At 39.2% G+C, this 288,358-nt stretch overlaps 2 protein-coding genes across 6 annotated transcripts in view; one reads left to right on the top strand and one right to left on the bottom strand.

Moving 5' to 3' along the window:
- AMD1 (adenosylmethionine decarboxylase 1) overlaps nt 1–20,525 on the bottom strand; it is a 24,869-nt gene extending 4,344 nt beyond the window's left edge. The window contains exons 1-7 of the mRNA XM_047859707.1: nt 20,087–20,525; nt 3,733–3,819; nt 2,465–2,591; nt 1,793–1,895; nt 666–708; nt 372–516; nt 1–34 (exon numbers count right to left, since the gene is read on the bottom strand). The exon at nt 1–34 is cut by the window's left edge and continues 59 nt beyond it. Coding sequence (XP_047715663.1) covers nt 1–34; nt 372–516; nt 666–708; nt 1,793–1,895; nt 2,465–2,591; nt 3,733–3,819; nt 20,087–20,196 — 649 coding nt within the window. The 5' untranslated portion in view covers nt 20,197–20,525. The remainder of the gene's footprint in view (nt 35–371; nt 517–665; nt 709–1,792; nt 1,896–2,464; nt 2,592–3,732; nt 3,820–20,086) is intronic.
- Nucleotides 20,526–71,373: 50,848 nt separating this feature from the next.
- CDK19 (cyclin dependent kinase 19) lies at nt 71,374–264,156 on the top strand. Of its 5 annotated transcripts, none has more exons than XM_047859495.1 (14): nt 71,374–71,417; nt 120,196–120,257; nt 146,080–146,155; nt 204,587–204,697; nt 207,249–207,389; nt 230,125–230,182; nt 235,186–235,317; nt 239,475–239,618; nt 239,781–239,850; nt 245,233–245,305; nt 246,439–246,536; nt 247,535–247,613; nt 248,542–248,808; nt 259,561–264,156. In XM_047859495.1, the coding sequence occupies exons 3-14, from the start codon at nt 146,132–146,134 to the stop codon at nt 259,690–259,692; spliced, it is 1,329 nt and encodes a 442-aa protein (XP_047715451.1). In that variant the 5' UTR covers nt 71,374–71,417; nt 120,196–120,257; nt 146,080–146,131; the 3' UTR covers nt 259,693–264,156. The 5 variants fall into 5 exon arrangements, with proteins under 5 accessions (XP_047715451.1, XP_047715447.1, XP_047715449.1 ...); XM_047859493.1 differs by lacking the exons at nt 71,374–71,417; nt 120,196–120,257 and adding exons at nt 71,768–71,892; nt 72,822–72,916; XM_047859492.1 differs by lacking the exon at nt 71,374–71,417 and adding an exon at nt 71,769–71,892.
- Nucleotides 264,157–288,358: the final 24,202 nt, after the last annotated feature.

Genomic DNA, 288,358 nt, shown 5'->3' with positions numbered 1-288,358 from the left:
CAGAACCTGGTATCAGGTCACGAATTCCACTCTCCTGGGAAAGGAAAGACTGAATTACATACAAATTCGAAAAATAGACTTATAGGCCTGGGTGGCTCAGTCGGTTAAACATCCGACTCTGGCTCAGGTCATGCTCTCAGTTTGTGAGTTTCAGCTCACACTGGGCTCTGTGCTGACAGGTCAGAGACTGGAGCCTGCTTCAGATTCTGTGTCTCCCTCTCTCTCTGCCCCTCCCCTGCTCATATGCGGTCTCTCTCAAAAATAAAAAATAAACATTAAAAGAAGAAAAAAGAAAAAAGAAAAAAGAAAAAAAGAATACACTTTGAGTTAAAATTATTTAGTCCTAAAGAACAATTCCTGAAAATGCTTACACGAGTGACATCCTTTGCAGTAACACCATCTTTCATGTAGAACTGGTCCATAACTGCTGGGTCAAGCTCACTCATCAGAATTTCCAGGGTTTGATCTGGCTGACTGATTACCCGAGTCTCTGGGAAATCCAAAGTATACAAGTACCTATATAAAAATTAAAAAAAAAAAAAAAAAAAAAAAAAAAAAAAAAAAAAGTTTCTGAAAATGACAAATAGCAATTTAAAATAAATCCTATATAGACAAAAACAAAAAACAACAACAAAAAAAAACCCATAAAACTGTGTCCAACATACCAACAGTCAGAATTCATACGTCCCATACAATATGCTGCTCCATCTGTTAAGGGAGGAGAATAAAATAAATTTAACAGCTCCATTTCATAGGATACTTTTGCCTCCACTCTTCCAATAGCTAGGGTGACAGTGCTTCCCTCCCAAGCAGGCAGGATCTCATCATCCCATTAAAAAAAAAAAAAAAAAAAAATCATTAGAGATATACTTCAGCTAGGGAGTTAGTCTGAGTGCTGAGGAAAGTATGGCTCACCCTCTCCCCCTAAAACTCCATTAAGGAAATGGAATTTGATCACCTGTTTCTCTATACACTCCCAAGTAAATACAAGTCATTTATGTATTATGTTCCTTCCATATTGTTGTTCCAAAGCCTCATTTAACACAGTAAATTAACTGGAAGATATTTACACTAAATTATACTCGGCACTGATACAGCCTTGTATAGTTTCATATTAGATTAAGAACAGGATAGAAATTGGACTTTCTTTTCAAATCATGTCTGTGAGGGAGGAGGGGGGGAATCTTAAATCATGCCTGTGAATGGTTTTGTGCCAAGTTAGTAAAATCATCCCAGGTTTTCAGCCTCTTCTAGGATATAAGTGTATTAAGGGTATTAGATTAGATAACTTTTAGTTCCCTGACCTTGAAGTTCAAAAAGGATGGCCTATAAATAAAAAGTTAGTAAATGGAAGAAAATCTTGCCAATTTGGTTGAAGTGACACTCTGATCTCACTGTTTATCATTTTTAAGCCAGTTCAATTCCTGAATAGAATGCCAAGCCCAAGTTTCTTATATGGAACAGCATCTTAGCATGGGTTTATGAAGTCACTATACCTTTTTCTGAAGGAAGAGAGCACGGCCTTCATAACCATTAAATTCGATATAAATTAGAGCAACTGGCTAGACAAAGATCATGTCTCCTTCTGGCAAGTTATCAATTCATTTTCTTCTTCCATCCTGTCAACACTGACCTTACCGTGCATATATACACTCTAGAATTTGTAATTAACTTTATTGACATATTTATCCTTAATATATATCCTTGCATACATATGCTTTCACAAATATAAAAAGATCTCTGAAAGGATATAACCTCTAAGGAAACAAGTTTCAATTCTATTTAAACTTACTTGGGAAAATTGCATTAAGAAACTCTATTTCTTCCTGGAAATTCCGGTGTGGGTACCCTTGGTGAGAAGGCTTCATGAAATTCTTACGAGAATAAAAGAAGCTCTGAAAAAGACAGATAACTTCATACACAGAATTCTATCACCTTTCCTAGTCAACTATTTTCTGCATATGCATAACAAAATCAAATCTATAAATATTTTCTCCAATGAAATTTAACATGTTTTCCCTTTAATAGGTTTAAAAGATAGGTGATCTGTTGCTGGCCAACAAACAAAAATGAAGGCCCTGGTGTCAGAGCAAGGTTTCAGAGCAATATCCATGAATTACTGTCATACAGACCAACTTTATTTAAGCTGGAGAAGAGTATCAACAATGTATTAAGAATGCAGATCACATCTCTGAGTTTCTAGAAACTAAAAAATACCCAATCTATACATGATGGGTCTTAACAGCGGTAGAAACAAGGTACATTATTTCTAGAGCAGTAATTTTGGATCTGAGGTTTTAAATAGGCATGGAAACAATGATTTTTGAGAACATGTATACATTTAGTTTCAAAAAAATCAGTGACTACCCATCACAACTAAGAAGTATACAAAATTTATTTACTAGGCATATCACAGAACCCTACCATTTGTCTAGAAAAAAGGATTAAATGTTTGATTACTTACTTGAATTGAGTCAAACCCACTGTAATCCCTAGCAAGTTTCAACAGGGGAACCAGTGCTTTCAGCAAGAGGGTGGTACCACATGTCTTCAAAATGAAACGTCTCTTGGAGACAAACATGCTACTCTCACTGCATTTGGAAAAAGTCACAATGTTATAATGACGTTTATGTATTACTGAGATACAATTCATCTACTATTGGATTATCATTTACAATCTAAAATTTGGCTATTAATTTAAAATGTGAGGATCTCAAGGAAGCATAAAATGTACTACAGTATCCCGCCCTTTCTAGTGTACAAAAATGAGTTTAAGGTTCTAGAACCCCACAAACAGGTCTTGAATCAGGTACAAAGCATATTAGCTCATTATACAAATCCCCTTTTACTGTTAAACTTTCCTCCTCACCTCACCTATCTTAGGATATTATTTACTGAATTCATGTCTCACCTTGTACTACCCACTCTCACACATTTTTCTGTAACCATCTCATTATTTCTTTCACTAGATAATAAGCTCCATGAAGAAAATGAATGTTTGTTTTTACTCACCATTATATTCTTAGCACATAATAAGCATGTGATAAAAACAAACCAGACACCTTATGTACTTTGTTAATCCAGTAGCCCCAAGGTCCATTATAACATGTATAAGAAATCAGTATTTTCATTGACTAAATTAGCTTTGTACCTATAAACATGTTGAATGGCTTTCTTCTATTATAGCAATTGTATTTACAGGAAGAAGCTATGCTTTCACTTTGCTCGAAGTTCTGACAGTGAGAGGCATACACTAAACAGGAACGCCTCTCTATCTGGGGCTGAGGGTAAAAGGACAATGCCATTCTACCACCTTTTACAGATACTTTCTGCTAACTACAAGGAGGTAAAGATGGCAACCATCTTGAAGAGCTATTAGGTAAAAATTCAGAACACACTGGGACATCTAAAGCAAACATTTTAGGGGTGCCTATGTGGCTCAGTTTAAGTGTCCAGACTCTTGGTTTCAACTCAGGTCACGATCTCACAGGGTTCATGAGGTCGAGCTCTGTGCTGACGCATGGAGCCTGCTTGGGATTCTCTCTCTCCCTCACAAAATAAGTAAATAAACTTAAACAAACAAACAAACAAAACTTTATTTTATACTATATTTCTCAAAGTAAAAATGATTATAGAACTAAAATCCAGAGGAACAATTTGCGATTCCATGTAATGAATGTATGGTTCAGACTGTTATCAGGTAGCTAAAAAGCTGGTTTTTGCAGGACTTACCTGAGTACATAAGCTTCCTGCTTGTCAGTTTTTGTCACACTTATGATTGAACATTGCACATCCTTCAAAAGTATGTCCCACTCGGATCTATTATTTAACACACAAAAAAATGTGATTAAGTCATAACAGCACTTGACTACTTGAATAAAAATTATAAAACTCTCACACTTGAATGTTCTAACAATTTACACAATGGATTTTTTATGTTGTCACATTCTTGTTCCATCTTCTCTTATGAATAATATTTAGCTTTATTTCTAAAGTCTATCTATAATTGACATATCCACTCAATAACAAAGAGTAAACTGGAAAACTGGAAATTATACACTACTTACAATTTATTAAGAAAAAACAAATGACAAAATGAGTAAGCCATGCACAGAGCAAATTAAAAAGGCCCATAAACCAAGGAAAATCATTACCTTTTCACCAGCAAGCCAGTAAAGAAATTAAGTTAAAATGAGGTGTTTTTTGTCTATCAAATTCTTAGATTTTAAGGTTTTTTTTTTAAAGTTTTTATTTATTTTTGAGACGGAGAAAGACAGAGCATGAGCAGGGAAGGGGCAGAGAGAGAGGGAGACACAGAATCTGAAGCAGGCTCCAGGCTCTGAGCTGTCAGCCCAGAGCCCAACGCGGGACTTGAACTCACAGACTGCGAGATCATGACCTGAGCTGAAGTTGGACGCTCAACTGACTGAGCCACCCAGGCGCCCCTCAAATTCTTAGATTTTTTAAACCTTACTATTGGAATTACAATTTTAAAGAGCACCATTTCTTCACTGATTAGCCTGGTAAAAAGATTTAAAGGCCTGACAGCAAGTAAACTGGTACTCAGTGTATAGATACTATTTTCTATCAATTTGGCAGCTGATGATCATAATACCTAGTGGTGTCTCAAGTCTAAGAGCATAAAAAACTTGAAAAATGGCTTTTGCTGGCAATTTTGGGAACACTACAAGCTCTTTAATAGGATCAGGAAATGTCCATTTCAACAAAGTAGTCTGTTAAGTACAGGTAATAGACAGCAAAATGGAAGTCAAATAGGCATAACTAAATAAAGTAGTTTTAATTTATCTGAGACCTAAGAAGTGATTCCTTTTTGGGGTGCCCGGGTGGCTTGGTTGGTTAGGTGTCCAACTTCAGCTCAGGTCATGATCTCATGGCTTGTGGGTTCAAGCCCCGCATCAGGCTCTGTGCTGATAGCTCAGAGCCTGGAACTTGCTTAGATTCTGTTTTTCCCTCTCTCTCTTCCCCTCCCCCCGCCTAAAAAATAATAAACATTAAAAAAAATGTTTTAAAGTGCTTCCTCTTTAACATGCCCACTATAAACAGAAATACATAAAACAGTTCCACAGGACAAACTTAAAATTACCAGTTAAAAAAACATACTAGGAATGTTTTTTTAGTATTTTTAAATTTATTTTTGAGAGAGAGAGAGAGAGAGCGCGCACACGCATGGATGAGCAGGGGAGAGGCAGAGAGTTGGCGGGGGCGGTGGGTGGGGGTGGGCAGAGGATCTAAAGCAGGCTCTGTGCTGACAGGCTGACAGCAGCTAGCCCATGTGGGGCTTGAACTCACGAACTGTGAGATCATAACCTGAGCCAGAAGACCAAGGATCAATGGACTGACCCACCCAGGCGCCCCAAGGCTAGAAATGTTTTTAAGGCTCTTAATGTTTGGCAGATCATTCTTGAATACCCCCCAAAATAGCATATTATGGTTAGTTTTCTTATCCAGTTAAGAATCTTTAAGAAATTCTCAACAGGGGTGCTGGGTGCCACAGTCGTTAAATGTGGAACTCCTGATCTTGGCTCAGGTCATGATCTCGAGGGCTGCGATGGGGCTCTGCACTAATGATGCGGATTATTAGCCTGCTTGGGATTCTGTCTCTCCTTCTCTCTGTCCCTCCCCCGCTTGTGCTCTCTCTCAAAATAAATAATACAAAAAAAAAAAGATACAAAAAATAAAGAAAGAAATCCTCAACAATACAGCCAGCACAAAAACAGGTGGCACGCCTTGGGTGGCTCAGTTGGTTGAGCATCTGACCTTTGATTTTGCTCAGGTCATGATCTCACGGTTCATGACATAGAGCTCTGCCTCTGAGCTAACAGCAGCCTACTTAGGATTCTCAGTCTCTGCTTCTGTCGCTTGCTCTCTCTCAAAAATAAACATTAAAAAAAAATTAAAAAAAAAATCAAGCACGGTGCCAATCCTACCAGCATTTTGTGCCTGTTTCATCATTTTTAGAAGAGATTATTACTGGCCCAGTGGGCAATTATGTGACCAATAGAGAAGGCAGTAATTACATTAATACGTTGGGTAAATTAGTTAAATTGAACACTACTGACACCTATCTGAAAAAACTTAAATACACATTAGAGTGGGACATATTTTTGCAGTTTGTTTCAAATTTTTAAAATGGTACAATTTTTTATTTAGGAAAGAAAAAAAGTTGCAATTAAGACGCAGTTCTGAACAATACAAACTGATCATCTGAATCCTCTTATTTTAGGAAGCCAAGCAACAGCTTGGGCTTTCCCATTTCTAAGACTCAAAATTCACTAATGTATGCATTTCAGAACCCACTGTATTCTAAAAAAAAATTTTTTTAATGTTTATTTTTGACAGAGAAAGAGGATCAGCAGGAAAGGGGCAGAGAGAGGGATACACAGAATCTAAAGCAGGCTCCACCCTCTGAGCTGCCTGCGCAGAGCCCAATGCAGGGCTCAAACTCACCAACTGATCTGATCATGACCTGAGCTGACCTGAGCTGAAGTCAGTTTAACCAACTGAGCCACCCAGGTGTCTGGAACCCAGTATTCCATAAATAGGCTTTTTTTTTTTTTTTCTCCAGTAGGCCTCATGCCTGGGCTCGAACCTACGACCCTAAAACCCAGAGATCAAGACTAGAGCTGAGATCAAGAGTCAGATGCTCAACTGACTGAGCCACCTAGGTGTCCCAAGGCCTTTTTTTTTTTTTAAATATCTGGTGGGCAATAAGACCTACTTCACATGACTAATAAAGATTAAATTACATAATGCATACAAAATTTACCTATGATAAGAATTCAAATACTGGGGCGCCTGGGTGGCTCAGTCAGTTAAGCATCCGACTTCAGCCCAGGTCATGATCTCAGTTTGTGAGTTCGAGCTCCACGTCGGGCTCTGTGCTGACAGCTCAGAGCCTGGAGCCTGCTTCAGATTCTGTGTCTCCCTCTCTCTCTGGCCCTCCCCAGCTCATGCTAGCACTCTGTCTCTGTCAAAAATAAATAAACTTAAAAAAAAAAAAATACTGTGTTCAAAATACTGAACACAAAGGTAAATAATGTTAATGCAATATTAATATAAATATTAATTATAATTAATACACTATAAATACAAGAAGCTTTAAGTCGAATTTTGAAGCACAGGGGTCTCTCTTTAGAGCTTATCTAATTTAGATCTTACCTAATGACTTCCCATTAGAATTCAGCTCACCCATTAGAATTCTACACTCACTGGCTATGCTACTGAGTCCTATCACCCCTTCTCAGTTTTTATTCACTATCCATGCTGACTCCCTCACCCCGAGTTTTATAAGTGACATACATATCGTTGTATGTAAGTTTATGGCCTACAGCATAATGGCTTGATTTACATATTGTGAAATGATTACTGCAGTAAGTTTAGCATCCATCTCAGATACAATAAAAAGAGAAAGCAAAAGAAGAAAAAAATTTCCACAATGAGAACTCTTAGGATCTATTCTCTTAACTTTCATGAATCATACAGCAGTGTTAACAGTATGTTAAGACTTAATTGTGCTCCATGAACTTTTTCTTTCTTGTATAACTTTGTTTTTCTCTGGATTTAAAAGTTGTCCTGCTTTTTCATTTGGTTTGGTTTTCTATGCATTAATTTATCCTTAGATCTTCCCCCAACTGTTTCCTTTCAACATTTCTTTTGAGTGATTCTTGGCCAAGAATAGGGTACTAAGACTTAGCTAGTCAGAAGGTCTACACACCCGGATGGGGTGTATTTACTGTGGGCCTTTATGCAGGGCACGGTGACTGGGTGGTTTCACTGCGGAACTCCTTCCCTATCACTATTTTTTTTTTAAAGTTCTTTCCTGGGCAAGTCAGATTACCCAAATATTCCATTCTCTTGCCTAAAGAGCATTAAGATTTCTAGAAGGCAAAACAGGGTAAGGGGCTAGGAATCCCAGTCACTATAAGCTTACACTCTTTATTTTCAGTATAGTCAATCTATCCCTCAACAGTTCCAGGTCCCCTCATTACAGAGTGATCCTTTTTTACACCCAGAGAATAAACTATTATCTAATCTTCATATCTCCTGGCATTCCCCTTCTCATTTGACTCAAAATTTGCAATATAAAGACACTGTATCAGAAGAACAGTTGAAATAAATAAAACACACAGACAAAATATACAGGTAACTAGCTCTATCCCCATTCCCAGTATTTCAGTCACACTGGGCTTTTCCACCAACCATTCCTAGGCACCATAAACTCAATTTGCCCATATCATGCCATGTGGGAGTGAGAGTACTGCTGGAATGGATTTCACCCTACCTAGAACTCCTGTCCTCAGCCCCCTTCTTCTAGTTCAAATCACCTCACTATTCCCACCAGACCAAATGTCATTAAAAGGTTTTTTTACTTTACAGAGAAAAAGAGAGCACGTGCACACATAATGGTGGGGGGCAGGGGCAGAGAGAATCCAAGCAGGTCCCACACTCAGCACAGAGCCCGACATGGGGTTCAATCCGACAACCCCACTGGGATCATGACCTTAGTCGGACCCTCAACTGACTAAGCCACCCAGGCACCTCAAAGGGTTTTAAAACTCAGAATGCTGGGGCGCCTAGGGTGGCTCAGTCGGTTAAGTGTTCGACTTTGGCTCAGATCATTATCTCGCGGTTTGTGGGTTCGAGCCCCGCATCGGGCTCTGTGCTGACAGCTCAGAGCCTGGAACCTGCTTCGGATTCTGTGTCTCCTCCTCTCTCTGCCCCTCCCATGCTCATACTCGGTCTCTCAATAATAAATAAACGTTTAAAAAAAAACCTAGTATTTGTGTGGCTATTTTGGTATTCATGCCAATCCCAGTACACTCATTCCGTGTAGTTAGGGACTTTGTGTTGTATTGTGTTTATCTCCAGTGCCTAGTCCAGCTCATAGAAGGTCCTCAAATATTTGTTGACTTTGGCAATAAGTAATTATTCTGATGAGATCTTATGGACATTTGGAGAAATAACAGCCTTGAATTTTCATTTATTTTTAAAAAGTAATCCCTATGCCCAACGTGGCGCTTGAATCCGTGACTGAGATCGAAAGGTCACATGCTTTACCAAATGAGCCAGGTAGGCCCCCCGCTATAGCCCTAAAATTTTTAAATTTAAAATAGTTACATGATCCTTTACTGTTTAAATTTGTCATGCTAATAATTCAGGTATTTAGAGGGCAATTCTTATTAAAAAGGTAAGTTTATCTTGTTAACTAGATCATTCCACTTGAAATGCCATCTTATTTTAATCTACATAAATGAAACTTACTCATTTCACGGCCAAATAATTTAGTTGTAGAATCTACTCATTATAATGAACATAGTTCTGTTTTCAGGTTTTTTCCTGCAACACACCCTTCTCTTTCTGGGTCATCGGCTGATGCAAACATATTAAACTTTTTGGTCTGAACAGAACCTGAGAGACCTTTGGGACATTTCTTCCAATCTTTTCTGTGTTGTTCAACTTGGGTAACTCCTAGTGATCTATCTTCAAGTTCAGTCAATCTTCTGTCATCTCCATTCTACTAAAGCCCACCCAATAAACTTTTTATTCCAGTAGTTATTTTCCTGTTTTGTTTTTTTTTTTTTTTTTGAGAGTACAAACAGGGGAGAGGTGGGGACAGTGGACCCAAAGGAGGTTCTGCACTAACATCAGTGAGCTCAATGTGGGGCCCGAACTCAAACTGCGAGATCATGACCTGAGCTAAAGTCAGATGCTCAACCTACTGTGCCACCAAGGTGCCCCTTTCCTGCTGTATTTTTAAATTTTTTCTTTTATTTCTCTAAGACTTCGTCTTTCCTTTTAAGAGTATTCATTCTTACTTCAAGGGGCACCTGGGTGGTTCAGCTGGTTGAATGGCTGACTTCAGCTAAGGTCATGGTCTCATGGTTCCTGGGCTCAGGCCCCACATCAGGCTCTGTGCTCACAGCACAGAGCCTGGAGCCTGCTTTGGATTCTGTGTCTCCCTCTCTCTCTGCCCCTACCCCCCTCAGATTGTCTCTCTCACATACCAAAAAAAAAAAAAAAAAAAAAAAAAAAAAATCCGCTCTTACTTCTTATGGAATGGTTATGATAGCTGTTTGTAAATCTTGATCTGCATCACCTTGAAGTTGCAGTCTTTTTCCTTTGATGGATGCTGAGAATTTCCTGGTGATTTGTTATTAATTTATGATTGCATCCTTAGCATTTTGATCATGTTATATAATTTTAAATCTTGTTTAAATCCTACGGAGCATGCTGATTTTTAAAAATTGTTTTAGGGGTAACTGAGTGGTTCAGTTAAGCATCTGACTTCAGCTCAGGTCATGATCTCACGGCTTGGGAGTTTGAGCCCCATGTTGGGTTCTGTCTGTGCTGACAGCTTGGAGCCTAAAGCCTGCTTAGGATTGTCTCCCTCTCTTTGCCTCTCCCTTGCTCACACTCTGTGTCTCCCTCTCTTACTCTCAAAAATAAACAAACATTAAAAAAGTAATTTAAAAAAATTCTTTTAGCAGGCAATTGAAATGGTTAAGTTCAGTCTTCAAGTTTTTACCCAACTTCTATGGGTTATATGTTATGATTTCTGTTCAGTTATGAAAGCCCCTGCCATGGTATTCAGATCTGCCCTGCTTGTCACCCAGTGGCCAGACTGGGACTGGGAGGTGACCTATCACTTTTCAAAGCCTTTGATAAATTGTGATCAAATCCATACAGGAGCAGCTCAGTGGTATTCATATAAATCTTTATGGGATCACTTTCTTCACCTTTCTCCTCCCCATAATCTTGCTGACAATTTCTGGTTCAGGGTGAGGGCCCAATTCTTGGTTCTCTCCGCTCTGCCTTGGCTATCTGTCCCTCTCTAGCCAAACAGGGAAATGAAAAGAAAAAATATCAACAGGGATATATCCATGATGCTCTTTACTTTTGGGACCACAGTTCTTCTGGCCAAAACACACACACACAAAGCAAAGCAATACAAAAACAAAAAAGATTTTCCCCCACTCTCTTGGACCAGGTTGGCCCTCTTTCGGAGCTCTTTTTGTCTGCACCTAGTGTGCAGTTACCAGCTTCTGGCAGCTTTTCAGACCACCCCAAGAGATAACCAAAGGAAATAAAAAACAGGAAATCATAGCTGTCTCAGTGCTATTTTGAGTTATGGTTTCCTTCTCCAATTCACCTGCTAACATTTACTTTCCAGAATCCTCAGCTGATCCATGCATTCTGTCCAAAGTTTTTAGTAAACGCTAGACAGTGTGCTTATTCCACCTTGAGGGACACCAGGATGCTCTTGCACTCACTCATTAGTTAATAATTTTTGCAACCAAGCTCTTCCTCATCTAATAGAAACCATCTAGTATTTTTTCAAAGTCACAGTATGAGAGAACACAATTGCTTTAAAAAACTTTAGGGGTGCCTGGGTGGCTCAGTTGGCTGGGCATCTAGACTCTTGGTTTTGGCTCAGGTCATGATCTCCTGGTTCGTGTGTTCGAGCCTATATCAGACTCTGTGCTATCAGGGCAGAGCCTGCTTGGGATTCTCTCTCCTTCTCTCTGTCTGCCCCCTCCCCACTCATGCACAGGTGCTCTCTCAAAATAAATCAACATTACAAAAAAACACTTTGGGGTGCCTGGGTGGTTCAGTTGGTTAAGCGTCCAACTTCAGCTCAGGTCATGATCTCATGGTTTGTGGGTTTGAGCCCCACATCGAGCTCTGTACTGACAACTCAGAGCCTGAAGCCTGCTTCGGATTCTGTGTCTCCTTTTCTCTCTGCCCCTTCCTCGCTCATGCTCTCTCTCAAAAAAAAACATAAAAAAAAAAAACCCACAACACTTGTTAAAACAACTGGATGGGTTATCAACCAAAAAGACAATCTTAGAATAGCCCACAGGCTTTCAAAGAATGAATAAATCAAGGGGCAAGATGTGAGAGAACTAAAACCAAAAATGTCAATACATGTATATGAAAAGAAAGGTGAAAAACCAACACCAACCTAAGGCTCAAACTCAACAACCATGAGACCATGACTTGAGCCAAAGTCGGGCACTCAACCAACTGAGCCACCCAGGCGCCCCAAGCCTCCTTTTGTAAATAAAGCTTTATTGGATCCCAGACAACCAGATCATGTATCACCCCAAAATAGGATACTCTTTACTAATAACAGTACATGGATCGAATAATCTTAGATCACTATGCCAGAAAAGCAAAATTTTATATTTTATATTTAATTTTTTTTTTTTTTTAGGGACGCCAGGGGGGCTCAGTCAGTTAAACATCCAAATTCAGCTCAAGTCATGAGCTCACAGTTCATGAGTTTGAGCCCAGAGTCCAGCTCTGTGCTGACAGCTCGGATTTGAGTCACTTGCTTCGGTTTCTGAGTCACCCTCTCTCTCTGCCTTTCCCCTGCTCGTGCTTGGTCTGTCCCTCAAAAATAAATAAAATGTTAAAAATAAAGTTTTTTTTAAAAAAACCTTATTTATTTTTTAAAAGTTTTTTAAATGTTTATTTATTTTTGAGAGAGACAGAGACAGAACACAAGTAGGTTAGGGGCAGAGAGAGAGGGAGACACAGAATCGGAAGCAGGCTCCAGGCTCTGAGCTGTCAGCACAGAGCCTGATGCGGGGCTTGAACTCACGAGCTGTGAGATCATGACCTGAGCCGAAGTCGGACGCTCAACTGACTGAGCCACCCAGGCACCCCAAAAGTTTATTTATTGAGAGAGAAAGAGAGAGTGCACTTATGTGCAGGGAGGGACAGAGGGACAGGGAGAGAGAGACAGAATCCCAAGCAGGCTCAGTGCTGATAGTGACCATAAGCGGGACTTCATCTCACTAACCGTGATACCATAACCTGAGCCTAAATCAAGAGTCATGCAACCAACGGAGACACCCAGGCACCCCTATATTTAGTTTTCTTAAAGAGTCTGTGATTTAATGAAAACAGAACAAGCTGGAGTGTTTACAAGGGAAAAGAAACAACTAAAACGACTTGTTATCTGATTCAACAAGACCCCAAAAATGGACAACTGACCATACTTTTAAATATAGTAAGTAAATGCCTCAGATGACCTTCAACAAAGGTGCCAAGACTACAAATTGGGGGTTGGGGGGGGGGAGTCATCTGATGGTGCTAGGAAAACTGGGTGTTTACACAAAATAATAAAGTTGGATCCTTCCTAAGACCATCTACAAAAATTAATTTAAGATAGATTAAAGACAAAAATTAAGACCTAAAGCTACAAAAGTCCTAGAAGACATGGGGAAACGCTTCAGTAGACTGGATCTGTCAGTGCTTTCTTAGATATGAACCAAAAAGCACAGACAACAAAGGCAAAAAAAGACAAATGGGACTGTATCAAACTTAACTTTTGCACATCACAGGAAAGCATTCAAAAGAGTGAAAACACAATACAGAATCAGAAAAAATATTTGCAAATCAAATAGGTGATAAAAGGTAAACATTCAGAATATATAAGGAACTTCCACAAGAACAAAAATAAATAACCCAATGCAGCACTTGGCTGGCTCAGTTGGTGGAGTGTGCAACCCTTGAACTCAGGGTGGAGTTCAAGTCCCATGTTGGGTGTACACATCATTTAAAAATATCTTTAAATGTTCCGGACTTCAAGCTGTATTACAAAGCTGTAATCATCAAGACAGTACAGTACTAGCACAAGAACAGACACTCACATCAATGGAACAGAATACAGAACGCAGAAATGGATCCACAAACGTATGACCAACTAATCTTTGACAAAACAGGAAAGAATATCCAACAGACAGTCTCTTCAGCAAGTAGTGCTGGGAAAACTGGACAGTGACATGCAGAAAAATGAACTTGGACCACTTTCTTACACCATACACAAAAATAAACTCAAAATGGATGAAAGACCTAAATGTAAGACAGGAAGCCATCAAAATCCTAGAGGAGAAAGCAGGCAAAAAACTCTTTGATCTTGGCCGCAGCCAACTTCTCACTCAATATGTCTCCAGAAACAAGGGAAACCAAAGCAACTATTGGGACCACATCAAAACAAAAAGCTTCTTCTGCACAGCAAAGGAAACAATCAGCAAAACTAAAAGCAACCGACGGAATGGGAGAAGATATTTACAAACAACATAGACATCAAAGGGTTAGTATCTAAAATCTATAAAAACTTAACACCCAAAAAACATAATCCAGTGAAGAAATGGGTAAAAGACATGAATAGACACTTCTCCAAAGACATCCCGATGGCCAACTGACACATGAAAAAATGCTCAGCATCCTTCATCATCAGGGAAAGACAAATCAAAACCACAATGAGATACCACCTCACACCTGTCAGAATGGCTAACATTAACAACTCAGGCAACAACAGATGTTGGCAAGGATGCAGAGAAAGAGGATCTCTTTTGCATTGCTGGTGGGAATGCAAGCTGGTGCAGTCACTCTGGAAACCAGTATGGAGGTTCCTCAAAAAACTAAAAATGGAACTACCCTACGATCCAGCAATGGCACTACTAGGTATTTATCCAAGGAATACAGGTATGCTGTTTCGAAGGGGCACATGCACCCCAATGTTTACAGCAGCACTATCAGCAATAGCCGAAGTATGGAAGGAGCCCAAAGGTCCACCAAAGGATGGATGAGGATGTGGTATACACACACAAACACACATACACATACAATGGAGTATTACTTGGCAATCAAAAAGAATGAAATCTTGCCATTTGCAACTACGTGGATGGAACTAGAGGGTATCATGCTAAGCGAAATCAGTCGGAGAAAGACCAACATCATATGAGGACTCAAGATACAAAACATATGAACATAAAGGGAAGGGAACAAAAACATGAGACTCTTACATATGGAGAACAAACAGGGTTGCTAATGGGGGTTGTGGAAGGGGGGATGGGATACACGGGTAAGGGGCATTAAAGGATCTACTGAAACCATTGTTGCACCATATGCTAACTTGGATGTAAATTTTAAAAAAATAAGTAAAAATTAAAAAAAATTAAAATTATAAAAGTATTTTTAAATGTTTATTTTTGAGATAGCAGGAGCAGGGAAGGCGCAGGGAGACAGGGAGAGAAGATGTGAAGCAGACTCTGGGCTGAGAGCAGAGCCCACTTGGGATCCTCTATTCCACTCTCTCTGCACCCCCCCTCACTCTCTCTCAAAAAAAGAAAATTACAAAAAAATGGTTAAAATGGTAAATTTAATGTTAGATGCTTAAAAAAATTTTTTTTAATTTATTTACTTTGAGAAAGAGAGCTCAAACGGGAAGAGCAGAGAGAGAGAGAGAGAGAGAGAGAGAGAGAGAGAGAGAGAGAATGAATCCCAAGTAGGCTCCATGCTAGCAGTGCAGCAGAGCCTGACATGGGCTCGATCCCACAAAGCATGAAATCATGACCTGAGTTGAAATCAAGAGTCGGACACTTTAACCGACAGAGCCACCCAAGTGCTCCACGTGTTAGATGTTTCTTAATCTCAATTTTACAAAGTAAATGTCTGAAGGAACAGAATGCTGCTCGCAGGTGGAAGAAACCCTTCAGAGCAGTTTTATCACTCATGTCACCCAGAGTTGGATCCTACTAAGATGCAGATCAGACACTATAAACTACAATTTAATTTTTTGTAAAGGATGAGGGCTGGTTGCAAGGATTCTAAGTCATACCTCAAAATTAACTTTCCTAGAACTCCTGCCTTACTTGACCACATCATTGCACACTATTGCAGAATCAGTAATTTTACATTGAAGGAATTTACAACCCCTACCCAAGAAACCTTTTAGTATAAAAAGGTTTGAAGTAGAAAAGCTTCCTATTGAAGTAAGCTTCTCTTGTTACCTTTCTCAAAGTTTTGAAAAAGTTTAAACTGCTATCTCCAAGCCCCCCTTTTTAAAGTGCACCTGTTGAAAGTAATCAACTGAATGTAGCAGTAATTATACGGATAGTGATTTAAATTGTAGCTTACAAAATTTGAAGGAGAGAAATGGCAGAACATCCCACTTTGTCCTAATGTTGTTTCCAACATGACCACCATAGATTGTAGTTTGTTTTTTTTTTTTAATTTTTTTTTCAACGTTTTTATTTTATTTTTGGGACAGAGAGAGACAGAGCATGAACGGGCGAGGGGCAGAGAGAGAATGCAGAGACACAGAATCAGAAACAGGCTCCAGGCTCTGAGCCATCAGCCCAGAGGCCGACGCGGGGCTCGAACTCACGGATCGCGAGATCGTGACCTGGCTGAAGTCGGACGCTTAACCGACTGCGCCACCCAGGCGCCCCTAGATTGTAGTTTTTATAGTTTCACATTAACTGCAAATAATACACCTCTAACCTTCCCATAATTTTTATTCTCTTCGCCTCCACTACAATTTCCCATCTGAACCCACTTCATTACTAAGAATAATAGCTCAGGGCTATGAATTCAAAAGAAAAAAACCTTTCCTCTCCTCAAAATTTCTAATTTTCCAACAGACTTCCTCCCCATAGCAGCCATTTCCTATAATATAATGTGTGAAATAAGCCAGTTTTAGAACACATCATCTATTCCTTTATTGATATGCAACACTGCTTTTTAAAAAAAATATTTATTTTTGAAAGAGAGAGGCAGAGCATGAGCAGGGGGAGGGACAGAGAGAGAGAGGGGGAGGGACAGAGAGAGAGGGAGACACAATCCGAAGCAGGCTCCAGGCTCTGAGCTGCCAGCACAGAGCCTGATGCAGGCCTCAAACCCACAAACCGCGAGATCATGACCTAAGCTGAAGACGCCCAACTGACTGAGCCAACCAGGTGCCCCAGTGGGTTAAATGTCCAACTTCAGCTCAGGTCATGAACTCGCGGTTTGTCAGCTCGAGCCTCATGTTGGCCTCTGTGCTGACAGCTCAGAGCTTGGAGCCTGCTTCAGATTCTGTGTCTCCCTCTCTCTCTCACCCTCCCCTGCTCATGCTGTCTCTCCCTCGAAAATAAACAATAAACATTAAAAAGAAAATGATCTTCTTAAAAATGTCCATATTGTTAACCAGCATTCTTTAACCCAGTCCAGACAGGATTTTCCTACTTAAAATAACAAAACCATAAACTGTATAGTGTGCTCCATGTCTCCTTTGAGAAGTTAGTAAAAAGATTCTCCATATCACATACTTTGTTCAGATTATACTTAAGGTGAATTCTACTAAATGGCCTACAGGAGAGTAGGAAATGTTTAACAGAACAGTTCTAGATGAACTTGGGAGTTAAAGCTTGGAAAGATGAGCCAATTTTGCTTCAAGTGCATTGTATTCCCTCATACTATATTAAAAATAAAAATCAATTCCAGATGGAAATGCAGATCTAAATACAAAAAGCAAAACAAAGTTTAGGAGGAAAAAAGAACATCTTCATTAACCTTTAGTGAGTAAAGATATCTTAAATAGGATGCAAACCTGCTAAGTTAAGATCATTAACAGAATGAAAAAATTGTGGTATGTTGACACAAAACACTACACAAAATGTCTGTCTGCATTTTAATGGATGACTGACAGTGGAGATAAGGTCTTTCTGCCTTCAACATTTTTATCACTAAATAAAATTTTATCATTAAATAAAAATAAGGCTACAAAGATAAAATACTTCGTAGAATGTATTATAATGGTGCAATCTAAAACTCCCCAATGACACTATCTCCTCTACTGGAGTCAAAATACATCAAATTGCTAGGACACCCTTTAATATGTAGTCTTTTAGACTACCATCTGACATATTTTCTTCTACAACCTTGTTTGCTTGAAAAGAGGGAAAAGGAAAAAAAATGGCCTTTATAAAGCAAAAAAACCCAAAACCCCAACCCCCCCAACAAAAAACCCCCAAAGATAATAACTTAGAGTGGTTACTATGTGTCAGTTTTTAAAGTAGTGTACCTAAAGTAACCCACTTAATCCTCACAACTACTCCATGAAGGTAGGTACCAGTACTGTCTTCATTTTAGAGATGAAGAGACATCAAACAGCTAGTTATTAAATGCTGAATTCAAATTTAGATATTCCAGAGGCAGTTTATTTATGCTTGATTGACAGGTCACAGAGAAAGTTCCTACCAAGGTTGCCAAAAGACCTCTCAGTTAAACAGATTTTCCAGTTCTTACTTGCTCTATCTACAACAGCTTAAGTGTGGTATAATCTCTCAAGATAGTGATTTAACGAATGTTAAAGGTCTATAAAATTACCGCACCAAATCACGAACAAAACAATATTCTGTCCTTGAAGGTTTAACTTTTGCCATCATTTTAAGAGCCACACTGAGGGAGCAAAACAATTTCTGCTGACCAAAGTACAAAGGAACCGTGGTTCTTACAGAAAGCAAACTGCCCTTTTATAACCCTTTCACCCTCCTCCTTGACTCAGGGAACTTAAGCAAAAAAGCCCAAGCTTAAATTCTGGCATTTCTGCCTAAGAACTTGGAAGGAAGAAAAGCCCTCTTCCCTTTATTAAGAATGTGTGCTTACAAATAAAGCTTCAGAACATTTAAAGAGTCAGAGCAAAACCATTTGTTAACCACCTTATGAGAGACTTATTCATTAGTTCTTCAATGACACGATTTTCTAGATTATCTGATCACAATTGTTTCACCAGACGCATATCACCACCAGGGAGTTTCCCCCTTTGTGAAATGGAGGAAATACTAAGCTTCCCAGTATTTGTAAGTAACTGCCTCCTATAATACAGTGATTAAAGCTGAACCTGGCACATAGTGAAGGTCTACGTTAGACATTTTAAGTGTCGAACAAAGCTTGAAAAATGAGACCTGTCACATTCTAGCTAACACGACGCTTTTAGCAAGAGGATCCTTCAAGACAGACCCACTGCCTTAAAAGTCCCGGCAGCACGTGTCCGCCTGGATTCCCTTCTCCAGTTGCTTTTTGTCAGGGACTGCAGCGAGCGCAGCCTACATTCCTGAAACGCCCATTGGCCCACACCCTGGGGCCAGGCTCTCGGTCGGGCCCAGGAGCTCATTGGTCGTCGCCTCAACGAGGCAGCCGCGCCGGTTCCTCCGCCGCACCGTCACACTCGCCGCACTTGTGCGCGGAAAGGCAAGGGGTGCCTAGCGGTGTGAGCGCCACGGGAAAGGCCCAGGCACCTTCGCCGCCGCCTGTACTTCCATTTGCTCTCTGCTTTCCCAAGACCACGAGAAGACCTCTTCTTTTCTGCGCGATCAGCCCAGCGCTCTCGCGTGACTGCCGGGGGTGGGAGGCTGGGGCCCCAGATTCCTTTGCAGGCTTAGGCATTAAAGGTATTATGTCCTGGCTCGGACGGGCCTCTAGCCCGTAAATTTAGACAAACCTTTCTCCACCCCACACCTCGCCCGGAACCCGCCGACGCGGTAACAGGTTACAAAGCCAAGGTCAAGAGTCTCCGGGGCCAGCCTCGGTGGGCTCCGGGGCCGCCCCGAAAAGCATTTTGGTGCAGAGCACGTTAGGGCGGCGGTGGGGCCCAGCCACTGCGACACCACTGCTCCCGCCCAATCCCCGCCGCCCGGGCGCCACATGCTGCCAGCGCCGACCGCGGGCGGGAGGCCTGCGCGCCAGACCCTCAGTCCGAGACCGGGAGAGCCCCCACCTCCCGAAGCACGCTGAGAGAACGAGCCCGGCTTCAAACCCACTCCCTCCCTCCCCGCTCCCCGAGAGGGGAACGCCCGAAGTAGCGCCTGACTAAGCTCTCTGAGCCACACCTGCCGGGAGGCAGCCCGCGCGGCCCCAAGGCGCCCCCACCCGGGGTCCCGACCGCCAACTCCGGAGGGGAAAGTCGGACGGCGCGGGCCCACAAACCACACCGAGTGGCGCCGCCCGCCGCCCCGCACGCTGCGCGGGGGACGTTACCTGAGCACGCGGAGCGCCGGCCTCCTCCCCCTCCCCCCGGGCAGCGCCCGGTCCGGCAGCGGCGGCGGGAGAAGTCGGCTCGGGCCACGCGTGGACGCGGCCGCTCCCCCCAGCACCGAGCCCCCCCCTCCACGGCAGCCGAAACGAGCCCGGCCCGCGGACCCACCCCCACCTGAAGGCTGCGGGAACCCGGGGCCCCCGACCCCAGCCCGTGGCTGGTGCCTTCCAGGCAGCGACAGCCCCCAGCACCCACCTTGGGATGGTGCGAAGATCCCCAGATCCTTGGTTTGCGTCGGGTTGCTGCCTGGAGAACCAAACCTCCAGCAGCTTCTCGGTCCCTTCGAAAAAATGTGCAGCTTCCATCACCGTGAGACTAGCGAACAACCAACAACCACAGAAAATCAACTAAATTAAATCTCTTCTCCCGCCGCTGCCGCCGCCGCTGCGGATTGTTCCAGCTGTGTTACTAAAGTTCAGGTTCCTTTTTTTTTTTTTTTTGCTATAATTTTATATTAACTTTTTTTTAAAAAAGGATTAATAAAATTTTCCCGGCTTTTTTTTTTTTTTGTGAGCGAAAGTTGAACGTGAGTCTGTTGGAAATAGAGGCAGATACAGTTCAGTCTCTTGTAGTCCGCTGTTTCCCCGTTAGAGAGAGTAGAGCGAGCGCTAGCTAATGTCGCCGGCCATACTGTGGAAGCGAGGGCGCTGCGTGAGCTCCGCATTTATATATGCCGTCTCCCCCGAAAGGCTAGGAAGTGACGCAGCGTCCCGCCCCTGAGGCTCATAGGTGTTCCCGCCTGTCAATCAGCAGCCGCCGAGTTGCGGCTGGCTGGCGGCCCGCCTGCCGGGAGCGCGGAGAGCTACCCGCCGCGCTGCGGTTTGGGTTCGCGCTGTCCCTTGGGCGGGAGACGGCGCTGTGTTGTCCGGCTGGCGACTGAGAGCTTGGGGTCGAATGCAGAATGGGTGGGGAGAACGGGAACGGAGTGGGGAAAGGGTGCGCCGCGCTGCGTTAAACTGGTTAGCAGAGAACATGGGTGGATCCTTAGGGTTGGCGGGGTTCGGCGGGGGCGGTGGCCACTGCTGGGATGGCGTGGTGGTTTTGATCCTGTGCAGTTCACCGCGATTGCCGTGGTACTTGGCCATTCTCTAAAGTATGTGTTTCCTCAGGACGAAAGAAGCCACACATTAAAACTCAGTATTTGTCCGTGACGCACATGTTGCCGAGGGTCGGATTAGAAGGCGCTTTAATTCTACCCCTGCCTTAGCTGATGTTCGAGGAAAAGGAGTTCTCGATCCGTTTACACAATAGCCCGAAGCGTTGTCTGCCTATTTAAAAAGGGAAAAGCAACGTGGCGCCCAGCCTCGGAGGGCTCTACCTACCTCCAACCATGTGGTTCGCCCAGCCTTGGAGTTGGCCGAGCTCAGCGGCTGCCGTGAAGCACTGGCAACAACGTGCTCGATTAGGTCAACGGGTGGGAATTTATTTTCTAAAACTATTTCTAGAAACTGGTTTAATAAATATAATCTGAAATTGCCTCATAATATTTTTTTCAATGTTCTCAAACTGATGAGCTAGTTGAAAGGCCCCCCCCTCCAAAATTTACAGTGCTATCATCTCACATGCTTCAAAAGAATTTACATGGAAATTTATATAATAGAGATTTCTGACCTATCATTAGCGGTGATTTAAAGAACCATGAATTTAAAAAATTTTTTAAATAAAGAACCATATATTTAATACTTCAGGAATAATGTAAACTGTAAAATAGTTGTTAAGGTGTAGTCAAACAGTTTAACCTGAGGTTGCAAAATTGTGGTAACAGTTATGACTTTCACTCAAGAATATGGGAGGAAAAAACCCAGCTGGTCATAAAATTACCATTTACAACACAAAAGACTTTTTCCCTATCATCCTTAGAGAAAGACTTCCCTCAACCAAAAGTGAAATGAGATCATGTTGTAAGTGTGGAAAACCTAGTGTAAAAGATGTGGTTTGAATTTGCACTCTAGATTCCCTCCAGGGTAGTACTTGTCTTACAAGAACGTGAATTTGTTCACATTTCTCCATGAAAACTGTTGAAAGAAGCTATGTTGTGCGGTAGGTACATAGAGTACTCTTGCCATGTTTTTAAAAGCATCCAACTCAAACTGGGAATTGGGACAAAAGAGAAATGTTGCTTATTTTATGATAATAACAATTCAAAGTGAATGTGGTGGTTATACTTGGAATAAAGATAAAAGAAGTATTTATGTGTTTTACAAGCTATTCAGTTATTTGATGGTTGCTTATTGAAATGAAGAATGTCTACTAAACCACCTCAAACACTAATTGTGGTGTAAACATAATTTGACTTATAATTGCTTATAATTAGTTGCTTTTCAATTACTGTTATGCTTTTTCCCAATGCAATTTAAGTTAATATAAAAGTGCCAAGAATCTTGGCAAGGTAAGTTCTTGTTAATTTGACATAGGATAATTTAAATAGTGTCTACCAATTGGATTGGTCATTTGTAAAATATATTATTTTTCTTAAGCATCATTACTAGCGTGAGGCTCAAAGTCCTTTGTACTAATAACTAAGTTGGTCAGTTAATCTTATTCAACTATTTTGCTAAACTTTACATGTCCAAAACATATTTTTGGCCCCCTCAGATGATTTACCAGAGAGCAGTCTGAGTGATTTTTTAAATCATAAATCCAGGGGAAAAAAAGAAAAACAAAAAACCCTAAATCCAGTTATGACACTTCTCTTAATATTTAAAAATACTCCAGTGCTCTCCCCTCATACTTAAAATCAAAATTCCTTACGTTAGTTTTCAAACTCCTACATGATCTGTTCCTAATTCTTCTCCAAGTTCATCTCCCTATGCCCTAGCCATACTGACCTTTCTCTTTTTAGGTCTTTTTCATTTGTCTTAAATGCTCTCTCTCCACTTTATATAGCTTTTTCATTCTTTTCACTTAGCTCTTAGCTTAAATGTCATGTCCCCACCTCTGAGAGGTCACCTATAGTAGTAGGGCATAGGCTAAGACTACTATAACAGAGATTCTGAAATACAGTAGCTCGAAAAACGATTCAAGTTTATTTCTCTCTCACATAACATCCAGAGGCAGGGAGGTGGTAAAGGATGAGTGGGCAGCTCTGTTCTGGAGATCGTTCAGGGACCCTGGTTCCTTCTACCCTGTTCTTACCATAGGGTGCAATCTTCACTCACATGATTAAGGCTGGTCCACATATGTCTACATTCTAGCCTGGAAAAAGAAGAAGAAGAGAGAGTGCAGAAAAAAACAATTTCCCTAAGAAAATGAGACCTGGAAATTGCATTATCAGTTCTGCTCACTTAGTCATGTGTTCATACCTAGCTGCAAGAGAGGCTGGGAAGGAAGTATGATTCCTACTTGGGTAGCTAGTTGCCTGGTCACAACTTGGGGGATTCTATGACTTAAGAGGAAGGAGGGAGAGAATGGATGTGAAGGACATTCTACAGGCCTGACATACTTTTCCTTACCTTCTAACCTACAGTAGCCAAGTAGTCACTCCCTAACATACCATTCTGCTTTAATTCTCTGCAAAATTCTTTTTTGTTGTTGTTTATTTATTTTTGAGAGAGAGAGAAGCAGAGGAGGGGCAGAGAGAGAGGGAGAGAGAATCCCAAGCAGGCTCCACACTGTCAGCACAGAGCCTGACATGGGGCTCAAACCCATGAACCATGGGATCACGACCTGAGCCGAAATCAAGAGCCGGACGCTTAATCGACTGAGCCACCTAATTCTCTGCATAATTCTTATTATTCTCTTGTATTTACTTACTTGTTGATTGTCATGTGTCTCTCACCCTCAGATTTTAAGCCATGTAACAGCTTGTTTGTCCTTGCTTAAGGTGGATAGCATTGCCCCCAAAAAGTATTTGGCATAATATATTCAATCAGTATTAGTTGAATACATGAATTTAAAAAATTTTTTTAAATGTTTATTTATTTTTGAGAGAGAGACAGTGAGAGTGGGGGAGGGGAAGAGAGAGAGGGAGACACAGAATCCAAAGCAGGCTCCAGGCTCTGAGTTGTCAGTACAGAGCCCCATGTGGGACTTGAACCCACGAACTGTGAGATTATAACCTGAACCAAAGTTGGACCCTTAACCAACTGAGCCACCCAGGCACCCCAGTTGACTACATGAATTTTTAAGTGCCCTTCTAATAGATCCCGCTCTTTCAAACTAGTCTTATCTCCCAACATTCCCTCAAAGCCCTGCACTCAATTCTTTGCACTCAAAAAATCTTATTCAATTTCTAACACCAGCTATAATTCCACATAACATTCTCTAGGACAGTACTCTGGCACACATTGACTGCATTAGTTATCTCTTGGTGTGTAACAAATTACACAAACTTGGTTGCTTAAAACAGCATAGCTGTTTTTATGTCACTATTTGTGTGGGTCAGGAGTTTGCACATGGCTCAGCTAAGTCCTCTGCGTCAGGGTCTCTCACAAGGCCACAATCAAGCAAGTCTGTGCTGCAGTCTCCTCGAAAGGTTTGACTAGGAAAGGAGCCGTTTCCATGTTCTCATGGTTGTTGGGAGAATTCAGTTCCTTCAAGCTATTGGACTGAGGGCCTCAGTTCCTCGCTATGCGGGCCTCTCCATAGGTCAGCTCAGAACATAGTAGCTTGCTTCATCACATCCAGAAACAGAGTTCTGCTAGTAAGACATAAGTTACAGTGTGATATACCAATTGCAGAATGGCATTCCATCAGCTTTACACCACTGTCATATTCCACTGGTTAAGAAAATCAGAATAAAGTTGCAAGTTCTACCCACACTGTAAAGGAGTGGATGCCATAAGGGTGTGAATGCTGGGAGTCAGGGATCACTGAGTTTAGAACCCACCATCATCACACTCGCTACCCGCTGCAAACGTCAAAAACATTTATCATTAGGACTACATACTTTAACATTTAATAGCTTCATTGTTGGTCTAATGTGCCAACTAAATTGGCACATCCATATCTTTTATTTTGATATCTCAATCTCAAAACAAGGCACATATGTAAGTTTTCATATACTTTGGGAATGAATTGAAAGTGCCTGGGTGGTGTGTTGCAGCTGACTTCTTCCTGTTTGCAAGAGCCATTTGTTAAGTTTTCAGGACTTTTAGGAGCCAGTTGACGTAAGTTGAATGGACCAGAATGGGAGTATTTATTTCAAGGAAATTGGCAGACTCTACAATTGGGGTCCTCCATACCTTCTAAGAGTCCATTGTTTTTTACCAGTTTTTAACCAGTTTTTAACCAGTATACCACTGGTTGTCACAAATTTGTCACTTTCATGGTGTTGAAAACATGGATTTCTCTAATGTAAATGTGAATTCCATGACCCAGGGCTGTTGTGGACTTCCTTTGGGATTATAAGTGATAAATGTGGTTAGGAAACTGTAGAACAGCATATATGGCATTATCACTGCAAAATACAGAAGCAAAGGTACTGAGAAAAAGAACAACCTTGAAATACCTGATGTGTTTTACATTAAATTGTGAAACAAAAGTGCCCAGATATAATCTGGCCTAAAAGCCGTTTGACTTCTTTGGTGTGACTAATGTGAATAAGAGAAGATATGCCAAAAGTGAAAAATGCAGTTTTATTTGGAATGATTCCCCTTAAAGTTCTGTGTTGATTTTCAATTAGTGAGACATGGGGGAAAGACAAGTAACATAAAATAAAACTAATAAGAGAGAACAAGAATCTCAGGATATAACAAATTTAGCGATGGTGTTTCCTACGGTGAATTAAATATTTAACAACAGATATAAAGTTAAAAATAAGAAAAGATAGACAATGACCTTAATGGAATTGGACAGAGCCTTTTATAAACAATGTATTGGCCATCGTGCTGACAAAATATGCTAACATAATTTTCTTATTTATTTTCATTAGTAATTAAATGTTCAGTAAGCAAAGAATTTGTAATGTGTTGTTTGTAAATTTTATGTGGTTCATAAACACCTTATTTCAGTTTTCAAATATGTAGGCAGATAGCCTCTTCAAAGGGTTTTTTTTTTAATTTCATTTTTCTTTTGAGTTTTTTTTTTTTTTTACTGGTTTTGAGCTCCACTTTTGTATTTTCTTTTTCTGTCATGATCTCAACTTGTACTCATTTGTCATCTAAAAGATTAAAAAAGTGTTTTGAACATGTATGAAGTATAAATTAAATGTTAAAAAATCACAAATTAAAATTCTGTTCAGATACTTCAGAAAGCTATTTTTTCCAAAACGTATAGTTATCTGTTAAAATTAAAGACAATAAATACATGAATTATCACAAATATATGAATTATAATAACAATTCCTAACTTTATACAGATACGTTCTTAAAATTAATTTTTACACATTTATGAAACATTCAACATTTTCATGAAAATTAAACTATTTGCAATCTCATATAACATGTCCATTTTGCTACTAATGTAAAGAGTCTGTATCACACTTCATGTATGTTATGTCTATACCTACCTATACATAAATTTTTTTTTTTTTAATTTTTTTTCAACATTTATTTATTTTTGGGACAGAGAGAGACAGCGCATGAACGGGGGAGGGGCAGAGAGAGAGGGAGACACAGAATCGGAAGCAGGCTCCAGGCTCTGAGCCATCAGCCCAGAGCCCGACGCGGGGCTCGAACTCACGGGCCGCGAGATCGTGACCTGGCTGAAGTCGGACGCTTAACCGACTGCGCCACCCAGGCGCCCCTATACATAAATTTAAGAATAATATAAAAGTGTTTGGTTTTGTAAAATGGTCTTCAGCCACCATATTGAACTGTTTGAATTTTCACTCTAATTTGTGAGTATCTCCGGTGTCCTGAGACAAGCAAGAAAATGGGTACTTGGCACCAGGAAAAGATACTTCATGAGGTCCAAAGCTATTGCATTCACAATAAGAGGAAGAATTTGACAATTATTTTGTCTTTTCTCTTATCCATTTCTGCTATTCAAATCTTCCCCACATTCCAAAGCAAAGTCTTTCTTCTATGTCAACAGCACTATGAACCATAAACCTTTATGACATTTGTCTTCAGTTGGCTTTTGCATTGTGAACATAAGGCAAGACATGTGTAAAAGTATTTCCCTGGGGTCTGATTGGTGTTATTTCCAGGAGTGGAGAATACATTTATGAGCCACACTATGCCAACAATGTGCCTTGGATTTCACACGACAGAGGTACCCATATGTTATTTTATTAAATGCTTTTTGGGGTATGTTCGTAACATGTAGGGTCCAAGGCAGGGCCCTTCTTGCTGGGCGTGAGGTACTGGTCCCAGAGTTCACAGAATTATTATTTCTGGACTTTAGCTTCTAACAGCTTTTTATAGGGGCTTAAAGCCCCAACCTTCCAACTCTTCCCTAGTGCTTTTATGCCACTAGACATAAAGTTTTCTTAGAGATTTTTAATGTTTTGGGTCCCACCAGCCACTCTATCTCAAAAAAAACCTGTCACATTGAGATAAAAAAGCCCAGGGACACTGGGGTGGGTCAATCAGTTAAGCTACTGACTCTTGATTTTGGCTCAGGTTATGATCTCACGGTTCATGAGTTCAAGCCCTGCACTGGGCTCTGCACTGTCAGTGCAGAGCCTGCTCAGGAGCCAAGAGCTTACAATCTTTTTGGAGTGCTTAAATACTTACAGCCAAGTATCAGATATTTGATGAGAGCCTTCAACATTTAAAGAGAGATCAAAGTAAATAGGAAAGAAAGGAAACCAGAAGAAACAGAAATAGTGTAGAGAGTAGAAGTAAACTTCCAAGAAAAAAAAGGCCATAATTATACACCATGAAGATAAGAGAAATTGCTCTATCCACAAAAACAAAACAAAACAGACAAAAACAAAATACTAAACAAGAAATGTTTAAAGAACAAAAGAGAGTGCTTGAAAATTAAAAATAAGACAGGTGACATTAAAAAAACAGGTGGGAGATAAATTTGAAGAAATCTCTGAGAAGGTAGGATAAGCTAGAGATGAAAGATAGGAGAGGAAAGACAGGAAAATTAGTTGATCAGTCCAACGTAATAAGAAAGCACGTACCTACCCACGTAATAAGAAAGAAAGAAGAGAGGAAGTAAAAATCAAAGAAACAGTATAATGCAGTATAATTTAAAACATTTCAGAACAGTGAATTTTGTTTTTACTGAAAGTGCTCTCCTGGTGCTCCACACAATGAATGAAAAAAAAAAAAAAAGACCCAAACTAAGGCACATATTTGTGAAATTTCAGGATACTTTGAATAAAGATTTTTAGGGACTTCTGGGTGGGTCAGTCCATTAAACTTCTGACTCTTCATTTCAGCTCAGGTCATGATCCCAGGGTTGTGGGACTGAGCCCCAGAGTCGGGCTCTGCCCGGAGCATAGAGGCTGCTTAGCATTCTCTCTCTCTCCTTCTGCCCCTCTTCCCCCCTTGTGCTCTCCCTCTCTCTCTCAAAAGAAAAAGATAAAAAAAAAAAAGATTTTTAAAGCTCACATAGAGAAACAAGAAAGGTTCGATCAAAGGATAAATAACTGGAAATCATTGGACTTTTCAATAGCAACGTTGGAAACTTAAAGACAATGGAGAAATACCTTCAACATGTTGAGGAAAAAGTATTTTTTTTAAGTATTTGTTTTGAGAGAGAGAAGGAGAGAGAATCCCAAGTAGGCTCCATGTTCAGCATGACACAGGGCTCACTCCACACGGGGCTCAGTCTCAGGATGCTGGGATCATGACTTAGCTGAAATCAAGAGTTGGATGCTTAACTGATTGAGCCACCCAGGCACCCCTGGAAAAAGTATTTTTTTTTAATGTTTATTTATTTTTTGAGACAGAGCATGAGCGGAAAGGGAATGCAAGAGAGGGAGACACAGAACGTAAAGTGGGCTCCAGGCTCCACAGGATCAGCACAGAGCCTGAAGTGTGGCTCGAACTCGTCGACCACGTGACCATGTCCCTGAGACCCTGTCCTGAGCCCAAGTCGGATGCTTAACCGACTGAGCCACCCAGGAGCCCTGGAAAAAGTATTTTTAACTAAGAGCTCTATACTACATGCAGTTTCAGGCAACAGCTAGATTCCTATCTTTAGTTTTTTTGTCAATTAGTTATTTATTTTTATTTTTAAATATAATTTTTTGTCAAATTGGTTTCCATACAACACCCAGTGTTCATCCCAACAAGTGCCCTCCTCAATGCCCATCACCCACTTTCCCCTCTCTCTCACCCCCCAATAACCCCCTATTTATTTTTAAATGGAGGTATAATTGACATATATATTAGCTTCAAGTGTACAACATAATGATTTATAATATTTGTATGCATTGCAAAATGATGACAAGTCTAGTTATAACTTATCACCATACATAGTTACAAAAAATATTTTTTTTAATTTTTCTTATAAGGACTTTTAAGATTTACTCTTTTAGCAACTTCCAAATATATAATATGGTATTGACTATAGCCACTGTGCTGTATATTAGTACCTAGATTACTTGATAGGCATGATGCTAAACTGAATATATCATGCTTTAATGCAAGGCGTTAGTAAAAGCAAATTATAAAAAGCAACTTATTATAACCTATTAACAAGAAAAGCAAGTGATCTCTACAAACTATTAAACATCAGAAGTAAAATGTGATTGTTCTTTTTTATACAAAGAATGGTATCGCAATTAGAGCAATGGCACAAAGTATTAATGAAGTGTTTAAGTTCTTTTCATGGTTTATTGTACTCTCCTTGTTTGAGAAAGATGGTAACTGGAACAATTGGACAATTGGAGCAATAAACTATCACTATAAATGTTATCTCTTTTAGATATGTTTATTTGGAGCTGGAGAACAAAAGCTATTCTGGCACCTGGAAACAGGTTTTAGTGGGTCATTCAAAGCTTCCACTCACTCTGGAAGCTAGAGAGGTGGTTGGGAACCAAGAACTTTTATTATACCATGCCCCCCTTTTAAAAAAGATTTTAGTTTTAAGTAATGTCCATACCCAACATGGGGCTCGAACTCACAACTTGGAGATCAAGAGTTGCATGCTCTACAGACTTAGCCAGCCAGGCGCCCCCCCTTCCCATTTTTATTTATTTATTTTTTTGCTTTTGTTTTATGAGGGTGTGGAGGGGCAGAGAGAGGGAGAGAGAGAATCCTAAGCAGGCTCCATGCTTAGTGCAGAGCCCGACATAGGGCTCAATTCCATGACTCTGAGATCATGACCTGAGCCAAAATCAGGAGTCAGATGCCCAACTCACTGAGCCAACCAGGCAACCCTAATGGACCCAACTATATCTGCCACATACCCAAAGCCTACCTTATTTTGTAATAAGAAGAATATGCTGATACTATTTGACATTTCTGCCATCCATAGCCTGAACTCCCAACTTGAAAGAGACCAAAAAAAAAAAAATAAATAAAAAAAAAAATAACCAACGGACAAAGTCCAATTTCAACCTATCTGGTATCTGGTAACTTGAGGTACTGCTTGTTTCATCCCCACGCACACCCTTTCTCAGAGAATCTGCCATACCCACAGTCCTTGGAAGGGGCAGCTCTACTTCCATAAGACCTTGTCTCCTGAGCTGTGGCTGACTGGACAAGGGGAGAACACCTATCCAATAAGGTTCTTTTGCTTGTTTATGTGAACCCAGAGACCTAGACATTGAGTCAGTATGGAGGATATGGAGGACACTACAGCTATAAGATCAGGTAGGCTCAGGAGTGGCAGCCATTTTTTTTTTTTTTTTTTTTTTTTTTTTTGCTGTATGCATGCAAATAAACTGAGAAATCTGCCTTCAGAGAGATAAGCCATAACCTGGATGTGCCAAAGGAAGCAGAAACCTTACAGCTCTAGAGAAAGATGGAGAAATAATGGTCTGACAACTTGGACCGTTTCTATATTTGCGTTGGGAACAATGAAATTCCCCTCTGGGACTTCTAAACACCCCCTTTTTACTTGAGTTAATTTGGATAGCTTCCTTTTTTGGCTTGTAACCAAAGAATCTCTGACTCAATAGTTTTTAAAAGTTCTTTTTTGGCACCCCACGACTCTACTGTTTCATACCTCTTTGTAACCATCTGGATCCTACAGGTCCTCTGTACTCTGTTTTAAGTTAGTTGGGATCAGGGGAAATATCAGAGAAAAGACATTTCCTTGCAATGTCCTACAGAAGGGATGCCTGGATCTTTCTAGTTACAGGAATTCAGTGGTGCTTAAATGATCAATCTCTTCAAGACTCAGTCTGTTATTCAGCAGACTTTTTTTTTTTTTTTTTTTTTTTTTTAATAAGAGAGATTGAGCGAGCTGGGGAGGGGAAGAGAGAGAGGGAGAGAGAGAAAATCCCAAGCAGGCTCTGTACTGTCAGCTCACAAACCATTAGGATCATATTAGTTGAGTATAAACTCAACTAATGAATTTCATTCCACAAAATATAACTTACAAAAATTTGAAATAAGGGAGATCACATTGTTATGAAGAGTAGATAACTTTTTGTATAGGCAAACATCAGATAATTATGGGTACTCTCATATCTGGTCATATCACAAAGTATGTACTTTTTTTCTTTTTTTTTTTTTTGAGGTAGGCTTCCTGGCCAGTACAGGGCCTGAAATCACAACACTGAGATCAAGACCTGAGCTGAGATGAAGAGTCGGAAGGTTAACAGACCCAGCCACCCAGAAGTCCCTGAAACTATGCAGTTTTAAAGTAGATTCCTCTTTAAATGACTTTCAAATTCTGAGATACTAAAAACCATACATTTATTTATATGCCAGTCACACTGTTTACAATCATTAAATCCTTATGAAAGTATGGTGGACCAAAAATGACAATAGTCATCATCATAGATGAAAGAAATTAAATTGTTTCTGCTTTTAGGTAATTAAAACTTTGAATATTTTATGGGTTTAACTACATATGACAAGCTAATTCTTATCTACTTTGAATAGTTCAGTCACAGTATGGCTTATTTAGTTATATACCTAAATGAAATGTGAAAGTTTTCCATTCATTTTGATATTTCTACAATCTATTTCATATCTAGTATTATGTTCATTTAGCCCTAAAAAGAATATAGGCTTTTTGGGGTGCCTTGGTGGCTCAGTCACTTAAGCATCCAACTTCTGTTCAGGTCATGATCTTGCAGTTCAGGTGTTTGAGCCCCTCGGGTGTTTGAGCCCCTCGTCGGGCTCTGCTCTGACAGCTTAGAGCCTGGAGCCTGCTTCTCCTGATTCTGTGTCTCCCTCTCTCTCCCTACCCCTCCCCCGCTTGTTCTCTCTCTCTCTCTCTCTTTCTCTCTCAAAAATAAATTTAAAAACTTAAAAAAATTTAAAAATGTAAGCTTTTTGATACTTATAAGCTTAGGTTTTCCTAAGAATATGCCTAAGAAAAACAATACTTAAGGAGGTAATTAATCACTTCAATTTATCTAATCATTGTTTTTATTAATTTTCCAATAAGTATTTTAAAGCTTCATTTTTTTAAGGAAGCAATTATGTGAACAAAGTATTACAGTAATTTTAGCTTAGGTTTGTCCAAATAGGCTGGTATTAATGTATGCACTTCAGCCACTCAGAATTATAATTACACTGAAGGCGTATTGCCTTTATCTGCTCACGTTATACTCCCACCCAAGGAATTATATAGAAAAGAGTGATTCCTTTCTCCTGTGTACTCATTTATTTTCCTTTTCATATACCTTGCTGACCTACATAAAAGTTAGTTGTAGGTCATTTAAATTCAGTCTCCAGTGTGAAGCAGTGTATTGCTTAACTGTAACCCAAAGTGTGAGAAGGGGAGTGTCAGTGTTTCTCAACAGCAGTGTCTGTAGCAATTAAGGTGTGGCATCGCCAGTGCTACAGAACCCTATTCCAGTCAAACATGTTTCTGTTCTGAATCTTCCATTTTGAAGTAAACTTTCTAGTATATAGCTTCTAATTATTAAATAAGGTAGAAAAAAGTAGCTAGAAAGAAAAACAAAAATCACCATCCAAACCCAAGAGTCATCCATAGCCTCTGAAAATTCTTGGACACAAAGCATCAGTTACTGGATGTCCCTTCACCCCTGACAAGCTCCTCAGCCTCTGAGCAGATTTCCCAACAGGAGGCGAGAGAGGGCAGCAGGGAAAGGTTGCTAAGTAACACAGTGGGTACAGTTGTGTGGTGGGCCTATGAGATGACACAACCTTGAACCTTATGCTGGTTCACAGTCATTCCATGATATAATAAAAGACTACATATATATATATACACACACACATTACATACTATTATTGTATATTAATACAATATACAGTATAATACAAAATACAGTATAATAATACAATATAATATTATGGAGATACAGAGGCAAAATAGAGAATTACTATCTTCAATTGTTAGCTCAAAAAGTCAGGTAGTTAAAGAATGTCATGGTTACTTATACCTATGAATTTTTCTTGCTAGTTTTATTTTTTTTCCCAGAATACTTTTAGGTTTAGGTATCATTTTTATGTATCCATGAATTAATTAACTAATTAATTCAATCATTCATTCATCCAACAACTATTCACTGCGTACCTACTGTGCCATTTTATTAGGTCGTAACTATTGAGACTCTTACAATGATATTGTGAAGTTTCCATAAGAAGTTTGTTATAAAAACGAACAGGTATAGAGATCAAAATCAGGAATTCCTTGCATCATTTATTATTGCTGCATTTTATTTTTAATATAAGTTAGTATAAAAGACTTTATTTGATATACCTATGGGTTACAAAACAGATATTTCCCAATTATTAAGGGAGGTGGGGAGGAAGTCTAAACATGAATAGCAACATAATACATATTAGAAAATACAGTATGTCACAGAAGAAGTTACCAGAGTTTCCATTTATTTAAAAACAGTTTTTTGGCACAAAACAGACACTCAGATCAATGGAACAGAATAGAGAACCCAGAAATGGACCCACAAACATATGGCCAACTAATCTTTGACAAAGCAAGAAAGAATATCCAATGGAACAAAGACAGTCTCTTCAGCAAATGGTGCTGGGAAAACTGGACAGCGACATGCAGAAGAATGAACCTGGACCACTTCCTTACACCATACACAAAAATAAACTCAAAATGGATGAAAGACCTAAATGTAAGATAGGAAGCCATCAAAATCCTCGCGGAGAAAGCAGGCAAAAACTTCTTCGACCTTGGCCACAGCAACTTCTTACTCAACGCGTCTCTGGAGGCAAGGGAAACAAAAGCAAAAATGAACTATTGGGACCTCATCAAAATAAAAAGCTTCTGCATAGTGAAGGAAACAATCAGCAAAACTAAAAGGCAACCGACAGAATGGGAGAAGATATTTGCAAATGACATATCAGATAAAAAGGTTAGTATCCAAAATCTATAGAGAACTTATCAAACTCAACACCCAAAAAACATAATCCAGTGAAGAAATGGGCAAAAGACATGAATAGACACTTTTCCAAAGAAGACATCCAGATAGCCAACCGACACAGGAGAAAATGCTGAACATCACTCATTATCAGCAAAGTACAAATCAAAACCACAATGAGATACCACCACACACCTGTCAGTATGGCTAACATTAACAACTCAGGCAACAACAGATGTTGGCGAGGATACGGAGAAAGAGGATGTCTTTTGCACTGCTGGTGGGAAGGCAAGCTGGTGTAGCCAGTCTGGAAAACAGGATGGAGGTTCCTCAAAAAATTAAAAATAGAACTACCCTACAACCCAGCAATTGCACTACTAGGTATTTATCCAAGGGACACAGGTGTGCTGTTTCGAAGGGGCACGTGCACCCCAATGTTTATAGCAGCACCATCGACAATAGTCAAAGTATGGAAAGAGCCCAAATGTTCATCAATGGATGAATGGACAAAGAAAATGTGGTATACACAATGGAGTATTACTTGGCAATCAAAAAGAATGAAATCTTGCCATTTGCAACTACGTGGTTGGAACTGGAGGGTATTATGCTAAGCGAGATTAGTCAGAGAAAGACAAATATCATACGACTTCACTCATATGAGGACTTAAAGATACAAAACAGATGAATATAAGGGAAGGGAGGCAAAAATAATATAAAAACAGAGAGGGAGATAAAACTTAAGAGACTTTAAATATAGAGAACAGAGGGTTGCTAGAGGGGTTGTGGGAGGGGGGATGGGCTAAATGAGTAAGGGGCATTAAGGAATCTCCTCCTGAAATCATTGTTGCATCATGTGTTAAATAACTTGGATGTAAATTATAAAAAATAAATAACTTATTAGATTAAAAAAATTTTTAATGTTTACTTATTTTTGAGAGAGAGAGAGAGAGAGAGAGAATGTGGGGGGTGGGCAGAGAGAGAGGGAGACACAGAATCTGAAGCAGGCTCCAGGCTCTGAGCTGTGAATACAGAGCGGGAAGCAGGGCTCAAACCCATGAACCATGAGATCATGACCTGAGCCAAAGTCAGATAGTTAACCTACTGAGCCACCCAGGCATCCCCAGAGTTCCCTTTTAAACAGAATCTCTTGGTTTGACTTTAACCAATTTATACATATTTTAAAAAGCACATTGTGGCATCTGGTTGGCTCTGTTAGTAGAGCACATGATTATTGATCTCGGGGTTGGGAGTTTGAGCCCCTGTTGGGCATAGAGATTATTTTAAAAAGGGAGGGTGCCTTGCTGGCTCAGTCCTTATAGCATGAAACTCTTTATCTCAGGGTCATGAGTTTAAACCCCACACTGGGTGTAGTAGAGCTCACTAAAAAAAAAAAAAAAAAAAAAAAAAAAAAAAAAAAAAAAAAGAAAGAAAGAAAGAAAGAAAGAAAAAAGAAAAAGGAAAAAGAAAAAAGCACATTATTGTTTAAAGTGAGCTATACCTCTTATTTATTTTTGCATACCCATTCCGTATTCTTTATCTAGTATAAGTTTCCTTTTTTTTTCCTGGAAAACTTGATACGCCTAAAATATATGAATAATGCTAATATTTATTGACCACTTAACAACTTGGAGTCGTGTGAAATACTACATGTTTTATCTCCTTTAATTTTTAAGAAGTAGATACTGTCATCATCTCCACGTTACAAATAGTAAAACTAAGGTTATATAAACACCACTATGTTGATTGCAGCATTATTTTCAATAGCTAAGATACGGAAGCAACCTAAGTGTCCATTGATAGATAAATGGATAAAGAAGATGTGGTATATATATACACAACGGAATATTACTCAGCTACAGAAAGAATGAAATCTTGCAATTTGCAACAACATGGATGATCTAAAGGGTACAATGCCAAGTGAAATACATCAGTCAGAGAAAGACAAATACCATACAATATCACTTACAGGTAGAATTTAAGAAACAAAACAAATACATAAGGAAAAAAAAGAGACAGACCCTCCCCCCCCCCCCCCCCCCGCAAATAAAAAAACCAGACTCTTAACTATAGAGAACAAACTGGAGGTTGCCAGAGGGGAGGTGGGTAGGGGAATGGGTGAAATAAGTGAAGAGAATTGAGTACACTTACAGTGATGAGCTCTGAGTAATGTATAGGATTGGTGAATCACTGTACTGTAAACTTGAGCCAAATATAACCCTGTATGTGTATTAATTATGCTGGAGTTAAAATTTTAAAAATTCCTACCACATACAAGAATAAAAATAATGAAATCTTGCCATTTGTGACAGCATGGATGGAAGTAGAGGGTATTATTATGCTAAGTGAAATAAGTCAGGCAGAGAAAGACAAATACCGTATCATTTCACTTATACACAGAATCTAAAAAAACAAAACTAAACAGAAATAGACTCATAGATACAGAGAACAAACTCATGGTTGCCAGAGGGGAGAAGGGTAGGGGAATGGGTGAAATAGGTGAAAGGGATTAAGAAGTACAAACTTCCAGTTATGAAATAAACTTCACAGGGATGTAACATACAGCATAGGGAATATAGTTGATAATATTGTAAGAACTACATACAGTGACAGTAACTAGACTTATTGTGGTGATTATTTTGTAATGTATATACAAGTAGCATACCTGAAACTAATATAATATTGTGTATCAACTACACTTCACTGAAAAAAAATGGGGAGATATGTGGACAGAGACACACAAGAACAACACCATGTTAAGATGAAAGCAGAGATTGGGGTGGTGCTTTTACGAGCCAAGGGATGCAAAAGATTGCCAGCAAATTATCAAAAGTTAGGAAGGAGGCATGGAACAGATTCTTCCTCACAACCCTAAGAAGGAACCAATCCTATTGACATTTTGATTCCAGACTCCAGACTGCAGAACTGAGACAATAAATTCCTGTTGTTTATAAATAAATAAAGTAAGCAAAATAAAATTAAAATTAATTTAAAAAAAGGTTGGCGGGGGGCACCTGGCTGGCTCAGTTGGTGGAGCATGCGACTCTTGATGTTGGGGTTGTGAGTTCAAGTCCTACATTGGGCATAGAGTTAACTTTAAAAAAAAAAAAAAAAGAAAGTTAACTAAGTTGGCCAAAGTTATACAGTTATTGAACTGTTACAGAACCAAAGCCGGACAGTCTGTCTCCAGAACTCTCCCCATTAATCACTCTGCTCTACAATTTCCCATGAACTTCAGGTATATTTATCTGATAAAAATTTTGTATGGTACAGCAAAATGCCTGTAACATTTAAAAATGTTGAACTAAAGAACTACAGCTTACTAAATGTAGTTTGGTTTCTCATTTATTGGGAATAAAATCCACCCATATCCACAATGCATTAATCATAGAAGAGTGCTTAAAAATCTCAAATTCCGGGGCGCCTGGGTGGCTTGGTCGGTTAAGCGTCCAACTTCGGTTCAGGTCATGATCTCACGGTCCGTGAGTTCAAGCCCCGCATCGGGCTCTGTGCTGACAGCTCAGAGCCTGGAGCCTGTTTCGGATTCTGTGTCTCCCTCTCTCTCTGCCCCTCCCCTGCTCATGCTCTGTCTCTCTCTGTCTCAAAAATAAATAAATGTTAAAAAAAAAAAGTAACTGCTTAAAAAAAAATCTCAAATTCAAACCTTTTCTCTTATAGCATTTAGAAACAGAATACCTAAAATTATAAAAATAAACTGCATTACTTTTTAAGGGCAAAATTCATGAATTCATATATCAAGGACATAAAAGCAAGTTTGGTTTTAGCCACTTGTAACATGATAACATGAAGTTTAATTTCAGTCTATATTGTATACATATTTTGTCCTAAATACAAAAACATGTGAAAGATTTTCTTAAATCAAAAAACTATGTTTTTTTTAACATAATGAATTTAAAGTAAATGGAATAGTGTATGTCTCTTGTGAAATGGGAAATGTTTCCTTTTCTGTAAAGACAGTTTCACTAGGCTAACAATCTCTTTGATTCTCCCCTATGTTTCCCAGCAAAGGCAAGTGATTTGACTGATAGATTTGAGGAAAGAAACTGGGTTTGTATATCTCATTCACTACTTCCATTCTCCTGATAACTGGTAGCCTTCAAGAACATCCAAGTATTGTCATATGGGGGAAGGGGCTCGTCTCTTCAAGGGAAGCCTGGAGTTTTTCAGCATTACCTGTTGACAAGATAGGCAAATTTGCCTACTTTTGGAGGTCAGCATTAGGAAGTCCACCTGCCCACAAATATAAGTCATATTCTCTAATATCTGCTTTTAGCATTAATAAAAGATATCCTGGGTTTTCACATTTAGAACTCAGGTGGGGAAGAGGAATAATGTTTGTTTCCCTCAAACATGTACATGTATGTGATTGATATTATTAAATAGTATATTACAATTAACCAAGTTGTTTTTTTTTTTTTTTTTTTTTTAGGTAGGCTTCACACCCCATGTGGAGCCCAGTGTGGGGCTTGACCTTGTAACCTCAAGATTAATACCTGAACTGAGAGATCAAGGGTCAGATGCTCAACTGACTGAGCCACCTAGGCACCCCTGAACCAACATTTTTTTGAATACTATTTTTAAAAAAAAAAAAAAATTTTTTTTCAACGTTTATTTATTTTTGGGACAGAGAGAGACAGAGCATGAACGGGGGAGGGGCAGAGAGAGAGGGAGACACAGAATCGGAAACAGGCTCCAGGCTCTGAGCCATCAGCCCAGAGCCTGACGCAGGGCTCGAACTCACGGACCGCGAGATCGTGACCTGGCTGAAGTCGGACGCTTAACCGACTGCGCCACCCAGGCGCCCCAATACTATTTTTAATAAAAATAGCCAATAATGTTTAAAATATATATGCATATACATATTTAAGTAATCTCTAAACCCAACATGAGACTCGAATTCACAACCCTGAGATCAAGTGTCATGTGCTCTACTGACTGAGCCAGCCAGGCACCTTTAAAAATATTTTATACTTAAAATCAGCTCTTCATCACAGACCATATTATTATTATTATTAATATATTTGTTTATTTAAGTAATCTCTACACCCAATGTGGGGCTTGAATTCACAAAGCCAAGATCAAGAGTTGCAGGCTCCTCCAATGAGCCAGCCAGGAGCCCCCATCACAGACCATATTAAATCATGACATAAACGTTCACATCTCTAAAGAATGCTAAGATTATATAATTGAACATAAATCTTTTTTTTTTAAGTTTTTTGTTTTTTTTTTTTTTTTTTTTTTTTTTTTTTTTGGAGAGAGAGAGCAAGGGAGGGGCAGAAAGAGAGGGAGAGAGAATCCCAAGCAGGCTCCACACTGGCAGCCTATAGTCTGATGTGAGTCTGGATCTCATGAACTGTGAGATCATGACCAGAACTGAAACCAAGAATCTGACACTTAACCGACTGAGCCATCCAGGCACCCCTGAATGCAAATCTTAAGCAAACCTAAGGGTCAGTAGGATCCAGAAGCCCATTTCCTCTATACTAGGGTTTCCCAAACATCCCTAGCACCTGAGCCACTTGTCAAATCTGCAGATTATCAGGTCTCTCTTGTGGACATCTTGATTTGTTAAGACTTGATTGGGGCCCAGGAATCTCTGTTGCTAATTTTCTCCTAGATAAGCTTTCCCATTAGGAAAACTTGGAAAAACATTATCTCTTGCCAGAAATAATGAAGCTAACATATTTTTATTATAGCTATGTACAAAAATGTAGAATGAAATTTAGGTTTGTTTTATGAAATCATCCAACAAATAAATTTGGGCTTCTTTTTCTTTTTTCTTTTTTAAAGCTTATTTATTTTTTAAGTAATTTTTAACCCAACGTGGGGCTTGAATTCATAATCCTGAGATCAAGAGTTGTGTGCTCTTCTGAGCCAGCCAGGTGCTCCTGGGCTTATTTTTCTAATACTTCCAAATAAACTATTTGTTCACAAGAAATATTACAGAAGTAAGCATACTATAAAATATAGAAAAAAAATTTTCAGGATCCCTGGCTCACATAATTTGCACATAAAATAGTAGATACCATAGCAGGTGGATTCAAATCCTAGCTCTGCCACTTCCCAGGTAAGTGATCTTGTACAAGTTATTTGACCTTTCTATTCCTCGGCTTCTTGATCTTCAAGGAGATTTTATTAGTAGCAACTTCCTATAGGGTTGCTTTGAAGATTTACTGAGATAGAGTCTTCACAGTAAGTAACTGTTGAACATTGTATTAGGCCTTGTGCTAATTTCAAGAGTTAATACACATAAAGCCCTTAGAAGGGTGCATAGCACATAGTAAGCACTCAATGTAAGTTATTATTACATAAAGTAATATTGAGATAATAAAGACCTTTATTTCTGTGACTATATTTTAACATCCAACTTTTCAAAAAAATTGAAAAAAGTTTTTCTTTATGTTTATTTATTTTTGTCAGAGAGATAGAGAGACAGAGCATGAGTGGGGGAGAGGCAGAGAGAGAGGGAGACACAAAATCCAAAGCAGGCTGCAGGCTCTGAGCCGTCAGCACAGAGCCTGACGTGGGGCTTGATCTCACAAACCTTGAGATCATGACCTGAGCCGAAGTCAGACACTTAACCGACTGAGCCACCCAGGCGCCCCCAAAATATTTTTTAGAGAGAGAGAGAGCATGAGAAGAGGAGAGGGACCGAGAGAGAGAGAGAGAGAGAGAGAGAGAGAGAATCTCAAGGAGGCTCCACACTCAGCACAGAGCCTGAAACAGGGCTTGATCCCCTGACCCTGGGATCATGACCTGAGCCAAAATCAAGAGTGGGATGCTCAACCAACTGAGCCACCCAAGCGCCCCTGCACATCCATTTTCACATAAATATCCTTTCATTTGTTCTTTCCATTAACACTGTGATGTACGTGTTATTAGACTTTTTTTATTAAGGAGGAAATTGAAACTTAGAGAGATTAAAAATTAACCAAAAGTTCACAGCTTATTATTTGAGCCCCACTTAGAAGGTTCAATGTGCAGGTGTTTGTGAGGTGGGACTGTTTCTTTTGTCATAGTAAGGCTTGGACCCAGGGAATACTTCATAACTATTTGATGAATTTAACTGACCAACATCCTTTCTCAGATCCTTAGTAGTTTCAATGCATCTAATAAATCAAGCACAAACTTCTCTGAGTTTACCATTTCATTGTCTTGCCTTGTTTTACTTAATGTCACTTATCAGATACCACCTTGTTCACTCTCTCTGCTTATGTGAGACAAGTATGTTTCTTGTTTCTGAGGCCTAATTATGGTAACTGTATTCTCCAAATCTAAGCTTGGGACATATGATTTGATTGATAGTCCAACAATGGGGCAGAACATTGAAATCAAGTTGAGCCCAGATTACTTGGGATATACAGTCCCTACAGGGATGACTCTCCTTTTACTCTTGATTTTTCACTCCTGGTGGTATGTTATTAATTCTTAACCTCAGTCCCTACAATTCTGTCTTAGAAAGGTGCTCAAAGAATATGTACTTACATTTGCATATACACTTAAAAATTTTGGGAAAATACACACCAAATGGTTAACAGTAGCTACTTCTGGGGAGTGGCATTGGGAGTATCCAATCCTGACTTTGATTTTTTAAAATACTATATAAGTTTTTATTAGTCGAATGGTATTACAAAGATCATGTTTCTTCTGTATTTTTTTAAGATATTTTATTTTTAAGTAATCTCTATATCCAATGTGGGGCTTGAACTCACAATCCAAGATCAAGAGTTGCATGTTGAGGCACCTGAGTGGCTCAATTGGTTGAACATCAGACTTGAGCTCAGGTCATGATCTTGCAGTTCATGAGTTCAAGCCCCAAATGGGGCTTGCTGTTGAGAGTCTGTCAGCACAGAGCCTACTTCAGGTCCTCTGTTCCCCTCTTTCTGACCCTTCCCCATTTATGCTGTCTCAAAAATAAACACTTGAAAAAAAAAAAAGAGCTGCATGTCTATTGACTGAGCTAGCCAGGTGCCCTGTTACTTCTGTATTTTAAAAACTGCTTAGGAATATTTTTAAAATTAATCACAAATAGAACTAAAATCAGGAAGTCTTCTTTTCAAATAATAACCACTACTCAATCTAGGTTTCAGTCAACTAATAAAGCCAATTGTTAGACTAGCTCAGCCACTCCAGTTTGAACACTAAATTCAGGATATCAAGTCAGTTCTTACATTGATAACTTTTGCCTAATTTTGCTTATATTCTATCTTCCTTGTACTAACACTCTTAGAATCCATTCCCACAAGTTTCCCAGTTTCCTATTAATACAAACTTGCATGGTTTTGCAATTATTGTGGCATGTAAAGTCTTATCTTCTTGGAACACAAATGCAGTTTTCCTCTTAGGGTGCCCTGGAAATTTAACTGATTTCTGGAGGCAGGAAGGGATGGTGCAGATGGGTCTTCAGGAAAATAGGTATCCTCTACCAAGGTCGGTAAGGTTTTACAGAGTCTTTTAACATGGGGAATCATGTAGCACCAACTAATCTTCAATAAAGCAGGAAAGAATATACGATGGAAAAAAGAAAGTCTCTTCAGCAAATGGTGCTGGGAAAACCAGACAGCCACAAGCAGAAGAAAGAAACTGAACCACTTTCTTACACCATACACAAAAATAAATTCAAAATGGATGCAAGACCTAAATGTGAGACACAAAACCATCAAAATCCTACAGGAGAAAACAGGCAGCTTTGACCTCAGTCACAGCAACTTCTTAGTAGTTATGTCTCTGGAGGCAAGAGAAACAAAAGCAAAAATGAACTATTGGGATCTCATCAAGATAAAAATCTTTTGCACAGCAAAGGAGACAATCAACAAAACTAAAAGGCAGCCAATGGAATGGGAGAAGATATCTGCAAATGACATATCAGATAAAGGGTTAGTATCCAAAATCTATAAAGAATTTATAAAATTGAATACCCAAATAATCTAGTGAAGAAATGGGCAAAAGACATGAATAGACACTTTTCAAAGAAGACATCCAGATGGCTAACAGACACATGAAAAGATGTTCAACATCACTCATCATCAGGGAAATACAAATCAAAACCACATTGAGATACCACCTCACACCTGTCAGAATGACTAAAATTAACAACACAGGAAACAACAGATGTTGGTGAGGATGCAGAGAAAAGGGGAACCCTTCTGCCCTGTTGGTGGGAATGCAAAAGGGTGCAGCCACTCTGGGAAACAGTATGGAGGTTCCTCAAAAAATTAAAAATAGAACTTCCCTATTACCCAGCAATTGCACTACTAGGTATTTATCCAAAGTATACAAAAATGCTGATTTGAAGGGGCACATGCACCCCAATATTTACAGCAGTGATGGGGTTTTGGGGTGATGGTGGGGTTTGGAGCTGACAGCCAAGAAAGAATTCTTGAAGACGTCTTTGGTGCAAAAAGGTGATTTTATTAAAGCATGGGGACAGGACCTGTGGGCAGGAAGAACTGCACTGGGGTTGTGAAGAATGATTGGTTATATACTATGGAGTTGGGGGGGGGTTAAGTCAAGAGGAAGTTTCTTTTTTTTTTTTTTTTAATTTTTTTTCAACGTTTATTTATTTTTGGGACAGAGAGAGACAGAGCATGAACGGGGGAGGGGCAGAGAGAGAGGGAGACACAGAATGGGAAGCAGGCTCCAGGCTCCGAGCCATCAGCATGAACGGGGGAGGGGCAGAGAGAGAGGGAGACACAGAATGGGAAGCAGGCTCCAGGCTCCGAGCCATCAGCCCAGAGCCCGACGCGGGGCTCGAACTCACGGACCGTGAGATCGTGACCTGGCTGAAGTCGGACGCTTAACCGACTGCGCCACCCAGGCGCCCCGAGAGGAAGTTTCTTAAAGGCATTTTCATATGCTAAAGACTCACAGATTACTGAAGGCCTAGCTATTGTCAAGCTAAGGTTGTTTTCTCCTCTAGCAAAGCATTAACATTAAGACAGTAGGGAGTTTCTGGAGAAATATCATACTCTGTATTTGCCTCAAGTATTTGTCAGAGGGCTGGCTGCAGGTTATAAGGAAATTTAACCTGCTGTTTCCTTCTTGTCTTTGTTCCTCACATCACTATGGAGGGGTGATGTTGGGGCTCTAGGAAACTGAGTCTACAGGTTCCTGGAGTGTAGGTTATTGATAAGATTGCTTTTTTCTTCTAATTTACTAAGTTATTTGTAAACTGATGGAGACCCAAGTCCTGTGTGACTGTGATCTCTATCATTTAACCATTTGCTTTCTTTCCTTTCCTTTGTTCTTGGGCAGCCAGGAGTGCCTGAGGAATATCACACATATCCCATGTGGGGTGGGGGCGTGTGGTAGTTTATACTTTGCCCTCAGCCTGCCTTATGCTCGCTCCCTCATCAGCAGCGCAATCAAAAAGAATGAAATCTTGGGGCGCCTGGGTGGCTCAGTCCGTTGAGTGTCTGACTTCAGCTCAGGTCATGATCTCACACTTTGTGAGTTCGAGTCCTGCATTGGGCTCTGTGCTGACAGCTCAGAGCCTGGAGCCTGCTTTGGATTCTGTGTCTTCCTCTCTCTGTACCTCCCCTAGCTTATGCTCTGCCTCTCTCTCTCAAAAAAAAAAAAAAAAAAAAAAAGAACGAAATCTTGCCATTTGCAACAATGAGGATGGAACTAGAGTGTATTTTGCTAAGTGAAATAAGTCAGTCAGAGAAAGACAAATATATGTGGAATTTAAGAAACAAAACAGATGAACATAGGGGAAGGGAAGGAAAAATAAAATAAGATAAAAACAGAGGGGGAGGCAAACCATAAGAGACTTAACTATAGAGAACAAACTGAGGGTTGCTGGAGGGGAGTTGGGGGGGGAGGGGCTAAATGGGTGATGGGTATTAAGGAGGGCACTTGGGATGAGAACTGTGTGTTACATGTCAGTGTTACATGCGTGTGTTACATGTCACTAATGAATCACTAAATTCTACTCCTGAAACCAATCCCAGACTATAGGTTAATTAACTTGAATTTAAATAAACAAAACAAAACAAGGGAAATCAGTTCCCTCAGGCAGAGAAGGAAGTTCTGTTTTCATTTGCAAGGAAGGTTGAGGGGAATTTGAGGATACAAGACTCCCAGCTCTGCCTGAGTCCATCTGATGGGGTTTTGGGGTGATGGTGGGAAGTTTGGAGCTGATGGCCAAGAAAGAATTCTTGAAGATGTCTTTGGTACAAAAAGGTGATTTTAATAAAGCACGGGGACAGGACCCGTGGGCAGGAAGAGCTGCACTGGAGTTGTGATAGGTAACTGATTATATATCTGCAGGTTGGCAGGGGGTTAGGGATAGAGTAAGTCTCTAAGGTATTTTGGAAGCAAGGTTTCCAGGACCTCGAGGGGCTGGCTGCTGTTAGGAAAATGCCATTTATTACCATTTAGTAAAACCTCAGTCATGAGACCCTTCATATGTATATCAGGGGGCCATAAGCTTGGAGTATGATTGCTAGCATATATCTTGGGGGAGTTGAGATAAAGGAAGTTTTCAAAGGAATTTTTATATGTTAAAGTAGACTTATAAGATCCTGGGGGGGTCAGGATAATATTAAGCCAAAATTCCCTTTTGCCCTTAGCAAAGTGTCATCACTGAGGCAGCTGAGCTCCTAGAGGGAGATTACTCTGCCTGTTTCAAGGACTTGTCAATGGGCTGTAGGTAGTAAGGGAATTTAATTTTTCATTTGTCTTTATTTCCCACATCACCATGGCAAGCACTTAAACCCCTTTACATCCTGATGAGGATCATATTAGGGCTCAAGGAAACGGAGTCTACAGATTTCTGGAGATTAGGCCATGGATGAGAGCCTTTTTCTTGCCTTTTACTAAGTTATCTGTAAACTGAAGGAGACTCCTGTCCTGGATGACTGTGATCTCTATCAGTGAACCATCTGCTTTCTTTCCTTTTCCCTGTTCTTGGGCAGCCAGGAGTGTTTGAGGAATATCACACATATCTCACCTGGATCGGGACGGGGCGGGGGTGGGTGGGGGCTGTTAGCCTGTACTTTGCCCTCAGCTTGCCCTATGCTCCCTCATCACATCCAAATATCTCCAACTCAAGTCTCAAGAGTTTCCCTCCTTCCCAACTGATATACTAATCTTAACATAAAAGACTTGGTGAGGTTGTATGTGCTGCTATAATGCTGTCATCTGCAAAATTAAATTGGGGCCTTGTCTGCCAGACACTTGCAAGAGGTTAACTCTTTTAAGGTTATCATAGAATTTCTGTGGTTTTCTACCCGTTTCTTGAGCTCAGACCTCAGTGTTCTGACATTTTCTTATTTTTACTTAATATTCTTTTATTGACTAGTGTAACTAGAAGAAATCTCACCTCTCAGTTTTTGTGTCCATCTTTATCATCACACTAGGCTAGTCAGTACTTGAATTCTCAAAGCCTTGCCCTTTTCAGACCCTTCATCCCAAACAGATCACATTTTGAGAAATCATGATGTCATCCCATGTTGTAATGGTTAGTTTCATTCATTAACTTGGCTAGGCAACAGTACCCAGTTATTCAAACACTAATCCACGAATTCTGTAGGTGGGAATGAGATTAAGTTCTATAATTGTTGACTTTAAGTAAAGGAGATTATTCTCTATTATTATTATTTAATTGGATAATTATTCTCATCCAATCAGTGACTGCCTTTGAGAGCAAAGTGCCTGAGGAAGAAATTTCACTGGATGGACTTCAGTTTTAGTTTCTGCCTGAATTTCTACCCTGAGAGCCTGCCTGTCTTATAGAATCAGACTTGCCCAGCCAGCTGCCTAAACTGCTTAAAGTAATAGTTCCTTGAAATATATATATTTATATAAGTACTAGAGAAATAGATATAATAGATTCTGTTTCTTTGGTACCTTAGAACCCTGGTACACATGCTGCTGATTCAAAGCTAGTTATATAATTTGTTTGGCCCGCTACAAAATGAAAATATAGGGACGCTCATTAAAAAAGCAGGAAACAAGTGCCATTAAAGATATTAAAATAGAAAACTTTTTCCTTTAAAAATATTTTATTATTGGGACACCTGGGTGGCTCAATTGGTTAAGCATCCTACTTTGGCTCAGTTCATTATCTCACGGTTCGTGAGTTCTAGCCCCATGTCAGGCTCTGTGCTGACAGCTCGGAGCCTGGATCCTGCTTTGGATTCTATGTCTCCCTCTCTCTCTGCCCCTTCCCTTCTCATGCTCTGTCTCTCTCTCCCTCTCTCAAAAATAAATAAGCAGTAAAAACATTAAAAAATATTTTATTATTTAGGGGTGCCTGGTTGGTTCAGTCAGTTAAGCATCTGACTCTTGATCTCGGCTCAGGTCATAATCTCATGGTTTGTGAGTTTGAGCCCAGCAGCAGGCTCTGCACTGATAGTGTGGAGCTTGCTTGGAATTCTCTCTCCTTCTTTCTCTGCCCCTACTCCACTTGTGCTCTCTCTCTCTCAAAATAAATAAATAAACTTAAAATTTTCTTTATTATTTATAAAACATATGGAGTCAATAGTACATGAGTAAGAACATAAACTTACTAATTATAAAAACATATTTTTGGTGTCATAATTTTAAATAAATAATACTTTATTAATATGATATCTTAATTGATCACAAGATTTTTCTGCAAATTCATTTGCTAGGTCATCAAAATTTATATCTTTAGCAACTTTATTTTTAATCAGTATAATGGAAAGTAACATCAGTTGATCTTGGCAAATGCCAGATTGCAAATAATTTTTTTTTAATTTTTTTTTTTCAACGTTTATTTATTTTTGGGACAGAGAGAGACAGAGCATGAACGGGGAAGGGGCAGAGAGAGAGGGAGACACAGAATCGGAAACAGGCTCCAGGCTCTGAGCCATCAGCCCAGAGCCCGACGCGGGGCTCGAACTCCCGGACCGTGAGATCGTGACCTGGCTGAAGTCGGACGCTTAACCGACTGCGCCACCCAGGCGCCCCAACAAATAATTTTTGATAATTTTCAATTAGGATCCTGGGGCACCTGGGTGCCTCAGTTGGTTGTGTGCCTGACTTCAGCTCAGGTCATGATCTCACCACTCATGAGTTCAAGCCCCCCCATCAGGCTCTGTGCTGACAGCTTAAAGCCTGGAGCCTTCTTCAGATTCTGTGACTCTGTCTCTCTCTGCCCCTCCCCTGCTCATGCTCTGCCTCTCTCTCTCTCTCTCTCTCAAAAATAAACATTAAAAGATTAAAAAAAAAAAAAAGAAGGATCCTGCTGATGCAACTGTTACTGGAGCTATTAGGAGTATTTTATAGACTTTGGCAATCCCTATCAAAATAACACCAGCATTCTTCACAGAGCTAGAACAATCCTAAAATTTCCATGGAAGCAGAAAAGAACCCGAATAGCCAAAGCAATATTGAAAAAGAAAAACAAAGCTGGAGGCATCACAAACCCGGACTTCAAACTGTATTAAAAGTTGTAATCATCAAGACAGTATGGTACTGGCACAAAAAAAAGACACTCAGATCAATGGAATAGAATAGAGAACCAAGAAATGGACCCATAAACGTAGGGCCAACTAATCTTTGACAAAACAGGAAAGAATATCCAATGGAACAAAGACAATCTCTTCAGCAAGTGGTGCTGGGAAAACTGGACAGTGACATGCAGAAGAATGAACCTGGACCACTTTCTTACACCATACACAAAAATAAACTCAAAATGGATGAAAGACCTAAATGTAAGACAGGAAGCCATCAATATCTTCAAAGAGAAAGCAGGCAAAAACTTCTTCGACCTTGGCCACAGCAACTTCTTACTCAACGTGTCTCTGGAGGCAAGGGAAACAAAAGCAAAAATGAACTATTGGGACCTCATCAAAATAAAAAGCTTCTGCATAGTGAAGGAAACAATCAGCAAAACTAAAAGGCAACTGACAGAATGGGAGAAGATATTTGCAAACGACATATCAGATAAAGGGTTAGTATCCAAACTCTATAAAAAACTTATCAAACTCAACACCCAAAAAACATAATCCAGTGAAGAAATGGGCAAAAGACATGAATAGACACTTCTCCAAAGAAAACGTCCAGATGGCCAACCGACACATGAAAAAATGATCAACATCACTCATTATCAGCAAAGTACAAATCAAAACCACAATGAGATACCACCTTATCATACACCTGTCAGAATGGCTAACATTAACAACTCTCAGGCAACAACAGATGTTGGCGAGGATGCAGAGAAAGAGGATCTCTTGCACTGCTGGTGGAAATGCAAATTGGTGCAGCCACTCTGGAAAACAGTGTGGAGGTTCCTCAAAAAATTAAAAATAGAACTACCCTATGACGCAGCAATTGCACTACTAGATATTTATTCAAGGGATACAGGTGTGCTGTTTCAAAGGAGCACATGTACCACAATGTTTATAGCAGCGCTATTGACAATAGCCGAAGTATGGAAAAAGCCCAAATGTCCATCGACGGACGAATGGATAAAGAAGATGTGGTATACACACACACACACACACACACACATTGGAGTATTACTTGGCAATCAAAAAGAATGAAATCTTGCCATTTGCAACTACGTGGATGGAACTAGAGGGTATTACGTTAAGTGAAATTAGTCAGTCAGATAAAGACAAACATCTTAGGACTTCACTCATATGAGGATTTAAGATACAAAACAGATAAACACAAAGGAAGGGAAGTAAAAATAATATAAAATTGGAGGGGGACAAAACATAAGAGACTCTTAAATATAGAGAACAAACAGAGGGTTGCTGGAAGGGTTGTTGGGGGGGGTGGGGGATGGGCTAAATAGGTAAGGGGCCTTAAAGAAACTACTCCTGAAATCATTGTTGCACTATATGCTAACTCCCTTGGGTGTAAATTAAAAAATAAAAAAATAAAAAAAGAGTGTTTTATAGACTTCGACAACACTGGGGTACATTTCTGATAATTTATGTTGAAAATATTTATATGTATTTATTTACATATATAAGTATAAATATAAATAAATGTATATATTTTTAATTTTGTTTTGAATGTTTATTTTTGAGAGAGAGAGACAGAGAACGAGTGGGGAAGGGGCAGAGAGAGAGGGAGACATAGAACTGGAAGCCGGCTTGAGGCCCTGAGCCATCAGCACAGAGCCCGATGCAGGGCTCATACAACCTGTGAGATCATGATCTGAGCCGAAATTGGACACTCAACCGACTGAGCCACCCAGGTGCCCCAAAAGATATATATATATATGTGTGTATGTATATGTGTATATATACATACACACATATATACATATATATGTATATATGTATGTACATATGTATATATGTATATATATATGGGGAAGTATTCCCTCAGAAAGGCTCTTGTCTTATTTACTTAGTTTTAAATGCATTTTTGAATTTTGAAAGGTTACAAAAATATGGTGTTTTTTGCTGCTGTTAACACCCATACATTCCCATTTTCCCTACTATCCCAAAACAGTGGAAACTGAGAAAGAAGTTCTGGAGTTAGAACCTTTTCAGTTAACAGGATGTTTTACTTGGGTGTTAGCATGGTAGCAGTGGAAACACTAACATGATGTCGAAAGATATATATTTTTTAAGTTGATTCTATGCCCAATGAGGGGCTTGAACTCATGACCTGTGAAATGTCTATTTTAATTCACTTAGAGCTAATGATTCACATGAAATAAGTTTTTTTTTTAATTTAAAATTTGTATTTATTTTTGAAAGAGAGAGAGAGAGTGCACACGAGCAGGGGAGGGACAGAGAGAGAGAGGAGGACAGATGATCTGAAGTGCTTTGCCCTGACAGCAGAGAGGCCTATGTGGGGCCCAAATTCAAGAACTGCAAGATCATGACCTGAGCTGAAGTTGGACGCTCAACCAACTGAGCCACCCAGGTACCCCTCGCATGAAATAATTTTCCTAAAAAGACTTATGGGGCACCTGCCTAGCTCAGTCAGAAAAACATGTGATTCTTGATCTTGGGGTTGTAAGTTCGAGCCCCACATTGGGTACAGAGATTACTGGTAAAATAAATAAACTAAAAAAAAAAAAGATGTAATTCTACATATATATCAGTTTCATGTAAGTCTGAATTTAATTGCAAATGTAAATTTATGCAATGGTATTTTAATGTTTCTTCTGACATAACTAGAATTTGTAATGGTCATACAAGAAATTGAAAGTGGCTTTGTGATTTGTATATAACCCAAGATGATGGGTTATATACAAGAATGGGTTATAAACCCAAGAATGTTTATGCATTCTATTATTGTGTATTCAGTGAAAAGGGAAAAATTAACTTTCAATTTTTCTTTCTCCTTAATAATTTGTTCACTTAAAGCTTCATATGAAAGTAGTATTCTTGGGGCACCTGGGTGGCTCAGTCAGTTAAGTGTCCCACTTCAGCTCAGGTAATGATCTCAGGGTTTGTGGGTTTGAGCCCACATCAGGCTCTGTGCTGACAGTTCAGAGCCTAGAGCCTACTGCGGATCCTGTGTCTCTCTCTTTCTCTAACCCTCCCCTGCTCACACTCTTGTCTCTCTCTCGCTCGCTCTCTCTCCAAAATAAATACATATTAAAAAAAAGATAGTAGTGTTATTTTCCATCAAATATGACAATCTTTAAATTTTAAATTAAGTTTTTATTTGTAAACCCATGAATACTTGCTTTGCAATACTGTTGTTTTCAAACCTCTGAAATTTAGACTCTCTTAAAGACTTTAATAAGTCTCTGAAATGTTTTATTACAATATCCACAGGCACACTTTCATTTTGTAGTAATTTGGTGACAACATGTGCTACCTGCCAGAGTGCCGGCAGTTCCTGTCTGGGGACTCAGGTCAGAGAATTCGTATTGGTACTGATGCTGCCACCTCATCTCTCGTGCTGCTGTGGACTATCACCAACACCAGTCTGGGCCCAGACCCTGGCCCAGGCATAGCATGTGCACTGGGCCGCTGGACCAACTGCTCAATACCCCAATGGCCTGCTGTGCCCACGGGTCTGACCCCTTCTCTGCACATGCTGCCTCCTTCCCTCCTAGTGTATTTTGGTTGCTCACAACGATGTTTCATTGCCCTACCGAACTTCACTCACAAAACCCAAGTTCAAATATAAAATTAAGTATGAGGCCTTTCTGAATGTGAGGCCCATCAACCCACGAAGCAGCCCTGCATGGATCGTTAGTATCCCAATTTCACTTCATTTGTGCTGCACTAGGTGAGCAACCCAATCTTCAAATTCCCTTCTTGAGAGTCAGTTTACTATATAAGGAAAATATGGTCAGTGCCTGTGAAGACTGGGTCTTCCAGGAAGTAGCTGTCAAGAAGGAGTTAGGAATGCAACAGATTTATTGAAGGGCAATGTTTGTGAAAGATAAATGGAGGGGGAACAGGGGTAGAGGGAAAACCTTCACATTCAGTGATTCTGTGAGAAATCAGGTAGCTTCAATCTAGGTAATATAAAAATATTAACCTAAAAACTAAATATATAAAAACTAAAAACCCTTGCTTAGAGAAAATCAAAATGAGATTTTCATTATGTTTTTAATTTCAAAAAAGCCTTCAGGCATAAACAGTCATGTTTCAAAGTAAATTTATAAAGTCCAATTTCAGAACTTCCCATAAAACTTTAAAAAAACATCTTAAGTACAAATACAGAAGTAGAGGAGTAACTTAGGAATTAAAAAAATGACTCTTTGTCTTTTGTACAGCTATTTTCAAAAGGCCATAATAACATAAGAAATTATTTTGTTATTCACAGGTTAAATGGATTGAAAGGTTTAATAGCTAAGTATAGATCATCTTAGATATATTCACGTAAAAAAAATTGATCAGGCGCACGGTTCGTGGGTTCAAGTCCTGTGTCGGGCTCTGTGCTGACAGCTCAGAGCCTGGAGCCTGCTTTGGGTTCTGTGTCTTTCTCTCTCTCTGCTCTTTCCCCACTCATGCTCTGTCTCTGTCTCTCTCTCTCTCAAAAATAAAAAAATAAACATAAAAAAATTAAAAAAAAAATTGATCAGGGGCGCTGGGGTGGCTCAGTCAGTTAAGCACCTGACTTCAGCTCACGTCATGATCTCATGGTTTGTGAGTTCGAGCCCCAAGTAGGGCTCTGCGCAGACAACTCAGAGCATGGAGCCTGCTTCAGATTCTGTGTCTTTCTCTCTGTCCCTCCCCTGCTCACGCAGTCTCTCTCTCTCTCTCTCTCTCAAAAATAAACACTAAAAAAAATTTTTTTTAAGAATCAATCAGATTTCAGTGTCTCCCTTTATACACTTTCTTCCCTCCATCCTTCCTTTAATGTGGTTAAAAATATTAAACGTTTACAAAATACCTAATACTTGCTGGGCTCTTTGGCAATTAGGAATGCAATTCATAACTGTAATTCATAATGGCAATTATAGTTGATTTACGAATTTCTTTGGCAAAAACTTCTTGGACTGCCACTTGGTATTAGGTAAAGTACTAGCTACCAGGAATTCAACAATGAATAAAGTATGCTCCTCCCATTTCCCAAAGTACTTATGAACTTGTGGTACACACACACACACACACACACACACACACACACACACACACACACTGGTAAATAATAGTTACTTCTCTGTCAGCTCTGGCTCCCAAAATGAGAGAAGAGCAAATCTGAGCCCAACTTGCAGCCTGAGGCGTGGTGTAGAGCTAAGTCAACCTAGATCAGCTAAACCACAGTGGGCCTGCACACCAGAAAACATTAGAATAAATGCTTATTGTTGGTAAGCCATTGACTTTTTGGTGTAGTTTGTTATGCAGCATATTGTAGTAAAAGTGTGGCTAATGCATATTTTACAGTTCTTTCTTCATCATTCCTTCTTACATTTCAGATTGATGTGTGCTTTCTTTCAGCCTAATATTTGCCCTCTAGAACATCCTGAGAATCTTTGAGTGGAAAATTCTGAGTTTATACCGTAAGTTTCTTTATTTATCACTTATTCTTTTTTTTTTTTTCAACGTTTATTTATTTTTGGGACAGAGAGAGACAGAGCATGAACGGGGAAGGGGCAGAGAGAGAGGGAGACACAGAATCGGAAACAGGCTCCAGGCTCTAAGCCATCAGCCCAGAGCCCGACGCGGGGCTCGAACTCACGGACCGCGAGATCGTGACCTGGCTGAAGTCGGACGCTTAACCGACTGTGCCACCCAGGCGCCCCTATCACTTATTCTTAAAGTATAATTTTTGGGACATTAAGTGTAGGTTGACCAATAGTTTTTCTCAACAGAATGAAGATATTATGCTTCTTTCTTCTGACTTTAGTTGTAGCTATTTGGTCAACTATAGTTATTGTCCATTTGCAGGAAATCTCTCTTCTCTCTGGCTGTTTTCAGAATTTCTCTTTGTTGTTGGCATTCTGAAATTTCATCATGACATAAGTAGGTGGGAATTTTGACTATAATGACTTCTTTTTATTCTCCTTAAAATTGATTGGGATTCTTGGACATGTAGATTCGATGGTATTGGAACAATGGACCCTGAAAGATGTCCATGTTCTAATCCTCAGAACCTGTGAATATGTTAGGCTCAGTTTCCACAGGGCAACACAAAGCAGGCCAGGTGACATCTATATATGCAGTTGGTTGTATGACAGGAAAGGAACACTAAACTTACAGAGCTTGCATATTTTCAAATGGGCCATAAGCATGCCTACCGTCTCCTCCAGAGGAAGACTTTATGGCAATCTTATGAGGCTGTACACAAATCTGCCTTCAGGTCCAGAGGGAGACGCCATCATTATCTTCTAAGACTGTTCACTACATAAACTGTTGAAAAGAGTCTGGAACAAAGGCAGTCAGGACCTCTGCTCATAAGATGTGCAGAAACTTGAGCAACTCATGAAGAATTGTCTTCTAACAATAGATAATTTGAATTGGGCCATGAACCCATGCCTGTGTTTGGCAAATTATTAAGGTAGCTTTATCCTCCCTTCTGTCTTCTATCAAGATCAAGACAGATACATTTTCTTGCTATCCTCTGGTATATGGCAGGTGTTTTTTGTTTGTTTGATGAAAGCGTAGACCTTTGTGTTCCAGTTTGTGCATGTGTCTGTGTTTGTGTAAGCGTCTCCTATTAGACTCCCTACTTTAGTGGGAGTCTTGGGTTTGTCTCTTCATAGCTTTCATAACTATTAGAACTCTAGTCCACGCTCACTAGAGTTTAGAAGACACCTCCCTCAAGTCCCATAAAATCTTCCTTTTGTGCTTGTTTACCTCTCCAGATTTCTGCTTTCACTTGATTTTTGGTCTCTGAGTATTCCTTAACTTTTTGGTATCTCAGAAATGTATTTCAACAGACATTTTTTATGTCCTGTTGAGAATTTTTTTTTTTTTTTGTATGAGAGGGTTATTCTGTGTCTCTAATCTCCTTTACTGCCAGGGTGGCTGAAATGCAGGGAGGTAATCATAATTGGAGCTTAGGTTGCATGAGTCACCTGTATGAATGCTGAATTCATCCAGAAAGCTGGTAGGTTTGAAATAATATACTTAACCAACATGATAGGAAATGAGGTTTTTTAGTTAACTGGACTTTTCTCCCAGTTATTTAAAGAATCACCTGCTTTGGGAGTAATACTCCAAAGGTTAGTAAGTGTGTTCAGTAAGGCTGCTAAACACAGGCCAGTAAGGCCTCAGGATTCTCTAAGTTGTATATAGTCATTGCACAGTTGCATTAGTTGATTATTTTGTTAGCAACTTTAGAAATATTGCACGTATTTGATTTTATAGCTTTGAAATAGTAACTACTAGGAACACTCCAGTGTTAACAGACTCTGAAACTTGCTACTCAAAGTGTGGCCCATGATCAACAGCATCAGCATTAGCACTACCTGGATGCAACTAGAAATGCAGATTCTTAGGCCTCTCTCCAGCCCTACTGAATCAGAATCTGCCTTTTAACAAGATTCCCAGGTGGTTCCTTTGTATATTAATGTTTGAGAAGCACTGCCCTAGAAACATGCTTCGAATAAGGTGCAGTTGTTGCTGATGACTCCAGCAGTCAAAATTTGGAGGCTGTGTAACACAATGTAGAAAGCATGGTTTTAAGAATCAGAATCTGGGGCCCTGGGTGGCTCATGGTTTGTGAATTCAAGCCCTGCATTGGGGTCTGTGCTAACAGTGCAGAGCCTGCTTGGAATTCTCTCTCTCCCTCTCCCTCTGCCCCTTCCCCACTCTCTCTCTCTCTCAAAATAAATAAATAAACTTTATAAAAAATAAAAGAAAATAGGGTCTTTATAGATGTTATTAGTTAAGGTGAGGTTGATAGGGTTTAGGACACATTGCCTCAAAATATGACACCTTGGCATAGTTCATACTTTAAGCTGAAGGAGTCTGAGAAAACAGCAGAAGCAGAAAGGTCATCCCGACCACGCTCTCTCATCCTCTGAAATAGATCATAAAACTCTCATGTGAAAGGAGGCCTCCCTGTACCCAGAGGAAAGGAGTATCCTTATCTTTGAAGGAAAACAAAGGGACCCTGAGAAGAATGTGCACAGACAGGCTTTGCTAAATTTCCCCCAGTTTACTATACTTATACTCTTTAACTTATCATACTCCTCCCCAATTGTCTACTCTTCATCAAATCTAGCATAAAAATCTCAGGTCTGTTTCTATGGGTCCTCATTTTCTTATGAAGTTCTCCTGTGTCACGTGAAAGTTATTTTCAGACCCAGCTAGGGACCCTAAGAGGGTCAAGGAAAACTTTTTCTTCCCCCCAAAATTCATGCTAGATTAGTGTGGGCCTCAAATCCAATGACCAGTGTGCTTATAAGAAGAGGAGAGCACACAGAGATACACACAGAGAAAGCCATGTGCAGGCGGAGGCAGAGATTGGAGGTATGCTGTCCTAAGCCAAGGAATGCTTGGGGCCACCAGAAGGTGGAAGAACCATCTGTGGGAACATGGCCCTACTGCTTTGTTGATTTTAGACCTTTAGCCTCTAGATCTGTGATAGAAGTTTCTGTTGTTTTAAGCCAACCAGTATGTGATATTTTATTATAGCAGCTCTAGGGAACTTATGAAATAGGGCACTCGCTATTGAACAAGAAGATTTTTAAAAATATTTTTTCAATATTTATTTATTTTTGAGAGAGGGAGAGACCGAGCACGAGTCGGGGAGGGGCAGAGAGAGAGGGACATACAGAATCTGAAGCAGGCTCCAGGCTCTGAGCTGTCAGCACAGAGCCTGACATGGGGCTTTAACTTGTGAACTGTGACTTGAACCGAAGTTGGACACTCAAACAACTGAGCCACCCAGGCACCCCAAGCAGTTCTTAAAGTATGGTCCATGGACTTCTGGAAATCCCTAATGCCCTTTCTGGGATTCTATAAGGTTAAAACTATTTTCATAATGGGGGCTCCTCAGTTGATTCAGTGTTCAATTCTTGGTTTTAGCTCAGGTCATGATCTCATGGTTTGTGAGTTCAAGCCCTGATGGGGCTCTACATTGACAGTGTGGAGCCTGCTTGGGATTCTCTCTCTCTCTCTCTCTCTCTCTCTCTCTCTCTCTCTCTCAAAATAAATAAATAAATACAACGTAAAAAAAAAAAAAAAAGCAAACTGGAGGGGGGCACCTAGGTTGCTTGGTTGCTTGAGTGCTGACTTCAGCTTAGGTAATGATCTTGTAGTCCAGGAGTTCGAGCCCTGCCTTGGGCTCTGTGCTGCTGGCTCAGAGCCTGGAACCTGCTTCAGATTCTGTGTCTCTCTGCCCCTCCCCTGCTCATGCTCTGTCTCTCTCTCAAAAATAAAATAAACATAAAAAAAAAAAGTAAACTAGGGGCTCCTGGATGGCTCAGTCAGTTAGGCATTCAATTTCAGCTCAGGTCATGATCTCACGGTTCGTAGGTTCGAGCCCCACATCGGGCTCTGTGCTGACAGCTCAGAGCCTGGAGCCTGCTTCGGATTCTGTGCCTCCCTCTCTCTCTCTGCTCCTCCCCTGCTCATGCTCTGTCTCTCTCTCTCAAAAGTAAAATAAACCTTAAATTCTTTTTTTAAAGCAGCACCCTTTTTATAAAGCAGCAACCTTTTTATAATGATATTCTGACTCTATTTGCTCCCCTCCCCTCTTTTTACTGTGTTGATGTTTCAGGATGGATTCAAAAGCAATCAATGGTGGGTAAAATTGCTGCTGTCTCAGCATGTATGAGACAGTGGCACCAAACTCTACCGGTAGTCATTGAATTCTTTACTGCCACACTCACAATAAAGAAAATGCCAGTCTAAACATATTTTATGTGACTTTCCTTAGTGCAGCACCCAAAAGATAGTAGGAACTTAGCAAATGTTGGTCTCTTTTGCTTTGACAGTATCTTTGAGATGGATTATCCCCTAAATAGGTATGAGATTTACAGGCAGAGATCGGGGCACAGAGACAGGCTCTTTAGGCACAGAAAAGAGCATGAGAGGACACACAGGTGGGGAAAAGAATGTTGTTAAGAAAAGAATGAATGTTCTCAAGTTTTACTCATGGGAAGTAAAGAGATGGAAAGGGAAGTTCGGGCCATACTGAAGGGGCAACGTAAAAATTATTAGCTTTATTAAATCTTGACCTTAGAGTACATATCTTTTTATTTTGTGTGACAAAGTACTTCTGCTGCACATTGAAGTGTAATGGTTGTCTTGAGGAAAACACTTGTGTAATCACTGGAATTGTGAGTTCAAATGACCACTTTTTTCCACAGACTATCATTTTTACTTTAAAGAATGACCTCCTGAAACACTATGATTATTCAGACTTGGGTATTTGGGGGCATTTTCTTAGAAATGAGTGAAATGACACTGTTACTTCAAGGAGAAGAGTTGATGGTGTTTGTTACCAATGAAAGCAGTTGAGCTTTCAAGCACAAATTGGTATTTTGAGGGGTGCCTGGGTAGTTCAGTTGGTTAAATGTCTGCCTGCTGATCTCAGCTCAGGTCTTAAACCTCAGGGTTGTGAGTTCAAGCCCCGTGTTGGGCTCCATGCTGGGTGTGGAGCCTACTTAAAAAAAAATTAGTATTTTGAAAAACTTATCTGATGCTGTGAGCTTGGTATTGTCCCAATGCTTAAAGGGTTTCCTGATGAGAGCCATGGTGATATTAACAAATGTGATTTTTTTAAACAAATATGATTTTTATGATCATGAAATGCATCAACATTTGTTGGATCTACATAACTCCAGGAAACATTTTCCAAATGACTAATGTATGATGCTACAAATTAATGTTTAAGAAAAAGATACATTCAAGTTCAAGATAGACCAACGTTGATTTCTAGATAATAGAGTATGAAAACCTCATTGCTATTGGCTTCAGATTCTACACTGTAATTATCCTTTAATAAACCACCACTTGTTAAGTTCTGATATAGTATCAGAGAATAATATCCACATAATTATCTGAAGAGTCTATTATGATGTCCTTCCTGGGGCACCTGGGTGGCTCAGTTGGTTGAGCATCCAAGGTCAGCTCAGGTCATGATCTCACGGATCGTAGGTTCGAGCCCCACATCGGGCTCTGTGCTGACAGCTCAGAGCCTGGAGTCCTCTACAGATTCCGTGTCTCCCTCTCGCTCTGCCCCTACCCTGCTCACTCTCTATCTCTCTCTCTCTCTCAAAAATAAATAAACATTAAAAAAAAAAAAGAGATGCCCCTCGTTTTAAAAAATTATATGTCTGTGTGATGCTAGATTTTCTTCATTGCAAAACATAATCAACAAAACAAAATATAACCAAACAGAATGAATTAAAAAACAGATATGGAAATTTGCCTGTATTCTGTAATATCTGGATACAGAGATTTACAAACATGTAGAACAATGACATTCTTATATATTTTTTTAATGTTTATTTTTGAGAAGAGAGAGCATGCGTGTAAGCAGGGGAGGGGCAGAAAGGGAGGAGGGACAGAGGATCTGAAGCAGGCTCCACACTGACAGCAGCAAGCCTGATATGGGGCTCAAACCCCAAACCCACAAACCATGAGATCATGATAACCTGAGTGGAAGTTGGATGTTCAACCAACAGAGCCAACCAGGTACACTGACATTCTTTTCACTAATTTTATTTTTGTTTTAGAAAAGTTATTGTATTTTTTTTAAGTTTATTTATTTTGAGAGAGACAAAGAGTGTGAGCAAAGGAGGGGCAGACAGAGAGGGAGGGAGAGAGAATGCCAAGAAGGCTCCACACTATCAGTGCAGAGCCTGATGAGGGGCTTGAACCCATGAACCACAAGACAATGACTTGAGCGAAAATCAAGAGTCGGATGCTCAACTGACTGAGCCACCCAGGCGCCCCCTGGAAAAGTTATTTTTTATATAAATGTGCTAGTACACATATTACTGCTATTTTCGGATAAAAACTATTTAAATATTATTAGTGTCTATTTCCTTTTTTAAAAATTTTTAAATGTTTGTTTATTTTTGATCGAGTGTGAGTGGGGGAGGGGCAGAGAGAGAGAGGGAGACACAGAATCTGAGCAGGCTCCAGGCTCTGAGCTGTCAGCACAGAACCCCACACAGGGTTCGAACTCATGAGCCATGAGATCATGACCTGAGTTGAAATTGGATTAGGGTCTATTTCTAGAGCCTAATATTTATAACTATAACCCCCCCACACACAAATGTTGTCGCGATCCTCAATTTTTAAAAACTTTTTTTTAATGTTTATTTATTTTTGACAGAGAGAGAGAGAGACAGAGCATGAGCGGAGGAGGGGCAGAGAGAGAGGGAGACACAGACTCCAAAGCAGGCTCCAGGCTCTGAGCTGTCAGCACAGAGACCGATGTGGGGTTCGAACTCATAAGCCATGACATCATGACCTGAGTCAAAGTTGGATGCTTAACCAACTGAGCCACGCAGACGCCCTTGTTTATTTATTTTTTTTGAGAAAGAGAAAGAGAGCGAGAGAGTGAAAGGGGGAGGGACAGAGAGGGAGACAGGATCTGAAGCAGGTCCCAGGCTCTGAGCTGTCAGCTCAGAGTTTGATGCAGGGCTTGGAGTCATGAACTGTGAGATCATGACCTGAGCTGAAGTCAGCCGCTTAACTGACTGAGCCCCATGAGTCTTGTTTTAAAAAACAACTTTAGAGGAACCTGGGTGGCTCAGTCGGTTAAGCATCTGACTCTTGATTTGGGCTCAGGTTATGATTTCACGGTGTATGAATTCGAGCCCCATGTCTCACTCTTCTCTGGCAGTGCGGAGCCTGCTTGGGATTCTCTCTCAATTTCAGTTCTTTCTTCAATTTCAGTTTAATTAGTTCTTAAAATTAGGCTACCTGAAGCACTCTTTTTTTTTCTCTAGTAGAATCATATTTGTTTAATTTCTTTTTTTTAATGTTTATTTATTTTTGAGAGAGAGAGAGAGAGTGGTGGAGGAGCAGAGAGAGGGAGACACAGAATCCGAAGCAGGCTCCAGGCTCTCAGCTGTCAGCACACAGCCCGATGTGGGGCTCGAACCCACGAACCATGGGATCATGACCTGAGCTGAAGTCGGACGCTCAACCGACTGAGCCACCAAGGTGCCCCATATTTGTTTAATTTCTCTAGATGTATTTACATTCTTAAAACTAGCTCTTTATCTCTTGATAATGGAGAAGGCTACACATTTGTGGGGATAGAAGATACATGGGAAATCTCTGTTCTTCCTTTCAATTTTGCTGGGAATCTAGAACTGCTCTATAAAATAAAGCCTATCAGGGGTCCTGGGTGGCTCGGTTGGTTAAATGACCAACTACTGATTTTGGCCCAGGTCATGATCTCACAGTTCCTGAATTCAGGCCCTGCATTTACCTCTGCGCTGATAGTGCGGAACCTGCTTGGGATTCTGTCTTTCCCTCTCTTTTTATCCTTTTCCCCTCCTCTTTATCTCTCTCTAAATAAATAAACTTGAACAAATTAAAGTCTACTAAAAGAATAAAGACTGGGGTACCTGGTTGGCTCGGTTGGTAGAGCATTCTGCTCTTGATCTCGGGGTCCTGAGTTCAAGCCCCACGTTGGGCACAAAGATTACCTTAAAAAAAAAAAAAAAAAAGAATAGATCCTAAACAGTGCTGTGGAAAAACTAGGACACCTAAAAAGGGGAAAACAGACTTCTATCACATTTGAAAAACTGTTAAAAAATAGTGGGGGTATGCCCTCTTGGTTCTGAGAAAAATTCATTTTTAACTTGGAATTGTATATTCAGCCAAAAAATAATCAAACACGTAGTTTGGAAAGCAGCCAATCAAATCCTTGCTCACTGAGAAGTTCACAGGCCTATCTGGGAAGAAAGACAGGTAAACATGATATACATAAGGTAAGAAAGTGTAAGGAGGTCTCACAGGTGTTACCAACATGGAAGGGGGGACCCAACCCAGTCTGGAGAGGCCAGAAAAGACTTCTTGAAGATGATCTTGGGTTGAGCCTTCAACCATGAGGAAATAACTTGGTAAATCTCTTCAATAAATTTCACTGACCTAGATTAGACTGTGGAAAGAGAAATTTTATCTCCAAATTCAAATTCGACTTTCACATAGCTTATAAATGGTGATGACTAAGGGTATAAGCATTAAAAAATAGTCAACAATTTTGCTTACTGCTTCCATCACCTATGCACTGAACCTGATTTGCAAGATTTGCAGCTCAGGTATCCTCATGACTAACCCATTGGAAGTGAGGCATACCTACTTTTTCTTCTGACTTGAACAAATGGTTGAAACCATCACTTTTTTCTCTTTTTTTTTTTAAATGTTTTTATTTATTTTTGAAGGAGAGAGAGAGACAGAGCATGAGCGGGGGAGGAGCAGAGAGAGAGGGAGACACAGAATCAGAAGCAGGCTCCAAGCTCTGAGCTGTCAGCACAGAGCCCGGTGCGGGGCTCAAACTCACAAACTGTGAGATCATGACCTGAGCTGAAGTCAGACGCTTAACCGACTGAGCCACCCAGGCGCCCCTCACTTTTTTTCTTTCATTGTGGTTTCCTACCTGTGTCAAATCAACTCAGTTGGTTTACTTATTTATTTATTTAAAATGTTTATTTATTTTTGAGAGAGAATGAGAGAGAGAGAGAGAGGCAGAGGGAGAGGGGGACAGAGGATCTGGAGTGGGTTCTGCACTATCAGCACAGAGCGCGATGCGAGGCTCGAACTCACAAACTTCGAGATCATGACCTGAGCCAAAGTCGGATGCTTAACTGACTGAACCACTCAGGTGCCCCTGAACTCAGTTTTTTAAAATGTTTAGAGCAAACTTTTCAAATCCTTTATTGGCATTTGATTTAGGTCTTATTAATTTCTGTGTGATTATCATTTATATGTTTTTTCTTAGAACCTAGGGCAGGCTACATTCAGATATCAGAGAATAATTCATGCTATATTCGGGTTAAGAAGCTTAAAGAATGAAAGTGTAATTGGCAAAGTCGTACTTGTGGACTTTCTATTTCTTTTTCTGTTTTTCTGAAAACACAGTAAGCCAAAAAGATAAATAGGGTAGTCTTGCTCCTACTTGGAAGGAATTTGATTTTTTCCTTTCCTGAATGAAAAAAAATATGTCCCAGTTCTCTTTGAAATAAGCATCAGCTCAATAGTGGGACTGAATACCTACTTCATTGTTATTTTATAGCATATTGTAGTTACTGTGTATTTGAAGATATATTTTCCCATACGTGATCTACTAAAAAATGACAATAAAAAGAACAAGAAGATCTTGTAATCTGTCTATAAGGCTAATTTTTTTTTTAAAGTAAGCTCCATACCCAACATGTGGCTTGAACTCACAACCCTGAGATCCTGAGAGCAAGAGTTGCATAGTCTACAAACTGAGCCAGCCAGGTGCCCCTACAAGGCTAAGTTTTAAGAATCAGATTTATTTACCATGACATGTTTTTGTCATTAGAGCAGAGAAATATGGCTAAAAGATGGAGAGGGAGTGTTTTAATAACATTCCTATAGTTAGACGCTTCTTTATGAAAAGAAAAATATAAATAAGAAAGCCCAGACTGGGGATCCCAGAAACTCCCTCCCATTTCCACTGAATGTTGTGTGGGATGAGGGAAAAGGTCATTCTCTTCCTTTTTTTCAGGATAGCCCCTCATTCAGTGACAGTCAAAACTGGGCATTGTTCCTGGTTGAATAGTGTTCCCCCCAAATTGATGCCCACCTGGACCCTGACAGTGTGATCTCATTTAGAAATCAGATCTTTGCCAATGTATAAAAGTTACAATGAGGTTGTAACTTGCACAATGAGAATTAGGGTGGGGCCTAAATCCAATATGACTAATGTCTTTTTAAGAAGAGGGGAATTTGGACACAGGCACAGATGGAAGATGGCCATGTGGAAACAGAGGCAAAGATTGGAGTTATGTTGTCACATGCCAAGGAAAGCCAAGGATTACTGGCAAACACCAGAAACTAGGAGGGAGGCATGTATCAGCTTCTCTCAGAAGGAACCAACCTTGCCTACACCTTGATTTCTTGACTCCAGAACTGTGAGGGAATAAATTCCTATTGTTTTATGCTACTCTGTTACAGCAGTCCTAATCTGACAGAGGCATCCAGCTCTTCCCATGCCCTATCAGCAGCAGGTGGGTATCCCTCCCTTAGTTCAGTCTATACCCCGATCTAGCAGGAAGAGGTCTGATTCTTAACCCCATTGCCTCCCATTCCTTTTCTTCAGCTTCCCTGACACCGAGTCTGTACAAAAGAGACTAGAATCTGTTTCTCCACCAGCCTTTTAGCTTAGACCATCCTTATTAAAAAGAGCTTTTGGGGGCACCTGGGTGGCTCAGTCGGTTAAATGTCTGATGTTGGCTCGGGTCATGATCTTGTGGTTTGTGAGTTCGAGCCCCACATCCACATCAGGCTCACTGCTGTCAGTGCAGAGCCTGTCTCAGATCCTCTGTCTCCCTCTCTCTCTGCTCCTCTCTCTCAAACATAAATAAACATAAATTTAAAAAAAACTATTAAAAAAAAAGAGCTTTCAGGGTGTGTGGGTATCTTAGTCGGTTGAGCGTCGACTCTTGAGTTTGGCTCAGGTCATGATCCCACGGTTGTGGGATCCAGCCCCACGTTGGGCTCCGTGCTGAGCATGGAGCTTGCTTAAGATTTTCTCCCTCTCTCTCTCTCTCTCTCCCTTTGCCCCTCTCCCCTGCTTGAGCATGTTCTCTCTCTCTCTTAAAAAAAATCTTAAAAAAAAATATAAAGAGCTTTCTTCTCAGATCTTTAATCAATGTTTAAATAGTCTGAACATGGCTCCCAGAAGAGTAACAGGTATTTAGATGGGAATTCATACTCTGAAATCTGGTAGGCCAGAGATCTGTTGCTGTTTGAGGGGGGAAGAGCAAAAGCAAGAAAGGGCTCTTTAACATACTAAGACAATGAACGTCTCAATGGCTGTGGCAACACTCATTCTCTACATTGCATAAGCCCTATGACTCTTCTGTGCACTGAGAAACAGAAATAGATAAATGACATCAATCAAATATGAAGTAAAGGAAGCAGAGGTAGTAATTGTAACAAATATGAAGTAGAGTTTAAGACAAAGAGGACGGAATGTCTCAGTAGGATCATTTGATCTTGATAAATGGGACAGTTAATACTTGGTAGTGTTGTTCTTCAGTACCATAGAAACCTGGGGTTAAATCCTATCAGTGATAGTAACACTATAAATTATCTTTTTAGAACTTCTGGGGTTTTTTTAATCTGTAAAATGGAGATAATACATATCTTCCTCATAGGCCGGTTGTAAGGATCATATTAGCTAATTTATATAAAATGCCTAGGATTCAATAAATGTTAGCTTTCATTCTCACTCTGCTTACTTGCCAAAAAAATATATCAAGACCACCATTACTTCAAGCCCCATTGCCTTTTTTTTTTTTTTTTTTTAACTTTAAAGTAGGCCTCACACCCAGCACAGAGCCCAAAACAGGGCTTGAACTCACAACTCTGAGATCAAGACCTGGGCTGAGATCAAGAGTCAGATGCTTAACTAACTGAGACCCCATTGCCCCATTGCTTTTCCTTCTCTATATTTGATCATTCTCCTAGGTCATATAGGAAAGTTTTTATTTTTATTATAACGGGGTTATGACTCTCTCAGCTCTTCAATTCCCTCTTCTTCATGTGGGCCCAATCTTACTCTCCCCACTCACCTTCGGAAGATGATTTCTTCCTTTCTGTGTGAAGCCACCTCTGTTTGGATTTTGTTCTCTAGGAGCTCCATATTTTAGCCCCAATGTTTCCCATAGTTTTACCTTTTCTTTCTCTACCGGTTCTTTGCCCCCAGTATATGAAAAGCTTCTTTCTCCTGTTAAAAATGAACTAATAACAAAACCAAACTCTGAACCTCTCCTGAGGTAAAATAGGTAAAATCCTATCCTCCTCCTTTCTCAGCCAAGCTCCTACTTTTTTTTCATTTATAAAGTTTTTTTTTTAATGTTTATTTTTGAGAGAGGGAGAGAGAGAGAAAGAGAGAGAGCACGAGCAGGGGAGGGGCAGACACACACACACACACACACATACACACACACACACAAACACACACACAGAATCTGAATCTGAAGCAGGTTGCAGGCTCTGAGCTGTCAGCACAGAGCTGAAGCGGGGCTCGAACCCACCAACTGTGGGATCATGGCCTGAGCCACCCAGGCACCCCTTTTTTTCATTTAAATTCTATTTATTTACCTTTTGAAAAGGCAACATTTCTTGGATCAAAATTCAAAAAAGCATACATTAGAAATTCTGTCTCCTATCCTTGATTCTCAAACAGTTTCCCTTCCCTGAGCAAAGAGTTTCCTGTGGTCTTTTTAGATATCGGTTTAGGCATATGCAAGCAAGTATGTATTTTTCCTTCTGTATAAAAATTTTAGCATACTATGGACACTCTTCTGATTCTTGCTTTTTTTTTTTTCAGTTAAAAATATGTCTTGGAGGTCTTTTCGTATCAGTGTCTAAACAATTTTCTCATTGTTTCAAGTCTTCTGGAAAGCAGGTGCCAAGATGGGATTAGACATGCAAGAGACTTACTAAAGGAAATGCCTTTGAGAGAGAAAAGGAGGCAGCTGGAGATGAATCAGATAGTGATGCTGATCTGAGCCCTGTGAAGGATGGAAGGAAGGCATGAGGGTTGGGGTAGGCAGGCACTAAGACTTCACCATAGTTCTAAAAAAGTTTCAGATGGGCTTAAACCTGGGGATTCCTTAAGACAAAGTCACACATCAGAGGAATCCTGTATCCTGCAGGAGAGGACCTTTGTGAACTTCCTGCTGTGCTCAGTCATTGGCTGGGAGCAGCCCATGGAGAGTTTGGCCTCATTGCAAATGCAGTGCTAGATTCAGGGCTTAGAAGCTGGACCCTCCCTTCAGGGAAGACATCTGGGAGGAATATTTCATAGCCTTCATATTATTTTTAGGGCTGCATAATAATCCAATGAAGGATGTGCCATACTTTGTCCATTATGAGAGACATATCATAGTATCTACCACAAGGAGTATAATTGTAGGAAACTACTATGTGGTTTTGATAGAGGCTGCCAAGGGGCACCTGGGTGGCTCAGTCGGTTAAGTGTCCGACTTCGGCTCAGGTCATGATCTCGTGGTTCACGAGTTCGAGCCCTGCGTCAGGCTCTGTGCAGACAGCTTGGAGCCTGGAGCCTGCTTCCGATTCTGTGTCTCCCTCTCTCTCTGACCCTCCCCCCATTCATGTTCTGTCTCTCTCTGTCTCAAAAATAAATAAACATTAAAAAAAAATTAAAGAATGATAGAGGCTGCCAAGATCAAAATCTAATGTATACATTGGTATATATTTTATGAACGTGTATTCCACCAGCAAGGCAGGAGACTGTTTCCTCATATCCTTAGTAACACAGCGTGTGGTCAAGCTTTTTTTTTTTTAAGTTTATTTATTTATTTTGAGATAGAGAGAGAGGCAGGGAGAGGGAGAGAGAATCGCAAGCAGGTTCTTTGCTGTCAGCACAGGGCTCAATCCCATCAACTGTGAGATCATGACCCGAACCCAAATCAAAAGTCAGATGCATAACTGACTGAGCCATCTAGGCACCCAAAACTTTTGATTTTTTTTAGTTAACCTTTTCATAACCTACATTTGATTTTTTACTTACACATTTTCCTACCTTCCACTCACTCCCTAGTACATATTCATTAAGCCCTGGCTCTGCAATTTACTAGTTGTCTCAGTTTGTTCATATGTAAAAGAAGAATTCTAAATCAACATACCTAATAGGAATATTTTGAGGATAAAATGAATGCAAAACTCCATGTTTAAAAACAGCAACCAACAGGGGCGCCTTGGTCGCTCAGTTGGTTGGGCCTCCAACTTTGGCTCAGGGCATGATCTCAGGGTTTGTGGGTTCGAACCTCGCGTCTGGCTCTGTATTGACAGCTCAGAGCCTAGAGCCTGCTTCAGAATTTGTGTCTCCCTCTCTCTCTGCCCCTCTCCTGCTTGCATTCTGTATGTCTCTCTCTCAAAAATAAATAAACATTTAAAGAAATTAAAGAAAAAAAAACCCAGCAACCAATGGATAAACACTCTCCACACTCCACCGTCACATACTGATGATTTCCAAATCTATACAGACTTTTTGTTGGCAGGTACAAATATTCATCTGCTTACTTGTTATTTCTTTTTTTAATGTTTATTTATTTATTTTCAGGAGGGGGGAGAGAGAGAGAGAGAGAGAGAGAGAGAGAGAGAGAGAGAGAGAAAGCACACTGTCACAAAACATGAGATCATGACCTGAGCTGGAATCAAGTGTCAGATGCTTAACTGACTGAGCCGTCCAGGCACTCCAATACTTGTTATTTCCATCTTGATGCCCCACAAGCACTTCAATTACAACATGCCCCAATGAAACTCATCATTTTTCTCTTAAAAATTGCTCCTATTCCTTTATTTCCCTTACTGTTGAAGTCAAAACCCTGTAAGTCATTTCAGATTATTTTCTCTCCCTTAAACCCACATTTAATTAATCCTCAGGTTCTGTTGAGTTTGATTCATAAATAATTCTGGTATCTGTCTTTTTCTTATGATCAGCACTGCCACTTGATGGTTTAATCTCTGTATTTTGTAAGTATTAAGGGAATAGCTTCTTTTTCTTCTTCTTTTTGTTTTTAAATAGCTCCATAATGAATGTGGGGCTTGAATTCAAGATCCTGAGATCAAGACTCACATGCTCTCCCGACTGAGCCAGCCAGATGATCCAAGGCAGTAACTTCTTTACTGTTCTCACCTTCTTCCAATCTATCCTGAACACTGTTGTCAGGAGGAGTTTTTGAATCACGACACTGATTATATTACTCTTTAGCTCAAGAGTCTTCAATGGTTTCCTATTGCCTATAGAATGATGAAATCTAAAACTTCCACTAGTCATATATATATATATATATATATATCTTCATAATTTGACCTCTGCTTATCTGTCCAATCTCTTCTTAGATATCCCCTTTCCCTGCTTTAATCTGTAACATTCAAACTAGTTGCATTTCTCAGAATATATCATGTTCTCTCATGATATATGATTCAGCCATCCTGCCTTAAATAATTTCTGCTCCCTACTTGCCTACTTGCCCTTCACATAAAGTACTTTAAATTTTGGCTCAAAATTTCCCTCTGTTGTGAAGCCTAGCTTGACTCCTCTAGAATTCTTCCTATTCTACTATTGTTCTCTGTACCCACATAGTTTATTTTTAATTTGCTTGCATGTTTATTTCTTCAATAGGTTTTAGTTCTCCGATGGAAAGAGACCCATTTTCATCTGGTATCTCCAGCACTTATCATAGTTCCTGGAAATAAGAGACACTCATATACTCAGATATTTTCGATTGACTTCACGATCTGAGTTAGTTTCTCAGGAAATTTACTGTTGTAAATAAATGATCTCCCCAATACTCCAAGTTTTCCAGGTTTCTGCCAAAACCTAGCAGGCAGGTCACTACTAATTCTCCTTACCACTTTATTTTTATTATTATTAACTTTTTAAATGTTTACTTATTTTGAGAGAGAGAGACAGACGAGCAGGGGAGGGGCAAAGGGAGAGGGAGACACAGAATCTGAAGCAGGTTCCAGGCTCTGAGCTGTCAGCACAGAACCAGATGCCAACGGAACTTGAACTCACCAACCATGAGATCATGACCTGAGCTGAAGTGGGAAGCTTAACCTTAACCCACTGAGCCACCCAGGTGCCCCTCCTTATCACTTTAGATAAAAGTGACCATTTCCTCCTTTTTGCTCTCAATAAATGTGGTATATTAGTCTTATCCTAGCATCAATCATGTTTAGGATTGTATCCCAAGCATCTGACACGTTAAGTATGCAACAATTAAATGAATCAATGTTCACCTTGATGAAGGAAACTTTCTTAAACATTCTAGGAGAACGTCATCATTATGCATAGACCGTAAACAATCTTTTACAATCCAACCCTGATGATTGTTTTTAAAACGATGCATCCTGGCACTTTAATTGTCCTTAGACAGATGGCCAAACCTTGGCTATGGGAACCGCACAGTGTAGGAGGAGACCATGACTAGAGCGCGAGGGAAAGGATGATTGGCTGCTAGGGTTCAGAAGTTCTCCTCAGACGGATGCTAGAACTAGGAAACCGCTGATGGTTCAGCTTTTGAAATACCGTTTTTGCATCGTAAAGAAAAAAGATTAACCTATCAGGAACAACGGAGCACATCCAATTACCAATCAAGAACGGGAAAGGAGCCAAAGCCTGGGGATACCCACGCACCAAGGAGGACGTCATTCTCTAAGTCTCAGCCAATGAGAGATTGGGCGAAGGGGGCGGGGCAACGGGCGGACCAATTGCCACAGAAAAACAAACAATCTGCAGCACAACTGTCCTAACCACAGCCCTCGCCTCTCAAACCACTGGAGCAAACTCCTGAGCAAAGCACTTGTTAAATACTTTCCACTTTTCTTCTAGCCCGGGGGCAGTTACACTGGAGTACCTTCCTCATACTAGAACAAGGGCCTTCTTTCCACCAGCTCCCAAAGACTCGCAGAAAGAATACAGTAACTTTGAGCTTTCTACCTTCACAGGAACTGGCAGTCCGGAGCTACCTGAGGGGGAGGGGCAGCCCCAGTGCGCAGGCGTGCATGCCTTGTGGAGGCGGGGCTGTAGCGGCCCAAAGCATCCTGGGTGCTGTATTTCTTTTGCTGGCAAAACTGAACTGCTCCTGTAGCCTCCGGAACTACATTTCCCCGCAGCTCCCACGGCCTCGAGGTGGGCGGGATGGTTGGTTAATGAGCTCGAGGAAGCCGCGGCGCGGCCCACCAGGTTCCAAAACAAGGAAATGAAGGGGGGAGGCGGGACTGGGGCTGCCTGCGGGAGCCGCCGCCGCCGCCGCCGCCGCGGAGGAGGAGGAGGAGGAGGAGGAGGTGGAGTAGGTGGCTGCCGCGGCCGCCGAGGAGTCCCTTGCTGAAGGCGGACCGCGGGGCGGCGGGCGGCGCGCGCGCGCCCGAGAGGCGGCTGTTGGAGAAGTGGAGCGGCGGTCGCGGGGGGAGGAGGAGGAGGAGGGACTGAGCGGCGGCGGCCCCCGCGTCCCGGTGCCTCTATGGGGAAAGCAGACAATGGATTATGATTTCAAGGCGAAGCTGGCGGCGGAGCGGGAGCGGGTGGAGGATTTGTTTGAGTACGAAGGGTGCAAAGTGGGACGCGGCACCTACGGGCACGTCTACAAGGCGAGGCGGAAAGATGGGTAAGAGCAGGGGCGGGGGGAGTAGGCTCGCTCGGGTCCTCGCCCTGCCCGCGACCGCGCGGGATGGGTGGGTTGGAGCCGGGTCGGGCCGTTCCCGAAGGGCGAGGCGGAGGTGGTCGCGGGGCCGCGTCCCAGCGCGGACTGAGGGACGCGGGTTCTGACTGCCCTCCCCGCGCGGCCCCGTCGCGCCCCTCGAACTCCAGCGGCAGCAGCCTAGTCGGGGGGCGTCGGTCCGGTTCCGGAGGGCGCCTTCCGCGTGCATGGAGCTGGCGGCGGGACTCGAGTTGGGACCTCGGCTGGAGGTGGAGTTTGTGGGGTCTGGTCTCTTGGGGAGACGCCGAGGGCTGGGAGAGCTTTGCCGAGTTGCCGCTCCGGCCCTGGGCTGGTGACGGTCGTTGTGGAACTTCCAATCGGCTACGCGCCTCCCGGGGGCGGCGGTTTGAAACCTAGCGGAGGAGCTGGTCGGGCGGCTGGGGTCTTAGCCAGACTCTAGGGTCTGACCCACCGCGCATCTCTGCCCTTGGGGCCAGCCAGCCCATTGGCTTCTCAGCGTAGTCCCGCGTCCCTGTCTATACCCGGCGACTTCTGGATCCCTGCTCATTCGCCCCCGATTTCGCTTTTTCACATTCTGAATTCCGCACTTTTAACTCGAATGTAGGACCTCCTCGGAGACTAACCGCGTTTTGCCCGCAGAACTTCAGAGTTCGCCTAGTTTTTTGGTAACTCGTATCCCCCCCCGCGTTGGATATTCTTATGCTTTCCACTCCATCCCCTGGCTAAATTACTGCGTGCTGGGGTTTATCCAGCACCTAGATTATCCGGAACGGAATGCAGAGTGACAGAGATCTGGGCCTGAATCTTTGTTTACCTGGGATTTGAGGGAGAACCTTAGTAACCTCTTAGGAAGCCTTTATTGATTGTTCTCTTAGGAGATGGCGAGCTGGATTCTGTATTGAGAACGCCTATCCTTCGTCCTGTAGGGCAGACGGGCTCTAGGACAGGTGGAACCAGCTGCCGGCGAAGGGTAGGTTTAAACCAATCACCTGCTCACCGCCCTTCCTGGGAGGAATTCTCCTCCCCCAGAGTAAGGGAGCCCAGGAACATTTATCTACCTGTCCCGCTTAGATTTCAAAGACGGTCAAAAAGTATGAGAAAGAGAGTTTTTAGCATCCTAGCGGAACATTTCTGAATAAAGTGAATATCAGTCACAATGACATTAGTAAGATTTGAAATGCTGCCTAACGTTCTGCGCACTCTGTTGTAATTGATATAGTTGATTCATGAACTCGAGGACGAAAGTTGTTAAGGTGTGTGTGCTAATTTCATAGAGAATGAAAACACAACTTTACAAATTGTTTTATCATAAAGTATGGTGAAAATCACAAGGTACTATACACGTGTAAAGGATTGTTACTGCAAGTAGTTTTGGTCTTATAACTGAAAGGGCTCCATAGTAGTCAGTTGTAAACTTCTCTCATAATTCTTTTAGTTAATTGCCAGGTGTCCTTGAATGAGTATCTTGGAATGTCAGGTACTTAAAATTAACTTGTATTTTGTTTTTGGAATGTTTACTTGTTATACTGGTGTTTCTGTGGGAATATTATCAGATATATTTGAGGAAAGCACATCTAGTTTTCCTATTTGGACATTGGCATTACGAAACAAATTATATGTGGTGTTTTTCATACTCCTCATGCTAACTTTATAATGTACTTGATTTGAAATTTTTTAAATGTATTTTCTTTTTTGTTGTTAAAATAACTTCCTTTTAGTAGGCAACTTTTAAGAAAAATCTGCTTCTGAATTGTATTTTGATAGCATGGGATAAAACAAAAAGCATAATTTAATTCCTGCTTCTAATTGTTCTTTTTGAATATTTTCCCCTCTAATAAAGTTTTTGATTCGACTGCACTTTCTTGAGTGAAATTTGTTTGATTAGAATTAATAAAGTTTCTTTAATAGAGTAAGATCAGTCTGTGTATCTTCAAAATATGCTTTTTAAAGAAATTTTTAGGATCTGAAAGCATTAGTTGATATCACTATATTCTAAGAAAAATCATTATAAAGGTAGGTTTCCTTGCACTAGGGGTCTAGTTGAGATTTGAGGCTTTATGTTAATAGCACATCTCTTGTGGGTTGGTAGCAATGATTTTAAAGAACAAAAAGTTTTTAAAGTTTTTAGTGATTGTTCTAAATTGTGATGCAGATTTGCATAGTAAAGATTTTACACTCTGATCATAGTTAGTTACAGTTTAGCTCTTTCCGGAATTTATTTTGGTTAATTCAGAAAAAAATGTATAATGCTACTTTAGGGAGCAAGAAAGAAATCACGTGCGTACATTTAAGAGAAGTTATTCTGATGTATATAATGTAGTATATAACCAAAATCATTTGGGTCTTTTGAAGAAACACTGGAAGAAGTAATGTAACTTACAAAAGAAAAGCCTCTGTTTATAGTTTAGTACTACCTTTTAAAAAAATCTTAGAGTGATATTTCCATTAAAATAATGACTTTAACTTGGGCTATGTTAATTATACTATGTAAATTTGTGACAGTGGAAATGAAAGATTACATTTGGGTTTTTCACCTTTAATAAAAATGTCATTTGTTCTTTTTGTTTTGAAGGAAGAGAATCTTTTGACCCAACCATCCTTTTTAAATAAATCAGGCTTAAATGTTATTCCTGAGAAACAAGTTCAGAATATTTCTAGACTTTTTAGTATGAACAAGAATTTGTAATAGTTTTCCTTTTAAAATTTGTAAAAAAAGGATATATAACAGTTTATGGTTACAAATCTCAAGACCATATTCCTCAAATTTGAAAAACTTTGCTTTGATTGATAAAGGAATATTTTAAAAGGTTCTTTTGTCAATAAGAGAGTCAAACAAATATGATTCCATAGGATAATATGTCTGAAAACTGTTACACCAAACAATACTACTATTCAGTTTTGCAGACATTCATTTAGTCTTTTGAACCACTCCAATAAAAGATTACTCCTTTTTGAGAGGTCTTTAAAAGATACTTCATAATTGAAAGTGAAATGGCTGACATCTTAACAGTTTCAGTTTTGCCTTAGGGTTTCAGATGAGTAGTTTGTGACTATACATCTTAGTGTATAAAGTTTTAGATGAGTAATTGGTGATTACACATCTTAATATATGTCATAAAATCCTTCACAAATAAGTGTAGGTACATATGGATACATACAGGTAAATAATAGGTATGGACCTATCTGCCTGGCTTTGATGGATTTTTCATATTTGGTTTGTAGTTAGAATAGACGATTGTATTTGCATTTTTGTGTGTGTGGGGGGGAATGTACAAAGATTAAAGATGTAGCACTGTGATCGTAGCATTTTAGAACTTTCAAGAGTTTTAGATCATTTAGTCTCACTTCTTTACAAATGAGAAAACCAGAGCTTTTAGAGGTTATCATGCCCATAGTCTCACAGCAAAGACAAGCCTCACAGAAGTTACAAGATAGTAGGAATCCAGCTCTCCTGACTGAGTTGTTGCATTTTCTAATGTGTCCTACTTCTTAATACCATACGGGGAAAACCCAAAAAGGCCATGTTAAACCTCCAGTTTTGACAAACTTATTGTATAAGCTTTTTCCATGCAAAGGATATATCTATACCAACAAATATGGAAAAGGGAAAATATTGCATGGATATTAAAAAAAGAAAAAAGAAGGAGTGCCAGCCTATAGATTCTACCATGTGTAGTTGCTTTTCTTCATCAGGTTTCTCTTCATCCTCATTATCATTACTTTTGGCCACCATCTTTCAAAAAAAAAACACCCACCATTTTTGCATAGTAGCTGAATTGGTCTCTGCTGTTAGGCTAGTCTTTCCTTGTGATAGTCCAACATCCAAGTTGCTCAGGGTCATTTTTCTGCAAATAAAATCAATCATGAAACATCTTGGAAAACTACATTCTCTAGCTTTCAAACCATCATATCCAATTTTAATTCCTTACTTTGGCATATAAAGCTATTTGCATTAGGATCCTAAAGTTTTCTCGTCTTTATAGCCTTTATACTTGCCACCAACTCCCAGAGTTGGTGCAAGCCATGTTTCTGTAGCATTTTTTAGCACTTACTAAGTCTTTTTCATGTCTTTTTTTTTTTTTTTTTTTTTTTACATTCAAAGTAAAGTGGTATTGCTCTGCCATTCCTCCCTCCCTTTTCTCCTCATTCCCATAAACTTGGCCAACTCCTGCTCATACTTCAATACCCTATTCAGATAGCTTTTCTTCTAGAAGCCTTCCTTTATTCACTTTATTAGTTGTGCTTGTGCCCCTCTTTGTTCTTAGGTGTATAATATCACTATAAGTAATATTAATCTGCCCCATAAACTATTAGCTACAAATGGGTCATCATTTATTTCCAGAGTCTTGTACAGAGTTTGGCATATAATGGACACTCAGAAATTTTATTAAAAAAAAAAAAGGTCCCATATTGGTAATACTGCCCTGATGTTTTCAGTAATTGTTTTGTTTTTTTTTTTTTAAATTTAACATTTATTATTTGACAGAGACAGAGCATGAGTGGGGGAGGGGCAGAGAGAGAGGCAGTCACAGATTCTGAAGCAGGCTGTAGACTCCAAGCTGTCAGCCCAGAGCCTGACACAAGGCTTGAACTCATGAACTGTGAGATCATGACCTGATCCAAAGTCAAATGCTTAACCGACTGAGCCACCCAGGTGCCCCTTCAGTAATTGTTTTGAAAGCCTGCAATGCAGTGATGTTACATAAGTTGGTACCATAAATAATTTTCTAGCACTAATTAGGTCTAGTATAATTTTTTTTCTAAGAAATTATGTGCTGCTTTTTAAGACAGTTGATACATTTCTTTTAGTAGATTGATAAGGAACGTATGTAATTTTTTTGTTTTGAGTTAAGCATTTTTCCCTTTTAGGCCAGCTCTTGTAAAATTATTATAGAAATCTTGTGTTCTTTGCTTTCACTATCTATTTTATAGAGATGCTTAGAAATTGTGGGCATTTGGGGCACCTGTATGGCTCAGTGGGTCAGGCATCCGACTTTGGCTCAGGTTATGATCTCACAGTTTGTGAGTTGGAGCCTCATGTTGGGCTCTGCGCTGGCAGCTCAGAGCTTGCTTGGAATCCTCTCTCTCTCTCTGTGCTTCTCCCTTGCTCTCGCACTGTCTCTCAAAAGTAAATAAACATTAAAAAAAAATGTAGGCATTCGAACATATTTTACGAAATTTATTGATCTTATGGGTTTATGTTAATAAATTTAGTATCTTTAGCACTTAGTAAATCAAATAAACATTGGTTTATGTTTAATTGGTTCTTCATTTATGTATTACAAGAACTTTTTGAAGCCCAGGAAAAGAAATATTTTCAATAAAATTTGATTGTTTAGAGCAGTGGTCGACAAACTTTCTTTACAAAGAGGCAGATACTAAATATTTTAGGCCTTGGGGGCCATACAGTATATGTTATAATTACTTGAATCTGCTGTTGCAGTGTCAAAGTATCCACAGACAAATGTGTAAATGAACACAAATTAAAATGTGTTTCAATAGAATTTTATTTATAAAACCAAGTGGTGAGCTCGCTTTGGCGGGCAGGCTGTAGTTTGCCCTGCTTAGTCTAGAACAGTGACGTCCAATAGATCTTCATGCAATGATGAACGTGCGTCTATGCTGTAAAGTATGGTAGCCACTAGCCATATGTGGCTCAAGAAATGTGATTACTGTGACTGAGACACTGGCTAGTAGCTGTGATGTTGGACTCGGAAGGTTTAGTCTTGGGGACAAGTAGCTTAGCAACAACATTTATAATTTTCAAATCCATGAAGTGACATTTTAATTTTTTTTAAACTTGGTTAATCTCTACACCCAATGTGGGGCTGGAACTCAGCACCCTGAGATCGAGAGTTGCATGCTCCACCGACATAACCAGCTAGGTGCCCCTGAAGAGAACTTCTAATAAAAATGTGTAATTGACGGTGTGGACAAATGAAATAGGAAAGCCCACGTCTTTTCTTTTTTTTTTTCCTCTTTTCTGCCAAAACCTGCACAAAGCTCATGTCTTTTCAGTTACAGGCAGAATTTTGAGGCTGAAACAGTTTGATAATGCAAACCGATACTCGAATCCATAAACTGTCAATTTGTGAATGGAATCAAAGATATTTGATCACTTTTTGAAAAAAGTATTTTTGTTAAAAAAAAAAAAGAATGTTGTTCAGTGAGTAGTACGTGCATGTGCATAAGAAGATATACAATGTGGTAGTAAGCCTTCCCTTTCCCAACCACCCTTTTCCCTTTCTAAAGACGGCCATTCTCGGTTTTCCTTTTTAGACATTTTCTTGGGGTGTGTGTATTTAATGGTAAATAGTTTACATTTCTCTATATTTTTTTCACCTTAAATGTAATTTGAAGATCATTACATAATTGATATGCAGAGATGCCTGGTTCCTCTTAATAATAGTTTCACTTGTATTCCACTGTATTGACTTACATAATTTACTTAACTATCCCTCTTGATGGACATTTAGGCTGTTACTAGTCTTTTGCTAGTACTAACACTGTAGTGAACTGTACCTAGTAGGTACAGTTTTTGTGTGTATTAGTGTAGCTAATTTAAACTCCTGTAAGCTATTTACCTTTGGAAGTACTGGCTTGAAATGATTTGCTAATATGATGATATATGAGATATAAATCACTAAAGATTGAAAACAATGGGGCTGAGAATAAGGAAGTCTTATTCGTTAAAGGCTTTAAAAATAATTATTCATACATAAAAATGAGTTCCAAATCATTAGTTTCCATAGGAAATACAAGTTACCGTTTTAGCAGCACGAGAAAGGCTTGCCTCTGAGTTTTATGCAGGCAAAAAGTAGATCTATGGAAAGGTTTTTTTGATAGGGGTGTCAGTATTGATGAATTAAGGAATTTTACTTTTGTGTACTATATGTTTGGACTGAATATGCTGGGTAAAAAATTAATATGTGATGTTAAACTGTGTGCTTCGTTTGCAAAATGCTTAACTAGTGTAATGAGGTTTAGACATCAGTATAGAAGACTTGAAGGCAATATAGTACAATTCGAAATTTTCTTGGTGGTAAACGATGAGAGTAAGACTGCTTGGTTAATGTGTATATAAAGATCAGCCTGTTCGTTCTCTTGTGACGTTGGGACTGTATGTTAGTGCTGCTTTTGGATTCCAAAACAAAGGAACAAGATATATATATTTTTTAAAGAGAGCATTTTAATATTTTGAATTATTAACATGACTATTTCTTTAAAAAGCAGGTAGTTTTTAAGGGCTAGAACCATGAAGAGGTAGCCGACAAAGCTATTTGAAGATTCTTGTCCATTTATAAATAGCTGATAGTTCAACACTTCCTGTAATAGCCCTTTTGAGCATGCATTGTGCAGGATAAAAGAGAGTCTCAAGAGAGAAGACAGGATGTAATTCAGGATACAAGTGTGCGGCAGTAGTTTTTTTATTGAGGGTGTGAATTCTTATCCAAAAGTGAGTGAATGATCAAAGAGAAGTAAAAACCTGTAAAGTCCTTAAATAAAATTGGTGTCCTTATAAAATATCTTTAATTTCTAATATAATAAGTCTTTCTAAAGGAGAAACACATGCTCCTCATAGAGGCTTTAAACCTGTTGTGTGTTTTCTATCTAAAAATATTTCTGTGACAGTTACCAAGTGGAACGTGATTAAGAAATGGATTTAATTTTGTTTTTATTGTGACCACAGACCAAAACCGTGTCATGGCAAACTATTTTGCAGATATTTGTAGATATATACATTTGGACAGAAAGGTGAGTTCATGGTTGCTGGAAAAGTAAGGTAAAACTTTTGCCTTATAGGTGGGCTAGTTGCATCTTTCTGTGGGAAAGTTATTCTCCTTAGGATTGTGATCTGGGGCACAAAGTGTGTTGCTTTTTACAAAAGTTAGTTTCCTTTTTCTCTTTCCCTTTTGTAATGTAATTATTATACTTGCATTTTAAGAGTGACTTAGACACTGAGTGAATCCAGTTGTTTTGGATTTAGGCACAAATTTAAAAAAAATGTGAGCTTCCTTTTTTTCTGAAGAAATTATATGTAATTTGAACTTATGTTAGTAACTTATAAAACCAGAGTTCTGTTCACTGATTTCTCAGCAATCTTTTGATCTATATATTTGTGTCAAAGTGGAAATATTTTTATTTTTATGCTATTAAAATTTATCAGATAATAGTTGTACATGATTTTAAAAATTCTAACAGTTACTATATATATAAAATGAAAAGTAAAAGTCTTCCTTCTTATTGTCCACTCCCAAGCTTCCCTCATTTTTCAAAGATAGCCAGTGTTGACTGTTTCTGTTTTAAGTTTTGCTGGTGCTTACTAGTATAACTTTGAGTAATATGCATGTAAAAAATAATATGCATATAATTCTATGTTCTGATTTATCAACGTTAGGCATTTTTTGCTGATTTTCCTTTAGAAAAGCTGAGCAATTTCCCATCTCAACATTCAAATTTATTACCTTTGTTATTTTACATTTTTTGTGGCAAATACTTTTATAACTTTAAATCATAAACTTAAATCTTTTTTTTTTTTTTTTTTTTTTAATTTTGATTAGGCTCCTTGCTGAACGTGGGGCTTGATCAGAGGACTGAGATCAAGAGTCACATGCTCCACTGACTGAGCTAGCCAGGCACTCCATTAAATTTCTTTTTCTTTCTTTCTTTTTTTTAAAATTTTTTTTCAACGTTTTTTATTTATTTTTGGGACAGAGAGAGACAGAGCATGAACGGGGGAGGGCCAGAGAGAGAGGGAGACACAGAATCGGAAACAGGCTCCAGGCTCCGAGCCATCAGCCCAGAGCCCGACGCAGGGCTCGATCTCACGGACGGCGAGATCGTGACCTGGCTGAAGTCGGACGCTCAACCGACTGCGCCACCCAGGCGCCCCTTCTTTCTTTCTTTAAAAAATTTTGTATTCTTTTTTTTTTTTTAACATTTTTTTCTTTTTTTAAAGTAATCTCTACACCCAACAACCTGGGGCTTAAACTCATGACCCTGACATGAAGAGTCACATGCTCTACCAGCTGAGCTAGTCAGCTATTCCATTAAATTTCTTTTTCTTTCTTTTTTTCTTTTATTCTTTTTAAAAAAATAATTGGTGTCCTTCTAAAATATCTTTAATTTCTGATATAATAAGTCTTTCTAAAGGAGAAACACACCCTTCTTATAGAGGCTTTAAACCTGTTTTTATTTAAAAAAAAATTTTTTTTAAGTAATCTCTACAGGCAACATGGGGCTTGAACTCATGACCCTAAGATCAAGAGTCTCATGCTCTACAGACTGAGCCAGCCAGGTGCCCAGATTTCTTTTTCTTGATTTATCAGTTTAGATACTATTTGTCTTCCTGATATGGATATTAAGAAAAGTGATATATTTCTCTTACTCTTTTTTCTCTATCTCTAATAAAATTTCTAATTTTTAAAGTAGACATTTATAGCATCCTGCTTTTTGTCGATGAGTTGATTCTAAAAAGCGAACACTGAAAACCATTTAATAGCCTTACAGTATTATGATTGTGAAAGTATTTGTTGCGGGATGAATTAGTATATTGAGACCCGTGGAGAAGGAAATGTAATCTTGTGCATTAAATAACTGCTGCTGGTCTTCCAGGTATTAAGGCCTAATGGGTCTTCTTAAGTTCTTTTGTCCTTCAAGTATCTGGATCATACTTAGCTAAGTGTTTCTTTATATCTCTTAGGTGCTTTTTCTTGGATTTTTTTTTTTTTTTTGGTTCAATTGAGGACATCTTTTTTTTTTTTAATTTCATTTTTTATTTTAAAAAATTTATATCCAAATTGGTTAGCATATAGTGAAACAATGATTTCAGGAGTAGATTCCTTAATGCCCCTTACCCATTTAGCCCATTCCCCCTCCCACAACTCCTCCAGCAACCCTTAGTTTGTTCTCAATATTTATGTGTCTCTTCTGTTTTGTCCCCCTCCCTGTTTTTATATTATCTTTGCTTCCCTTCCCTTATGTTCTTCTGTTTTGCCTCTTAAAGTCCTCATATGAGTGAAGTCATATGATTTTTGTCTTTCTCTGACTGACTGATTTCACTTAGCATAATACCCTCCGGTTCCATCCACGTAGTTGCAAATGGCAAGATTTCATTCTTTTTGATTGCCGAGTAATACTCCATTGTATATATATACCACATCTTCTGTATCCATTCATCCATCGATGGACATTTGGGCTCTTTCCATACTTTGGCTATTGTTGATAGTGCTGCTATAAACATGGGAGTGCATGTGTCCCTTCGAAACAGCACACCTGTATCCTGTGGATAAATGCCTAGTAGTGCAATTGCTGGGTCGTAGGGTAGTTCTATTTTTAGTTTTTTGAGAAACCTCCATCCTATTTTCCAGAGTGGCTGCACCAGCTTGCATTCCCACCAGCAGTGCCAAAGGGATCCTCTTTCTCTGCATCCTTGCCAACATCTGTTGTTGCCTGAGTTGTTAATGTTAGCCATTCTGACAGGTGTGAGTGGTATCTCATTCTGATTTTGATTTGTATTTCCCTGATGATGAGTGATGTGGAGCATTTTTTCATGTGTTGGTTGGCCATCTGGATGTCTTCCCTGGAGAAGTGTCTGTTCATGTCTTTTGCCCATTTCTTCACTGGATTATTTGTTTTTTGGGTGTTGAGTTTGATAAGCTCTTTATAGATTTTGGATACTAACCCTTCATCTGATATGTCATTTGCAAATATCTTCTCCCATTCTGTTGGTTGCCTTTTAGTTTTGCTGATTGTTTCTTCACTGTGCAGAAGGTTTTTATTTTGATGAGGTCCCAGTAGTTCATTTTTGCTTTTGTTTCCCTTGTCTCCGGAGACGTGTTGAGTAAGAAGTTGCTGTGGCCAAGATCAAAGAGGTTTTTGCCTGCTTTCTCCTCGAGGATTTTGATGGCTTCCTGTCTTACATTTAGGTCTTTCATCCACTTTGAGTTTATTTTTGTGTATGGTGTAAGAAAGTGGTCCAGGTTCATTCTTCTGCATGTCACTGTCCAGTTTTCCCAGCACCATTTGCTGAAGAGACTGTCTTCATTCCATTGGGTATTCTTTCCTGCTTTGTCAAAGATTAGCTGGCCATACGTTTGTGGGTCCATTTCTGGGTTCTCTATTCTGTTCCATCGATCTGAGTGTCTGTTCTTGTGTCAGTACCATACTGTCTCGATGATGACAGCTTTGTAGTATAGCTTGAAGTCTGGGATTGTGATACTCCTGCTTTGGTTTTCTTTTTCAATATTGCTTTGGCTATCTGGGGTCTTTTCTGGTTCTGTACAAATTTTAGGATTGTTTGTTCTAGCTCTGTGAAGAATGCTGGTGTTACTTTGATAGCCATTGAATTGAATATGTAGATTGCTTTGGGTAGTATCAACATTTTAACAGTATTTGTTCTTCCTATCCAGGAGCATGGAATCTTTTTCCATTTTTTTGTGTCTTCTTCAATTTCTTTCATAAGCTTTCTATAGTTTTCAATGTATAGATTTTTCACCTCTTTGGTTAGATTTATTCCTAGGTATTTTATGGCTTCTTGTGCAACTGTAAATGGGATCGATTCCTTGATTTCTGTCTCTGTTGCTTCATTGTTGGTGTATAGGAATGCAACTGATTTCTGTGCATTGATTTTATATCCTGCAACTTTGCTGAATTCATGAATCAGCTCTAGCAGTTTTTTGGTGGAATCTTTTGGGTTTTCCATATAGAGTATCATGTCAGCTGCAAAGAGTGAAAGTTTGACCTCCTTCTGACCGGTATGGATGCCTTTTATTTCTTTGTGTTGTCTGATTGCAGAGGCTAAGACTTCCAATACTATGTTGAATAACAGTGGCGAGAGTGGACATCCCTGTCTTGTTCCTGACCTTAGGGGGAAAGCTGTCAGTTTTTCCCCATTGAAGGTGATATTAGCGTTGGGTCGTTCATATATGGTTTTTATGATCTCGAGATATGCTCCTTCTATCCCTACTTTCTTGAGGGTTTTTATCAAGAAAGGATGCTGTATTTTGGCAAATGCTTTCTCTGAATCTATTGAGAGGATCATATGGTTCTTGTCCTTTCTTTTATTGATGTGATGAATGACATTAATTGTTTTGTGGATATTGAACCAGCCCTGCATCCCAGGTATAAATCCCACTTGGCTGTGGTGAATAATTTTTTAATGTATTGTTGGATCTGATTGGCTAATATCTTGTTGAGGATGAGGACATCTTTTTGAGTTGCTTTTTCATTTGGATTTGTGTGCATATTCAGAGTTCTTGTGTGTCTGATAATGTGTTTTGACTTCATACTTGATTAATAGGTTGGCTGAATTTATAGTTTTAAGAATAATTTTTGAGGGGTCCCTGGGTGGCTCAGTTGGTTAATCACATGACTCTTGATTTCAGCTTATGTCATGATCTCATAGTTTATGAGTTTGAACCCCACATCAGGCTCTGTGCTGATGGTGTGGAGCCTGCTTGGGATTCCATGCCTCCCTCTGTCTTTGCCCATCCTCCCCACTTTCTCTCTCTCTCTCTCAAAATAAATAAATAAATGTTTAAAAAATAATAATTTTTGTCTCAGAACCCGAAACTATTGCTTCATTTATTTCTTGTTGCTTATGGGAAGTTTCTTTATTGGAAGCTTGTCTGCAGTCTCAGGATTTTTTACTTTATGCGTTCTAAAATTTCACCAAAGTCTACCTAGAAAATATAGGTTGGGTGCCTGGGTGGCTCAGTTGGGTAAGTGCCCGACTTTAGCTCAGGTCATGATCTCATGGTCAGGGAGTTTGAGTCCCGCTTTGGGCTTTGTGCTGACAGCCTGTTTTGAATTTTGTGTCCCCTTCTCTTTCTGGTCCTCCCCCACTCACGCTCTCTCTCTCTCTCTCTCTCTCTCTCTCAAAAATGAATAAATATTAAAAAAAATAAAAACAAAAATGTAGGTCTTTTTTTTTTCTGATTTATGTGGCTAGGTTTTCTGCATCTTTAACAAAGTATTTATTGTTTGAATAGATAACCCATTCATATAATTTGAACTTCACAGGTAAAAAGTGGTATTTAGTCCGGTTGGACTCTTCCTAACTGATCCCCTACTCTTTCACTCCCCTTTTCCAATCCTGCCGGTTTCTTAGGAATCTTTATTGAGCTTTCTCTTTTGTCTTTGGTTTAGGGCAATTTTTATTACCTGTTATTTATTTATTTTTCCTTCTTCCTCTGTTGCTTCTCTTGTTCTCTTCCTCAAATATACATATTAGGAAATGTTGACCTTTTAGGCTCTGTCTTCCATATCTCTTAAATTCATTTGCAAAAATTGCAACTCTTTTTTCTCTCTACATTCTGGAAGATTTCCTTTATTGAATCTTCTAGATTACCAATTTGGTCTTTATTGAGATTGCTATTCTTTTATTCAGTATAAGCCTAACTGCCTAAGTTCAATAGGGCATTGGTTTAATAAAGTAAATAAGTTCCCTATTAATATTTAGCTTGTTTTTAGTGTTTAAGTTATTTTTTGTGTGTGTACCATGTGCTGTTTTCAGTTTTTCCTTCTTAATATTTTTCTTATAATCTGAGTGCTAGACCAAGATCATGGAAATCTTTTTCTGTTTTCATATATAGAGAAATTATATTGGTTTTACCGTTACTTTAATAGTAAATTCTCAACATTCATCTGTTCACATATTCATCAACCTATCTCTATTCAAATTTTCATCCATCTGTCCATCTGTCTATCTTCTGTCCACCTATTATTTCTTTTCATCTGTCTTCATTTTTCTGGCTATCTTCATTATTCCATTGTTTACTATTTATCATTTGATTCCTTTCCGTGAGCCAAGTATTGTGCCATAGATGCGAGGATACAAGGATAAATGAGATGTCATCTCAGACTGCAAAAACTGAGACTGGAGGTATTCACAACAAATTGCTAATAGTGATTGTCTACAGGAACGAAATTTGGGTTGACAGGAAGACTTTTTGAAAAAAGTATATACTTGTGTATTATTTGAAAAATACCTATACATATTATTTTAATATATTTATATTACTTATTAAAATGGTAAAACATTTAAACTGTAGAGTATATATAACTTATGGGGAAAAGGCAAATACCGTAAAAAATTTTTTTTATTTTTAATTTTTTAAAAATTTATTTATTCTTTTTAAGTAGGCTTCATGCCCAAAGTGGGGTTTGAACTCATGACCCCGAGATCAAGAGTCGCAAGTTCCACTGACCTGAGCCAGCCAGGTGCTCCCTATTTTTTGTTTTTTAATAAATATTTATTTCTTTTTAGAGTAAACTCTATACCCAAAGAGGGTTTGAACTCATGAACCCGAGACGAAGAGTTGCATTCTCTACTGACTGAGCCAGCTAGGCATAAAAAATGGCAAATATCTTAAAAATATATATATATCTTTTATTATCTTATAAAAATCAATGTGTTAACAAAAAATCCAATATGTGTTCGTGCAAGAAAGGCTAGGAATTATAGAAACATAAAGAAGAAAACATAAATCACTCATAATAAGACCACTCAGAGATGAGCATTGATAATATTTTGGAATATTTATCTCCTGCTGTTTTTTTTTTTTTTTTCAGTTCTATTGAGAAATAATTTACACATATTACTGTAGAAGTTTAGGGTGTATAGCATAGGGTGCCTGGCTGGCTCAGTTGGGAAAGCATGTGACTCTTGATCTTGGGGTTGTGAGTTTGAGTCCCACATTGGGTACAGAGATTACTTAAATAAACAAAACTTAAAAAAATAAGGTATGTAGCATAATGGTAAGATGTATAGCATAATGGTTTGATTTATATATATTGTGAAATGATTTACCACAATAGGTGTATTTAACTATATCATCTCATAAAGGTACAATAGAAATTTCTCCTTGTGATGAGAGCTTTTAGGAACTATTCTTTTAACTTTCTTGTATATCATACACAACAGTGTTAGCTATAGTCATGGTGTTGTCCCTGTGCTTATTTATTTTATAACTGGAAGTCTGTACCTCTTGACCACCTTCCTCCAATTCCTTCCACTTCTCTCCTAGTGTTTTCTACCGGTTAAGTATGTGTAATTATTTTTTATTAGAGGTAAAATAGACGAAACATGAAGTTCATACTTTTAAAGTTGTACAATTCAGTGAGTTTTAGTATATTCATAGCATTGTGCAACCACTACCACCACTTAGTTCCTTATTGAGAAACTTTAGTTCCAGAACATTTTCGTTACACCAAAAGGAAACCCGTATCTGTTAAGCAGTCGTTCTCCAATTTCCCCTCCCCTGGATCTTGGCAACCACTGTTTGCTTTTTGCTATGAATTTGCCTGTGGTGGGTAGTTCATGTAAATGGAATCATACAGTCCATGGCTTTTTTGTGGCTGGCTGGCTTTCACTTAGCACAATGTTTTCAAGGTTCATCCATGTTTTGGTGTATATCAGTACTCTATGACTTTTTATGTCTGAATAATGTACCATTGTATGGATATACCACATTTTGTTTATATTCATCCACTCAGAAACTTGGGTTGTTGCCACTTTTTGGCTATTGTGAGTAGTGCTGCTGTGAACATTTGTGGACAAGTTTTTGTTTTAACGTGGTTTCAGTTCTCTTGGAGCGTAACTGCTTGGTCATATGGTAATTCTGTTTTAACATTTTGAGGAGCTGCCAATGTTTTCCACAGTGACTGTCATTTTATATTCCCATCTACAGTATATAAGGGTTCTGTTTTCACCAAAACCTCACCAACACTTGCTATTTTCTGTTTTTTTTTTAATTTATTTTATTTTTTATTATAGCCATTCTAATGAGTGTAAAGTAGTTATCTCACTGTGGGTTTCTCTCCCTCCACTCCCAGTTTTATTGAGATATAACCGACATATAACATTGTATTAATTTAACATATATAGCATAATGCATAATGATTTGATATATGTATATATTGTGAAATGATTATAATAAGTTTAGTTATCATCCATTCATAGTTACACATTTTTTTATCTTGTAATGAGAACTTCTAAGATTTACTCTTAGCAGCTTTCAAATATACAATACAGTATTGTTAAGTATAGTCATCATGATGTACATTACATCCTTAGAACTTATTTATTTAAAATAAGTTTTTAGGGGTGCCTGGGTGGCTCAGTCGGTTAAGCGTCCGACTTCAGCTCAGGTCATGATCTCACAGTCCATGAGTTCGAGCCCCTCATCGGGCTCTGTGCTGACAGCTCGGAGCCTGGTGTCTGTTTCAGATTCTCTGTCTCCCTCTCTCTGACCCTCCTCCGTTCATGTTCTGTCTCTGTCTCAAAAATGAAAAAAATAATAATAATAAAATAAAATAAAATAAAATAAGTTTTTAAAGTTTTACTTATTTAAGTAAACTCTATACCCAATGTGGGGCTTGAACTCACTACCCCAAGATCAAGAGTTGCGTGTTCTTCCGACTGAGCCAGCCAGGCACCCCTAGCTTATTCATCTTATAAATTTGAGTCTTTTGACTACTTTTAACCTTCTTTTCAATGCTCTGCTTCTTCCCCCAATCATCAATTTGTTCTCTTCATTTTAGTTTTTTAAAATTCCACATACAGTATAACCTTGGTTTGTGAGCATAATTCGTTCTGGAAATATGCTTATAATCCAAAGCACTCGTTTATCAAAGTGAATCTCAAGAACCATTGGCTCAGTTGTGATCATGTGACATTTGGCATCACGTACTACTCATATTGCAAGACATTGCTTGTTTATCAAGTTAAAACTAGAAATGTTTGTGCATCTTGCAGGACACTTGCAGAACAAGTTACTCACAACCCAAGGTTTTACAGTACAAGTGTGAGATTCTTTTTCTCTGCCTTATTTCATTTGACATAATACCCTCAAAGTCCAATTTTATTGTCACAAATGGCAGGATTCTTTCTTATTTTTATGGATGAATAATATCCCATTGTACTCATATACCACATTTTCTTTATCCATTTATCTACCAGTGGAACTTAGGTTGTTTCCATGTCTTGGCCATTGTAAATAATGCTACAGTGAAGATGGGGGTGTAGATATCTTTTTGAGATGGCAATTCATTTCCTTTGGCTATATACCAAGAAGTGGAATTGCTAGATTTTATTGTTCTACTTTTACCTTTTTGAGGAACCTCCAAACTGGAATTATTAGGTGTCTCTTTTGACCTAGAGGTGTCATAAACAAATTATTAAGATACTAAGATCACTGGGTATAAGTTTGGGATCCTCTTACTTAAGATATGAAGAATTTTTATCTGTATTAAATTTCTTTCAAAAACTTGATTTAAAAAAAAAATTTTTTTTTTAACGTTTATTTATTTTTGAGACAGAGACAGAGCATGAATGGGGGAGGGTCAGAGAGAGGGAGACACAGAATCTGAAACAGGCTCCGGGCTCTGAGCTGTCAGCACAGAGCCCGACACGGGGCTCGAACTCACGGACCGCAAGATCATGACCTGAGCCGAAGTCGGACGCTTAACCGACTGAGCCACCCAGGTGCCCCAAAAAACTTGATTTTTAATGGATGTCTATATTCTTTTATCATGTGGATATGTAATGCTTTAGTTAACCCTTTCTAATTAGTGAACATTTAAGTTCTTCCCAGTATTTAAAAAAAATTTTTTTTAATGTTTTATTTATTTTTGAGAGAGAGATAGAGATTGGGGGAGGGGCATAGAGAGAGGGAAACACAGAATCCGAAGCAGGCTCCAGGCTCTGAGCTGTCAGAACAGAACCTGACGCGGGACCCATGAACCATGAAATCATGACCTGAGCTGAAGTCAGATGCTTAACCAACTGAGCCACCCAGGTGCCCCTCCAGTATTTTGATAATACAAACAACACTGATAGATGTTTTTGTATGTATATTTTGGTCCATATATCTGATTGTTTCTTACAGTAGTCTTATAAAGAAATTTACTGTGTCAAAATGTATTGTTTTAAGGCTCTTAATATATATTTCCTAATTGCTTTTCACATATAGTTTTATTCACCACCATAGACAGTACATATGTGCCTCTCTCATCTCATCCTTAGTAGTTTTGAATGTTCTTTTTTCTTTTGTTAAATCATTTTTATTTTATTTTATAAATGTTTTATTTTATTTTTTTTCACCGTGATTAGTGTACTCTTTAGTCTCTATCTCCTATTTTCCCTATCCTCCCACCCACCTGCCTTCTGGTAAGTGTCTCTGTAGTTAAGAGCCTGTTTCAGTAGGTGATGGGGATTAGGCAACACACTTGTCCTGTGATGAGCACTGGGTGATATATGGAATTATTGAATCACTATATTGTACGCTTAAAACTAATATAACACTGTATGTTAACTAATCAGAATTAAAATAAGAACTTAAAAAGGTCTGTTTCTTTGTCTCTCTTTTTTGTTTTTCTTTGCTTATTTGGTTTGTTTCTTAAGTTCCAAATATGAGTGAGATCATATGGTATTATGTCTTTCTCTTACTGACTTAGCTTGATCCATGTTTTTGCAAATGGCAAGATTTTATTCTTTTTTATGGCTGAATAATATTCCGTTGTAGCTGTGTACCTCATCTTTTCCATTTATCTATTTATGGACACTTGGGTTGCTTCCATTGTTTGGCTATTGTCAGTAATGCTGCAATAAACAAACCGGTGCATGTTATTTATTTTTTTTTTTTTGGGTAAATACCCAGTAGTGTGATCACTGGATTGTATGGTAGTTCTATTTTTAATTTTTTGAGGAAGCTCATACTGTTTTCCACAGTAGCCCCACTAGTTTATGTTCCCAGCAACACTGCAAGAAGGTTCCTTTTTCTCCTTGTCCTCACCAACACTTGTTACTTATGTTGTTGTTGTTGTTGTTGTTGTTGTTGTTGTTGTTTTAGCCATTCTGACAGGTGTGAGGTGTTACCTCATTGTAGTTTTTAAATTTTATTTATTTAATTTTTTTGAGGAGGGGGAGGGGCAGGGAGAGAGAGGGGCAGAGATGATCTTAAGCAGACTCCATGCCCAGCACAGAGCCTGACTTGGGGCTCAGTCTCACAACTGTGAGGTCATTACCTGAGCTGAAATCAAGAGTCAGATGCTTAACCGACTGAGCCACCCAGGCACCCTTCTCATTGTAGCCTTGATATACATTTCCCTGATGGTAAGTGATGTTGAGCATCTTTTCATGTGTCTATGGGCCATCTGTATGTCTTCTTTGTAGAAATGTCTGTTCATGTTTTGTGTCCATTTTTTAATCGGATTATTTTTTTAGGGGCGGGTATTGAGTTGTATCAGTTCTTTATATATTTTGGATACTAACCTTTTATTGGATACATTTTTTGCAAGTATCTTCTCTCATTCAGTAGGTTGTCTTTTAGTTTTGTTGATTTTTTCCTTCACCATGTAGAACATTTTTATTTTGATATAGTCCCCACAGTTTATTTTTGCTTTTATTTCTCTTGCCTCGGGAGACACAGCTAGAAAAATGTTGCTGTGGCTTATGTCAGAGAGATTACTGTCTGTGCTCTTTTCTAGGATTTTAATGGTTTCAGGTCTTACATTTAGGTTTTTATTAATCCATTTTATTTTTGTGTATGATGAAAGAAAGTGGCTCAGTTTCATTCTTTTCCATGTTGCTGTCAAGTTTCCCCAAAACCATTTGTTGAAGAGACTTTGTCCCATTCTCTATTTGTTTCTCCTTTGTTGAAGATTAATTGACCATATAATTGTGGGTTTATTTCTGGGTTTTCTGTTCTGTTCTACTGATCAGTGTGTCTGATTTTATGCCAATACCCTACTATTTTAATTGCTGCAGCTTTGTAACATAACTTGAATTCTGGAATTGTGACCCTTCTGGTTTCTTTTTTTTTTTCAAGATTGATTGGTCTCTTTGAGGTCTTTTGTCATTCCATACAAATTTTACAATTGTTTGTTCTGTGAAAAATGCTGTTGGTATTTTGATAGGGATTGCATTAAATATGTAGATTACTTTGGGTAGTATAGACCTTTTGAAAATATTTGTTCTTCCAACTCATGAGCATGGAATATCTTTTCATTTCTTTGTGTCTTCTTGAATTTCTTTCTCCAGTATTTTATAGTTTTTAGAGTACAGGTCTTTCACACGTCTTTGGTTAAGTTTATTCCTAGGCATTTTATTGTTTTTCTGCAGTTGTGAATACAATTGTTTTCTTAATTTCGCTTTCTGCTGCTTCATTATTAGTATATAGGAATGCAATAGATTTCTGTACATTGATTTTGTATTCTGTGACTTTATTGAATTCACTTAACAGTTCTAGAAGTTTTTTGATGGAATCTTTAGGGTTTTCTCTATATAGTATCATGTCATCTGCAAATAGAGTTTTATTTCTTCCTTACCAATTTGGATAACTTATTTCTTTTGCTGTATGATAGCTGTGGCTAGGACTTCCAGTAGTATGCTGAATAAAAGCAGTGAAAATGGAATATTTGTCTTGTTCCTGATCTTATGGGAAAAGCTCTTAGTTTTTCACCATTTGAATATGATTTTAGCTGTGGGTTTTTCTTATCTGTTCTTTATTATGTTGAGGTATATTCCCTCTGGACCTCCCTGCAGAAGGTTTTTATCATGAATGGATGTTGTGCTTTGTCAAATACTTTTTTCTGCATCTATTGAAATGATCATATGGTTTTTATCCTTTCTTTTATTAAAAAAAGTTTTTTGAGTTTATTTTGAGAGACAGAGAAAGTGAGTAGAGGAGGGGCAGAGAGAGAAGGAGAGAGAGAATCCCAAGCAGGCTCCAAGATGCCAGTGCAGAACCTGATGTGGGGCTCAATCTCATGAACTGTGAGATCCTGACCTGAGTCGAAATCAAGAGTTGGTCGCTTAACTGACTGAGCCACCCAGGTATCCCTATCCTTTTTTTTTTTTTTTAATTGATGTGATATATCACATTGATTGTTTTGTGACTATTGCACTACCCTTGCATCCTGGGAATAAATCTCACTTGTTTGTGTTGTGTGATATTTAAAAATGTATCGTTGGATTCAGTTTGCCAGTATTTTATTGAGAATTTTTGCATCTATGTTCATGAGAGATATGGACCTTTAGTTCACATTTTTGCGTGGTGTTTTTATCTGGTCTTGGTATCAAGGTGATACTGGAATCAAAGAATAAATTTGGGCATTTTCCTTCCTTTGATATTTTTTGGAATAGTTTGAGAAGAATAGGTATTAACTCCTTTTTCAGTGTTTGGTAGAATTTGTCTTTGAAGCCATCTGATCCTGGACTTTTGTGTTTTGGGAGTTTTTTGATTACTGATTCAATTTCATTGCTAGTACTTGGTCTGTTCAAGTTTTCTATTTCTTCCCTGCTTTAGTTTTGGTAGGTTGTATGTTTTTAGGAACTTTTCCATTTCTTCTGAGTTGTCCAGTTGGTTGGTCTATAGATTTTTATAATACTCTGTTATAATTGTTTGTATTTCTGTGGTATTGATTGTTATTTCTCCCTTTCATTAGTGATTTTATTTATTTGGATCCTCTCTTTTTTGATGAGTCTTACTAGAGGTTTATCAATTTTGTTGATGTTTTCAAAGAACCAGCTCCTGGTTTCTGCTCTACTGTGTTTTTTTAGTTTCTATCTTTTTTTTTTTTTTTTTTTTTTTTAATAGGCTCCACACCCAACATGGAGCTTGAACTCACAACCCTGAGATCAAGTGTTGCATGCTGTGCTGACTAAGCCAGCCAACCACACCTAGTATCTATATCATTAATTTCTGGTTTAATGTTTATTATTTCCTTCCTTTTGCTAGATTTGGGTTTTGTTTTTATTTTTCTAGGTCCTTTACATGAAGATTACCTTGTTTATTTGATTTTTCATGCTTCTTGAAGTAGGTCTGTATTGCTGTGAACTTTCCTGTTAGAACCATTTTTTGCTGTATCGCAAAGATTTTAGGCTGTTGTGTTTTCATTTTTATTTGTTTCCACGTACTTTTTGATTTCTTTGATTTCTTGGTTGACCCACTCATTGCTTAGTACCGTGTTATTTAACCTCCATGTATTTGTAGTCTTTCCAGATTTTTTTTTTTTTTGGTTGATTACTGGTTTCATTGCATTGTGGTCAGGAAAGATGCATGGCATGACTTTGATTTTTTAAAGTTTGTTGAGACTTGTTTTGTGGCCTAATATGTGATCTATTCTGGAGAATGTTCCATGTGCTCTTGGAAAGAATGTGTATTCAGCTGTTTTAGGATGGAATGTTCTGAATATGTCTGTTAAATCCATCTGGTTCAGTATATCATTCAAAGCCACTGTTTTCCTGCTGATTTTCTGTTGGATGATCTGTTCATTGATGTAAGTGAGGTGTTAATGTCCCCTGCTGTTATTATATTACTATGGATTATTTCCTTTATGTTTGTTATTAACTGTTTTATGTATTTGGCTGCTTCCATGTTGGGTGCATAAATATTTATTATTATTAATATCCTCTTGTTGGATTGTCTCTATTATTACAGTGTCCTTTGTCTCCTGTCACAGTCTTTTTAAAAAATTTTTAATTTAAATTAATTTTTTATTTTTAAAATTTTCTTAAATTTTTTAATGTTTTTATTTTGAGAGACAGTGAGAAGAGAGCATGAGTGGGGAAGGGGCAGAGAGAGACAGAGGCACAGAATCCAAAGCAGGTTCCAGGCTCTGAGCTGTCAGCACAGAGCCCGACGTGGGGCTCAAACTCACATACTGCAAGATCATGACCTGAGACAAAATCAGATGCCCAACTGAGCCACCCAGGTGCCCCTATTTTTAAAATACTTTTAATGTTTTATTTTTGAGTGAGCAAGTGCACAAGTGGGGAAGGGCATAGAGAGGGAGGAGACACAGAATCCGAAGCAGGTTCCAGGCTCTGAGTTGTCAGCACAGAGCCCAACGGTGGGCTTGAACCCATGAACTGTGAGATCATGATCTGAGCTAAAGTCGGATACTTAACTGACTGAATTACCCAGACGTCCCGATGTTTGCTTAAATTTAAACCCATTCTTTACTCTTCTCCCCATTCCATTTTAGGTATGTGTTTTGCATCTTTTTTTTTTTTTTAAAGTAAACTGAATACCCACTGTGGGGCTTGAACTGACAATCCCAAGATCAAGAGCCACAAACTCTACTGACTGAACTAGCCAGGTGCCCCTCATGTCCTTTTATTTTATGAATCCCTTCACTGACTTTTACAGAAATATTTATTTTTACTGCTTTTGTTGTTTGTACTTGAATAACTTGTGGTCATTCCTTTCCACTTAAAGAGTCCCCTTTAATGTTTCTTGTAGGGCTGGTTTAGTGGTCATGAACTCCTTTAGTTTTTGTTTGTCTGGGAAACTCTCTCTCTTCTTCTATTCTGAATGATAGCCTTGCTGGATAGAGTATTCTTGGCTGCAGATTTTTCCCTTTCAGCACTTTGAATAGATGATACCATTCCCTTCTGGCCTGCAAAGTTTCTGCTGGAAAATCTGCTGATAGCTTATGGCGTTCCCCTTTTATGTAACTGTCTTCTTTTCTCTTGTTGCTTTTAAATTTTTTTTCTGTTTCTATTTTTTTTGCCATTTTAATTACTATATGTCTTGGTGTGGACTTCCTTGGGTTGAATCTTTGGGTGATCTCTGTGCCTCCTGCATCTGGTTATCTGTTTCCTTCCCCCAGTTAGGGAAGTTTTGAGATATAATTTCTTCAAATAAATTTTCTGCCCCCTTTTCTGTCTTTTCTGAGATTTCAATCATGTGAATGTTATTACACTTGATGGAATCACTGAGTTCCCTAAGACTGGTCTCAATATGCATAGTTTTTTTCTGTCCTTTGCTCACCTTGGTAACTTTCCATTACTCTGTCTTCCAGGTCAATAATTTGTTCCTCTGGTTCATCTAGCCTGCTGATTATTCAAGTGTATTTTTTTTTTTTAAGTTTATTTATTTATTTTGACAGAGAGAGAGAGAGAAAGAGAACCAGTGGGGGAGGGGCCGAGAGAAGGGGACAGAGGATCCAAAGTGGGCTCCATGCTGACAGCAGACAGCCTGATGTGGGGCTTGAACTCATGAACTGTGAGATCATGACCTGAGCTGAGGTCTGACGCTTAAATGACTGAGCCACCCAGGCACTTCTCCATCAAGTGTATTTTTAATTTATTGTCGTCGTTTTTTTTTTTTTTTCTTAAATCTCTGTATAAGGGTCTCATTGATGTCCTCCACTCTTTCTGAAGTCCAGTGAGTATCTTTATGATCATCACTTTATTTATTTATTTATTTATTTATTTATTTATTTATTTATTTTAATTTTATTTTTTAAAATTTACATCCAAATTAGTTAGTATATAGTGCAACAATGGTTTCAGGAGTAGATTCCTTAATGCCCCTTACCCATTTAGCCCATCCCCCCCCCACAACCCCTCCAGCAACCCTCAGTTTGTCCTCCATATTTATGAGTCTCTTCTGTTTTGTCCCCCTCCCTGTTTTTATATTATTTTTGCTTCCCTTCCCTTATGTTCATCCATTTTGTCTCTTAAAGTCCTCATATGAGTGAAGTCATATGATTTTTGTCTTTCTCTGACTGACTGATTTCACTTAGCATAATACCCTCCAGTTCCATCCATGTAGTTGCAAATGGCAAGATTTCATTCTTTTTGATTGCCGAGTAATACTCCATTGTATATATATACCACATCTTCTGTATCCATTCATCCATCGATGGACATTTGGGCTTTTTCCATACTTCGGCTATTGTTGATAGTGCTGCTATAAACATTGGGGTGCATGTGTCCCTTCAAAACAGCACACCTGTATCCTGTGGATAAATGCCTAGTAGTGCAATTGCTGGGTCGTAGGGTAGTTCTATTTTTAGTTTTTGAGGAACCTCCATCCTGTTTTCCAGAGTGGCTACACCAGGTTGCATTGCCACCAACAATGCAAAAGAGATCTCTTTCTCCGCATCCTCGCCAACATCTGTTGTTGCCTGAGTTGTTAATGTTAGCCATTCTGACAGGTGTGAGTGGTATCTCATTGTGATTTTGATTTGAATTTCTCTGATGATGAGTGATATTGAGCATTTTTTCATGTGTTGGTTGGCCATCTGGATGTCTTCCCTGGAGAAGTGTCTGTTCATGTCTTTTGCCCATTTCTTCACTGGATTATTTGTTTTTTGGGTGTTGAGTTTGATAAGCTCTTTATAGATTTTGGATACTAACCCTTCATCTGATATGTCATTTGCAAATATCTTCTCCCATTCTGTTGGTTGCCTTCTAGTTTTGCTGATTGTTTCCTTCACTGTGCAGAAGGTTTTTATTTTGATGAGGTCCCAGTAGTTCATTTTTGCTTTTGTTTCCCTTGCCTCTGGAGACGTGTTGAGTAAGAAGTTGCTGTGGCCAAGATCAAAGAGGTTTTTGCCTGCTTTCTCCTCGAGGATTTTGATGGCTTCCTGTCTTACATTTAGGTTCTTTCATCCACTTTGAGTTTATTTTTGTGTATGGTGTAAGAAAGTGGTCCAGGTTCATTTTTCTGCATGTCACTGTCCAGTTTTCCCAGCACCATTTGCTGAAGAGACTGTCTTCATTCCATTGGATATTCTTTCCTGCTTTGTCAAAGATTAGCTGGCCATACGTTTGTGGGTCCATTTCTGGGTTCTCTATTCTGTTCCATTGATCTGAGTGTCTGTTCTTGTGTCAGTACCATACTCTCTTGATGATTACAGCTTTGTAGTATAGCTTGAAGTCTGGGATTGTGATGCCTCCTGCTTTGGTTTTCTTTTTCAAGATTGCTTTGGCTGTTTGGGGTCTTTTCTGGTTCCGTACAAATTTTAGGATCATTTGTTCTAGCTCTGTGAAGAATGCTGGTGTTATTTTGATAGGTATATGATCATTACTTTATTTCATGGACGCGAGACACACAAAAAGCTTCCATGCTGTTCCACCATCTTGTCTCCTCCCCCCTGATCATTATCTCTATCAGGCATTTTGTATCTGTTTCACTTTGGTCTCTTGTTGTGGTTTGGTCCTGTTTTTTCATTTGGGAGATATTTCTCTGTCTCTTCATTTTGTCTAACCTTCTATTTGTGTGTGTGTGTGTGTGTGTGTGTGTGTGTGTGTGTGTGTGTGTGTTAGGAATGTCAACTACTTCTCTTGCTTTAAGGATAATAGCCTTATGAAGAAGAGGTCCTGTCATGTCCTGCAGTGCAGTGTGCCCTGTTCCCCAGGGCCTGGTGCTTCAGGGAGTGTCTTCTATGTGTGTTGCATGTGCTTTGCTGTTGAGTCTTGGCCTCTTTTTTCCTTCAGTCCAGTTGTCTACACAGGCTCTCTTTACCTATTCTGGGCAGCCTTTGGTACCTAGTATGTGTTGGGGTGCATTTTAACAAGGTGTGTGGTAGTCTGCTTGTGAAAGGACACCTGTGCCACCAGAACTGACGTCTCACAATACGTGGGTATCAGGAGATGTGGCAGAGTGTGTGCTGGTTTCCTGGGGGAGGGGCCTCCAGCACCAGACGTAAGGGGAGCATGGCTGGGAAGGGTGGATCTGCCAAAGTGCAAGGGGGGCAATGTTTGGTGTTAGCAAGTTAGGTAGTGAGTGCACTGCACTGGTTCCTGCAGGTGGCTCTTGTTTATGTTGGGATGTGGGGGAGGGAAATGGCACCTGCCAGTTCCTATGTTTCTGGAGGGGACTCTCTGTGATCCCTGTCTCTCTAGGCCATGTTCCGAGATGAGCAAATCACTGTCCCTCATGTCTGCCCCTGACAGTTTTCAAACTAATGGTTTTATACTGTATCTACATGCGCTGTTTATCTGCTGTCTCTTTATGGGTGGGGATTCTGTTTCCTAACATCCTCCAGGCTCTGCCAGAGCTGAGCCTGCAGATTTAAAAATTCCAGGCTTTGAAGTTCTCCTGGTTGTAAGAACTCACAAATTCGGCCCCTCTCACTTTCAAAGGCAAATATGGGGATTCATTCCCTTCATTTCTGTGAAAGTCTATTTTGCGTCCTTCTCTGTGCCACTGGCTACCTCCCCACGAAGGATGGCCAAGGTCTGTTTCACTCCCAGACCGAGTCTTCACCCTTCCTATGTTTTTCCATGTGGCCTCTTCCCTAGCTTTAGTCGTGGAGTTTGTTCCGCTAGTCTTTCCATTGTTTTCTGGGTTATTTAAGCTGATGTCAGTGTTATCTAGTCATATCTGTGGGATGAGGGTTCTCCTACTCTATCATCTTCCCAGCCAACTCAAATACTTTTCATGTTTTGAATGTTCTTAATCACAGTTTGATAGATGTGATGGTTTCTGTCTTAGCTTGATAGGAATTAGGGATATTTTTTTCTATCCTTTGCCTGAAACTCAGTTAAAGGTCTGGCCAGCTTTACAATTTACATCTCTCTTTAGTTCCTTGGGGATTATGGTTCATGGTTGACATACTTCTTCTTCTACTTGTGTCACCAGTGTTTATCCAGTTTGTAGTTGATAAATATTTCTGGCTATGAAGAAAAAGAATTTTTTTCCCTTGGAAAACGATGTATTTAAGTAATCTTAGCATCCACGTTTTTCCTACTTGCATGTCCAAGAAAATGACATGTGTTTTACATATAGAAATTGTCAAAATGTTAAACTACCTGAAAGAGGAGCAGATCTAGCTGTCCTTTAAATGCTGGAAAGAATGTGTTTACGTGTCTAAGATGTGTTTCTGTGTCAGACTTCATATGACAGAAAAACCAATCAATAATGGCTTAAACAAGTAAAGGGTTTATTTTCCTCTTGTATCAAAAAGTCCAGAGTTGGAGAGTACAGTGCGGGTGCAGCTAGCCAAGAATATTACCAAAGATCCACCTCCTTCCCCCGGTTTTGTGGATTTTGTACACATGGTCAATGATTGTTGTACCTCCAGGTATTGATTCCAAGTTCTAGGTAGGAAGCAGGGGAAGAGGCAAAGGCTGAAAGACGGAAGGGGCTGTGCCAATCAAGCGGAAAGCAAGTGCCTTCTCCGGAATAGAGGAAAGCAAAAGAAAAGCAGATTGTGAATGGCTTCTGGGAGGCTAGTTAATAATAACTTGTAACACAACGTGGGACAGAGTTCACTTTGAGGTGGTGAAGGAGAAAGAAACCTTTGAATTAATTTTAAGCTGTTAAAAACCAAAACTCAACCAAGTAAATTTTAAAGATCTTACTGACTCTAATCAACAACTCATGAATTGGGCAACATGCAATCTAGCAGGTGGAAAGGAGCTCTGAGAAGCTGTACAAAAGGAAAGACTTTTATAGGCAGAATGGAGAGGGAACAAGAAAGTTATAGCAGAAAAAAAAGTGGATTGGTTATGGCAAGGTTACTTTCCTTTAGGGGATGGCAGGGGTTTAACAGGCAGCTTACCTTTAACTAGTGCTGATTAGAAGATTTTTCATTGGTTTAAGATTCCATTTCTGGGAGAACCTAAACTGTAATTAAATAAAACTAGTTGGGTGATATGAGGCATAGCATAAATGATTCTATTTTGGGCCTGTTAAATGGACTCTCAAGTCCATAGAGAGGTTTAAAATTTAGAGAGATAAAGATGGGCTCTTAAGTAAAGCCATATGATATTATGGGAGTCCTTATCTTTGTATATAAATGGTAGGAAAATACAACCGAGAATTTGGTACTTAAAAGAGAACAGGGGCGCCTGGGTGGCGCAGTCGTCGGTTAAGCGTCCGACTTCAGCCAGGTCACGATCTCGCGGTCCGGGAGTTCGAGCCCCGCGTCAGGCTCTGGGCTGATGGCTCAGAGCCTGGAGCCTGTTTCCGATTCTGTGTCTCCCTCTCTCTCTGCCCCTCCCCCGTTCATGCTCTGTCTCTCTCTGTCCCAAAAATAAATAAACGTTGAAAAAAAAAATTAAAAAAAAAAAAAAAGAACAGAATTTAGTTATATTACATTTTACATGTGACCTTTGCTCTAGGCCAGCTAACTAAGCTTCTTTGTTTACTTTATCAAGGTTGCAGATTCAGTACTTTTGTCAGGATGACATTTGAATAAACAAATGATTTTGGGTCCAAATGATTTACATAAACTTATTCCTTCTTAAAGAACTACTTGAATTTCCTTTCTCCATGAGGGTTTTTTACTTCGGATCCTCCACAAATATACATATAAATGACAAGCACAACTGTGGTGTCAGGAAATCTTGGAACTGGAACCCTTCAGATCTGATCTAGTACTCACTAGCTATGAGATTTTTGTAATAGCTCTAAGCCTTAATTTCCCTACCTGTTAAAATTTGTATGATGATAAATTACTGTCTCAGGTGGTTGCTGAGGAGTAATTAAATCATAATGTATAAAAGTCCCCAGCAAAGTACTCGTTTACTTATTCTCCAAATGTATAAGGGATTTCCAGGATAAATTTCCCTGAAGATTAAATCAGCAAATAAAAAGGGGGGGGGGGGTACTGATGAAAATTCACCTTCGTTTTGAGAATGAAGATTAACCTTGTTAGGTTCATTAGGAAGACAGAATTTTTTCCCCGTTTATAATGAATTGTTACAAAAAAACTATCATATTAGGAAAGAAAAGTGGGTTCCGTGATGGGCTATTTTACTTTAAGCCTTCAAAATAAAGAAAACAGATGAAAGAGGAGAACCTTATTTTTTCTTAAATTAAAAACTTTTATGATAAATAGAACATATTTAAGAAAAATTAGAAAGTAGAGATAAGCACACACACATACAAAATGTAACTGTGAGATGACAGATGTAACTAACTTTATTGTGGCAATCATTTCCCAATACATACATAAATCGTCACATTATATACTTTAAACTTAAACAGTGTTATATGTCAATTATGTCTCAAAGCTGGAAAAAAATAAAGATAAGCAAAAAGAAGTAAATTAATTCATAGGTGAACACTATGAATGGTATGGTATACATTTTTCTATATGTTTTTCTGGACAACGTATGCTTTTATTTTCTCAAGAATGTGATTGTATTCTACATGATTTTGGTAACCTTAATTTTCCATTTAAAAATATATAATGGAGGGGCGCCTGGGTGGCTCGGTCAGTTAAGTGTTGGACTTCAGCTCAGGTCATGATCTCATAGTTGATGAGTTCTAGCCCCACGTTGGGCTCTGTGCTGACAGGTGCTTGGGATCCTCTGTCCCCCCTCTCTGCCCCTCTCCTGTTCGCTCTCTCCCTCTCAAAAATAAATAAAACAAAACAAAATTGTACAATTCGCATATACAACTCTTCTACCAATAATATCATTAATGAAATGCAGTTATTCTTGAGGGTATGGGTAAAAAAGTGTGCTTTCTCATCTTCCTTCCTCTGAAAACCCTTGTCTTTATTTTTGGTGATGCTATTCCACTGTATGGATGTACCACTATTTGTTTACTGTGTAACTCTGTTGATCGATGCTTATGTTGTTTGTAACTTTTTATTAGTACAGACAACGCTATGATCAACAGATATTTAGTTAAAACTTTGGTTTTCTGAGAGGGAATTTTCTAAAGTGAAATATATACAGTGGGGCGCCTGAGTGGTTCAGTCAGTTAAGTGTCCGACTTGGGCTCAGGTCACAATCTCATGGTTTGTGGGTTCAAGCCCCGTATTGGGCTGTGTGCTGACAGCTCAGAGCCTGGAGCCTGCTTCAGATTCTGTGTCTCCTCTCTTTCTGCGCCTCTCCTATTTGTTCTCTGTCTCTCTCTCTCTCTCTCTCAAAAATAAATAAACATAAAAAAATAAAAAAAATACATAAAGTGAAAGGAAAGAATACATAAATCAAAATGTGTTTAACTGACTTTAAAATGGAGATCACCATTAGGAAACTTCAAAGTGGACTAGTGTTTCCTAGTATTACTCTGTTGATCTGCATAAAGTAGGGGTTTTAAGAACTTATATGATTAAAAACTTAAAAGATTTCTTCCTGGATGTACTTATGGGTAGCAATAAAAACACAACATAAGCTTTTAGAACTTAATGGCATCTTTCTCTTTTTTTAAAAAATTATTATTTTAATGGATTTTTTTAAAGTTTGTTTTACTTTGAGAGAGCGAGAGCAGAGAGACTGAGTCGGGGAGGGACAGAGGTAGAGGGAGAGAGAGAGTCTTAAGCAGGCTCCATCCCTGGTGGGGAGACTGACAGTGGGGTTTGAGGTCACACCTGTGAGATAGTCACCTGAGCCCAAATCAACAGTCAGAGGCTTAATTAACTGACTGACCCATCCAGGCACCCTGAGTATCCATAATCTTAAAAAAAAATTTTTTTGGGGCGCCTGGGTGGCGCAGTCGGTTAAGCGTCCGACTTCAGCCAGGTCACGATCTCGCGGTCCGTGAGTTCGAGCCCCGCGTCGGGCTCTGGGCTGATGGCTCGGAGCCTGGAGCCTGCTTCCGATTCTGTGTCTCCCTCTCTCTCTGCCCCTCCCCCGTTCATGCTCTGTCTCTCTCTGTCCCAAAAATAAATAAATGTTGAAAAAAAAAAATTAAAAAAAAAAAAAAAAGAAAAAAAAATTAAAAAAAAATTTTTTTTAATGTTTATTTTTGAGAGAGAGACACACACAGAGTGTGAGCAGAGGAGGGGCAGAGAGAGAGGAAGACACAGAATCCAAAGTAGGCTCTAGGCTCTGAGCTGTCAGCACAGAGCCCAACATGGGGCTCAAACTCACCAACTGTGAGATCATGACCGGAGCCGAAGTTGGATGCTTAACCGTCTGAGCCACCAGGCGCCCCGTCCATAATCTTTAATGAAGAGATTGATGACGGCAAATTAATTATCATCATTTGTCAGGGTGCACTTTTCTATAATTTTTCTAAGATATTGATTGATAAGTACTGGATTTTTCATTGATGAAATATTTATTTAGATCCATCTTGGCAGATGCTCCCTTCCCCACAACAGTTCAGTGGTTTTAGTGTATTCACAGTTGTGTAATCATTACCACCAAGTTTAGAACATTTCATGATTCCCCCTTCATGCCCCCTCCCCAAAAAACCTGTACCCATTAGCAGTCACTCCCAGTTTCCCCATTCTCCTAGCTCCTGGAAACACTGTTCTACTTTCTGTCTCTGGATTTGTCTCTTCTAGACATTTCATGTAAGTGAAATCATACTATTTGTGGTTTGTGTCTGGCTTCTTGCACTTAGCATAATATTTTCAGAGTTCATCCATGTTGTAGAATGTATGAGTATTGTTGAACAATGCAGGGGTTAGGTGCACCAACGCTCATGCAGTTGAAAATCCACTTAGAATTTTTACTTCTTTAAAACTTTACTACTCCCCTACTATTGACCAGTAGCTGTACCGATAACATAAACAGTTGATCAGCACATATTTTGTCTGTTCTATGTTTAATATGTAGTATTCTTACAATAAAGTAAACTAGAGAAAAGAAAAAGTTAAGAAAACCATAAAGAGTATACATTTTCAGTACTATTCATATATTTGAAAAAATCTGCGTATAAATGGAGCCACATAGTTCAAACCTTTGTTGAAGGTCAACTGCACATCATTCTTTTAAATGGCTGAAGAGTACTCCATTGTATGCATATATCACATTTTGTTTATGCATTCATCAGTTGATGAACATTTGGGTTGTTTTCATTTTTTTGGCTACTGCGAGTAATTCTCTATGAACATTTGTGTAGAAGTTTTTACTTATTTATATTTTAAATTGTCTTGGGCATAAAAAAGTGGAATTGCTGGGTTATGTTTGCCCTGTATTTAGCATTTTGAAGAACTACCACACTGTTTTCCAAAGCAGCTGCACCATTTTACATTCTCATGCGCAATGTGAGAGTTGCAATTTCTGTACATCCAAACATTTGGTATTGTCTGTCTTTTTGATTTTAACCATCTTAGTGGGCGTAAACTGGAATTCCGTTGTGGTTTTGATTTGTATTTTCCTAATAACTAGTGATATTGAATATCTTCTCCGGTGCTTTTTTGACCATTTGCGTATATTCTTTGGAGAAGTGTTTATTTAAGCCCTTTGCCCATTTTTTCATTGGGTTTTCTTTTTATTCTTGTTGTTGTTGGGTTGTAAGAGTTCTTTATGTATTCTGGATACTAGGCTCTTAACTGATTTATGATTTGCAAATATTTTCTCTCATTTTGTGGATGGCTTTTCCACTTTCTTGATGGTGTCCTTTGAAGCACAAAAGTTTTAAATTTAAAAAAAAATTATTTATTTATTTATTTATTTAAAAAAAAATTTTTTTTTTCAACGTTTTATTTATTTTTGGGACAGAGAGAGACAGAGCATGAACGGGGAAGGGGCAGAGAGAGAGGGAGACACAGAATCGGAAGCAGGCTCCAGGCTCTGAGCCATCAGCCCAGAGCCTGACGTGGGGCTCGAACTCACGGACCGCAAGATCGTGACCTGGCTGAAGTCGGACGCTTAACCGACTGCGCCACCCAGGCGCCCCGATTTATTTATTTATTTTTTAATTGACATCCCAGTTGGTTAGCATATAGTGCAATAATGATTTCAGCAGTAGAATCAAGTGATTCATCCCCTCCATATAACACCCTAACAAGTGTCCTTCTTAATGCCCCTTGCCCATTTAGCACATTGTAAATGTGTATAAAAAGTTTTTTTCTACCTTGGGAGGAACTGGAAGGGATTAGGGTCTGAAAATAGCAATCTGTAAAATGGGGATGGTATCTTTTCCTTATGAGTTGTGAGGAATAAAGGAGATGATACTTTTATATTATAGGTAATACATGTGTTAATCCTGCTACTAATTTTTTAACATGAAATTTTGATGATCATTGATCCTTTAGTGTCTTTTATTTTTAGAGTATCATGAAGTCTTTAAGAACAAATTGTTCTGACTTTCTTTTTATTTTCTTCTGCATTTCTTAATTAAAAGCACACCATATATTATAAAAGGAAATGGTTATGCATGTTATATATATGGAACTGATGATTATTGAGCTGTAAAAGGCAAATATTTTAAATTGAATATGGTTTTTAAAATAATTATAAGGGGTGCCTGGGTGGCTCAATTGGTTAAACATCTGCTTCTTGGTTTTGACTCAGGTCATGATCTCATGGTTGCGAGATCAAGCCTCACATCAGGCTCAGCATGGAGCACTGAGCCAACTTGGGTTTCTCTCTCTCCTTCTCTCTCTGCCCCTCCCCCACTTGTGTGTGCATGCTCTCTCTCTAAATAAACTTAAAAATTGCTTAAAAAATAATTATAGAAGTCATATAATCTGCAAAAGTAATTAGATAGTAAAGAAAGCTATGAGAAAGAAAGTAAGAAACACTCAAAATCCCACCAAGTGATAATTACTTAATATTTTGGTGCATTTCCTTCTTTCTGTCTTTTCATTTGTGGTACGTACACAAACACACATATTCACCTTTACAAAAACAACTTAAAAAAATGATTATCTTACATATGTAATGGTAATCTTTTTTTAATCTTCTTTTTTTTAATGTTTATTTTGAGAGAGAGAGAGTGAGCAGGGGAGGGGCAGAGAGAGACAGAGACACAGAATCCGAAGCAGGCTCTAGGTTCTGTGCTTGTAGCACAGAGCCTGACACAGGGCTCGAACTCATGAGCTGTGAAATCATGACCTGAGCCAAAGTCAGACCCTCAACCTACTGAGCCACCTAGGTGCCCAGTTTCAATCTTTTTTTAAAAAAGAGTTTTTAGGTAATCTCTACACCCAACGTGGGGCTTGAACTCACAACCCCAAGATCAAAAGTCACATGCTCTACTGACTGAGCCAGCCAGGTGCCCCTAATCTTATTTCTTAAAATCTAAACGCTAAATGATGTTATCTTTCTGTGTTAGCAAATATAGATCCATATAATCATTTTGCTTTATGGTATTCCATTGTCTGGCAATATTTTAATATGATTAATCCCCTATTGATGAATATGTTGTTTTCTCGTCATTTTTACTGAATAAATAATGCTTAGTATGTTTGCCCACTTGTGTCTCATTATTCCTTTATAATAAATTCTTAGAAGCAGAATTGTTCGATCACAGGGTTTGCCGTTTAGCAATGTATTGCCAAATACTTTCTCCACATAGGATGAACCAACTTACACTACCAAAAGGGCTCAGTGCTCTCTCTTTCTCTTTGTCCTTGCCCACGTGGCTTTTGCTTGTTTACCTAAATTCATAGGCAGATGATATTTTGCCTTTATCTATATTATTATTGTTTTATTACTAGGGAAGTTAAATGCCTTCATTGTGCATTGGCTGTTTGTATTCATCTTTTGGGTATTTTGCATTCATTTCCTTTGTGCTTTTTTCAATAAGCAGTGTGTATGGCAATTAAGATTGGGCTTTGAAGTTGTATTATCTGGATTCATAATCGCAGCTATACCACTTTTCAGCTGTTTGACTTGGGCAGGTTAACTGTGTCTTAGTTTCCTCATCTGTAAAGTGGGGATAATGGTAGTACTTACCTTGTAGGGTTGTCGCAAGGATCGCATGACGGGCGAAGTGCTGGCAACAGGGTCTGGCAGATAACAAGCACTGCTATTACTATTAGTCTTTTCATGCTCGTGTATTTCTATAGGATAAATTCCTACTAGGATAGCTCTGTGTGAAAATAAATATCACTGAATTGCTGTTTTAAAGAGTTGTTCCTTTTGTACTATAACCTGCATAATAACTCTTTTCAGTGTCATATCAGGATTATGATTGCGTCCAAGCCATCTCAATGATCTGTTTCTGTATTCATCTGTATTTTTTCTTTCTTTATTTTTTAAAAGACTTTTTTTTTTTCAACGTTTATTTATTTTTGGGACAGAGAGAGACAGAGCATGAGCGGGGGAGGGGCAGAGAGAGAGGGAGACACAGAATCGGAAACAGGCTCCAGGCTCTGAGCCATCAGCCCAGAGCCTGACGCGGGGCTCGAACTCACGGACCGCGAGATCGTGACCTGGCTGAAGTCAGACGCTTAACCGACTGCGCCACCCAGGCGCCCCAAGACTTTTTGTTTTATATAGAGAATGCATGCATGCCTGTACACATCCGGGGGGGTGGGGCAAAGGAAGAGAGAGAGAGAAAATCCCAAGCAGGTTCCATGCTCAGTGTGGAGCCTGTCGTGGGGCTTGATCCCATGACCCTGGGATCATGACCTGAGCCAAAGTGTAGAGCGGACACTCAACCAACTGAGCCTCCCAGGTGCCCCTATAATCATCTGTATTCTTGAGAAATCAAAACATTCGTGTATAAAATTGTACATATTTTAAACATACGGGAAAGTTTAAAGACTTAGTCCTATGATCACCTGTATATTCACTGTCTAGATTAGGAGTTTGCAAATTTTTTTTTTCTGTGAAAGGTTAGATATTTTCTGTATTTTTGTAAAGGGACAGTAAATATTTTAGGTTCTAGAGGCCAGTCTCTGTCACAACTACTCAATTCTGTAGTTGTAGTGAGAAAGCAGCCATGTAACAGGTGAATGAATGGACATGGCAGTGTTGAACAGAACTTTATTTACAAAAACAGGCACGGCTGGATTTGGCCTGGCTGTAGTTTGCCTTCCCCGGATCCATATTAAACAGTTAACAGATTGCTATATTTGCTTTCTCTGTAAATGTGTTTATGTATGCATATATATTTTTGTGAACCACTTGAAAGTTAAGTTGCAATCATCATGGTGCTATATACTTTAACATTTTAGTATGCACTCATAAAAATAAACACATTTTTCTGCATAACCATAACATCATCATTAGAGCTAAGAACATTATAATTTTGTAATTTGTAATAGAACCAAGCCTATAATGTAGCACATAAAGTATGAAAATCCTTAGATTTGCTTCTCAACCATTGTAACCCATTGAACTGTCTTTATCCCTGTTCTTTTGCTATCTTTTTCTTTAGGTAGATATTTGTATTGTGTCACACTGTTTGCTGCTTTCATTTGACCCAGTTACACAGTCAAATGAAGGAAATGTTGTGATTTCTTTCATGTGTTTGGTTTGTATTTTTTAAAATCTGGGTTTTGTTTCTATATTTTATATGATTTGAAAGAGACAATTTTGTAATTTATAATCGAAAGAAGAGATCTTACATAGTGTCTAATTTCCATTTGATTGTTGGTACTTGTTATGTAGTGGAAGGAACTGAAGGAAGGTAAAGCCAATCATGTGCGTTTAAAAAGTGGCCGACTTTTGAATTTTCATGCTAAAAGAAGGAGGGCAAGTAACATGGGTATTCGCACTGTTTTCAAGCTTAACTTTAATGTGCTTTTACTTGATAAGAAAATTTATAACACTTCTGGTAAAACCCTCTACTCTGTGAAAAGTTATGCTGCACATTTGTCCAGCGTCCTTGCTTTATTTTTCTCCACTCCACTGGCATCTTCTTCCCAGATTCAGCACTTTGTGTTGCCTTCCTCTTATATTATCTCTTAGGCTACAGATGCTAAGCATCATCTTATTTTATCCTTTTAGAAACGTCAGCTTTCTTGATTACAAGGAAAGAATTTGGTGTGTTGGTATAGCTGTGGGACTGTAGGCTACAGCTAGGAATAGCACGCGCAAAATGAGGTAAAAATGAGAGTATTTTCTTCTAGATTACTGTCTTGATAATAACTACCAGTAGGAGGCAGGTTGATTGTTAGGAACAGACTCAAGATTATTGTTACATCTCTGTATTCTACAGAGATATAAGCAAAAAATGTATAAAGTTCTAAAAAGAGAAACACAACAGCAAGTAATTCAGGATGGCTTGTGTAGGTACTTGGGATGGGGGTTGGAAGTATGTTTGAGAAAGGCAGAACATGATCATTGTGTGCCTGACTTCAGAATTCGGCCATTAGCCTGATGGAGAAGGGGAGCAATGGATTCCAAATGGAAGAGATTCTAATATTTCCCCAAATGGAAATAGTAGATTTTTTTCTGATCGTAAAAGGAACAACATACTGTTGTAAAATGCAGATTAATAGTACAAAAAGTAGGCATTCATTCACGAGAGTGAATTCTCCACTGCCAGCAGTTAGGTGTGTAGCCTCGTGGTGGGGAATTGCATGATGAGTTTTGCAGTGGTGTGGATGGTGGAGAAGACAAGAGGGTGAGAGTAGAAGTAGGAGGCTGTTAGGTCCAAGTGAGAAATGATGAAGACCTGTTTCTTAGTAGCAGCTGTGGGAGTAGGAAATGGGCAAGGCTAGGGTAACAGTTCAAGAGCTGTTTAGGAGATAGATGGGATTCAATGACCAGTTGGATGAATGGGCTGGAGGATCCCCCAGAGAAGTGGCCGGAATGGTGGTTAAGTGGATTTCTCAGAACTTGGGATCAAATTGTGGGGTCACTTGAAGTGGTATAAAAAGGGAAAATAGCAGTTTTGCCAATGGCATAATTCGACTGGGAAGTGTGTCCGGAGTTCTTACTTTCATCCTGTGTTTCCAGGCTTTTTTTTTTTTTTTTTTTTAGAAGGGGAGCTACAAGTGAGAATTCAATTCTGTTTTGACAAGATAAGAGCTATTATATCATACATTTTTCTCTTACTAATTTTTCTCTCTTAAATTAGTTCAGGGTAGCAGTTTCCTTTGAGAAGTTGCTTCTGTTTTGGTGTGTAACTGTAGCATAACTTTTTTCTTTTTTTTTTTTAATGTGTATTTATTTTGAGAGTGGATGGGATATGAGCAGGGAGAGGGAGAGAGAGAATCCCAAGCAGTTTCCGCAGCAGGGCTTGAACTCACAAACCCTGAGATTGTGACCGGAGCTGAAATCAAGAGTCAAATGTTTAACTGACTGAGCCACCCAGGCACCCCACTGTAGCATAACTTTTACATTTTACAAAGTCCTTGTTCGCATCTTTCACTTTTTTTTCTGAGGAACTGAGATTGGAGTGGGGTGAGGGAGGCACTTGGGCAAGTTATTTGCAGACATTTTTTTGACTCTGAATTAAGGGCTGTTTGGGTTTCTGAGCAGGATCTTGCTTTCACCAGATTCTGCTGTGTTTCTCATCATTGGAAAGAAGGCTGTAGAATTCATGGTATGACACTTTGGCTCAGTGTTATTGTCACAGTAATGCAGTGTTAGCATAGACTCTGAGTTCTGGGACACAGTGAAGGATCCGCAGTATCCAGGTAACTAAAAGATGATTGGTTGGTTGATGGCTGGGGCTTTTGGAACCGAGGCATTCATTTCCTGGTGAAAAAGACTTAGGTCACCAATGCCAACTTCTCTTGCTTTTTCAGATAGGATTAACCACGAACTTTCATACAGATAAGAATTTCTGCATTTTAAATGGTCCCATAGAAGGAAATTTCACTCCTTTTTTCTTTTGGTTTTTTATCTGTGCATTGAGCAGTCCTCATTGTTGGGACATTTTTAAACCTAGCTGAAATGCTGCCATTTCAGGACACTTCTTGTTCAGTTTTATGTTACATCCTTTCATGAACCCCTTATGAAATGTTGCCTGGAATATACATGTAGTATCACAGTAATACACTACTTTTGGGGTTTGAGAAGATGTGGATAGAGGTTTGAGAAGACATGGGTGAGGGTTATTGAATTATAACACAGTGTTAAGTTAATCTTTTTCCCTGGAGTTAGTTTCTTGCTTTATCTCTATTATAATTATTACTACCATTTTTAGTAACCTTTTAATGGATGTAGTTACTCACCTGAGGTATTATTCTAAATAGTATGTGTGAGAATAGGCAGGCTTTCCTTAGGGTCACGGGTTGAAATTGTATAACAGATACCTAGGATTTAGGAGAGACCTTGCCCCCTGCAATGTTTTCTTGTATTTATACTGGAAGGAATTAAGATAGTAATGAGAAAGATACATTTTGAAATTTTGCTGTTGGTTTTTGTTTATACTCTAAAGCTTATTTCAGAAACTTGCATTTTGGTTCTATCAGTTGTGTTATTTATTTATTTATTTACTTATTATTATCATTTTTTTAAATTAAGTAGACTCCACACCCAGTGTGGGGCTTGAATTCAGAACCCCAAGATCAAGAGTTGCATACTCTACTGGCTGAGCCAGCCAGGCACCTCCCAGCCAGTTGTGCTCTTTAAAGTCAGTTTTTTTCTCATCATTTAAAAAGTGGCTTCCTTGCACCCAACCAAAAAGTGATAAACAGCGATGAAGCATATGCAAGCTTAGTTAACTGGTGAGTTATTTACTGACAACTTTCTCTTGGCTCCTGTATTTTATGTTTATATCTAAGAATTTATGAGCTAGCATGTAATGGACAGCATTTGTTAGAAGCAGGCATTTCTGAGTTCAGATCCTAGCTGTTTAACTTCACAAATCACGTACTTTGTGAAGCCTTTAAAATGAGGTGGAGAACTATCTCACAGAAGTTTTATGAGGCTTAGTTGAAATTATGTATATAAAGAACCTGGTACAGTGATATATATAGGGGGCACTAAAAGACACTGGCTCCTTCTGTTTTACATAAAAACAAACTTGAGCTCATAAAAAGTGGGAAACCAAAATCTCTTAAAAGTTTCATTTTTTCCCTTAAAAATAAAAAAAAAAATCTAAATGCTATCTCCTTTAGGCTTTCTCATCTTGTGGAGTTGGGGATAGATGCACTCACAATAATACCCTGGGGCTTTTTCTCTTTCAAAGAGCTCATTATTCTGTATTTTAATTGCTTAGTATAATGCTTGGCACAGAAATGGTCCTATTTGTCGGAGGGATGTCTTGCAAAGAGAGAAAATGTTCTCTATTGCTTTCTCCTCTTGAACACCTCAAAAGTTGTACTGAAAAAAAAAATAGATTTATTTATCCTCTCAGGATAGTTGGTTTGTTTTGGAAGAGAAATGATACATTATAGTTAAGGAAATTAAGTACAGTATTACCAACTGGCTTAAAATCCTGATGTCTTCTGATATATTCCTTATTATCAGAGTTTTTATGACTTTAAATGAAGGCAATAGTGTGCTTTTAAATGTTTGAGAATATGAAGTTTTTGAAGGGCTCAAGAATGACTATTTCTCTGAACTTGATTCATTCACCTGACATTTATTGAGTACTTCTGTATAGTCTAGACCCTGTGTGAAGGGCTATCAAAAGCCAAAGAATTTCTGATGGTTTCTGTCCTCAGGGAATTTTACTTTAGTGACAAGGCAGACAAGAAAACCAACCGTATATTATAATTGAGAAATATTGTAGTACCTGCCTAGAAAAGGTAAACATAGGAAGACTCTCTATTCACATTTGGTACATGAATGTGTTGTCTGTACCTGTGTTGGTGGTGGCTGCAGCAGGCGAATATTTTGGAGGAGCTGGGATTTGAAGGAGGGGAGGGGAGGAAGGTTCGGGAGAAAGCCATTGCAAGCACCTGTGCAAAGGCAGGGTGGTATGAGAAGCCTACAGGTTGTTCTTTGTATGATGAAGCTGGGATCATCAAGGACTGAGTTCCTTCTGTTTGCTTCACCGTCCGTTGGCATTGCTTCTATTACCTTGCAGTCCAAAATGATGGCCAGAGTGCCGCCCATCGTGTCCCAGTACCAGACACACTCCCAGCCAAGTCTGTTCCCTTCAAGTAGCTTTTCTGGAAGGTCACATCCATGACTTCCACTTACAGCTCGTTGGCCAGTCCTAGCAGCTGGGAAGGCTGGAAAGGGTACACTATTACTTGGGGGCATGGTGCCCAGGATAAAACCAGAGTCGGTTACTGAGCAGTAAAGGGAGAATAGGTATATAGACCACCAGCAGTGTCTGCCACTGAGAGGATTGAGAGTGGAGGTGGGGAGACCAATTTAGTATAGCTGCTAAGTAGTAGTAGCTTAGTCTCTTACAGAAGAGATTTGGTTGATAGTCTTGAAATGCAAGAAATGTAACTGTTTGGTAACTAAGTAGAGAAGCTATTATGCGGGGAAACCTAGAGGGTGGAAGCCATGGTTTTGATACCATACTGTTCAAGTTCTGGGAGTAAAAATCGTGCTTGAATGATTTTAATCCTTGAGTTACAAATCTTTCCACGCTTTTAGAAAAATTAAAGATTTCGGTACTAACGAGGAACATTGATAAGAATGGCATCGATAGGTATTACGTTCCAAAAAACTATCCAGTGTGGTTTTTTCAACTGGGTAACATACATTCAAAGGGGATTTGCAATTAGTTTTTCTCGAAGATGAAATAATGAGTGGTTTTATTTTTCTGCTCTATACTTTAGGTTTTGTACACTTGGCACATTGTGACTTTTTTTTTTAAATGGGGTAAAATGCACACAAAATTTACCATTTTAATCATTCTTAACTGTACAGTGGCATTAAGTACATTCATAGTTTTGTGTGCTGTCACCACCATCCATCCACAGAACTCTTTTCATCTTGCAAAACGGAAACCCTGTATCTTTAAAGAATAACTCCACATTTCTCCCTTTCCCCCAGCCTCTGGCAACTTCCATCCTACTTTGTCTTTATGCGTTTGCCCACTACCTCAACAGAAGTAGAATCACACAGTGTTTGTCCTTTTGTGACTTACTTAGTGCATCTAGCATAATATCCTTAAGGTTAATCTATGTTGTAGTATGTGTCGGAATGCATACACCACATTTAGACATTTTAAAATATTATTTTATTTTTTTAATGTTTATTTATTTTTGAGAGCAAGAGTGTTGAGTGGGGGAGGGGCATAGGGAGAGGAAGAAAGAGACTCTCAAGCAGGTTCCATGCCCCCTGTGGAGCCCCCGAGGGGCTTGATCTCACAACTAGGAGATCACGACTGGGGTGGTAATCAAGAGTCAGGTGCTCAACTGACTGAGCTACCCAGGTGCCCCACATTATAAAAGAAAGTTTATACCACATTAAAAAAGAAAGTTTGAAGATCTAATTGGCTTTATTAAATGATTCATGAATCAGGTAGCATCTCATCCAGCAAGTAAGTAGAGAGGTGCTCTGAGGAGTTGAACAAAATGGAAGGTTTTTATAGGAAAGAGGGTGGGGCAAGAGAGTTCTAAGCAAAACAGAAGAAAGGACTGTTTCAGGCAAGATCATGTGTCCTTAAAGGAATGGGCTGGAGGTCTTATTATGCAGATCACCATATCTTCTTTTGAGGGATGGAGAAGGCCCGTGGCACACCTCAGTGGTGATGATCAGAAAATTTTTGACTGACTAGTTAAGACTTACATTTCTAGGCAAGTTGAAACTACATTTAGATCTGGTGTTAAGCCCTGGTTTACTGACTTGGGGCCTTAAACTAAGTGTTGCCTCTTAGGACTTTTGATTTTCTTTTTAACAATTACCTCCTTGGGATTAGACTCTCAGTTTAACTGAGAGATGTGCTCAAAATTTAAGGCATTGGCACTACTCTCAGCTATTGCTCTGGAAAGTTCCCACAGTTGTTGTTGCTGTTCCTTTGTGTGGTATCCATAGGTCATGTTTTGGGCCTAATCTCTGTGATATTCACAAGTAACAGCTTCAGGTTTGCGGTTTTTAAGTCAGTCATCCTTGTTGTTGTTGTTGTTGTTGTTGTTGTTGTTGTTGTTTTTCCTGACATCCCCATCTTAGGGAGATCATTTGCTTGGTGGTTAGTGGCTGCTAACAGGCGTTTAGAGTTTTTTTGAGAATGCAATTTGCCAGTAAGATTATTATGATTACTATAAACAGGATAATTTCTAATGTTTGGAGTGCATTTTGGAGCCATGGTCCCCAAGACCCAAACAAATTAAATCATATGGATCAAAGAAAGACCTGCTGAATGAGTCACCTTTTTTTTGGCCACGTGGCCTGCCCAGTGATCTTACGTAGTTAAGTTTCAGCTTCCCCAGAAATGTTAATCCAGGCATAACTAACTAGTGGTATTGGCTATAGCATAAACACCTCCTTGCTCAGCTAAAAGATAATCAAGAGCTATCCTATTATCAAGAAAAACTCTGGCTAGAAAGTCTAAGGATCTCTTTTGGGCTGCTATTGCTTTTGCAGATTTTGCAATAATTTTAAGAATTAAGGAGAAGTTCTCGATCATAGCCTCATTACATTTATCCCTAACCACGGAAATAGGGACCTGTCAAAGAAGTGAATCCTGAATCGTGAATATCTCCTGCTAGTTCCTTTTTAAGTCAGCAATGTTAAGTATAGGGGAGCCTGCCAGTGAGATGTCTTATTTTGCTTAATAAAAGTTAGAGGCATAGATTTTCTCCTAGCCTGATATAAATGGTTGTTCTAGTTTCCAGAAGTTACCTCCTTAGTTATGGCCTGGGAGGTAAAGATGAGTATGTTATCTTTCCAAGCCAATGCCAGAGGAAAGGAAAGGAAGAGAAGAAAGAGTTTCATGTTTAGTTAAAGTATGAAATCTTGATCCATGGTCCTGGGCAGTAACAGTCTACCTTGATGTCAGCTACTTCTCTTCCTCATCAAATTGATTTGGCGGGTCTCCCCTGTCTGTGCAGCACTGGATGTCGGGTGGAGCCTTTTGTGAGATGTGTATTCAAGGCTCAACGCCTTTTAATTTTGCAGCAGTGTCCGTGGTCAGGAGCACTTGGTAAGGTCCCTTGCAACGAGGTTTGAGGGCTGGTGTCCTCTGATGATGTTTCTGGAATATCGAATCACCAGGCCTAGAATGTGACCAATGGGATCCTTTGAATTGGGATCTGGGATGGCTTCTTTAACCTGTTAATGATAGGCTTGAGCGTAAGACATTAGAGACTTACAGTAGCTGGTCATACTAGGCTGAAATAACAAGGGATCAGCAGAAGGTGATAGACATTGGTCTCTTGGTGATTTTCTCATGTGGAATGAGTTTGTTTTCCAAAGGGGAAACTGGGAACAGTCAGCAAGATCAAAAGCAATAGCTTAGCCAGGAAAGTCCAGGAGTTTCATCAAGTTTAGAAGTTTTAAGTTTGAGGATCCCATTAGTTCTTTCAACCTTGACTGATGACTGAGGGTGATAAGGGCAATGAAAATTCAGAGAAGTTTGCAAGTCTTTCATTAAGGCTTGTATGATGTGCCCAGTGAAGTGGGTGCCTCCATCACTGGAGATTACAGGAGGTATGCCTCAACTATACCACAGTTTGTTTATCCATTTACCCACCAATGGAGACTTGGTTGAGTTCCAGTTTTAGGCTATAATGAATAATGCTGCTATGAATATGGGCATATAAATATCTCTTTGAGAGTCCCTGCTTTGAATCCTTTTGGCTATATACCCAGAAGTAGAATTGCTGGATACTATGGTAATTTTATTGTTAAATTTTTGAGGAACTGCCATACTGTTTTCTTTGCAATTACCCCATTTTGCATTCTCACCAACAACACACAGGGATTCCAATTTCTCCATATCCTCACCAACACTTATTTTCCACCTTAAAAAAAAAAAAATTGTTAGTAGCCATCTTAATGGGCGTGTGATAGTATCTCATTGTGTTGATTTTTTTTTCCAATATATGAAGTTTATTGTCAAATTGGTTTCCATACAACACCCAGTGCTTATCCCAAAAGGTGCCCTCCTCAATACTCATCACCCACCCTCCCCTCCCTCCCACCCCCCATCAACCCTCAGTTTGTTCTCAGTTTTTAAGAGTCTCTTATGCTTTAGTGTTGAATTTTTTTTAAAGCTTATAAAATATTTAAGAGTGAGTTATATAATCACATGGCGGCAGTTTTATTTAATTAATTAATTAACTTTAGGCTCCTTGCCCAACATGGGGCTCGAACTCACGACCCTGAGATCAAGTCGCATATTCTACTGATTGAGCCAGCCAGGTGTCCCATATGGCAGCGATTTAAAAAAATGGAACAAAATCACCGGTGCTTCTCTAACACCAGTATTATTTTAATGTTATTTGGAGATGTATGACCATATATATATTACTCATGATTGGAGTCATAAACATTTCCCTTTTTGTTTTTAACATGTTTTGTACAACAATCATTTGAATTTTAAGTTCCCAGGAAAATGTTACAAATGCTGAAGAATCTATATAGCATGATTGAACTTACGAACATTTATAATTGTTTGGTTTCTTACATATAGAGAAGTGCCTGGTTTATATGATTTTAGTTCCATAGTCTGGATGATACAGTGACTAAGTAGTCTGTTTGAATTGCACATCTGCTACTTCTGGCTGTGTGTGTTTAAGCAAGTTTCTTAAGGTCTTGTGTCTCAGTTTCTTTATTTGTAAAGTGAGGATAATACCTCAGAGTTGTGAAGACCAAATGACTTAATACCTGTGGAGCTCTTGGAATTGTTCGTGGCACATCATGCATCTCATAGTAGACTTTGCTGCCCTTATTGTTTTATGGGGGGAGGATTGTATCAGCTTGGTTTTTAGAAATATATGCAATATGCAAGTAAGTAACTTAGTGTCTTAGATCCTTAGCTTAGAATGTCACAAGCAGTGTTTTAGCGGAGGGTGCAGTCTATAAGATTGTTTTGGGAATTAAGAGAAGATAAATCTGAAGCAGATAATGTTGGGCAAATAGCTAAATTAGTAATATGGTACAACCGTCTCTTGGGGACTGTGATTTTTCAGGCTGCCATTTAGCCCTTACAACTACTCTAGGCTCTTTTGGTCAGCTTAGTCTTTTTGCTTTGGGCTTCCTTCCCCGTCTGGTTCCCCAGATTCCTTGGTTTGGTGCTCTGTATTCCCTCTAACAACTTAAAAAAAAAATTCTTATTTATTTTTGAGAGAGAAAGAGAGAATGAGAATAAGAATGAGTGGGGGAGGGGCAGAGAGAGAGGGAGACAGAGGATTCCAAGTGGGCTCTTGAGCTGACAGCGGACAGCCCAATGCAGGGCTTGAACTCATGAACCATGAGATCATGGCCTGAACTGAAGTCGGATGCTTAACCGACTGAGCCACCTAGGTGCCCCTATAACAGCTTTTATTAAGTTGGTAATTTAAGTCAGATGCACTGATTTAAATTTTTACAAAATATAGCATTCTGTGATTTTTAATATCTTATTTCATTTGATATTCAGTATAAATCTGTGAGATGGTGAAGGAGTCCTCATTGAACAACTCTGGTTGTGCTAAGAGATTAAGTGACCTGCTTGATGTCTCAAAGTAATTGAATGGTTTATCTGGAACTTGAACTGAAGCCATCTGACTTTAGGGCAAATGTTTTATAATATTGTTTCTTCCTTGACATAACATGTTTTAAGGCAACACTTTGTTTCTTCTTCCCTAATTATTTGATGACATTTTTTAAGGATTTCTAAATATTACATAAAAATAACATGCCCCCCTCTTTTAAATTAAACAGAAATTTTTTTAATGTTTATTTTTGAGAGACAGAGAGACAGAGTGTGAGCCAGGGAGGGGCAGGGAGAGGGAGACACAGAATCCGAAACAGTTCCAGGCTCTGAGCTGTCAGCACAGAGTCCAGTGCGGGGCTTGAACCCACAAACTGTGAGATCATGACTTAAGCCGAATTTGGACGCTTAACCGACTGAGCCACCCAGGCACCCCCCCTCTTTTAAATTTAATAGCTAGTAAAATTATCTAATTCCTGCCCATCTACATCAGCTGCATTTTGTAAGTCTTTTATCCTACAAAAGAAAAGAATGAGTGAAATCTGAGTTCTAAAGATTTTACCTGATTATATCCTTAATTTTTTTTACAAGGGTGTTCTCTGAAAAGCTTTTCATGTTTCATACTTACATTTATTTTATAATATTGGAAAAGGTAGATTTCTCCCTTACTGCCTAGCATATGTAGTACCTTACTCATTTCAACATTACTGTCCAACTTAAATTAAATCTTGGCATTAGAATATCTTTACGGTTCTACTTTTCCCTTTTTCCTCTGCCTTGTCCTCTTCCAGATCTGTTTCTAATTGTTTTTCTTCTGTAGCCCCAACAATCTCGGGTCCTAGAAAGAATGTACCTTGAGCTGTAGGGTCTATCACATTTCATGATGTGAAGAATATTTTTCTGCTTAACTGCTCTTATATTCTTAATGTATTATTGGTTCTTCACATAATTTCATTATTTATTAATTTATTAATACTTATTATTTATTTATAAGTAACCTCTACATCTAGCATGGGGCTTGAACTCAGGACCCTGAGATCAAGAGTTGCATGCTCTACCAATTGAACCAGCCAGGCCCCCCCTCTCTCACGTAACTTTAAAAATTAATTTGTTACTTTCGGCATATATGAATTCCTACCTTGTTGCTCCTCTTAGTATCTCCAGTAGTACAAGTCACTTCTTTTGGTGAGAATATAAATTAAGGCTCAACTTTTGTTTTTTTTTTTTTCATGCAATTAGCTGCATAACATATAATGAACTCTGAATATTATCAGTATACTGTTGATTTGCTCATTGTCAAATCTGAGATCTGATTTCCTTGGCAGATATGTAGACTTGTGATAGGCATTTGGCATTTTATGTTTTGGGCAGTGTAACTTTAAATCTACATAAACTTCTCTGCCTTTTGCCTCTGCTGTGTTCATAGATTCCAGGAGGGCTTCGTGTATGGACCTCAAGCGTTGGAGGTAGCAGACTTTTCAGCAGAAGGTAAAGCAGAGTGTTGCCTTCTGGTGTCACTGTGTGTGTGTGCTGGGGTGGGTATGTGACAGGTGAGAACTCGTCACAAATGTCGCCACAAAATAATTTATAATGATGCATTAAATAATTCGCAAAATTAAAGACCAGGTTCTGTAATTTTATTTAGTATTATTAAAATCCGTACAAAATATAAACCTTTAGATAGAACTAAAGACTGAATTTCACTCTCTGCTGTTAACTAAAGAGTAGGAGTGATTAAGAAAAGAGAGCATCATAATGTATGGTTTCTACTGCCTCGCTTTCTCAGACCTAGCTTCGTGATGATTTCTTCCTGGGAGGTTGTCCAAGGCATTATTCATATGTTGCATTCTTCCCTGCTGCTCCTTTTACTGAAAGATTGCTTCACAATAGAGGCAGCCTAGTCCATGACTCATGACTAGAGGATAGACATTCTTGCTGTAGGTCCCATGTGCCAAAAATGTTAGTTTCCAATATGTTAATTACTTCTCTCTTCAGAATGTGTTAATATGCTCTTCTCTCAAGTTAGTTCTTGTCTCAGGAGAGAAACAAACACATCCCACATATTTGTAAAATATGTTTTTATAGAGACCTTCTTAATGAGTTCCTTTTAAAGAAAATAATGTGACACACCTTTCCGGGGTAATGCTCCTTTGACTTTTTTTTTTTTTTTTTTTTTTAAACAATAGAAACGTTTTACCTTTTATGTGCCAGTTAGTATAGATAGTACTTTCTGTGAATTTGTAAAACCACTTACGAACTTTCTTCGATGATGCTTGAATAGAGGCTTTTTGTTGTCGTCTGTTTTGCTTTTAAAGGTCTATAGCAGCTGACAAAATGTTGTACTCTTAGACATAATGTTCATAATGTGGCTAGTTTTGAGATAGATTCTGAATGGGATTAGAGGAATGGCTTTCTTATTTCTTGTGGAAATTTCATCTGTAGTGGCTATACCTTATATTTTAAATGCAGGTTGTACACCTTATGCGAAGTTAGGGTAGTACATATTTGGTAAATTTCTACTCAGTGCCCAACACAGGATCATTCCATTTTATAATCAACCGAGTGTAACTCTTTCTCTTTCCTCCTATTCAGAGAAGCTTTTATTAACTAGGAGATAGTTAATGGGGAGATAAATGAGTTTCAGACTGTTTATTGTAGTTAGCTGCAATTTTACCCCTTAGGCCATTTCTCCTTTCTTTTACTTTTCAGTGGCCGGTTGGAGGATATTTTCTATTTACTGACAATATTAGAAGTAATTTCTTGAAGGCCTTTTCATGCTTCATTTTCAGGCTAGTTGGCTATATTCACTACTGTTGAATTATGCAGCCTTATGTTTGCTTAACTAACCTGAGTGTGGTATATTTTGTTACCAGTTGAGAATCTCAATATATTACCCTAAGCACTAGCATAAAAAATACAAGATATAAAGTTAAAGATAAAAGAACTTTTATAAAGGTAAAAGTTCTGCTTCTATCAAGGCAGAGAAAGACTCTCCTCCCCATGTCCTTATCCCCCAATTTCTATGAGATGGGATGTGATGAAATAGATGGTTCTAAAATATTTTTTCAAAAATGATTGTCTTTATTTTTTAGAGCAGTTTTAAGTTTATAGAAAAATTGAGTGGAAAGTACAGAGGGTTTTCATATACCCCCTTACTCCCCCACCTTAACCATCTTGCATTAGTGTGGTATATTTGCTATAATTGATGGGCCAGTATTGTTAGATTATTATTAATTAAAGCCCACAGTTTACCTTCAGGTTCACTCTTTGGGTTGTACAATCTGTGGGTTTGACCATGTATAATCATATGTATCCACTAATATGATATCAAACAGAGTAATTTTGTTGCCCTGAACATATCCTGGGCTCCACTTATTTATCCCTGGCTTCTTTCCTTTGGGTCCCTGGCAACCATTGATCTTTACCTGTCTCTATAGTTCTACCTTTTTCAGAATGGCATAGTTGTAATCATACAGCATGTAGCCTGAGATTAGCTTCCTTCATTTAAGCTTCCTCCATGCCCTTCTATGGCTTGATAGCTCATTTCTTTTTAGTGCTGAATAACATTTCATTGTCTGGATGGACCACAATTTATTTATCCATTCACCTACTGAAGGATATCTTGATTGCTTCCAGATTTTGGCAATTATGAGGAAAGCTACTATAAACATTCATTCATGTGCCAGTTGTTGTGTGGACATAGTTTCTAGTTCATTTGGGTAAATACCAAGGAGTGTAATTGCTGGATCGTATGATAAGAGAATGTTTGGTTTTATAAGAAACTGCCAAACTCTTCCAAAGTGGCTGTATCATTTTGCATCTCCACCAACAATTAAGTGGCTCCCCTATTGCTTCACGTCCTTGTTAGCATTTGATTTTCTGGGTTTTGGCCATTCTAATAGGTATATCCTTTGTCCCATTGTCAGAGATCATTTGACTATATTTAAGTGGGTGTATCTTGTCTTGTGTTTTAATTTGCAGCCCTGTAATGACATATGATGTTGACCATCTTTTCATATGCTTATTTGTCATCTGCATATCTTCTTCGGTGAGATGTCTGTGTAGGTCTTTTGCCTGTTAAAAAAAATTTTTGTTTAGGGGCGCCTGGGTGGCGCAGTCGGTTAAGCATCCGACTTCAGCCAGGTCACGATCTCGCGGTCCGTGAGTTCGAGCCCCGCATCAGGCTCTGGGCTGATGGCTCGGAACCTGGAGCCTGTTTCCGATTCTGTCTCCCTCTCTCTCTGCCCCTCCCCCATTCATGCTCTGTCTCTCTCTGTCCCAAAAAAAAATAAATAAACGTTGAAAAAAAAATTTTTGTTTAATGTTTATTCATTTTTGAGAGACAAAGACACAGTGTGAGTTGGGGAGGGACAGAGAGAGAGGGAGACACAGAATCCGAAGCAGGCTCCAGACTCTGAGCTGTCAGCATGGAGCCCGATGTGGGACTCAAACTCACGGACCGCAAGATCGTGACCTGAGCCCAGTCAGACACTTAACTGACTGAGCCACCCAGGTGCCTGTCTTTTGCCCATTTTAAAATGGGGTCATTTCACCTCAATAAATGGGGTCCCTTATTGAGTTTTATCAAATTTTATATTTTGAATACCAGTCTTTTTTTTTTTAATTTTTTTTTTAACGTTTATTTATTTTTGAGACAGAGAGAGACAGAGCATGAACGGGGGAGGGTCAGAGAGAGAGGGAGACACAGAATCTGAAACAGGCTCCAGGCTCTGAGCCGTCAGCACGGAGCCTGATGCGGGGCTTGAACTCACGGACCGCGAGATCATGACCTGAGCCGAAGTCGGACGCTTAACTGACTGAGCCACCCAGGCGCCCCTGAATACCAGTCTTTTAATTGATATATATTTTGCGAATATTTTCGCCCAGTCTGTGACTTGTCTTTTTAGTCTCTTGAAAGTATCTTTTGCAGAGAAATTTTTAATTTTAGTCAAAAGTCATCTCCAAACTCAAGATCATCTGGATCTTCTCCTACATTGTCTTATGGGAGTTTTACTGTTTTATATTTTACATTTAGATCTGTGTTCCATTTTGAACTAATTTTTGTGAAGGGTGTAAGGTCTGTGTCTAGATTAATTTTTTTTTTATGTGGATGTCCCATTTGTTTAGGCACCATTTGTTGAAATACTGTTTTTTCTCTCATGTTGTCCTTTGTCCCTTTGTCAGACAGAGATCATTTGACTGTATTTGTGTTGGTCTATTTCTGGGCTTTCCATTCCATCCTATCAATCTATTTCCTATTCTTTTGCCAATGCTACCCTGTCTTTTTTTTTTTTTTTTTAAACGTTTATTCAGTTTTGAGAGAGAGAGAGAGACAGAGTGTGAGCAGGGAAGGGGTAGAGAGAGAGGGAGACACAGAATCTGAAGCAGGCTCCAGGCTCTGAGCTGTCAGCACAGAGCCCAATGCAGGGCTCAAACTCACAAACCATGAGATCATGACCTGAGCCAAAGTCTGATGCTTAACCAACTGAGCCACCCGGGTGTCCCAATGCTACCCTGTTTTGATTACTGTAGCTTTATAGTAAATCTTGAAGTTGGATAATGTCAGTCTTTTGCCTTTTTCTTCTTCAAAATTGTGTTGGATATTCTGAGTCTTTTGTTTTTCCATGTCAACTTGAGACATTTTGTCAATGTCCACAAAATAATTGGCTGGGATTTTGATTGGGATTGTGTTGAATCTATAGATTAAGTTGGGAAGAACAGATATCTTGTCAATTGGGGTATTCATAGTCATATACATGGAATCTCTCTCCCTTTATTTAGATCTTTCTTGATTTCTTTCCTCAGTTTTCCTTATATAGATCTTGTACATCCTTTGTTAGATTTATACAAAAGTGTTTCATTTTGGGGGGAGCTAATGTAAATGTTATTATATTTTAAATTTAATTTTAACTCCAACTTTTCATTGTTGATATACAAGAAAGTAATTGACTTTTGTATATTAACCTTGTATCCTGAAACCTTGCTATAATCATTTATTTGTCCCAGGAGGTATTTTTTTCTTTCTTTTTTTTTTTTTTTTTGTTGATTCTTTGGTATTTTCTCCAAAGATAATCAAACCATCTGTAAACAGAGGTTTTATTTCTTCCTCCTTAATTGGTATACTTTTTATTTCCTTATTTTACTGTATTAGCTAGGACTTCCAGTATGATATTGAACAGGAGTGCCTTTTTCTGATCTTAGGGAAGCCATCTAGTTTCTTTCCATGGAGTATAACAATCTTAATAGATTATCCTAATCAATAGTATAAGAGATGTAATGTACTGCTCATGTTAGGTCATAGGAGGACTCTTTCTCTTCCTCCCACTCTCTTCCTCTCATTGAATCTTCTGTAAGAAAGATAGGATTAAATCGATGGTTTTTTTTTTGTTTTTTTTTTTTTTTTTAAATTTTTTTTTTCAACGTTTTATTTATTTTTGGGACAGAGAGAGACAGAGCATGAACGGGGGAGGGGCAGAGAGAGAGGGAGTCACAGAATCGGAAACAGGCTCCAGGCTCCGAGCCATCAGCCCAGAGCCCGACGCGGGGCTCGAACTCACGGACCGCGAGATCGTGACCTGGCTGAAGTCGGACGCTTAACCGACTGCGCCACCCAGGCGCCCCTAAATCGATGGTTTTAAAAATATTTTAAATCATGGGATTCAGGCAGTTTTTTATATTTTATGTTATATCGTAACTGCACACATTACTTAGTTCCTCCACTCTTTTGTGAACTTCTGTAGGACGAAGATTTTACCTCAATATATTATTATAATCCTTGTAGGGTCCAAATATGCACTGCCATAGGCAAAACTATTTGTTGAATGAAAAACTTAATTTGAGACTCTTACTGTAAATGTCCATTTTTTTTTAACGTTTATTTATTTTTGAGACAGAGAGAGACAGAGCATGAATGGGGGAGGATCAGAGAGAGAGGGAGACACAGAATCCAAAACAGGCTCCAGGCTCTGAGCGGTCAGCACAGAGCCCGACGCGGGGCTCGAACTCACGGACCACGAGATCATGACCTGAGCCGAAGTCGGCCGCTCAACCGACTGAGCCACCCAGGTGCCCCTGTAAACCTCCATTTTATTAGAAAAGGTAGATAACCAATAACATCAGCCCTCTGATCAATTAATCCATTAAATATTTGATTGTTAGTTGCTAGGTATTGTGATGGCTGTGAAGGCACACATGATGACACCTCCACTCAGAAAACTATTATCCATATAGGAAATGTTAATTTCAAATGTTACGTTTCATTTTTGCTGATATTTGCCAAAAACTCATATTCCTGTATCCCTTCCTAAGCATTCTAATTGAAATGTTTACTCACAGGCTTCTTCTTTCATATTATCTTAAGGAAAGTTTGCAATTTTTTTAATGTTTACTTATTTTTGAGAGAGAGAGAGAGCGAGAGTGAGCAGGCAGGCATGAACAGGGGAGGGGCAGAGAGAGACAGAGATACAGAATCCGAAGCAGGTTCCAGGCTCTGAGCTGTCAGCACAGAGCCTGACGCGGGCTCGAACTCACGGGCTGTGAGATCATGACCTGAGCCGAAGTCGGATGCTCAATGGACTGAGCCACCCAGGCGCCCCTGAAATATACATTTTAAAAGGGTGAATTTCCATGGTTCCTGAATTCTTGTTTTGCTTTACTGTGCTATATATATATTTTTTTAATGTTTATTTATTATTGAGAGAGAGAGACAGAACATGAGCAGGGGAGGGACAGAAAGAGAGGGGAGACACAGAATCCAAAGCAGGCTCCAGGCTCTGAGCTGTCAGTACAGAGCCTAACGCGGGGCTCAAACTCACAAACTGGGAGATCATGACCTGAGCCAAAGTCGGATGCTTAACCAACTGAGCCACCCAGGCGCCCCATACTGCACTATATGTTTTTTTAATTGATGTACAGTTAACATACAATGTCATATTAGTTTCAGGTGGACAACATAGTGATTCAACAATTCCATACATTATTCAGTGCTCTTCATGATAAGTGTTGTCACCATCTGTCACCATACAATGTTATTAAAATATTATTGACTATTCCCTATGCTGTACTTTTTTTTTTAATTTTTTTTTTTAATTTTTTTTTTCAACGTTTTATTTTATTTTATTTTTGGGACAGAGAGAGACAGAGCATGAACGGGGGAGGGGCAGAGAGAGAGGGAGACACAGAATCGGAAACAGGCTCCAGGCTCTGAGCCATCAGCCCAGAGCCTGACGCGGGGCTTGAACTCACGGACCGCGAGATCGTGACCTGGCTGAAGTCGGACGCTTAACCGACTGCGCCACCCAGGCGCCCCTAATTTTTTTTTTTTAACATTTATTTATTTTTGAGAGAGAGAGAGACAGAGCATGAACAGGGGAGGGTCAGAGAGAGAGGGAGACACAGAATCTGAAACAGGCTCCATGCTCTGAGCAGTCAGCACAGAGCCCGACGCAGGGCTCAAACCCACGGACAGTGAGATCATGACCTGAGCTGAAGTCGGACGCTTAACCGACTGAGCCACCCAGGCGCCCCCCCACTATGCTGTACTTTTAATCTCCATGACTTGTTTATTTTATAACTGAAAGTTCCTACCTCCTAAGTCCATTTGCCTATTTCACCCATCTCCCCACCCACCTTCCCTCTGGCAACCACCAGTTTGTTCTCTGTATTTAAGTTTGTTTTAGGGGTTATTTCTTCATTTGTTTTGGTTTTTAGATTGCACATATATGTAAAACCTTAAAAAAAAAAAGAACTGACATTTATTGAGTCTCTAGCTGGACATGTGCTAAGCATTTTATATATGTGATCTCAATTATTTTCAAAATAGTTGTGTAGTGTTGTTAGTATTATTCTCAATTCATAAATGCAAAAACTGGTAACCTGAGGGTGTAAGTAACTTATTAGCTGTGTGACTTAGTATATATAATAGGTGTATAATTCCATATCCCATGCTCTCTAAGTCACACATTGTGGAAAAGTACCATATGAAGTGGCATGTGATGAATGTCATGTGTATAGTACAGAGATGTGCTTGGTGAATGCAGAGAAGAGATAAAGTGTTCACAAAATTTCTGAAAAGCTTGACCTTGTCTTACTGGATAGGATTAATAAGGGGAAAGACAGATCAGGGGGATTCATAACCATGGGAAAGACAGAGGGCCACAAACAGGAAGTATTTTGTGATTTGACAGTATAATATAAAAATGTAAGAAAAATTTCTGCTATAGTAGAAAAATGCAATAGAAGAAATTTTGTCTTTTACTTATTAAAAAAAATTTTTTTTAAATGTTTAGTTTTGAGAGACAGAGCGTGAGCAGGAAAGGGGCAGAGAGAGAGAGGGAGACACAGCATCTGAAGCAGGCTCCAGGCTCGGAACTGTCAGCACAGAGCCGACGCGGGGCTTGAACTCAAGAACTGTGAAATCATGACCTGAGCCAAAGTCGGGTGTTTAACCAACTGAGCCACTCAGGCGCCCCATGTCTTTTATTTTAAATGAGAACCCCTCTCCTCCATTTTCCTCTTAAAATCATTTCAACTGGATTTGCTTATTAGGTTTTGAGTATGAGAGTGGATCACAGAACCACTGCATGGGAACATGTCCTCAGTCCCGAAGCTTATCTTTGCTGGGTTAGAGCAGTCAGTGTAGCAAGTGCAGAGAGAGCAAAAGCCTGGGGCGGTGGGGGGGGGGGGGGGGGTATGGAAGATCAAAGAGAATCTTTTAAAAAGGATTTTCCTAAAATCAAGAAAAATCAAGTATTTATCCCTTTGCTGTATCTCATTTAGTTAAGTATCCCACAAATAGCCATTAATATGCTAAATGCTGTGGATTTGCAAAGGCCTATAGGAGGTATCATTCATTGTTTTCAGTGAACTTAGTGTTGGAAAGAGAAGCGTAAAGAATTAGAAACCACTTAGCAGTGCTAAGCACCAAATCACGTAGTTTACATTGTTAATACTGTAGGATCCTTTTTCTTAAATGATGTTCTTCAGGGTTCTGTCCCCTGCTATTCTCATGCTTTCATTTTCTAAATGCTTTCACCTCTCCATCTCCTGTCCACATCTCCCTTCTAAGATACTGGTTCATCCAAATGCCTTTTGGGCATCTCCATTTAGACAACACCACAGTCCTTTCAACTTCAACTTACCTGAAACACGGAATCACAAACACACAGATTGCTTAAAACCTTCTTTTCTTGGATTAAGTCCAGTTTCCTTAATGTGGTTCACCTGCTCTGTTTGCTCTGGCCCTGCCTCTTTTCTCCTTCAGCTTTAACTTGCTTTCACCTGTTTTCAACCAGCCTTACTGAACTTCCAATGCATCTTACTCTTCTGCATCTGACACACGATATTCCCTTTTTCCAGAAGGGGAACGAGAAATGAAGCTATCGTGATTAAAAGCACAGACTCTGGGCACAGACTTCCTAGATCCAGGTGAATCCTGAATCTGCCATTTACCTAGCTGTGTGATCTAGAGTGAGTTACTTAACCTCCCTGTTTTCAGTGTCCGTCTCTGTACAGTGAGATGGTGATAGTATCTGCTTCACAGCATATTGTGAGGATTAGAAGAGTTAATACAGTTGAGACTCTTAAAGTGGTGCCTGCCTTGTACTAAGTACTATATAAATGTAGCTATTATTACAACTCTTATTATAAATGTGCTGTGCTATTGGATTATGTTAATTTTTATGTTTTGAAGGTGATGTAATGATAACAGAAAAAATATTGTTTCCCTCTAAGTTGATTTGGCTGGCTCTTATTATTGGTATTTATCTTTTTTCTTGGATCAGCAGCAGCTTTATATTTCTAACTTCTTGTTTTTTAGCTTTTTAGTGACTAAAATTTGATCTTAGGTTGACATTCTTATGAAATGGATCATTTGACAACATTAGGTTTACCTGATTTTTTATACAAACCAATTAGTTTTTGTTCATGGAAACTTTTAAAAGAAAATTAATTCTTTTTTAAAAAAAAATATTTATTTCTGAGAGAGACAGAGGATAAGCAGTGGAGGTACGGAGAGAGAGAGAGAGAGAAGGAGATACAGAATCCAAAGCAGGCTCCAGGCTCTGAGCTGTCAGCACAGAGCCCAACATGGGGCTTGAATCTACAGACCGCGAGATCATGACCTGAGCCGAAGTTGGACGCTCAACTGACTGAGCCACCCAGATGCCCCTAATTCTTTTTTTACTAAAAAAAAAAAATTAAATTTTAGAGCAAGAACAAGGGTAGAGGAGAGGGGCAAGGGGAAGAATCTTAAGCAGGCTCCATACTCAGTGCAGCGCCCAATGCGGGGCTTGATCCTAAGACCCTGGGATCATGACCTGAGCCAAAATCAAGAGTCAGACTCTCAACTGACTGAACCACCTAGGTGCTCCAGAAAATTAAATCTTAATAGCTAAGAGCTGACTTTTTACTTTATGATTTATGTGCCTTGCTGGTTAAAGTTTCAAGTAAAGTCCTTTAAAGGATTTCTCTTTTTTCTTTCAAATGTAGTTCAGAGATTGTGGATTATAATGGTTTGAATGGTTTGGGTTCTAGCAGGGATACTTACTATATTATTAAATAGACTGTCTGAAAGGGAAAACTCTATTTCTTTTTCTATTCACAATTCTGCTTAAATCCGACACTTTCCAGAACACTTCTGACACTAGATGTGTGGGTTTTTTCCCTCATCCTGACAAATTCTCCGACGCCAGCTGGATATCCTACAATTTAACTCAATTTTGACACTAACTGCTTGAAGTTGATGCAGACTCCACAGACTAAGGGCTCAGTCTCACAAGATTGCCCCCAACCTCAGACCCCAGTAGAAGGTGGTGGGTTCTCAAGTCACCCACAACTTCTGTCCAACTCAGCTACAAATTGAGAATTCCAAGGACCCTCTCCTCAGGTTCAGTCATTTGCTAGAATGGCTCACAGAACTCAGGAAAACAGTTTCATTACTAGATTACTACTTTATTACAAAGAATATATTAAAGAATACAAACGAACAGCCACATGAAGAATAAATAGAGCTAGGTCTATGTCTGGAAGGTCTGGAGTACAGGAACTTTTGTATCCATGGAGTTTTGAGGTGTGCCACCCTCCTGGCAAGCAGATGTATTCCCGTTGACCAATCTAGAACTGTGTACTTCAGAGATTTTTTATGGAGGCTTCATTATGTAGGCATGATGGAATAAGTTGTTGACCATTGGTTTTCCACTTCCAACCAACTTCTTGGGGATGTGGGTACTGTTGAGGGGTGGAGTGAAAGTTCTCATCACCTGGTTTTCCCCCTATCAACCAGCCCCCATCCAGTGGTTATCCAGGGACTTTCTAAGCATCACCTCTTTAACGCAGTGTAGTTGAAAGGGGCTTGTTATGAATAACAAAAGCGGTTCTTTCACTTTTATCCTTCTGGAGCTATTCCAGGAACACAAACCAAATGTTATAATAAAAGATGACTCTGTGCTCTAAACACTTAGGAAATTGCAAGGCTTTTAGGAGCTATGAGCCAGGAATCCTGGAGGAAGACCAAAATATATATTTCTTATTATATCACAATATCACATTTTCTATTATCACAGTAGTTAAGGTCAGCCAGGAAAACATGCGAAACTGAAATTTTCTCAAAAGAAGATTCCTCAGTGGTGTAGGTTTGGCAGAAACTTAAGTAGTATGGTGAAAAACATGTATTTCAATTTGAAGTGTTGATTTTCACATCTTAAAAGAGGACTTTGGCTGCCTCCGGTTGGACTTCAAACTTTCCAGTTGGGTTCTTTCCAGTTTGTCTGTGGCTCAAGCGGAAGACCCTGAGGGCAAAGCATCCTCTGATGGGAACTGAAACTACCCACTAGAGCAATGAGGGCAGCCCTGAGCCAGCAAACCCCCACCCGTGATTGACTCCAGCAGTGATTGATTTGACCTTCACTGCCCACCTGCACGTACCCGCCCATCTTTGCCCCACATTTTCCCTATATAAACCTGGAAGTATTTTCAGCACTTTGGCGACAGTCTTCGGGATGCTAGTCCGCTGTCTTCTGGGCATTGGCCTCCTGGAATAGAATTCCTTTCTTGTTCCTCACCACTTATTTCCCTCTCTCTGGTGAAAGAGATCGGCATGTGGCCGATCCTGCTCTGTTTGGGACCCCTGGAGCCAGGTGCTCTTGTACCCCTGTGCCCCGGTCACAATCTTGACTCTTAATTTGTCTTTTGAGTATTTATTTTTCATTGAGACTTATGATTTGGGATGATCTTGTGAAGACAGAAATAGGAAAATGTGCCTAAAAGGAGCAAGTTGTTCTCGTATCTCACCTGACAGTGCTAGATTTGAGAATGAGAAAGTAATTTCTATTTTTCTCCTTTCCTCCTAGAAGGAGATAGTTTGCTTTCTGGTTATTTTTTTAGATATGATGACTTTTCCATTAAAACTACTGGTGTTTGTGGGGTGCCTGGCTGGCTTAGTTGGTAGAGCATGCGGTTCTTGGTCTTGGGGTTGTAAGTTCAAGCCCCACGCTGGGTGTAGAGTTCACTTAAAAAAAAAATTTAAATGGCGCCTGGGTGGCTCAGTTGGTTAAGCATCCAACTCTTGATTTTGGCTTAGGTCAGGATCCCAGGTTTCATGAGATTGAACCCCACATCGGGCTCTGTGCTGACAGCCCGGAGCCTGCTTGGGATTCTCTCTCTCTCCCTCTGTCTGTCCCTCCCCTACTCATTCTCTCTCCCTCTTTCCCTCCTTCCCTCTCTCTCTTTCCCCTGCTCTCTCCAAATAAACTTTTAAGGAAATAAAATTTTCCAGATTTTCTATTATGCTGAAAATATTTTTTAAGTTGATCGAGACTAATAAAAACATTTATTTCAGTGCAACAAATGTTTAGTTTCTACTATTTGCAAGGCACTTTGTTAGCTCCTAAAAAATAAAGAGAAATGAGTAAGATAGTCTCCTTCCTCATTTGGAGATGGGGAAAAAAGACATGAGTCAATTCCAAGTAATTCTAATAACAAAGTAGAGTACAGTACAGTCCTTGAGAGAGTTTGAGCGCAAAGTGCATAATCTACTGGTCCATGGTCTCGTCAAACACCAGCAGCTGCCAAATACGACCAGCTTTCCTCCATTCCCTCCTCTTTGTCTTTGCTTCTACATTGGATGCTTTTGCCCAGCTACGTTTTAATACTTGTCTTTTGGCTTTTGTATACAACTTCTTTATTTTTCTTTTAACTTGCTAACTACTGCTTGTTACTTTGTTCTTTGTTTTTTTTTTTAAATTAAGAAAAGTTTTGTAAAAGCGGAAAAGTTTAAACTGTAGAACAATGAACATCCACACCCTCCACCTAGATTTCAGTCTTGTTACCATTTTTCTGTATTTCTTTATCTCTCACTCTGTGTGTGTCTATATACATATATATATATATGTATATGTATATGTACATATACATATACATATATATATATGTATTTTGTGTGTGTGTGTGTGTGTGTGTGTGTCTTTTGCTGACATTGACCATTTGAAATTAAGCTGCCAGTGTCATGACATGCCACCCCAAAATACTTGAATGTGTATCTCCTGACAATGAGGATATTCTGTATAACCATCATACCATTATCCTCTACTTAAGAAAATTAATAAAACACAGGGTGCCTGAGTGGCTCAGTCAGTTAAGCATCTGACTCAATTTTGGCTCAGGTCATGATCTCACAGTTCATTGGATTGAGCCCTGCATTGGACTCTGTGCTGTCAGCATGAAGCCTGCTTGGGATTGTCCCTCTCCCTTTCTCTCTGCCCTTCCTCTGCTCTCTCTCAAAATAAATAAATAGAAACTTAAAAAAAAAGAAAATTAATAAAATAAAAATTAAAAAATTAAATTAGCCATGATAAAATAACATCTAGTCTATGGATTTTCACTGCTGTCCTACAAATAAAGCTTTTTAGCTGTTGTTTTTTTTTTTCCTTTTATTTAAATCCAAGTTAGTTGACATATAGTGTAATAATGGTTTCGGGGGTAGAAGTTAGTGATTGGTCACTTACGTATAACACCAAGTGCTTATATATAACAAGTGCCCTCCTTAATGGCCATCACCCATTTAGCCCATTCTCCTACCCAACACCCCTCCAGTAACCCTCAGTTTGTTCTATGTATTTAAGAGTCTCTTATGGTTTGCCTCCCTCTCTGTTTTTAATCTTATTCTTCCTTCCCTTTCCCTATGTTCATCTGATTTGTTTCTTAAATTTCACATATGAGTGAAATCATATATTTGTCTTTCTCTGACTGACTTACTTCGCTTAGCATCATACACTTCTAGTTCCATCCACGTTGTTGCAAATGGCAAGATTTCATTCTTTTTGATTACTGGGTAATATTCCATTGTATATATTTACCACATCTTCTTTATCCATTCATCAGACAATGTATATTTGGGCTTTTTCTGTAATTTGGCTGTTGTTGTTAGTGCTACTATAAACCTGGAGTACATGTGTCCCTTTGAATCAGCATTTTTGTATTCTTTGGATAAATACCTACTAGTGCAATTGCTGGGTTGTAGGGTGGCTCTCTTTTTTAATTTTTTGAGAAACCTCCATACTGTTCTCCAGAGTGGCTGCACCAGTTTGCATTCCCACCAGCAGTGCAAAAGGGTTCCCCTTTCTCTGCATCCTCGCCAACATCTGTTGTTGCCTGAGTTTTCCATTTTAGCCATTCTGACAGGTGTGAGGTGGTATCTCACTGTGTTTTGATTTGTATTTCTCTGATGATGAGTTATGTTGAACATCTTTTCATGTGTTGGTTGACCATCTGGATGTCTTTTTTGGAAAAGTGTCTATTCCTGTCTTTTGCCCATTTGTTCACTGGATTATTTGTTTTTTGGGTGTTGAGTTTGGTAAGTTCTTTATAGATTTTAGATACTAACCCTTTATCTGATATGTCATTTGCAAATATCTTCTCCCATTCTCTTGGTTGCCTTTTAGTTTTGATGATTATTTCCTTTGCTGTACAGAAGTTGTTTATCTTGATGAGGTTCCAGAAGTTCATTTTTGCTTTTGTTTGCCTTGCCTGTGGAGACGTGTCGAGTAAGAAGTTGCTGTGGCTGGATCAAAGAGGTTGTTGCCTATTTTCTCATGTAGGATTTTGATGGTTTATTGTCTCATATTTAGGTCTTTCATCCATTTTGAGTTTATTTTTGTGTATGGTGTAAGAAAATAGTCCAGATCCATTCTTCTGCATGTTGCTGTTCAGTTTTCCCACCATCATTTGCTGAACTGAGTGTCTTATTTCCATTGAGTATTCTTTCCTGCTTTGTTAAAGATTAGTTGGCCATATGTTTGTGGGTCCATTTCTTTTTTCTTTTAATTAAAAAAAAAATTTAATGTTTATTTTTGAGAGAGAGAGAGAGAGAGCGCGTGCCTGAATTGGGGAGGAGCTTAGAGAGATGGAGACAGAATCCCAAGCATGCTCCAGGCTCTGAACTTGTCAGCACAGAGCCTGATGCGGCACTCAAACGTTTGTGGGTCCATTTCTGGCTTCTTTATTCTGTTCCATTGACCTATGTGTCTGTTTTTGTGCCATTACCATACTGTCTTGATGATTATAGCTTTGTAATACAGCTTGAAGTCTGGAATTGTGATGCCTCCAGCTTTGGTTTTCTGTTTCAGCATTACTTTGGCTATTCGGGGTAGCTGTTTTTATTTGAACCACAGTCTAGTCAAGATTTTCATACACAATATTTGGTTGTTACATGTCTTAAATAGACTCCTTCCCCATTTTACCTTTTTTTTTTTTTTTTCTTTCTTTTTAGGTGCCAGGCCAATTTTCTTGTAGAGTGTCTCACATCTAGATTTGCCTAATATCAAGGTCTTTTGAACGTTTCTCCTCCTGCAGCCTGTTAGAAGGTGGCATTTACTAGAGAAGGGCTTACCAACCCCAGGGGCATGGGTGCTATCAATGGGTTATGGGTCCTATTATTAATTCTTTAAGTTCTTTGGCCACCAGCGGGTTTTGGAGCAGGGGAAGCCTATGAGTCCCTTTACCTGTGCTATGAACACTGTCAGTTTACCCTGGTAATTAGGTACCATGATGTGAAAGAGCAATGGTCACCATTTTCAGCTCTTTTTTTCTACTGAGCACTTTCTCTTGTAATCACATTTACTTTTTTTTTTTTTAATATTTTTTTAATGTTTATTTTTGAGAGAGAGAGAGAGACAGAGCACGAGCAGGGGAGGGGCAGAGAGAGAGGGAGACACAGAAACTGAAGCAGGCTCCAGGCTCTGAGCTGTCAGCATAGAGCCCAACACGGGGCTTGAACTCACAAACCATGATATCATGACCTGAGCCCAAGTCAGACGCTCAACCGACTGAGCCACCCAGGCGCCCCAACTTGTAATCGCATTTACATCTATAGTTTTAACAGTTGCCTGTGTAGTAATATTTTCTTTTCCAAATTCCATTTCTGTTATTACCTTTTGTTCATCTTCTTCTGGCTATCCAGTAGCCACTTCAGAACCACCATGTCCAAAATGAATTTATTCTCTACTTGCAAACTGGCTCATTGTCGGTATTATTATTTATTGAGGAGGCGGATTGTAGAAGGTATAGTATAAATGGCCCTGTTTTCACTGTGACAACACTGGCTAGGAACGTCAGTGATCTTCAGCTGCTTTTCTGTCTGTTCAGCTCTCTCTCATATACATACACACATGTGCATACACATTTACTCATCAAATATTTCTTTAATGCCTACAGTGTGCCTATATATATTTGGCCACAGTAGATGAGTCTATCTCTGGAATGCCTCTAGCATGCATTCCTTCCATTCTTAACTATATGTACTCTGATTTTGGTCCTTATCAACGCTTGCCATAACTTTTACAATGTTTTCCCAACCTCTGGTTTTAAATCTGCTGATCCATCCTGCACACTATCTGCTTGTTGAGAATACCTGTTTGATCATATGTTTCTCTTGCTTGGAAGCCTCTGATGGCTTCCCATTATACAGTGAGAATGCCAACTTATAAGCATACTGTATGAGACTCTGCTAATTCTATTCTGTTCTTTTTATTCTTATTTCATCTATTATGTTCTAGCTATGCAGGTCTCCTGCCAGTTTCTTGAATATAGCATAGATTTTAATCTTCGGACTGTCCCTGCATTTCTGGTGTCCTTAAGGCCCTGGCACCTCTTCTTTGCTTAATGAAATCTTGCTCATCTCTTAAGGTCCACTCACATTTTCCCTTTGAAAATTATGTAGCTGATAGCCCTCTATCTATCCCCTCCACCAGAACCAAAGCCTTCTTTCCATTCTTTATCTGATGTGCTTTGCATATGCATCTTCTATAGTGCTTATCAGATCGTGTCACTTGCTTGTGTGTCTCAGTGTAAAGGTTCACAAGGGAAAGGATCATCTTGTTCTTCTACTGTTCCTAGAGCCCAACGCAATGCAATGCCTGGCGCATAGCACATTCTTAGTAAAATATTTCTGGGAGGAGAGTCTGGCATTACTTGCCATATTAAACTCTAGCAAGGAAGTATGATTTGAGATTCATGAATTCTCCTTAGTAAGATAATATCTTATATTAAAGCTTTCGTTTACACTAAATATTTGGTAATAATTACTTTCTGTGCAATACAGTCCTTATTTATGTTTTAATTTTTTTTTTTTTTTTTTTTTTAGTAATTTTTACACCCAACATGGGGCTCTAACTCACAGTCCCCAGATCAAGAGTCACGACTCTTCCAACTGAGCCAGCTAGGCGTCCCAGTTATTTATATTTTAAACTTAACACCTTGACACCTTAAATCTTAAAGCATTACTGTAGATCTATTTTAATTAAAATCACTTCTGAGCAATAAGAATTTGCCATCATAGGAGTTTCTGAAATTTTATCATTTTAGAGCCTTTAAATTAAATAGTAAATGTTTATCTGAATTGGAATTCTAAATGAAGGCCTAGTATAAAATGAGGATTGTTTTTTTAGAGAAAGAGATGCATTAATCGGTTTTTGAGAAAAGAACCTAAATAAAGGCAATTTTTCTAAGAATGAAGGCAAAACAAAAACAAAAACAAAAACTGTTGTCAAATTTCTGTGTTGCAAGAGAATCCTGAACTTGAATAAGGGGACTATTATTGTATTTTGGTGGTATTTAGAGAATGAGTAGATGAAATATTTGATAGATGAAAGCATAAAGAAGATGCTAGTAGTATTTGACATTTTCTATTAATAAGGGGAATAGAAAATATTAAGAGTAACTTGTGTTAACAAGATCTTTAATATTTCAGACTCCTTTTAAGTGTATTATTTAAACAAAAATACTCCTGATAAATTAAAAATATTATGGTGTTGAACTACTTATGAGTGAAATGACATGCCGGGTTTTGTTTCAAAATAATCAAGAAGAGGGGAGGCAGTGGAAGCGAGACTGGCCATGTGGTGATAATTGTTGAAGCTGTGTAGACAGATACATAGAATATCACTGCCATTTGTTTTTCATTTTCGGAAAATTTCATGGTAAGAAATTTAAAAATGTTACGGTATTATAAAGTAAAGAGTTTCCAAATAAGGAATTGTTACTATTAGGCTGGCTGAATACTGAATGAATGGTATCGGGTCACTCAGAATGATACCAACATAAAACTAAATGAGCTTTTTTGGTTTTTGTTTTTCCAAATTTTAGTCCATGTATCTTTTTCTTTTCCATGAGTGATGTGCAAGCCTTTCAATCTGCTAAGCCAAATTACCATATATTAAAAGAAAGGGATAGGATATTGATTTATGTCAGCAATCTTGAAGAAAAATTTGTTGGCAAGACTCAGGTGTCATATTGTTTGAAGAGTGCCTTATTGATAGCACCTACTCATAAAAACTGGTAATACTATACTATCTTGGATACTGTATTTCCGATGATGTCATTTTCTCAATTCTGTTTTTTATTAAAATTTTTTAAAATGGTTTTGAAATTAATTTATTTTTGAGAGACAGACAGTGCACGAGCGGAAGAGGGGCAGAGAGACAGGGAGACAGAATCGGAAGCAGGCTCCAGGCTCTGAGCTGGCAGCACAGAGCCCCATGCGGGGCTCAAATTCACGAACCGTGAGATCATGACCCGAGCCAAAGTCGGGCACTTAACTGAGCCACCTAGGCGCCCCTATTAAAACACATTTTTTTAAGTTTATTTATTTGGAGAGAGAGAGCACAAGGGGGGGGGGGGAGAAGAGAGAGAGAGAGAGAGAGAGAGAGAGAGAGAGAGAGAATCCCAAACAGGCTACTCACTGTCAGTGCAGAGCTGGATGTGGGACTTGGGCTCACGAACCGTGAGATCATGACCTGAGCTGAAGTTGGATGCTTAACCGACTGAGCCACCCAGTTGCCCCACTGGAGTTTCTTTCTATCTAAAAGAATCCTTAATGAGCTGAAGAACCTTCTAAGATCTGCCCAAGTCTTGTTATTAATGATATCATCAACCAAGCCCAGAACCTCACACTTCTTGCTTTAGCCTTCTTCATCTTCATTACTTACTAATTTGGTCCTACCAATTCCTCTTCTAGAATGACTGTCACAAGGGGCGCCTGGGTGGCTCAGTCAATTAAGCATCCGACTTCAGCTTCGGTCATGATCTTGCGGTTTATGGGTTTATGAGCCCCACATTGGGTTCTGTGCTGATAGCTCAGAGCCTGGAGCCTGTTTTGGGTTCTGTGTCTCCCTCTCTCTCTGCCTCTCCCCCACTCACACTCTGTCTCTGTCTCTCTCTTAAAAATAAATAAACATTAAATATTTTTTACAACGACTGTCACAAGGCACCTGGGTGGCTCAGTCAGTTGAGTGTCCGACTCTTGATTTCTGCTTAGGTCATGATCCCAGGGTTGTGGGATCAAGTCCTGCATCGAGTTCCATGCTGAGTTTGGAGCCTGCATGGGATTCTTTCTTTCTCCCTCTGCCCCTCTTCTCCACTCATGCTCTTGCTCTCTAAAAAAACAAAAACGAAAACAAAACAAACACAAAATAGAATGATGGTCACAAGTGTCCCTTCTCTTCTCCAGTCTTACTGTGACCACTCTATTAGGGAGAGTGTTGGACTTGGAACTGGAAGATTTAGTGTCAGCTCTTCTCCTGGCTGCTTGCTTAGCTTCCCCATCTTTAAAAGGAAGAGGGTTTAACAGAGTTGTCTTAAACCTGTTTTGGAGCTAAGGTGTAGAAAACTATTCCAGGTCCTTACCTGCTCACACTTACATTGCTGCAATGTCCTAATTGTTTTTCACACCTCTGATCTCAATCCTTCCTAATAAGATTAATCTTCATACATGACTTTCATTGTCTTTACAATAAAATCTGATATTCCCTGGTCTCCATTTATTCATGCTATCATTTTTCTGGGTGGGGGTGTTGTTTACATAATTAGACAAATTGGAAACTTTATCTGTCTTCAGAGTCTTCCTTTCACCTACAGAATCAAATTTGTACTAAGTTCTGTCAGTTCTGACTCAGAAATGTCTTTTGAGTCCATTTTGTTCTCTTCTGCTACTGTTCTAATCTGCTTCTTCATCTTCTCTTATCTGGACATTTGATGCAAACTCCCAAATGTTTGCTCTGCCACCAGTTTGTAGTTACCACAGTTATCTTTCTGAGCAAAGATCTGTTAACACATACTTTGTTCTAAAAACATTTTGCTGCCCACTGTTGACATATGAAACACAGGCTTTTTTGCAGGACTCACAGGGTCCCTTCCTTTTACTTTTCTAACCTTCTCTTGCTCCTTGGTATCATGACCCAGCTTCCAGCCATACTGAATATTAGTAGTTTCCTGTTATTTTTCTCATGCTATACTTCTGCCTCCAGTTCTCTGACCCCTTCATCACTTCTCTGCTGGGAAACTCCTCCCCTAAAGGCATCACTTGTGTAGTTAAGTTACCTTCCCTAAAGCTCTGAAAGAAATACTTTTCTCATTCTCTCTGTGCCTGTTATGCATACCTCTTGGATACAGTGGAAGTCATATCAGAGTTACTTGTTTATATTTCCTACCCACCCAGAATCTCTTTCCAGGTAGATTGTGAACTCCATGATGTCTGGGTAGTCAGTCTCTAATTTTGTTCATCCTTAGAATTTGGCACATATTGGGACATATAATATTTACTCAGTAGTTGTTTGTTGGCTTATGTTAAAATAGTAAGCCTTTTTTGGCTTTCCTCCTAAACAACAACAACAAAGGGATTTAACTCTGTTAGTTTGAAGACTTAAATTTTTATGTCAGCCTTGCTTGAGTTTGAATTTCCTCATCTTATCTTAAAAGAGGCTTCTAATTTTTTTTGTCTGTCATTGATCCTTAGGACCAAAGATGGTCCAGGGCTGATCTGGACACATTATTATTATTATTATTATTTTTATTTATTTATTTATTTATTTATTTATTTATTATTTATTTTTTTTTTTTTTAGAGAGTGAGAAAAAGCACAGGTTGGAGAGAGGCGCAGAGGGAGAGAGAGAATTTTAAGTAGGCTACACACTCAGTGTGGAGTCTGATGCGGGGCTCAATCCCACGACCCTGGGATCATGGCCTGAGCCGAAATCAAGAGTTGGATGTTCAATCAACTAAGTCACCCAGGTGCCCTGGTAGTATTATTGATAAGAATCAAAAAGCTTTGGGCCATGATTTGGGCCAAGAAATAAAGTTTTGGTCAGACCTTAACTATACTTGTACATATAGGCTGCTGAATGGTGCTTCACCTTGCTAAAAGTGATTGGAGGCTGGCTACCAAATTGGGACATGAATGGTTTTCTGCCTGGGACAAAGCTTTCATTTTAAGACAACAGTTTCTACAATTTGTGCAAATACGTGCTTCTTATATTTTCTACTAACTATAGAATTGCTTGCATCACGGGTTTTCCAGAACATAGTGTCTCTGATGGAAAATTTAATAGAATTGCAGTCTCTGCCAAATTTGTTTTTCTATTTTGTTATTACATAATGTTCCTGTTGAATAATTGTTTTTCTTTGTCACTACTGAGAGCGAAGCCCACATGGTTTTGATATACATTACAGCCATATAGAAGAAATGTCTTTAAATTTAAAAAGTTACATATTAAATATATCCATGTTTATGTTACAGATTTATATATATATATATATATATTTTTTTTTTTTTTTTTTCAACGTTTATTTATTTTTGGGACAGAGAGAGACAGAGCATGAACGGGGGAGGGGCAGAGAGAGAGGGAGACACAGAATCGGAAACTGGCTCCAGGCTCCGAGCCATCAACCCAGAGCCTGACGTGGGGCTCGAACTCCCGGACCGCGAGATCGTGACCTGGCTGAAGTCGGACGCTTAACCGACTGCGCCACCCAGGCGCCCCTATATTTTTTTTTTTAATTTTTTTTTAACATTTGTTTATTATTGAGAGACAGAGAGCATGAGTATGGGAGGGGCAGAGAGAGGAGGAGACACAGAATCCAAAAGAAGTTCCGGGCTCTGAGCTGTCCCCACAGAGCCCGATGCGGGGCTAGAACCCACAGACAGTGAGATCATGACCTGAGCCGAAGTCAGACACTTAGCTGACTGAGCCCCCCAGGCGCCCCAAGATTTATATATTTTTGATTCTTCCTGGATTTATTTAGTAACCTCCTTTCTTTTTTCTTTTTTTTAATCTTTTAAAACATTTATTCATTTTTGAGAGACAGAGACTGATCATGAGTGGGGAGGGGCAGAGAGAGAGAGGGAGACACAGAATCTGAAGCAGGCTCCAGGCTCCAGGCTCCAGGCTCCAAGCTGCAGCACAGAGCCTGATGCGGGGGTCTAACTCACGGACTGGGAGATCATGACCTGAGCTGCAGTCAGATACTTAACCACCTGAGAGACCCCAGTGCCTGCCTCCCCCCCACCTTTTTAAAAATTTTTTTCCTTTGATTGTTTTCAATAAGCAGTTACTCTAACCATAATACTTAATGTGCACTAAAATTTAGAAAGCAGTTTCTCTGAAGATTTTGCAATTGCTTTGTCTGTCTTTATTACAGTAAATAATAAAGTATTTTATTTTTTTATAAATTTTTTTTTAACATTTATTTATTACGGAGAGACAGAGCATGAGCAGGGGAGGGTCAGAGAGAAGAGGAGACACGGAATCCCAAGCAGGCTCCAGGCTCTGAGCTGTCAGCACAGAGCCTGATGCGGGGCTCGAACTCACAAACCGCGAGATCATGATCTGAGCCGAAGTCGGACACTTAACCGACTGAGCCACCTAGGCACCCTAATAATAAAGTATTTTATTTAAAAGTAAAAGTAATGTTGAAATACTTTTAAGAAAGAAGTAAGCTGCCTCTGAAAGCCAGGCTGTCATAGTCCAGGGCAGGTTCACCAGGTTCACCTGCTTTTCAGCCTTGTCATATAAAAGAACAAATTATATCTTTATGATACTTAATGTTATGTGTGTCTGAGACACATAAGCTGTGGGGTATGAATTATCACCACTTGGAGAAGGTCCCCAAGAGGGGCAACACTCCCATCGACTGAGAGCAATAAAGCGTCTCTGCCCCATGTGCTAATCATTGAAATGTTTGTGGGCATTGTGGGAAAGGACGCATCTGTAGTTTTCAAAACTAAGTTATTGGCATCTGACCAAAGACTGGCATTGACATAGTACAGTGGTGAACGTGAGTCCCATGTGCCTGCTGGGTTCTGCCACTTCTTTGTAACCTTTGAACCTCAGAGGTGCCACATTATCACTTATTGTCTGACAGTTAATACACAAGAGAAACGGTCAGGACACACGCACTTTTTTCCCCCTCAATTCCAAAGCTGCAGGTAAATCTTAAGTTTGCAGATCTTTGAGTATTTAGCTAATTTAGCAGATGGAAGTTATATTTAAACTTATTAAGTGAAATAATTACCGGGTTTGTTCCTAGGTCCCATCCATATAATTCATAGTAAAGGCCCATGCTTCAGTTTCTTCTACTCAAGCTTTCAAATTCTTTTGACAGACTGGATGTGAAATTCAAAAGTCATTAATGTGATGTGTTAATTTTGCACTTTTTGACTTACTGCAAAAAAAAAAATCTTATAGTTTCCATAGCAACGATAACCTATCCAGATTGTGTAATATTCTTTACTGTATTAAAAATAAAACCATGCAATTACATGAGCTTCTGGAGCACTTCATTTAGGGAACTGGGGATTGAAATATTTTTGTTTAAAAAAATTATGATTTCAGGGGCGCCTGGGTGGCGCAGTCGGTTAAGAGGCCGACTTCAGCCAGGTCACGATCTTGCGGTCCGTGAGTTCGAGCCCCGCGTCAGGCTCTGGGCTGATGGCTCAGAGCCTGGAGCCTGTTTCCGATTCTGTGTCTCCCTCTCTCTCTGCCCCTCCCCCGTTCATGCTCTATCTCTCTCTGTCCCAAAAATAAATAAACGTTGAAAAAAAAAATTATGATTTCATTGAAAGTTTTGCCAAAAAGCTTATGTAATTTTGTTTTCAGAATTTAATACATTTCTTAAATATTTAGCAATATATACTTGGTAGTTAAATTAATTACTAAATGTGAAATTCACATTGTAAGCATTATGTTAAGCATCTCAGATATACGTGTTCTCCACGCATACCCACACATACATTTAAGGTGGTGGGGACATTTGGCTTTAATTACATTCAGTCACCTGCTGTGTGTACTTCTTAGTGGCTTCTGGCTGGTCTGAAAAAAGTCTAGCTTTATGTTTGGAGGAAACAGGATAGAGAAAAAGGATAAAATGATCACTTAAACTTTCCCTAGTTTTGACTTTGCTTTTTAAAACATGACTAAGATATTACTTTGAAAATACTAAAGACTGTTTTAATAGGGGACTGTTTTCAGAGGGTCAAATTATTTTGGCTTTTTTCTTTTTCCCCCTAATTCTGATTTAAAAGACAATATAACGTTAGCACGAAAGTTAATTAGCTTAAGTTCCTACATTCAACACAACGGATTTTCATTTTTTATATCATTTTCAGCATATGTCTATATATATGAATATTTTTATATGGTAGAATATGTGTTTTCTCACTAATACATAGTAAACATTTTCCATGTTTCTGATGACAGTCATGATTATCGTTTTAATAATTGCATAACAGTCTATTCTGTTGATGTATCTGGTGTGTTTTCTGTTTGTTAAAATGAGGCTTAATTATTTCCTGAATGCCATATAGTGGAAGAAAAATGGATGTAATTTTCAAACGGATTATGGGAGGAAGTAACTATAATTCACTTATTTGCCCAAAACATAGATGATTGTGAAAATCTTTAAAAGGCGCGTAAAATGATGTTTTAAAATGCATATTGTCAAAAACCTCTTAAACTGCTTTATCTGCTAGTAAACACAGAATGAGGAAAATAAGGAATAGGTACATAGGACCAAGGTGACACCATTTAGGTGCTATCATTTGAGAGAACCATCATGACATGAGAAAGCTTGTTGAGGCTCCAGTATAATCAAAGACAAAACTCAGAGGGCACGGACAATACTTTTATTAGAACAACCCACAATATGAACCACATTTTTGACATTTCGCTGTGGCCGGTTCTGGTGTCAATACCCCATGGATATTGTGTTGCTCTGGCCGCTCATGTGATACTGTTTTTTCATGGAGGGTATCACCATTATTATTATTATTATTATTATTATTATTATTATTAAACTGCTGTCTTCCCTTGGTTGAGCACCCTGGTAACTACTGGCATTTCCCAGAATTCCTAAACCTACCTACATTATTTGGAAAATTCGCTGTAACTACTAGGATTTCCTGGAGTTCTTGAGAATGAGATGTTGGTGGCTAGAGTTTTAAAGTCTTTCCAAGGCTTTTGGTTGAGGTCTTACGGCTTTTGAACACCCCCTATCCTAGGTTAGAAACTAGGGTGTCCAAATGGCTATAGCTCTTCCTTCCTATTAAATAGATCTTATACTATAAAGTTACTTTAAACAAATATAGAAGTTTGCATCTATCATTTATTTTTGCAGTTAATGTTTATAACAGAATGCTTTCATAGATTCCAGATAATTAAGACAGCAGTAGAATTATCTTGCAATATGCTTGAGTTTATATTTATGCTTGTTTACTTTTTGAAACTAGTGCTGTGTTTAGTATCCTGTTTCAATTTTGAATTTTGTATTTTGGCTCTGTCTAGTGTTTTCATTGTGACATGAATTTTTTTTTTTTTTGGTATTTCGTATTTCTGTAGTTGAAATATTATCAGAAGCAGTAAGCAGTGCATGCATAGTGAGAGTGTTTACATATCACTGAGAGACTAGTGCATTTTTATTGTTTTTGTAGTTATAATTTTGAGTCTAAAAATAATGTTTAGAAAAAATAATTTTTTTTGTTCATATGCAGAAAAGATGAAAAGGAATATGCATTGAAGCAAATTGAAGGCACAGGAATATCCATGTCGGCTTGTAGAGAGATTGCAGTAAGTGGATATCAATATGTTATTTATTTTGTTATGGATATTGGATGATGAGTGATATTAATATAAAATAGTTTCATTGATGTATTCCATGCATAGTTATTTCAAAGATGTCAATTAGCTTATGATGTTTTATACGAGAAAAGTTGCATAAACTTTTTAATTACTTGAAAGTTATCTTTAAACATTCTCTTAATGATATTTAGGATTTATAATATTGGGAATACTGAACTAAATGATGATTTCATTAATTTAAATTATGAATGAATATAATTAATAATTTAAATTAATAATTTAATGTCCATTTTCCTTATAATTTTAGGACTGATATATATGTTTATAGAGAAAGGAGTGATGTTATTAGATATTGTACATATAAAATATTTTTTCTGAAATACATGTTTTAGTACTAGATTTTACTAGTTGCTAGAAAAATAAGACTATCATAATAATAGGATAATTTCTTAAAGATCATTTCTTTTTTCTTTTTTGTCTTTATATGACATACTTGTGCGTTTAAGAAATGATTGTCCATAAGAATACCTAACATTTACTAAGTATTCAATAGGTACCAGGCTTACTAAGTGCGTTCAAGTATTAATTAATTTAATTTTCACAACAATCATATGAAATAAGTACTTTTAATATGCCCATTTAACAGATCAGTAAACAGAGGGAAAACCATAATTATGACTTAGAAGGCTTACTATTATTTTAGTTCTTTCTTACTTTAGTTCTTCAGTTTCTTATTGGGGCTTTATCATGATAACACATCTATTAGGGATTTTTGTCTCTAAATTGTTAAATATTTATATTGTCTATATCCATTAGGTATTTCTGTTTCTAATTTGGTAACTTGCGTATGCTGCCCACAGTTGCATGTTTCTTATCACGCAAATGGATGTACTCCATCATCACTCTTGGTCAAAGAAAAGTGTAGTGCAAAGAACACATGAGGCAGGAAATCTGTAGACCTAAGTGTCCATTGGCCTGAATGGCTAATTAGCCATGAGTGCCAGTTTCCTTATTTGTGAAATAAGGGAATTCTAAAGTCTCTTCTAGTCATAAACTCTTTGCTTTCAGAATGGGAACTTCTCACTAGACTGTGCACACTTTAAGGGGCAGGGACTCTGTCTTTTCATCCTCAGTTCCTACCGTAGTGCTTGGCATATAGCAGGTGGTCCATAAATGTTTGCTGAATAAATAAATGAATAAACAATAAAAAAAATTCTACTGGCAGTCCATGATCCTGAGTTTGCTTTAGAGTATATTGTTTAGAAAATTCCAAGTTGGCAGTTTTCTATTAGCTATTAAGTGGTATTTGTAATGGCCTATCAGAATAAGCATTGGTAAGTGATTTTTAATTTTCTAAAATCCTAAACATTATTATCTCAACCAATATGAATATGGTGTGCAATTTTGCTATTTTATTGTACCATAATCGAGTATAACATGAGTTCACTTCTTCTGAGTTCATTGGGGGGAAAAAAAACCTGATATGTAAGGTATTAATTATTAGGAAGTGAAAACCCAGTTGTAGATGTTCTTTTTGAAACAGAGACTTCTCTATGATGAGGACTCCATGGGTTACCTTTTCTCTGCATTCTCACTAGCAGTTGTTCTCTCTTGTCTTTTTTTTTTTTTTTTTTTTTAATTTTTTTTTTTTTCAACGTTTATTTATTTTTGGGACAGAGAGAGACAGAGCATGAACGGGGGAGGGGCAGAGAGAGAGGGAGACACAGAATCGGAAACAGGCTCCAGGCTCTGAGCCATCAGCCCAGAGCCCGACGCGGGGCTCAAACTCACGGACCGCGAGATCGTGACCTGGCTGAAGTCGGACGCCTAACCGACTGCGCCACCCAGGCGCCCCGTCTCTTGTCTTTTTGATGGTAGTCATTATACAGGTGTGAAGTGGTATCTAAGTTGTGGTTTTGCTTTTCACTTCCTTGATGATTAACAATATTGAGCACCTTTTCATATACCTGTTGGCCATTTGCATTTTGTCTTTGGAAAAACGTCTGTTTAGTTCCTCTGCCTATTTTTTCTTTCTTTTTTGCTATTGAGTTGTAGGAGTTTCTGATATATTTTGGGCATTAACTTTTTTTTTCTTTTAATTTTTTTTAATGTTTTTATTTATTTTTGAGACAGAGAGAGTCAGAGCATGAGCAGGGGAGGGGCAGAGAGAGAGGGAGACACAGAATCCGAAGCAGGCTCCAGGCTCTGCGCTGTCAGCACAGAGCCCGACGCGGGCCTCGAACTCACGGACTGTGAGATCATGACCTGAGCCGAAGCCGGATGCGTAACCGACTGAGCCACCCAGGCGCCCCAACTTTTATTAGATGTATGGTTTGCGAATATTTTCTCCCGTTCTGTACGTTGCCTTTTCATTTTGTTGATTGTTTATTTTGCTGTGCAGAAGCTGGAAAAGCATGACCCCTCACAGTCTTCATATTTTTATTGAGAATTTGCTTAATAGACCTTCAGAAAGTATGTAGTTTCTAGATTGAATAGTATTTTATCACTACCTAAGTGACCTAGCCCCAGTGTGATAGTGATTTTGACACAAGTTTAACATGGATGTTATTATGTAGTGGCTAAGTGCATACATCCTTCTTTGGACATTATAAGCCTGCTAACATAGTTGTATAATTATTACTTTATGTAGTTGTCTTTCAATCATACAGAAGAAAAAAAAGTTACAAACAAAAATATGTTTGTGCTTTTTTTTTTTTTTTTAATCCATGTTTTCCTCTTTACCAGAGCTCTTTATTTTCTGTGTAGGTGAATTAATGTCTGTAGTCCTTTCATTTTAACTGAAGGTCTCCATTTAGTATATTTTTATAAAACAAATCTGCTAGTGATGAATTGTCTCTCATTTTTGTATTTGGGAATTTCATAATTGCTTCTTCTGTTTTCCTTCCTCACCTGGTTCTCCTTTGATTTTTGCAGGCTAGTTTTGCTGGATACAGAATTCTTGTTTGACAGTCTTTTTCTCATCACTTTGGCTATATTAACCCACTGCATTCTGGTCTCCATAGTTTCTAATGAGACGTCACTAGTTAATTTTATGAGAATCTCTTGTACATGAGGAGTTATTTTTCCTGTTGCTTTCAAGATTCTCTTTTTGTCTTTTGACAGTTTGATTATATGTGTGTAAGTGTAGATTCTGTTTGGAGTTTGTTGAGTTCTTGAATGTGTAGATTACTGTTTTTCATCTAATTTTGGAAGTTTTCAGCCATCATTTCTTCAGATGTTCTTTCTGCCTCTTTCTTTCTCTCCTTTCTTCTTAAGACTCCCATCATATACACGTTTATAGGCTTGATGGTGTTCTATAGGTTTCAGAGGCTCTGTTTATTTTTCCCAATTACATTTTTCTATTTATCATACAGATACTTTAAATTGCTTACCTTCAAGTTTGCTTATTCTTTGTTCTGCCAACTCCAATATACTGCTGAAATTTTTATTTTAGTTATTGTACTTTTCAACTCCAAAATTGCCATATGCTTCTTTCTTCTTCTTTTTTTTAAATTTCTTTTAGAGAGGGAGAGAGAACAAGCATGAACTGGGGAGAGGGGCAGAGGGAGAGAGAGAGAGAGAGAAAGAGAGAGAGCGAGCCTCAAGCAGACTCCCTGCTCTGCATAGTGTACAATATGGGATTCAATCCCATGACCCTAGGATTATGACCTGAGCCCAAACCAAGAGTCAGACACTCAACTGACTGAGCCACCCAGGTACCCTGCCGTATGTTTCTTTTTAACAGACTTTATTTTTTGGAGCAGTTTTAAGTTTACAGCAAAATTGAGTAGAAAGTCTAGAGATTTCCCATATATTCCCTATTCCACACACGCATAGCCTACCTCATTATTAATATCCCCCACCAGAGTGGTAGATTTGTTCAACCTATGTTGATATCCAGAATTCATAGTTTACATTAGGGTTCACTCTTGGTATGGTATGTTCTATGGGTTTGAACAAATGTTTAATGACATGTATCTTCCATTATTGTAGCATACAGAATAGTTCCACTGCCTTAAAAATCATTTATGCTCTGCCGTTTATCCTATACCCCCCCACCCCCTCCCTGGCCCCTGGAAACTGCTGATCCTTTTACTATTTTCGTGGTTTTGTCTTTTCCACAATGTCATATAGTTGGAATCATAGAGTATGTAGCCTTTTCAGATTGGCTTCTTGGACTTGGTAATGGACATTTCACATTCCTCCATCTTTTTCATGGCTTGGTAGCTCATTTCTTTTTAGCACTAAATAATATTCCATTGTCTGGGTGTACTATAGTTTGTATATCCATTCATCTACTGAAGTACATTTTGGTTGCTTCCAAGTTTTGGCAGTTATGAGTAGAGCTGCTGTAAACATTGTGTGCAGGCTTTTTGTAGACATAACTTTCAGTTCTTTTGGGTAAACCCCCAAGAGCACAATTGCTGGATTGTATGGAAAGAGTTTGTGTACTCTTGTAAGAAACCACAAAACTATCATCCAAAGTGGCTCTATCATTTTGTATTCCCACCAGCAATGAATGAAAATTCCTGTTGCTCTCCATCCTTGCTAGCATCGTGTTCTGGATAGTAACCATTCTAATAGGTATGTAGTGGTGACTTATTGCTGTTTAATTTGAGACTCTGCTCTAGCCTTCATATCGTGTTGGTATAGCCTTAAGAGGTGAGAAATTAGAGCCTTTTTTAGCTATTTCCTGGACATGCCCACAGCTCTGCACATGGGCATAGCTAACAGTCTTTTTTCCCCTAGTTATATTTTTCCTACCCACTTCCATTTATAAAAAATTCGAGAAAATGCAAAGTAATCTATCGTGGTAGATAGTAGGTCAGTGATTGCCTGAGGATGGGAAAGGAAACGAGGAAATATTACAAAGGAGTATGAGGTGTCTTTGGAGAATGTAAGTCTTCATCATATTGATTGTCATGATGGTTTCATGGGTGTGTAGTACAAAAAAAGCTCATAAATGCTATGCTTAAAATTTGGGGGGAGAACCAATAAAGCTATATGGCTTTATTAGTGGGTAAAGGGTCTGTAAATGAGGAATTTGTAAAACTCAGTGGATCACAAGCATAGCTGGAGGTCTTGACCTTGAATAGGAAATGGAACAGCTAGTTTGTCTTCTGAAACTCCAGTGAAAGAAGACAGGATAGTGTCAACGTATGTCAGTTTGCTAGGGGGATGATGAGGTAGTTGCATTTTTGTGTGCCTCTTTCTTGTGGGTGTGCTGTTAAGCGATGAGCCTTTGAGGTAATTGATGAAGGATATGTGAAAATTTGCTGATCAAAGATAAGATTATAGAAGCATTATAGTCCATCTAAAGTAGGTGGTGAGTCATGGGACCAGTCTGCAGGATTGTACAGTTCTCTTCATTAGCAGCCCAGTGTAAGAAGGCAGAATTGGATTTTTCTGTTTGACTTGGTAGAACAGAGAAGGTAAGCTGGTTGAGAGTCAAGGGGTGAAGAGGGACGGCTAGATGGAGGAGAATGTAGACAACACCATAAATTAAAGTGTAGATAGAGCTTGTTTCTACTTTTTTTTCTTCTCTATCCCATGATATATATAACTCCTAGTATTTTCTAGTTCATATAGTCTCACATAGGCAAGAGGCTCTTCATGTGGAGAACATTAGGAACATTTCACTCATTACTCCAAAATGGTGGAACTGTTGTCCATAGAATTTCAGAGAGCAGGGTTGGAAGATGAGAAAAGAAGTCAAAGAACTTGCAGCCATGGAATGAACTTGGAAGAATGTGTACAGAATGGGAAGATGTTTAAGAACTACAATGTGTTGGGTGCCTGGGTGACTTGGTCAGGTAAGTGTCCGACTCCAACTCAGGTCATGATCTCAGGGCTCGTGGGTTGAAGTCCTGCATCAGTCTCTGTGCTGACAGCTTAGAACCTGGAGCCTGCTTCAGATTCTGTGTCTCCCTTTCTCTCTGCTCCTCCCCTGCTCATGCTCTCTCTCTCTCTCTCTCTCTCTCTCAGAAATAAATAAACATAAAAAAATTTTTAAAAAGAACTAAAATGTGTTATTACTTCAAGTCTCATTTATAAGGAATGCCATATCACATAAAAAATTTTTTTAATGTTTATATATTTTTGAGAGAGAGAGAGATAGAGTGTGAGCAGGGAAGGGACAGAGAGAGAGGGAGACACAGAATTTGAAGTAGGCTCCAGGCTCTGATCTGTCAGCACAGAGCCTGATGCGGGGCTCAAACTCATGAACTGTGAGATTGTGACCTGAGCCGCAGTCGGATGCTTAACTGACTGAGCCACCCAGGCGTCCCAGCCATATCACATTTAAATTTCATTTGAACCTTATTTGTACTTGTGTATAGTGCTTCCAGTTTATGATATGCCATCACAGGGAGTAATTCTGGGTGATGGACATATCAGGAACATGTGAACATTAACATTTTTAGCCTGAGATTAAAGGGAAGTTCTAATGTAAAGTTTATTACCTTTGTGTCTTTTGTAATCATAAGGTTGCTGGATTAGAAATGTGGTGAATGCCATTAATTCACATCTCATTAATTTGCTTCCTGGTTATGAAATTCAGGTATGTTCATTATAAAATTCTCAGACAGGGGGTGCCTGGCTGGTTCAGTCTAAGGAGCATGCAACTCTTGATCTCCAGGTCGTATGTTTGAGCCCTGCATTGGGAGTAGAGATTACTTGAATAAATAGACTTAAAAGAAAGAAAATAAAATTCTCAGACAGTATGGGAAAAGCATGTTGAAAGCATCTATTATGCTAAGTTAGACATACTCACTATTAACATTTTGTGTATAGTCTTCTAGACTTTTTTTCTTTGCAAAAATATAGATTTTTTTTCCCATAAGAGTGGAGATTCCATTAATTTTATATAACATGTAATTTTATCTGGAGTGATACAAAGGTAAATTTCAACTATCAAAATAAATTGGTAGAACATTTACTCATCATACTAGGTTCTGTGGGCTGTAAGAAAGATTTAAAAATCTAACTCCCGAGGGAGTACCTGGCTGGCTCAGTCAGTAGAGAATGCGACTCTTGATCTTGGGGTTGTGAGTTCGAGCCCCATGTTGGGTGTAGAGATTACTTAAAAATAAAATCTTCAGGTGCCTGGGTGGGTCAGCCAGTTAAGGTTTCAACGAGATTTTGGCTCAGATCATGATCTTATGGTTCGTGAGATTGAGTCCTGTGTTGAGTTCAGCACTGACAGCACAGAGTCTGCTTGGGATTCTCTCTCTCCCTCTCTCCCTGCCCCTCTCCCACTTGCATACACATACTCTGTCTCTCTCAAAATAAATAAACATTTTTAAAAATAAATACAGTCTTTAAAAAGTAAAGTAAAAACTAAAAAACCCTCATGAGTACTCTTCAAAATATTGAGATGTTCTGAAAGAAAGTGAAGACAGACTTAAAGGAAAATTAGTCAGGGGAAGTAGGGCAGAGGGCATTGGCTGAGGCAGGAAGAGAACTCGAGAAAACCTGACTTCCTGTCAGACTGCTGTCTTCCTGACTGCTGGTTTTTGTTTGCCACTTCCTCATTCATTTCTGTATAGTTTTTTCCAGAGCGTATGTGACCACTGGCACCCCAGCATTGATGCTCTCCTGATGACTGGTAACAGGTGGACTGCCCCTGCCTAGCACAGAGCAGGCATGGTGGAGTGGCAGTTAAAAGACTTGCCACCATTTCTTCACCTCCCTTGCCACGCTGGTGATGTAACAGGCCACTATGGAATGCCTGGAACTCTCCCCTGTCATCAAGGAATAAGCTTTTGCTTTCTTAAAAAAAATTTTTTTTTTTAACGTTTATTTATTTTTGAGACAGAGACAGAGCATGAACGGGGGAGGGGCAGAGAGAGAGGGAGACACAGAATCGGAAGCAGGCTCCGGGCTCCGAGCCATCAGCCCAGAGCCCGACGCGGGGCTCGAACTCAGGGACCGTGAGATCATGGCCTGAGCTGAAGTTGGACACTTAACCGACTGAGCCACCCAGGCGCCCCAAGCTTTTGCTTTCTTAACTTTATGAATTGGAATTGATAAAATGTGTGTTTTCTGGTGATTCCTTGAGAAAAACTTTAACATGTCTATGGGTAAGGCTGCAATTCTTACTAAAATATTTCTTTTCATCAACTTTTTTGTTTTCAAGTTTATCTATTTTTGAGAGAGAGAAAGAAAGCACAAGTGAGGGAGGGGCAGAGAGAGAGGGAGAGAGAGAATTCAACGCAGCCTCCACATCACCAGCGTGCAGCCAGGCGTGAGCCTCAAACCCACAAACTGTGAGATCATGACCTGAGCCGAAGTCGGACGCTTAAATGACTGAGCCACCCAGGCCCGCTCTTTTTGTTAAACTTAAAACTATTTTGTTAAGTTTCATATATTGAAAGTCGAGAAATAGCTGCTTATTCTGATTAAGATTTTTTAATTATATCTCAGTTGCTTTTATGTTGTACAGAATACAGATTTTTTTTCCTTAAATATATGTCCAGCTCGATAGAAGTATAGATTTGTGCAAATAGATGTGTAATTCAGGTATTTGACCCTTTCTATGAAGGAGACAAAGTCAAAGTATAGTATTAAATTTTTTTTGTGAAAACCACTAAGGGTAGAAAGTTTTTTTTTTTTTCCCCCAGTAGATTTTTAACATGATCGTCTGTCATAATCGTCTAGAGGCAGGTGAGTGGCTCAGTCAGTGGAGTGTCTGATTCTTGGTTTCAGGCCAGGTTTTGATCTCACGGTTGGTGAGATCCAGCCCTGGGTCGGGCTCTGCGCTGACAGAGCAGAGCCTGCTTGGGATTCTCTCCCTCCCTCTCTGCCCCTTCCCCACTCGCACATGCACTCTTTCTCAAATAAGTAAACTGAAAAAAAAAAAATTAAAAAAAAAAAAAGAGTGAGACCACTACGCACCCCATTACTATTACTTTTTAAGTTTATCCATTTTGAGAGAGTGAGGGAGGGGCTGAGAGAGGGAGAGAGAGAACCCCAGCCTGGCTCTGCACCACCTGTGGGATGAGATGAACCGTGAGATGAGATGAACCGTGAGATGATGACCTGAGCCGAAGTCGGATGCTTAACCAATGGAGCCACCCAGGTGCTCCCAAAGTGGATTATTTGTGAGAGGCTATACATTTAAGTTTTAAAATGTATTACTGTAGAAAATACAAAATTATAAAATCTAACATAAATTTTGGTAATTCTAGATTCAGAATAAGAGATCGACATAGGAAAACACAGTATTTTAAGACCTAAGCCTTTGGTTTCAGATTGTAAAGTGAGAGAGAATACGGACTTTGGATTCAGGTAGACTTGGAGTCCTGTCTAGACTTCACCATTACTTTTGAACATCTTGAGTAAGTGGCTCTTAGTACAAGGACCCATTTTCTAGATAGCTATAGAAATGAAACCATTTTAATTAATTACATTTAAGTATACTTGGGATTTAAAGATGAAGCTATTTTAACAGGGAATCAGCTTACATCTTGATTTGCTTCTCGGGTTGACGTTTCCAAGGAAGTGGGCCATACAACAGTCCACAGGTTGTCTGGGTTTCTCAGATTCTCTGAGGTTCTTGCTAATGTTCTAGGTCATTCTCAGCTCTACCCTATAACAGGAATATCAGCTAAATTGCACAAAGTATTTTGACAAAGTGTTTCTTTCCAAATATGTTCAAGAATCTTAAAAGTTCTTAGGAGGGAGGAGTTGCCTTTGGGAGCAGAGAGTCTGACCCTTGTATGCATTTTAGTGGTGCACAATGCACCCAAACTTTTGGGTTAAAATATGTCTAATTTATAATTTTATTTCTAATTCATCCTTCAGACTATTCTGATTTATTTGGATTTAGAATTAAACATCCAATCTCTCTTTTCTTTTTTGGCCTAATAAAAATTATTAATCCTATAAACCAACTGTCAATGTATCTGATTTCTGTGGACCTTAGTTTCTTCATGTCTAAAATGGGATTAATGGTACCTAGTATCACAGAACTGTAGTAAAGATAAATTAAAGCACGTAAGCCTTTTGGTTCATAATCAGTTTCAGTGAAGGTTAGGTTTCCTCCTTTTTCTAAAATTGAATTTGTTAATGTGATAGGAAAGGAAGTTGTTGGTGGCCTTAGCTTAAATCAATAATATTAAGTAGAGGGCCAGTAAATATGCCCTTAAAAATTCAGTTACTTTATTGTGGTCTGTGAATGCTGAATTATATTACAATATACTAATAGCAGCAGATACGGTTTTGCCTCCCCCCGCCCCATTCCTTCCAGTATTTCAGTCAATTAACGGAAATTGATTACGACTCTTTGTAACATAGTGTTGCTTGTTGAGAGAATATGGAACTGGTATTTTGGGGAAGGTGGAAGGCTTTATTTTTAAGCTGGTTGTTTGAAATGCCTTTTGCCTCAGGGAACACTGATAAAAATCATGCCCAGGTTACCAGCCTACCACACCAAAACCTGTTTAGCCTATAGGTAACTGAGTTATAGTACTCTAGTACTGCAGTACAAGAACTACTTATTGTTTCGGTGGAGAAACATGTTCATAATTAAAATCTTACACGTGAGGCTGTGTCTTGTCATTAGTTTTCTAAATGGAAACAGGCTCTTCAGGTCCAAGTCCCTGGCCGGGGGTCTGAGGCATTAGAAACTAGAGTAGGGATTGGAGAAGATTAGTCAGAGGTTGTGGAGTTTTACAGCAGCCAGAGGCAAGAATAGAAATTGTATTATCCAAGCAGTGAGGACTGGGGACAAGGATTTTGCCTGGGAGGAAAAAAGGAGGGAGGGGATAATGAGGGAGCTAAGGCAGTCCAGGGGACCTGGCAGCTGCTGGGGTTTCAGGTAGTAACCAGGTAAATGAGGAATGGAGGTCCCTGGCCAGTCAGTAGCTGTCTTGAGTCAGTGGAGAGAGCTAGTGAACAGGGTAATCTAAAGTGATAGGCATCAGAAACAGGGGAAAGCCGCAAAGAAGTTAGCATAATTAGGTAAAGGAATTTAGTTACTTCAAGTACCACTGGATTATCATAATGACATAGTCTCACATTATTCTGTTCCTTTAGCTTTATATCTCTTTTTCTGGTGACATAAGCTGTTCACATTTTTAATATAGGTCTTTCACTTAAATGACAAAAAACCAATCAGAATGTTGCAAAGTCAAGATAAAGTAGAACTTGAACAGATACAAGCTAGAGTTAATAGACTGTATTTTGAAAGGATGGAGATTATTGTTCAAAAGCAGATAATCTATTTTATTATAAAGGGCAGCATGTAATGGGAATGAGATAAACTGATAGAACATAAATGTTGCTTTACAAGTTTTTGAGCATACTCAAAGAGCAACTTTGAATAGACTACTTTTCTTAGAAGACATTTGTATTAATTAATTGGAAATTCTACAGTTTACAGATTTTACTGGTATTGTTAGACAATATAGCATTCAGATAGTTGAAAGTAAATTAGCATTTGAAACAAAATAATTGCCAGAGGATTAAAATTTGCCCAAGAACATGCTAGGTATTCTTTATTAAAATTACATCAAGAAAAGGGGCACCTGGGTGTCTCAGTCGGTTAAGCATCCAACTCCGGCTCAGGTCATGATCTCACAGTTTGTGGGTTCCAGCCTGCGTTGGGCTCTGTGCTGACAGCTTAGAGTTTCAAATTCTGTGTCTCCCTCTCTCTCTGCTCCTCCCCTGCTCATGCTCTGTCTCTCTCTCCTTCAAAAATAAATAAAAACATTAAAAGAAATTTTAAAAAATTATATCAAGAAAAGAAAAAGATATTTGAAAATCTTATTTGCAGTGTAGTAAGCAACTGAGGTTTGAGTATAAGCTGTTTTATCACTTTTTTTTCCTCTATAATTAAGTTCTAATTTAAAAAAACAGAAGCTTTTTTTCCTTCCAGATTGTCTGCCTTTCTGATAAGTGTGCATACCACCTTTTATTAAAATGATCTGATTAATAAGCCTAATTTTATTTGTGGTTTTGCTCTTTGGATATTGCTGGCATGGTGTTCACTTTAATTTATTCCCCCTCAGAAAGAATTCTTAAAGTTAGGTATTTTTAATCCAATAGAAAAAGAGGCTAAAAAGTTAAATGAGAACTTTAAAAAAAAGTGAAACATTAATGGCCAGTAAATAAAAAGGATACTCAATTATATTGTCAGAGAAATAGGAACTAAAACCACAATAAGATATACTTTTTTGCCCACCAGATTGGTAACAGTATCCAGTATTTGCAATGATTTGGAATACTGGAACTGTAATACAGTGCTAGTGAAATTATAAATTATTACAACACTGGGGAAAACAGTTTGTCTAGTGAAGTTAAGATACACATACCTTGTTGTCCAGTAACTATAGCAGTGTTTCTCAATCCCAGCTGACCTAATTTTCCCTTTATAAGAATTATTCTATAGTTCCCTTTACTACCCTGAACTGAAATTCATAGATGACATAACCTATTTTCATGTGTAATTTAAAAAATGATTATATTCCTTTATTATAAAAAAAGGCGAAGAAAGTAATTTATAATGAAATAACATATTTACGTCTATTAAGAATCAGGCATTTTTATGATAATATCTAAATGCTAATCAGATCCGAGATGCATACCTAATTGTGGACCGTGTATGTAATTGAGGTGTGATACACATGTGGTTTGGGGTACCTTTGAATTACCATTGTTTTTTGTTTTGTGCTAAATGTATACGGTGGTATCTGTAAATTGCTTGACTTGTGGGCTTCCCAATTCAGTAGGAGATTCTGAAAAGAAATTCTAACTGTTCCCAGATTCTTACCTTGAATCCAGAATGTAAGTGTGAAGCTTATTTGTATGCTAAATATTTTTATTTCGTCTTCGCTGTTTCATTTCACTTCTCTTTCTCCTATTGCTTCTCCCATTTGTTGTTCCTCTTTGTATTTCTGCCTTACTTCTTAGGTATTTTCCATCTTTTTTTTCTACCATTTGCTAATAGCAGGTCTGTTCCATGACTGTAGCTGTTTGCGATTCCACAAAGACTGTTTGTACTTGTTTTATCTGTTTTTCTTCTTCTTATCTAGGACTGTCTTCCTATCTGCCCAGTTATGTAAGGTATGTAGGTTCATACTCAAAAACTTCCCAGAAGCATGAGAAAGTCCTTCATTACATAAACAATTGCTCAATTAAGTTATTAATAATTTGAAATGCTTTTTTGAAAACAAAAATTTAACCAGCCATTGGACTTTTTGGAATTGAGATTTTCGTTGTTGCGGGGTTTTGTTGTTGTTCATACGTTAGCATTTTAAAGGTATTTTTAGTATAGATTTGCTCTGCCTTCATAATATTTAGGTCAGGGATTGTGTCTGATATATTCCCTTTTGAATTTTTGGAATCTGTCTAGTACAGTACTTGGAACAAAGTGGGCTCTTAATAAATTATTAAATAAATGCAAGTTTATTTCCATTTGTTACTTTAACAGTATTAACAGTTGAAGGCTGTGGTGTTTGTTCTGATGTTTTCCCAGTAGTAGATTTTAAACTTTCTGCTTAGGCTAATTATTATTTGAAATATAAAATTAGATTTTGTGGACTGTTTGTATTATCTAAAATTTGGGATCCATTCTTTTTTTTTTTTTTTTTTTTTAATATTTATTTATTTATTTATTTTGAGAGAGTGAGAGAGAGTGTAAACCGGGGAGAGGCAGAGAGAGAGAATCCCAAGCAGGCTTCATGCTCTCTGTGGCTCAGGGCTTGATCCCATGACCGTGAGATCACTACCTGAGCCAATATTAAGAGTCCCACGCGTAACCACCTGAGCCACCGAGGCACCCTGTGGGATCCATTTTGATTCTCCTTCTCTTATACATGCGTGATTTAGTGGATAAATAATAGAAATGATATTTATATGAATAATTATTCAAATAAGTTTGATTTTTCACAAAATACTTGAGTATCTGTTGGAATCGAGGCATTGTGTAAGTAGTGAGGAAAAAGTAATGAAGAGAAATCCTCCCTTTCCCTCAAAAAGTTTAGTTTTGGAGGAGACGGATAAGAAAACACAGATTTCAGCACTATGTAGTCAACGCTATGACAGTTAAACGCAGAGTGCCAGAAGACCACCTAGCCCATTCTCTGGATTCTGGGAGGGCTCCAGAGTGATTTTGTGGTAGTATACGTTCAAAAGACACATAGGAGCTGGCTGGGTAGAGGAAGAAGGAGGGAGTGGGGAAGAGCATTTGGCCTGAGGAAACAATATGTAGGAAGGGCCAGAAGTGAGACAGAGTGGGCTTGCATGCTCTTAGTTTTCTTTATGAACAACTGTGGAGAAGCATACTGTTTTAATTCTTTTAAGCCTGTCTAATTAATTAGTATAACAGCATTATACAAATTTCTGTTGTGTTAAGCAACTGAAATTTTGGGGTTTATTTTATTCACTGCAGTAACTAGGGTCACCTTCAGTAATGTATGAATAATAAAAGGTAGTATCCAAAGTTGAAACAAAAAATTGGTGTTAAGGATAATTTTTTTTTTTTAACGTTTATTTATTTTTGAGACAGAGAGAGACAGAACATGAACGGGGGAGGGTCAGAGAGAGAGGGAGACACAGAATGTGAAACAGGCTCCAGGCTCTGAACTGTCAGCACAGAGCCCGACGCGGGGCTTGAACTCACGAACCGCGAGATCGCGACCTGAGCCGAAGTCGGACGCTTAACCGACTGAGCCACCCAGGCGCCCCTAGGATAATTTTTTAAGTAACAGTAGATGAACTAAAATGGATCACCTGAGTATAAGAAGGTGGAGAGAGAACATGGCGATGGGAGGTGGTAAGTGAACTGTAGTTCCATCTGAAAATATCAGAAAATCAATAATGTTTAAAGTTGGTAAGTCAATATGGTGATAATAAATACTTAGAAATAGGGAATAATCAAGAGAACCCAAACCAGAAAAAGTTAAAAGTAGTTGAATATAGGGAAGGGGAGGGGTGGATCAGAGGACTGTTTAATTATAGTCTCTGCTATGTTGTTTTGTTTTTGAACACTATAAATATATTATGTTGATGAAAAAATGAAAGAATGGCTAAAATTCAGAAGAGTGATTATACTGTTGTTGGGGAGATATCCTCCATATTGGAGTAACTGGTACAGGTGAAAGCATAAAATGGTGTAGCCACTCTGGTAAAAAATTTGGCAGATTCTGATGAATTTATACATATACCTATTGTATGAACCAGCAGTTCCATTTGTAGGTGTATATATCCAAGAAAAATAACACCTATGAGTGTAGAATACTTGTAAAGAATGTTCCTAACAGCTTTATTCATAGTAGCCCCAATCAGAAAATAACTCAAATGTCCATCAATAGGAAAATGAATAAACAGTTTATAGTATATCTATAGAGAAGATTACTACTCAACTGGAAAAAAGAAAACTGATACAGTAACATGGATAAATCTCAGAAATGTTAAGTTGAATAAAAGAAACCAGACTCAAAAGAATACATATGCGTATGATCTCATTTTATGAAATTCAGGAATGATAGAAATATCTATTGTGATAGAAATCGGACTGTGGTTGCTTGGAGTTGGGGGAAGGGTTGAGTGGAAAGGGGCTCATGGGAACTTTATGGGGTGATGGAAATATTCTGTCTTGATCTGGTTGATGGTTAAATAGCTGTACATGTTTGTCAGAATTCAAGCCGATCGCTTAAGAGTTATGCATTTTACTGTAAGTAAATCATCCCTCAATAAAATACTAGTAGTCTAAAAAACACAAAATAAAAGCTACAGAGTTTGAGGCATTACAGGAACAAAAGAAGTCTAATATGGTTGGGTCGAGAGGAAGAGTTGGAGGTAGGAATGTTAGTGTTACGCGGGGGCCATCTCGAATGACTTTGTAAATTACTAAGGCTTATCCTAAGAATATCAGGAAGCCATTGAAGGTTTTTAAGAGAGACAGTATTAAGTTCGATTTTAAAACCATCCTTGCCTTCTCAGTGCACTGGAGAGGGGCAAGAATGGACATAGGAAGACTTGTTAAGAAGCTTTTGCTGAAGCCAAAATGAAAGATGATAGTGGTTTGTATCGGAGTGTAATAAAGGGGTTGGAGGAAGCAGACATTTAGTGATGGGGAATGCAAGAGAAGACAAGGCTGACCACGTTGTTTCTCTCTTGATCAGCTAGGTGGTTGATGGCATGATATACGGAGCAGAAGAGCAGAGGTAGGCAAGTGGTGCAGAGGTTAGGGGAAGATGGTGACCTGATTTCACAGATTTGATTGCTTAGTTTTGGGAAAGATACAAAAGATGTTATAATAGTAATATAGTTAGAAATATAATAAGACTAAAATTTCAAGGAATTATTACAGTCTAAATTATTATTTCTTTCTTTCTGCTCAAGCTGTTCATTATCCCTTCTCTTTTCTCTTCAGACATGGATGATTTGCCATTCATAGTCTATACAAAATACAACCACTTAAAAAAAAAGATAGTTTATACAAATAGAAAAGAGGAAGTTGGGTGGTTTTATTCAAGAGAATGGTTTTCCAGGTAACTCTCCATATTTAATTAAAAAAAATTTAGTGTTTAGTTTTGAGAGAGAGAGAGAGAGACAGAGAGAGAGAGACAGAGAGAGAGAGACAGACAGTGTGAGCAGGGGCAGGGGAGGGGCAGAGAGAGAGGGAGACACAGAATTCAAAGCAGGCTCCAGGCTTCACACTGTCAGCACAGAGCCTGATGTGGGGCTTGAACTCATGAGCTGTGAGCTCATGACTTGAGCTGAAGTCAGATGCTTAACTGACTGAGCCACCCAGTCGCCCCTCCATGTTTAATTTAATAGTCAACCATAGAGTATTGAAGTTATCAGACTTCCTTATGGGAGAGACTGCAAAGAGCCCAGTGCTATTATATTCTTTTCTAAAAATTGAGATATAATTCACATACCATAAAACACATCATTTTAAAGTGCACAGTTCATTGATTTTTAGTATATTCACACAGTTGTGCAACCATCACTACTGTCTCATTCCAGAACATTTTCATTATACCATAAAGAAAACTTGCGCCTCCCAGTGGTAGTCATTTCCCTTCCCCCATTCCTCTCAGCCCCTGGCAACCACTAATCTACTTTCTGTCTTTATGGATTTGCCTGTATTCTTTCTATATTAGCCTATCTCCATTATCGTCATAGCTCATCATTCTATAGTCCAGAAATTCTCAAACTTCATGGGCCTACATATGACCTGGAGATCCTATTCAAAGACAGCAATATATGACCTGGTTCTCTCTCTCCCTCACTGAGCTTATATGCTGGTCATATGCTGGTTAGGTGAGATAAGACACATTTTTGAGTATAGTAAATGCTACCAGGTTGTGAATGAATCCATTCTGAAGGAATGGTAGAGTAAGTGGAGTGAGGCCACTTTGGTCATGGTGTTCTCATAGTTTCACAGGTAAGAAAGTAGTTAAGATGGACTTTAAAGGATGAGGGGTGTGGGGAGGACAGGAAAGCATTCTAACAGTAAGTGGGGAAATAAGGTAGTCAGTGGAAAGGAGGGGGTGGCAGGGGTCTGGGTGGTCAGTTACTAATTCTGAAAGACTAGTAGAGTCGTAAGTGGAGTGAGGCTACTTTGGACATGGGGTTCTCAAAGTTTCATAGATAATATTAGTATTAGATTATCATTAATCACAACTCAACCAAATGTTTTTTATATCTAAGTTGACTTTTATCATGTGTTTTTATATCCTTCATGAGAAATTGTCTTCTATAACATAATTCTATCTTATATGGTTCCGCCTTTCCTGCTTATTAAAAGTTCATATTGTTTAAACTCAGTATTATATTGTTGACCTGTAATATGGTTATTAATACTTTCCAGATATGCCATGTAGTAATGGCTATCCTTTCCAGCTTGGTATTTTAGGGAAAAAATGGTATCTGATTTAATTTATATCAGAGTACCTTGTAGACTTTATGGTTTTATGCTAATACTTTAGCATAAAATATTGTTATTAACCTTTTCATATGTTCCATGTTACTATTTTGTTTTAATTTTTTTTAACATTTATTTATTTTTGAGTGAGAGAGAGAGAGAGATGAAGCACAAGCAGGGGAGGGACAGAGAGAGAGGGAGACAGAGAATCAGAGTCAGGCTCCAGGCTCTGAGCTGTCAGCACAGAGCCCAATGTGGGCTTGAACCCACGAACATATCATGACGCTGAAGTTGGATGCTTAACTGATTGAGCCACCCAGGCGCCCCAACCATGTTACTATTTAGAACGTGCAAGTAAATATTTGCTCTATAGCAAAAAGATTGCCATCAGTGGACTTTGTTCCTTCTAAGTCTTTGTTTTAGGGATCTGAAGAGCGTCATTCTTTGTGGCAAGATATATTTTGGAAGTGTATAGTGCTCTTTCTTTTCCACTTAAGTATAAACTGTTTGCTATAAGCAAATATATAGTTCTTTATTAACATAGATAAAATAAACTTAAGCCACTAGTTTAAAACATTTTTCTTGGGGCACCTGGCTGGCTCAGTTGGTTAAGCCTCCGACTCTTGGTTTCATCTCAGGTCATGATCTCACGGTTGGTGGGTTCAAGCCCCCAGTCATGCTCTGCACTGATGGCGAGGAGCCTGCTCCGGATTTTCTGTCTCCCTCTCTCCTGCCCGCACCCTCCCCCCCTCAAAAATAAACATTAAACCAACAACAACAACAAATTTTTTCTTGATTACCCAATAAAGATAAGATTTAAGGAAAACACCCACTTCAATAGCTTTCATTAGGTAGGGAACATATTCAGGTTTTACCTGTTATGAGTTATTACTTAATCAATTCCCCCAGCACAATTTTCTTCAGGCTAGAGTTGAAAGAATACTTTACTTTGATTCTGAGGGCTTTCCAAAATTATGAATGGGAATGGCTTTTTAATAGTTTTCCCCTACATCTTTGTCCTTTTCTTCTTTAACTCTTGGAAGAAGGATCTGATTACAGCTGTTTACTCAAAACAGCTGGCATCAATTGCCTTCTCTACTTCTCTCCTATTATCTCCTAAAATGTCTCCTACTACCTTCCCTACCATGTACAGGAAGAAAAAGGTGTATGAAGCTCTGTTGCAGCAAGATTATAATGGTTGCAATGTGAAATATTCGGGTACTCTTCCCACCCCCTTTTCTCTTTACTTTTTCTTTACCTCATTGTTCTTTGAAGCTACTGGTGTTTTAAAATGGTATTAAAATATTGTTCCCATAGCAACACCTTACCAATTTCTTATGGCAAACACTGCGTCTTTCACAAGTTGGGTTGAGAAAGAGAAATGCTTTCAGGAAGAGTTTATTTATAAAATCAAGCCAACAGAACATAACTGTTTATTTTTAAAAAGGCATTTTAAGCAGACTGTAACAGAGGATTTTACACATCGACGTAAAGTGAGCTTCCCAGTGGGTTTCTTGCTTATGTAAAAGTTCAGGTTTGAATTTGTATTAAATTGACATTTGCCCCTCATAATTAGACTTGAACAGCTTAAATAAAAAATGGAAATCCTTCAAAATTCCAGTTAAATAATTTTTAAGTTCTTCTTAATGCAAGACTTGTACCCAGAAGTTTGCTGCTTATAAGATTGTTTGAGCCAAGAGCAATGCCCATAATACTCTTGTAATGATTTTCCAACCTCTTAGGCAGCATGGTGGATTTTGTTCAGGATCTATACCTCTGATTTCTTTTCTTTTTTCTTCTAATTTGTGTGTGTATGTGTCTGCCCATTTGTAAAAGCGATGTCAAGTAATTTTAAGTATTTTTTATTAAAAATTTTTTTAATGTTTATTTATTTTTGAGAGAGAGAGAGAGAGAGAGAGAGAGAGAGAGAGAGAGACACCAAGTGTGAGCAGGGGAGGGGCAGAAAGATGGAGACACAGAATCTGAAGCAGGCTCCAGGCTCCGAGCTGTCAGCACAGAGCCCGATGCAGGGCTCGAACTCATGAACAGTGAGATCATGACCTGAACTGAAGTCAGACACTTAACTGACTGAGCCACCCAGGTGTCCCTTAAATATTTTTACATTTAAATTGTATAAATTAGATCATCCATTTTAGGCTGCTTCTTACTATCTGTTGACTTTTGGTGATACTCAGTTTCATCTCAGCATTTGATTCATTATTTTTTGAAGAAGGTTTAGGGAAGACATTATGTTTATAAAATTATTAAACCCATGTTTTCCTCTTCTAATTACTTTAGTTTTCTTTTTTTTTAAGTTTTTATTTAAATTCCAGTTAGTTGACATACAGTGTATGTTTCATGTACAGTGATTCAGCACTTCCGTACATCAGCCAGTGCTCATCATAAGTGCCCTCCTTAATCCCCATCCCCTGTTCCCCCCATTACCCCCACACCTCCCATCTGGTAACCATTAGTTTGTTCTCTGTAATTAAGAGTCTGTTTCTTGGTTTGCCTCCCTTTTTTTCCCCTTTGCTCATTTGTTTTGTTTGTTAATTTCCACATATGAGCGAAGTCATATGGTATTTGTCTTTTTCTGACTTACTTAACACTATATTCTCTAATTACTTTTCTTGCTGTAAATTTGGTTTAATTCTTATTAACCGAGAATTTTTGGCTTTTTCAAAATTCCAAAAGCATATGTTCTAGTTTGGCTACCGTTCTCTTTCCATTCTCTTGCTGGAATTTTTGAAAGGTTTGAATCCATAAGAAATCCTTTGAAGCCACCGTAGATTATATTTTTGGAGGTATAGATACATTTATGGAGGTTGTATTTAATGTACTTCAATTAGTGGTTCATTCAATAAATTCCATATGTGTAGATATAATAGTGAAAAACAACACTGAGAGTAATAATTCTGTCCTGATGGAGTTTACAAAGTGGATTTCAGCTGGAGACTTACTATTTTGAATACTTTTGTGAATACCTTTTGCCTTTGCTCACTTGGCTCTCTATTCATATCTCTATATTTCACAGTGCCAATTTGGAAGACCCCACTGGCTGATACCTTCTTCATGTCTGTATAATTTAGAATTCTGGGTGATTTCGTTTTCTAGCTAGATGTCTATATATTAGTACTTTCTGATGTTGCACTATAGTTTCAGTCATATTTAATTCAGGCACAGAAACCAAAACTTAATCTTATCTAACTATGTATCTTCTCTGATGCCTTTTTTGTAATAGCTCAAGATGTACCCAACTTGATTACCAAACCTTGTTAATTTTTCTCTCAAAAAGTTTTTCCTCTTCACCTTTCTCATTTTATTTTTACTGCCTTCATCTAAGCCCTCTTTGTGCCTAAACTTTAGCAGCAGAGTATTCTCCCTTCTTGCCTGTCCTGGCCTCAACACAGCCACTGGATTAGTCTTCTTAAACTGTAGATGTGATCGTATCCCTTCCCTACTCCACAGTGTTTCTAGCTGGAACAAGAACCATATGTTGTTAAGATTTGGGGAGGAGGAAGGGATGGGCAACCCAACTTTGTTGTGCCTGAGGATCAGCAGGTCAGTGGTTGGTCATGCTTTTTTTTTTTTTTTAATGTTTGTTTATTTTTGAGAGAGAGTGGGGGGGAGGGGCGGAGAGAGACACAGAATCTGAAGCAGGCTCCAAGCTCCAAGGTGTCAGCACAGAGCCTGAACCGTGAGATGATGACATGAGCCAAAGTCAGAATCTCAACCAACTGAGCCATAGCCACCCCAGGTTAGTGATGCTTTTCAGTCCTCACCAAGTTATGTACTTGTTTTTTTTTTTTCTTTAAGTTTATTTATTTATTTATTTAGAGAGAGAGGCAGGGAGGGGCAGAAAGAGAGGGAGAGAGAATCGCAAGGAGGCTCTGTGCTGTCAGCGCTGGGTCCATCACGGGGCTCTATCTTGTGAACTGTGAGATCGTGACCTGAGCCCAAAGCAAGAGTTGGATGCTTAACCGAGTCACCCAGACACCCCAGTACTTGTTTCTTTGATGTGTGTTTTTTCTTTTTCTCTCTTTATTTCCAGACACTAGAACAGATAGGAATCTTCTGAATAATCGAGCTAGATGGGTTATGTCCGAACCAGTTTCTATTGCCTTGAGTCCGTGATTACACTTTAGTAAGACTTCATTTACTTTTTTGCATTTATAATGGCTAGTTTTTATTATTCTCTTTTAAAACTAGTTTGTTTAGAATGTTTATATATTTTCTAGTCTTTTAGCTTGTGCAGTAAAAGTTCACCATCAATTGTAGACTACATATAGAAGATATATCAGGTGTTGTTGCACTTTGTTAATCATTCTTTCTAAATAGTGGGAAGAGATTATTCTAATTCTCACAAGGGAAAAGAAATCACAATTTATATAAGCAATTTATCTAGCTTATGACCTGTTCATATAATTTCTGTGGGACTTACTTAAGAGTTGAAGCATAAAATACCTTTAATGTCATTTGTGAAAATCAGGAATGGTTAGTGTAAGTTTTGATTTATTTATTTAAAAATTTTGGTGGTAGACATAATTTTATCACACTTTTCCAGTCTTTTGTAGATAGGAAGACTAACTTTGTTTAGGTTAAAAACATGTAAGTTTAGAAATGAGATTAACTCCCCCTCTCTTCCCTTGAGATAGTTATTCCAGTAAGGATTGTTGCCTAACACCTATTACAAAACTCAGTGGCATAAAACACACTTTTTATTATGCACTTAGGTACTATGAGTTTGGAACTCCAAAGGGGCACAGTGAGGGTAAGTTTTCTCAGCTCTTCTGATGATGGGGGTTGCAGTTGAAAAAATCTGAAGGTTGGGATCAACTGTTGGGGGCTGGAATACTTTGGATAATTATTTGATAATTTTAAAGTTTGTCACTCTCATATCTGGCATCTGGGCCGGGAGGACTTGAAGAGACGAGGGCCATTGACCAGAGTACATACATGTGGCCTTGCTTCTGTGCAACATGGTGGCCTCAGCATAGGCAGATCAAGCTTAAGTGTCAGTGTGAACAAGAAGAAGGTTGCATTGTTTTGTTTTTGGATAAAGCCTCACAAGCTATGCATTTCATATCTGCTGCATTTGGTTGGCTACAAATGAGGCATATCTGCATCCATATAGACTTCACCTCTTGCTGGGATGGTGGCAATTTCTAGAGAGCATTTGGTCCCAGAGATACTGTTATGGCCATCTTTGGAAGATACATTCTGCCACAGTAGTCAAGTCCGATATTTGCTAGTATTTTTCATTTCAAATGCATATAAATAAATAATAAAAGTAAATAATAAATAATGAATAAATAAGTAAATAAATAATAAATAAAAATAAATAAAAGACCAGGAATTCTTTTTTTTTATTATTGATATATTTTATTTTATTTTATTTTTTATTTTTTAAAATTTACATCCAAATTAGTTAGCATATAGTGCAACAATGATTTCAGGAGTAGATTCCTTAGTGCCCCTTACCCATTTAGCCCATCCCCCTCCCACAACCCCTCCAGTAACCCTCAGTTTGTTCTCCATATTAATGAGTCTCTTCTGTTTTGTCCTCCTCCCTGTTTTTATATTATTTTTGTTTCCCTTCCCTTATGTTTATCTGTTTTATCTCTTAAAGTCCTCATATGAGTGAAGTCATATGATTTTTGTCTTTCTCTGACTAATTTCACTTAGCATAATACCCTCCAGTTCCATCCACGTAGTTGCAAATGGCAAGATTTCATTCTTTTTGATTTCCAAGTAATACTCCATTGTATATGTGTACCACATCTTCTTTATCCATTCATCCATCGATGGACATTTGGGCTCTTTCCATACTTTGGCTATTGTCGATAGTGCTGCTGTAAACATGGGGGTGCATGCGTCCCTTCAAACAGCACACCTGTATCCCATGGATAAATGCCTAGTGGTGCAATTGCTGGGTCGTAGGGTAGTTCTATTCTTAGTTTTTTGAGGAACCTCCATCCTGTTTTCCAGAGTGGCTACACCAGCTTGCATTCCCACCAACAATGCAAAAGAGATCCTCTTTCTCCACATCCTCACCAACATCTGTTGTTGCCTGAGTTGTTAATGTTAGCCATTCTGACAGGTGTGAGGTGGTATCTCATCGTGGTTTTGATTTGTATTTCCCTGATGATGAGTGATGTGGAGCATTTTTTCATGTGTCGGTTGGCCATCTGGATGTCTTCTTTGGAGAAGTGTCTGTTCATGTCTTTTGCCCATTTCTTCATTGGATTATTTGTTTTTTTGGGTGTTGAGTTTGATAAGTTTTTTATAGATTTTGGACACTAACCTTTTATCTGATATGTCATTTGCAAATATCTTCTCCCATTCTGTCGGTTGCCTTTTAGTTTTGCTGCTTGTTTCCTTCACTGTGCAGAAGGAAGTCCCAGTAGTAGTCCCAGCCCCTTTATTTTGATGAAGTCCCAGTAGTTCCTTTTTGCTTTTGTTTCCCTTGCCTCTGGAGACGTGTCGAGTAAGAAGTTGCTGTGGCTAAGATCAAAGAGGATTTTGTCTGCTTTCTCCTCCGAGGGTTTTGATGACTTCCTGTCTTACATTGAGGTCTTTCATCCATTTTGGGTTTATTTTTGTGTATGGTGTAAGAAAGTAAAGACCAGGAATTCTTTACCTGTTTACATGAATGGAGTTTAGGACTTTAGGAATCTGTGAACTGGAGGTTGAAAACATGAAAAAAAAAAGATTTTAAAAAGTATATTTGTCTATTACTTTGATGGTTGTCTTTAAAATTTTTTTTTAATGTTTATTTATTTTTGAGAGAGATTGACAGTGTGTGTGAATAGGGGAGAAGGTGAGAGAGAGAGGGAGACAGAATCTGAAGCAGGCTCCAGGCTCTGGGCTGTCAGCACGGAGCCTGACACAGGGCTTGAACTCATGAACTGCCAGATTGTGACCTGAGCTGAAGTAGGCTGCTCAACTGACTAAGCCACCCAGGCTCCCCTGATGATTGTCTTTTTAAAACCCTTTCCCTGCTTCTTAAAGTCAAAATTGCTTAGGTATTTTTTCTTCTTCTCTTACTTTAAACAAGTATAGTGTGGTGGATCATCAGTGTATCCAGTGAGATTATGTTCAGTTTTCATTGTTGCTGCATGTGGAGACAATGTCAAACAGTGTCCCATTGATAAGAATCAATACAAATTTATCATGCTATCTGTATTAATGCAGAGTCTACATTAAAAAAAAAATTGAAAAGACTAGGAAAGGAAAAAAAGAAAAGAAAAAGTAGGACAAAACTTGGGCATCCTTTGATCTTAGTCTAAAGATTGAATGAGCAGAGATACAAAGCCATGCTTTTTCTCTGGCAAGATTCTTGCTAATGGAATCCTGAAGCCAGCAAAGCTGAAGGAGCCTCTATGTCTGCCCAGCCAGAAACATACTGGATAGTGTGAATTCTTTTGACAGGAAGGTGGCTTATTTTGAAAAGTCTTGAACCTTACCTAAATTTGGATTTGCCCCAGCACAAATAAACCTTATCTTACAAAATCTTGGAAGCAAAAGTAGTGATATGATTGGAGAGGCCTTAGTGGTGCTTTCTGAACTCCTGATGGGTTGTGACCGAGAGCCAAACAATGAAGTCTTCTTTCAGATGACATTGTTCTAGAATGGTTGACATATTGTCCTTGTTTTCTCTCAAATCTAGGTTTTAAAGGAATTAGCAGTTGTGTCATTTTCTTGCAGTGTGTAACCAAATGAAATTCTGATGTTTCTTAGTAAAGCTTGTTTCTCTTCTCTGTCCTTGAAGAGCATGCTAATGTCATCAAGATTCTTGCTTTGTGAACCTATTTTGGAAACTGGAAAGACCATTGAGAGATGAAACAGTGAAAAGTGGCTTGCCATCAAAACTGATGGAATACCTGGTAACACATCTGGTTTTGCTGTTTTGATGAAGGAAGAAGCTCCATAGGTCTCTCTGAATCATTGCTTTTACATTAGCATCAAAGACTCTGCCAAAGATCATGAAAGAAGTCTTGTCCAGTGTCTTGAAAGTCACACTTTATCCCAGTCAGGGCCTTGAATCACTGCCTTGTCAAGAGCTTCTCTTGAGAGATGGGAGTGGAATATAAGGTTGTTTTCTGTTGCAGAGAAGTTCATTGATTCTCCAAAGAACAAGTTTCAAAGCATTGCGGAATTCTGATTCCATTTGCTGTTACATAACTTTGTGAATCAGAGTTTTCAGAACACTTGTAGGAATCTACTGGATTGCTAAACCACTCTCTATTCAAGAGAAAAAACTAGCACTCTTCTAATTGAAATCGATTTTTGTGTAATTAATTTTAATTTTCTTAAAATTTTTTTAATGTTTGTTTTCTTTCCTTCTTTTTTTTTATTTTTTACATTTATTTATTTTTGAGAGACAGAGAGAGACAGAGCACAAGTGGGGGAGGGACAGAGAGAGAGAGGGAGACACAGAATCCGAAGCAGGCTCCAGGCTCCGAGCTGTCAGCACAGAGGCCAACACGGGGCTCCGAGCTCACAAACCGTGAGATCATGACCTGAGCCGAAGTCGGACGCTCAACCGACTGAGCCACCCAGGCGCCCCTAATTTTAATTTTCTTTTAAATTTAAATTTCTTTCCTCATCTAAACATCCTTTTTAAGTTGGGAGGGTTTACTATGTTTACATTAATGTGCTTATTCATATATCTCAGTTTATTTCTAATTTTTGTGTTTTGTATGGCTCATGCTTTGATTTTTTCCCCCTTATTTTCTGACTTCTGAAGTATTGGTTGAGTTTTCTTTATTTCTTTCATTTTTCTGAACTTACGGTTTGAAAACCACATCTTTTTTTTTTTTTCTAATTTAGCAATTACTCTAAAATTCATGCGTTAAAAACAATTTTTTTTAACATCTATTTATTGTTGAGAGACTGAGAGGCAGAGCATGAGTGGGGGAGGGGCAGAGAGAGAGGGAGACACAGAATCCAAAGTACGCTCCAGGCTCTGAGCTGTCAGCACAGAGCCTGACGTGGGGCTCGAACTCAAGAGCTGTGAGATCATGATCTGAGCTAAAGTCGGATGCTCAACTGACTGAGCCACCGAGGTGCCCTTGCATGCATTTTTAAATGCATATTTGACTTAAATTGTCAAATTCACCCAGTTTCCTCCAAGTGGACTTCCTCCAAGAAGGACTTCAAAACTCTAACTCAGCTCTCTCCCTCCTCCTATTTCTGTTATTGTTTTTACTGACCCTGTCTTCTCCCCACCCAAACTTTGTACATTTTAGGTTTCTTTACGTTCAGGATTTATTTAGATTTACTTATATGGCTCTTCTTTTTTTTGCATGTTCTCCTTATTGAGGTATGTTTTTAGTGGTTCTTTCAGCAAGGGCTTGTTTGACCAGTTTTTTTTAGCTTTGGCTGGAAATGTCTATCTTGCCCTCACTTTTAAAATATAATTTAGGTAGATATAGAATTAGAAATCAGTTTTTTCAGCACTTTGAAGATTTCTCCATGGTCGTCTGGCCTTGGTTTGGGCTGATGTCATGTCTGCTATCAGCGTAATGGTTTCGCCTTTCTGGGTCATCCATTTTCTCTCTGGTTTTAAGGTTTTCCCTTTGCCTTTGACATGTCCTGCACACTGCACAACACTGGGCCCAGGACATTCAGCACGCTCGTTTACTGCTTCCCCAGCCAGGGCAAAGCGTTTCTGGTCCTCTTTTCACTGACTTCTCACTGAAGTGCCTCCTGGGCTCTGGGTTCTGCGGAGGCGCTGGTCCCAGTACCCCAGTTTTAGACACCTAAGATGTCATCTTCCTTTTTCCCGTGGGGATTTAGAACCCCAGCTCCTAGGGCCCGTATCCAGGTCTCAGTTCAACATGGGGTGTACAGCAGCTTGTCCTTTTGGCTCTGATTCGATTTTTCTCTGTGTTCTTGGCTCCTGGGAATCTTCCTTTTTGTCTTTTCAGATTCCCTGTTTAACACGTGTCTAACAGTCGGAAACAAAAAATGGGAGAATCTTGAAAACAGGACATTTATTTCTCCATCTCGGGAGATTTCCAGAGTGCTATTATAAATGTTAGTTGGAGTGTGTAATAGGTCCAAAGCTCTAAATTCTTACTGACTGATTGCTTTATTCAACCAAAAGATTAAAAGTGCTATTTTGATAATAGTTAGCCCTTGCAGACCGATATCTTCCAGCCCCTCCTTCCTGTTTAACCTGAGAAGTCTATCAAAGCCTACAACCATCCTAAGCATGTTCAAATAATGGTTGGCTAACTCTCCTAGAAAGATTCTTTAATACTTCTTTAAATGAATCTTTGTATAGAAAGGCTCTTTGCTGTGATCTAAGGTAGTGGTTCTCAGAGTGTGGGTCCTAAATCCTCAGTGCCAGCATTACCCGGGATTACACAGTATACGTCTTTCCCTTGTTCATTAGATATTCTTCTTTGTCGTGCTTTTTATTTATTTTAAAAAATGTTACTTTGAGAGAGAGAGCATGAGCAGGGGAAGGGCAGAGAGATAGAGAGAGGGAGAGAGAGAATCCCAGGCAGGCTCCACACTCAGTGTAGAGTCCTGCACGGGGCTCAATGTCATGACTGCAAGATCACAACCCAAGGTGATATCAAGAGTTGGGTACTTAACTTACTGAGCCACCTAGGTGCCCCTGTCATGCTTTTTTTTTAATTTATTTATTTATTTTGAGAGAGAGAGAGAGAGAGAGAGCGAGCAGGGGAGGGGCAGAGAGAGAGAGAGAGAGGGAGAGAAAGAGAATCCCAAGCAGGTTTCGCTCTATCAGCACAGAATCCTATACAAGGCTCAATCTCAGGAACCGTGAGATCATGACCTGAGTTGAAATCAATAGTCAGTTGCTAAACTGACTGAGCCCCCATGGTGCCCCTCCCCTGTCATGTTTTTTAAATTCAAGTTTGATAAAATGTTTGAGCTCATAGGTTTTCCAGTGATGGATACTTTTTATAAATGGATGAAGTATGAATTTTATGACTTGACTTATTTTTATACAGAGAGTACTTATTTCTCTGGTATAATACCATGTTACACACTCTTATAAAAATGATAACATATGTTGGTTTATCTGTGATTTCCTTATACTTGAGCATCCTTTATTTAAAAAAAGTTCCTTAAAAAAATAAATTTAAAATAAAGTTCTTAAAAGTTGAGTGTTGGGGTGCCTGGGTGGCTTAGTCGGTTGAACATCCGACTTTTGATTGTGGCTGAGGTCATGATCTCATGGTTCCTGAGTTCGAGTCCTGCATTGGCCTCTGCACTGACAGCTCAGAGCCTGATTGGGATTCTCTGTCTTCCTCTCTCTCTGCGCCCCCCCGCCCGATCTCAAAAATAAATAAACATTAAAAACAACAAAAAAATTAAATGGTAGATGTGGAATTAAGGAAATGTTTTACATCTGTGAATTAATTATTTTTTTTCATAATCTGCCTATCCGAAAGCTCAGAAAAGTTACAGTATTATTTATGTAACTCTTTTTAATGGTCCCCATGGATTTAAAACACAATTAGCATTGTTGCATTTCCTTCCATAGAGAAAATGTATGCTTTTTAAATAAATATAATATGTTTTTGTTCATGAAGAATGTCATTGAGTAGTGCCAACTATTTTAGGATACTAAAATAAAAATATTTACAATCCAAAAATACTTTAAGATTATTCTTAGGAAGATGTTCCATTGTTTTTAGTCTATTACTTAATCACATAAAAGTACTGTGAAAAGCAAACTACATGGCATTTCAGGGTTCAGAGATTTGATTGGATCATCTAAATACAGTTTTTGCCAAGGAATTGAACACACGAAATGAATGGTAGCACTATCGTGAAGATTTTCAATACTCATTAGAATTATAATTAATTAAGTACTTTAAATTTTTTTTAATTTTTATTTTTTTTAAAGTTTATTTTTGAGAGAGAGCGAGAGAGAGCAGGGGAAGGGCAGAGGAAGAGGGAGAGAGAGAATCCCAGGCAGGCCCTGCACCATTAGTGTGGAAACAAGATGCAGGGCTCATGAAATGTGAGATCATGACCTAAGCTGAAACCAAGAGTTGGGCCCTTAACCGACTGAGCCACCCGGGCACCCCTTAATTAAGTAATTTAACAAAGCCCACACGGTGCCTTGTATATAGGAGTATTCAGAAAATGTTGGCTGAGTTTAGATTAGTTAAACTAATAACATAATGTTGTCTTTTTTTTACTTAGTAAGCTACTCTGAGATATGTTAGATCTTGTGAACTGGTCCTCAGTGACCCAGAAGGCATTTGTAAGATGTAAGCTTGGTGAAGGGTGAAGAAAGTATTAAATATTAGAGGAAAGCAGGAAATATCCTACCAAATTATTGATAAAGCCAGTCTGTAGACCTGAAGAATTAAAAGATAGTTGCTTAATAGATTTAAAAATGAATATCCACCAAAAAAGACAACCTAATTTAAAAATGGACAAAGGATTTGAATAGACATTTCTTCCAGGGAGCTTTTCACATGGCCAATAAGCACATGAATAGATGTTGAACATCATTAGTTATAAGGAAATTAAAAGCCATAATGAGATACTACTTCTCATCCACTAGAATGGCAATAATAATAATAAAAAGAAGATAACAACTGTTGATGATGATGTGGAGAATTGGGACCTTCATATATTGCTGGTAGAAACCTAAAATAGTGTAGATGCTGTGAAAAAAACATTTTTGTGGTTCCTCAAAAAGTTAAACATAGAATTACCATATGACCCAGCAACTCTACTCCTATAGGTAAATACCCAAGAGAACTGAAAACAGGTGTTCCAACAAAAGCTTGTGCACAAATATTTGTAGCAGTACCATTCATAATAGCCAAAAAAGAGATACAACCCAGATGTCCATCGGCTGATGAGTGGATAAACAAAATGTGGTTTATCCATGCAATAGAATGTAATTCAGCCATAAAAAGGAGCAAAGTAGTGATGATACTTGCTACAATATGGGTGAACCTTAATAATATATTAAGTGAAAGAAACCAGATGCAAAAAGCTACATATTGTGTGATTGCATTTATAAGAAATGATAAGAATAGATGAATCTGTAGAGACCGAAAGCAGATTAATGGTTGCCAGGGGCTGGGATGAGCAAGGAATGAGGAGTAGTGGCTCAATGGGTATCGGGTTTCTTTTTGAGATGGTGAAAGTTTTCTGGAATTGGTGGTGTTGTTTGTACAACATTATGGTTATATTGGAAGTCACTGAATTTAAACTTGAAACTGGTAAAGTTTATATTCTAGGAATTTTAGCTCAGTAAAAAAAAGAATATTCGGTATGATTGTAATTCTTATCTTCGTGAATATTACCAAAGTAAAAATTTTAAACTCTAAGGAAACTGTATTTCCATGTTTGTTATTTTGTGCTTAGAAAAATCACAAACCATTATGTTAGGTGAAAATATATTTGAAGTCAAATAAATATTCTTTAGAGCAGGTTTCAGTAAAAGATATATGTGTTTTGGGCCTCATTCAGAGGAGTGTTGCTAGGTAGAATAAAACAGTACAAGGCAGTCTCATGCTGGGCACTGTGCCTCGTATGTTGCTTCTTAACTGGCTGGCCCTCTTTTCAGTCATGGGCAGTATGTCTCAACCTTGTACACTTCCTTGCCATCTTATTCTAGATCTGCTTGACTTCTTACTGTTGTGAGCTTCACGCGTGCCTTTCTGACAAAACAACAACAACAACAACAACAACAACAAACAAACAAACAAACGAACCGCCCCCCCCCCAAAAAAAACCCCACAAAGCTGTATTCTGCTCAGTTAGCATTCATAGTCTCTCTATTTTTAACCTGCTCCTTCAATGACACTGTTTCCAGCCATTTTAGATAAGCACCTTGTTTATCTTGCTTTCCCACGGTCGTGTTCAGTTACCTAGATCCTTTTATGTTTCGGCATCCTCACATCTTCAGCCTTACCAAAGAAACCTGGACAGCAAAGACCCCAAAGACAGGAACAAGGAGGAAGGGCGAATGAGAGCTAATGAAGCAAAGGCCCTATCTTCTTCTTTAATATTTACTAATTTTTGAGAGAGAGAATGCGAGTGACAGAGAGAGAGGGAGACAGAGGATCTGAGGTGGGCCTGCACTGACAGCAGAGAGCCTGATGTGGGGGCTTAAACTCACAAACCATAAGATCATGACCTGAACGAAAGTCGGACACTCAACTGACTATTGCCACCCCGGTGCCCTGCAAAGGCTCTGTCTTCTTTGTGAAATCTGTCAGAAGAGAAATTGTCCGTAGATGTGAGCACTGTGGTTCCATATTTGCCTGCTATTTCAAAAAATCAAACGTCATTTAATGTTTACTATATAGCTTATCTAGTAAATTTATGTTTTTATTCGATGTAGAACATGTAAGCTGTCTTAAGAGTAGTATTTCTTTCCCAAAATATATTCCACAGAACAGTAGTCCCTGGAAATAATACTAGAAGCTCTGCTTTTGAAGGGGGAGCATCCTCTGGTCAAATGTATTTAGAAAAAGCTGCTTATCCCCTCTTGGAGGTCCATAGCATACCTTAGCCTGCTTAGTACTCTGAAATGTAGTAGTCAAGAAACTCATTTGACTCAGCATTTCCAAACTTATTTGAGCCCAGAGCTTTTGGTGGGGAAGGAAGTGACAGCATAGCTATTAATATCTTACATAATAACATCAGTTGGGAAGACACTGTCTTAGAGCGTTGTAAATTTGTGCAACTGAGTTTTTTTTTAAAAAGTAGCTATTTTTGGGGCGCCTGGGTGGCGCAGTCGGTTAAGCGTCCGACTTCAGCCAGGTCACAATCTCGCGGTCTGTGAGTTCGAGCCCCGCGTCAGGCTCTGGGCTGATGGCTCGGAGCCTGGAGCCTGTTTCCGATTCTGTGTCTCCCTCTCTCTCTCTCTGCCCCTCCCCCGTTCATGCTCTGTCTCTCTCTGTCCCAAAAATAAAGAAAAAACGTTGGGGAAAAAAAAATTTAAAAAGTAGCTATTTTTATATGTATGCATGTACATATTTTAATTCTAGTTAACATATAGTGTTATATGATTTTTTTTTGTTTTTAATTCCAAAAAGGAGCTACTTTTACCAGCTAGTACCAAAAACTACCTGAGGTTCATATGTTCTATTTAATATACATTATATGCATGAAGTTATCCTATAAACTCTCAAGGTAGACCTCATTTTTTTCCCTTTACTTACAAGTGTCAGATTGTTGTCTTTCACTGATTTTCTTGCTCCTTCTTATTTAATCAGATCAAAATATTGTTTTGAAGGGTGACTAAAGTACTTAGAGCATTTCAGTTTTATTTTTATTTTATTTTTATTTTTTTAAGCGTTTATTAGAGACAGAGTGCAAGCAGGGGTGGGGCAGAGGAGAGAGGGAGACCCAGAATCCAAAGCAGGTTCAGGCTCTGAGCTGTCAGCACAGAGACCGACGTGGGGCTCGAACTCACGAGCTGTGAGATCATGACCTGAGCAGAAGTCAGATGCCACCCAGGTGCCCCAGTTTTAAATGATAAAGAAATAACCTCTGTTAAAGCTGTAGTACAAGTATTTGTTGAGCCTAGCATAAAATTTAAGACTTGTATAATTCAAACACCCTTTGAAATCCAAGTCATGTTTTCATTTAGTAAGAATTTTTGTCGAGACAAGCCCTTTCTTAAAGAAGTAATTAGCCTTGGACATAGAAGGTATAATTAATAAATAAACAATTGCTTTGTTAACTCTTCTCTACAGAAAACAGCTGGCACTCAGCATTTATCCATTATTAACATATAAATATGTAGACACTAATTTTATGTATCACAATATATTCCTAAGAAATACATAGTAGGTATCATTACTTCTCTTTTCATTAGGTGTGATTAGTGTAGGATTTTAGCTTTAAAAGGTTTTAGCCTTTTCATGTACTTGAATTTCTTTTATCTATAAAATGCTTCTCATTACATTGTCCTTCTTGTCTTTGAGAACTTTATAGTTTATAATAGATATCATTAATATTCATAAATAATTTGTGAGTTCTTTTATTACAGACAGGATAAGATTGGATTGTTGTGGCTTGCCCCTTTGTTGTGTTGTGTTTGTTTTTTTTTTAGGTGCAGTGCTTGAATCTAATGAGGGAAGTAAGGCCTATGGCAGGCACTGTGGATTGGATTCCTTTTGCATGTTTTAGGGATGTATTATATTTCCATTTAGACCTGCTCTGCCTTTTGACTGATGACCCAGGTTTCTGTTCAGAGTTGTTTCTACGTGGTTGGCTCCTGATCCCACACAAGTGAGCCACATCTGGCAGTGATAGAACATGGTGCTTTCAGGGCATCTCCCAGACGAAATAAAGATGACTCCCAGATGAGTTCTTTAAGAACCAGAACAGGTCTTCTCTCACCAAGACAGTCTTGGCACGTCGACAAAGCATCAAGTGGCTTTTTGTTTTTGTTTGAGCTGGCTTTGAGACTAATTTTGTATGCTTAGGAATTAATGTTTTTTCTATTGTATTTGCTTTCTGTAGGCAAGAGCACCTTCTCAAATGGTGTCTTGTACTTTGCATGGTTATATGTGATCTACTAGCTATTCGTCATAATATTTTCAGTTCTGTACATATTTTGTTGTCTGACTTAGAGGGGGTTTGAGAATGAAATTAGAATTGATACTCTAGTCTTTTTTTGTGATGATGAATTCCTAAAGTCAAAATCCTATTTGTTTGGAATAATAACACATGATGATATACAGATACATATATATAGTTGTATATATATACACATATGTATGTGTGTATATACATACATACATACATACATATATATACACATATCATTAGCAAATAGATAATTGCCCATAGGAAGTTTTATCTTTAATGTTGGTTTTGGTCAGATTCTACTCTTGTATGTATATTTTGATGGTATGTAAAAATTTAAAGAGTAATACAGCTTCTTAAAAAAGGCTTTCTAGCATGATTGTGAGTGAGAACTGTGAATTATAATTCTTGTTTTTTAGTCTTTCCTTTTTTATTCTGTAATTACATGTGGACTGGTATTTATTTTTTTACGTAGAAAATTAGAAAATACCTCTTTCCTTTCTACTTCAAAGAAATTGCATTGCCATGAATAAAGATCTCATGTAAAGTCTAGTTGCTGTTTACATAATAAATTTGTGACAGTCTACTATTTCTTGCTTAATATAATCTGACGCTTTGCCAAGGCAGACCTTTCTAGGTTCGTTATTTCTCTTTCTCCCTTCCCTTCCCTTTCCTTTCCTTTCCTTTCCTTTCCTTTCCTTTCCTTTCCTTTCCTTTCCTTCCATGTTTATTTATTTTTGAGAGAGAGAGAGAGCGCGAGCGAGAGAGAGCATGAGCAGGGGAGGGGCGGAAAGAGAGGGAGAGAGAGAGAATCCCTCTATGCTCACAGTGCAGAGCCCCATGCAGGGCTCAATCTCAGGACCATGAGATCATGACCTGAACCCAAATCAAGAGACCGATGCTCAACTGATTCAGCCACCTAGGCACCCCATAGGTACTTATTTCTTAAGTGGATTCTAATTTCTTTTTTAATGTTTATTCATTTTTGAGAGAGACCGAGCATGAGTGGGGGAGGGGCAGAGAGAGAGGGAGACATAGAATCCAAAGCAGACTCCAGGCTCTGAGCTGTCAGTACAAAGCCCATGTGGGGCTTGAACCCATGAACTGTGAGATAATGGCTTGAGCTAAAGTCAGACACTTAACTGATTGAGCCACCCAGGCACCCCTCTTGAGCAGATTCTAAATGGTAAGGTAGAGAGAGATTGTTGAGATATCAAGTTGTTATTTAAAACTGTTGTAATATCTATGAACTTTAAAAGCTTTAACTTCTGAGTCTGTGGTGGTGATTATTTATTATTTTCACCCTCTTACCAATTTCCTTTGGAAACAACCCAAATGGTAGAATGCAGAAAAATTTGTATCACCTTTGGAAAATTAACAAAGATTCTCATTCCCAGTATCCTCCTGTTGAAGACCTTTGGTAGGAAACAGTAAAGGTAAGAGCAGGATGAGGGTACACGTCAGCCTGCAATTTGCCAGCCGGCACATTCAGTGGAAATTTGCTAAGGGGGTTGGTCAGAAAGACTGTTTCTCCTTTTAAGCCTAGTAACGTGTCCAGGCTGGGACCTAGGGCTGGAGACAAAAACGGGAACAGTGAAATCAGTAGGTAAAATCTGTATCCTACCCTGGGCGGGGCTGCAGGAGGGAGCTGACTCTTTAGTGTATATCCCGTGTGCTGTAGTTGTAGGGTCAGAGCAGAAGTCACCGTGGAGTATGGTCTTCAGTAGTTAAGTGACTATAGAGGAGTTTCCTACTGCTACCAGCTTCAGGCTGAACGGGGAGACTGTGCCCTATTCAGATCCGCATGATCTAGTATGATCTAGGCCAGTGCTGTCCAATAGAACTCTACAATTAGGGAAATGTCTGTGCTGTCCAGTATGGAAGCCACAGTCACAGAACTTCTGAGCACTTGAAATGGAGCTAAGAACTGAATAGCTACCAAAAACCTTTTTTTTTTTTTTTTTTTTAAATTTTTTTCAACGTTTTTTATTTATTTTTGGGACAGAGAGAGACAGAGCATGAACGGGGGAGGGTCAGAGAGAGAGGGAGACACAGAATCGGAAACAGGCTCCAGGCTCTGAGCCATCAGCCCAGAGCCCGACGCGGGGCTCGAACTCACGGACCGCAAGATCGTGACCTGGCTGAAGTCGGACGCTTAACCGACTGCGCCACCCAGGCGCCCCCCAAAAACCTTTAAAAAGGGCTTTCCTTGGGGTGCCTGGGTGGCTCAGTCAGTTAAGGGTCCAACTTCAGCTCATCATGAGTTCGACCCCCGTGTCGGGCTCTGGGCTGACAGCTCAGAGTCTGGAGCCTGCTTCAGATTCTCTTTGCCCTTCCTCTGGTCATTCTCTCTCTCTCTCTCTCTCTCTCTCTCTCTCTCTCAAAAATAAACAAACATTAAGAAACATTAAAAAAAAAGGCTTTCCTGTTTTGGTTATTTTTATCTTAAGAAGTTGATTAGACAAAAGCTATTTATCACAGCATTGTTTATAATATCAAACAGCGTATAGAATATTGGAGTAACATAAACGTACTGTTTAAAGCAGTCTATTTCATACTCAGACATTGGATAGTATGCAGCCATTAAAACTGCTGATGTAGATAGACATTTATGTAGCAAAGTGTTTCCCATATGGTAAGTGAAAAGAGAATGGTTACAAAACCATGTGGTTAGCGTGTTGCCATAGTTTTGTGTAAATATTTGAAAGTTGTGTGTGTGTGTGTGTGTGTGTGTGTGTGTGTGTGTGTGTGTGTGTGCATACACACGTACATAGATAAATGGATCTGGAATTTAGGCATTAAAAGATTTATCTTAATCCTCATCGTGCCATTTATTAGCTGTGTGACATTGTGTGAGTTACTTAACCTCTCAGCCTCTTCAGGTTTTCCACTGTAAAAGAGGGATTAAAAATAGCCCCTATCTCATTGGGTTATTTTAAAGATTAAATTAAATAATGTGGCTGAATTGCTTAGCTGGGTGACTGTATTATCTGTGATAAGATCATATCAAGCAGCAGCTTTTTCATGGTCATGGTGATTGTTACTGTCATCATATGTAGATGTGCATAGGAGAAAATTTACGAGTCCATAAAAAAATACTAAGAAGTTGTCTTTGGTAGGATTGCAAGTGGTCTGCATTTTCTTCTTCGTACTTTTGTATGTTTCCTGATTCTGGCATTGCATTTGAACATATAATACATCCATAGTTTTAAAATGTTTAAACCTTTCTGTGTGCCTAAGTAATTAACATAAGATGAAACCAGCTACACAAAAAATGACTCATGGTAAGTGGATGACTTCTAACACAGATTTCATCACTGTTTTTAGAGGTGCACAACTATTTTTGTGGTTATAGAAAGTCTGTAAAATTTAGGCCAATGGAAATATAGTAATGTAATTGAAACACAGTCCTTAATGTAGAACTCTAGTTTTAATCACATTTATATCTGGGAAGACTACGGCAAGTTATGTTTTAACTTGTGTCCTTCATAATCTGGGCAAAAGAGTACATTAATTCTGTTTGGAAATGGTTTTGTTTGTGATTGCTTACTTCTGGGGTTCAAATTCGGTAGCTCTAATGGTGTTGTAGATTGTTGGCAAAGCCATAGATGTCTAGTTAGGGTATTGCTTTGGTGGATAGCCTCGAATTTTGGATTTTCGAAATTTTTTTGGCAGCAATCTTTTTATATTTCACTTTGCTTCGAACTTACACGATGTGTCAGGTTCTACTTTAGGCTCTGGGGAACGAGATGAGGGAGAAAGGGGGTTCCAGCCCTCAGGTGGCAGTCTGGCCAGGTAGGCAGTTAAACTACTAGAACAGTAAGATGTTATAAGTGGTGTGATAGAAGTAGGTGGGCACAGGGTGCCAATGAAGAAGTGGTCAGTTCTATTTTGAGGGAGGGTGGGTGGTGGGCAGAGAAAGGTGAAAGGGGACTATCGGGAAAAGACTTTCCCAAGGACAGGATGTGGAGCTGAATCTTAAAGGTGAGTGTCTGAGTATTTGCAGGTTGGGGTCAAGGCCTTTGTGGAAGTGAAGCAGCTGTGGTTTGAGGCAGCAGGCCCCAGAAGGCGCACTGGACAGCCTGAAAGTGGTTTGGTATGGCTTGAGGTGGAATACAACCAAGAGGCCAGCCAATGGGAAAGCTGGAGAATCAGGGTAAGGAACTTCAGTGTTGATGCTTTACGAAATATTTTTAGGAGAAGAGAAACTGCTGACCATTTTTGTTTGTTTGTTTGATCAGACCTTTTAAAAAGTGCTCACATTTAGGGACACCTGAATGGCTCAGTCGATTGAGCATCCGACTTCGGCTCAGGTCATGATCTCACGGTTTGTGGGTTCCAGCCCTACACTGGGCTCACTGCTGTCAGCACAGAGCCTGCTTCAGATCCTCTGTCCCCCTCTCGCTCTGCGCCTCCCCTGCTTGCGCACACTCTCTCTCTCTCAAAAATAAATAAGCCTTAAAAAAAATGCTCACATTTAATAGATTCTACAGATTTAGATTTGAGGTGTTCTGAACCATGGAAGTTTATATGCGATTATGGTCTGGTCTGGTCTTTTCCTTTCTTTCATGATGTGGATCTTACCATATCATTATATTGACAACTGAAACTGTGTTGGTCTGTTTCCTTATTTAAGAATAGCCTTCCTGGGGCGCCTGGGTGGCGCAGTCGGTTAGGCGTCCGACTTCAGCCAGGTCACGATCTCGCGGTCCGTGAGTTCGAGCCCCGCGTCGGGCTCTGGGCCGATGGCTCAGAGCCTGGAGCCTGTTTCCGATTCTGTGTCTCCCTCTCTCTCTGCCCCTCCCCCGTTCATGCTCTGTCTCTCTCTGTCCCAAAAATAAATAAACGTTGAAAAAAAAAAAATTTAAAAAAAAATAAAAAAAGAATAGCCTTCCTGAAGGATCTTTCTGATCCTTCTTCCTTCTCTATCCCTAGTTCTGCCCCTCTTACCACCCCACCTTTACCAAGCTCTGACTCCCACAAGGTCTTGTTGCCCCTACGATAGGGGCAGAGAGAGTATTTGTGAGGGAGAAGTAAAGTATTTGTGAGGGAGAAGTAAAGGAAGGGAGGAAGCTGGGGAAAAGATGTGGTGTAGTAGCTGGTTTTGCCACGTTCACCCGCTCCTAAGGAGGCTATTCTGTTCTGTATCATAATCCTATGGTGCTTTTTTTTTCCTATTCATTAAAACAAAATTTCAGATCTTCAACCGATTAGATATTCATTTGGGCTAAATTTGGCAAATAATTCTGGGAAGGGTCATATATGAAGTCTGGGCAGATGTCTACTTTTTCCTTCTTTCCCATGGATTCTTTTCTCTCCATCCTTAAAAAATGTTGAAGACTCTTCTACCATACAAAGCAAAACAGCATAAAACCATCTCCTCGAGCCCTTAGTGCCCTCATTCATAGCCCGGTGTTTTCTCCTCACCATTCACTGTCAAGGGCAGCCCAGCTGTCGTTGCAATCTGACTTTGTTTCCACTTTCAGTTTAGTTTAAAAAAAAAAAAAAAACTTTTCTGATGCCCACCCCCCGACCGTCATTGTTCTCCACCCAATAAATAACAATGACCAAGACAGGTGTGAGACCCTTCCTTGTGGAATTTAAAGTTTCAGTGGAGAAAACTGTGCTTTCTAAGCTTCCTAAATACCTCCGTTAGAGGCTAACAAATCTAACAGAGCCTAACAGAGGCTAACAAATCAACACTCGAAATCATTATCTGTTCCCCTTTCCGAGAGGAAGGAAACCCTCTAGTTTTCATACCAGTATCCACTCCTGGGAGAAGAAAGTTTTCTTCTGAGTACACACTTTCTGAGTCTGTGTGTGATCCCCTTTTTCTTAAATGTTTCTTTTACAGACTCTTAAGGTTTTTATTTCCTAGAAGTGCTCTCTGCTAATTGCCCTTCGCATCTTTTCATGCAAAATGCTTCTGGGGCAACTCTGTGCTGATGACTCCATGGTTTTTTTGTTTTTTGTTTTTTTTGTTTTTTGTTTTTTTGGTCTTCAGTTGCTCACACTCTCCTGAGTTCCACATCCACATATCCAAGACTGCTATCAATGTGCCCCACAAACATCTCAAACTCGATAATGTTTGATACTAAAATGAACATTTCTCCCCACCTCAAAGCTATACTATTTTCCTTGTTTCTCATTTGCACCGCTGTCTATTCAGTGGCTTGTGCCATCCTGGATCATTTGCCTTTAGCCTATCATATTAATTCTGTCCTGCCCTTTTTTTAATTCACCTTCTTCCTATCCTTATTGCCATTGTCTGTGTCCAGTAATATCTTCCCTCCCCTGACTCTCTTTTTTATTTAAAAAAAATTTTTTTAATGTTTTTGTTTATTTTTGAGACAGAGAGAGACAGAGCATGAGCAGAGGAGGGGCAGAGAGAGAGGGAGACACAGAATCCGAAGCAGGAGCATCTGAGCTGTCAGCACAGAGCCCGATGGGGGGCTCGAACTCACAAACCGTGAGATCGTGACCTGAGCCGAAGTCGGATGCTTAACCGACTGAGCCACCCAGGCGCCCCTCTTGACTCTCTTTTTTAGACTTATTGGACTCACTGCTTCCAAAATTAGTTTTGGCTTATGGTCCCACACTTCTGGGACATATGTGGATTACCAGAATCTATTTAGTCATGGAACCCATGCCCTGAACAACTTTTGGCTTCTAGGTTATATGAGAACTTAAAAATATAACTAAACGTATTTACTGATATTTACTCATTCATCATATGGAATGACAATATAGTTTACCAAATAGTTAATGTAAGTATGTAACTATATGTAACAATATTAGGATAGGTATAAAAAAGGTAAATAATACAGGAAACTGTATGTTAAATTCCAAAAGAGTGGTATGTATAATTGCCAGAGGGATTTGGAAGAGTGAGAGATCATTAACAGTAAAGCCCTTAATGAATGGAAAGGAACAAAGGAAGCAAAAAGCTAAGCAAGGATTAGTGGAGGATGGGGCATGGCTGAAAGGGAGAAAAAGATGCAAGTAGTAAAGACACCTGAAATTCGTTTGTGAAATTACAAAAAAATAAGTTTTCTATGGATGCAGTGACTGCGTAATATACATGTTTTGGTTGCCATGTTAGTGAAAACAAGATCTTTTGGTTTCATTCTCCTGTAGTTCTTTAGTTGTATCTAATTTAGTGACTGAACTATGTTCCTAATCCTGGCTAATAATTTTTTAGTTATCTACCCTGATCAAACAGGTGATTGGGCAATAGACTGTGTTTGTAATCAGAACAAACACATCCTTTGACACGAAAAAGAACTTTAAAATGCATGACCTCACAAATAATCTGTTGTATATGTATTTGAGCCATGTGGTCTTTTGTCAATATTCTGAAATTCTCAGATAGCCTAGCATTTTTAAGAGGTCTGCTATTTTGGTGATTTCTTTATAGACAAACAATCTTAACCAAACTTCTTTAATTTCATGTTTAAAAAATATTTATTTATTTTGAGAGAGAGAGAGAGAGAGAGAGAGCATGAGCAGGAGAGGGACAGAGAGAGAGGGAAAGAAAGAATCCTGAGCAGGCTCCACACTGTCAGCACAGAGCCCAACACGGAGCTCAGACCCATGAACCATGAGATCATGACTGGAGCCGAAATGAAAAGTTGATGCTCAACCGACTGAGCTACCCAGGTGACCCAAACTTCTTTAATTTCAACTTTAGCAATTTCAGAGATTATTAATATTTATAACTTATAATGTGGGGCTATTCCTAATATATGTATGTAGATTCATTTTTTTAAAAATTTACTCATTTTTTAAAAATTAGCCCATCTTCATGTATACTGTATAGATGTCTTGTTATTAGTAAGACATCTATACAATATACATGAAGACGGGCTTAAAAACATCTTTTAAGATTTTTCAGAAATTATATTTTTTCTTATCACTTCAACTAATAGTATTTTTTTCAAGTTGGTCATACTAAGAATTGACATACAAAAACTCAGTTTAGTATAAAATGATTCTTGGTTTTGAGATGGCAATTATGAGGTCATCAAGATTTTTCCTGATTCAAAATACAGTTCACATACTATCCTAGAGCAGTGGTTTTCAGGCTTTTATCAACTGTGATCCACTCTTGGTCTGGCTCTCTCTTGCTCGTAACCTATGAGGTGCACTGGTGTTTTCAGTGATTTTCTAGTCTGGTAGTCTGGTTGCAGTGACTTCCCTTGGTGGGTGGGAAATGCTGGTTGCAGCTCACTAAACTGATTCCATAATCTATTAATGGTTATAAGCTGCAGGAGAAAAACAGTATCTTAGAGTAGGTGTTTACAAAAATTAATTTAAAAAATGCAGAGCCGTACAAGGTAGCAAATTCAAATTATGCATAATTTGTTCCTTCAGGTAACAACTGTTGATATTTCAGAAATGATGAAGACATATATGCGTAAGAATTCAAAATATATAGAAAGATTTAAAACAAAAAATCTTTAAACCTCTGTCTTCCTTGGCCTAGTCCTTCTGCACAAAAGTAGCTACTATAAATGACTACTTATGGCCTTACCAATGTTTTTTTATGCATATTCCAGCATATGTATATCTTTTAAAAGTATTAAGAGATATTATATATTCTGTTCCATCTTTATTACTTAATATTATGTCTTGATAATCTTTCCACACCAGCAATACAGATTTGTCTTATTTATTACTGCATTCTTTTTTCCCCCCCTACTACCTTTATTTATTTATTTATTTATTTATTTAATTTTTTAAAATTTATATCCAAATTAGTTAGCATATAGTGCAACAATGATTTCAGGAGTAGATTCCTTAGTGCCCCTTACCCATTTAGCCCATCCCCCCTCCCGTAACTCTCAGTTTGTTCTCCGTATTTATGAGTCTCTTATGTTTTGTCCTCCTCCCTGTTTTATATTATTTTTGTTTCCCTTCCCTTATGTTCATCTGTTTTATATCTTAAAGTCCTCATATGAGTGAATTCATATGACTTTTGCCTTTCTTTGACTGACTAATTTCACCTTAGCCTAATACCCTCCAGTTCCATCCACGTAGTTGCAAATGGCAAGATTTCATTCTTTTTGATTGCCGAGTAATACTCTGTTGTATATATATATACCACATCTTCTTTATCCATTCATCCATCGATGGACATTTGGGCTCTTTCCATACTTCGGCTATTGTCTATAGTGCTGCTGTAAACATTGCTTCAATTTGCATTCTTCAATTAAGCAAGATAATTATGTTTTCATATAATTTTTGACTATTTTAGATTGTATTTCTTCTTGTGAAATGTCCATATTCTCTGCCCATTGTTTTATTGAAGTATTTTTTTCTTAATGATTTTTGTAAGCTTTGCAAATCAAGCAAATTAGCCTTTTAATGTTGGTGTCTTACAATTTGGTGATGTTTTCCAAGTTTGTTGTAAGCCTTTTGATTTTGTTTAGGGTTTATTTTCTGTACAAGATAGTTTTGTAGTCAAATTTATTGACCTTTTCCCTGTGAATTTTATTTAAAAGGAGATTTCCCTATAGCAGATGTTTGTTTTAAGTGTGACCAGAACTTATGTTGGAGAATAACATTTCAAAGAGGAGAGTCTAGTGAGATGTGAATTTCATATGTATTTTTTCAAGCAGTCTTGAATCAAGACATTTCAAAGTTCCAATATTATTCAAAGAAAGCTTACTTTAAAATTAATGCTGTCCTTTTTGCATATGTGCTCTGCTAAATACAATATTATTATTATTATTTTTAAAGTTTATTTATTGGGGTCCCTGGGTGGCTCAGTCAGTTACGCGTCCCACTTTGGCTCAGGTCATGATCTCATGGTTCGTGGGTTTGAGGCGTGCGTCGGGCTCTGTGCTGACAGCTCAGAGCCTGGAGCCTGCTTCAGATTCTGTGTCTCCCTCTCTCCTTCCCCCTCCCCCACTCATGCTCGCTCTCTCTTTCTCTCTCTCAGAAACAAATAAACATTAAAAAATAGTTTATTTATTTATTTGGAGAAAGAGCAAAAGAAAGTGGGGTAAGGGCAGAGAAAAAGAGGAGAGAGGGAATCTCATCAGGCTCTGTGCCACAAAACTAAGGGTTTTGATTAGTTATTAATAGGTAAAATACCAATGCCAGTAATTCAACATATTTCACATCACTAAGCACTGCAGAGCCTGACGCAGGGCTCCAACTTGTGAACTGCCAGATCACGACTGAGCCAAAGTCAGATGTTTAACCGATTGAGCCACCCAGGTGCCCCTAAACACAACATTATCGAAAGTTATAGTATTTGGGTTATTTTTCATTATTATAATATCATAATTACTAGTTTTTCCCCCCTCATTGTTTTAACATATTTTCATAAAAGCTACATTAGTCACAATGAAGCTCTTTTAAATGTTAAAGTTAATACTCAGTGGAAATATTTAGGATTTATTAATTCTAGTAGATGTTTAATATAAAGGAGTCATTTATTTCACTGTGGAAACTCACCCCCCTCTGTGTTTGCTTATAATACATACAAAGGTTTTTTAACAGAGTAGGAAGGAAGTTGGTTTTCTGTTTAATGGAAACAATACAGTAGACATTTCCTGGATTTGGTCAGATCGTTTAGTAGCTTTACTTATTACTGCTGTTTAAATTCCTGTGAGGTCTTCAGGAGCTATAAATGATTAATTTATTTGAGCCTTGACTTCATTGTGTTTATCTTCTCTAGAAGCATAGTGATGTGAAATACGTTGAGTTACTGGTATTGGTATTTTAGCTATTAATAATTAATCAAAACCCTTAGCTATAAATTGTAAACGTTAGTGCAATTTCTTGTAGTTTTATGGGAGGGGCATCTGACCATTGATAATACCAATAATTCTGAAAAGTAAAACATCCAACATGTATTAAACAAGTTCCTTCAGAGAGCAGACCCCTCTCTCTCTGAAGATCCTTAGCCAGAGGCAGGGGGTGGGAAGGGAGGGTGGAGGTTGGCACTGGGTAGGAGATGACTTTCAGGGCTATTTGGTTGCCTGCTTTTACTAAAGAAAATACAAACTGTATATTTTATTTTATTTATTTTTTAAAGTTTATTTATTTATTTATTTTAAGGTTGGGGGCAGAGAGAGAGAAAGAGAGAGAATCCCAGGCAAGCTCCATGCTCTTAGTGCAGAGGCTGACATGGGGCTTGATCTCATGAACTGCATGATCATGACCCAAGCTGAAACCAAGAGTCAGATGCTTAACTGACTAAGGCACCCAGGGATCCCTAAACCATATATTTTAGAAGTATAAGTATGGGTTAGGTGTGAACCCAGATAGCATCAGAGTGCACTGAGATAAAAATTAAGTTTATTATGGCCATTTAGGATAGAATTACTACTTTATTTGCTTAATTAATCAAAGGCTAGTTTCAATTTCCAGACTTCCTAAATTCCTTATTAGAAATTTTCTTAGTTTTAAAAATAATATTTTTTTCAATGTGGAATACATGTCATTTACCCAATGTATTTGAAACCCAATTCAAACATGTTCTGTTGCTTTCATTTTTGCATTCAACAAAACTTGATGGGATTCTCTCTACTTTGTGCCAGGTTCAGTGCTAGGTGGTTTTATAAATATTCATCTGGGGGAAAAAAAAGCAACATCTCTGTTACATAGTGATAGAAGTCTGCCACAGCAAATTTAGAATAGAATAGGGATTTCATTTGATATTTGCTCCTAAAAGATGAATAGTGAAGGAGTCCTTAGAACTGGTGTCTCCATGGCATAATGAGAATACTTGTTAGTGCTCTGCCTTGCTGTTTGAGGCTCTGTACTTCTCAGTTCTCTTTCCAACAAGCATACTTCATTAGGAGCACCTTCTGGGACTTTCCAGAGCAGGTTAGGTTTGCTGTATATGCATATTCTGCCCATTCATGATGATGGCATAGGGAATATCCTTAAGGTGAAGGCTACAACATATGGCAATTATGATACTCTCTTTATCAGGGAAAAGCTCACTAGTCCTTAATTTGGGTCCTATCCTATCCACCTGCCTCATTTACAATGCAGTTTTATCTTGAGTCTCAGCTCCCCACCCCCAGTACCCTCACCCCCACCAAAGAGATTATTTCTGGAAAAATAGATTTAGCCTTTGGGGTGGATGGTTTTTAAAAAAATTTTTTTAACGTTTATTTATATTTGAGACAGAGAGAGAGAGAGACAGAGTGCGAATGGGGGGAGGGGCAGAGAGAGAGGGAGACACAGAATTTGAGGCAGGCTCCAGGCTCTTGAGCTGTCAGCACAGAGCCTGACGCAGTGCTTGAACTCATGAACAAGGAGATCATGGCCTGAGCTGAAGTTGGATGCTTAACCGACTGAGCCACCCTGGTGTCCCTGGGGTGGATAGTTTTAAATGTCCTACTTAGGAGTTTTCACTTTGAAGCCATTTAAGATTTTGGAATGGGAGAGTTAACATCATCAGACTTTTTATTTTAGGAAGATATTCTGATGTCAATACATAGGATGTATTAGAAGAAGAGGTAGGAGATAAGTCATCCCTCATTAATTCAGCCAACATTTGTTGAACACCTACCATGTGTCTGGCTTGTACAAGACAATGAAAATGTAGAGATGGAAGGCATAGTCATTGCACTCCAGAACCTTACAATCTATTAAGAGAGATAGATAATTAAACTACATCATAATTTTATTTAATTAGTGGTATGTTAACAGAAATATACAGTACGGATGGAAACAGAAGAGACACCCACTTCTGACTAGGAGTTTTAGAGAAGGCTTCTTAAGCAGGGATAAATTACTCCTTTGAAAAAGCAAGTAGGCATTAATCAGACAAAGAGGATGGGGAAGATCTTTCTGGGCAGAGACAGGAGCACATGTGTAAATATTAGTTAAAGGTTTCTTTTAATTATTAAGGTGCGAATTCATGAGTGATATTTAAGGGGCAGAGTGTGTAGCACTTGTCCAGAGGCTGAGCCCTGACTGATTGTAAGTTATGAGCCTGCCTTGGTGATTAGGAAATATTAGTGTAATTGCAAGGATAGTGGACACGCTAAGAGGTCGAGGTGGGCAAGCTATGTTCAGTCTTGGATCTGTGGATTTGAAGGTACAATGGAATTTTCATGTGGATGTATATATGCATAGTTGGAATTTGATGTCAGAGTTTAGGAGTGAGATTAGAGCTAGAGATTGAGATTTGGGATTCTCTATAAAAGTAGTAGCTAAACCTCAGACACATGTAAGATGTCAAGAGAGACTGCGGAATAGAAAAGGAAAAGAGAACTAGAGATAGAATTATGGGGAATAAAACAATACTTTTTTAAAAAAAAAAAGCAAGGGTCTAAATAAGGAGTTTTGATTTTATTTTTTTATTTTGAGAGAGAAAGAGCACATGGAAGGGGCAGAGAGAGGGAGAGAGAGAATCACAAGCAGGCTTCCCACCATCAGCACGGAGCCTGGTGCGGGGCTTGAAACCCACAAACCGTGAGATCATGACCTGAGCCAAAGTTGGACTCCTAAGCAAGACTGAGCCACCCAGGTGCCTCCTAAATAAGGAGTTTTAAATTAGTTTTCTTCCTTCCTCATTTTATTTCTAGGAGATAAAAAGGATAGATGAGAAGGAAATAAACATTTGTTAGGAGTTTTAACTACTGAAACCCCAAGGCACAATGTCCAGAGTGAAAGACAAATTTAGTTTCAATAATTGTGAATGTAGGAAGATTTTCAGCCAAGAGCATTGAAACATGAAAAGATTTTCTGATTACCCCCTCAAAGAATCAGAAAGCCCTTGAGAATTCTAGTTCTTTAGGTTTTACTTTGTAAACTCTTCATTTTGATTTCCATCTGTTTCATTTTTCATATTTAAACCTTATATATTCAGAGTGCCAGTGATTTATAAGATATGTGGTTTTCTCCTATGGACTATGTTACATGAAAGATTAAACACACATACTTTATTTACTTATTTAAATTTTTTTTAAGTTTATTTATTTTAAGAGAGAGAGCACAAGCAGGGGAGGGGCAGAGAGAGGGAGGAAGAAAAAGGATCATAAGAAGGCTCCGCTCAGTCAGCGCAGAGCCTAACAAGGGACTCAAACCCATGAACTGTGAGATCATAACCTGAGCCAAAATCAAGAGTTGGGCGCTGAACCGACTGAGCCACCCAGGCACCCCCAAACACTCATACTTTAAATTTTTTTTTTCAACGTTTATTTATTTTTGGGACAGAGAGAGACAGCATGAACAGGGGAGGGGCAGAAAGAGAGGGAGACACAGAATCGGAAACAGGCTCCAGGCTCTGAGCCATCAGCCCAGAGCCTGACGCGGGGCTCGAACTCACAGACCGCGAGATCGTGACCTGGCTGAAGTCGGACGCTTAACCGACTGCGCCACCCAGGCGCCTCTACTCATACTTTAAAAAGAACATATATGTTATCATAATTGAGGAGATATTTATTTATTTATTTATTTATTTATTTATTTATTAATTACAGACCTCACTTGGTTTCAAAAATTGCTCCGTCGTTAAGTACCTTGTTGTGCTTGAGGTCAGAGAGAAGAGGAAACCAGATTGTTGCAGAATGGAAAGGAAAGTAACTTTCCCATAGCCGTAGTATTATAATAGATTCTACCCAGGGAGAGTTTCAGAAATTTGGTAAGGAAATGCTATAGCATTCCCCATCTCATTACATCTCCCTCTAACAGGTGTCTCTGTCTGGAGTGGTCAGTTCCTTCCACTTATATGTAATGAGAGTAACAGTTACTGTTCATCAACAACTTCTAGTATTCCAGGCTTTCTGCATATATTATGTCATGTAGTCCTCATCACATTCTTGTTAATAAGAGTTAATTAATAAGAGTAATAACTATAATTTATCAAGTTCTTAATATGTCCTATGCATTATGTTACATAATGTGCTCGTATTTCATTTAATTCTTACAGAAACTGTGTTTATGTTTCACTGTAGATATTTATCATTCCATGAGGCCCAGAAGGATTTTTAAATCAACTTGCTCTGTGTCATATAGTTAATCAGTCAGGACTCAAATTCAGATCTCAGAATTCTAAAACCTGTACTTTTTTGCCTTGTGCCTGCTGCCTCACTGTCATTTCCTCTTTGTGGAAGTGGATCATTGACCTTCCTGAAGCTTATGACTGGTACCTAAGTAGTGTCCCTAAGGTAAAATAAAGCAAGAAAATGTAGGGCCACCTTTAACCAGAGCTGGGTTACTGTTTTATAGACCCCTTTTCAGAGTATGAGTGCCACCTGCTGGAAGGTTATAATGTATCTCTGTGTTTGCGAAGACCAGCTTCCAGAAGGGCTGCTGTCACAGATGTGCAAGTGTCAGATTTCAAAATGCTAATTCTTAGATTTCAGTTTAGGAATATTGGGGCATTTTGGAGTTAGGTGAATCCTATTTGCCATAAAATAAACAGTTTCATGTGTGTGTGTGTGTGTGTGTGTGTGAGAGAGAGAGAGAGAGAGAGAGAGAAAGAGAGAGAGAGAGAGAGAGAGACTTAAAAAAAATGGTATATTCAGTGCTTCCTAAAGGAAAGCCATGTTCACTATGGGGAAAGATTGATAGTCAAATGAATCCTGCAGTTACTTTCAACAGATCAAATAAGAATAGAAAATTGAATTTACTTTGAGATAAGTGAGTTATTGAAGTATAAGAGGACCCTTTCCATTCAGATACCCTAAAAGAGGAATCTGGAACCGTGGGGGCATCAGAGACTTGGAGAACAGAAAGAGGGGATAAGAGGGGAAGAAAGATGTGTGGATAAAAATAAAAACTGGGTTCTGTAATTGTTAGTCTAGCCCAAGCCTCCTTGTAGTAAGTCAGGATCCTAAGTAGTACCTTAGAGATAAAAGTTTAGTATTATAACTTTGAATTATTATATGTTTAGAACAGTGAAAACTGGATACTCTTTATAATCACTTATATGCCCTTGAAGGAAGATCAGATAAAATCTTGGCATGTTTACTGCACATTCTTCATTAGCTCCTTTGAGATCATTTTAGTTTTCTGCATATCTGTCACAGGTACCATTGGTAAAATCTGATATTTCCAAAAATTAAGGTAGTAAAAGCATGACCATCTCCTTCTTTCTTTGTGTCCCTTTTCAGATCAACCACATAAGAAGCTGTGATAGTTTGATAGTCATCTTATCTTAGCAGGTAGATTTCTGGAGAGAAAGAACTGCCTTTTGCGGGTGTGTGTGTGTGTGTGTGTGCGTGCATGTGTGTGAGTTTTTAAATCCCAAGAGTAATGTTCATTATAGAAAACCTGTAAAATAGAAAAATAGAAAGAACTAAAAGTCACACATAATCCCACCATCCCGACATAACTATATTAATGTTTTGATCTATTTCCTATTTTATAAACATTTAATATTTTGCAGCCTTTTTAAAAAATATTTAAAAATTTTTTTTAACATTTATTTATTTTTGAGAGACAGAGCATGAGCGGGGGAGGGGCGGAGCGAGAGGAGGAGACACAGAATCTGAAGCAGGCTGCAGGCTCTGAGCAAGCTGTCAGCACAGAGCCTGACGCGGGGCTCAAATCCACAAACTGTGAGATCATGACCTGAGTTGAAGTCGGATGCTCAACCGACTGAGCCACCCAGGCGCTCCTATTTTGCAGCCCTTTTATGTTACATCACGATATTATTGTATAAGTGTTTTCTCATGTATTTAAAAACTCGAGGCATATGCCTATGAGTCAACAATATGTGGATATCCACATAGTTTACTTATCAGTCTTCTTATTATTGGACATTTATATTTACTGTTTTTGTTCATTTGTTTCTTCAGTAAATAGTGGTTGAGAAATTTCCTTCTTTTCATTTGTTTGCTTCCGTAAATAAGGGTAGAGAATACACTCTTGAGTGGCAATTATTTCGGGTCTAGCATTTGGTTAGTAAAGTCACCTTGAGGGTAACCAGTGATTGGATAAATCTTTCCTTTAGTTCCTCACGTGTGTCCCCCTGTGTCCCTTTTTCCTGTGTACATTTTCTTTAGAATTTTGTAGTGCTTCCCTTTCAGGAAACACCCTCATCATATCCTTTGGCTTTTCAGGTTCTATGCAGGTTAAATATTTCACCCTGAGCTATTAAGAGCCTTGTTTCTGCTCTTTACAGTAAGGCCCCACACTTGTACTTCTGGTAGTGTGGGCGCTGGTGGAGATAACCATTCCTTTTTAAGCTTAAAATAAATGTAGCTTGAGGAAAGTGAGTATCCTTAGAAAAACTATTTGTAGACACAGTCTGTTCAGTTTATTAAAAACAGAATCATTCAAAACACCTTTTGAAACGATAGCAAAGTCTTACAATACTCCAAGCTCTTTACTGGTTTATTTTGTAAAAACCAGGTAAGTTCAGCAGATTTAATTCTTCTGACATTTGACATTTCTTGAGTGCTTACTGTGTGCCAGGAACCATTTTAAGCACTGGGGGTATAAAACCAACAAAAACTTCGCCTTCAGGGAGCTTATATGTTAATGGAGAGAGACAGATGATAAACAAGATAAAATAAATAAACAATAGCTAGGTCCACAATTTCTTAAATAAAGCCCCAGGAACAGATGTATTTTAGATTCAAACATTTTAAAGATTTTTGAAAGATAATATGGTATATATATTATGTTATCTAACCCCCAGGGAAGCAGTAATCAAACCTATTAATATTCTTTAGTATAGAAGTATGAACATTCACACTTGGATGAATAAAGACGGTAACAGCTTCACGTGAATGCAAGTGAGATATTTCCGCAAAATGAGTATTAAAGGATACTTTTCAAAAAAAAAAGGTTAAATTATGATGTGATACAGCTATAAGATGAACACATCTTCAAGGTTTTATTTAACTTGTTAAATGAAGGAACCAAGTAGATGGTATAGCCCATTCAAAGGAGAGTCCCTAGGGCGCCTGGGTGGCTCAGTCGGTTAAGTGTCTGACTTCAGCTCAGGTCATGATCTCGCAGTCCGTGAGTTCAAGCCCCGCGTCCAGCTCTGTGTTGACAACTCAAAGCCTGGAACCTGCCTCAGATTCTGTGTCTCCCTCTCTCTGTCTCTCTCTGCCCCTCCCCTGCTCATGCTCTGTCTGTCTGTCTCTCTCTCAAAAATAAATAAACGTTAAAATATATATATTAAAAGGAGACTCCCTAGAACAGGCATATTTATAGATCAGGAAGGTTAAAATGATGTGCAAGTGAGGTAAAACTGGCCTCTTCCATAATGAGAGAGGGAAGTAAATGAACCTCTACTGGACAGGACAATTTGCATGTGTATAGACAAGAATTATTCTGCATATTATCAGTTAGCTATAACGTACAGAGTTGTAAAACAGCTTCCATAGAATCAGAATCTGATAACCTGAAAGGATGTGCCCTTGACAGTGGATTTATTTTACCATTGAAGTTAAATTTGTTTTTCCTACATGAGTTCCTAGAAAGTTTTTGTTTCTCATCCTTCCTTCCTTTTTTATTTTTATTTATTTATTTTTCACATTTATTCATTTTTGAGAGACAGAGAGAGACAGAGCAGAAGCAGGGGAGGGGCAGAGAGAGAGGGAGACACAGAATCTGAAGCAGGCTCCTGAGCTGTCAGCACAGAGCCCAACGCGGGGCTTGAACTCACAAACCGCGAGATCATGACCTGAGCCAAAGTCACACTTAACCGACTGAACCACCAAGGCGCCCCCCTTCCTTCCTTTTTTAATGTTTATTTATTTATTTTGAGAGAGAGAGAGTGAGCAGGGGAGGGGCAGAGAGAGACGGAGAGAGAATCCCAACCAGGCTCTGCACTTTGAGCACAGAGCCTGATGCAGGGCTCAATCTCACAAACTGTGGCCTCATGACCTCAGCCGAAATCAAGTGTCAGATCCTTAACCGACTGAGCCACCCAGGTGCCCCAAGCTTTAGGTTTTCCAAGCTCTTTAGAATTATAGATAAGGGATATAGAGCTGTAATATGTTTGGTAGTGATAGTACTTTGTAGAAAAAAAAATAAAGGTGGCGAAGGAGGTTATAATTTCAAATAGAAGGCCTGGGAAAGACTCACTGGGGAGGTATATTGCAAATAGAGCTAAAGTCTGAAGTTGTTTACCTGAGTAACTGGAACGATGAAGTTGCTATCAACTGAGCCTGGGGAAGAGCAGTTGAGGTAGAGGGCAGGGTACGTAGAAATCATTACCCTAGTTTTGGCTTGTAGATATTCAAGTAGAGATGTTGATACACATTGCTGGAGTTCAGGGAAGAGGTGTGAGCTAGAGATAAACATCTGGGAGTTCAGGCACATAGGTGACATTTGAAGCCCTCAAACTAGAGGAGATCACTAAAAACAGGGCTCCTTCTATGTTTCAGGCTGTGTTTAGTCCCTGGAAATATAGGTATAATTTAAAAATTGTCCTCAAGGTTTAAGGAGGGAGGCAGTTGTAAACCGTTAAAGCAATATAAAAATATATGAATATAAATATACATAAAGTGCAGATGATCCCGTGAGGCCAAATCTGACAGTCATCTTAAACTCACCCTCAAACTTGCTTGTTCAGTGGTCTGACCATGAGACACACACAGAAGAAAGCCAGACTGTGGTACCTTTAGTGTCAGCTGGTTTCTCCATTAACCCCCTGTGCCCAGCAAGTTTCCAGTGATATTAAAGAACCTTACTGGTGACACTTCTGCATGGATTGCAAGGTTCCTCAGTATTTGGCCTTTGCCTTATCTCTTGTTTTACTTCCTTAGACCTGTCCCTGGGGTTGGAGATGATCAGTATTGTATCTTTGAAACACCACTTTGGCTGTCGATTAAAGGACAAATTTGAAGAAAGAACAGAATAGGCATAAGTAACATTAGCTTGCTATTTCTTTGCGTCATCTGCTTTCACATTGATGTTAGTGACTTATAGAGACCTGTAGGGTAGGAAAGACTCAGCAGATCTGCAGAAATACAAAGTATATATTGCTGTGCTAGAACATGCAAATTTGGGGATTAGGAAAAAATTTCTACTAAATGCATGCAGTTGAAAACTCTACACTTTTCTCTCCTGTAGGTCATATTAAAAGGAAACCTGTACGGTGGTTTCTCAAAAAATTAAACATAGAATTATCATAGGATCCACCAGTTTTACTCCTGGATATATAAAAGAAAATAAGAGATATTTGTGTATCAGTGTTCAAGGCAGCATTATTCATTCATAATGGCCAAAAGGTGGAATCAACCCAGATATCCATGGAATGATGGAAGGGATGAATAGATAAATAAATGTGGTATGTACATACAATGGAATATTATTTAGCCTTTGAAAGGAAAGAAATTCTGACATATGCTATAACATGGATGAGCCCTGGAGACATGTTAAAGAAGCCAGACACAGAAAGACAAATGTTATATGATTCCACTTACATGAGGTACCTAGAATAGTCAAATCATAGAGGTAGAAAGTAGAGTTTCTCAGGGGCCATATTGTTTAATGGTACTGAGTTTCAGTTTGAGATGCTAAAAAAGTTTTGAAGAAAGGATAGTGGCGATTGTTGCACGACAGTGTGAATATACTTAATGCCATTGAACTGTACAGTGAAAAATGGTTAAAATGATAAATTTTGTGTTATGTATATTTTACCACAACAAAAAAAAGAACCTAGAAAGCGAAAGACCTAGAAATACATTGCTGCTGTAAGAAAGATAAAGAAAGATTTCTACATACTAACATTGATGGATTGAGGGATCAATTGAGGGATTTCTGATATTGAGGGATTTCTAAGATAGATTGTGCTAAGAAAAAGTTAAGTGCTATCTTTTGAGTAAATAAGGACAGATTAAAAGTATGTATTCCATTTGCTTTATTTCCATAAAGAAACACTGGAAGGATTAATTAATAAAAGTTGTTAATTCCAGCAGGCAAGAGGGACTAGGGTCACTAGGGGCAGGAGTGGTAATGAGGTATCTTTTAAGTACTTTTGATTTTTGGATTGTATTACCTATTCAAAATAATGTTGAAATATGGGAGTTAAAGTGGCTTCATTGTAGAGGGATCACCAATTTGTAGTCACAGAAAACATAATTTTTTAGAGATATTGATTAAATGTTGCTACATGTGATATCCCCTCCCCCATACAAGTCAGAGCCTAGTTTAGATGCAGAAGTGAGTCTCACTTTCCCTTCCACTGCAGGCAACAAAGACAACATATTTTGGGTAGAGACATAATAAAGCCAAACTTTCTAAGTTCATCACTATTGAGAGAAAGAGAGGGTAACAAGGCATTGCACCTGCAGTGAGGCTTCTTACCAGTGTCCAAGCGCTTGAAGGTTGACCATGGCAAGTGGGGTCATTAAATGTATTAACCCACTGAGTCTGGGAGCCTAAAATATTCAAAAGCAGGAAACTGGATATAGCTCTGCATCCCTCCAAAATGCCACTTTTTCTGATTCAGTCATTAATTAGGAGACTGTTTTGTCTAATATTTGCATCTGAAGCAAGAAGCAGGGTTGTTTAACATTTCTCAGGCAGAGGGAACAGATAGCAGCTGATAGCTGAGCACCCATTTAATCGCCCTCCTCTCTCCCTCCCCACCAAGGGAGTAGGACTATTATATCTTCCCCGGATATTTCCTTCCAGCTCCTCCTTCTACCTAGATCCGATAGGAAATACGGATAGAATCCTGAGGCAGACTGTGAAAAGTAGACGGCTGTCTAGGCAGCTCAGCCCATCCTAACTCTGTTTCGGGGCATGTGGTTTGAGGGAGAACCCAGGGAGTCATATCTGGGAACCACGCCCAGATTAGAGCTGGTATAGCACCTTCCAGGAAGGTGGTCAAAGTGCAGGTGAAGAGAAAGAGCTGAAGTACAGAGCCAAAATAAGAGAATTGAAGAACTGGGAAACCTGACGTCAAAAGTAGGGAAGAATTAGGCAGCTGGGAAGTAATTTATAAGAGTTCCAGAGATGGAGTTCACACGATTTTTACAGAATTCCAGCACAGGCATGCAAGGTATACTTTACTCATTTAAAGTTATTAGAATGGGTAGGCAATTCATCTTTCTCTTGTCTCGTTGATCTGTTTATATGTCTGTCTTGCCCAGTACACTGTAGGAATTGAAGACAAGGACTTCAGCCATAATGGAAAAAGCATGGACTTTGGAATTAGGCAGATCTATTTAAATCCGAACCTCTTCTCTTTCTAGGTGTTTGATATTAGTCAAGTTATTTTTATTACACTGGACTTCAGGTTCCATGTACATCATAGGGTAGTTGTAAGAATTAAATGAGAGAAAAACGTGTGTGTGTGTGTGTGTGTGTGTGTGTGTGTGTGTGTGTAATCATCTTACAAAGTATTCAGTAGAAATGTTGCTCCCTCTCCCTTTTTGTATCTGCCACAGAGTTTTATATTTAAAAGACATTCAGGGGCACCTCGGTGGCTCAGTCAGTTGAGTGTCCAACTCTTGATTTCTGCTTGGGTCAGGATCCCAGGGTTGTGGGATCTAGCCCTGTGTTAGGCTCAGCACTGAGTATGGAGCCTGCTTAGAATTTTCTCTCTCTGCCCCTGCCCCCGCTCACATGCACACACTCTCTCTCTTTCTCTCAAATAAAATACAAAATAAATAAAAGACTGGGGCGCCTGGGTGGCTCAGTCCGTTAAGCGTCCGATTTTGGCTCAGGTCATGATCTCACTGTTCGTGAGTTCGAGCCCCACGTCGGGTTCTGAGCTGACAGCTCGGAGCCCGGAGCCTACTTTGGATTCTGTGTCTCCCTTTCTCTCTGCCCCTCCCCCATTCATGCTCTGTCTCTGTCTCTCAAAACTGAATAAAAGTTAAAAAAAATTAAAAAGATAAATAAAAGACATTCAAAATATCAAATTGAATATGTTTGTGTTAAATCTGAACCCTGGTTAAGGACAGCCTGTGGCAGGCATGTTTATAGGCTTTCATCTTGGACAGATAAAGTTATTGTTGTTAAATATTTTATCAGGCAACTGCCTGTTAAGTGCCAGGTGCTAAGTTTTCACTTGCTGATCCAGACTATCTTTTTATGATTTCCTTGTTTATCACGGTGCAGCTTCTACTCTGTGCGGGCTTATCCTTTCTCTATTTATAGGACTCTTCTCCACACCAATTGTTTTTTTTTAATCAGTGGGTATGAGAGATTATCTTATACTCACTGCTTTCGTAAAAAAAACCTCAACCACATGCTCTAGTGTAGGGATTATCAAATATCTTTCCTTCTTTTGTCAAATATTTATTGAGCACATACTGTGTTAGAGTAGATATAGATAGTATTAATATGTGGTTCCTGTCCCCCAACAGTAAAAAAGATAGGCACATTCCAAAATATATTTAATCATTTAGTGATAAGATATTACTTTTGTTTACCATTTTACATATTACTACTTAAAATGATCCCATTTTATTTTATTTATTTTAAAATGTTTATTTACTTATTTTGACAGAGAGATCATGAACATGAGCAGGGGAGGGGCAGAGAGAAAGGGAGAGAGAGAATCCCAAGTAGGTTCCACGCTGCAGGGCTTGATCTCACAACCTTGAGATCATGACTTGAGCTGAAATCAAGAGTCAGGTGCTCAAACTGAACCACCCAGGCGACCCAAAGTGATCCCACTTAGAAACATACACATACACATAGAAAAAGAATCGAAGGATATGCACCAAGGTGTTGACAGAACTTATCTCTGAGTAGGGGTATTTTTTTTTTTAATGTTTATCAATTTGTTTTGAGAGAGAGGGCACACACAAGTAGGAAGGGGCAGAGAGAGGAGAGAGAATCTCAAGCAGGCTCTACACTGTCAGCACAAAGCCCGGATGTGGGGCTTGAACCCAGGAACCGTGAGATCATGACCTGAGCCAAAATCAAGAGTCGGACAACCAGCTGAGCTTCCCAGGCGCCCCAGTAGGGTTTTTTTTTCCCTTTTATTTTGCTTAAATTTTCAAAGATTTCACTTTCAACTTATAGAAAGTTCATCATTCCCCCCTCCTTGCTAGCAGGAGAGTGACCCCTCTTCTTTCTCTTGCATTCAGCTTTTGCGAGAATTGAAGCACCCTAATGTGATCGCATTGCAGAAGGTGTTCCTTTCTCACAGTGACAGGAAGGTGTGGCTGCTCTTTGATTATGCAGAACATGATTTGTGGGTAAGTTTAAATTCACTTTATTTTTAGGACCCTTTTCATCTGGGTATGGAGAAACAAATGTATGCACTGCATATTACTAATGCACGTAAAACAAAACTTGCTCTGTTGACCAGAGTTCAAAATAAATATAATAAATGCAAATGCAATATAAAAAAAATTTAAAAAAAATAAATGCAAATGCAGATTTAAAAGAATTTGAGCAATGAACATTATCATGTTATTATACTGAGAAGATAGTATTTGTAATATTCAGAAATTTTACTTCAGAAAGTGTTAATGTGTATGAAACTGTGATTTTATGCAAGTAATTAATGGCAGTTTACTGATATGTGTAGTGAAAATGGCTTTCTTTTGTGGTACACACTGTAGTTCAAGTTTCACCAGTTATATACTTGTGAATAATTTCCCTAAGTTAAGGTCAATCTCTTGCAACATTTTGGCATTTAAAACCGACTCCACAAAATAGAGGTACATACATGGTTTTAGAAATATTAGCCCCAAATTCCAATTCTAAAGTTTTTAAGTTGGGAATCAAGATGCTTAAACATTTTATCCAAGGAGTTGCTAAAAGTAAAAAAAAAAAAAAAAAAAATCAAACTTGGCAGGAAGTTCAAATTTTGGGTAATTAAATTCTGACTTAACATAGTGTGGTTTGTCATCTACATAAAGTCACACATCTGTTTAGGAATAACTTTGACAGACTTCTCGGTCTTTAAGGAGCTTTCAGAGTTTATGCTATTACAGCATATTGATAACAGTGTCCAGTGAATTTTTCTCCATTCTTTTCATGGATATTCATAAAAATGATGTTTTCCCCATTTCTCCGGGTCCTTGTGGATTTGGATCCAAGAGTTACTTGATAATGTACGTACTTCACCTTGAACATCAGTGGTATGATGAAAGAACATGCAGTGCATTGGACTGATCGGGTCCTGTAGAACCATGTCGTTTGTAACATGATGGCCCTTAGCCATGTGTGCCTAGTGAGCACCTGAAGTGTAGCTGGTCTAAATTGAGAGGTACTCTGAATATAAAATACACACGGACTTTTGAAGACTTAGTATGAAAAAAAAAATCTCATTAATATTTTTTATTTTGATTCTATGTTGAAATGATAATATTTTGAATAAGCTGGGTTAATTAAAATATACTACATTAATTTTACCTGTTATTTTTTTCTTTTGCTGTGGCTATAAAATGTTGAAAGTTATATATGTGTAGCTCCTATTATATATTTTCTGGATACTGCCCCTCCATATAAACCCTAATTTTCTATTATTTCCTTAAATAAAGTACATGTTGTTAAACAGCTTATGAAAAAGCAAGAAAGCTCTGTTAATAGGTTAAAATTTTTCTATGCCATTTGGCCATTTTTAAGTTAGTGGAGCATTATTGACAGCTTTACCAGTGTTGTTCAATAGGGGTTTACATGACCTTTATTTTTTTTTAATTTTTTTTAATGTTTTTATTTATTTTTGAGACAGAGAGAGACAGAGCATAAGCAGGGGAGGGGCAGAGAGAGAGGGAGACACAGAATCTGAAGCAGGCTCCAGGCTCTGAGCTGTCAGCACAGAGCCTGATGCGGGGCTTGAACTCACGGGCTGTGAGATCATGACCTGAGCCAAAGTTGGTCGCTCAACCGACTGAGCCACCCAGGCGCCCCTACATGACCTGTAATACCCATCATGTTGTGTTTTGCACAGGGTGAGGCAAAGATGGAGGTGGAGGTTTGGGGGACAGGTAGCATATCTTCCCTATCAAAATGATGTTATCATAACCTACAAAATAACATGTGGTCATAAAAATTTGAATATAGTGATCCAGTTGTATTTATTTCAATGAGGTTGAATTCCGCCTTTTTCTCTCCTTCCTCCTTTCTAGTGATTTCCTATTTAATATTAACTACTAGGAATATATCCTAATTTCATCCTATGCCAAAAGAAGGTGGACTTTTGCAATAATTCAAATGTACACATAGTCAGTGAGATTATACAAATTTACTAAGTGCTAACTTTTTATACAGTAGTAAAGATTTAAGGGCATGTAGCTGGCTCGGTTGGTAGAGCATGTAACTCTTGATCTCAGGGTCATGAGTTTGAGCCCCATGTGTGGCATGGAGTTTACTTAAAATAAAATATTTTTAAAAATATAGTAAAGAATTATAGAGTATTTTTTTCTTCTCTTTTAATCTTTCATTCTGTCAGTAGAGACTACAACTAACACTATTTTTTTTTTTTTTTCAAAAAAAAATACTAGTACTGTTTTTATGCAGTCTGTTAAGTATCAGTGTTTTTACCTTTTGGTTCTATTTAATGAAAATCTTACTGGTTTCAGTAAATCTAGTTATTATACCCACAATAACATTGTCACACTCACCCCCAGTATAGGTCCCTTATCATTCAAATTATTTTTCTTTGTGTCATTATTGGCCTTTAATAAGTAATTTTTAAATGTAGAGAATTTATTGTAGACTTGATTGTGTTTTATTGATACAAATATTAGCAGAGACTATATGTTATAATAGTATGTTTTACTTTTTTTTAATTTTTAGCACATTATTAAGTTTCACCGTGCATCAAAAGCAAATAAAAAGCCCATGCAGTTGCCAAGATCTATGGTCAAATCATTACTTTACCAGATTCTTGATGGTATCCATTACCTCCATGCAAATTGGGTGCTTCACAGAGATCTGGTAAGTATGTTTCTTTTAAATTGATCAATATGGGTTTTTTTGACCTCTTTTTAAAAATACCTTTTCTTCTTGGTACAATTATTATGAACATTGATTATAGAAAATTTTGAAAATACATAAAACCAAAAAAGAAGGAAATAAAAATCACCCATAAGCCTACGCTTAAAAGAGTACCCTTATTAACATTTGGTATATGTTCTTTCATTATATTTATGCATAGCTATAAAATGTCTGTGTGGTTTTCAATGCATAATTGGTATAATCTTAATGGAATAGTCTCATGTAAAATAAGTACCTTTCAGTCCATTTTGTTCTTCACATTATTGCTCATTTTCAGTAAAAATCTTAATAATTAAAGATTGAGTTCTTACTGTTTTTTTCCCTTAAGAGCTAAACGGAAATAATGACCCTGCATCCAGTAAATAGAACGTTGTCAGTATTATCAATAAAGGTTGTTATTTATCAAAAATAAAGGTTGTTATCAGTATTATGAACAAATCAAATGTTTGATTTTACCTTTTTTTCAGTACACATGTAACAAACATTTGTTAATGTCAGATTCTATGCCAGTTATCTTTGCATTGTTGTTATTTTAGTTTATGTTGATGAGATTTTTTTTGTTTATTTGTAAGAAAATATGGGTACTGAATCGTTGTAATAATCATGAGTTTAAAATTGGAAGTTTTGTTCCTAACTCTCCTTGAAAAAATGGTTTCAAGATCATTATTTCTTAGGCTTTTGGAGATTCTAGGGATATGGTAGGGATGAATCTAGGTCAACTCAGTTTTACTAATTGAGGAAAAGTATTTATTATAGAAAGGAATGAATACACAAGAAGATCTAGCTAGTACCTGTGGCTACATTGTCAGGCCTTGTCATCTGACTTGACCGTCTCTTGCTGTGGCATTGAAGATAAATTGGAGCCAAATGCCAGTGACCACAAAGATGGGTTTACCATTTCAACAGATGCATTTCACCTCATAATTCTGAACTGTAAAGTTCTCAAAGACTTTCACCTATCCACTTTACTATTTACCATGAATCAGCACATTTTTCTGTGGTTACATGAGGTTGTTCTAGATCAAACCCTCTCCTTCATTAATTGTTTATGTAATTAACATAAGCTATGTGAGTTATTTTTGAGGTCATGATCACGTTTGAATCATCGATCAAAATCTTTTATTGAAGACTGACTAATTTCAACTCTTCTCTTTTTTCACAACACTGTGTATTTTATTCTCAATAGCATAGATTCACAGATTTTATTTCTGATGTTGTCGCCTGAGTGTCCATTGGGACTAAAACTCAGGATGACTAGGACCTGGTTTTCTCTTTGTTGGCTTGCTACTGCTTTAATGTCTATATTAGTTATGGCATCACCCTTTTCTCAGCCTAGAAAGTTCTTTTACCCCTTGCAAACCCTTGCACTGTACATCTAGGCCTTGCCTGGTCTTGTCAGTTTCATCTCTAAGCTCTCTCTTCTATCTGTCTATTTCCATCTCTAGTGCCTCATTCCTAGTTCAGGCCTTTATTATCTCTTTCTTGCGGTTTGGTACTAGCCTCTTAACTTGTCTCCTTGCAAACAATCTCTTTCCCTTCCATCCACTGTGGACCTTCTGGATAATTACACAGCTCCTGATCAAGAACTTTGAAATAGTTCCTCTTTGCTTACAGACTAAAGCTCTAGTTCCTTATTGGGCTTTCAAGGTCATAGCAGATATAGCTCCAACTGTCTTTAGAATTTTTCTTTATCCCAATCCTGTAATCTTTCACTTACACTATACCATTAAACTATTGACTGTCCCCTGTGTCATCCTGAGATTTCCTGCCTCAATGACCTTTATTTATTACCCTATCTGTACATATTCAAATACTACTTGTCTGTGAGGACTTGCACAAATGTTAAAACTTATCCTCATATCCATTCCTACTTGGAAATAAGATCTCCTTTTTTTTTTTTTTTTTTTAATGTTTATTTATTTTTGAGAGCGAGAGAGACAGAGTGTGAATTGGGCAAGGGCAGAGAGAGAGAGGGAGGCACAGAATCCAAAGCAGCCTCCAAGCTCTGGACACAGAACCCGATGTGGGGCTTGAACTCACAAACTGTGAGATCATGACCTGAGGCGAAGTCGGACGCTTAACCGACTGAGCCACCCAGGCGCCCCAATAATCTCTCCTTCTTGTGGGTTGCCGTTGTACTTCTTTACTTCTCTTACGGCACTTATCTGTTAGTATTATAGTGGCTGTCTTAGATCATCTTCCAGACCATACACTTCTTGAGAGAGCAGGGTCTACGAATCATTTTGGCACACTAGCAGTACTCGAGTGCACAACAGGTACTGAGTAAATATTTCCTCAGTGAATTAATATGAGTAAGAATAGATTCTTACGGTATGCTTCTGGATCAAGTAACATATTTATATTTCAACACACTGTCCTCAATAAACATTTATTATTTACCTTGTGGGTTTAAAGCAAGGATATATGGGGACAGTACACATATGGTTGCATTAAAGACCTTCTCCGGAGTTTACTCTCAGAGAAGAAACACGACATACGCATAAACAGTTATGCTGTAAGATAGATGAGAAAGATGGTGATCATGGCTACGTGATAGGCACAGATTAAATGCTACTCAAGCTTAGAAGAGGTTATGAGGAGGGGATGAAGAAAAGTTTCAAGAGAGCTGCCACTTGAGCTAGACGTTGAAGTAGGAATCTACCCTGTGAGAGCCTACTCAGTTCTTTTCGCTGCTCATGAGTACTGATAGCTGGACCACAGTGTCATGGTTTTGCCAAAGTATTTTCAGGAGTAGAAGATTTAAACTGTATGTTTACTTGAGATAGATTCTCTAGTAAGTATAGAAATACAAAGCATATCACATATGAATGTGGTGTTGAAAGCATGATGGGGACATGCAAAAAAATTATTTTTTGTGCAATAGAGTTGCAGTTTCAGTCGGTGAGTGTTTTTTCTTAATGCTTCGTTTCCCATTGACATAAGAAATTGGGCTTTACACTATTTGTTAGTCACAATTATTTCAGAGTATATACTGTCTCTGCAAGATCCAGAGTTAAAGGTGTTAGAGTAAATGTGAATTTGCAATGGAATAATACAACCCCCCAAATTTAAAAAGTAAATAAAAAATCAGTGTTTTGGACTTTACAAAAGAAGCATTATATCATCAAAGAAGGTTGGGGTTTTTCTTTTTTAAATTTTTTTTTTTTTTGACGTTTATTTATTTTTGAGACAGAAAGAGACAGAGCATGAACGGGGGAGGGGCAGAGAGAGAGGGAGACACAGAATTGGAAACAGGCTCCAGGCTCTGAACCATCAGCCCAGAGTCCGATGCGGGGCTCGAACTCACAGACCGTGAGATCGTGACCTGAGCTGAAGTCGGACGCTTAACCGACTGAGCCACCCAGGCACCCCAAGGTTGGGGTTTTTCATTGTGATTGATTATATATCTGTAATAGTAGTTAGCTATGTCATATGGATCCTAAAATTTACCAGTAGAGAATTTAAACAAAGTCACTAAAAATATTACTTACACTGAGGAATTGCTTTAAAAAGAAAGGAGAAGAGGAGCTAAATATATTTATCTTGGCTGAGACAATGAAGTAGAGACATAAGTCTATAAATATTTGGAACTTGTAAACACCAAGGGAAAAAAGATGTATTTTAATTTTATAGCAGGATATAGCTAAGAGTAAGAAGATGAAATATAGGATGACTCACTTTTATGAGATTACTGTTCGGGTAGGTTGGAAGGATGCCAAGATAAATAGTTGATCCTGTTTTCAAAATTATGAGCTCCTGGGGAGTAAGGATCATATCTTACTAATTTTTGTATTCCTAGTGTTGGCATATTGTTTGTGCTCATAAGTTACTTGAATTTCAGCAAGGCATCTGGCAGTTGCACGTTATTCTTTAGCAAAGAGAAATAGTGGCTAAATGGTTGTATTGTTAAGTAGATTTATGGCTTCTTGGTTATGAGTTTTGCTACTGGATCAGTGGCATAAACTGAACTGTGCGTTAAACCATCTCTTCATCACTTTATCATATCTCAGTACCTAAAACATGATAAATGCTAAGTCTTTATCAAATGAAAGATCTGAGTAAATGCTCTAGGGCCCTGACCTGCTCTGACTTTTAAAAAATATTTGTGGTGGTTCCAAACCAAAACTCTAACTTTAGTTTTGAATGGTAATTATTGTTCATAATAGTGGGTGAATTTGTACTCTTTTGAAGTCTGTGAGCACAGATAACTATATCTTTTGCAAACATGGTACATGGAAATTTAGTTGAGGGAGAAAATAATTTTGTAGCCAGTAATCTTTTGGGTTTTGTTATTAGTTACCATCTACTGCACTTTTGGATTGTCAAAAAATCACTTCTGACAGAGACCTAAAGACTTATTTATTCTATTAGAGGTTAATAATAGTAGTAATAATAATAATAATTAATAATAAACTTGCCAATTCTTAGAGTCAAATGTAATTCAGCTGGTTAAAGGAAATGATGTAATAGATATTCTAGCTATAGAGAAATGTGTAGTGTATGGCCCTGGATACTTTGTCATACTAACTAATGAAGACATATTTTAGTTTTGTTTTATTTTTTTCCTCATGATACCTGCTCGTTCAGGCAGAATACTTGATTTTTTAAAAAAATTATTTTAATGCGGGGTGCCTGGGTGGCGCAGTCAGTTAAGCGTCCGACTTCAGCCAGGTCACGATCTCGCGGTCCGTGAGTTCGAGCCCCGCGTCGGGCTCTGGGCTGATGGCTCGGAGCCTGGAGCCTGTTTCCGATTCTGTGTCTCCCTCTCTCTCTGCCCCTCCCCCGTTCATGCTCTGTCTCTCTCTGTCCCAAAAATAAATAAACGTTGAAAAAAAAAAATTAAAAAAAATTTTATTTTAATGCTTATTTATTTTTCAGAGAGAGAGAGCGCGTGTGCAAGTGAGCATGCATGGGGGAGGGGCAGAGAGAGAGAGAGAGAGAGAGAGAGAGAGAGAGAGGGAGACACAGGATCTGAAGCAGGCTCCAGGCTCTGAGCTGTCAGCACAGAGCCCTACGGGGGGGATCGAACTCGTGACCGCAAGATCATGACCTGAGCTGAAGTTGGACACTTAACCAACTGAGCCACCCAGACACCCCCAGAATACTTGATTTTTAACAGCATTCTGGGTTGTCTATGACATGTTGGCTATGTATGTTGTAAGTCTGTATTAGTTACCTATTGTCATATGACAATTTGCCCCAAAACTCAGTGGCTTTCAAGACGTTTAAATATTTATCATCTCACAGGTTCTATGGGTCAGGAATCTAGGTGTGGCTTATCTGGATCCTGTTTTACAGTCTCCTTAAAAGACTGCGGTCACCTGGAGTCTTGACTGTGAAGCATCTGCTTCCTTATTCAGTCACGTGGTTGTTAGCAGGCTTCATTTCCTCCTGAGCTGATCAGTGGAAGGTGAAAGCTTTCCTTGGTTCTTTGCCACCTCAGCTTCTCCACAGACCATCTTACAACATGGCAGTTTTCTTCACCCGAGTGAGCAAACAAGATGGTGGAGAGTGTGTGTTAGCAAGATGGAAGTCGCAGTCTTCTGTTAGTGAATCATGGAAGTGACATCCCATCACCAGAGGTCACTTTTCCAGCCCACACTCGCAGGAAGTAATTACACAAGGGTGTGTTTACTGGGGGCGGGGATATTGGAAACCATGTCCGAAGCTGCCTACCACCAACTTTAAGAGACTTTAAAATGGATCCTATTATTGTCCTATTTAGTAGAAATATAAAAGAAAAATACAGGTGCCTCCTTTCCATATTAAAAAGTTGCTTGGGTGGCAAGAGGATAGTTCTGGTTCTAAAGAGCTAAAAAAATATTATAATGTACCAATTGTCCCTTCCCTTTTACAAACATTCTTTAGTGATTTATTTCCAGAATTTGGCATATGTTCCTTGCATTTCCTCTCCTCTCCTGTGCCCTCCATTCCTCCTGCACCCACAATTGAACCACAAGTTTAATCTTAAATCTAGAGGGTGTGTTCAACGGAGATCCAGGATTTTTCACTTTGAACCTATCTAGAGATCCCATCTTTGTTAAACTGTCTGAGGCCTACGCTTATCACTGCTACTTTCTATTCTCTTTTTCTCGCATTTGTGTCAAACAGGGAAAAATGCAAAGAAAAATTTAAGTTTCCCATGGTCGCTAGTGCTGCCGAGTTGTAACAGGTAGCTGACGAGAAATATTATAGTTCTTCAGCTAAGAGAGAGCATTTGAAGACTCTTTAGGAATGTCATGTATGAAAGTCCAATGTACAAAACTCACAGATGGCCTCTTTTCTGCTCAGCTGGGGAAGAAGTACTGTACTGTTAATCTTTGTGAAAGTTTGATTAAAATAAGTGCTTGGTTGGAGAATGGTCTAGAAATATCTGTGTGCAGCTCTTCATACCTTGTCCGACAGGGAGATACATTAAGTCTTTAATTTTGTGTATACTAAAGAGGGCCTGACAAGGTGAATGTGCCACACTGCAAAGACACCCTTAAAATCTGACTGGAGCCATCATGCTGGCATTTTGAAGAATTTTAGTACTGTTTTAGAGTTTAGCCTCGCTTAGTTCTTACGAAATGGGAGCTTGGAGATCTTAAACTTAAAAAACATATATACATTTCTGGGAAAGCTAATCTTGATCCGTAAGCCTCAGTTTCCTCATTTATAAAATTGGAATAATGATAGGGACTTTGTACAGTTGTTCATCTCCTAGTCTTAGCTCCAGAGTTCCTGAATTCCTCCTAATTTCCATTCTGTAGAAGCTTCTGTACATTATTCTGGATCCCACCAGCAATCCAGAGATGCCCATTCTTTCAACTGCCTTTCCCAGGATTCCTTTATTTTTTTAATTTTATTTTGAAAAAATTTTCAAATGTTTATTTTTGAGAGAGAGAGAGAAACAGAGTCGGGGAGGGGCAGAGAGAGAAGGAGACACAGAAGCTGAAGCAGGCTCCATGCTGTTAGCACAGAGCCTGATGCCGGGCTCAGACTCACGAACTGTGAGATCATGACCTGAGCCGAGGTCGGATGCTCAACTGACTGAGCCACCCAGGTGTCCCGCTCTCCTCCGCCCCCCGCCCCGCCACCACAATTCCTTTAGCCTACAACTCTAGCCCTTTCTTCTTTACAAAGTGGAGCCCTATCTGTTTATTATTTTTTATTTGATTTATTAAATTAACATGCTAATTAAAGAATTATGGCAGAAAGTGGTATTTATTTTAATATGACTTAATCGTTATAATTTCTTTTAGAATTCAGAGCTAACAACAAAAAAGGAAAATATGGCTTGGTTATTTTCTAACTTGCAATTTCAGGTGACTTTGGACAATTACAGATCTTGTCATGCTGAAGAATTACACTGGGGTTGCTGCTGGTGACCTTTGGTTCCTTACTAGTTCCTTAGAGCTGGGCCCTTGAGAGTCTGTGTCCCAGCAGTTCATGTCTCCAGCCTGAAGGCCTTTGATGGTAGTGATGTCATCCCTGTGCAGGGACTCCTGTTCTGCCAGTACACAGGGCCTTGTGACGATCAGGTGAGATAGTGTTTCTCAAGGTGCTCTAGATACTGTGACATATACCTGTGTCACAGGTGGGCTGTCATTTTTTTGGCATGACAGGTTTTCCGCCATCCACACCCACAGCCCAGTCATGGGAATGTTCTGCAGAATACACGTCTGTCCATTTGAGTTGAAGTGTAATGTCCCATCTGTTCCGTAGACAGGTGATACACACTAAGAATTACACTTCTAAGAGGGCCAGCTTCAAAGGGGATGAGGCCTCTTAAGGTTCAGCTCAGGGACAGGGCTCTTTTGATGATCCCTGTCAGACAAACACAGTACCGTAGCCTGTACTGACAAATCCACGTATCTAGAAGGTGGTTTGCCAAACTAACTTCAAAGTCGCTAAGAGGTGATAGTCCAGATACATTCCACAGTGGCAGGAATAGCAGGAGCTGGTTAAGAATCAAGGGCTACAGACAGGACCCCCAGCACTTTGAGGCCTGTGTTCAAAACTGAAGAACCATTTCAGGCATACTATTTTATTAAATTACTATTATTGAGGTAGAATTTGCATATAACAAGATGTACCCATTTTAGTTGCAAATTGATCAGTTTGGACAAATGTATATACCAGGGTGATCACTACCACAGGCATCCTGTGTGACTGGCACCGTAGGATGATTCAGGATCTCTTATTGAAAGTGATGGTGTCTTCATCAAGAAGGGATCTTATATGCATGAACTGATTATTTCTTTGGGAGATTGCATATGGTGATTATTTTGGGTGATAAGATTCTCGACTAAGCATTCATCTAAGTAGAAGCCTTCTGGAGGTGAGGGCCATAAATCAATTAAGTGTTGTGCATTTTCCAGGTCCACTTTTGTTCTCATAACCCTGGCCTGCAGTGCATTTCTTAGAGACTTGAGTTCTAATCCTGGATCTGCCACTGTCCAGGGACAGTGAGCTTGGTTAAGGTTGTAGGACTTTCCCCTTGGTGTCTTCATGAGTGACGCAAGAGGGCTCAGTTTCATAATTTCTACCTCTGACATCCTTTTTTTGGGGGCAAAAGTTCTCACGTATTTATTACTGAACCAACCTGCTGGTGCAAAAGCATAGTAACAGAGAACGATCATTTTCCTGGATAAACCATGTCTATTGTTCAGGTAGGCGTGATGTTTACAGAGTGAGAGGATGTGAGCACATGACCTTCATGCAGCAGAAACACAGGTGCAATCCCATATAGACCCAGGTTGGTTCTTCTCTCATGTCTTCTTTTGGAGCCGCACCTGATTTTCTCACCAGTTTTCACCTGCAGGCACTGGGGAATGGGACAATTCTCCTTTTGATTCTGAAAGTCTCGTGAGAAGACTTGGCCAGGAAAAGTCATCTGCACCCATCACCGTGGTGGAGAAAAGGAGAAAGGAGCTCTACCTCTGACATTCTTAATTTGTCATGATAATAAGACGAATTATTTGATTTGAATATGAATGTCACAAATGTAAATCGAAAACTACTTTCTACTAGCATTGCTTCTCTGAGGACGGATTGTACTCATTAATGAGTAAGATAGAATCTGAATGTCTGTGCAGCACTCGTGCTGGCATTGCCATCAGTGTGGGATTTATCTTGATTATACTCTTAGTGACCTTGCAGTTAGTTAGGTAAATAGCCTTCTAGATACCTGTGTTTGTCTTGCATTAAGCTTTTTATAATGGCTGCTTTTTATTGGTTCTTGTTCGAGAAAAGAAAACCTTATCTCTGCTGTTCAGGCCTATAACCACTCCTAAAAGGCTGGAACAAAGAATTGTATTGTTAACTGTTGTTTGGTGCTGGGGTGGCAGGCATTGTTTATTATGAACACCCAGGTTTGATTAACATAGATTATTCAGATTGACCTACTACAGATCCCCCTAGACCATTTTAAGGTAACATGAAATGAATCACAGCATTTAATATTATAGTCTACTCCTGAGTTACAGATAGCTTGCACCTAGTTGTAGATACGTAATTTTGAACTGAGAAAGGCATTTTTGCTTAGAAACAGTTACGTTCTCTGAATACAAAGGCCTGTTCAACCCACAATATAGCTATAAAGTGTGACACTTATAGAACTCTGAAACCTAGTTGTCATTTTAACTACATTATTATTTATAACAGGATTTCTGTGAAGGAAGTGCTGGTTTACAGAGTTAAGAATATTTGCTGTACAAACACTTTGACCTCCTAATATGTGCCGGGCGCCATGTTGGGCACTGGGTATACACGGATAAATAAAATACAATCCCTTCCCTCAGTGAATGCATGGTGGAGAAGATACACAAACGGATCAGCATAAAACAGAAAGGTTTTGAAAAGACATTATGAGGTGCAGTCAGGGATTGGCTGTGCATAAAGTACTGAGAGCACAGGAGGAGAGCACCTGACCAGTTGGGATGGGGGCCGTCTTTAAGGACTCACATTGAGCTGAATCTAAAGGATGAGTAGATATTTAGAAGATGAAGGGGGCATTCCAGGCAGAGGAGACAGCTTAAATAAGGGCATGGGATAAGAAACTGAAAGCACGTTGGTATCACTGAAGCAAAGCAAGAAATGCTGAAAGAAGCAGCAGAAGAGAAAAGTAGGGACCCAATCACGGTTAATCTTCACCGGCATGTTTTGAAGCATGGACTTTTCCTGTGGTCAGTTGGAGCTGAGCCGGTCAGGTTTCCGCTTAGGATAGACCACTCACACCGGGGTACGGAGAGTGGGTCGGAGGGTGCAGGGATGGCAGTTTTATCAGGCTATTGTAATTAGCGGGTTGAGAAATGATGAAGGCCTGGCTGAGGTAATCAAGTGAGGAGGGGAAATAGTCGACAAATATTTAGGAAGTAAGATAATCAGATCTGAGGATTAGATAGATTTGAGGGATAAAGGACAGGGTGTTCCGACTTCTGCTTTTGTTGATTGAGAAGAGAATACCAGAAAAACAGGAAAAATTCAGTTTGAGCACGCAAAGTTTGAGAGGATTGTGAAGGCCAGCGTACCGTTTGACGTAACCCTAAGCCATATAGAAGTATGGAGATGTATGGTTATGGATTCGAGAGTCATTAGCATATGGGTGGTTGCTGAAACTCCAGAATAAACCAAAATCAGATTTTTTAAAAACCTGTTCTATCCACAAGCAGAGTGTTCCTATGAAATCTTTTGGAAGCTGAAATGGAGGAAAGTGAAGAAGTACTAACCACTGATTTACATGGAAAATTTTTTGAGCATTCCCAGACCCCCAAAATAACCTCTCTTAGGCTTTTCTGATGCCTTAGGACACATCTCGCTAACAGATGCACAAAATAAATCCAGAGAAAGAACAGATGTTCCTAGTTGAAAGCTATGGCAGGCTGATGCTGAGTGTGGTCTTGGGGAAGGAGCCCGGTGGGGGCCGTCTCCCCGCTTAGGGCGTGCTGGCTCTGTGAGGGCTGCTGCAAAGCAAATGCTAAATGCTGTTTTCACTTTTCACCTTTTTTCCTAAAAGCAAAAATCCTCTTCATGTATCTTTCAGTTCGAAAGAAATAGGTATTAATGCAGATTTTTTGTTTTTTTTTTTTTTTTTTTTTCAACATTTATTTATTTTTGGGACAGAGAGAGACAGAGCATGAACGGGGGAGGGGCAGAGAGAGAGGGAGACTCAGAATCGGAAGCAGGCTCCAGGCTCTGAGCCATCAGCCCAGAGCCTGACGCGGGGCTCGAACTCACGGACCGCGAGATCGTGGCCTGGCTGAAGTCGGATGCTTAACCGACTGCGCCACCCAGGCGCCCCAATGCAGATTTTTTGTAAAAGTAAAGTGGTGTAACTGAACTTTTGAAAAGCAGGGGTTACCCGTATTCAGAAGTGAGCTTGGCATATTTTGGGGAAGGTACTGACTCTAGTTTCTTGCAACTTCATTCATGCGTTCATTTATATTTTTATTTTTTCCTTAAGATTTTATTTTTAAGTAATCTCCACACCCAATGTGAAGCTCAAACTCGCAGCCCCACGGTCAAGAGTCACATGCTCCACCAACTGAGCCAGCCATGCGCCCCACAGTTTCTTTTAAAATTGAAAACTTTCCAAAAAAAAATTGAAAACTTTCAGGGCACCTGGGTGTCTCAGTTGGTTAAGCGCCGACTTCGGCTCAGGTCACCATCTCACAGTTCATGGGTTTGAGCCCCGTGTTGGGCTCCGTGCTGACAGCTCAGAGCCTGAAGCCTGATTTGGATTCTGTGTCTCCCTCTCTCTCTGCCCCTCCCCTGCTCACGCTCTGTCTCTGTCTCTCAAAACTAAATAAATGTTAAAAAAAATTTTTTTTTTTAATTGAAAACTTGCCTACCAAAAGACCATGAGTACTAACCACTGACAATTTTTATTCACTCATCCAATAAAAGTTTATTGAATATTAAGTCCCTGGATTTCAGCAGATACAAAAAGCGGTGACAGAAATATCCTCCCTGCCCTTTGGGAGGTTCCAGTCATAATGATCAGATTCTTCATATATGTGAACCCTCTGCTATCAATGAGGTTATTTTAAGGGGTAAACAGTGATGATAAATGGACTCTATTAGCAAATGACTGTTGTGTTTGCTAAATGATAAAAGAAACAACAACATATTTATCTCCCCCTTAGTTCGCTGCTCGATTTGTTACGACACAGAATCTGTTTTGTTCAAGGTGAACAATGGAGAACAGAATAAAGAAAGGCACAAACACTGATGGTTTTCTCCTGGAATGTACTTTTGTGTCAGATGTGAGGAGAGTTGTGTGCTACTACATTTATTATTTATTTAGTTAGTTAGTTTTGTTTTTTTTTTTTTTTAATGTTTATTTATTTTTGAGAGAGAGAGCATGAGCAGGGGAGGAACAGAGAGAGAAGGAGACACAGAATCTGAAACAGGCTCCAGGCTCTGAGCTGTCAGCACAGAGCCCGACGCGGGGCTCGAACTCACAAACCATGAGATCATGACCTGAGCCGAAGCCGGACGCTCAACTGACTGAGCCACCCAGGCGCCCCAACTACATTTAAATAAAAGAATAGTTGTAGCCATCAATACTAGGTTAGCACTATTCATTGTTTAAAAACTAGTCTGATTGATGTTCTGATTGGTTTTGTCCCTATTATTCAGGGTTGTAGACAGTTGTGTTTGTATTTTCCTCTCTTTATTGGTGCTGATAAGAGTCATCTTGTGGCTTCATATTTTTGTCCCAAATGTCCTGGGGTGGGGAGCACAAAGCAAATGTAGTAGGGCACTTGTGTATCTTTAGGCCATTCTATTTATGAGGTGCCAATTAGCTAAAATTAAATTTAACCCTGTGGAAAAAAACTGATTCTATAGGAGGAAAAAGCAAATCTGAAGTACATGTAAAGTCTCATGAATGTAAATTCAAGAATTAATAACTAAATCCTGCTAAAATGCAGGTATTTCAAGAATAGTTTTTAAGTAATCATATTGCTTATCACATGATTTCCCTGACTTTGGCCTTTAAAATGCAATTTAACTAAAATGAACCCTGCGGCCTTGATGTGTCTATCCGATTTTATTGCTGATAACTTAAACGCGAAGCATCCAACTCCTGCCATTTCTGCGGTTTCTATGGTAACTAAAGTGTGCAAACCCAGCAGTATCACTTTCTTTCACAGCTGGCGTTTTGTGTTCGCAGTAAGAGGAGTTTTAGTAAAGCATAGTCTGTGTTAATTGGGATGTAAGTAGGTCAGAACGACTTTGGTATCCTCTCCTCGTTCTTTTTGGTGTGTGTGGGTGTAGGTGCATGTGCGTGAGCTGCAGTTCCCTTTATATTTTTTTAAAGGGTATATACTCAGATCAATCACTATTAAAGTTAATCTTTTGAAAATTAAGCATAATATCTGGAAAAATGACTTGATTTGGAATCTTGAAGATTAGGTGGAGTTCTGAGACTTGCCCCAGCCCTGTGGGCCCTGGAGAATTCCTGTTATAAAAAAGGAAATGATTGATATGAAAATGCTTTGAATATTTAAATCCTTTTTATTGGTGGTCATGACATTTATTTTGTTGTTATTGTTCTTTTGAACCATCAAATATCTTATGAGCTGAACATGTATTACTTATTCTTAACATTTATTTACTTGTTATGTATAATCCCAGTTAAGGGGTGTGTATATTTTTTAAATGTTTATTTATTTTGAGAGTGAGGGAAGGGCAGAGAGAGAAAGAGAGAGAATCTCAAGCAGGCTCCACACTCAGCCTGGAGCCTGACGTGGGGCTCAGTCCCACGACCCTGAGATTGTGACCGGAACCCAAATCAAGAGTCGGATGCTTCACTGACTGAGCCACCCAGGTGCCCCAAGGTGTGCATTTAAAAATAACATCCTGTGTAATTCTAGATCGTCACCTGGCTACAGGAGCCCTTCTCTGTGGATACTGCCCAAACTCTGCATTCCTTTCTCAGACTGTATGAAAGAGCTTATAGCCACTGCTCCCCACTGTACATAGGGACCCCACAGTTAGAGATTCCATAGGCTTCAAGTATCCTCTGTAAAAGGTATTTTTGGGCACCTAGGTGGCTTAGTTGGTTAAGTGCCCTAACTCTTGGTTTTGGCTCAGGTCATGATCTCAGGGTCGTGGTCTCAAGCTCCTAGTGTGGCTGAGGGTGGAGTCTGCTTGAGATTCTCTCTCTCTCTCTGTCTCTCTCTCTCTCTCTCTCTCTCTGTCTCCGCCCCTCGTGTGCGTGCTTTCTCTCTTTTTCTCTCAAAATAAATAAATAAACTTTAAAAAAAAAAGATATTTCTACAAACTTCAGTACCAGTTAGAATCCCTGTTTCTCTCTCTCTGTATCCTCATTCCACTGTGGAAGGGGTCGTTGAAAGCTATTCTCTGTTTCTACACAGCATGACTGCAGGAACTTCTAATGAGAGTTAGCTAACAGTGATCTAAGACCAGCTTCCTGCTCTTCTGCCATTCAAATGCTCATCATCTATTTTCATTTCTTACGTGAATCAACTTTGCTCCCGTATCACATACTGTGTGTTTTTATCTTACAGCTTTATTTTGGAAGGATTTAAGCTCAAAATGTAAGATTACAAATAATGTAGCAGAAGATATATAAGATGGTTGATTTGATAATTCTAAGATTTTTTTAGACGTTTTATTAATTTAAGTGATCCCTATATCCAATGTGGGGTTCAAACTCATGACCCCAAGATCAAGAGTCGCATGCCCTTCTGATTGAGCCAGCCAGGTACCCCAAGAATTGTTATATCCCAGAGAGTCTATTCTCCCTAAGGCCTTCCAAAGTATACTCTAATTCTGCCTTTACCTTCTTCCCACTTATTTGGGTCTCTTTCCCTGTGTCTGTCTTCTGTAAATGCCAGGAAGTTGCCTTTTTTTATCTTTCATTCTATTGCACCTGAAGACCACCTCTTCCTTTTTAAGCTCTCTTAGCTTCTAGAATCCTATGCTGTTTTCTCTCCTTGGTTCCTCCTTCATAGGTTTTTCCCTGGGCTCTTTTTCCTCTAAACACCCTTTATTCCTCTCAGCATTATTCATTTTTGTTAAAAAATGCCATTTCTTTAATTAGAAACAATACCAAAAAATATAAAAACAAACATTATAAAAATACATAATGTAGAAAATGATAATCTCTCCATATTCTGTTCTCAGGGATTTAGCAAAATGCCAAAATCCACACTGTACAACCTGTAAAAATTATGGGTAAGATGAAGTAATATAAAATGATGCCAATTCTAGTCATGTAAAACCATCATTCTGTATGATTGACAGCCCCGCCCATCTTCACCTTACCTCTCCGCTGCTTCTCCTATACTAACTCTCCTGTCATGTTGACTCCAGCTGCATTGACCTCTTTGCTCTTTTCCAGTTAGCCAGCCTGCTAGCTCACCAAGGTTTCCTCTCACTGCCATCCACCATGGCCTTGCCCTTCTGCAGATCTGGGGGGCCCTCACCTACTCTCAGAGTGCAGGCCAGACAGTGCTCAGGAACTTCTCCAAGTCTGGTACACAAGTGACGTGTGCCCAAAGCAGAAGCATTGGGAACAGCAGGCCGGACTTCTGTTTGGTTTCCTTGTCTCTAGAATCATCAGTGCCTTATCATTCTGTCCTTCCTGATGCCCATTGTTTTGTTCTCCCTCACAAGTCTCCAGTTCTCCAGGCAAGCGCCTGTCTCAGGCCTTTCCAGCTTCTCTTTCTCTTTGCCTACCCTGCCCTTCCCTTATATTCCAGCAGCTTATTACTCTACTTTCTTCAGGTCTTATCCCAAGTGTTACCTTCTCAAGGAGACATTCTCTGAGCAATTTAAATAGCGCTTATTACTGTTGAAAATGACACCCTCCCAGCAGTGCATATCCCCATTCTTTGCTTTATTTTTTGTCTTTACAAAGACTATGTGGAACGTTTACATACCTTACAAGGTGTAACAGTGGAGAGCCTGTCACTTACCCTAGTAACTGGAACATCACCCATAGCTTGCTTCTATTTATGCCTTTCCCCCCATCCCATCTTCCTGCTTTGTCAAGAATAACAAATATCCTAAGTTTTGAATCCATTATTTACTCCTTTTTGTTTGTTTGTTTATTTTGAGAGAGAGCACGAGTGGCAGAGAGGAAGAGAGAGAGAGAGAATATCCCAATTTCTACTGTCCGCACAGAGCCCAAGGAGGAACTCGATCTCACAAACCATGAGATCGTGAGTTGAGCCGAAATCAAGAGGCAGATGCTTAACTGACTGAGCCACCCAAGCATCCCTACATTATGCACTCCTTTTTAAAAATAGGTTTTTTTCACATTTGTATGTGTGCCTAAATAGTATATTCTTAGGTTTGCTTGGTTTTAAGTTTTAAGAAAATGGCATTCTGCTGTATATAGTCTTCTAAACTTGCTTTTTTCACTCAGCATAATGCTGCTAAGACGCAAACGTTTTTTTACCTTTATTAGTAACCTCCAAATTTTCATTGCTGTTTTAAAATTCATTGTGTGCTTCTACCACAATTAATTTCTCCATTTTCCTGTTAGCTAGAAATTTGGGTTGTGTTCAGATTTTTTCTTTTCTTTTCTTTTTTTTTTTTTTTTTTGACAACCTATGCTGCTAGGAACATTCTCTGGTGTGTCTAAAAATGGAATAACTGAGTCGAAGGGTATGCAATTGTTCAGGTTTGCAAGATGATGTCACATTGTTTTCCAAAGAAGTTGTACCAAGTTATTCTCTTAATAACAATGTTTTGGAGTTCCCCCTGACTTCCTACTCAGCAGTTCTTAATTTTTAACCAATATACTAGGTATAAAATGGTATCTCATTTTGATTTTAATTACATTTCCCTCTTTATTAATGAGACTGAACATCTTCATATGCTTAATGGTTAAATGTTTCTTATTTTGTTAAATGCCCGTTTGGACATTTTGCCCATTTTCTATTAGGTTGTTTTTATATTGATTTGTGGGAGTTCTTTATTCTGGATACAGAATCTTTGTTACTTATCTGTTGCAAACTTCTTCCATTTGTGCTTTGTCTTTTTCTTTTCTTTATTGTTGGTGGTTGAAAGTTATTTTAATAGCCAGATTTGTCAGTCTTCTCTTTCATGATGATTTTTTATATCTCGTTTTAGAAATTCTTTCCTACCTGAGGGTCAGAAAGATACTAGCTATATTCTGCATCCCCCCCCCCCCCACACACAGTTTTAAAGTTTTGCTTTTCATGTTTAATTCCTTAATCTGCTCAAAACTGTTGTGTGGATGATACGAGACAAAGATTCATTTTATTTATTTTTTTTCCCACTGGGATACCTGTTGTGCCAGCACGATTTATTGACTAGTTCCTTTTTTCTCCACTGACTCTGAAGTTGCTCTTCTCACAGCATCATGGTTCCGCCTGGGTTCTCCATTCTATCACATTGATCAGTTTCGTCTATCTCTGTACCAATATCATACTGTCTTTACTATGGCTTTAAAATAAATCTTGGGGCGCCTGCGTGGCTCAGTTGGTTAAGCGTCCTACTCTTAATTTTAGCTCAGGTCTTACGGTTTGGTTTGATCTCATGATTCATGGGTTGGAGCCCTACGAGGCCTGCTTGGGATTCTGTCTCCCTCCCTCTTTCTCTGTCCTACCCCCTGCTCTCTCTCTCTCTCTCTCTCAAAATAAATAAATAAACTTAAAAAAATAATAAAATAAATCTGGATGTCATGTCTTAAGCCAGATTCCCTGGGTTTATAGATAAGAATGGAGAGAATTGATGTCTTTACTATATAGAGTCCTCTTATCTATAAACATGACTTCTTAATTTATTTGAGAGTTACTAATGTCATTTAAGATAAAGTTTCAAGATTTTCTGTATAAATATCTTCTACATCCTTTAGTGTATATATTCTTAGGTACCTTATAGTTTTTTTTTTATTACTGTAGAAATGCTGCCTTTGAAAAATTTTATTTCCTACCCTTTTTTTTTCTTTTGCTGGTATATAAAAATACAGCTGACTTTTTCATATTGTTCAGTTAGCCAAACATCTTACTAATCTCCCTTACTATTGCTAATAATTTGTCTGTAAATACTTTGTGTTTTTTATGTAAATAATTACATCATTTGCAAATAACAATAATTTTGTTCCTGTCTCTCCAATTCATATCCCTTTAATTACTGTTTTATAGCACCAGACTTACAGTGCGATGTTGATTTTAGAAGTGGTAATGGTGGATATCACTGCATTATTCCCAATCTTAAAGGGAATCCTTCCAATGTTACTTCTTAGTTTTTTATATATACCCATTATCCGGTTAAGAGGGTAATTTTCTAGTCTAACTTGCTGAAAGATTTTATCATGAATGGGTATTAAATTTTATTAACTGCTTTTTTAGCCTCTGTCGAGATAATTATATCATCTTTCCTTTTTCATATGTTAATATGCTGAGGGACTTATGTAGGTTTTCTCATGTGAAGCCATCCTGGCATTCCTGTTAATGGATTTGGCTTAATAATATTTTGTTTAATATATTCTCATCTATACTCGTGAGTGAGGTTGGCCTGAAATTTTTTTCTTTCCCATACTTTGTCTGTTTTGCTACCAAGATTATACTGTCCTTCCAGAACTTATTGGGAGCATTCCCTCTTTTTCTGTTCTCTGCAAATGTTTGAATAAGATTGAATAACCTGTTCACTGAAAATTTGTGGAGAACTTGCATCTGTGGTCATTTGGGGTTTGGTGTTTTCTTAGTAGGGAGATTTTTAAATATAGTTTCAATTTATTTAGCACTTATTGGTTTGTTAAGATTTCCTAATTCATCTTGAGTCAATTTGTAGGTTACATTTTCTCGACTTTGTCCATTTTGTATACATTTTAAGAGTAATCAGTATAAAGTTCTTTGTGGGGTTATCTTTCTCACTTCCATTGGCCCTAGATTTATGATCCTCCTTGTAATTTGTAATGTTTATTTGCACCTTCTATCCTCTCATAATAGTTGTCCTAGAGGCTTCATAAATCCTGTCTCATTCATAGATTTCTGCCCTTACCTTTATCTTTTTACTTCTACTTTCTTTTGGTGTATTTTCTTGAGCTCCCCCCCCCCCCCCCCCCGCCACTCCCCTTAGCTTGGGTACATCATTATTTTCAGCCTTCCTTTTTTCCTAACATAAATATTTAAGGATTCTATAAATTTCCCTTGTAAATACTGCATTAGCTTCATTTCACAGGTTTTGATAGGTAATACTTACATTATTTCATTTCTGAGTATTTTTAATTTCGTCATAGATTCTCCTTTTACCTTTGAGTGATTTAGAGGAATTTTTTTTCCTATTAATGAAATAACATATTTTACTAAAAATAACTATTGGGGCACCTGGTTGGCTCCCTCAGTAGAGCATATGACTCTTGATTTCAGGGTTGTGAGCCTGACCTATGTTGGGTGTAGAGATTACTTAAAAATAAAATCTTAAGGGGCACCTGAGTGGCTTAGTGGGTTAATAAGTATCTGACTTCAGCTCAGGTCATGATCTCCCAGTTCATGAGTTTGAGGCCTGCATTGGGCTCTATGCTGACAGCTCAGAGCCTGGATCCTGTTTCAGATTCTCTCTCTCTCTCTCTCTCTCTCTCTCTCTCTCTCTCTCTCAATCTCAATCTCTCCCCCCCCACATGCACTCTGCACTCTCTCTTTCTAAAATAAACATTAAAAAATTTTTAATAAAATAATTAATAAATAAAATCTTTAAAAATATAACTATATCTAATAAAACAAAAATATTTAGTGAGAAACAACTAGGCAGCATACAACTGCACAACTCCTTTTTCTTCTAGACAACTGTTGGCTTCATAGTGCAACAGAAATGCTTTATGTATACATCTCATTTTATCAGAGTATTAAAAAGATACGTATACTCAAGGTTTGAGATTTAATTAATATTTTTTACTCTTTCATCAAGGATATTCTTAATTAAGTTGCACTGTTTGTCCTATGGGGTAATGGCTGTGAAGAATGCAGTGGCCACCAGTCTAAATGCTACTGCCTTGATTATTTTTCTTTCTTTCTTTTTTTTAATTGAAGTATAGTTGACACACAATAGAAGTTGTTGTTGTTGTTGTTGTTGTTTTAGTTTATTTATTTTTGACAGAGAGAGAGAGAGAGAGACAGAGCATGAGCGGGGGAGGGGCAGAGAGAGAGGGAGACACAGAATCTGAAACAGGCTCCAGGCTCTGAGCTGCCAGCACAGAGCCCGACACGGGGCTCGAACTCACGGACCGCGAGATCATGACCTGAGCCGAAGTCAGACGCTTAACTGACTGAGCCACCCAGGTGCCCCTTTCCAGCATCCTATGCTCTAGTGCAGGTTCTCCCAATATGCCACGTCTCTATTTTTATGTGACTGTGCCCTTACTTACAGAGTTCTCAGAGCCTGAAAAGTCATTCTTTCATTTAGGCCCATCAGAATCTTAGTCATCCTTCATTCATCCAAAGTCTTTTTCCTAAAGTCTATCCTGATATTCACTGAGAAGAATCATTCATTCCTGACATTTTCTTTTGCTGTTTTGGTACTTTTCATAACCTGCCTTGTATTCTAAAAAGCAGTTTGTCTTTCTTTCCTTATTAGATTTTTTTTTTTTTTTTTTTAATTTTTTTTTTCAACGTTTATTTATTTTTGGGACAGAGAGAGACAGAGCATGAACGGGGGAGGGGCAGAGAGAGAGGGAGACACAGAATTGGAAACAGGCTCCAGGCTCTGAGCCATCAGCCCAGAGCCTGACGCGGGGCTCGAACTCACGGACTGCGAGATCGTGACCTGGCTGAAGTCGGACGCTTAACCGACTGCACCACCCAGGCGCCCCTCCTTATTAGATTTTTGAAGCTCTTTGAAGTCTTGAGCTTCATGTTTTATTTCTCTTTATTTCCTGAAGGTCTGTAGTATGGTGTTTTTATCTATAATGGATCTTTGATAAATCATTATCAAACTTGAATCTTGAAGCTCTGGGTTTCGACTGATGCTATTTTCTCTTTCTGCTGCGATAAACTAATTTTGTCTTGTGTCTTCAGTCCTCATACTCCAGTGACAATAATTTTCAAATCCTCTTCTGAATAGTATGACTTAGGGATCTCACATCGTTCCCCTTCCCTAACCAGTACCTCTCATAACTGTTCCACAATAAAGGCACCATCATTCTTTTAGTTGCAGAAACTCAAAACCTTGCTGAAATTTGTGTCACCCTTTGTCTTAGTCTTCTGACTTCAACTAGTCACAAAGTCCTGTTAATTTGTCCTTTAAAATGTTACTCAGCTCCATAACTCCCTCTCCATTTCAGCTTAGAAGGCCTTGGACAAAGCCTTTATTATCTTATGCCTAGTTCTGATAGCTCCCCCTCTCCTGGGATCTCACAGCCTACCATTTAAAGATCAGATTACTTCACCTGGCATTTAAGACTATCCAGAGTCTAGGTTAATTTTGCTACCCCCAACATGGGTCCTCTGGTTTCTGTCCAGAGTTCTGTCTGGGTTACTGTCTCCTAAGCCTACCTTGTTCATAGCCTTTTCACCTCTTCCACTGCCCTTGTCCTTCTACCCTGACATGCCAGTTCCTGTTCATTTTTCAGGATCTGGATAATGGACACCACCCTCGCCTCCCCTCCAATGAACATTTCCCTCAACAGTGGAAACTCTAGTTATCACTTCCTCCTTTGAACTTTTTTTTTTTAGTGCTAATTGTTTTCATTGAAACTTAAAAAAGAGCCAGCAAATTGGAAGGGATCTAAAAGTAATCTGGTTTAACCTCTAACCCAAGACGTCAGTCCTTTCTATGACTCACACATAGCATTAGCTTCTAATATTATACAAAACTTCTGGTTTTTTCTTTCTACTTATGTAAAGAGCATCTGGAGGCTAGGGATTTAATTCATCATGTGCTTGTTTTTCCTCTTGATTGTCAATATGTTTTTTGTCCCTAAGACACAAAAATATGTTCATTGATTGAATAAATGAATCCGAAATTTTCTCTCTTGATAGTTTACAGAGGAGACTGACTTGCCCAAAAGCCTATTTCCATAGTTCTCTGTTTCCAAATATCTACAAATGAGGATGACTTAAAAGCAATGGATACATTTGCAATCTATTCTTTTCTTTATATAGTTCTGTATTAGCCTTGATTTTTATTTTCCTACATCTTGAAATTATATTTGGAATTTTGCACTTTTGCATGAACTACAGCTGAAATGCATATGGATATGAATGGAGTCTGTTGAATGTTGATCATGTTTTCCTATAGTAGTTAAGAAATATTTAGCAAGGAATATTTCATTGAATTCATTTAAATGAAGGTAATTATACTGTGGTTTGAAATTTTACAAAACATTTTTCAACCACAAAAACTGTTTCTTGTGGGCAGCAAGTGGACAGTTATAATATGTGTAGGTTTTTAAAAAAAAATACATCACTTGTGACTGCTGTGGGGTAAACAGAAATGATAGCTTCAACTTCTTTGTAATTATTTGTATAATTTTGAAAATAAATGTTTTCAAAGCAAAGATGTTTATAGAAGGTTAGTGCTAACTTCAAGTATGTCAAATGCTTTAACTATATAGAGGGTATTTAATATTGCATTATGGTTTTGATGAAAATACAGAAGTGATATTTTCATATTTTAAGAACTTTTCTCCATTTTAGAGCATGTCAAAAGAATAAACATAGTAATTTGAATGCTCTATTTTTATTCCTAGAAACCAGCAAATATCCTAGTAATGGGAGAAGGCCCTGAAAGGGGGAGAGTCAAAATAGGTAGGTAATTATTTCTCAAATAATTTATGAAGAAACTGAAGTGACTGCAAAGATGGTTTCCCCTTTTTAAGACTCTTATTTAAGCAGTTCATTTTAAAATGACTTCCTCGTCATGTTTTTAGAAAATATGTCGGGAGGTGTAGGTAGATAGTTGATAAAACGCCTCAGGTTTCTTCCCCAAGTAAGCTGAGGCAAGCAAGCCCACAAAAATTTCATTCTCATACAGTACCCAAGCACGTGTTTATGCCGTGGTTGCTCTCCTGCACAGCTGCCCTAAATGTCATCTTCTAAGTCTTGCTTTTGTCTCGGCTTCACCAGTGTTCTTTCCCTGAAGGCATCTCTCCCACCTGACCTAACACACGCACATCTTCCCACATACCTTGCCCCCGCCCCCTGCATGCCCGTGCCAGGTACCAACATATTTTTTCCAAATGAAATATACATGTTTATAAACCCTCTTATGTGGTGGTCTTAGATTAAGGCACCCACAGGAGTCCTTCCCATTTATTAAGATTCCCTTTGCAACCCTGAAGATCGTTCTAGAAGAAATTGGCATCATTTATACCTATGACGTATTTGGGAAGAGAATGAGGTGAAGAAATGCTTCATTCTAATTTTTTTTTGTAATAGAAATTGCATTTATTAAATGTTCCAATGGTTTTCAGAAGGATTTTAAAATAAATATTGTTTCATCAACCTGCTTTCTTTGCTGTTAGGATATGTCATGCTAGGGGTGATGCAGAATTGTGCTAACTTGACCTATTGCACATCCATTCTGTCCTACTACACCCAAGCGTCCTCCTTGGTTGGTTATAAACCAAATTTGGTTGGTTATAAACCAAATTCCTTTCCTTTCAACCTCTACGCTAAGTTTACTGAGACTCAGAGTCATAAAAAATGTTGTTGATGGTCACTAAGAACCAAGTAGCTGCTTTCCTTCCCCCCCTTCCGTTTTGCTTCCCTCCCCACCCCTCTCTACCACTCCTCACTTTTTTCTGTTTCACGCTCGCACTCTTTTCCTTATAGGCATTTGAGGACCTGCTTTTTGCTAGACATTGGTGAAAGGGAAAGGGTGGTAAAGGGCAGTCCCTCCCTGTGACAGACAGTGAAATAATTAGTTTACTACCCAGTGTCATAAATGCTTTCATATGTTCCCTCACTTTATACAACCACCCTGTAAGGTGGATGTTCCAGAGAAGGAGAGCTGACTTTAGAGAGGTTGTGGCTTACTCAGCCTCTCAAGTCCAAAGTCTCTTTCCCTACAAATGTTGCTGCCCAGCCATATCAAAGCTGTCTGCTGTACCCTCACTGACCACTTTTTGTCGGCACAGCACTGCCTTTGAAACGGTCTCAGAGAAAGAGTGACTTTCCCCTCCCGAGTCCTACCTATGTGGGGTCCCCCTAGCTTCTAAATAGCTTCCCATTGTACTTAAACTCTCACACCGCCGTGTCTCCACTCTCTGCTTCCCCAGTTTCTCCTCTTCACTTTTAAACCTTCATAATCCTTTTCCAATTCTAAAATAAATCTTCTCATATCCATTTTGTTTTCTTTACTATTCATTCAATTTCCCCTCCTTGTTCCTCTACTGCTAGAACATACGATGTTCACCCACTGGTTCCACTCACCCTAATCTGTCCTCTAATTCTGTCCCTCTATCGAAACTGCTCTCCAAAAAGGTCACCTATGACCTCTGTCTCATCAGATCTAGTGGCCTGTATTTAGTCACGGTTTTCCTTTATTGCCTTAGTCATTTGTTCTTCTGACCAGTCTGGCCTTGAGACTGTCTTTTTCCTTGGTCTACGTGACATCACATAATTCTGTTTTTCTACTTACCACTTTTGCTCTTACTTCTGCATTTTATTTATTACTGGCTTCTACTCCTATTAACCTTGCGTTGCACTGGCCAGGGCGTGGCCTCCCTCTACAATTGCTACTTTAAGGAATTGATGAGTGTGGCCTAAAAATCTTGGATTCTGTAAAAATCATTCTAAGATCTGAGTCTCATTCTCTTCTTTCCAGAATCTTTACCTTAATTTGGATGTGCTGCTGGCAACCTCTGCTCCATTGTTTCAAACCAAATTCATCGTTGTCATCTTGTACTCTCCCCTCGTTTGTACCAGTCATCCCCTCTATCCTGGTCCCTTGCACTTGCTGTCTTTCTCTTACTACTCCCAGATATCTCTAGTACTCCTCACCCAAAATTCTGTATTCTAGCCAAGCCAGTTGGTTACCCTACTGTTCAGAGTTTTAGGATTGTAATTCTGTTCACCATTAGGAATACAGTCAGGGTTAAAAGTAAGCAAGAAGTAATACCAGCAGTCTAGAAAACAATTTAGTTGATTAAGTTGCTTTTAATTTTTGTGGTAATAGCACATTACTTTTTAAAACTTAGTAATGCTCTGATGCCTGTGCTTAACACTTTAACACAGCCCTTTTTTTAAATTTTTTTTTTAACGTTTATTTATTTTTGAGACAGAGACAGAGCATGGACGGGGGAGGGGCAGAGAGAGAGGGAGACGCAGAATCGGAAGTAGGCTCCAGGCTCTGGGCCATCAGCCCAGAGCCCGACGCGGGGCTCGAACTCAGGGACCGCGAGATTGTGACCTGAGCCGAAGTCGGACACCCAACCGACTGAGCCACCCAGGCGCCCCACACAGTCCTTTTTTGAGTGAAAAGAAAAGCACAGTCAAATGAGAAATGCATCGCGCCCTTCCCTGTGCCTAAGCCTCCCCCTCCCCAGCAACCTGAAGACTTCAGGTCTTACCTGAAATGCTTCCTGCCCCTTTTACTGTTCAGTGATTCACCCTTGAGAATCCAGCTCAAGTTCCATGTTCAATTTGGTCCACTTCCACAAATGTTTACCAGTGTTCCACGTAGAGCCATGAAGGAGATACATGCCCTCCCCTCATAGGACTTAGAGTCTAGTAGAAGCCAGTGGTAACTCACCTTTGGTCTTCAGCACTTCTGTTTTTATCTACTCTGTGTATTTTGTCACCTCACCTTCATGTCAGTTCCTTGGTGGTAGACCCCATGGTTTTCCTGCTTTTCTTCATCATCTGATACTGTCTCATTAGCACTCACACCAGAATTTTATCACTGCAATCTGTTGAATGGAACGGTTTTAGGTTAGTTACCTTTTGTCTACATTGGTAATTATTTGAGAAATGGTTTGAAACTCCTTTAAAGTTCAAATAATAGACAGGAATTATTTTTAAGAATGTTTATGGTGTCCTTTGGACTTGATTTCATCTGACACTGAATAGATGAGGCTTATATAAAACTCAGAAGGTAGGGAATAAAGGGAGAAATACTGGCTTCAGCTTTTACTTAAAAATAACATACTTTTCAATGGGTGAAACATTTCATCACATTACTTTGCCATCAGCAACAATCAGCATGTATTAAATACATAAAGCAGTGCTTTGAAGTAGGCGTAATATTGGTAGAAAGATTTTGAATGTCTTTGCTATGGGGGAAATTTAGTTAGGAAACAGTAGGCATGAGCACAGGCTTCCTTGGATGGCCTTATTTTTTATGACCTGTGTTCTCCAAAGCATTCTCAGAAAGCCTTGTAAAATATTCAAATTCTAAAGAAACAAAATTGCTGTAAATTAAAATTTTAATGTATGTTATAGCATGCAGTTTTAGATTAAATGATTAAATAGTACATTAAACCTTAATGTGCTATTACATAGTTCATTGGGACCCCTTATACAGTCAAAATATACTGCAAAATATACTGTGTACACTACATATTTCAAATTACAGAGGTTTTTCATTCTTGTGATTTGACCTCTGTGATATGTGATTGTCATACGTATAATCTATTGGATGTCAGATCAATGATTAAGAATATAGCTGCTAAGTTGTAACATGGTTTGTTTGAATACTAGCATTTTTACTGCTATCTCTGTGACCTTGGGAAAGTCACTTAACTGCTTTGGACTTTAGATTCTTCATCTCTAAGAGGTGGGGAACAACTTATTAAACTAGCATGAGGATTAGATGAAGTGATACATGATATATGTGAAAACCATCTGTAATTCTGAAGTACTTGATAAATGAAAGGTATTTGTTATTTATTAAATCTTAAGAAAATTAGATAGTCTCAAGGACTTATTATATGGTAGATTGTTTTTTAATTTCATTTTTAAGTAATCTCTACACCCAGCCTGGGGATCAAATTCACAACCCCAAGATCAAGAGTCACATGCTCTCCCGACTGAGCCAGCCAGACACTCAGGAACTTATTATAGTAATAAATATTCTTTTTACTACTTGTGTATACCTCTAATATTTAACTCAGTTAGCTTTGGCATAGACCTTTGTTACACCCTGAATTATAACAAATTACCTCGTACATATCGTGTACATTTTCCTGGAAACATGTATATGATGTGCTGGTAATTATCCAACAATGGCTCCCTGGGTGGAAAAAAAGCCCCAGTGTGTAGCGTTTGTTGTTTTCTATGATGTAAATATTCCCATGATAGCCAATTTCAAGTCGCATGACATCACTCAACTCAGTGTTGGGGAGAAATGTGTACAAACTGGCTCTCATGCATCCACGAGCCAATTCCAGCTCACGCCACACTCAGATATAGTCAGTGTTTAGATGCAGAGGCGTCCAGAGGTCATAATTAACCATGGAAATTTTGAGACTGTTTCAGTTTAAAAAAACATTTAAGAATATTATGTCTCTGAAAGCCAGGGATCTGAAGTCAGACCTGGATTCTAATTATGACTCTGTATTTACTAGCTCTGTGGCCTTGGGCAAGTCAGAATATCTTTAGGCCTCGGTTTCTTTATCAGTAAAATAGGCACGATAATAATATCTACTCAGAAGGGGGGATCTGGTGCCTGGGGCAGACCCCTGGTTGAAAAGGAATAAAAGGATTGCTTTATAAAGTTACTGTCTTCAATAGTGGCTGTTGTCATCAACCTTGCATGGTTCTAGTAGCATGCCAGACTGAGTTTTATATTAACTTATTTCATTTTTTAGCGGACATGGGTTTTGCCAGATTATTCAATTCTCCTCTAAAGCCGCTAGCAGATTTGGATCCAGTAGTTGTGACGTTTTGGTATCGGGCTCCAGAACTTCTGCTTGGTGCAAGACATTATACAAAGGCCATTGGTAAGTTAGTCTAAAATGATTTACTATCTTAGCATCAAATTATCATAAATACCAAATGGTATCATAATTATGAAGCTGCTTTGTAAAAACCGCTTTATATCTCTTTGTAAAAGTCCTATTGTCGTCTGTATTCCTGCATTTTATATTCTGGTAGATTAGGATTTTTAACCGTGTAGGAGAATATGGTTCTTGTAAAAGGAGAAAGCATTTTCTTTAAGAGAATAGAGTTATCTGATCCTGTTGAATTGCCACAGAAATGATAACATACAAGTTTTATTTTGCACTTACCTACCATTGATCAGAAGAACTGGAGAGATTTCTAGAATTGTTTTCTCCACAAAAAGAAAAACAGAAAACAAGAATAGTGTGGTCTTGGGAAAAGGCCCTTCTACTGGGGGAAAGTCAGTCCGTCCGTCCTTTCCTAAACAAGAAGTAACGTGACTAATTTTTCTCTCCCGCCATGACGCTGATCAGAGTAGCAGTTTCTCCAATACAGGAGGAAATAAGAGTCTGGGTAGGTTAGCTGTGCTCAGCCTCTTGCCATTTTGCCAAGAGAAAAAATGGAGTAAGAAAACCTGTTATAAACACACTCTCTGTAGGATTTAAAGTCTGCTCCAGAACAGACAAGGGTTTTGCTACCTGATGACTACAGTGTCCTCAGAGGGCCCAGCTACGAATTGAGGGAGTCAGGAAGAGGAAGCTGTACTCAAACCTAGAGATTTCTCGAAATGAGGTGAAAAGAGAGGAGGTGGGTAGTACTGTCACTATGATGGGCTAGTTCTATGAGGTGCTGAAATCTCCTGCGTGTATTTCTTGAAATTTTCCTTGTGTGGAATTTTCTGTTTACTGGTATTAGACTGATACCAGTTTTGACTACATTTAGCTGCATTTGTTGAGCTCTATTTAATAAAGGCACCAAAAATACGAAATTATTAAAAACAGATGAGCACAAACCTTTCTCTGTTAAACTTCTGAAAAACCTGGTAACATGCAAAGAACTACAAAGGAAGCTCCCATGTTGGAAAAGATTCGATAGATAACTAACCTATACGTGGGTAAAAGGAGAAACAAAAAATAAAATATAGTGATGTCCTCATTCATCAGGTCTGATTTCTGCAAAACTGAGACGCCGAGCATATATATACTTTGTCCAGGGATGGCGACGCTAGCAAGGGGCTGGAATCTTGTAATACTTTGTAAATATTGCGGAAAGATTTTGTTCAATTAGTGAAAAATCCCAGGAGTGTTTGACAGTAGAGGAGTCTGAGACCGACCTTAGACCCTTCCACCAGCAGCTGAGCCCACATTGAGGCTGCGTTCAGAGGCTACCAAGGCCACGCTCTCAGCCACGGACAGGGTCAGCTGTCTGTGAAAAATTCAGAACTGCACAAGCAGACAGAAGGAATAGAGGGCTCTCAGAATGAGGGGTTAAAATCAGAACCTGACTCTACTTACATTCCAGTGAGTGATTTTTACTGAGGAGCTGTGTCTTTGAAACTTTGAGAATTGCGTTTGCTTTTTCTCTTAGATCTCTCAATCCAGAGCAGTAAAGTCTCTTAGACAATCTCAGAAGGCACCGGGGGATAGCAGGAGACTGAAGAGATGCCAGAGAAAGAGGCATGTTAGTTGAGCAGCACCAGGTTGGTGCCTCAGCACAGAACTGATGATGAGATAACCCAGAACGCAAGGCAGCAAGTAGGGGATGTACTAACAGTAGAAATCCACATGCGCTGGGCTCTTACCAAGCTCACAGTCTAGATCTACAAGGGAGATTTCCAGTAAGAAAAGGCAGATTCAGCCAAAACCTTCTGTTAAACTAAGTGACTTCCCACCAAAGCCTGTCCCACTCTCAGAGATTCTGATAGAGCCAATCTGTGGCAGTAAGTCCCATATGTAGTAGGTGCCGTTAAATGGTTCTGTTGCACATGGTCCACACACTTTGACAGCCCAGACGTTGAGAAGCACAATTCTATGAATATTTTCTGATTAGCTGTTCTACCATTGAAATAAAACTAGATCTCTTTTGGGGAAGTAAAGCTAACTGAGTATGAATTAGAAATCCACTATATTTCCTATTTCCTGAGGGTAAGGACAACTGAAATTAAGTTTAAATGAGTTTACAACTTACAGATAAAGATAAAAATATAATCGCTGATTTTCAATTTTAGTTAAGTTGCAGTTATCCCTTCTGGATAGAAACTAAGAAAGAAGACCCAGAGAAAGAATATTCCCCAAATAAGTTATTTTCAGGCTTGAAATACATTCCTAGCAGACATAAATACATAGAGTAAATACATAGCCATTCACTTATTCTTACTCTTCTCCATAGCTGGTTCATGTCAGAAATGAGTATTATTTCTATTCAGAGCATATAAAAAAAAAGAGTTCGGTGATTTGATATCAGTGAAGTTTTATGGAGTGACATTTAGGGGGGCTGGGGAATGACAGCGTGTGTGTGTGTGTGTGTGTGTGTGTGTGTGTGTGTGTGTGTGTGTGTGTAAAGGGAGGGAAGGAAGGAGGGAGGAACAGTCTTGAGATCTGAGAGCTGAGAAATGGGTATAGATGATACAGGAACCAGATGACCATTTAAAATTAGAGGCTAATATGAGGCAAGAAACCCTAAAATTTAACATTGCCTGCTACTCTGAGGTTCCTTCTCTTAGCAGTTCTCAGGAGATCTAGATCCTGGCTCCTGTCCTTTAAATGGAAGGCAGACCAGAAATTGGCATGACCAGAAACATGCAGTACTAGTCCCAGCCGACTGCATAGTAGAGGCAGCCAGCAGGAAGAGAGATGGGACTGTCAGAGACAGCTCTGTCAGAGGCAAGAGTGACAACAACATGATGTGGGAGAGAGAAAAGAATTTAATAGTAGACACTGAAGAGTTATTACTCTACTCTTTCATGATGGATGCTTATGATGATGATGACCCTTCTGAGTCATTAAGAAAGAGTAAATGATATTTTATAACCTCTTAAGATGGCAGGTAATGAATGGTGTGATAAAAAATGGGTGTTGAAGTGATTTGTTTCCGTTATCCAAAAGGCTAACTTATGTGAAAGGAAACTGTTCCTGAATGGAGTGAGACATTACACTATGTTTTTTTTTTTTCATTTAGCAATTTGTTTTATGAAATAACATACCAGTGTTAATTCCAGCTAATGGCTATAATTAGACTTTTTTCTTAATTAGCTTGTCTACAGAATGTGATTCCCACATTTAGTAGGCTACTAAACACTGTGCTTTTCTATCCTATACTGTGGTCTGTGCATTACTATTTAAAAAAAAAAAAATACAACATAGCATTTATTTAAGTGGGCAAGTGTGAATATATATCTTATAAAAATTCACTTATACATTTGGCAAAGCATTGTAAATATAATATTATAGTCTTAGAATCTAAGTTACAATTTTTCAATGTGTAAAATCCAAATAGAATAATCTAAAACTGGTGATTTGAAATGGTTAGTAAAACTTTTAAAGATGCCTAACTTTCTCCTGGAATATTGGAGCAATGGAACAGCTTAATCCAAGTGATTATGTTCAAATAACTTCTCTCCTGGTGTCATGCTGTACCCATATATACTTGTATTTATTAGCTTCTAGACCTTACAATTTGTTGGAAAAACTGAAGTTGGTAGTCTTTCAAACAAAAGTTAAGTTTTTTGCAAATCATTTTATATGGTCTATCCTGGTTGTCTAGACTCCTAAATCAGAAATTATGCTCTATCATTATGCAGGTAATTGATTTAAAGGGATGAATCGCTATATACCTGATGATGATATTGTTTTAGTCTGCCAGGTCATGAATTTTATACCCTGTATTAGATTTTCAATTGAATGCTTCACTGACTACATTGTTAATAGTGGTTAGAAAGGCTTTGCCTAAATGTAAATTCCTTGCTTGCTAAATTGAGTTTCCCAAGTGTATCTTCATTAGGAAATTTACAAGTAAATGTTTTTTATTTGGCTTTCAATCTGTTATATGATGGTACAGCTATTTCATGTCATATATATGTTTTCTTAATATAGTTATCATACTTTGTATATTTCATCACTGAAAAGTATTTTTACATGTAGGTTATGATTATACCTAGGAGTTATAACCCAAGAAATATAATAAATGTGTGAAAACACTTATTCTTCTTCTTTCATAGATATATGGGCAATAGGTTGCATATTTGCTGAATTGTTGACTTCAGAACCTATTTTTCACTGTCGTCAGGAAGATATAAAAACAAGCAATCCCTTTCATCATGATCAACTAGATCGGATATTTAGTGTCATGGGGTTTCCTGCAGGTAATTTATTTTTCTTTTCAAAATAATATTTGAGTCATATTTCAAAATAATTCCTTTTCAAAAGCATATTTTGAGTATTTTTATGTATATTTTTAAGCTAAAATAGATTTTTGATAGAAGTAACATTATTTTCTATAACAATATTTGATATTTTTTTGTAAGATAAAGATTGGGAAGATATTAGAAAGATGCCAGAATACCCTACACTTCAGAAAGACTTTAGAAGAACAACGTAAGTAATTTCATATTAAATATAAGTAGTAACTTCACTGGGAATATTTAAATTAATCCTTTAAAAAACAGATATAGATTAGTATTTAAACCAGAAATTTAGATTTTAATATATTAATTATGCTTATGATTTAAAGAAGATTTTCCAGATGTTGCTAACATACATGTTAGGCTTAGGCTGTAGTATTTTATAAACTTTTAAGAATCTTAAGGGTCAGTATCATGTTTAAATGTGTCTCCTGTTTTAGCATGATGAGAGCTCAGTTCAAGGCTACAACTGTGATTTGATCTTTATCTGAATAATGACTAGTGACTGAAATGCCGGGTGAGGCAACCAGGAAGGACAACAGAAGGAAGGCCACATGGCCTGGAAGCAGGGTAAAACACACTGGTGGGAATGTGTATATTGAGTAGGAGTGAGAGAATAAAGGTGACAGAGTGCGAGGAGTTTGTTACAAATGCACACACCTAGAGGAAGAGGTGTAAGAGGTTTTCTTCTGGGCGACTTAACAGGAAATTTCAAGACAGGATAGCTTGTAGGAACAAAAGCAGACATGATAAAGAGAAGGAGGGAATGGCACTTGTCATTTTTGGCCCCTCTTTTACACAGTCCTTGGTGGGGTCTTTTTCCTGTCTCTCTCTCTTAAAGATGGCACTGGTATTGCTCAAGGTTCTGTCTTGGGCTGTCTTTTCACTCTGGACATTGTCCCGGGCAGTCTCTCTGATCTTATTGGCCACAATTTACCATCGATGATGCTAATAATTCCCAGTTTATGCATCCGACTCAGATCTCTTTTCCAAATTTCAGACCCATTTGTCTAATTGCCTCATGGAATCCCAACCTGAAATTTCTATAAATACGTTAAGTTAAATGTCCAAAATTGAACTCATCATCTATCCTCCCATACCTTCCTCCCGCTGTATTTCCAATCTTAGGAAACGACTCCATGATTCACCCAGTTGTTCAAGCCCAAGACCTGACATCCCTGAACCTTCTTTTATCGCCTTCTCTTCCATGTTACCCTGCAGGATCCAAAAAACTAGTAAATCTAGTCAGTTCTTTGTATTTCTCTCCATCTACTCTGCCACTATCACAGTCTAGACCTCTCTCTCTCTCGCTTAGGGTCCTGCAGTGGCCTCCCAAGTGGTATTTCTACCTCCAGTCTTTATTACAACTCACTGTCTATACAAATTTGATCATGTTGGTCTCCTCGCTGCTCTCAATTCACTATTGCTCTCACTTCCTTAGTATGGCTTACAGAGCTCTGGCTTCTACATCACCAAATTCATCTCCTACACAACTGTCCACTTTGTATTCTACAGCCTAGACGGCATGAATTTCTTTAAGAAGCTTGAAAACCCAGAGTTTTTTTTTTGACCTCTGGGTTTTTACACATGCTGTTTCTTCAGTCTAGGATATACTTTACTCCCACTCATTTCCTCAGATTAACTCCTATTTTTCCTTTCTACTTGTCCTTTAGGTCTTGCCTTGGGCATCACTTGCCTGCTGAGGCCTCCCTTGACCTTCTAGGTCTGAGTCACGTACTCCTCTTCTTGCATCCTGGGCTGTTTCTCTCAGCACTGATGACTTTGCCCTACAGTTACCTTTTTTTAAAAAAAATTTTGAGAGAGAGAGAGAGAGAGAGAGAGAGAGAGAATATCCCAAGCAGACTCCATACTCAGCACAGAACCCAGTGTGGGGCTTGATTCCATGACCTGAGCCGAAATCAAGAGTGGGACACTCAACTGACTGAGCCACCCAGGTGCCCCTACAGTTAGCTTTTGAATACTTATCTGCCTTCCCTCTAGATAGTATGGGTTATGTCTTATCCATCATTATATGTATACCCAGGGCCTGGTACTTAGTACGTGCCCATTAGTTACTGTCAAATGGACATTATATGAAAGTGGTTCAAGTAATTGAAGACATGCTAATAATATAAAAGATGGAGAATATTAATGTCGGCAGTGAACACTTATTGTTTAAAGACCAAAGGAAAATTTTCGCATAAAATTAGTGTTTACAGTAACTAGAAATAAAAGGAGAGCTTTAAAAGATAAATGAAACTCAAAAAAGTCATAGGAAAAGCTCAGCAATAAGAGCCCATATGTCTTAAGCAAACAATTGTACCCCCATGAAAGCAGCTACTAATACATAAGATGAAAGGAGTTTATTAAAAATTAGCTAGATCTAGGGGCACCTGGGTGGCTCAGTCGTTTAAGTGTCTGACTTTGCCTCAGGTCATGATCTGGTGGTTCATGGGTTCGAGCCCCATGTCAGGCTCTTGCTTCCTGGATTCTGTCTCTCTGCCCCTCCCCCACTCATACTCTGTCTCTGTCTCTCTCTCTCTCAAAAATAAATAAAACATTAAAAAAATTGTTTTAATTAGCTAAATCTAATGTAGTAGTACATACAAGCCACTGAAGTAAAATATTATTTAAAAATTCCAGGGGCACCTGGATGGTTCAGTCGGTTGAGCAACTGACTTCGGCTTAGGTCGTGATCTCACGGTTCATGGGTTTGAGCCCCACGTCAAGCTCTGTGCTGACAGCTCAGAGCCTGGAGCCTGCTTCAGATTTTGTGTCTCTCTCTCTCCCTCTGTTGCTCCCCTGCTCATTCTCTGTCTCTCAAAAATAAATAAACATTTAAAAAAAATTTTTTTTCCGGAAAAAATTATCTCAAATAAAGGAAAAATAACTTGTTTTCATTATATCAGATGAAAAGAACCAAAAAAATTACTCTTAAAGTGAATCAGGAAGAATAGTGATAGAAGTTTCTGTAATCTTTCTAAAGTGTCAGCTTTTATTAGCTAAGTAGAAGGCAACGTGAAAATAGGATTAAAAGGAAATCTACAAGTTGACTTTAAATTGAATGTTACAATAAGCACGGTCTGATCTTATGATAGAAACAAATAACTTAGAATCTGGAGTTAACCCAGAGAAATCAATGATTTGACACAAAGACCAAAGACATGTATGTAGACAAACTACATTTCTGCATAAACTTTAAACTCTCTTCCCATTAATAAATTTAGTGGTTACCTTGCTAATAAAAATGTTCCTAGTATTGGAGGAAAAAAAAATTTTTTTTAATTTTTTTAAGATTTTATTTTTAAGCAATCTCTATACCCAATATGGGACTCAAACTTATAACTCTGAGATCAAGAGTTGCATGCTCTACTGACTGAGCCAGCCAGGAGCCCCGAAAAAATTTTATATATACATGGCAAAGATTTTGTTTTATTATTTTTATTCTTTTAATTTTTATTTATTTTTGAGAGAGAGAGAGAGTTCAAGTAGGGAGGGGGCAGAGAGAGAGGGAGACACAGAATCTGAAGCAGGCTCCAGGCTCTGAGCTGTCAGCACAGAGCCTGACGCGGGGCTCGAACCCACGAACCATGAGATCATGACGTGAGCCAAAGTCAGACACTAACTGACTGAGCCACCCAGGTTCACATGGCAAAGATTTTAAAAATGAACATACTGGGACGCCTGGGTGGCGCAGTCGGTTAAGCGTCCGACTTCAGCCAGGTCACGATCTCGCGGTCCGTGAGTTCGAGCCCCGCATCAGGCTCTGGGCTGATGGCTCGGAGCCTGGAGCCTGTTTCCGATTCTGTGTCTCCCTCTCTCTCTGCCCCTCCCCCGTTCATGCTCTGTCTCTCTCTGTTCCCCCCAAAATAAATAAACGTTGAAAAAAAAAATGAACATACTTAGGGCTGGCAAGGGTATGATAAAATGGGCCCTTTTCCTTGTATGCCACTGGTGAGAAAAATGTTTCTCAAACTTTAATGTACCTACAGATCACCTGGAGACCTTGTTAAAAACGCAGATTCTGATTTAGAATTTGGGATAGGGACTGAGAATCTATATTTCTAATGTGGGCTCTCGAGGCCCATGCTGCTGATCTGAGGGCCAGGTTCATGTAGCAAGGTTTTAGAGCACATAAAACTGGCTTTGCAATGCACATACTCTTTGACCTAATAAACCCAAGAATTTATCCTGTGGAAGCAATCAGAGCAGCTACAGGTAGCTAACCAAGTGTTTATTATGTGTCAGGTGTGGTGCTAAGCCCTTACCTACATTTTCTCATATGGTCCCCACAACACTCTATAAGAGAGGTATAATTGTAATCTTTAGTTTTCAGATGATGAAGCTAAGGCTTTCATAAGGGTTAACTAACTGCCCAAGGTCACACAACTGGTAAATGACTGAGTCAGGGTCTGGAAGGGATCTCTGTTTCCCACCTATGTGCAGTATTGTTTCCCTACCATGTGGACCAGATTAACCTACAAAGACCTGTATTTAACTATTGTGAAACAAACAACATCAGTAACACTAGGAATATACATATATAACCACTACAAATGAGTAGTTTAGAGAGCACTGAACAAGGAAAAATGTTTATGAAACAATATTAAGTGAAAAGAGGACAGTTTGTATAGTGTGATCCCAATTTTGTAAAAACAAAACAAAACAGAAATCCCTCTGTGTCTGTGTCATATATATAAAAGCATAGCAAGAATGTCAAAGGAAAATTAGCAAAATCTCGGCAGTGTTTTTTTGTTTGTTTTAATCATTGAGTGGCTTGGTTATGAGTGATTTCAGTTTTTTTCTTTATACTTTTCTATATTCTCTAAATTTTCTACCATGAACATATATGTTACTTATTTTTTGACCTTTTTAAATGTGAAATATTTCGTATATAGGAAAGAACATATATTCTGAATTTGTATTTGTCATTCCACATTTTTCATTATAGTTTTGCTACAGGTGTTATGTATTCCAAATAAATTATTGCTCAGTTTAATACATCTTTTATCTTCATATAAATTATATTACAGTTTGTATTTTCTTTTGTAGTTTTCTTTCTTTTATTTCCCACTCAACCTCTGTATTCATTTTAACTATTGTTCAATATTCCATTCTGTGAATATGTAACAATGTACCCATTCTTTAATTGGTAGACGTTTGTGTTGTTTACAGTTTTTTCTATTACAGGAATACTAAGAACATTCTTGTTCACACATCCTGTGATACACATGCACAAAGGAATCTCTTAGAGTATGTACCTAGGAAGGGAATTGCTAGGTCATAGGTTGTTCACATTTTCAGCTCTAGTGGTTAATGTGTAATTATTTTCCAAAGAGATTGTAACAATAGAAACTCTTACATACAGTGTTTAACAATTCCCACTGCACACATTTACCAATATTTGGTTACGTATTCTTTCACTAATCATTAGAAAAGACAATGGCCTAAACATGTACCTTATAGGAAAACCAATCTGGGAGTTTTATTGTGTAAACTGTACTTCAGTAATAAACATTATTTGAAAAAAAAGTGTGAGTGTTTCCCGTGATGTGTGATTATTATGTTCTTGCAGGTATGCCAACAGTAGCCTCATAAAGTACATGGAGAAACACAAGGTCAAGCCTGACAGCAAAGTGTTCCTCTTGGTAGGTGCCTCTCTGCCAGATGGGGAAGTTGGGTCCATAGCACAGACCCATCTTATCTCATTCATGGAATTGTCCTAGCTATCCTCCTCTTTCTTTCTTTCTTTTTCTTTCTTTCTTTCTTTCTTTCTTTCTTTCTTTCTTTCTTTCTTTCTTCCTTTCTTTCTTCCTTCCTTCCTTCCTTCCTTCTTTTCTTCCTTCCTTCTTTCTTTTCTTCCTTTCTTTCTTTTCTTTTCTTTCTTTCTTTCTTTCTTTCTTTCTTTCTTTCTTTCTTTCTGAGAGTATATGCATGCATGCACACACACATGCATATGCGTGAGCCCAGAAGGGGCAGAGAATCTTAAGAATCTTAAGCAGGCTCCACACGCAGCAGGGAGCCCCATACAGAGCTTGATCCCACAACCGTGAGATCAGGACCTGAGTTGAAATCAAGACTCTGGAAGCTTACTTAACTGACTGAGCCACCTAGGTGCCCCAAACTGGTGATTTTTCTTTTTAAGTTTATTTATTTATTGGGGGAGGGGGGGTGCAGAGAGAGAGGGAGAGAGACAACCCCAAGCAGGGTCTGAGCAGTCAGTGCAGAGCCCTGTGTGGGGCTTGAACCCATGAACTTCAAGATCATGACCTGAGCCGAAATCAAGAATTGGTCACTCAACAAACTGAGCCCCCCAAGGCACCTCCCACCTTTTTTAAAGTAGGCTCCACACCCAGCATGGTGTTCATGAGGTCATGAGTTCAAGCCCTGAGCTGAGATCAAGAGTCAGATGCTTAACCGACTGAGCCACCCAGGCCCCCCTCCTCCTTTTTAGAAAGAAAATAAATTGGTGGATGCTAAGGCAAAATCAAATATTTTTCTTTTGAGATGTCACTCTTGACTTCCAGACTTAATTTTTTCCAATTTTTCTGATTTATCAGCAGAAAAAAAAAAATGACATACCAAAAGGGCTTTAATGCTAATGATTTCTACCAATTTTACATAAATGTATGTAGTGTGCCAATTGCTCCATACTAATCTGTGGTGAGCTATACGAAATGGCATTTGATATTAATCCTGCTAGACATTAATACAAAAAGTCAAAACATTGATTTATAAACAACTTTTCCATGTGCTATCGATTTCTTATGTGTTACTTTAGCTTCAGAAACTCCTTACTATGGATCCAACCAAGAGAATTACCTCGGAGCAAGCTCTACAGGATCCCTATTTTCAGGAGGACCCCTTGCCAACGTTAGAGTATGTATGCTACATTTTTCGTGTCCTTTGCTCCGGGTTGAGGATGTCAGATGGTGACTAAAGTAAGAGAAGCACTTGTTCCTATAGGGTTACTGAAGTTTTCCATTAATCCTACCTTGGAGAAGAACTTCTGGAGAGAAAGGGACTATATTCTGAAACAGGCAGTGCTCTAGAGAGGCGTGAATGAAAACAGGTGTTTTAGGAATGACCGTCATTCAGTGTTACAGGGAAAACTACAACTGAGAACAGGTGGGATGTTTATAGTCAGGCAGAGGAGTTTAACCCAAATCAGTAGGGAACTGCGAATTTAAAAGTCTGTGCATCCACTGTGCTACCAAAACCCCTGCATTTCCCATCCTTGTTATACCCATATGCTTGTATTTATTAGAGATGTGGCTTTTCTTGAAGAAAAAAAAAGTATTTTCATTGTTGAGGCAATTACAAATTCAGTTATTTTTTAGTACTAATTAAGTTTGTGTGGAGAAACCTCTGCATCATATACGTCAACTAATGGCAGTTAAGATTTATTATTGAAAGCGGTAATTAGTATAAGACTTAGACAACAAATTCTTGTTTTGTTTTGTTTTGTTTTGTTTTGTTTTGTTTTTAAGTTTTAGAGAGAGAGTGCACAAGTCGGGGAGAGGGGCAGAGGCAGAGAGAGAGAGAGAGAGAGAGAGAGAGAGAGAGGAAGAATGTTAAGCAGGCTCCATGGTCAGTGTGGAGCCAGACTCAGGGCTCTATCCCGTGACACTGGGATCAGGACCCGAGCTGAAATCAAGAGTCTGACGTTCAACCGACTGTGCCACCCAGATACCCCCCAAAATTCTTTTTTTATTTGCTTAAATTGTCTTGGGAGACATTCAGCAAACAGTAGCTATTGACGAAGAGTAGGCAATATGTTAAGGAAAAAAAAGTGGAATTTTAAATTAACAAGGTCAATGATACTGTGGATTTTAGGTCCTGATATGTATTCTTTTTTAAAAAAAATGATTTTTTAGTGTGTTTGCTGGCTGCCAGATTCCATACCCCAAACGAGAATTCCTTAATGAAGATGAACCTGAAGAGAAAGGCGACAAGGTATAAGCTACACGGTACACTTCTATTTCCAGGGAGTAAGGGAGGCAAAAAGACAATTTAGGGAAGTACAGTTTAATGATTCCTATGTATTTGGCTGCCTTCTATTTTAATTATGTGCTTACTTTATTGTAGATGTACTTTGCAATTTGAAATATCATGAGTTTACAGATGAATGAACTTCTGATTTGTTTTATAGCCTATTTTATTCCCCGATCCTTAATGGTTGTGTTTTGTTTGTTCAGTGTCATCACCATGGCTTGATTCAGGCTTCCTTCAAAGCACCATTCTGTTCTTTGCTCATATCCCTCCACTCTTCCAAAATCATGATCGAGAAGACTATTAACAGCAGTTTTATTTATTTATTTGTTAAGGTTTATTCATTTATTTGGGGGGAGAGCGCCCAAGTAAGCAGGGGAGGGGCAGAGAGAGGGAGACAGAGAAATCCCAAACTGGCTCGGCCTACTTAACGCTCACTGCGCAGAGCGGGAGGCAGGGTTTGATCTCACCAACCCTGAGATCATGATCTGAGCCAAAACCAAGAGTGGGAGGCCTAACACGAAGCTACCCAGGCACCCACAGCTGTTTTAATGAATGCAGAACTCTCTCCTGTGTGCCCTGTGTGCTCTGCAGTGGGATGTCTGTGGCTGATGTGGAGGACCACTGTGCAATGTAAATGAACTTTACAGAATGAATCCCGTTCAGGACTCAGTGCTCTGACCTTTGGGGATGCTGTATTCCCGCCTCCCCGCCCACCCCCCCGCCACGGTCTGCTTCCTTCTCTGGTCTTGGCAGTCACTTTGGTGTCCCCCGTAGGTCGCTCCCCAGGTTGGCGGGCCGTCGCGGGTGTCCATCAAGTAAATGACAGCAGTGGCCTGTTGGTTTAGTACCATACCAAGTTTGCCTTTTTTCTTTTTCTTTTTCTTACAAGAACCAGCAGCAGCAGCAGAACCAACATCAGCAGCCCGCAGCTCCCCCGCAGCAGGCAGCAGCGCCCCCGCAGGCGCCCCCGCCGCAGCAGAACAGCACCCAGACCAACGGGACCGCGGGCGGGGCCGGGGCGGGCGCCGGGGGTGCGGGAGCCGGGCTGCAGCACAGTCAGGACTCGGGCCTCAATCAGGTGCCTCCGAACAAGAAGCCCCGCCTCGCGCCCTCGGGCGCCAACTCCGGCGGGCCCGTTATGCCGGCAGATTATCAGGTACTGCGCTGAATTTGTTCTTGTTCACGCTCAAACAAGAAATGGGAAGTGGATTTTGTAATAGATCCTCTTAGCATTAAGTAGTACTTAACTCCAGAGTTTCACTGCGCAAATGGTACAATCCTGTTTCTAGGACGTGACATGAAAATGAGGGTTTGGGTCGTATTTCATGTAACTGGAGAACATTTCATTTCTTGACTTGCTTCTCCTGCCATCCTGAGGAGAGAGGGTGAGACAGGCCTCTTCCTCCTCAAAGAAAATTTCTCATTTTCCCCTTCCAGCTGTCAGTCAGGTTGGGGTCAGAAAAAGAGAACTAGACAAGCAATTGGAAGAGAGACAACAGTAAGAGGAAGATTTATTTTCGACAACAGGAAGAGAAAGATTTGCTGCCACTGAGAGGAAATAGGAAGTAGCATAAACACAGAAAGGGATTAAGATTGCGACTTCTCAGAAATCAGTGTTAAATCTCACTAGAAGCATTTTTGAGAGTAGAAGATACTTTTTATTATTAAGATAAAAAAAAAAACTACAGCTGTCTAAATGTGGTATCTCTCTTGATGGGATGGGGGCCGCCAGATGTGGGACCCCCATGTGATGGAAACTGGTGTGGTGAAAGAACAAAGGAGGTAGAAGTTTATTGGATACACCTCCAGGGAGCAGCAGCCTGGACCACAGGGGAGAGACTGTCTGCCCCAGGCAGTGGGTATTGAGTACAGAGCAGTAGGCAGGACAGCCTGGAGGCACTGGGTGGGGGCTGTTTTGTTTTGCTTTGTTTTTGAGAAAGAGGACTGCCAGCTAGGGGGGAGGGGTGGAGAGGAACATGGTGGGGGGGGGGGGGCAAGAGAGTGAGAGAGCATCAGGAGCGAATTTTAAGCAGGCTCCATGCCTAGGAAGGGGGCCATCATGGGGCTCAGTCTTCCGACTGTGAGATCATGACTTGAGCCGAAATCAAGAGTGGGACAGCTTAACCGACTGAGCCACTCAGGTGCCCCTGGGGGGCTGTTTTAAAAAGGGGAAGATGAGGAGGTATGGATGGGGGTGTAAGGAATTCTCCCTTTTTTTGGTAACCTGCCTGGTTGTACATAGCCCATTGGTCACTTGTGGCCTATGGATATTTTGAGGTGGGTCGTCTGATGGGCCTGTCTATATTCATCCAGGGGGTTGCTGTGGCCCCTCTTGCCTTGATGAGTTTCCATTGCTCAAGGCTGATGTCTAAAAGCGGCCTCTGTACATTGTACTGCTAATTTGGGAAATTAAAGGGGAAAAAAGTGTAAGGATTAGTATTTGGGGAGAGAGGTAAAAATACCTGTGATAAGCATAGGGAATCTTGCACACACACACAAAAACACCCAAAATTTCAAGGATAGTAACCAGCTAAGATCTAAGAAGTTGGGGGGGGGGGCAGGGCTTACACATAAAAAAAAAAGATTTAGAACCTCGGGGTACTAGTGGAAGGGGGGATGGAGATAATAGAAAACAAAACCACTGGCAAGGGAGCCAAAAACTCACTGATAAGGAACTGAAATCAAGAGAAACATTAACAAGAAAGACATAATAAAGAGCTGCCTAAACTGGCTTTACATTTTGAATACATCTCTACAAACTCATGTGTTTTCACACAACCACTTCCCTGAAATCTTCTCTTGGAAGAGTCCCTGCAAGCAGAGAAGTACATAATGGCACTTTCATTGGTTCCACTTGTTGAAAATCAAAATCTGAAAGAGTAAATTCGAAGACCACGGTCCTCTCAGGAATTTTGGAAGCAAGGTTTCCAGAATCTTGAGGGGGCTAACTATTGTTAGGAAAAGGTCATTTATTATTGTCTAGTAAAACCGTGGTCATGAGACCCTTCAGATGTGTATCAGGGGGCCATATGCTTGGAGGATGATGGCTAACATATATCTTGGGGAGTAGAGATAAAAGAAGTTTCCGAAGGAATTTTTATGTGTTAAAGTAGCTCACAGGATCCGGGAGGTTGGGATAATGTTAAGCCAAGAATGCCTTTTTTTCCTTAGCAAAGTATTAACATCCGGCAGCTGAGTTCCTAGAGGAAGGTCACTTTGCCAGTCTCAAGGACTTGTCAATGGGTTATATGTAGGTTGTAAGGAAATTAATTTTTTTTTTTTTTGCCTTTGTTTCCCAAATTATTCCCCCCTGAACAATTCTGACCCTTAAATCTTCATGGTTGCTGAGGGTGAAAGTCTTGTCTTCTAACTTCTTCCTGATGAATAGGGGCATAGAGATGTCCCTGCCTAGGGATCAACATAGGTCAGTTGGGGACTTATATATACAGAAGTTACGAAAGGCCCAAGGGAGACTGCATGTATGGATCTTCTCAAGCGGAAAGGATCATCTTTCGACTTGAAGTTATACCACTGAAGGAGTCTCGACACCATGTGGAAAGGGAAAAAACATGGCAAAAAAACAGTAAATCATGTTTAGAAACACACACACAAAAAGAAGCCCAAATAAGAGTCCTTTGCTAGTTGACAAAAATTCTCTTCTAGTCCACGAGTTTAACCAATCATTAAAGGAAAGAGAGGAATCAGGACACCTAAGTGGCTCAGTCGGTTAAGCATCTGATTTCACCTCAGGTCATGATCGCATGGTTGGCGAGTTCAAGCCTGCTTCGGGCTCTGTGCTGACAGTGTAGAGCCTGGAGCCTGCTTCAGATTCTGTGTCTGCCTCTCTCTCTGTTCCTCCCCTGCTTGTGCTCTGTCTCTATCTCTCAAAAATAAATAAACATTGAAAAAACAATTTTTTTTTTAAAAGAAAGAGAGGAATCTTCTAAAGCACCAATTGAGTATTCATGTCAGTTAGAAATGCAGAAATATTTTGTGGTAATCTGGAATGTGTACACAGCGTTCTGTTTTTATGATAGCACAAGTTCTACCTTGTGCAGCAGTTAAAACATCTAATGCCATTCTGTTTTGTAAAACTGCTTTACGCATCTGTGTTACTTCAATATTTAATAGAGAAATGCTATTGTGAGTGCCTTTGAGGGCTGTGACCCTAAATTAAGAGCTTCCATGTGCCAAACGACATCCTCCAGTCCTAAAGAGGGAATAAAGATGGATGCTGGGTGGTCATCCCAATGAAACACAGAATGTGTCCACTGTTGTTTTAAATTTGGAAGGTCAGCTGAGTTGGTAATGGTTTTAATGCACCAGTGCATCCGAGCAAAACCCAAAGTACAGCAGTCTGTCAAGCCTGGGGGAAGCCATGGACACAAGTTAGAGCCACATAGCCATTGGGTCTCCTTAAGAGCCAGCCATCTAATCCTGGGCCTCCTTGAACTGCAGTTAGGATAGCAAGGACTTCGTGGTTTTAGAGAGCCACCTTCCCACAGGATTGTAGATGCCAGGCCGAATGTAAATAGTAATTAATTTTTAAGGTCTAAGCTATTTGCTGAGTTATTTGGGCAATAAAAGACGATCTGTTGTCACTTTGTAGGAACCAAAGGAGTCCAAATCTAGGGACAACTTCTCTTCACAAAGTTTTTGTCATTTTGGTGGCCTTATTACCCAAATGAGTAGCCTGGTGTAAACCCTGTATTACCTTCCATTGGTTATTTTTGGATATAAAGATTTTTGCCTCATTATTAATAAACCAGTCCTGTGCATTTTTTGAATATCCTCATTCCTGGGCTATGTGGATTTCTTGGTCTGAATAGACTGGAATTATGGATTTTACTGGAGTTAAGACTTGTATAAGACTTAATATTTGTTTATTTTGTGCTGCCTGCTTGACTGCATGGTCTGCTAAATTGTTCCCTTTAGATGCTAAGGTCATATCCTTTTGATGTCCTTTGAGGTGAATGACAGCTACCTCTGAAGAGTAATACTTTGGGGCCCATATTTGATTGGGGAAGTATGGCTTCATAATAACCCCCTTTCCTTCCAAATTGCTTCATGTGCTTGTAGCACCAGAACAGCATATTTGGAGTCAATATAAATGTTAATTTTTAGGCCTTTGGCCAATCGTAAAGCATGAGTGAGTGCTATTAACTCTGCTTTTTGGGGAAGATGTATTTGCTTGGAGGGCTTTGGCCTCAACAATCTGAGTTAGATGACTATAGCGTACCTAACTTTTCTTATCCCCTTTTCTATGAAACTATTGCCACCAGTAAGCTAACTGTCTTTTGCATTTTCAATAGGGGAGTCTCTTAAGTCTGATCAGCTAGAATAAACAAGATCAATAATCTTTGAGCAGTCATGTTTTAACATGGAAGTATGATGGTCAGGCCCAGGCATAAGAGTAGCTGGGCTTAAAATTTGACAGGTTTTAAACATTATTTCAGGTGTACCTTAAGCGTAGTCTGTTATTCAATAAGTTGGCCTCCTGTCATCCATTGGTGGCCTTTGGTCTCTAAAACACTCTGTACCTGATATGGGATCATTACTGTCAAGGACTGGCCTATGTAGTAAATTTTGAGGCCTCTTCTACCAGGAGGGCTAGTAGAAAGAAGAATTTTGCAATTTTACATCAATAGAGGTAGTTCCTGGAACAAATATGGTTAAGGGATAAAACCATCAAGAAGCCCTCTTTGTTTGATGTCTAGCCTTAAATAACATCCTAATTACAAGGAATCGCTGGCAAATGGAAGATTTGTCTCAGGGAATAAGGGCATTCCCAAGTGCATCATCTAATTCAGTCATAGGGAAAGTGGGTCCATCCATTATTTCCACAAGTCCATAGTTAACTCCACGGAGTGGGGTACACTGGGGCTTTTATGGAGTGATTTTCTCATCCCATCCACACAGAATTGGTCAAGGTAATAGTTAAGTTATACAATTGTTAGGGAATTCATCCTGTTTTTCCAGCTGTTTAAATAATCATATACACATGGGGTCCTGTTATTATCCCCACAGAATAATAAGCACAAAGATTGTCTATACATGAATGACTGTGGCAATTTCTCTGAAGTTTACCTCAAGTTGTCTAGCTTAGACAAACAACAAACATTTGCAAAGACAATCAGAACTAGAATTTAACATCCACATAATTTTTCTCTCTAAAATCACCCTTATTTCCAGAGATAGCCAAATTAAGACTAATTTGGTCATAAAACAGTTCCAATTTTAACCAACTTGGCCTAATTATTTACATAAGGTCAGCAAGGATAGTGACATAGATCTTTTAAAATCTTGTTTTGCTGGAAACTTTTATAAGGAATCTTGATTGAACTTTTAGTAGTCCCTCTAGGCCAGAAGCTGAGCCAAATATTTGCCATCAGACATGCCTACAATACCTGTAGAATTGGGTGAATCCCTCTTCCCAAAGTCCCCAAAGCATCCTGAGGTTCCTGCACCTGCCAGAAAGTGACTTTTTTTTTACTCACCTGGTAAAGCCGCTGGGAACTCTGTAAGCAAGGTATCGGGCCAGCATTTCTAATGGACTCTGTTGGCTCCATTCCTTAGAGCTGTCTGGTCATATCTGAGTCTCTGCATGCATCTCTCAAATATGACATTCCAGTCAAGGCCTTGGTAAAATAACCAATGTTTCCATTGGTGTCCTATTGCAAGGAGAACAGATTCTTATTAAACTTACATAAATAACTATGATTGCCATGAAAGAAGGAATACTTACTGAGGCCTTTTGAATTTCAGAGGGTTCAGGTAGAGAGAAAAGTTAAATGCTTCACTTTGGTCACAAATGAATAGTTTCTCCCATTTCTATAAGTCATAGATATTTTAAGAGAAGGTTTTCTTAACCTGGAAGAGCAAACATTAGAGAACCAGCAATGTTTCAAACAAGAGTCACAATACTGTAATCATCTTTGGTTCATTTAGTGCCATGTTATTAATTCTTGTTCACTTTGAATGCAGCTTTTTAGTACTGGAAATTCGTACCCATTTCAGTTTTGATCTTAAAGATATCAAATACCTGTATTCATCAAAAAATAATCTTTTTATGAATCTCCTTGAAGGTAAAACTCATTTTGCAAGAGCATCAGAACAATAACTATAAATGACAAAAAAACTAGAAATGGACACTGTTAACGATCTGATAGGAGAGCTCATTATGATGCAATTGACAAAGAATACAGTTATTTCTGTGATACATAACACTTCAGTAATTAGAATATTGAGTGACGACCTTATATCAGAACAGTAACATACCAAATAAACCTAATTAGTCAGAGACTTAATTAGCCAGATACTTCGTTTAGGATTTAAATTTTGGGGAAGTTTGTTAAAACCTAGAAAGTTTTAACGCACACGTCTAAATAGGATTACAGCTCATCAAAGACCTGATAAAGACAAAACATAGAAACTGGTTTTTCTGGGCAAAGGAAAAACAACTTTATTTACACTTTCTTATCAAGAGCAGACCAACTTCCAAGAAAACTTTGTCTTTTTAACAGAGAGAAAGCAGACTTTCAATCTTATACCAGTGTGCTTTTAAAAATCCATTCATTTCAGCCTTAGTCCTGACCATGCATAAAATTTCTTTCCAAAGATTTCCCTTCACAAACCTTGTACAACTTTCCTTTGCATTCACATTTTATCCCAAGCCATTTCTTTGCAAACAACCAGTCTCATTTAGGACAAAATTACCTTCTTTTACCTTCAACAAAAATGTATTTCCATTCCTTATATCTTTCTTACACATACAGCGTTGCTGCCCTTATTTCCATCAGTCTTAATTACATTTAGCAAAATTTTAACTCTTAAAAACCTTAGTCTCCAATGAAAACTAAGTAGTAACCAATTGTAGACTGTTACACCAGAATTCTTTAGATGGCAAATTTATGGATACTTTTAAATACACAGCATGTTTTCCAACAGACCCAAATATCCTTAGTTTCTCTACAATAAAAAGTCAAAAGTGCAAACCTATGTTCAGTAACCAGTGCTTTAGCACTTTATCCTATTTGGGAAAGACCTAGATGTCCAATGAATTCAATCCCATTTATCATCCAAGCAAAACTTTAACGTTTTAGGTTACCAAAGACTTTGAAAGCTGTCTTAACAATTACCCATGAAAACTTTGAGACAGACAAAATTAACCATCATTCTAAGTCATCTTTTTGCTAACAAATTGCAACAGAGCTAACATGAGCTTATTTTACCTTAGTAAACCTTAGTAGAATAAAAGTTTCGTATTTAATACTGGTAACTCTAAAGACATGTCCATTTTAATTAAACAACAAACTTAAATTAGTTTAAATACCAAATTTATGTTCTACTTAAAGTCAATTTTTACTTGGGGCACCTGTGGGGAAATCTGAAGTGGGTGGTCCAAGGGGGTACTCTTTGCTTCTTGACAGTAAGGATAAAAGGAGGGGCCAACGGTGCCTGAGTCACCGAGGATGGTATAGGAACCAGTTATACAGGCCGCACCCAAGGTGGTGCAGAAACAGGAGCAGGGGGAGGCAAAAGAGGTGAGGTGCTACCAGACGACAGAGAAAGAGGGTTCCTGGTTGTAAACCTGGTCAGCTTGGACAGATGAGCAGACGCCATGTTTTTTTCCACCAATGTAGAAATATGCAGTCCAAGTCTGAACTTCCCTGAAGAAGACAGGGAGTTTCCCTGAAACAAAGGGAGTTGAGGCAGCTGCTTGAGAATATTCCTTAATGTCCCTGTCCTGAGCTAGACTAACCACAGTTGGCTCCAGTTATAGCCATTAACCCAGGAAATGAATGAGGAAGAAGCCCCCACATCTTTTAGGAGGAGGGACAATGAGAGAGAGTCAGCATCCCCTTCATTAGGGATGGCCTTTGTTTCCTTCAGCAATTTGGGTTCTATTAGCAGGAACCCTATTTAGATACTTATCATCCAGTATATCAGTAGGGAATTTATTGGCCTGGTTAAATGAGCAAACAAGCTCTGCAAAGAGGCCCTTAGTCCAGGTGCTGATTAGAGCCATGATGGCCTGGACCTAGGGTACCTCTATCCATTTACCCTGTTTTCCTGCAAAAGAGATCTGATAGATCATACTGAAGCCATGCCTTGTTACAGGGTAACAGGAGATCATTCCTTTCTTAAATTTTGCAATACAAACTAGTCCCAGTGGGTTAAAAGGTATTCATTCCAAGGGAAGAATCCTTGGTAACTGAAGAGAGAAGAAGGTCTATATCCAAGAAAATCCACCCTGATTCCTGGGTGGCATCCCATGTGCAGGATATGTCAGAGATTCCTGGTGTCAAAGCCACCTGGAGAGTTCCTCAAATAAAATAGCTATGATCACTGCCCTGCTGTAAAGGCCCTGTAGGAGGGAGGCTAGCATACTCCTGCTTCCCCATCACATTCTAGACTGTGAAATGGGTGCCAGCATATGGACTGAGGTGCTGTGCCATGCCTTGTCTTGCCATGCTATCTACGCCTTGCTGTGCTGTGAAGGGCATGAAGACTGGGCCTTGCCTTGCCATTCTGTGAAGGCCAGGCTGTGCCTTGCCTTGCCATGAAGAACCCACTGTTTTTAACCCATGGAAAACACTAGAAAACTTTCACAAAGAGAAATTCCCCAATTTTGTAGTTTAAGTAGTTAGTAGAAGACATTGACAGAAAACAGTAAAGATAGAAATCCATCAGAGGGCGCCTGGGTGGCTCAGTCGGTTAAGCGTCCTACTTCAGCTCAGGTCATGATCTCGGGGTTCACGAGTTTGAGCCCCGTGTCAGGCTCTGTGCTGACAGGCTCTGTGCCCCTCTGTCTGTCTCTCTCTCTCAAAAATAAATAAACATTTTTTAAAAAGGGTTTTTTTTAAAAGAAATCCATCATGGTCTAAGTGACATCCCAACACATGTAGTCTTTACAGCCGGCTTCCCTAGGAAACAGTCCCAGTTGGGTTTTAATTAAATTGGGTACTGCTCTCAGCTGGCTCCAAGTGAAGGTCTTCTGGCCAGAAGCAGCTAGACCAGGGATGTCAAGGGGATCTGGTTAGACCAATGAGAAGTCTTAAGATCAGCAACCATGCTAGTGACTTAGGTGGCTGTCCCGTGCCCAAGACAGATAGGAATAAAGGGAGGACATCAAGTTTCTGAGTCTCATTATCATTTCGTCCATGATACTAACTTTCATCCAAAAGGTAGGCTTTCTCCTTCCCATAGAGTAGTAGCCACAGAGGATTGCAGCCTGAGCAATCAACATGAAAGTTTTCCAATAAGACCATATTCCCTGAAAAGCCCCTGAAATGAGAGTAAAGGAAGAGAAAAGGAAGTACTTACCCAAGTACTTGGTGCCAAGTTTGCACCGAGGCTTGGCGTCCAGATGCGAAAACCCAGGCCCCACATTGGGCACCAAAATGATGTGGAAATGTTGGGGTTTGGAGTGAATGGTCAAGAAAGAATTCTTGAGCAGTCTTTAGTTCAAAAAGGTGGTTTTATTAAAGCACAGGGACAGGACCTGTGGGTACAAAGAGTTGCACTGGGGTTGTGATGGGTGAATGATTGTATACTTTCAAGTTGGGAGGGGGTTACGGTTAGCATAAGTCCCTAAGGAATTTGGAAGCAAGATTTTCAGGACCTTGAGCGGGCTAACTATTGTTAGGAAAAGGTCATTTACTAGTGTCTAGTAAAACCTTAGTCAGGAGACCCTTCAGATGTATACCAGGGGGCCATATGCTTGGAGGATGATGGCTAACATATATCTTGGGGAGTAGAGATAAAGGAAGTTTCCAAAGGCATTTTTATATGTTAAAGTAGCTCACAGGATCCTAGAGGTTGGGATAATGTTAAGCTAAGGTTGCCTTTTGCCCTTAGCAAAGTGTTAACATCCAGGCAGCTGAGTTCCTAGAGTAAGGTCACTCTGCCTGTCTCAAGGACTTGTCAGTGGGCTGTAGGTTGTAGGGAAATTTACTTTTTTCTTTTACCTTTGTTTCCCACATCATGTTTGGCAGCCTTTGCACACTGAGTTGGGGGACCCTGCTGATTTGTCCTTCCTTAAATCCATAGTGCCACCTCAAGGTCATTTACATTTTTTACTCCAAGTAATAATTTTATTAGTAAGATCTTTTCCACTTTGCTCATGGAAAGAACCAGCGTTCTGAGCTTAGTTAAGGACACGGGCTCCAGCTATGCTTACCTTTAACTAGACCCCATGTTCCTATTCTATAGATGAATTCTTCCTTTTGCATAATTTTTCATATTTGCCCTTGGCGCCATGAAGGTAAATGTTCCATTTAAGGTAATAACAAGACATTGAATTGAAATACATTTGTCTCTGCTTTCCGTGAAGGGCATTTTCATGTACGAACATTTTTTTTTATTATAAATATTACCTGAAATTTATAAAACCCACTTATTGCCGCCACATCCTGCCCAACCTGCCTTGCTTTGTCATGTTGGCGATTGCCACTCCAGCCTCTACCTCTGAAAATTCTCTTCTCTAGAAATGACTTCTTGATCATAGCATTGTTATTTATAATGAGAAAATTAACAGCATATCAGTATGCACTATGAATCCTAATGCAGTGTGCCAAATTGATCATTCTCGTTTGCAAATCTCAGTTTTACAGAGAATAGGCAGAGTTCGTATAAAGAACAGTGGGTCAGCACAGGTTTCCCCTCTGCCTTTCTCTTGCCAGTGCGGCTCACGTCCCAAAGAAATCCAGCCAAACTTCATGCCTGCCAGAACATGTTACAGTGAGGGCACCCTGTCGTTTCAAAGAAGCGAAACATATTAAGGAGCTCAAGTTAGCTGTCAGCTGCCGTGGATGGGAACCAGGGGCCTCAGAAAATGGCTCCTGTGCCCATCCTATTGTGATTAAGTCCTGAGCCGGTGATTCCCTTTTCCTTCTCCTTCCCCCAGCACTCCAGTTCTCGCCTGAATTACCAAAGCAGCGTTCAGGGATCCTCCCAGTCCCAGAGCACACTCGGCTACTCCTCCTCGTCCCAGCAAAGCGCGCAGTACCACCCGACTCACCAGGGCCACCGCTACTGACCGCCGCGGCCCAGGGCACAGACCCCAGCAATATGATGTCCGCATGGAAAGCAACCAAAAATGCAGACGATGCTGCCGTTTAAAACTCACCCACTTGGGCCGAAGACTACATACTGAGCATTTTGCAGGACGGACGGACGTCTCTTCTTTACTGACTTAAAGAAGATTTTTGTGAAGTTTCCCCGACACCCTTTCCCTGCATGTGTTCCATTGTGACTTTGATACAGCGTCTGATCTAATCCCAGCACTTAACTTCTGTAACCTTCAGCATTTTTTGGAAGGATTTCCTGGTGCACCTTTCTCATGCTGTAGCAATCACTATGATTTATCTTTTCAAAGCTCTTTTAATAGGATTTTAATGTTTTAGAAACAAGACTCCAGTGGTGTATAGTTTTCTACTTCATGAACTGATCTAGCAACACAGGTAAAAATGCACCTTTTAAAGCACTACGTTGTTTTCACAGAATATGACTGTTTTGCTCATGGAAGTCTTAAACAGAAACTGTTACTGTCCCAAAGTACTTTGCTGTTATGTTTTTATTTATCTAGTTTCAGGGAAGGTCTAAGAAAAGACACACAGTGGGACAGAGGGAACCTACAACCAAAAACAGCCTAGATCTTCGCAGTTACTATGCTTTATGCTCTGAAGAACTGAATTGTGTGGTAATTTTGACATAATCAATCATCCATATGGAACGTAGTTCCCAGAATCACCTTATTCTGAAGAGTGTTCAGTAAGAATTCTAATTTAATCTTCATGTAGCTAAGTCTGCCTTGAAAAAGGGCTTCAAGAGCTTCGATGAAATACAGCCCTCTGGTGCCCCACACCAGAAAGTGGAAGAGAGTATTAACTGCACTAGGGTTTCTTTAAGGAGTAATGTTGATCAAAGGATGATGTATCGTTTACCTTTGAAGGAAAAGCTTTGAGTGTGTATTGTACATAAAGTTGGCTTCTCTAAAGAACTGTTGGTTTCTTCGCATCTGGGCCAGCTTGAGTCACTTCCTTACATAATCAAGAGTACTCAAATAGAAGCCTGCAAAATTAATTTGCAAATTAATCTGCTTTTAAAATTAAGAGCAGTTGTTCTCCATTCATATTTGCATTAGCCATAGAGTGACTATTTTTAAAGCATGTTAAGAATTTAGGTTTTATTCATGTTTGAAGTATGTATTATGTATGCATAATTTTGCTGTTGTTACTGAGACTTAATTCTATCAAGAATCTTTTCATTGCACTGAATGCTTTCTTTGCCCCTAGGAGAAAACTTAATAATTGTGCCTAAAAAACTATGGGCAGATAGTATACACGACTATACGAGATAAAGTGCATATTTGCATTTCCATGATCTATGAATTAGAGGCTGAGTTCTTTAGCCAGTGAAAGGACCGCCTCACCCCCCAGAGTCACAGGAAATATAGAGTCTTAGAGCTCCCATTGTAATGTAAGGGGCAAGAAATTTGTGTTCTTCTGAATGCTACTAGCAGCACTAGCCCTGTTTTAAACGTTTTCTTGAGCTAGAAGAAATAGCCGATTGTTGTATATGCAAGTTATATGCATTTTTTAAACGATTCTTTGTGAACTTATCTACCTGGTAATGATACTCTGGGTCCATATACAAGTAAAGTAAGATTTTAGACAGAAGCCAGTATACATTTTGCACTATTGATGTGATACTGTAGCCAGCAAGGACCTTACTGATCTCAGCATAATAATGCTTATTAATAATAAAAGCTGTATAGTGACACTCATCAAACATTGAAGATGAAACAGTTGACATACTGCATTGGAAGGAATTTCTAGTTGTCTCTCTGATAATTCACCCCTTCCATTTTTGTTTGTTTGTTTGTTTGTTTTAAGGAGAAGTTAATAGCCCTCCGCATAATGTAGCTACCTGTATATAGTTCTGTCCTGTGCCCTGAAGCCTCACTGTCCAGAGTTATTGGTCATCAGATGCTCACTGCACCCTCACCATGTGCCCAATGCCATGCTGGGTGGAAGCCACAAAGGGCAAGACATACTTCCTGTCCTTAAGGAACTTATGATCCATTCCATGACAGAAAGTTCTCCGGGGATGATAGGAATGGCTTATGAGTGTGAAGGTCCTTTTGTTTACTTCTAAACTCACTTGGATAGAGTTATTATTCCAAATTCTGCTGTGTAATAAACTGTTACCAAGAGGTGTTCGTCTACCTCTGAGAAAGCCAGCGATGAAATAGCACAACAGGCATTACTTTAGGTTTGAAATGTTCACAGCAGCCTTTCAACAACAATGGGGTGGACCTTATAGGCAGAACGCACTCCTTAAGCGGTTGTAGGAAATTAAATGAAAGCAGAAGCCCTGTTGCTGCCCTAAGGGGGCCCTTACATTTAACAAGAGAAAAGCCCAAATAAAATATGTGCATGGACCAAAATACCATGCCCCTTGATACTTTATAAGCAACTTTGATATACAGTTCTTGTGATATGTGTTTGTATAATCACAGGACTACCCTGCTTTCCTTGCATATAGCTAATTTTATTGTCAGAACTGATAGGCAAACCGTGAGGGGATTTCATCAGTTTTTCCTAATACACAGTGTTCTCCAAGATACAGCCAGGTATCCCCGTTCCTCTGGTCACTGTGCTCATACTGGCCCTTTTCTTCTTGTTCTTGCCTTGGAGTTGGCGATGCCCACTGGTGCCCATTACCCTTGAAACAGTCGTGGTTCATGATTTCCTTTTCCCTGTAAAGGGGAACAAAGCCTTTAACATATGTATGGACCCTAAACTGGGACCTCGGGGGAGATCTGTGAAGCTTTTTGACGTTAAAATTTACCTCTGTGGTCCCCAAGTGACCTCATTCCAGAAAACTTATTACTGTCATGTTCCCTGAGGATGCAGGGGGAGGGGGACATCCCTCAGCCCATGAGAACACCCAAACCAAGAAAGGTTATTGAAAGGAAAAAAGGAGGGGCACCTGGGTGGCTTAGTCGGTTAAGCGCCTGACTTCTCACAGTTCCGTGAGTAGTTCAAGCCCCACGCCACACTCCAGACTGACAGCTCAGAGCCTGGAGCCTGCTTCAGATTCTGTCTCCCTCTCCCTCTGCCCCTTCCCCACTGGCGCTCTGTCTTTCTGTCTCTCAAAAATGAATAAACATTTTAAAAAATTAGGAAGGAAGGAATAAAAGTGAAGGTTTTCTGCCCTCCATATTCAAATCAGTTTTCGAATTAGCTTTCTGGTGAGAAGTGTGTTTGGGATACAGTGATTCTAGAAGTTTCAGGACAGCTGAGCTCAAGGGTAAGGGAGTCTGGCGGCAGGGCTGTTACTATGAGCTGAAGCAATCCTTGTGACGAAAGTGGATCCTGCAGTAACATACAAAAGCCAAGGACCTGTATATTTTTATATCTGTGTGGTTTTAAAATTTTAGTACTTAGAACTTTGGTCTTCTGCACTACTCTTTTGCTCTTATAAACATAATTTACATGTAAGAATGGAAAGGGACAATATTTGCCTCCATGTTCCCTGCCTCATCCCCAGGGAAGCAACTGCTGGTTGTATGCCTCTAAAACGATGCTGTTTTCTCTGCTAAGGGTAAAAGAAAAAAAATGTTGGATGATAAGATTTGCAGCTTAATCTGCTTTGAATAAAACCATGGAGCAGAAACTATACGATGAAGGAAGAATTCTATGAAAATTGCAAATCCTAAACTCTGTGGCGATATCTTTCTAGGGAGCGGAGAAAGGCAGTGAAATGGCAGGTAGCCTAAAGGAGGCTTGAAGGATTCAAATATAAGTAATGTTTTATATCAAACATAGCAGTTTAGGCCCCCGTAATCTTCAAGAGTAGTCACAGATGTCATAAAACAAAGTTCATTGTTTTAGGATTTTTTAAAAATGTGTTGTACCTAAGGCCATACTTACTCTTCTATGCGATCACTGCAAAGGAGTGATATGTATGTATTATATGAAAAAAAAAATCCTTAATGCACTGTTATCTCCTAAATATTTAGTAAATTAATACTATTTAATTTTTTTAAAGACTTGTCTGTGTAGACACTAAAAGTATTACACAAAATCTGGACTGAAGATGTCCTTTTTAACAACAATTTAAAGTACTTTTTATATATGTTATGTAGTATATACCCTTTCTAAACTGCCTAGTTTGTAATTCTCATAATTCCTACTTGTGAAGTGTACCTGTCTTTGTCTCTCTTTTCAGTCCATTTCTGCACGCACCCCTCTTTCTACGATTATAGAGATGACTGTGTATATGCTTTACACTCTGCTGCAAGGTGCACGCTCAGAGCCGGCTGCGCTCCGGTGGGGCGTGTTCCATGGGGTGCAGGAGGGCAACCGCTTTGGAGCTGAGTGTTTCCCGCTTTTGAGTTGTCCTGACATCCTTCTTGAAATGACTGTTAAAACTAAAATAAATTACATTGCATTTATTTTATATTCTTGGTTGTAATAAAATTTAATTGACTTTGTTTCTATGTGGATTTTTTTTAAGTACAGAAAAAACTCCTGTTAATAAGTTGTGGCGTTAAAATTGTATCTGTGCACCTAGAAGCTTTTCAGATGACAATTGTCCTGCGGAGATGCAGTCTCCTTGTGAGTTGCAATATGTTATTTTATTCAGGATGCTTATGATGTCACAAACCACAGACGGCAATGCTTACAGATACCTCAGAAGCAAAGCAATAGTTTTGAAAACATTTCTAAGGAAAACATCCTTTCTAGAAAAAAATGAAAATTAGAATGATGTTTTAGAACAAACAAATAGGCAGCATTTTGTGGGTTAGAGTGGCATTGGATTTTTTTTCCCCCTTTTTATAAGGACATTCTGTTGTACCTGACTGCCCCTTATGATTTACTTGGTGAATCTAATACAGTTACTCCAATAGTCAAAGGCCTCATGGAGTGAACTGAACAATGTTTAAATGGCACAAACACAGAACTTCCATTTCTCTTTAAAATAGATAACAGCACCCATCCGGTTGCTTCACTGCTTGGCCTTGACCATATCTATTCAATACCATGCTATTTGTAGGGTAGAGCTTCTCTTGGCATACTATTCTTTGACCATAGCTGCCTTTCTAACCAGCCACCTGGATAAGAGAAAGTGCATGACTGTATAAACTCCTTACCATTCCTAGGAAAGTAACTTTGAAAGTACAGGACTATGTACGTAGCCGACTGTAAGTTCTTTGTGGACAGGGGACCTGGATTCCATTCCTTCTGCACTTTCAGCACCTGTCGTGACGCCCAACACAGAGCAGACAATAGGGCAAGTCATTAGCATCACTTTTGTATCTTGGCATAGACTTCCTGGATCATTTCTTTTTTCAATTTTTTCATTTATTAATTTTCTTAGATGTACATACGAGATAGTTAACGTATAGTGCAATAATTTCAGGAGTAGAATTCAGTGATTCATCACCTACATATAACCCCGGTGCTCATCCCAACAAGTGTCCTCCTTAATGCCCCTTGCCCAACTAGCCCATTGCCCCACCCAAAACCCCTCCAGCAACCCTCAGTTTGTTCTCTTTAAGAGTCTCTTACTGTTTGTCTCCCTCCATGTTGTTATTTTTGCTTCCCTTCTCTTATGTTCATCTGTTTGTATCTAAAATTCCACATATGAGTGAAGTCATATGATACTTGTCTTTCTCTGACTAATTTCACTTAGCATAATACACTCTAGTTCCATCCATGTCATCACAAATGGCAAGATTTCATTATTTTTGATTACCCAGTAATACTCCATTGTATATATACACCACATCTTCTTTATCCATTCATCAGTCGATGGACATTTGGGCTCTTTTCATACTTCAGCTATTGTCTATAGTGCTGCTATAAACATTGGGGTGCATGTGCCCCTTTGAATCAGCACTCCTATATCCTTTGGATAAATACCTAGTAGTGCAATTGCTGTGTTGTAGGGTAATTCTATTTTTAGTTTTTTGAGGAACCTCCATACTGTTTTCCACAGTGGCTGCACCAGTCTGCATTCCCACTAGCAGTGCAAAAGAGTTCCCCTTTCTCCGCATCCTTGCCAACACCTTTTGGTGCCTGAGCTGTTAATGTTAGCCATTCCAGGGGCGCCTGTGTGGCTCAGTCAGTTGAGCGTCTGACTTCGGCTCAGGTCATGATCTCGCGGTCCGTGAGTTCGAGCCCCGCGTCGGGCTCTGTGCTGACAGCTCAGAGCCTGGAGGCTGTTTTGGATTCTGTGTCTCCCTCTCTCTGACCCTCCCCTGTACATGCTCTCTCTCTGTCTCAAAAGTAAATAAATGTTAAAAAAATAAAATAAAATAAATGTTAGCCATTCCAACAAGTGTGAGGTGGTATCTCAGTGTGGCTTTGATTGGTATTTCCCTGATGATGAGTGATATTGAGCACTTTCTCCTGTGTCTGTTGGCCATCTGGATGTCTTCTTAAATTTTTTTTTTCAACGTTTATTTATTTTTGGGACAGAGAGAGACAGAGCATGAACGGGGGAGGGGCAGAGAGAGAGGGAGACACAGAATCGGAAACAGGCTCCAGGCTCTGAGCCATCAGCCCAGAGGCCGACGCGGGGCTCGAACTCACGGGCCGCGAGATCGTGACCTGGCTGAAGTCGGACGCTTAACCGACTGCGCCACCCAGGCGCCCCAATCTGGATGTCTTCTTTGGAGAAGTGTCTATTTATGTCTTCTGCCCATTTCTTCACTGGATTATTTGTTTTTTGGGTGTTGAGTTTAGTAAGTTCTTTGTAGATTTTGGACACTAATCCTTTATCTGATATGTCATTTGCAAATATCTTTTCCCATTCTGTCAGTTCCCTTTTAGTTTTGCTGATTGTTTCCTTCACTGTGCAGAAGCTTTTTATCTTGATGAGGTCCCAATAGTTCATTTTTGCTTTTGTTTCCCTTGCCTCCAGAGACATATGAGTAAGAAGTTGCTGCAGCCAAGGTCAAAGAGGTTTTTGCCTGCTTTCTCATCTAGGATTTTGAAGGCTTCCTGTCTTGTGTTTAGGTCTTTCATCCATTTTGAGTTTATTTTTGTGTATGATGTAAGAAAATGGTCCAGCTTCATTCTGCTGCATGTCACTGTCCAGTTTTCCCAGCACCATTTGCTGAAGAGAGTGTCTTTATTCCATTGGATATTCTTTCCTGCTTTGTCAGAGATTAGTTGGCCATACGTTTGTGGGTCCATTTCTGGGTTCTCTATTCTGTTCCATTGATCTGAGTGTTCTTGTGCCAGTACCATACTGTCTTGATGATTACAGCTTTGTGATACATCTTGAAGTCTGGGATTGTGATGCCTCCAGCTTTGGTTTTCTTTTTCAGGATTGCTTTGGCTACTCAGGTTCTTTTCTGGTTACATACAAATTTTAGGACTGTTTGTTCTAGATCTGAAGAATGCTGGATCATTTTAAATGGTGGGAATTTTAAAGCCTCAAATAGAATCAATCTGTTTTGCAGGCAGTAGAAAGCCAGCTTGGACCAGCAAAAGCCTAACAGGAACATTTGTTCATTTGTTCTAAATGAGAGAATATAAGGGAAAGAAATGAAAATACTGACTTAATTATTTTTTGGGTGTGGAGTTTGGAGAGTTCTTTACAAATTTTGGATCCTAGCCCTTTGTCCGATATATCATTTGCAAATATCTTTTCCCATTCCATCAGTTGCCTTTTAGTTTTGTTGACTGTTTCCTTTGCAGTGCAGAAGCTTTTTATCTTCATGAGGTCCCAATAGTTCATTTTTGCTTTTAATTCCCTTGCCTTTGGAGATGTGTCAAGTAAGAAAAACAAATAATCCAGTGAAGAATTGGGCAGAAGACATGAATAGACACTTCTCTAAAGAAGACATCCAGATGGCCAACAGGCACATGAAAAGATACTCAACGTCACTCCTCATCAGTGAGATATCACCTCACGCCAGTCAGAGTGGCTAAAATGAACAAATCAGGAGACTATAGATGCTGCAGAGGATGTGGAGAAATGGGAATCCTCTTGCACTGTTGGTGGGAATGCAAACTGGTGCAGCCGCTCTGGAAAACAGTGTGGAGGTTCCTCAAAAAATTAAAAATAGATCTATCCTATGACACAGCAATAGCACTGCTAGGAATTTACCCAAGGGATACAAGAGTGCTGACGCATAGGGGCACTTGTACCCCAATGTTTATAGCAGCACTTTCAACAATAGCCAAATTACGGAAAGAGCCTAAATGTCCATCAACTGATGAATGGATAAAGAAATTGTGGTTTCTATGCCCAATGGAATACTACTTGGCAATGAGAAAGAGTGAAATATGGCCTTTTGTAGCAACGTGGATGGAACTGGAGAGTGTTATGCTAAGTGAAATAAGTCATACAGAAAAAGACAAATACTATATGTTTTCACTCTTATGTGGATCCTGAGAAACTTAACAGAAGACCATGGGGGAGGGGAAGGGGAAAAAAAGTTACAGAGATGGAAGGAGGCAAACGATAAGAGACTCTTAAAAACTGAGAATAAACTGAGGGTTGATGGGCGGTGGGAGGGAGGGGAAAGTGGGTGATGCGCATTGAGGAGGGCGCCTGTTGGGATGAGCACTGGGTGTTGTATGGAAACCAATTTGACAATAAATTTCATATTAAAAAGAAAAGAAAATACTGACTTAAAACATTAAGGTGTATTAAATACATTCCTTTTTCTTTTTCAGACTTTTTCTGCTGCTTAGACTTTTTCATAAAGTACTGCTGAGCTTTTTCACATAAAGATGCTATTGTGAACTGATTGTATTCCTTCAAAATTCTTATGTTGAAGCCTTTATCCCCAGTGTGGCTATATTTGGAGATGAGGCCTTTATTGAAGTAATTAAAGTCAAGTGAATTTATAATGATAGGACCTTGATCTAATGAGATTTGTTTCTTTGTGAGAAAAAACACCAGACAGCTCTCTCCCCTCTCCCTTTTTCCTTGCATGCCACCCTCCCCCTTCCCCCTTTTTTTTCTCTTTCCCCACAGCCTTCTCTCCCCACCATGTGAGGACACAACAAGAGGGCTACATCTGCAGGCCAGGAAGACAGCCTTCACCAGAAACCAAATCCTGCCAGACCTTGATCTTGGACTTTCCAGCCTCCAGAACTGTGAGAAAGTAAATTTTCATTGTTTAAGTCACCCAGCCTATGGTATTTCATTACAGCAACTCATGCAGACTTTGGTACCAAGAAATGGGGTGCTGTTGTAACAAGTACCTAAAAGTGTGGCAGCGGTTTTAGAACTGGTGGATGGGGGGAGGTTGGAGGAATCTGAGGCATAGGCTAGAAACATGGAATGTTAGAGGCAATTCTGGTGATTGCTCTGAAAGAAAAGAAGAGAGCTGGAGAGAAAGGTCCTCTTAGAGAATCTTCTTAGGGAACACATCAATAATCACGAACAGAATGTTGGTAGAAATATGGACGGTAAAGGTATCATATGGAAATAAGAAACAGGTAATTGGAGACTGGAGAAAAGGCAATCCTTGTTACAGATTTCCAAATAACTTGGCTGAATTGTGCTCTAGTGTTTTATGGAAGGTAGAATTGTTGATGGATGAAATTTCATTGTGTAGTTATTTGTTGTTATATAGAGAAAGACATTGGATTTTGCATATTGCCTTTATATCCTGTGACATTGCCAAATTCACTGTTCTAATAGCTTTGTGGTTTTGTTTTTGTTTTGTGGGAGAGGATTCTCTTAGGTTTTCTACATATACAATTGTGTCATCTGTGAATAAAGACAGTTGCACTTCTTCCTTTCCAACTTAAATACCTTTTATTTACTTTTCTTGCCTAAATGCATGGGCTAGCAGTTCCAATACAATGTTGAATAGAACTGGTAAGAGTGAACACCTTGTAATGTTCTGCCTCAGAAAGCATTCTATATTTCACCATTAGGTAGTATTAGATAAAGGTTTTTCATAGATGCCCTTAGTCAAATGGAGGAGGTTTCCTTCTACTTCTATTTTGACAAGTTTTAATCATGAACAGGTGCTGCATTTTGTGAAATCCCTTTTCCTGCATATGAGATGATTACATGATTTTTCTCCTTTAGGCTGTTACAATGATGAATTACCTTAAAAATTTTTTTTGGCAGGGGGTGGATAGCTGACTCAGTTGGAGGAGCATGTGACTCTTGATCTCGGGGTTGTGAGTTTGAGCCCCACTTTGGTGTAGAGATTACTTAAATAAATAAACTTTAAAAAGTTTTTGGCTTAACACAACACAAAATTTATTATCTCACAGTTTCTGTGGGTCAGGAGTGTGGTCATGTGTTAACTGGGTCCTCTGCTCATGGTCTTACCAGATCTCAAGGTGGTAACTGGGACTTTGATCTCATCTAAGGCTTGGGGTTCTCTTCCAAGATCACTAGGTTTTGGCAGAATTCAGCTTCTGTGGTTGTAGGACTTGTCTGCTGTCTGTGGAGGGCCATCCTTCGCTCCTAGAGACTATTTTGCCATGTGGCCTGCTCCATCCACAACATGTAGTTGGCTTCTTCAAGGTCATCAGGAAAATTCCTACCTAGTCTGCTACAGCAGAGTTTTATATAATATAATGTAATCACTGATATGACTATTTCATCATATTCACAAGTCCTGCTCAAGTGAGGGGAATTATATAGGATGTGTATCTGGGGCTACGTTGACTGATTTTTGAATGTTAAAACAGCCCTGCGTTCCTGGGATAAACACAAAGAGAAAGCAATGTGAAGATGGAAGCAGAGGTTGGAGTGATGCAGCCACAAGCCAAGAAGTGCTGTCAGCCCCCAGAGACTAGAAGAGGCAAGGATAAATTCTCCTTTAGCCTCAGGAGGGAATGTGGCCTTGCTGACACTTTGACTTCAGACTTCTGGCCTCTAGAACTGAGGATAAGCTTCTGTTGTTTTAAGCCCCCAAATTTGTGGTAATTTGTTACAACAGGCTTAGGAAACAAATACAGATTTGGGTCATGGTGTATTATCATCTTCCTAATTTACTGGGTTTGATTTGAAACCAATTAAAAGCATAAAGTGGAACCAAAGTCAAAATGGCTGCACTAATGTTTCAGCAAAGCTCGATTTTACACTAATCTTTTCCCTCTCTTCCCCCAGCCTCCCTTCCTCCTGTCTTTCCTTTCCTTTCAGGAACCCCATACTACCCTGAAGACAGGACAGAGGAGTCTGGCAGTAGTACAAAATTCCTGTCAAAACCATTTAGATACTGTATTTCCTTATAAAACCCACAGCCCATTCCTAGAGGCCGGCTTGCAGTTTTGAAGGCAGCCTCCTTTGCCTGGCAAAGCAATAAAGCTATTATTCCTCTTTATACCCAAACTCTGTCTTCCCATTACATATTTTGGCTCCAGAGGTTGGTTTTCGATGACAGATTTGCTAATATTTTAAGACTTTCTCATATCTATATTCATGAAGGATATTGGTCTATAATTTTCTTGTGATGTTCCTTTCAAGTTTAGTGTCAAGGCTATGCAGGACTCATAAAATGATATCAGGGAAATGTTTTATCTTCTGTGGTCTGAGAGAGTTTGTGCAATACTTGTATTATTTCTTCCTTAAATGGTTTGGTAGAAGACACCAGTGAGGACTTCTGGAGTTTTCTCTATGAGAAACACTTTAATTAGAAATTGAATTACTTTAAAGGTTATAGAGCCATACAGATTTGCTGTTTTTGAGTTCATTTTATAAAGTTGTATTTTAAACGAATTTATTGGGACGCCTGGGTGGCTCAGTCGGTTAAGCTCAGCTCAGGTCATGATCTCACCGTTTGTGAGTTTGAGCCCTGTGTCAGGCTTTGTGCTGTCAGCTCGGAGCCTGGAGCCTGCTTCGGATTCTGTGTCTCCCTCTCTCTGTTCCTCCCCCACTTGCACTCTCTCTCTCCTTCAAAAATAAAGATTAAACAAAAATTTTTTTAAGGAATTTATTGCATCTAGGTGGTGATATAAATGTTTCTCTGAAGATATATACTTGGACATTGGAATTGTCGAGTCAAAAGAAATGAGCGTTAAAAAAATGTTTATTTATTTTGAAAGCAAGAGTGTACAAGCAGGGGAGGGGCAGAGAGAGAGGGAGAGAGAGAATCCCAAGCGGACCCTGTGCTGCCAGCGCAGAGCTGGACGCAGGGCTCGATCTCATGAGTCGTGAGATCATGACCTGAGCCAGAATCAAGAGTCTGATGCTCAGCTGACTGAGCCACCGGGTGCCCCAGAATGAGCATTTTAAATTATGGAAACATGTATTGAGCTAACATTTACGGCGTACTTCCTACATGCATTTCACATTTATTAACTCTTTAACTTCTCATAACAGCTGTATGAGGTAGACACTATTGTTGTCCCCAGATTTAGAAAATAATTTATTATCTTTTAAAATGTTTTATTTTTGAGAGAGAGAGAGAGAGTGAGTGGGGGCGGGTCAGAGAGACAGGGAGACACAGAATCCGAAGCAGGCTCCAAAGCTGTCAACACAGAGCCCAGCACGGGGCTCAAACTCACAAACCATGAGATCATGACCTGAGCCGATGTCGGACGCTTAACCGACTGAGCTACCCAGGCGTCCCCCAAATATCTTATTTTTAAGTAATCTCTACACCCAGGGTGGAGTTTGACCAGGAACCCCATTGTCTCCAATTTTAATAAATGAAAAACAAAACAGAGAGAGAGGTTAAGTAACTTGTATAAGTCACACAGCTGATAAGCATCAGAGCCAAATGCCTAACCCTTTATACCTGTAGTTCTCCAAGTGTATTCCCTGGACCAGCCACATTAGCATCTTGCGGGAACTTGTTAGAAATGCACATTCTCAGATTCTCCCCCATAGTGCTGACTCAGAAACTCTAGGGGTGGGGCCCAGGAAGTTGTGTTTTAATGAGCCTCTCGGTGATTCTGATGCATACTAAAGTTCGAGAACCACTGACTTGTACCATACACTTCTCACATAGATTTCCAATCACCTTCTACAAGAACTGTATTAATGTACTTCCACCAGTCGTGTATGAGCGCCCCTGTCCCTTCGCCCTCCTACAACTGAGCAATCTTTACATTACAGATTTACAATCTGACAGGCAGAGAGTCATGTCTTGTTGCTTTAAAAAACTATTTTGGTCCTCCTTTTAGTGTGAGTCCATTTCTGTCCTTTTACCTGCCCTCCTGGGCCTCCTCTTCTTCTGCATGGCCTTTGGCTCCATTGACCCTCCTTTTCTGGGGGTGGGTTTTCAAGTCTAACCCTTCTGAATTTGCCAGGCAACCATGTGGTGCTTGAGTGCTAAATTAGTCTCATTCTTTACAAGTAAGGAGAAGCAAATAGGTTATCTTCTAGAAGTACAAAAATCTTGTTTTTGTTTACTGAGCATGAAATACAAAGCCGTCTTCAGCTTTTGTTACTGACAATCCTTTCCTAAATTGTGCATTTTTCTTGAAATTCCGTATACGTCTCGGCACTGTGGTGCCAGTGTACTGAACATCAACAAGGATGATAGGTGTAGGAGCGGAAGAGATCTGTAGTTACCCCAAGTGGTAACCTCAAAAGTGTTTGCAGGAGGGGCACCTGGGTGGCTTAGTCGGTTGAGCGTCCAACTTTGGCTCAGGTCATGATCTCATGGTTCGTGGGTTCAAGCCCCACGTGGGGCTCTGTGCTGACAGCTCGGAGCCTGGAGCCAGCTTCGGATTCTGTGTCTCCCTCTCTGCCCCTCCCCCACTTCTCTCTCTCTCTCTCTCTCTCTCTCTTTCACAAATAAATAAACATTAAAAAAAAAAAGTGTTTGGGGGAAACTAATCCCTGACCTTGACATTTTTGGAGGAGGGAGTACCTTTCTTATGTCCAAGAACAGAAAACCTTGATTGACCAAAGGTCCCCATGATTTGATTTCATGGTGTTTCCCATTGTATTTTCACCACATTGCAGAAAAGACCCCATAAAAACTAGCTGGCTAAATATCACAGGGCTGGGGCAACTAGTTGGGTCTGTTGGTAGAGCATGAGACACTTGATCTCAGGGTTGTGAGTTCGAGGGCCATGTTGGGCATAGAGATTACTTTCAAAAAAAAAAAAAATCACAGGGCAAATTCTTACCATCTATAGTGTCAAGTAGTTATTGAGTCGTGATATTCACCTCCCTGTCAGTCATATCAACATGGCATGACAGAAAGAACATGGGTTTTGGAGACAAACTTAGGTTTGAAACCTAGTACTTATACATCTGAGCTGTGGAGCCTTGGACAAGTTACTGAACCTCTCTCTGATCTCACTTTATTACCTATAAAATGCAAAAAAAAAAAAAAAAAAAAAGCATCTACCTCATACAGTTTAAGGATTAAATGACATAATATGTGTTGTGTCCAGCAGGGCACCTGCCTCATAGTAGGCTCTCAGGGAATGTGGATTCCATTGGTTTTCACTTCCCACTGAAATTTCTATATGCTTGAATGTATGTTTGTAGTATAAGTAGGAAGTTTAGTATCCTTTATCTCCTTCATTTGATGATCTCTCTTTTCACAGAGGATGACACATCTGTATCTGCGCAGGTTACCCGTCAGCCATTTGAATGGCAAGAAGGACACCACCCGTCATACCAAGGAGCACTCTTATAAGCAGAGGGCTATGTAACAGGCACTGGGCTCATTCTTTAATGAAATACGATCAAAAACCAAGGAACTCTTTCATTGTGTTTCAGTGGCATCACCCATTAACTTTTCTCTTTTTTCCCTACCGCAATAAGAAATAAGTTCCACTAGGGGCGCCCGGGTGGCTCAGTTGGTTGAGCGACTGACTTCAGCTCAGGTCATGATCTCACAAGTCGTTAGTTTGAGCCCCGCATCAGGCCCTGTGCTGACAGCTCAGAGCCTGGAGCCTGCTTCGGATTCTGTGTCTCCTTCTCTCTCTGCCCCTAACCCACTTGCATTCTGTCTCTGTCTCTCTCAAAAATAAACATTAAAAAAAAAAAATTTAAAAAAATAAAAGAAGTTCAACTCACTATATTGTACACCTGAAACTCATATTACACTATATGTTAACTAATTGGAATTGAAATAAAAACCTTTAAAAAGAGAATAAGTTCATTAAATTGAGTTTCCATGCCACTTATAGCTGTAGTTAGACCAATGAGATCAACTGTCTTTTCTGGACACGCAATTACAGCATAAAGCAGAAGCCGCCCACATCGTCTGGATCCAAAGAGAACATAGTTCCTCCATTTCCCCACCGTGGTTCTGATAAGCACCATCTGTACTTTCAACTCCTGAGTGATCATATCTCACAAAGGCATGGTCCAGAGATTTGCAAGACCCCTCAGCTACCAATACTTTTGTATGCTTCATATGCAAAAGATCACCAGGAATAAAAATAGCTCTTGACTTTTGCCTTTTTAGCCCATGTAGGCTGGGTTTGGAAGGTCTCTGCCACTCAAGGGACAGGAGGGAAGAGAGAGGGAAAGAAATCCTCTGTCTGCACAGACACAACATGAGGGGTCCCCTGAGAAGAGCAGCCTTTAGCAGGTCTGGCAGTTCCCAGACTCCAGGCTGGAGAGTGCCATGGAGGAAAAACCTGATAGAGTTGGAGCCGTCTGGGCCCAAACTCTACACCAAAAAAACAAAGTTCCTTTCCAGAAAGCCCTGCGCTTAGGAGAAACTGCTGGAAGCATCATCCAAATTGAGCAGGGCATGGGTTACGGGGCCAAAGGAAAGAGAAGAAGGTCCAAATGAAAACAGGGAAGGGAGCAGAGGAGATGGGTCCAGAAAATCCAAAGATATTCTCCCCCTAAGATATTTGTATCATGAGCATTTGAATTCTACACATGTATCTAAAAATCTTTTCAAAAAACACTTTCTTGGTTTTTCCAGTGGCTTAAAAAATTCCACATGTTTTTTCCACGTAAACAAGAAAATGATTTATGTTCACTTTCCCATCTACACTATGTATATAAAAGTTCTTTGGGCACGAACAAAGAGCTTAGCATTGATTGTAATATATGTGTGTACACAGATTTCACATATAATTACTTGTCACTCATAGGAACTTGCGTACAACAATGATCCAAGGAAGAACTACAGGTTCTTCTAAGAACCTCTATAGGTTCAACTGAGTTATGTGAAAAATTCTTGTACAACTTGTTGTAACACGTTCTTTATTTCCAGTGAGGATTGGACGAAGGAAAATAAGTTTTTAGGCAGAAATTCAGGGTGTGTCTCATGTAGTCATGATTAATACTCTCTGGTAACTTCTCTGGTGAAGTTGCCCGGCACCAGTTAGCTCTCCTGGTATCATTTTAACACTTGGACTTGCATCTTGAACCCAACTAGATAGTGCACGTGTTTAAAGCAAGACCAACGCCTCTGGTTTTGTTCACCTTGGAAATTCCCAGGGCCCTGTGCATGGAATGAACATTGAATTACATTTGTTAGTGAGTTACAGAAGATTCAGAGTGAGCAGATGAAACAGCTTCCTAAATTAAAACTTTGTAATTGGCTGGTGACCTAAGTGAGGCCACACACCCTCATTTTGGAAACTTTTAACCATTATGTTGTCCTTGGAGTGGTTTAGGTGCCACGTGACTTGGATAGTCTCTTTGGATTGTTCCTGTCCCTGTGTTCTGCGGGAAAACAAAATAAGAGTAAGTCTGAACATCTTATCTGGAGCTGACCCTGGCCAACGGAATTAAGTTTTGTTTGCTCCAAAGGCTAAGTAATGAAAACAATAGATCTAGAATGTAGATCTTTACACCAGCTCTAGTTTCAGCAAACAAGTCAGTCTCCAGTCTACCACCACCACACCCTTTCTGATTTGGAGAAGGGAACAAATGAATTCTGCAACGTTTTTGCTCTTGAAGCAAACTTTCTAAAATAAAACTGTCAAAAACTTTCTTAAAAGTGCGTTGGCACCTAAAACTCATTAACATCCAAAACGAACTTAAAATATTATTACAAAAGCTGAGCAGATACCCAGTATCCAACCCGGTATCTCACAAGCAGACGTTTCCTGAAACATTACTTCTGTTGGATTGTTCACAGGTATTCACAAACAGACGTTTACATGGTCAAGTACATCTGGGAAATTCTGGGTTTAACACGAAGTATAGGTTTTCTCAGAGCCTTTAATATGATGTAATATTGTAATATCCCATGAAGGTGATCTGCTGAACTCTTTCCCACACTTATTTGACTGAAGAATTCCTTTTTCCTTCAAAAAATGCTCTGTAGAAACCAACTTGGAAATCCCTGGTTGTGGCAGACAATGCTGTTGCCTCCTTTACGGCCTTTCCCTGCTTCCTCCTTGCTGTCAGAAGCCTGATTTGTTCACTCTGTCCAGAGTGGCCCTCTCCTTCCATGGGGGTTGGACCCCTCCTCAGCTCCAGACGATGAATAGTGATTGAATGAAACCAAACAACTGGTCTCATTCCCTTTGCTAAGTCACTGGTTCGAGCATGAGCATGTAATGCAATTCTGGCCAATAAAATTTGAGGGAAAACTTTCCGGAAGCATTTTTAGGAGGATTTGTTTTAAGCTTAAAAAGATAACCAAGACACCAACATTCCATTTTCTATTTCTGGCCTTCTAAATATGAGCTGTGGCAACCATCTCAAGACCATGAAGGGAGCCAGCCTCAGAGGCCCCTCAGAAATAACGAGGACCACTGAAAGGAGAGATGGAAAGGTGACTTTTTATATGCCCTCTTGTCCCAAGATTATGGCCACAGGGATATCCAGGTCACCAACAATAGTTTGAAGGTTGCCAAGGACTTGTGTTAAAGTGTTTTCAAGTCTGACCGAGAACTCGAACACTTGGAAACAACTAAGAAAATATGAATATTTAAAATCACGTTCAAAAAAGAAAAGAAAGAAAAAAGGTGGAAAGAGCCAGGATCCTTGAGAACTGCATTGAATCACTGATTTTACCAGCCTTGGGACTGCCCTATTTCTGGAGTTCTCTTCTGGAACAGTATAAATAGTCCTTATTTTAAAAATCAATTTCTTTTTTAATATATGCAGTCAAAATCATCCAGACATGGGGTTCTAACTAGTCAGAGCCTTATATGCCATTGGCACAATTATAAAACATGCAAAGGATTGTTTTTGGAAATGTTAAATGTGTTTTTTTGAAATGTTAATTATTAAAAAGCAGTAGGTTATTACAAGCTGAGTGTCTACTGCCATTATCACCAGGATCTGCAACCTTTATACTTAAATGAACGACTCTAATACTACCATTTTTAGTGTCTCTAAATTAGAAAAGGAAACACTTATTCCTTCACACTGGGGACAGGCTAAGTTGAGAAACAATCATCAAAGTGCTGTTACAGTGAAATCCGTAACTGACTGCCATCCCCAGAGTCGAAGGAAGTCGAACGCACGCAGCAGCCCCGTGTCTCCCTGTGGTTGCCCGGCGTGTGCTGCACGTTGTCTGGGCCAAGACTGTTCTTTCCTTTGCCTTCGGCAAGTTTGTATGGAGTTCTCCCCGTGTGCAAGACTTGGGCAGGCTCCTCTCCTTTCCTCCAAGTCCCACTCCCCATCCCAGTCCTGCTGAAGTCCATCCCCGGGGAACCTCCCCAGTTACTCCAGCCTCCACTCAACAGCCTTGCCAAAGTATTCTTCCCGGATGCCCAGTCGGAACCATTTATTCTGCCATTTAATTGAAACACCCTATATTTTCTTATTAGTTTGTGTTTTGTTTAGGTCCCCTGTTGGGTGAAAGGAGTGGAAGGAAGGTGGACATGATAAGAGTATTGTCCAGGTAAGTGGTTCTCAGCTCTGTCTAACCCAACAAACCCATTTTATAAGAAATACTTCCGTAACACCCCTTTATCTAGTGTGACATTCATAGATATGGTAACTGGCCTACACATATACCTTCAAAATACAGTTGGGCTTCGAATAATGCTGGGGTTAGCGGCGCCAACCCCATCCAGTTGACAATCCTGTGTAACTTCTGACACCCCCAAAACGTAACTACTAAAAGCCTACTGTTGACGGGAAGCTTTACTAATAACATACACAGTCGATTAACATACTTTGTATGTTACATGTATTATATACTGTATTCTTACAATCGAATAAGCTACAGAAAAGTAAACATTATTAAGAACATCATAAGGAAGAGAAAATACATGTGCAGTTCCATACTGTATCGAAAAAAAATCTGCATATGAGTGGACCCATGCGGTTCAAACCTGTGTTATTCAAGGGTCATCTATTTATCAATTCAATGCCCTTGCTGTGGTATAAGAGAAGAAAAGGAAAAGCAACTTATGATAAAGTAATATGTATATCAATATGTAAAGTAATATGTATATCAATATGTATATCAATATGTAATATGTATATCAATATGACAAAAAAAATTTGTCACCAATGCTGTAGAAGCCACAATGAACTACTGAGACAATGCACACAGATGCAGTGTGTGGTATTGGCCGCTCGAATTCCACAGGCCATGGCATTTTTTGTGATGGGACTTTCTGAAATGACAAATGATAAACAATCTAAGTGATAAACAAAACAAAAACATACAACTTACCTTGATTTATGTAGTAGTCTCGTTCTTAGCAATTCAGTGTCTATTAAAATTCTGCAAAAAATACTTTTGGTTATATATAAGGTAAGTTTGGCTCTAGGTTCAAATAACTATAAACAAAATTTTCGCCTAATGAATGACTGAAAGGACATTCAAAAGTTGCAAGGTGGGGCGAATGCCAGGGTGGCTCAGTCCATTGAGTGTTGGACTCCTGGTTTCAGCTCAGGTCATGATCTCATGGTTCATGCGATGGAGCCTCATGTCAGGCTCTGCACTGTGCATGGAGCTTGCTTAAGATTCTCTGTCTCTCCCTTTCTCTCTCCCTCTGCCCCTCTCCCGTTCTCTCTCTCTCTCTCTCAAAAAAAAAAAAAAAAATTGCAAGGATTGCAGGACAATTCTTCACGTGGGGCGCAGTCCCGCACATTTTAGTGTGCTCGGCAATGCTGGCCCTCACCTGCTGTAGGCCAGCAGTACCCTCCAACCATTAGATTACCCCAAAGTCCCTGCAAATTTCTAAAAAGACCTATGGGGGAACAGGTTCTAATGACATCCACTGAGCTAAACGAAGGCCAGTGGGGGGTGGGATTATTATTAGACAATCCAGAACCTGACCCTCAGCTTTAAAGGCCCTAAGAACCTGAGGTCAACTGCCAAATGTCAGTTTACTGGTTCATTGCCATGGTTCTGAGAAGGGTGCTGCAGATTAATCAAGGGAGGCAGCAAGTTAAGCTGGGGGTAGGGGGTGATCTGCTTCACCATCAGGGGTTTTCATTTGTTCCATTTACCAAGTGAGTTGCCATCTACATTTCTGTTTGAGCAAAGGGTTCCTCAGTTTTAAGAAGTAAATGTATATGTTTTGATCATATACTGATGTTTTGATCAGTTGTGTCCTGATTGATATTTTCTGTGAGAGGAAGTGTTGACCTCCTCACTCCATCATGCCATAAATGAATGTCCCATTTTGTTCTTCTTAGTAGTTCCTACCTTCTCTATCAAGGCTCTGTATATATTCAGTCTTTGTCATCATAGTTTCCATTAATTCTTTGAATATATTTATAATAGCTGCTTGGAAGTCTTTGTTTAATCTAATTTCTGGGCCCAAGCAGAGTCCATGAGTTCTGCTGGTCACTCAACTCTGAATGTCACATCTCAATATTCACTCGGCACATTCACTTCCTATGGTCAAAACTTCATGGAAACCCATGAGAAATCCTGTCCAATGATAGAAACCTCTTGGGCTATGGACTTGTTATCAGCTCCTAGTCTCTCTGCTTGAAACAGCTAAGCAGAAGGCTCTACGGTGAGAAAGAAGTATGAGCTATGGCTGAGTGGCCTACCTCAGAGGTCATGGGCTTCTGGAAGAACTGCAATGACAGGCTTCATTGAAGAGAGTGTCCTTCAGCTGGCATGTCGTTCTCTTGTAGGCAACCCGTGAGAGAGGGCATAGTGAGCCTGGACACAGAACCTGGGGAGCTGGACGTTCAGAAGATTCTCTGGCTCTAAGCTTAAGATGCTGATTAATATGATCCATTTATACTCAAAACACTTGGGACACCAAAAGTGGGGGTTTTCCACACCAAAAAAATTCTTCAGTTTCTCTATAGACACCAACTGGGTGTCAAATGTAATTCAATTCTGATACTAATTTCCTGGATTTAGTGAAGACTCCACAGTTTAAGGGCTCAGTTCCACAAGACTGCTACCCTTCAGAGACAGTCATGTGTCTGGGCCTTTTAAACTTCTGACTGACTAGAAGTAGGGGCAAGATGGCGGCTTAGGAGGACGCTGGGCTCACCGCACGTCCTGCTGATCACTTAGATTCCATCTACATCTGCCTAAATAACCCAGAAAACCGCCAGAGGATTAGCAGAACGGAGTCGCCGGAGCCAAACGCAGACGAGAGGCCCACGGAAGAGGGTAGGAAGGGCGGCGAGGCGGTGCGCGCTCCACGGACTGGCGGGAGGGAGCCGGGGCGGAGGGGCGGCTCGCCGGCCAAGCAGAGCCCCCGAGTCGGGCTTGCAAAAGCGGAGGGGCCGGGCGGACTGTGTTCCCACAGCAAGCGCGACTTAGCGTCTGGGAGGTCATAAGTTAACAGCTCGGCTCGGAAAGCGGGAAGGCTGGAGGACAAAGGGAGGGAGAGCTGCTGAGCCCCCTGACAACAGAGCTCAGTTTGGTGGGGAACAAAGGCGCTCGCCAGCGCCATCTCCCCCGCCCATCCCCCAGCCGAAATCCCAAAGAGAACCTGTTCCTGCCGGGGAACTTGCTCGCTCCGCGCAAACACCCAACTCTGCGCTTCGGCGGAGCCAAACCTCCGGCAGCGGATCTGACTCCCTCCCGCTGCCACAGGGCCCCTCCTGAAGTGGATCACCTAAGGAGAAGCGATCTAAGCCTGCCCCTCCTGCCCCCGAGCACCTTGCCTACCCACCCCAGCTAATACGCCAGATCCCCAGCATCACAAGCCTGGCACGGTGCAAGTAGCCCAGACGAGCCACACCACCCCACAGTGAATCCCGCCCCTAGGAGAGGGGAAGAGAAGGCACACACCAGTCTCACCGTGGCCCCAGCGGTGGGCTGGGGACAGACATCAGGTCTGACTGCGGCCCCGCCCACCAACTCCAGTTATACACTACAGCACAGGGGAAGTGCCCTGCAGGTCCGCACCACTCCAGGGACTATCCAAAATGACCAAGCGGAAGAACTCCCCTCAGAAGAATCTCCAGGAAATAACAACAGCTAATGAGCTGATCAAAAAGGATTTAAATAATATAACAGAAAGTGAATTTAGAATAATAGTCATAAAATTAATCGCTGGGCTTGAAAACAGTATACAGGACAGCAGAGAATCTCTTGCTACAGAGATCAAGGGACTAAGGAACAGTCACGAGGAGCTGAAAAACGCTTTAAACGAAATGCATAACAAAATGGAAACCACCACAGCTCGGCTTGAAGAGGCAGAGGAGAGAATAGGTGAACTAGAAGATAAAGTTATGGAAAAAGAGGAAGCTGAGAAAAAGAGAGATAAAAAAATCCAGGAGTATGAGGGGAAAATTAGAGAATTAAGTGATACACTAAAAAGAAATAATATACGCATAATTGGTATCCCAGAGGAGGAAGAGAGAGGGAAAGGTGCTGAAGGGGTACTTGAAGAAATAATAGCTGAGAACTTCCCTGAACTGGGGAAGGAAAAAGGCATTGAAATCCAAGAGGCACAGAGAACTCCCTTCAGACGTAACTTGAATCGATCTTCTGCACGACATATCATAGTGAAACTGGCAAAATACAAGGATAAAGAGAAAATTCTGAAAGCAGCAAGGGGTAAACGTGCCCTCACATATAAAGGGAGACCTATAAGACTCATGACTGATCTCTCTTTTGAAACTTGGCAGGCCAGAAAGAATTGGCACGAGATTTTCAGGGTGCTAGACAGAAAAAATATGCAGCCGAGAATCCTTTATCCAGCAAGTCTGTCATTTAGAATAGAAGGAGAGATAAAGGTCTTCCCAAACAAACAAAAACTGAAGGAATTTGTCACCACTAAACCAGCCCTACAAGAGATCCTAAGGGGGACCCTGTGAGACAAAGTCCCAGAGACATCACTACAAGCATAAAACATACAGACATCACAATGACTCTAAACCCGTATCTTTCTATAATAACACTGAATGTAAATGGATTAAATGCGCCAACCAAAAGACATAGGGTATCAGAATGGATAAAAAAACAAGACCCATCTATTTGCTGTCTACAAGAGACTCATTTTAGACCTGAGGACACCTTTAGATTGAGAGTGAGGGGATGGAGAACTATTTATCATGCGACTGGAAACCAAAAGAAAGCTGGAGTAGCCATACTTATATCAGACAAACTAGACTTTAAATTAAAGGCTGTAACAAGAGATGAAGAAGGACATTATATAATAGTTACAGGGTCTATCCATCAGGAAGAGCTAACAATTATAAATGTCTATGCACCGAATACCGGAGCCCCCAAATATATAAAACAATTACTCATAAACATAAGCAACCTTATTGATAAGAATGTGGTAATTGCAGGGGACTTTAATACACCACTTACAGAAATGGATAGATCCTCTAGACACACGGTCAATAAAGAAACAAGGGCCCTGAATGAGACATTGGATCAGACGGACTTGACAGATATATTTAGAACTCTGCATCCCAAAGCAACAGAATATACTTTCTTCTCCAGTGCACATGGAACATTCTCCAAGATAGATCATATACTGGGTCACAAAACAGCCCTTCATAAGTTTACAAGAATTGAAATTATACCATGCTTACTTTCAGACCACAATGCTATGAAGCTTGAAATCAACCACAGAAAAAAGTCTGGAAAACCTCCAAAAGCATGGAGGTTAAAGAACACCCTACTAACGAATGAGTGGGTCAACCAGGCAATTAGAGAAGAAATTAAAAAATATATGGAAACAAATGAAAATGAAAATACAACAATCCAAACGCTTTGGGACGCAGCAAAGGCAGTCCTGAGAGGAAAATACATTGCAATCCAGGCCTATCTCAAGAAACAAGAAAAATCCCAAATACAAAATCTAACAGCACACCTAAAGGAACTAGAAGCAGAACAGCAAAGGCAGCCTAAGCCCAGCAGAAGAAGAGAAATAATAAAGATCAGGGCAGAAATAAACAATATAGAAACTAAAAAAACTGTAGAGCAGATCAACGAAACCAAGAGTTGGTTTTTTGAAAAAATAAACAAAATTGACAAACCTCTAGCCAGGCTTCTCAAAAAGAAAAGGGAGATGACCCAAATAGATAAAATCATGAATGAAAATGGAATTATTACAACCAATCCCTCAGAGATACAAACAATTATCAGGGAATACTATGAAAAATTATATGCCAACAAACTGGACAACCTGGAAGAAATGGACAAATTCCTGAACAACCACACTCTTCCAAAACTCAATCAGGAGGAAATAGAAAGCTTGAACAGACCCATAACCAGCGAAGAAATTGAATCGGTTATCAAAAATCTCCCAACAAATAAGAGTCCAGGACCAGATGGCTTCCCAGGGGAGTTCTACCAGACGTTTAGAGCAGAGATAATACCTATCCTTCTCAAGCTATTCCAAGAAATAGAAAGGGAAGGAAAACTTCCAGACTCATTCTATGAAGCCAGTATTACTTTGATTCCTAAACCAGACAGAGACCCAGTAAAAAAAGAGAACTACAGGCCAATATCCCTGATGAATATGGATGCAAAAATTCTCAATAAGGTACTAGCAAATCGAATTCAACGGCATATAAAAAGAATTATTCACCATGATCAAGTGGGATTCATTCCTGGGATGCAGGGCTGGTTCAACATTCGCAAATCAATCAATGTGATACATCACATTAACAAAAAAAAAGAGAAGAACCATATGATCCTGTCAATCGATGCAGAAAAGGCCTTCGACAAAATCCAGCACCCTTTCTTAATAAAAACCCTTGAGAAAGTCGGGATAGAAGGAACATACTTAAAGATCATAAAAGCCATTTATGAAAAGCCCACAGCTAACATCATCCTCAACGGGGAAAAACTGAGAGCTTTTTCCCTGAGATCAGGAACACGACAAGGATGCCCACTCTCACCGCTGCTGTTTAACATAGTGCTGGAAGTTCTAGCATCAGCAATCAGACAACAAAAGGAAATCAAAGGCATCCAAATTGGCAAAGATGAAGTCAAGCTTTCGCTTTTTGCAGATGACATGATATTATACATGGAAAATCCGATAGACTCCACCAAAAGTCTGCTAGAACTGATACAGGAATTCAGCAAAGTTGCAGGATACAAAATCAATGTACAGAAATCAGTTGCATTCTTATACACTAACAATGAAGCAACAGAAAGACAAATAAAGAAACTGATCCCATTCACAATTGCACCAAGAAGCATAAAATACCTAGGAATAAATCTAACCAAAGATGTAAAGGATCTGTATGCTGAAAACTATAGAAAGCTTATGAAGGAAATTGAAGAAGATTTAAAGAAATGGAAAGACATTCCCTGCTCATGGATTGGAAAAATAAATATTGTCAAAATGTCAATACTACCCAAAGCTATCTACACATTCAATGCAATCCCAATCAAAATTGCACCAGCATTCTTCTCGAAACTAGAACAAGCAATCCTAAAATTCATATGGAACCACAAAAGGCCCCGAATAGCCAAAGGAATTTTGAAGAAGAAGACCAAAGCAGGAGGCATCACAATCCCAGACTTTAGCCTCTACTACAAAGCTGTCATCATCAAGACAGCATGGTATTGGCACCAAAACAGACACATAGACCAATGGAATAGAATAGAAACCCCAGAACTAGACCCACAAACGTATGGCCAACTCATCTTTGACAAAGCAGGAAAGAACATCCAATGGAAAAAAGACAGCCTCTTTAACAAATGGTGCTGGGAGAACTGGACAGCAACATGCAGAAGGTTGAAACTAGACCACTTTCTCACACCATTCACAAAAATAAACTCAAAATGGATAAAGGACCTAAATGTGAGACAGGAAACCATCAAAACCTTAGAGGAGAAAGCAGGAAAAGACCTCTCTGACCTCAGCCGTAGCAATCTCTTACTGGACACATCCCCAAAGGCAAGGGAATTAAAAGCAAAAGTGAATTACTGGGACCTTATGAAGATAAAAAGCTTCTGCACAGCCAAGGAAACAACCAACAAAACTAAAAGGCAACCAACGGAATGGGAAAAGATATTCGCAAATGACATATCGGACAAAGGGCTAGTATCCAAAATCTATAAAGAGCTCACCAAACTCCACACCCGAAAAACAAATAACCCAGTGAAGAAATGGGCAGAAAACATGAATAGACACTTCTCTAAAGAAGACATCCGGATGGCCAACAGGCACATGAAAAGATGTTCAGCGTCGCTCCTTATCAGGGAAATACAAATCAAAACCACACTCAGGTATCACCTCACGCCAGTCAGAGTGGCCAAAATGAACAAATCCGGAGACTATAGATGCTGGAGAGGATGTGGAGAAACGGGAACCCTCTTGCACTGTTGGTGGGAATGCAAATTGGTGCAGCCGCTCTGGAAAGCAGTGTGGAGGTTCCTCAGAAAATTAAAAATAGACCTACCCTATGACCCAGCAATAGCACTGCTAGGAATTTATCCAAGGGATACAGGAGCGCTGATGCATAGGGCCACGTGTACCCCAATGTTCATAGCAGCACTCTCAACAATAGCCAAATTATGGAAAGAGCCTAAATGTCCATCAACTGATGAATGGATAAAGAAATTGTGGTTTATATACACAATGGAATATTACGTGGCAATGAGAAAAAATGAAATATGGCCTTTCGTAGCAACGTGGATGGAACTGGAGAGTGTGATGCTAAGTGAAATAAGCCATACAGAGAAAGACAGATACCATATGGTTTCACTCTTATGTGGATCCTGAGAAACTTCACAGGAACCCATGGGGGAGGGGAAGGAAAAAAAAAAAAAAAGAGGTTAGAATGGGAGAGAGCCAAAGCATAAGAGACTTAAAAACTGAGAACAAACTGAGGGTTGATGGGGGGTGGGAGGGAGGAGAGGGTGGGTGATGGGTATTGAGGAGGGCACCTTTTGGGATGAGCACTGGGTGTTGTATGGAAACCAATTTGTCAATAAATTTCATAAAAAAAATAAATAAATAAATAAATAAATAAATAAAAAAAAAAATAAAAAAAAAAAATAAAAAAATAAACTTCTGACTGACTAGCCATAAATTAGGGATTCCTACAACCCCTCCTCAGGTTCAGTAATCTGCTAGGAACCTCACTGAACTCAGAAAGGTAGTTTACTTACTATTACCAGTTTACTATAATGGATATAACTCAAGAACAGCCAAACGAAATAATGCATAGGACAAGGTATGGTGGAGAGTGGGGGCCATGGAGCTTCCTTGCCCTTCTTGAACACATCACCCTCCCAAATGTGTTCCACATTCTGAAAGTTCTCTCGACCCCACTGTTCAAAGTTTTTATGGAGATTCCATTATGTAGGCATGATTGATTAAATCAACAGCTGCTGGTGATTAATTCAATCTCTCCTCTCCTTGGAGCTTGGGGAGTGGGGCTGATACCCGGCCTTTGTCTTTCTGGTGACCAGCCTCCCATCCTAAAGCTATCTAAGAGCCTAGCCACGAATCATCTCATTAGCATATGAAAAGACACTCTTATTACTGTGGAGATTGCAAGGGTGTAGAAGGTTTTGTGTCCGGAACCAGAGGCTAAGACAAAATATGATAACAGAAGATGCTTCTATTACCCCTATCATTCAGAAAATTACAAGGCGTTTAGGAGCGCTGTGGTAGGAACTGAGAACAAAGACCAAATATATATTTCTTATGACATCACAGTATCACACTGATATATTCATCTTGCAGTTGGATGCCCTGGAAGGCTATGTTATGGGCTAGAAATACACAGCTCCTCTGCCAGATTCCGGTCCCCTGACTGTGATTACGTCTGCTCCATCTTTATCTGCCTCAGCCTTTCTTTTCCTGTTTTTTTTATGGCTGACCTACCCATAGTTCCATCTGGTGCTAGCAGAAGCTTCTGGAAACTACTTGTGAATATCTCTTTGATCCAATGACAGTTTAACCCTCAGAGTAATATTATTTCTCTCATTTCCAGTTCCCAGAGGAGCTCACGGGAGCCTGCAGGTGCAGGCAGCACCCCCCATCTGGACGATGAGCCCTAGAGGAGCACAACATAGCTCTGGGTCTGGCAGACCTGGTCTCAGCTCCTCCTGACCAGTACTGTGTGTGTTCTTGGGTGAGCTATTTCTCTTTCAGAGCCTAGTGTACTAAACTGCTAAATGAAGATCATAACACTTACTTCACAGAGCTAACATGATGATAAAATACGACGAGGTATGGGTAGCATCTGGCTAAGATATTATTGATAAGCATTATTGTCTTTTCCTGTCTCTTCATGGCAGGGGCCATATTTCCTGTGTAACTCCTGTAATATCTAGCCTAGTGTCTAGTTCCCAGCTGCTGCTCAGTAAATACTTGTTAGGGGAATTACCTGCCTCTGCTCTATTGTCCTGCATTTTTTTGTTGGTGATTGTCACACTATGCTCTGTGCAGTCTTAGGGCTTCTGAGGAGGTGCCCAAGGACCCGGGTGGATCAGGCAGGTGAGACTAGATAAG

Source organism: Prionailurus viverrinus, chromosome B2 (assembly GCF_022837055.1).
Source record: "Prionailurus viverrinus isolate Anna chromosome B2, UM_Priviv_1.0, whole genome shotgun sequence".
Lineage (NCBI taxonomy): Eukaryota > Metazoa > Chordata > Mammalia > Carnivora > Felidae > Prionailurus > Prionailurus viverrinus.
This window is presented reverse-complemented; position numbering and strand designations above follow the sequence as displayed.

Coding starts and splice junctions, on each gene's coding strand:
- CDK19 (XM_047859491.1), top strand. CDS start 71,765: ATGGATTATGATTTCAAGGCGAAGCTGGCGGCGGAGCGGGAGCGGGTG. Junction 239,619..239,780: donor TGTCATGGGGTTTCCTGCAG/GTAATTTATTTT, acceptor TTTTTTTGTAAG/ATAAAGATTGGGAAGATATT. Junction 245,306..246,438: donor ACAGCAAAGTGTTCCTCTTG/GTAGGTGCCTCT, acceptor GTGTTACTTTAG/CTTCAGAAACTCCTTACTAT.